Consider the following 288,358-nt stretch of genomic DNA (forward strand, 5'->3'; position numbering starts at 1 on the left):
AAATGCACACTGAAATTATAATGCACATTTGACTGAAAAAACGGAACCCCTTGAAAATAGAATTGAAGCTTGGAACCTGAGAAGTCATGGACATAGACAAGAATACTGTGGTCTATAGAACACACCATTTAACTGTTTGGAACCATGAGAAGCCAGCAGGGAACATCTCAAAATACTTTACTCATAGCTTTTCTATGACCCACTCATCAGAATCGACTCAGAACCTCTGTAGCATCTGAAGGTACCAGAGTCTCGCACGCGGATCCTTCATACTGCATGGTACTACGGAATCAAAATTACTGCTCAGAATGCCGCTCCCAAGGCTGTTTCAGGTTCCTACACAGTGATCTGAGAGTGCTGCAAAAAGCCAAGATGCTAAATCACTCCCCCATAAATGGACCAAATTTCTGCAGTCTGACACAAAACATCATAACAGCAAACAAGCATTGGCAAATATAATAGGTCTTGTCTTTATAATGCAGGTGATGAGCTGTTTGCTTTGTCAATGTTTGTCTGTAAAGCATTGTTTTAAAAAAACAAAAGATAAAACATGTTAAAATACTAGAGGATCAGCAAAAATATCTCATGGCATCTCACAACTGTACATCGAATTCGGTGTTTTACTTTTTTGTAAATTGCATAGTTTTTAAGTGTCAAATGCGTTTTACTCATAAAACTCCAAACATAATTTAAAAATAATTTTCAGAATCTAAAGGGAAATGCTTCCTGAGGCCTATTTTACCTTTCACAGGATTTTTGCACTAGCCCAGGGAGCAGATTTATGAGCCTCGAAGATAAAAATGCATAGTAAGTACACCTTCTGCCTCAGACACCAGCTGAGTGCATCCTCCAGTGCCAAGAAAACCTTTGTGTGCCAAACTTTGTGCTTTCAAAAAATATATAAAATATAGGACAAGAAACAAAAACAACCCTTAAAATCTGCTTTTGAACAACACCCCAGCAAAAACATACTCACTGCTGTCCCTTTTACAGACAAGCTGGGAGGGGTGGAGTGCAACATAGCTTAGGGAGCAGGAGGATAATTGCACAAGAGGGACAAAACTAGCAAACACATGCACTCCAGAGGAGTGCTCAATAAAAAAGAAAAATGCAGTTTCTTAACATGAGCAGTGGAACGACAAGTCAACCAATCAAAAGAATCATAAACAGTCTACCATGCAGAGAAGACAAGCCATTGAATAAAAAGCAAGTAACTCAGAGTGACAATAAAGACAACCAATGCTCACTGTAAATTCACAACAGGTATTGCGCAACCAGCCAGCTGAATTTAAAAAAGGTCATGATTGACATTGACAATATATTTTTGGCTGTTGGAATGTAATCATAGGTTTCTTGTTGGGGCAGCAGACAATATTAAGGAGGAGCCATCTTGCACAAAAGAATACAAAAGAGGAGGATGAAGACCACCCCCTGCTGCCAATTGGTTGAGTTTATATGAATACCTAATGACGGTATTTTATATGCTGCTCACTTCAAACTTTCATTGAGCAGGCAAATGAAACAGAAGGTAGCCACTATAGGGATGGCCTTTAGAGTGTTGTGGGGAGGTAAGAAGCATGTTTCATGACAATGTATTCCCTTTCCCCTTTACCCCCACGTTATTTAACCTCCATTCTCTAAACTATAGAGGATAGGATTTAAAATGCAATCTTCTTAAATAAACAAATACAATCAAATCCTTTGAATTAAATATTTGAGGACCTGAGACAAGAGACCAATAAAGTGATTTCAGAAATCGACTGAAATTCTAGGATATTCTTTGCACCTTGTAGTCTTCTTGAGTATGAATACAATAATGTTTAAAATGTGTCCTGAACATGACACTTCAAAGAGCTAGCCAATTTGTGTGTTCATTTCTGGCCCTTGCAGACTTCCTATGTGAACTCTTATAATACCAAAGGCAGTCGATCATTCTAGTAATATTCAAAGGTGGTCCACAAGTGCAAGATTTTCAGGATTACGGATGTCTATAAAAGTGATTATCATTTAGGTTCAATATCCTGTAAAGTGATCTCATGCAGATACATAATGATTGAAATTTCATAATTTTAAGTTTAAAATGCTAGGATTTTTAAACTAAAAGTTTCTAAGTTTTAGTATCTCTTTAGCATTAAGTTTAAATGCTAAAAGTTTGAAGTTTTGCTCTTTATCTTTCAGTGGTTTCCCTTTCAGTTCACTATCCTAGCTCTAACACCCCTCCCTTTGTTTTAACACTCACTCTCACTGTAACACCCATCCTATACCTCTAACCCAACCTGCTCCAAACTGTAAATCCCACCTTTTAGTCCTAAATCCCATCCCATCACTTTTCTTACAATGTGAAGTACCGCAATCTCTTACTGTGACTTTTCATGTACACCATCTCAATCCTTTTGACTCATCCTTAAACTTTACCCTGTTTAACTATTTAGCCAAGCAAAGTTCAATTTCACAACGCGACAGCCGAATGTATCCCTTTCTCCCCTTCTTCAACTTTCAGCCTAGAGGAAGTGCATTTAGAAGGGCAAGACTGCTGACCCACTTGGGCTCATTATCAGTGTCTAAACAAAAGGACATTATAACCAACTTCGTAATTATTTATAAGGCCTGTATAAGCATGCGTTCTGGAAGAACAATCATTTTTTATTTTGATGTAATTTCCAATATTGCCCCCAAAAAGAAACGAAAGAGACAATCCTTGACTAATACTGTGAAAAATCAGAAAGTTGCTTTAACGAGATCAAGGGAATCATGGCGAAGACTACAGAAGACAGAAGCATTTCAGCTGCTGTTATCACCCATTGTTTTTTTTTTTTTAAGGTGGGAGTCTACTACAGAGAATTAGGCAGAGGTGGCAGTCACACACAACCAAAGAGACAAGGAGTCACTGCATCAGCAACCAGTGGCTCTGGTCATTAATGCAAAGGCCAATTATTCCAATACCAATCCAAAGAACATGAATAGCCACACAGTAGTATTTAAAGGGGGCTCACCAACAGGATGAAGCACAGGAACCTGTTGGCTCAAGACGGTACAGCCTTTTCCGATTGCTCTGTTCCATTAGGAATTATGGCATTTTCTCTTTTATCTGCCCCTTTTGCTCCAACTTCAGGTCGTAATATAGGGGTAAATCAGCCAGCCTCACAGGCTCTGTGCTAACAAGGGCTTCTTATAACTAAATTCTCATTTGTGGATGACCATAATATAGGAAAGCCTGAGGTTTTTCTTCCAGGTATAACATCCCCCAAGGCCATCAGAACAAAGAGGCTCAATGTTGTCTTAGGCTAAGTGTTCCAGTGCCGACAGGAACTCTCACCTTTTGAAACGTCTGTGATAGAGAAAAATCCCCCACCACATAAGCGACACCGGTATTACAAATAACTGTAGCTGTTGGGACATCCTGCGATGTAAACTACAGGCATAAGTAAAAGCCCCTGATTACCACACAACACAGCTGGACATTGATGTGGACCTTACTAACATCTTGGTACTTTTTGTTTCCAGCATCAATATTAAACTGGACCAACTCATTTTGCTGATCGATGCACAGTGAAGACATGACAACAACTACACAGGTTGCCCCTGCTCACTCATCGTAGACAAAGTGAGTGTCCTACCTCAGGTTTTAAATACTCAAATGTTTAAATTAAAATCCTATGGGTCACAAGGCTATTTACCAGGTCACGCAAATCCAACATAGAGCAATGATGCATCAAAATAAACTACTGAAAGTAACCTGGTGGAACTAGCAAGAACCCTGGGGCGATCACAGCATAGGCTGACGTATGCTAAAGTAGTAGTACATTCAAAAGAGGAAGGTATAAATCCTTGGCCTGGGACATTCCAGGAAGTATCAGTTGAACTTTGCAACAGAGAGAAGGTATTCATTTGAGCGAGTTTAATGGCCCCTGCTCAGAGCGTGGCAAAGAGGGTATGTATATGAATTAGATAAATGGGATTGGGCTAGGCACCTCTCAGACCCTCGTAGGATTGGCTCATTAGTATGAGACCAAGTGAGACAGACCAGTCTTGCCTTCTTGATAGTAGTTGAGTCATTGACAAACCGATTCTACATGTGACCTACAATGTATACACTTAGCGAGTAGGCAAAGGGGCTGCTGTTCCTGCCGAATCAGCTGCAGGCGTCACTAGTACTAAGGCAAGGCGAGATGCAGAGGCCACCACAAATGCACCTAACATGATGGAGCCAAGTCAAAAAAGGAAACAGAAGAAAATGAGAATGACACTATTTTGGAATGCAAGCACAAGGACTCACGACAAGACAATCTTTGGTGTAGTAGAGTACAAAATAGTGTGCACTGTCACACTTCACACACGACGAGGCAAATCAAACAATCAACACTACTATTACTACTACAAGGAACGTAATTATCTAGTACAAGGAATTCCATCAATGAGGACTCAAAACAGAGAATAACCCTGGCACAGCCACACCCTTTTGAACCAAATTTTAAGCTGAGAGGACCACAGGAAGTATTAAATCAGGGAAATATCCTGAAAATGTTAAGAGGCCTGCATGACCTCACGCTAGATGTATCCCCCGGTATATAGTCTATAGGAGTCCTACTGCCAAAGGGCTCACCGTGTATGGAGCCCACTGTGGTTACATTTGCTGCTAGCTCACTTGCTCGGACGACTGTACTATATGATTGTTCGGGTGTAATTACAGGGGATAAATGGCGCTCAGGACACAAGTTAGCCACATGTGTAATGTCGGGGTGCCTACACAAGGGAAAACACCAATCCCTTAAAGGTTAATAATAAACCACACAATTAATATACACAGTGTGCGGGCCCCCGTCCTATTGTCAACCACTCTACAAATTAAGATATATTAACACTCTAGTGAGTAGTCTTCATACAAACACATTATATGAATTAACAACCATTATATATAATGTCCAATCAAATTCCAAGTTTAATTTGAATCAAATCTTCATAATGTACAGCAAATGTCCATCAAGATACACTTCAAGCCTTCGAGCCAACACGTGTTTCGTCCTGGGAAGTATTTAACTCCCAATCGACTTCTTCAGGGCTCTAAATCATAAACAAATTACATGAATTAAAAATCAAAATGCTCAAACCACATGATGAAATAAAATATATATATACGTAAAGATATGCACCAATCTTAGTTAAAATGGATCAGACCCCAAGTTGAAGTGAGAGGAAAGAAGCCACATCCGTTTGTGAAGATATTGCATATGTTTGTAACCACTATAAAAAAAGAAGAAAAAGAAAGACATGCCCTTATTACCAAGAGAAAGTTAAAAATGTGCTCCAAACTATCAAGTGAATCAACTAACCACGTGCGAGTCCAAAACCATGCGACATCATAGTCAAATCAATATTAAATCAATACACAATTTAGTGGCAAGTTGTAAATCACCAAAATGTATTCTTATCATGCTCAATTTGATATAAAGTATAAACCTATTCTATAACTAACCACTAAATTCAATCTCTTCCTCACCTTAAGATCGTATCTCCTATGATTCCAAATCACCTCCAAAATAAATACTTTCCAAGTATGGCTACCGTTTCCCTTGTGTCTGCTTAGTGCATAAATTCCACACCTGTTCAGACACAAAAGAGCCCAACAGTTGCATTAGATTGCACGTTTGCTACACCAAAATCATATTGTGATTAACACTATTTCAAGTCACCCTTGTGTAGCGAAAGAAACACCCATAAAGTACCTTCCTTAGAACTCCTCACTCGCTGTGTATATGAGGGGCGAAAAGCCGCTAATATTCACGTGCTAAATTAAAGAGATAAACAATATGCAAATGACGTCCTCGATATGCATCTAATTTACTTTAAAAATATAGTCAAGATCCCCTTTAGTCGAGAGGCACCCTTCCATAATCACTTACCGATATACGTTTCAAATGTAGTTCGGCGTTCTGCTGTTGAGGAACGTCCTGAGGCGAGTACGCGTGTAACACGTTCCCGAAGCCGAAGTTAAATCAACTTCCGGGAGCACGAGTCAAAAAAATAGAGAACGGACTATAGTCCGTTTCTATAGCAACTAGTGCAATCAATTCAAAACACAGTAGCAGAGCTTACTTGCTTACCAAGCGAGTACGCATGTAACACGTTCCCGAAGCCGAATTTGAATCAACTTCCAGGAGCGCGAGTCCACAAAATAGAAAACGGACTATAGTCCGTTTCTATAGCAACTAGTGTAATCAATCCAAGACACAATAACAGAGCTTACTTGCTTCCCATAGCGACATTGTTAGACAGTCTTTTAATGCAAGGTGAGTGAAAATCACCCTCGGCACGCATAGAATAGCACGCTTCAATTTGAAACGGAAAATACTATTCCTTGGACTTTAATAATTCTAGATCTCACTCTCTAATACGACTCAATACCACATGCTACACCGGTGTTAAGATGACACTAGCACATGATACTATCTAATGCCACTACAGTGTTATGACTCTACTCACACTAGACCATTGCTGAAATCCAACAGTTACCGTAGAAACAATAAAGGGGGAAAGGAAAAAAGATCCAACGATACAAATAAGAAAATTAATATGAAGACATAGAAGCAACGAAAAGAAGGGGGAGGGAGTGGAGGGGGGACAAAGGAAAAAAAAAAAGAAGAAAAAGAAAGAATATTAGAAAAAGAAGAGGGGGGAGTTTTCCAATGATCCAAAATTTGGACTCATTCGAGTATGATGGTGCTGCTATTGATCCGTCCAATTACAGAGTCCTCATATTGCAATGTAATGGGAGCTGCTGTGGCAAATGATTACAATTTGAGAATTTTGATTCGTAATCACATTTGTTATATGCATACATTGTAATTAGAATCCCAAACAAAGCATCATGATACATGCAAAAAGTATAAACAACAAGGTTATTTCTTAATCGCCCAAGAAGAACTCCAACTCCCTGTCAGTGTTAAGACCCGGCTCCACAGCCCTCAGTCTCATTGTCCATAGTGCCTCTTTCCTACGCAGACTTAATTCTCTATTCCCGCCCCTTGAGTCACGGGGAATATGTTCTATACCAAAAAATTCAAAACTTTTGTGCCTTGTTTGTGAATTACAAGTTGTAATATGTGCAGTTAGTGGATACCTTACATCTCCATTTTTAAGTAGCCGAATATGTTCTCCAATTCTCACCTTTCGTGGGCGTATCGTACTACCCACATATATCAGAGTACATTTACATCGAATTACATATACAACATGAGTTGTGTTGCAATTAATCATTGTACATATTTTGTAGGCTTTTCTTAATTTGTAGAGTGGTTGACAATAGGACGGGGCCCGCACTTGCTCGGACGATCCTTAGCTTCAAAGAGAAACTTTGGGACTGGGGGACAAAGGTCACCGAATTTCGTGGGCATGCGTATCCACCAGCGCTGATTACTAAGACAACAGAGAAGCTATATGGGTGAAGTGGTTCATCAGGATGTACTTTACTCTACGCAGGCAAGTAGCTACGCAGGCAAGTAGCAAAGCAGAAGACAAAACCATACTCAATTTTACGAAACGCAACTCGAGCCGAAGTGACTACATCAAAGAATGATCACAGCATGACATTACATAAAACTGACATCTGCCCAGATGTCCTGGGACTGCACATCACAGCTAAAACACAAGACTGGGCTTGGGTACCTGCGGCCTTAGCTTCAGGCACTACAACAGGATTGGAGGCTTCATGGGACCCATCACCTCGACCACAGACATTTACAGATTCAGGAGTCCTTCTTAATATCTGCTCATGGAATGTGGCAGGTCTCAACAGAAGCTAGACAAAGCAGACCCTGTTCTCACTTATACAAATTGCATATTATCATCTTACAAGACACCTGGCTGAAGCTTTTGATTTCTTTAGCCAAGTTTACAAAAGTCTTTACGCCCCCTTGCAAGTCTTGCAAGAGACAAAAGAGCAGCCAAAGGGTGGTCTTTTTACGTACTTAAGTGCAAACGTTCCTTTTGATAAAAAGATCCTGGATGGACAAGATAAATGGCTGCAGGTTGGGAAGATAGCTGGATGGACCGGGAATCATAATGTCTCATTAATCAATGTAATCTATATAAACCAAGCCCATGGACTGAAACAAGGTCTATTGAACAAAATCCTTGGTGTAGTCGAAGACCTACGAGCAGCACAATTAGAAGCCAGGCTTTCAGTTAGTGCGGATTGTAATTCAGATCTGATAGTATAAAAGATGAACACCCTAACTCATAAGACATTTCATGGTAACGTAAGGTATCCCATTTCAGGTGCTCTTGCAAATTAGGTACAGAGGTAAGCTGGGTGAAAAGATTGCTACCTCCCTATCGTCTGTTGGACTAAGAGTCCTACATGGTCGCTTTGATGGGGACAGTCCACCTGAGTAGACAAGTATTTCTGATAACTCCAAATTGACAATTGATTATACATTAGCCAGTCTGATCTTGTTCAACTAGATAACTAATTATTCAATCGATTACCAGCCTGACAGTGATCATCATTCACAGATTATTAATCTCAAAACTAGTTTTATATCACATCCAAAGAGCAATGTTATGTATGAAGATGCGCGCACTGAACATCAAAAGGCTTAGGGGGTGTGAGGAGATGACTTATGATAGCAAAAAACATTACCCTGCAACACTGGCGGGACCTCAGTCCCGAAGTATGAAACCTGTTTTCTGTCTGGAATAAATTCACAAAAAAGATTCTTGAACTAAGCTCTGGCAACTGTACCCAGAAACTCCATCCTCTGGACATGAAGAACAAAACCCCATGGTTCACAACTACACTCAAGCCACAGAAGAAACATCTTGCTAAACAAATATGTTGCCTGAAGAAGGTCCAGGGTGACCTCAACTTAATCGTTAACATTAGACATTTGAGGCAACAGCTTAGAAAGGAAATCTGGAAAGCAAAGAAACAATGTCAGGAGGAATTTTGGGCCATACTGTTTTACTCCTGTCATAAGAAGAACCCGCAACAGTTTTGGAAAATTATAAATACACTTGAGAATGGAAGCGGAAGACAGTGAAACGGCAATATTAGTGAGTCATCCTGGGTAACCTTTTTGCAAACCCACTATTCACATGCTAGTCTAAGCATAGCACATGTTGCTTCGAGAGATGCACATTTATGTAACTTCTCTTTTGACTCATGGAGTTCGGCATTTGAGGAATCAAACAACATGGCTGTGCATAGAGATAACAGTGAATTGCCCTGCACTAGTCAAATTTACTACTGTGAACAACTGTTGATAGCGATACAGAAAGCCAAAACGGATAGGGCCGCAGGGCCAAATGGCTTACCTCAGGTCTTTTTTTTAAGTTAAGCAGAGTCCTGGGCAGCTAAACTCTGCCCAGAGTATGAGGTAATTTAGAGATGGAGAGAAGTTGTATCTCTGGGGGTGGTCAATTATACACCCTAATTTTAAAGAAAGAGATAAGAGGTGCCCAGGTAACTACTGTCTTATTGCTCTTTTGGATAATGAAGCCAATTATTTTGCGTTTTAGCCTACTCGTACACGATCTGTAAAAATGGACTAGCGATCCTGGGAAGGTTCCCTGGAATCAAACAGGCTTTTGTGTTGGTTCCAGGACACTGTCAAACCTTATGGAGCTTTCACTGTGTATGGAAAAGTCCTTCTCTACTATTACTACTCTATATGTTTATTTTGTTGATTTCAAAGCTGCTTTTGACAGCGAGCCTAGAGAGATCCTTTGTCAGAAGTTTGCTATTTAGGGTTTTCCCATGACATTACTTAGGGCAATATGAATTATATACACAAAAAATGGATCCTGGTAAAACTTGGTGATGGAACCAAGCTATCCAGGAAAATATATACTTCACTGGGTTTGAATCAAGGGTGCATTTTGGCGCCCCTCCTTTTTAGATGTGCTAGATTTGCTGACTGTCCTGCGTACCGCAGTTGCATTTAAAAGGATAATAAGTAAACACATTTGTAGGCTGTTGAGGCTGAAGGATGAAAGTGAAATGGCCAACCATGCAAATTCATGGCATATTATTAACAACTATTCATCCCCCGGCCTACAGGCTTATTTGCCTGAGTGCTATTCACAGGTTTTAAAAAGTACGTTTTTACAATATTGATTTGGGGCCCTTAAAACTTTGGACAGGCTGCCACCATGGTCGAAGGCCCCAGAAAATCTGAAATGCAGGCTCTGTGGTAAGGCTGAGGAAATGTTAATACATATTTTATGTATTTATCCTAACCTCTTAGCTGCACAAAGGCAGTACCTGAGGAAGTGCGTAAGTAAACTGGGGGGTCGTACCTGTAGGGAGCTGCAGTTACTGAGTGCTTGAAATCCACCAACACAGCACTGAATTTAGGCTTTGTAAAGTTACTGCTGTCGTTTTCTGAACATAATAAGACCATACAAACAACTGTTTCCAAGGGCCTCATGACATTTGAATGCCCAGATAATTAGAAGTGTTACCTGCTCTATTTTCATTTCTCTTTGCGCCTGTGAGATCTATTAATTATCATTTTAGCACCTAAGATCTACTCCCGGTATAGCACATTATGTTTTACAAGGTTTTCATTGCCAAATTTTAGTTTTGTCTTATATACATCACAATTTTGTACTCTGCTTAGTATTTTCAGCACCCCATACTCTGACGCATCCATTGTATAAAGTGCTATCTCATGAGCACTAGCTATGATTTCTGTTTGCAAAACATTTATTTTTTGGGGCTATTACAACAACGCAAGTGGTGGCTCGCAACTTACAGCAAACACACAGTGCACATCCACAAATATAGCAAAACCCCAAAGCAGCAGAACAATAATACAAAACAGCATGTTATAGCACCATCTACTCACCAAGCATGACTCGGCCCCCTCACCCCTCCCAGGAACCATGTGTTAAGAGTCATGCTGGCGACGGTCTCCTAAGAAGGGCCATGGGTGGTCTGCAAGTGGTTCTAGCTGAATGCCACTAGACCCGGCCCTCTTCACCCCCATCATAGGATTTGGCGTATTCTGCTAAAGCATTTTGTAATTCTCGGACAGCTTGTGGGCTTGGGAATGGTTTCCGCCGCCTGCAGGGATGGCAGCAGTGCATGGCAGTGTTGAAGATAACAGAAGAATTGCGTCTGGTGTAGTTCATATTTGGACCATAGGTCTCGAAAGGACTTCATTGCTCGTTATGCAGTATGCCAACTAATGTGGAGATACCTATAAATTCCCGAGAAACTGCGGAGTGTCGCACTTGCGGAAGTTTGGTGCCCCTCCACAGCAGGATCTCCAGCGTCAGCCTACCCGCCCATCCTATAGACTTCATGACTGTGTTCCAGATCCTCAGCACTACTTGCATGGCTGGTGCATCCCTGCCAAAGAGGGCATGCCAAAGAGTAAATGTGGAAAATGTTGACGACCCATCACCAGCTCCTCCACTGCATATGCTGTATCATTAAATCCAGCAAACCACCAGTCATTTACTATCATCAGATGTGCTGCCCAATAGTACAGGGGCATGTCAAGGGTAGCTATCCCACCCACAAACACTGGCCAACAACATGTCCCCAAGGCTATTCACGGTAGCCCCCCCAACAGCAATGTTCTCATTTGCATTATTACATTTACAAAGAAGGTCTTATCTAAACAGAAAAGGATGATTCTGTAATTGATAAAGGAGGCGTGGAAGAGTTACCATTTTAAAGATGGCAGAGATCCCCATGAGAGACAGGGGAGACTAGATCAAAATTTAACATCCTGCGTGAGACTGTCCAACTGGAACAATATGTTTTTTTCCAAAGGACCGCTGGCATTGTCTGTCACGTAGACTCCCAAATATTTAAACGCCAACTGGAGTACTGGTATCGGCGCCATTCATGGCATATCCCCTGGCCAGCTATGGGACAGATCAAGGACTTCCGAGTATTCACCTGAAGCTCGAAATATCGTCCGAATATCTGCAAGGTTTTAAGAGCTCTGGGACACAACATTTCTGGGCTGTCTGAGAATAACAACACGTCATCCGCGTAAAGTGAGATTTTGTCGCTCACTTCCGGGGACAATTGAAAGCCCCAGAACAACGTGTCAATCCAGAGCACTGACTAAAAGTGTACTTCTCTTTGGAAAAAGTAATCTACGGTTTGATTGTGCACAATGTATTTTGGAGGAAGTATTATGACAAGTACTTTCTAGCCTGTTGGGAGTGTTTATGAGGAATGTGTGAATAACTCAATGATAGCCCGAGCGTCAGCACAAAAGAGGGCATGCTCACCTGGTAGGTATTACACTAGCTGCACAGCACGCACATTAATGCATGTGAATTGCACAGTATGATAAGCACTCTATTGCCTGAATAGGTATAGAGATTCATGTCATTCAGGACATAAAGCATAAAGGGATTTTATTCAAGCTGACTACTGTGGATTTCCAATATTTACTTTGATTGATTTTATTTCTGTGTTCAGTTCATCCTGACTGACCTTGATATGACACTGTTTTAATTGTTAGCCAGGTTCAGGTTAATCTTACTGAATGTTATATGGCACTGTTTTTGTAATGTGTTTTAACAGACATGTAATGGTTTGAATTACCTATACACAATAAAACAAAATAATAATACCTATTTAGCCAAAATGTATGTATGCAACAGCAGTAGTGCTTGGTGTATTCCCTCTGCTTTTAGTTTTCACCTAAGAGGGACCCTATTGATTGATGGGGTCAAAAGTTACACTTTAGTCAAAAAAGCATTCATAACTATGTTTTTATTTTTTATTTTTTTTATTTTTTACACTGATGTTGCCAACAGAGACAGTGCAACTAGGCTGTTAGCAGAAAATACTGTTTGACTAAGATGCAGTAAATGCTAAATATCTGGCCAAGCTTTACATTTTCTCAGCACTGACATGAGCACTAATAAACAGATGATGCTGCTACGAACAACCTTCTCATATTTACGCACCTCTGAACCCGATCTGCTTACCAATGGCCTCAAGAGTGCTTTGGAAGCTTGACAAGAGGTAGAAAAGTGCTATACAAACAATGACATTTAGTACACCACTATATCCCAAAAATATCGACATCTTAAGCTTAACCCTTGCCTATGGACTATTCTGATTGCTAATTCTATCGCTAATTCTAATCGTTCTGATATTTTAAATGTTCCACAAAACTAACTGTTGCAAAGTGACCCTTTTTAGGTGGTCACCCAAAGTTTTTCATTTTTTCTTTTTAGACACACCTGCAGGTAATCTTGAACTCAACACTGGGACACTGCTACCCAGTGCCCGGTATATGTGCTCTGATCCCTAAAATATGATGACATTTGCTTAAAACCTGTTTGGCACACTTAACTTCCCTATAGGGCTAGAGTATATGGTGCAGAAATACACCTCTGGTACGGAAAGTTAAATGCCACTTGTGGGCTGCCCACGGGATCTCTCTTTAATCTCGGAGAAATGTTTCCTCTGTGCTAAAAGTAGCTGAAAGTCTGAGCTGGTGCTGCAACAGTTTACCAATTTATTTGGTTCACAAAAGTTGAGTGGCATCTGCCAGGCTTCAAGGATTTAATACTTCACAAAGTTTTCTGATATTTGTAATTAGTTTGTCTATTTTTTTTGTCCCGCTATTAGTTAAATACCAACACTTCTATTTATCAAGGTTGTTGTCCCAAAGCGTACGTCAGACTTATTTTACCTACAAAAATCGCCAATTATTGATTAGCTACACCAGACACTCCCTCAAATTGTGGTTAGCCTTCCTAAGATCAAACAATTTTACTTTTAGGCAAAAGCTTTTGTTTGGTTTTAACTCCGACAAATTTTTCATAGAACCTGCTCCATATATTTTTCAACAGATCAACGTGGTCCGAAGTTATTCGGAAACATGATACATGTTTTCCTTCCCAATAGTCAGTCCCTGCTCAATGACTCACTACTCTTACTTCTAAATACGTTGTACATGTACAGATGGAACTCATCAACATCTGCTGCAAGTACACTGCAACCTATATTTCTTTGTGACGCATGTGTGCTGCAGTAGGAAGCTGACTCTGTAGATCGTGGACTAAAACGAAGTACACTGTGCAGAGAGTCCAGTGGATCCCCAATTGGTATTGCAGAGGCAAAAGTAGATAAGACAAATACTCTGTTTGTGTTAGTGTGGGTGAGCAGTTAGGCTTATCAGGGGGAAGTGCTAAGCATTTGTTGTATTCACAGAGGCAATAAATGAGACAACTCAAATAATAAATCCAAGACCAATTTAGAAAAATAACAATTCTTTTTATATAGGTCTCAAAACCGAGAACTTCGTAATCAGGTAAGTAGACTTGTACACATAAATACTTTGCAGTTTCAAAAGTATTACAATTTTCAGAGTACTCTTAATGTTATTCTATGGAGGAAAAACAATGTTCAGCACACACAGGGTTCATGAGGACTTACAAAGCCAATCTCAGGGAGTTAAGGTAAGTCCTGGGCACTGAGCATAACACCACCAACAGGTCACACCGGGCAGCACTGGAGCAGCCAGGTGCAGTAAACCCTCAGGTGCCTAATCGTTTCCTATGGGAGTTTGGCCAGTGACAAACAGGCTTGCAGGCTCTGGCTGGGAAGCCAGTCAGGGATAACAAACAGGTAGGTAGTAGACTTGGGGTGTTCGGGACGTAGGTGCCCCTTTGGTCCTCTTTTCCTAGGCCCAGTGGCAAAGGATGCAGGGGGGTCTTTAGGGGTGAGGTTTTCACGTCAGGGAGCAGTTGCAATCAGAAGGTCCTGTGTGTTGAGGCTGCATGCGTCGTGGGGGAGTCCGGCAGGGGTTGGCCTTAGGGTGGACATGAGCTCTTAGGATCCGGGGGACATCGTTGACACTGGTGACCCACTTCAGCTGTGGTCAGGGGTCATTGGTGCAGTGATTGCTAGAGCTGTCAGGTTTTCTCTCAAAAAGCCTGTGGGAGAGGGGGCCTGCAGGTAGAGGCTGTAGGTGTCTCTAGTGAGCCCAAGATGGGTGAGACCACACTGGACTCGGTCTCTAAGCAGCGGGGATCAACATTGGCACAGTCTGTTGGCTTCACCTCAGGTCGTGGACATCGGGTGCAGAGGTCACTTCTAGTGTTGTGTTTCTGGGGTTCCAGCAGCTGCAGAGTCTTTTCGCTGGAGTTTCTGTTGTAGGGCAACTCCGGGGCCCACAGGAGACTTGCGTCTTTATTGAAGGCTGGATGAGTTAGCTTCTTGTGCAGGATCCTTCGAGGCCAGCAGGCAGGCTGGAACGGCTAGTTCCAAATCAGCTGCTTCTTCTTCTCCTCTTCTGCGGGTGTAACTCTTCTTCGTCTGGGTTGTCGAAATCTGACTTCTAGGGTTAAGGGGTGCCACCTAAATACTCTATTTAGGGGCATTACTGGGAGTGCCAGGCAGTAGTCAATGGGCTGACCACCTTGAAGGTGACTACACTCTTCTTATGACCACTTCTGCTGGGAAGTGGGCATAACCCTAACCCTAGATACGTAATTCCTTCCAAGCAAGATGGAGGAATTTAAAAAGTAGTATCCACTTCAGCTTATCCACCTAAGGGGTGGTGGACTGGCATGAAGTGGGCACTCCTCCTAATCTAATTTTCCCACCTGTGCTGTTGCCAAAAGTGGGATCAGGACAGGGGGGGTTGGTCATCTCCACCATCTGGAGAGACCAGGGCCGCATCACAAAGGTGGCAAGTCCTTTGAAGATCCCTGCTCCGAATGTCCATCCTGCCTGGGAGAGGAGGTCACACCTCTGTCCAATGTAGGCCTTTGTCTCAGGCCCTCGAGAGCGCTGGCTATCACCTTGGGGGCCAGAAACCCATCTGTGGTGGCTAAACTGGTCTGGACCAGTCAGTCAGCACACTAGTACCTGGTAGGTTTTCTGGGGGGCACCTCTAAGGTACCCTCTTGTGTGCCTTTAATAATAAATCCATCACTAGTGTCAGTGAGGGTTTATTATTCTGAAATGTTTGATACCAAACATGCCAGGATTCAGAGAAGCCATGGTGTAGCTGGGGAACTCGTAAAGGCCAGTGTCCAGTACATGCATTTAAAATGGCTTCCCCTGTGCACTCACTATGTCTCAGAATTGAAAGAGACATAGCAGGGGCATTTCTGTTCATGCATATATGCCCTCACATGTGCCTGGACGCATCTTGCCTTAAGGGTGACCTGCACCTGGCACATGCATAAGGGACCTGGCATAAAGGGGGGTGTAAGTATGTGTTTTCAATTTAGCCTGCACCAAACCATGCAGTCTGCAAAGGCAGCACTGCGTGGGTCATGTGAGGGGTCAATGAGGGTGGCACAATTGGTGCTGCAGCCCTCGGAGACCTTCCGTAGTACCCCAGGCCTTAGGTACAAGGGGTACCATTTACTAGGGATTTACAGTGGTAGCTACAGAGTTTGCCAATTGTGCAAAACTAACTGTGCAGTTTTGGGGAAAGAGGCACTGGGGACCTGGATAGCAGGGACCCAGTGCACTGACAGTCAAACCCACATCAGAAACTTGGTAAAAAGTGGGGGGCTAACCATGTCAAAATGAGTGCTTTTACTACACATGCATGTTTGTAGTACTTTTTTCCACCCATTTTACCATTCATATCGGATGTACACAAAAAGTATTTTTTATTTTTAACTTAGGATCATTTAGGGGTCAACAGTTACACTGTAGGCAATGCAGTCATACATAAATGTACAGGCAATTAGTAAACGGAATCCAGCTATTTCTCAAGTATGAACGATCATACAAATGTTGCATGCAATTTCAACTGACTTACATTTCTGTCACTAATGTATAACTAGTGTATGATTGTGGTTAGTGAATGTACCCCCATTTTAACTGATTTTTTTTTGGTTTGTTTTGTTCACAGCTTATTGACTACATTGTTTTGCACATGTACGTCAATCGTTTACATTTCTCCTATTCAAACATGTATTGACCAAGTGAGTCATTCTATATGTTAAATATTTAGGCACTTATAGACTATTAAATATAACTTTTCAATACATGTGTGAATGCTCTCATTATAGGAACTTTACCTCAGTAAAAACTTGTGAACTGCAGCACCTATTGTGTCATCCACAACAGTGGCAGTGAAAACATGGGTTCAGGCCTCTCATGAGTAGCCTGACTGAAGCAGCTTGAACTCTGCTGCCCAGACCTGCTAAAACCATGCTTTTGATAGGTAGGAAAATCTGATTTCAAACATCAACCAAGCCCACCCCAGTGCACCTTGCTGCCCACAAGTGACAGTGCCTAATATTGAGAAGTGGAACCTCTTTTTAATTTTTTCTTTGGAAAATACATGTTCCCCAAGTGACTAGGCCAAAAACTGCATTGTCACCGATGATCACACTATAGCTGGCACATAGGAAAAGGCTAAGTATACATTTTACAATTTCATCTATAACTTTTGCCTAGGTGCAAACCACATTCAGATTTTATTTTTTTACATTTAATAAAAATCTAATTTAATGGCAAAGTTGGATTTTTATTAAATATATTGGAAATTTAACTTTTAGAAAGTTACCTTTATCTTCCCTGCAACATGCTAATTTGCATTAGCTCTCAGGCAACTACTCAGCCTATACTTCCCCTTAATTCAGTGTGAAAGAGGTGTGTAAATTGCTCCCAGAGCAGCAGAGACAGTCGTCTGGGAGTGGAGAGGTGTTTTCTTCTCCTGGCTAGAAGACCAGTGGGTTGTGGTGGGCCCAAGAACTTAATTAACTTCAAACAGGTCTGTCCTGCCAGACGCAGATGTTACATGACACTTGGAAAGCCCCCAGCTATTGTACTCCCAGACGAACGAGTTACTTACCTTCGGTAACGACTTTTCTGGTGGATACATTAGCTACCTGTGGATTCCTCACCTCATGAATACTCCCATGGCGCCAGCATTCGACGGAAATCTTCTTACTAGTCTCTGCACGTCGACGAGGACGTCACTCTAGCCCACGCGACGCCGTCTGACGTCATACAGGCAATAAGAGGTCCTCGACGACGTGCGGACGTCAGTACCAATCATTTTTTACGTGCATGAGAACAACCAGGCAATGCAATGAAAGAGCAAGGCAACATCCCATTATATTGTAAAAATACACAACATTGTATGAATAACTGTAAATCTTTTTATATAAATATATATATAAAACTTTCTCTTTTAAAATATATACACACACCAAGTATATACACAAAGATATATACATATATACATATATATAAATATATTATATACACATCTATTGCACCCTCAAAGACCAAGAGGAGCGCACTCAAGGATTACTTGGTAAGACCAGAAAGGCAACGGGGAGGCGGGTGGGACCGTGAGGAATCCACAGGTAGCTAATGTATCCACCAGAAAAGTCGTTACCGAAGGTAAGTAACTCGTTCTTCTGATGGATACAACTACCTGTGGATTCCTCACCTCATGAATAGAGTCCCAAAGCAGTACCACGCCCGGCGGTGGGTGCCTAAATGGTCAAACCAAGAAATCCTGCAGCACTGACCGTGCAAAATGGCCGTCCCTTCTAACCTCAGAATCCAAACAGTAATGTTTTGCAAAAGTGTGAAGGGATGACCAAGTTGCGGCCTTGCAGATGTCGACCACAGGAACACCCCTGGCCAAGGCCGAAGTGGCCGACTTAGCTCTGGTGGAATGAGCTCTAATGCCCTCAGGAGGATCCTTCTTTGCCAAAGAGTAACATATTTTAATGCAAAGAACAACCCACCTGGATAGTGTTCTCTTGTGGACTGCCTTTCCTCTCCTCTTGCCCACGTATCCAATAAACAGCTGATCCTCCAGCCTGAAATCCTTTGTTCTATCAATAAAGAAGCTCAACGCTCTCTTTGGATCCAGACGGTGCAGTCTTTCTTCCTCTTTGGAAGGATGAGGCGGAGGATAGAACGTGGACAAAGTAATTGCCTGAGCCAAATGGAAGGGTGAAACAACCTTCGGGAGGAAAGCAGCCTTGGTCCTCAACACCACCTTATCCCCATAAAAAGTTGTATAAGGGGGCTTTACTGATAAGGCCTGCAACTCACTCACTCTCCTTGCTGATGTTATAGCTATCAGGAAGACTGTTTTTAAAACCAAATACCTCAAGGGGCAAGAATGCATAGGTTCAAAAGGGGACCCCATAAGGAAAGTCAGGACCAAGGACAAATCCCATTGCGGCATAACGAATGGCTTTGGAGGATATTGATTTAGAAGACCTTTCAAGAATCTGATAACAATAGGGGATTTAAATAAAGATGGTTGGTCTGGAAGACATATGAAGGCTGACAAGGCCGATAAATAACCCTTAATGGTAGCCACTGCACAACCTTTCTGCGCCAGAGATAGAGCAAAAGACAAAACGTCCGATAGATGAGCATGCAAAGGATCAATCTGCCTCTCTCCACACCACGCAACAAATTTAGACCACCTATTAGCGTAGATAGATTTAGTGGAGTGTCGCCTGGCCGCTAATATAACATCCACTACCTCAGGCGGGAGAGAGAAGGAACTCAGGTTGCCCCGTTCAATCTCCAGGCATGTAGGTGCAGACTCTGGAGGTTGGGGTGTAGAACCTGCCCCTGCGACTGCGAGAGGAGGTCTGCCCTGAAAGGGAGACGGAGCGGCGGGCACATTGAGAGTTGGAGAAGGTCGGAGTACCACACCCTCCTTGGCCAATCCGGAGCTATTAAAATTACTAGAGCCCGGTCTTGGCGAATCTTCCTCAATACTCGAGGAATCAAGGGTATGGGAGGAAACGCGTAAAGCAACTGGCCGCACCAGGTTATTTGAAACGCGTCCCCCAACGCTCCCTGCATCGGATACTGAAGGCTGCAGAACAACGGACAATGCGCGTTCTCTCGAGTGGCGAACAGATCTACCCGAGGAAACCCCCACCTCTGGAAGATTAAACGGACTTGATCTGGATGGAGACGCCACTCGTGGTCTGCCGAGAAGTGGCGACTGAGACTGTCCGCACGCACGTTCAAAACTCCGGCCAGATGGTTTGCTATCAAGCAAATCCGATGGTCCTTTGCCCAGGACCATAGTCGAAGAGCTTCTCTGCAGAGAAGGTACGACCCCACTCCTCCCTGCTCGTTTATGTACCACATCGTGGTAGTATTGTCCGTTAGGACCTGTACCGACTGACCACGAAGGGAAGGGAGGAAGGCCTTGAGAGCCAGACGTACAGCCCGTAACTCTAACAGATTGATATGAAACATCTGTTCCTCTGGAGACCAAAGACCTTTGATCTCCAGATCCCCCAGATGAGCTCCCCACCCTAGAGTGGAAGCATCCGTTATGACTGTGGCCACTGGTGGCGACTGCTGGAACGGCTTTCCTTGTGAAAGATTGTTGCTTGCAATCCACCACTTCAAATCCACAGCAGCATCTCTGGAGATCTTGACAGTACCCTCTAGATCCCCTCTGTGTTGAGACCACTGCCTTCGGAGGCACCACTGAAGAGCCCTCATGTGCCAGCGAGCATGCGTGACCAACAGAATGCAGGAGGCAAAAAGACCGAGCAGACGAAGGACCTTGAGGACTGGAACTACCGCTCCATTTCGAAACATTGGAACCAAATCCTGAATATCTTGAATCCGCTGAGGCGGAGGAAAGGCCCGACCCAATGTTGTATCCAGTACTGCCCCTATGAACAGGAGGCGCTGAGAGGGCTCTAGGTGAGATTTGGGCTCGTTCACCGAAAAACCCAGGTCGAACAACAACTGGGTTGTTGACTGCAGATGATGCGACACAAGCTCCGGGGACTTGGCTTTGATCAACCAGTCGTCCAAGTAAGGGAATACTGCTATCCCCTTCCTTCTGAGTTCTGCCGCAACCACCGACATCACCTTCGTGAAGACTCGAGGTGCTGAAGTAAGACCAAACGGAAGGACCGCAAACTGATAGTGTTGCGATCCCACCACAAACCGGAGATACTTCCTGTGTGACTTGAGTATCGGGATAGGAAAGTAAGCATCCTGAAAGTCGACAGACACCATCCAGTCTTCCATGTTCAACACCAAAAGCACCTGTGCAAGGATCAGCATCTTGAACTTTTCATGCTTGAGGAACCAATTCAAGATCCTCAGGTCCAGAATTGGTCTCAAACGACCATCCTTCTTGGGAATCAGGAAATACCTTGAGTAAACTCCTCGACCCCTTTCCTGCTCCGGGACCAACTCCACCGCGCCCTTTGAAAGGAGGACTTGCACCTCCTGTTCTAGCAACAGGAGGTGTTCTTCTGAACAATACGAAGGGCGGGGCGGGATGAGGGGCGGGAACTCCCGAAAGGGAAGGGTGTAGCCTTTTCCCACAACACTGAGAACCCAAGCGTCCGATGTAACAGTCTTCCATTTGGTGAGAAAATGCTGTAATCTTCCCCCTACAGGAGAGGAGTGAGTGGGAAATGGTGGAAGCCTAAGGCTGCTTCCCCTGCTGCACCCCGCCAGAGGATGAGGAAGAGGCAGAGTGCTGCTGAGAGGCTCCTCTGGTGCGGACCCTACCTCTCCCCCTGAAAGATCTATATGGATGGGAAGAAGCAGGTTGCTGATATCTCCCCCGAAAGGAAGAGGAGGAAGAGCCATGCCCAAATCCACGAAACCTCCTGAAGAATCTGGAAGAGGCCGTGGAAGAAGGAGCTTGGAGCCCTAACGACTTAGCCGTGGCCCTGCTTTCCTTAAAACGTTCCAAGGCCGAATCAGCCTTAGCTCCAAACAGTTTGTCCCCATCAAACGGGAGATCCAACAATGTGGACTGTACATCTGCCGAAAATCCCGAGTTACGGAGCCAGGCCTGTCTCCTTGCCACCACAGTTGTGCCCATTGCCCTGGCTACCGAGTCGGTGGTATCCAGTCCCGTCTGGATAATTTGGGTCGCAGCAGCCTGGGCATTTGAGACAAGATCCAAAAGACCCTGGGGAAGCTCTGTAAACGAAGAGGAAATGTCATCCATCAGAGCATGAATATACCTCCCCAGGATACAGGTTGCATTGGTGGCTTTTAACGCCAGACTGCAGGACGAAAAAATCTTCTTCGACTGCGCCTCTAGCTTCTTTGAATCTCTGTCCCCAGGCACCGTCGGAAAAGAACCAGGCGCTGACTTGGACGAACAGGAGGCCTGCACCACCAAGCTCTCCGGCGTAGGGTGCCTAGATAGGAAACCAGGGTCAGTTGGAGCCGTCCGATACCTCCTGGCCACGGCTCTGTGAACTGCTGGGGAAGATGCCGGCCTCTTCCACACCTCTAACACCGGATCCAGCAGAGCGTCATTAAATGGTAACAGAGGCTCCGCCGCGGCTGAGGCCGGATGTAACACCTCTGTCAAAAGGTTTTGTTTTGCCTCCACCACCGGCAAAGGCAGGTCCAAAAAACTAGCTGTCTTCCGTACCACTGCATGAAAGGAAGCAGCCTCCTCAGTATATTCCCCCGGGGACGAAAGGTCCCACTCAGGGGAAGTGTCCAGCCCACTGGCCGACTCCAGTCCACGCAGCCCATCACCGGAGTCCTCTAGCTCTCCTTCCTCTAGGGCTCGTTGGTACTCCTGCTCTTCTAATACACGGAGAGCACGTCTCCTTGAATGAAGTCGTTGCTCAATACGCGGAGTCGACAATGCCTCCGCCGAAGTCGAAGATCGGCGTCGATCTTCAGAAGCCACCGACGCCGCATCCGGCGCCACAGGTAACTTCGGCGCCGACGGAAGAGCAGCTGAAGCAGATGGACCCACCGGAGTCACAGGCCGAAATCCCGACGTCGACGGGATGGAAATCCCCGGGGCCAATCCTTCTGAAGCCACCGGAGCAGCCACCGGCGCCGACACTGGCGCCGAGCCCACGTTCCCAAACGGGAGAAAGGGCATAAAGGGTGCCGGCCGAAGAGGCGCAGGATCACCCAAAGAAAAGGCCAAAGGCCCAGCCGGAGCACCCCCTGGAGCCATCTGTTGGAAGATGGCATACATCGCATTCAAGAATGCGGAACTATCGGCTCCAGGGGTGGGAAAAGCCGGATACTGGGGTGCCTGTCTCGGAGGCGACCCCGACGCCGGCCTCGGCGTCTGCGCCGGAGAAAACACTTGAGGCTCCAATACCTCAATCACCGACGCCTGTCCAGGTGAAGTTGGAGACGCCGGAGAGGGCAACGGCGTCGAAGGATGCGGCGTAACCGTGGGACTGACCTCCCATGTCCTTCGGCGCCGATCCGGAGACCTGGAACGAGTCTCCTTTGAATGACGCCGAGATTCTCTACGGCGCCGGGAGTCTCGATGACGCCGATGTCTTGGGGAAGAAGACTTCTTGTGATGTTTCTCCTTTGACTTGGCCATAAACAGCTTCGCCTCACGTTCCTTGAGGGCCTTTGGATTCATGTGCTGACATGAATCACAAGTCGAGACGTCGTGGTCGGAGCTCAAACACCAAAGGCAATCGGAATGAGGATCCGTCACCGACATCTTGCCTCCACACTCACGACAAGGCTTAAATCCAGACTTTCTCTGCGACATTATTTCCACAGCGAAAGACTACGCAGCAAGATATACACTGTAACCGCAAGAGTAACAGTTGCTCCCTCGAAGATAACCGTTTCGAATGCACGGAAAAAAGGGAACTGACGTCCGCACGTCGTCGAGGACCTCTTATTGCCTGTATGACGTCAGACGGCGTCGCGTGGGCTATAGTGACGTCCTCGTCGACGTGCAGAGACTAGTAAGAAGATTTCCGTCGAATGCTGGCGCCATGGGAGTATTCATGAGGTGAGGAATCCACAGGTAGTTGTATCCATCAGAAAGGCTGGCAACAAACTCAGTGGGAGGAATGCTACCCCCAAAACTGGTTTTGAGTGACTACAGAGGAGGGGACTGCTCCTTACCCTGGCCACACTACTGAGTAGATACAAAGTATTTGCATTAGTAGGGAAGGGTTTCCCCCATCTTGGATTTTGAGAGTGAGTGCAGTAGAACAAAAAAAAAGAAAATGTGTAAAAAGTGGATTGGGTTGCCCCCAGATATTTTACTCCATTGGTTACGGAATGTTCAGGAGTCACCTCTGCCCACTAGCTGGTGCCAGGCATAAAATGTGGCACCACAAGGCACATCCACTGGCCCTGCAGACAATAAAAAGGGGGCTGAACCTGCTGCCTGTAACTTGAGAGAAGTCCTGACGGGCTGGACTCGCTCTCTATTGTACCTAGAACAGAAGAAGTGGATTCCGCAGGTCAGGTGGATGATCATCTGCATGGCTACAGGGACACAACAAAAATGAAATTGGTTGTAGATTTTTAGAGGACTTTCTGCAACGTTTTCCACAGTGCATGCACTGCTTAAATACTTTACATGCTGCCTTTGATTTAAGCCCAACTGCTTTGTCTCACATTACCCAGGACTGAGCTCAGGTTAATTTTATTTAATTTGTGTGATTTGAGCAGGTGGTGGCCCCATCTTTAAAGTGGACACTTGTCCACCCCACATAATAATACCCATTCCTACACTAATCATTTTAAGACATTTAGTTTTTCAAATGTAAGCTTCAAAACATTTATTAGCTCACTTTTTTAATTCACATAACATCCTGAAGATCTACCATGGCCAGGCCCTCGTAGCCACGTTGAGCACTCTTCCATTAAGGGAATAGTTAACTCCCTAAACATTTTCATTGTTACACCCTTCTTGTGGCAGATAACAGATGAAAGATGTCATGCACCAGTTGGTGGAGCCAAGTTCACCTCAGGCCACATGGATAGCTGCTGATGTAACTCCCAGTCAATTTCCAAGTCTGAGGACATGCACAGTACTTCAGCGTTATCCACGCTGTATAATGAACATCCAACAAGCATCCTGTTCCACTTTCAACAGCTGGCAGATGGGGGCCCGGCCATATGCACCCACAAGCAACATTTAAAGTAAAAAACTGTGATATTTGCAGAGGTCACACCTTCCTGCTCAAGTATACAAAGCTTCTTCAATTTCAAAACTCACCTTTATTATCACTTTGTGCACAATCCAAACACTGCAAACGTTTATAGATAAAAATTCTCAGCTGCCTGTGTTGACCACATCTGTCTGTCCAGATAGGAAGAGGCAGGGCTTGCAGTTAAGGCAATTAACACTTGAATCAGCGCCCGGAAACACTAGCTCCCATTCCTACTCGCTGAGTAATTCTGGGTGAAAGATTCTAAACACTTATGTGTCTCAAGTGTAAACAGATCTCTTGGGATACGTATTTTGCAGAGGAAACAGTTGATAAATAGGAAAAAAATATAAACATTTTATAAGTCTGTGCGCGGTGGTCAGAGGAATCAGAGTACATCTTTCTGTCTTGTGCATGTTCATAGTTTGGATTGGTGGGTTCTGCTTGTCCCCATTCCTCACGTTCAGGACTGAGAGTCATCACCAAAAGTGTGAGGTCAGGCTTGCGAACTTCGGGCACAGATCTGCTCCAGGTCATAGATCTCTTTGGGGCAGTCAGAAGACAGAACTAGTGGAGCATCCTCAGTGATAAGCACATCATCCTCAATGCGCACCCCCATGCCACGGAACCTCTTGGGGGCTGCAGGGTCATGCTCTGCTACGTAAATACCTGTAGAATGAGGCAGTAGGAGGAAAAGGATAAGGAGAGGCGAATGGAGTATGTCCCAGTCTTCAATAACAGAACCAATCAAATGCCACCTCCCCTCCACCATTAAAGAGTGCACCTTGAATGCGTTTATGGTGATTACTATGTCTAATAACCACACCGCCTGACCTAACATTATCCCATCAAGTATGCGCCGCTCTGCAGAGCCATGTGATCTGAGTTTCCATACATAAGCCTACAGGCTGTCTTGCCATCAGTCATTCTTCCATGAATTTTAATTCCCAATATGCTACCTGTTTCAGACATCTTCACTTAAAACTCGAGTTCTCTGAATTAACAGTCCCAGCCTGCTACTGCATTCCCAAAAGATGCACCTTGCAGGTGTATCTAGAAGCCCTTGCAGACTTGCTTCTCCCTACTGCTTTATGATCGTGTCTGGAGTGAGTGCATTTGGGCAATTTTTATAAATGCTGCCATTTATGCCTAATGAAAACAGACTACTGATTTCGGCCCTCTTCCCTCCTACCCGTGAGCCTCAAGACACTAATCCTGTCCTCTGTGAAGGATTTACTTTATTCTCGGCCTCCAATTGCACCCTTCGGGCTGCTTTATTAAGGCTTTCCGTGCACGCCTTTGCTAGAATTCAGAATCGCACAATGTTATGCCCCTCAATATATCTCCCTACTGTGTTGTGTGTGGCATTGAGCATGGTGTCAAAACTATCAATTCTGTAATGCAAGTGAATGTTTGTTTACATTTTCAAACGGAGCACATAATCTCCACTCCCAGAGGCTTACTTTACCTTGCATTGCGTTTTCCAGTTTCAGCCTCAGTTTTCTTGGAAACACTGCTGCCCCTCCATCTCCATTCATCTGGAAGGCCTGTTTATCGTTGTTTATGGTGCTGCTCTATCATATAATGCCTCTCGTTAGCGCCCTTCTTCTTACAGTGTGTTTCGAGATACTTTGCTTTGTGCATCGATTGGTTCCTATACAACAAGACAACTTTGTATTTCCATTCCCTCACCCTGTGTTAGCTCATCAGTGGTCAGCTTTGTGTCCTTCAGGAATAGAAGTCGTCTAAGGTGGACATTTTCCTGTTACATCAACCCAATGATGGAGGGTGTGTGTAAGCTTTCTAATTTATTTCCATTCACGTACATTCTGACCTTTAGTGGTTGTCTGTTGAACCATCTTTGATCCTCCCTTTACTGTTGACAGATTTTTTCCTGTTCTCAACCCCATCTTTCTATTGTTTCCAACTCTAGACATTCACATAACTCTGCACTGTGCCCAGAAAGTATGCCTACAGCCTTCCCCTAAAGAACATTCAATACACTCAGGGCAAAACTACAGCTTATGGAGAATTATTACTGCTGTTCCCGATTCTGCCTCTTTACGTTGGAATCACCTACCTGGTTCGATGGTGATGACCATGCCAGGCCTCAAAGGTAGCGATCTGGACACCTCTGGGGTGTCGTGGACATCCATCCCCAGATAATGGCCAATATGGTGAGGGCAGAACCTGCGGACCGCCTGAAAGAAATCGACCTGGTCAATACAGTGCTGGCTTTTTCGCTGTACTGAGACTGGTCAGCTCTGCCAATGCACAACTCATTAGTGCATTAAAATTCACCCACCTACTTGTAAATACTGCACTGAGATAACAGCTCTACCAAAGTGCTTGTTCTTCCTACAGTACAGAGATTCCAGTTACACCAATGCACAGCTCATTAGTGTAGTAAAAACATGGATACCTTTTTCATTGTGGAAACAAGCTGTGCATTGACACTCAACCACAGGGCTGTCAATGCACCACTCCCTACTGCAGTAAAACATATTCACACTTCGGTCAATGCACAGCACATTAGTGCAGTAAAAAGTCATCCACAGCTTTCGACACACCAGTGAGGAGGCCAGTATAAAAGTATCATATCCCTGTAAAAGTCCACTTGTTGGAGCATGAAACCATTTACAGCTCTGTCCATACACTGTTACTACGGCAAAAGCCAGCTACGGCTCTGACACTGCATTAAAACATGTACAGCTATGCCAGTGCATCACTTGTCTCTACAATGGAATCCTCATCCACAGCTCTCTCAAAGACTTAAAGCAAAAACCATACAGAATTCAGTGAAAGCACTGCTCGTTTGTAGAGTAAAAGCATTGACAGCTCTGTCAATGCATCACTTGTTAGTAGCCTACCTAATTCTGCCAATACACCGCGTGTTAGGGCAGTAAAAACTACACACAGTTGTGTCAATGCACAGCTTGTTTCTACAGTGGAAACCATCCACAGGGCTCTCAAATCACTACTCACTAGTGCAGTAAATACATGTACTGCTATCTATCATTAATGCAGTACACAGCACTACAGCAATATCAATACTCCACCTGTTAGTGCTTCAAAAGGCACCCACAACTGCCACCTAGTTCTGAGTGCAGTAAAAACTAGCATTAGATTTGCCAATGCACCACCCAACAGCAAAGACCTCCACAGCTCTCTCAGTACACCACTGGTTAGTGTGGTAAAAAGCGGTCAATGCACTGCTAGACCTACAGTCAAAAAAACACACCCAAAGTTGTGCCAATGCACAATTCATTCACTGCAAAAATGCAGAGCTCTACCAATGCACCAATTATTAATGAAGCAACAACATTCACATCTCCAACAATGATCAAAGTGGATTTTTAAACATACACAGGTCTATCTAAGCATCATGTGTTAATGCAGTTCTGCCTCCACATAGCTTTGCCACAGCACAGGCTATTTCAACAAAACTGCCTAAATTGCTTTGACAGTGGACCACTCATTGGTGCAGTACAAAACATCCACAACCTTCCCAAAGCATTTCTTTACTGAGGCACGGCTGTTCTCACACCACGTGGGTTGTTACTACTATATTGAGATACAACATCTCTGGCAAAGTGCCACAATCAAGAAATACAACACCCACTTCTATTCCAATATAGGTCCAAGGGCAGCTCTTCCAACATACAACTTACAATCACTATGCCTATATTAGCCACAGCTCTGCAAATGCATCTCAATCCTGGCCTATAGCATAGCAGGTATTCCAGTACCGAGACTCACATACAGCTCTTCAACCACATCTAAATTGTGCCTTACAACACTTCTGCTATTTATGTAGTAGGACCCTTAAAGGACTCTGCCAGTCCATCTCAAAATTAACATGAAGCACCACTGTAGGTCTTGTACTGAGACTCCCGCACAGCTCTGATGTAGCATGGCCTACAGCGGTAGACGTCTCACTACCAACTTTGGGTACCTTGAACAGCTGGTCTTCATTGCACTTCGCAGGAAGGATTCCCAGCTCCTGCAACTTCTGTCCAATCAGGGTCAGCATCATGCTGTAGATGTTCTCCAAGCTCATCCCAGTGTAACAGAGGCTGAGGCAGGCTCTCTGCACCTCGAGCACAGCCTGGTACAACAGAGCCTGGGGTTCAGAGAACCTGCAACGGAGTGCGCAAGAAGTTGGAGGGTTTAGACATCCAGAATCAGCGAGGCACCACAGACAGCACTTAACTTTCATGCCCAGTTAGTACATAACCTTATAACAAATATAAAAGGACCTTAATAACAGGACTTTAATAACCTTATATCCTTCTGGGCTTACATTGTAATCGTTTTTACAGCTCCCTCACACAACACACTAGAATTTTGTTTCACATTGAGCCACATAGCAAATGCTAAAATATGAGAAATGTTTGGCGTCGGATCACTATTGTTCAGATGTACTCCGGTCTCCTCAACAACAAAAGCTTTTTGAGGGATGGCTTACAGGGAGCCAGATTCAATCTAGCTACCTGTGCTAACCAAGAATGTTTCTGAATATTTCAGAACATTCTTATTTAGCTAGTCTGTATCATTACAGATTGGCACTAGCCATACACAAAATCAGTTTTGGCTCCAACCCACAAATGATAATCCAGACGAATTCACAGGCCTGTTTTCCTATAAGGGGCACTATCAGCAAAAGCAAGATAGACTGTAATATGTCCACGTAATTACGAGTAGCAGAGATTAAGTCAAACATTCTACTCGCCACTTTATGTTTTCCACTGCGTATAAGGGAGTTACTCTTAAAATTATCCCAAACCCATAGCCTCAAAAATGGAAATCCCAAAACCTGAATAGCAGGGTCCCCACTCTCAGGAATCCAAGGCAACTTCCTCAAATGTCCGATTTATGGACTTTAGTGACCACTAGGAGACAGACTCCAAATCAGTAGAATACAGGGATTAAAAGGGCCCAAACAGCTTCTAAAGTTGCAGTGTGATTGAGGAAGAAATAGTAGTAAAGTACTGTATGTACCAAGGTAGTCCCTAAACAGTTCATGCTCCCCCATCCTACCAGTCACCGTAAAGATTTTCAAGTGGCAGGGCACCCTCCAGGAAAGGGAGAATCGCAAAAGTTCAGGGTATCACTGTTAGCTGTTTCCTACTGGTCTGCCATGGGTGAGGACCACATCTTTAACTGAAGATAGCCATAGTGCCACTGGTGCTAGAACAATGGAGAAAATGGTTCTGGAATCAGCAGATTCTTCCCGAGCTCATGGTACCGGCCCCCCATACTGGGGTTTTTAATTGTCTCCTGGTCTCTGTGGGGTGGCAAAGGAGATATGTAGGGTCACCCTACCAGCATAAGATGGGTCGGGCAAAGGCTGCTCACCCTTCTTGATTTCTGAAGGTGATGGATCAACTCAACCTGGCAGTAGATCCTCCTTTACCATGGCCATATTGTGACAGCCCTCTTCAACACCTGAGGGAACAACCTGTGACTTATAAAAGCGAATCGATGCTTCTTCCCGTTCTTGTTGATCTGAACAAGGAGTGCTGCAACTCCTTTGCCTGTAGCTTCCGCCTAGACAATGAAGGTGTGCCAAAGGAAATCACACATTCACTTTACCCCTGCTAACAAGCAAGAAAGTGCCTATACTCCACCTTTAACCATGGTTAAATTGCCTTATTCCTGATTGATACAATTAGCATGCATGTGACGCCTCTCCAAGGCCCTAAACTGTAACCTCACTTGCTTGTGGATAGCCAGGGGCCGGGTTCCTGACAGAAACAAGCTGCCAGTGGCCTCTTTTGGTTGTTAGCCTTTTGTGTAGAGCTTACCCTGAGTTGAAGGACAGAAGTCTGACCTAGTGGCAGAATAGACCACACCACCTGTTGGCCATGGTGGTACTGTCTGCCTACTGGGATGCATCTGTGAACAAGTTAGGGTTAGTTGCCTAAAAAATGAAGTCTTCTGGTGAGGAGGAGTGTTCCCCACTGACATGATCAGTGGCCAGGGAAGATGTAGACAGAGGGCTATGGGTAGGTTATAAAGGGCACAGAAAGGACAAGGGCCCCTGCAGATGCAGTGAACTGTTCACATTCTATTGCTTGAGCAGGGAAGCCCATCAAGGGATTTTAGTCTACCCTAGTTCTTGGATGAGGATGGCCTGTGTAAGAAATCTGCCTTTTCTGTTTGGTCAACCCAGATTTTTTGCCTTTTGCTGGACCCTTTATTTTTGCTGGCTTTAGAACTTTGTGCTTTTTACCCCTGCTAACCAGTAGTAAAGCGATTGTGTTCCCCCTTAAAAGTGGGTAAATTGTCTTATCCCTTATTTGCCTGTAAGTCCCTACTATGTAGTGTAAAAAGTGCACACAGGGCCTGGAAACTAGATGCCACTTGTGGACTGCAGCATCTATAGAGGGTTTACTACACTGTCAGGGCAAACATGACTTCAGGCCAAACCTGTGTAGCCTGACTGATGTAGTGAAAACCATGCAGATATTAAAATGTGACCTCTAAAGTAAGCCTTAAAGCCCTTGAATTACAGTGCATGGTATTGAAAAGTGTAACAGTGGGTATGTTGAAAATTGATATTACTATGTCACTACAGTGACAATTCCAAAAAAGCTTTTTTCACTATTGCAGTCCTTGCTTTCCAACGTAGAAAACCAGAGTATAGATTAAAATGACAATACTGTATCTTGGGAATGAGCCAGTTAGAAACAATATTAAAACAACTATTTGTAATGGTTATTAAATGAATAACCTTCATAGATTGGTGCTGAGCTAGCATGGACTTTAAAATGTGAGTAGGCATTCACTGTGTAGCTCTGTACCGCTTACTGAAAGTCTATGATGCTTCATTGAACTACACATTATAAGTAAAATATACTCCACTTAATCCTACCAGGTCCAATGAGGCTTCAACCATAGGATAAACATTTATCTTACAGGGGGTTTGGGCGTATTATATGATATGGATGCGGGGCCTTATTGTGGAATACACTCACAAAAACTGTCTTTGCTCCAGATCTCAACCCTGGTAGCTATGGCTTTTGAACAGCAAGGCTTCAACAAAGGAACTTAGTGTAAAGAATTTAACACTACCAAACAAAAAAATAAAGTCACCCAACACAAAAGAACCAGGACACCAATTTATAAAAACAGAGTATATTTTTCTGAATTTTTAGAGACCTTGATGTGCAAAATCCACCAGAGGGTTCCAGAGATACAGATTTTAAAATATATTAATACTTTTGAATGCAACCACAAACAAGAATTGGTCAACAAAAAGAGTTTGTGAACTTTTAAAAAGTTTGAAAGAGTTAGTTCGGCTACTCCAGCTCAGCTTGGGCTACCAAATCCAACAGGAGGGAGGTCTAGGGGGGGCAGAGAGGATACTCTGGACAGTTACCTGGCCATCAGAGCATTCTTAAGTCAAGTCGAAAATTTCTCATGACAACCGCGATAGACTTCAATGGAGTGGTCCTAATGCTGAGGATACAGAATGACAAGATGTTCAAGGATGCTCCGGTTGAGGTGCGTTTGACGAGGGTGCCTTTGTGGTGAGTCTCGGTCCACGGATGATGTGGGGTGACTTTGGAAACAGAGGTTAGGGTCCCAAAAAGTCATCTTCGCTGCAGTAGCTGGCCAGCCTAATTCATATAAATAACTGACATCACTGATCTCCTTGCTTAATTTATATGAGTCAGGAAACCTACTGTCTAGAGGTTGAATGTAAATCGGGTTGAGGAGCAGGATTTCCTAACCCTCCTAGTAATCCAGTAACGTAAACTTCTGATCAAACCACACCTTTATCAGTTCTTCAAAGGCATAAAGTTTATCCTTTGTGTTATGCATGAGCTGAGCCTCTACTGGGCCTTTGGAGTTTTCTTCCCAGCCTTTCTGTTTGGGGTCTTGTTGAATTTTCTGCCAATCTATTGGTCTGTGGTTGGTAAAATGTGATAGTACACACCAATTTCACCTCACATTGATTTCATTTAAGGAAACATGAAGTTAGTCCCTCTATTGGAAACAACTGAGAAATTCAGCCCCAAAGAAGGTACTAACAGGGGACCTATCCATGCCATAGTTGTTGCAGCTCCTCACAAACAGGTGGTATAATTCATTACATTGATAATATCTTTGTTGCCAAAGATGGATGGACATTCCAGAGAGTCAATACAGTCGATCCCCACTTTCTCAAAAGTAGCTCCCACCACTGGTAAGGGCGTCAAGAGTGACCTAAGGAGACATTCTGACTTGCCCCTTAACTAGTAAGTTCTGGAAGGCACGAAGATTCTGTTTATATCCTGTCCCAAACGGGGCCTTTAACAAAGAGGTCTGAGCTCTCCTTAGTCTTTTTAATGACCAGCTAAGGATACTGCAAGGGAACCCTTTCAAGAAATTGTGCACTTATGGGACAACTAGCGTCTTGCCAATCTGTGACTCAGGTTCTGAGGGCTAGCAGGAGTAATTCTTCTAGACCTCCATTAACTGACCACTACTTCCCTAGCAGACTGATTCTCTGCCTATGTTCTCAGTTAAAGCTGAGCTGGATACTCTGCCTAGGTTTGAAAAAACTCTTTCTTGAAAGACCCACAAGCAGCCAACAAGTCATTCAGCCAACAAAACATTTAGCTATGGAAGAACTGCACACTCCAACTTTTGGTTGCTTTGCTTAAATACACCCCAACCCCACAAGTCTACTGCACTCGGGTACGGCCCTTGTATCACTCTACCCCTTGGAGCTTGCCTATGTCTGATGTTCAGTCATGCTTCAGAATATACTGCTTCAGTGGGTTATGGAAGTCAAGTCACTTAAGTCTTATCCCTAGGCCAGCCATGACCACCTCCAGTACAACTGCCCTATAGTCATCCACCTTACAACCACCACTCCCAAGGGCAGATGAAGATTATCCACTAGCAGAATTAGCCTTATCCCTTCCAATAGTAGGAATCTTCTTGGCGTCAAACATTCTCTACTAGGGTCTTTAAGGCTCAGGTATTCAGAAGGGAAGTCCCCTGGAGCCAATACAATAAAGCTATATATTGGAATCTATGGGTGTCTCGGTGTTTGTCTCCACTGCCTACAGGTCAGCTTCCCCCACTAAGGCTACCATGGATACCTCCAGTCCTCAGTGACAGGCACAGGACTGGCAATATAGGGGTGACAACCGGTTACTCAACTATACAGTACTTCTCAATATGCCCTTACCTGACACACATATTAGACTGTAAGAAAATGCCTTTTTTGCATGCTCACCCCCAAATTTTTTGACTGAGGCTGCTGGTTTTTCGACTCAGAGTCCACTCTAGATTGCTGATTTAGTCTTTTCTTCCACAGGACTACTTCAAGGGGCTGATGCCATGGAGGCGCAGTGGATGATCAGATCCTATTGAGATATTTTTTAATTCAAAGCTTGTTTTCCTAAATACGTTTTTAGGCATTGCTGTTTGGAGGGGGGGGGGGGGGAGTTGAGAATTGTTAAGGGCTCAGTGGGAGGGAGTGTTACAGTTTTTTGTTTTTTTAAAGGCATTGATAAGTTGTTTGCACTTGCACTTTTTGCGACTCCTCTTCCTGCTTTTTCTTGAGTCCTGGCCAAAGCTGCGCTATTCAGGGCCTAGCCGCTCTGGTCTTTTCTTCTCCATGGCTACTTCAAAGGGCTGATGCAGCGGATGTGCAGGGCATGATTGGACCCCACTGAGGTATTTTTAACACAAAGCTTGTTTTACTAAATACCACTGCTAGGCATTGCTTTTTGGGGGAGGGAGGCCTTAGGAATTGTTTAGGGTTCAGTGGGAGGGAGTGTTTTTAAAATTATGTTGATAACTTCTTTTTGAACTTGCACTTTTTGTGACACCGCTTCCTGCTTTTTCTGGAGTCGCAACCAGAACCGCCATTTTCAGGGCCTAGCCGCTAGCCTTTTCTTCCCCAAGATTCCTTGAAGGTGCTGATGCCGCGGACACATACAGCGCGGGCACCAAAGGCAAGCCCATCTGCACCTGTCCGCTCCCAGATCGTGACCAGCGCCAGCAACTCTGCTGGTTTTACATCAGATACTTGTTTCTCCTCTGACTTCTTAAAAACTTGTAAAGAAAGCGCACCACGCTGTATCCTATCTATGTCGCCCTCTCATGTGGAAGGCCCTGTCTCTTGTTTCAAATGTAGGTGGATGCTTGGAGTTCCCTCAATGCCACCCTCAGCTATGCCACGGTTTCAGAAAAGAAATCTCTCATAGGCGGCCTCATTACCACCCGTTCCCTGAGCAAACATACTCAGGAAATTATTTATTTGGTTGTAGATTCTCAGTTTGAGTCCCTTAGCATCAATGAATCTTGGCTGAAAGAATGTTGCAACACCGACATTGCCCTGGCTCTATCCCTGGGTTATACCATCATCAGACAGGACAGGGCAGCGTGGCGTGGGCTGACCATTATCCTTCAAGACACCCTACAATGTGATTCCTTTGATTTGGTTTCCCAGGAAGTGGCAGAAAACATAGATTTTTGTTTTAGGCTGCACCCCTCTCAGTCTTTCTCAGGCAGTTTAATTTACCGACCCCCAGAGGCCAGGGCTCTCTTTCTAGCATCATTGGGTGAAATCTTGGCTACTTCAGTATCCCACTATGAGAATTTTAAGTTTCTTGGAGAGTTTAATTTACACTTGAAGTGCACTAATGACTCTATTACAACCGATTTCTTAGAGACCTTAGGTATTACTGGCTTTCAGCAACTGGTCACGGCACCTACGCATAACACAGATCACATTTTGGATGGTGTATGCTCCAAGAACCCCAATTTAGAAATTGGGAGATCCCATTCACCTCCCCTGGTCAGACCACATGCTAATCCCATTGAATATTCAGTATGAACATCGAAATGTTTTCCTCACACCCCTCTAACTCTGCTCCTCCGACTATATGCAAATGGGGTAAGCTGGAATCCGATCCCAAATGTGCGTTATGCTTATCAAATACCACGTCCATCCTGTAGGGAAAATTGAAAGCAGATCTGTCCTCCTTCAATAACTGGATTACCCATGCAGTGAATGAACTAGCCCTGAAATTGTATTGCAGGAGAGGCGTAGATCCCGCCCTCCACCCCCTGGTATACCCAGGTGGTTGCAAATCAGCGGTTACTTTGTAGGCATGCTGAACAGAAATGGAGAAAGGCCTATCTGCCTGAAGATTTACTTTTCTTTAGAACAACTTTGAAACTGTGTCATAGTCGGATAAAAGCTGCAAAGAAACTCTATTCTGATTCCCAGATTGAGTGAGCTAAAGCTAACTCAAAAACTTTTTAAAATCACAAATACTTTTTTGCGTCCTCAGGCTCTAAACAGAGAGACCCCTCCCTCTCAAAAGCTGTGTGATCAAATTGCTAACTTCTTCAATGAGAAAATACAAACCATCAAACAGAGCTTCAGAATTAATCTGTCCCTAAAGAACACAATGGGAATTCCATCTCCTAAAACAGGTGATAAAACGTTGATAACATTTTAAAAAAATGAACGTGGAGCAAACGTGACAAGCCATATTCTCCTGTAAATTGGGATCACCAAACGACCTTTGCACCACATCCATCGTGGATACAGTTGTTGACATCGTCAACCCAGTAATTAATAGTATCTTGAACACCTCACTAAAGAATGTGGAATTCCCACTTGATTGGAAATTGGCCATCGTAAAACCACTGCAAACAAAAAAAACTCTACCTGGTCCTACAACATTGTCCAATCTTCACCCCATTTCTCTCCTCTTTTTTCTGAGCAAGGTTATAGACAACTGGCAACCTTCCTTGAAGATACTATCAGCCTCCATCTGCTGCAGTCTGGTTTCTGCCCGGGGTACTCCACGGAGTCTACTCTGATGGAAGTTGCTGAAACCCTGAAATTCATTATGGGCGCTGGAAAAAATACAGTGTTGATCCCACTAGACTTATCCGCTGATTTGGATACCATCTCTAATGATATCCTAGTCCAACGAATTGAAGACTGTTGGAGCTCCCATCACGCTTTAGCAGGATAAAAAATTTCTTGGACAACCATAGACAAATCATTAGGTCCTTTCTCATCCTCACAAAGGACAGTGACATCAGGAGCTGCACAAGGCTCGCCATTGAGCCCTGCTCTATTTAATATCTACACGGCTCCCCTGATCACACTTATTTCGACCTTTGGCACGAGACCTCTCGTAAGTGGGCGACAGGCAGCTGATCCTTTCATCGGACACAGCATCTTGTGGCTCCGAAACCAACTTTAAAAATGGCCTCTTTGCAGTCATTCGGTGGATGCAACCTAATCATCTAAAATGCAACTCCGAAACAACTGTGATCATGCTGCTCATAAAATCAAACACTTTTGTACCAGCTAAATGGTGGCCTTCTTCAGTGCCCCCCCTACCTTCCACTGTAGAGGTGGTGAAAAATTCTAGGGGGGGGGGAATTTTACACTTATTTATCCTTTCGACCTCAATCGCTAGCAGTGGCCTGTATGTGTTTTAATCTATTAAAGTCCCTGAGGAATTTCTTTGATTTACTCCCATTGGCATCTAAAAAGACCTTTGCCTTTATAGTCTCTATGAAGGGTTATCTAAACAAACCATTCAGAAACTTCAGGTGGTCCAAAACGCAGAAGCTAGACTTCTTTTACAACTCCCCAGATGTTCATCGGCCTCAGCAACCCTAAATGCCCTTCACTGGCTTCCAGTTCACAAGAGAATCTTGTTTAAGACTCTTCTGCTCACTTTTAGAGTGTACAGATCTATGGGGCCCAGTTACCAAAGGGAAAGATTCACTCATTATTCCTCTATAAGAACTATGAGGTCTTCTTGTGTGATCCTCCTTAGGCCACCCTCTTTAAGACTCAAAATGCGAGGTGGAAAATCCTTTTCGCTTCTGGACCCCAAGGCTTGGAACAAGCTCCTCCAGCATTTAAGATTTATCACTGTTCAAAAAACAAATAAATACATGGATTTTCCCAGCATCAGATGCCGTCTGCCATTTTTTAATTCTTGGAGGAAGAATCTTTTAGCATCTTTGCAACCTCTCAACAGGGTCAGATCTATCTGCATAGCGCCAAGATGCTCCAGTGGGAGTGGTAGTGTGCTTTACAGGAGGCATTTATTCATTGACTGAGGACTGCTAACCAGACCTCAGTGACAGTGTTTTGACTTTATACAAATTTCATGTCGATTTGGATACACACCAGTTGGCAAGGACTGACTTACTTATAAGTCCCTAGTATATGGTACAAGTGGTACCCAGGGCATCGAAGGCAGAGTGTCCACTCAGGGCTGCAGCACTGGTTGTGCCAACCTGTGTGTGACAAAGAACAAAATGGCTCCCAGCCTGCCATGGCAGACCAGAAAGGCAGTGCTTTTGCTGCCAGTTCGACTTTGGCATTCACTTTAATGGCAAAGCGCCGTATCCCTTAACACTATATATAAGTCTCCCCTAACGAAGGTCTTGAAAGCCCTATGGCAGGGAGCGGTATATTGTTAAGGAAGACATATATTTTTAATATGTTTTAACAGCAACACTACAAATTTGTTGTTTTGCTTAACACAGGGTTACCGGTTGGCACCCCAACTCAGCTAACGTCTGACATGGACTACTTAACTATGTGAAGTAATGTATCAAACTAATCATGGCATTAAACCCGACCCGATGTCCAGGTCGAATTTATTACCAGTATTAAAGATAAGTTACTTGGCCGCCTTTGTGGGGGAAGTAGCACCAACACCTCTGAACAGGATGCCTTTTTTCCTCCAAAGTGGAGACGGGGTCAAGCAAGAGAAACTCGCCCCTAAACCGGTTCTAACATTGGTGTGTAGTCCTCTGACTGAAAAAGGATTGCCTAGCTTCCCTTGGACCAGTACGAAGCAGCTGCACTTTATGAAGTACTGCGTCTGATGCACTTTGGACTAGCAAATTCTGGGCTCTGCCTGCGGCTCCTTGCTCGGGAGAAGGCAGATTACCAGCCCCAAGCTACAGCAGTGACTCCAAGAATCAGTGGGCTGCACTCCTGCAGCCATTGCAGATGTTTTGCCGCTACCAGTCGTCAGGCACCCAAGGGGACAAATACAAGATACCCAAAAGTTACACCAGAGTCTGCCTGACCCGGGAGTGCTATTCTAGTTCGGCTTTGTTGCACCCAAGGGACACTAGTCTCCATCTAAGGATGTAGCTCCAACCACAGTGCAGAATGACCAGTAACCCAGCATTGGCTGGCCTGCTACTGCAACGTAGCAGACTTAAAAGGCATCCAGATTCTCTGGCGAAGGTCGCCCCACTTCATCCATGGACTGAGGAGCACCCTGTGTCAACCACACCACAACTGGAGCAGATGTTCCCTGCATCCCTTAGCATTAGGACCTCTCGAATGAAGTCTATGGCGGCTGTCCTGTAAAGTTTGGATTTTGCTTCAAAAATACTTTGGTGGCTAGGTAACTGTCCGAATTGTCCACTATGGCCCCCTAACCTCTGCCCCACCAGAATTGGTTGCCTAACCCCTGCCAGAGTAGCTGAACTGTTTCAAACTTTTCAAAAGCTTCCTAAGTGTTTGTTGACCAATGCTTGTTTGCGTTTGCATTTAAATGTGATAATATCAATTTAATGGTTAAAGAGCACATACTACCCAGAGGCGTACTTACCAGCATCTGGTAAATTCCAAGTTATCTAGCCCTAGAGAGCTGGGAAGATAGCTGACAAGTGCGTACGCACCAGGGTATTCAAAAAGATAGGGGCAAGTTGAAAAAGTTAGAAAGAGTCCCCAAACCATCCCAAAGGGGAGCCCAGGGTCACATCCCAATCAAAGGGAAATAACTTAGACCCTTCAAAGGCTAGGTTATGCTCTGATTGCAGGTTGCCAGGGCACAAATGGGGTGATCACTCCAAATTGGATAGCCAGTGTAGAGATTGTGGTGGAAGTTGTCTATGGGGATTGCAAGGGGTACACCAACGCCACATTAGTTTCCCTGGGTGGTGAGGAAGTTGAACCTTTGGCCGACTGGCCTGCCAGTATGGTAAAGTACACGCAGGGGCCAAAAAAAGGTGGTGGAAAGTTCAGTCCTTGTGGCATAATCATTGTGATGGCCAAGCTGGTTTCCACAAACCAGCTCTTACCAGAAGAGGTGCATGAGATCGTCAACTATGACAATGCTAAACAGTTCCATCCCACAGCTGTGGCAGACTGAGGGGGGAAGGGGTTATGGGCCCTAAGAAAGTAGCTATCTCCCCTGCCATCCCAGTGGAGTGTCTACTGGCTAATGATCTTGAAACATCTGCCTTGGCAGAGGTGGAGAGATGGACTCAAGCAGCAATGCTGGGTCTTCCGGAGTGGATTTAGGTCTCCACTAGAGCACGGAAGGCCATAAGGAAAAGTAAAGGGACTGTGTATCCTGATACATTAGAACCTATCCCTAGTACCAAGAGGAAGGGCAGGGAGCCAGGTAAGGCTTCTGGTAAAAGTCCACAGAGCCAGAAGGAGCCTAACCCTCAGGTGGAGGGCCTGGTTTCTGAAGAGGAGGGTGCTGCCATGAGAGGCTTGTCTGATTTGGCAGAACCTCAAGGAGCCAGTGGTCCCTTCAGAGAGGAGTTGAGCCAGGGACAGAAGACTTGTCCCACTCTTGAGGGCCAGAGACAGCTGGCTTTCAAAAGGGAGGAAGGAGATGTCAGTGGTACCCATAAGGTATACTGGGAGGAGAAAATTCTGTACACTGATGCAAGGGACCCCAAAGTGGGGGCAACCAGGAGAGTGATGGTCTCCTAACAGTACAGAGAATTCCTCCTTAACCTGGCCCATGGCATCCCCTTAGCTGGACATTTGAGACAGACCAAAACCTGGGGCAGGTTAGTTAACCATTTTTATTGGCTTCAAATGTCTGACAAAGTGAAGGAGTTTTGTTGCTTCGATCTCATCTGCCGAGCCAGTGGCAAGGCTGGTGGCAAGTCCAAGGCTACTCTGATACCACTACCACTGGGTTTTAGAGACTGTGGCACCCAAAGCCTTCCAAGACAAATGGGCTGGGCTTTACCTCATCTTGGAAAAGAAGGGGGGGAAGTCCCAAACTGGGTAGACTTGGGTACCTCAAGGAACCCTCATAGGGGGATACATGTGCATAGGCTCAAGTTACATCATGACAGAGCAGGTATCACAATGCTCATGGTGACAGATGGTGGAGAAGCGGAGGAAAGCAAACTTCTCCCATACCTGATGTCAAAGACAGTTCCGTGGAGGGAGTAGTTTTCTATTTCACTTTGACAAGCCAGCAACAGACAAACTGTTACAACTTGCTGGGCTGTTTTCCTTGACTGCAAGACCGACAACATGGTGTACCCATGATGTAGACTACGGAGGTCTTAATGCAGTCCCCAAGACTGATGCTCACCCCATACCCAGAGCGAGCTGATGAGCTCATAGACAAGATGGGAGCTGCAAAATATCTGAGTATCTTTGACACGACTTCAGGTTATTGGAAGATAGTCCTCACACCAGCAGCCAAGGAGAGGTTTGCCTTTTTAACCCCAGAAGGCCACTTTCAGTTTAAGGTGGTGCCTTTTTGGTTACAAAAAATGCACCTTCCAGAGGTTGGTTAATAAGAGTACTTTCAGGCCTGGAAAGCTTCAGTGCAGTACAGTTCGATTACATTGCTAGTACCACCCGGGAGGATCACCTGATCCACCTCAAGGAAGTGTTTCAAGCCCTTCAAAAGGAAGGGCTGACTATTAAAACCAAAAAGTGCCAGACAGGGCAAGGGTCTGTATGTACTTGGACCACCAAGTAAGAGGAGGCCATGTGCATCTTCTTCAGCCCTAAAGCCAGGCAATTATGGCCTGAGAAGCTCCAAAAACCCAGGCCCAGGTCAGAGACTTTTTAGAAGTGAGCGGGTACTACAGGAGGATTCTAAAAGGATATACCATCATAATGGCACCTTTACAGAGTTAACCTCCGAAAAGCAGCCAAGGAAAGTCATATGGACTGACTTCTGTCAAAAGGAGTTTGACACCCTTAAGGGCACCTGGCTTTAGAAAAGGGTTTGCTGTCCAAACAGATGCTTCAAAACATGGGATTGGAGCAGTTCTGTGACGACTAAATGACCAGGGTCTAGATCAACCAGTTGCCTTTATCAGCAGGCCACTCCTCCCCAGAAAGCAGCATTGTATTATCATTGGTAGGGAGGCCTTTGCTGTGGTTTGGTCCCTGAAGAAGCCAAGACCCTACTTGTTTGGGAGTCACTTCACAGTTCAAACTGACCACAGGCCTCTCAGATGGTTGATGCAGAGAGGAGAGAACCCCAAGTTACTGAGGTGGTCCACTTCCCTACAGGGCATTGACTTTACAGCGGAACACAGACCTGGTACTGACTATGCCAATGCAAATGGCCTTTCCAGGGTATCCCACTTAGATGATGAAAACCACCAGGTTAAAGGTTAGTTCCTCTTCGACGTTTGTCTGGAGGGGGGCCATGAAAAGAAATGCCTGTTTTGGCATGTTCACCCCTACATTTTTTGACTGATGCTGCTGGTTTATCTTCTCCGAGAGTGCACGGGGGCTTACTAACCAGACCTCAATGTCGGTGTTCTGACCTTATATAAATTGCATGTTGAGTTGGATAAACCCAATTAGCAAGCATTGACTTACTTTTAAGTCCCTGGTATATGGTACCCAGGGCATGTAAGGCAGATTATCCGCTCAGGGCTGCAGCACCGGTTGTGCCACCCTGTGTGTGACAAAGTACAAAATGGCTCAAAGCCTGCCAAGGTAGACTGGAAAGACAGTGTTTTCACTGGCAGTTTGACTTTGCCATTCACTCCAATGGCAAAGCCATCCTATCTCTTAACACTGTATATATGTCTCCTCTAAGGAAGTACTATAGAGCCTTATGGCAGGGAGCTGTATTTTATTTTTGTTAAGTGAGAGATATATTTTTAATATGTTTTAACAGCAACACTTCCAAATTGTCGTTTTGCTGTGGATAAATTGAGTATCCCCATTAGCCACAGGGTTACCGGTTGGCACCCTAATCCGGCTAACTCCTGAATGGGACTACCAAATTGGGCCATGTAAGATATCAAAGACACTTTCCTGGGGTAAATATGGCACCCCTGGCACTCTGACCGTAAGATCACTATGGAATCGAAGAGTAGACCAAAGAAGGACAGCCCAGCTGCCACTCGACCCGCACAAATTGAGGCTGCACTGTTGGAAGGACTGCATCTGCTGCACCTTGGGCTAGCAAAACTTGGACTGTGCCTGCAACTCCTACTTTGTGGGAAAACTGATTCCCAGCCCCAACCTACAACAGTGACTACGTAGATCAGTCAACTGATCTCCTGGAACCAACTCAAGGGTCACAAGAGGTGAAGTAGCCCAAACCAACAAGCTGGTAGTCACCACAGAACTTTTTCCGTTACCAGTCGCTGGGCATCCAAGAGGACAAATCCGAGATAGTCAAAAGTTACACCCAAGTCTGCCTGACCTGGGACTGCTATTCATGTCCGGATTCATCAAACCATGGTGCAGGATGTCCAGTAGCCCAGCATCATCTGGCTTGCTACTGCAACGTAGAGGACTTCCAGGGACCCTGATCTGTGTGGCCAAGTGCGTCCCACTTCACCTGTGAACCGAGGAGCACCCACAAAGGCACTCCTTTCAACTTCACCACAATTGAAGCATTCTTTAAGCATCTTTTGCCTGCATCCCTCGGCATCAGAATCACTCCACTGATGTCTATAGTCGTTGTCCTGTAAAGTTTGGATTTTGTTTCACAAATGCTCTGGTGACCAAATACCTGTCCATAGTATCCACTTTGGCACACTAAACCTTTGTCCTGCTGGAATTGGTCACCAAACCTGGACTGGAGTAGCCAAACTGTTTCAAACGTTTCCAACATTTCAGAAGATTTTGTTGACTGTTTGTTTTCAGTGGCATTTAAAAATGATAATTTATTTTAAAAGCTTTATCTCTGGCGTATTGTGTTCACCACGGTCTCTAAAATTTCATAAAAATATAATCTATTTTTATAAATTAGTGTCTTCTTTCTTTTGTGTGTCATTGCTTTATTTTGTTGTTTGGTGCTGCTAAATGCTTTGGACACAGTTGCTTTGCTAATCCTTTCTGCTCACAGCCGAAGCTACCCAGGGATGAGCTTGAGGTTAAATAAATGAGCATGACTGGACCCAAGACAGTATTTGTGAGTGTACTGCAGGATGGGCCCCACCAGCCATATCATATAGTACACCCAAATCCTCACTAGCACCTACCTTTTGAAGTAGGAAAAGAATCCTTACCTCAATTCTCTTTTTAACTTTTCTATAGGATCCATTCCCTTATGTTAAAACTCTTGTTCCTAGAATACAGAGTACATCCAAATGTTTGTGAAGGCATTCATGCATTTGTTTGTATTGAGTAAAAGAAAGTATGGTGTTTCAAAATAATACTGGCATCATTCACAAAATATCTCAAGCCTCTCTTGCTTACATTTACGTGTCCAATCATCTAAAATGAGTGACATTCATTATTACTTCCGACAGGTAGTCAAATATTTGCTTGCCTAGGCACCAGGATAATTAATTAATAATGTGTTCTTATGCTCTGTAAAGGTACTATGCCTACTATATTTCCATATCTTTCAGGTGTTCATGTGCTGGGACCCAGTACCCCCCTTGCGCTTAAAGACATGCTTCTCAAACTCCTTCTGATCAACCCTTTGGACAACTCATGTATCCTAAGTTACTCCTAGCAACTATGTACCAGTTTTCTTCAGACCAGCCTCTGGTGAACGTCCCTCCCTTGAATCTCTTAGCCAGAGCAGGGGGATGTTTCAAGAAGCCAAAATCCTTGGCCCTTATTCTTTTCTTCCAGCCTTCCCAATTTACTTTAGTCAGACACAACCAGGTTTCAAAATAGACCCCCATCTCCAAGAGATTTCCAACCGTTTGTTTTATACAGGGATGGCGTCAGTCCAACACTTGGATCACAAAATCTTTCATGTTTCTGTACAGCAACATACCATCTCACTCAATTGTAACAAGGCCTAATTCATTCATTCATAAATCTTTATTCAGCATTACCGCCATAAAAGAATACCACAATATACAATAGTATAAAAACGATGAAAGGGGCAATAACAATAACCAGCCATATACCATAATGATGAATTGAACCCCTCTGCAATAATTGCTACCCCAATCATATCTATCTCGCAGATCTAAAAACAAGCGTTTGCAATGCAATAGATTTCGAATGTCCTTGAGTTGGAGCTATTGGCATTGTAAATTCATAACTGGAATTCTTTTGCCACATTAATTGGTCAACCCTGCGCATATTTTGGTCCTTTCTGCCACATAATTCCACTGGCCCTTCATATAGCTAAAGGGCTAGAAGGCCTACTGGAATATTGTTCTCAAACAAGGCGCTTAAAACACAAACTACTCCCAGGTGCAAAACAAAACTTCCAGCCACAAGAGAGCTTACTAATACATTGAGTGGTGGGATGGGTTATTATTTTGGTGTCTCAAGTAACCTAGTGTGGGGTACCAGAGATGACAGAAAGAGCATGTTGTTGTGAACATTGTGGTGGTGATCCCATTGTCCTAGGACCACCACAGGCTGAGTTATGTGCAAAAATGTTTTGTTAAAGAATGCTTGCAAAGCATTATGGGGCAAGTTTCCGAGTGCTGCAAATACTGTAGTATTTTGACTGTAATGCTCATGTCAGCCCCTAGAGGACACCACAATAAACAAAGCATTCATAAGGAACATGAACATGTAACCATATAGTAAGCCAACAGAAGGCATAACCACATGAAAACAGAATGGCAGAAAATATTGCAGTGTAAGCTAGAGGGCATAGTGCATTATACATTTTCAGGGCTGGCAGGCCTACTGAAATGATATTACAAATAAGGCCCTTAAATCATTAACTACTCTCAGATGTAAATCAAAAATTCTAGCCAGGAGAAAGCTCAAAGAGACACTGAATGGTGGGAGAGGTTATGATTTTGGGGTCCCCACTAACCTAGTGTGGGTGCCCAGAGATGTCCTATACAGAAAGAATGTGTTGTGCTGAACGTTCTGGTGGTGGTCCCATTGGCCTAGGACCACCCCAGTCTGAGTTATGGGCAACAATGTTTTGCAAAAGAATGCTTGCAAAACATTATGGGGCAAGTTTCTCGAGTGCAGTGTCAGGAGAGCCACTTTGAGGATTTCTGTGTTTTTTTACCTAAACCATTTATCAATTACAAGTGCTTTTGTGAAAGCTATGGAGCGTGAAGGAGAGAGCCAAAAGAAATGACTCTGATTAGGTAACAGTGTGAACAATGTGACCAGCGCTTCAATACCACAGATGGAGTTAGCGCTGCTGTTCTGTGCTGTGAGAGCCGTGGCTGTCATGGAGCACAAAGTGGAGGGACAAACAAAAAAAACAGTTTGCCCACGCTGAAGTAAATCGGAAATCGTGCAATAATTCATGTAACAGAGTCAGTCTGCAAGGCTGCCCCACAGTGGGACAAGCGTAAAGCATTTACCAATTACATCAAGGGATTTTTGAAAGGCAAGCCAACAAATGAGTGAAAGTGATGGGCGTGAGATGGCCGTGGTGAAAAGCAGAATACTTACAACAGGTCCAAAAGTGCTTGCGCACTCGACCTAACAGAGGCAGTCAACAGGGGAAGCCGTTTTACAACTCTTCAGAAGGCTAACTATTTTTGCTTGAGCCTCCACATATGCAATAAGAAGCGTGAGACAGCTAATACAATGAATTGTCTGGCATCACTTCTCAGGATCCTAATAGCTGTCCTGCAGTCCCTGATTCCCAGGTTACAGCATAGCAGTAGAATACACTTCCTTCTGTACCCATGTGTAGGAAGTTGGCTCTGTATGTGCTATTTCAAAGTAAGGAATAGCATGCACAGAGTCCAAGGGTTCCCCTTAGAGGTAAAATAGTGGTAAAAATAGATAATACTAATGCTCTATTTTGTGGTAGTGTGGTCGAGCAGTAGGCTTATCCAAGGAGTAGTGTTAAGCATTTGTTGTACATACACAAGGCAATAAATGAGGTACACACACTCAGAGACAAATCCAGCCAATAGGTTTTTATAGAAAAATATCTTTTCTTAGTTTATTTTAAGAACCACAGGTTCAAATTCTACATGTAATATCTCATTCGAAAGGTATTGCAGGTAAGTACTTTAGGAACTTCAAATCATCAAAATTGCATGTATACTTTTCAAGTTATTGACAAATAGCTGTTTTAAAAGTGGACACTTAGTGCAATTTTCACAGTTCCTGGGGAGGTAAGTTTTTGTTAGTTTTACCAGGTAAGTAGGACACTTACAGGGTTCAGTTCTTGGTCCAAGGTAGCCCACCGTTGGGGGTTCAGAGCAACCCCAAAGTCACCACACCAGCAGCTCAGGGCCGGTCAGGTGCAGAGTTCAAAGTGGTGCCCAAAACACATAGGCTAGAATGGAGAGGAGGGGGTGCCCCGGTTCCGGTCTGCTTGCAGGTAAGTACCCGCGTCTTCGGAGGGCAGACCAGGGGGGTTTTGTAGGGCACCGGGGGGGACACAAGCCCACACAGAAATTTCACCCTCAGCAGCGCGGGGGCGGCCGGGTGCAGTGTAGACACAAGCGTCGGGTTTGTAATGTTAGTCTATGAGAGATCTCGGGATCTCTTCAGCGCTGCAGGCAGGCAAGGGGGGGGTTCCTCGGGGAAACCTCCACTTGGGCAAGGGAGAGGGACTCCTGGGGGTCACTTCTCCAGTGAAAGTTCGGTCCTTCAGGTCCTGGGGGCTGCGGGTGCAGGGTCTCTCCCAGGCGTCGGGACTTTTAGGTTCAAAGAGTCGCGGTCAGGGGAAGCCTCGGGATTCCCTCTGCAGGCGGCGCTGTGGGGGCTCAGGGGGGACAGGTTTTGGTACTCACAGTATCAGAGTAGTCCTGGGGTCCCTCCTGAGGTGTTGGATCGCCACCAGCCGAGTCGGGGTCGCCGGGTGCAGAGTTGCAAGTCTCACGCTTCTTGCGGGGAGCTTGCAGGGTTCTTTAAAGCTGCTGGAAACAAAGTTGCAGCTTTTCTTGGAGCAGGTCCGCTGTCCTCGGGAGTTTCTTGTCTTTTCGAAGCAGGGGCAGTCCTCAGAGGATGTCGAGGTCGCTGGTCCCTTTGGAAGGCGTCGCTGGAGCAGGATCTTTGGAAGGCAGGAGACAGGCCGGTGAGTTTCTGGAGCCAAGGCAGTTGTCGTCTTCTGGTCTTCCTCTGCAGGGGTTTTCAGCTAGGCAGTCCTTCTTCTTGTAGTTGCAGGAATCTAATTTTCTAGGGTTCAGGGTAGCCCTTAAATACTAAATTTAAGGGCGTGTTTTAGGTCTGGGGGGTTAGTAGCCAATGGCTACTAGCCCTGAGGGTGGGTACACCCTCTTTGTGCCTCTTCCCAAGGGGAGGGGGTCACAATCCTAACCCTATTGGGGGAATCCTCCATCTGCAAGATGGAGGATTTCTAAAAGTTAGAGTCACCTCAGCTCAGGACACCTTAGGGGTTGTCCTGACTGGCCAGTGACTCCTCCTTGTTATTCTCATTATTTTCTCCGGCCTTGCCGCCAAAAGTGGGGCCTGGCCGGAGGGGGCGGGCAACTCCACTAGCTGGAGTGTCCTGCTGGGTTGGCACAAAGGAGGTGAGCCTTTGAGGCTCACCGCCAGGTGTGACAATTCCTGCCTGGGAGAGGTGTTAGCATCTCCACCCAGTGCAGGCTTTGTTACTGGCCTCAGAGTGACAAAGGCACTCTCCCCATGGGGCCAGCAACATGTCTCGGTTTGTGGCAGGCTGCTAAAACTAGTCAGCCTACACAGATAGTCGGTTAAGTTTCAGGGGGCACCGCTAAGGTGCCCTCTGTGGTGTATTTTACAATAAAATGTACACTGGCATCAGTGTGCATTTATTGTGCTGAGAAGTTTGATACCAAACTTCCCAGTTTTCAGTGTAGCCATTATGGTGCTGTGGAGTTCGTGTTTGACAGACTCCCAGACCATATACTCTTATGGCTACCCTGCACTTACAATGTCTAAGGTTTTATTTAGACACTGTAGGGGTACCATGCTCATGCACTGGTACCCTCACCTATGGTATAGTGCACCCTGCCTTAGGGCTGTAAGGCCTGCTAGAGGGGTGTCTTACCTATACTGCATAGGCAGTGAGAGGCTGGCATGGCACCCTGAGGGGAGTGCCATGTCGACTTACTCGTTTTGTCCTCACTAGCACACACAAGCTGGCAAGCAGTGTGTCTGTGCTGAGTGAGAGGTCTCCAGGGTGGCATAAGACATGCTGCAGCCCTTAGAGACCTTCCTTGGCATCAGGGCCCTTGGTACTAGAAGTACCAGTTACAAGGGACTTATCTGGATGCCAGGGTCTGCCAATTGTGGATACAAAAGTACAGGTTAGGGAAAGAACACTGGTGCTGGGGCCTGGTTAGCAGGCCTCAGTACACTTTCAATTGTAAACATAGCATCAGCAAAGGCAAAAAAGTCAGGGGGCAACCATGCCAAGGAGGCATTTCCTTACACAACCCCCCCCCAAACGAAAGAGGATGAGACTAACCTTTCCCAAGAGAGTCTTCATTTTCTAAGTGGAAGAACCTGGAAAGGCCATCTGCATTGGCATGGGCAGTCCCAGGTCTGTGTTCCACTATAAAGTCCATTCCCTGTAGGGAGATGGACCACCTCAACAGTTTAGGATTTTCACCTTTCATTTGCATCAGCCATTTGAGAGGTCTGTGGTCAGTTTGAACTAGGAAGTGAGTCCCAAAGAGGTATGGTCTCAGCTTCTTCAGGGACCAAACCACAGCAAAGGCCTCCCTCTCAATGGCACTCCAACGCTGCTCCCTGGGGAGTAACCTCCTGCTAATGAAAGCAACAGGTTGGTCAAGGCCATCATCATTTGTTTGGGACAAAACTGCCCCTATCCCATGTTCAGAGGCATCAGTCTGCACAATGAACTGCTTAGAATAATCTGGAGCTTTGAGAACTGGTGCTGAGCACATTGCCTGTTTCAGGGTGTCAAAGGCCTGTTGGCATTCCACAGTCCAGTTTACTTTCTTGGGCATTTTCTTGGAGGTGAGTTCAGTGAGGGCTGTCACAATGGATCCATATCCCTTCACAAACCTCCTGTAATACCCAGTCAAGCCAAGGAATGCCCTGACTTGAGTCTGGGTTTTTGGAGCTACCCAGTCCAGAATAGTCTGGATCTTGGGTTGGAGTGGCTGCACTTGGCCTCCACCTACAAGGTGTCCCAAGTAAACCACAGTTCCCTGCCCTATCTGGCATTTGGATGCCTTGATAGAGAGGCCTGCAGATTGCAGAGCCTTCAAAACCTTCCTCAGGTGGACCAGGTGATCCTGCCAGGTGGAGCTAAAGACAGCAATATCATCAAGATAAGCTGTGCTAAAGGACTCCAAGCCAGCAAGGACTTGATTCACCAACCTTTGGAAGGTGGCAGGGGCATTCTTTAAACCAAAGGGCATAACAGTAAACTGATAATGCCCATCAGGTGTGGAGAATGCTGTCTTTTCTTTTGCTCCAGGTGCCATTTTTATTTGCCAGTACCCTGCTGTCAAGTCAAAGGTACTTAGAAATTTGGCAGCACCTAATTTATCAATGAGCTCATCAGCTCTTGGAATTGGATGGGCATCTGTCTTGGTGACAGAATTGAGCCCTCTGTAGTCCACACAAAACCTCATCTCTTTCTTTCCATCTTTGGTGTGAGGTTTGGGGACTAAGACCACTGGGCTAGCCCAGGGGCTGTCAGAGCGCTCAATTACTCCCAATTCCAGCATCTTGTGGACTTCCACCTTGATGCTTTCCTTAACATGGTCAGACTGTCTAAAGATTTTGTTCTTGACAGGCATGCTGTCTCCTGTGTCCACATCATGGGTACACAGGTGTGTCTGACCAGGGGTTAAGGAGAAGAGTTCAGGAAACTGTTGTAGGACTCTCCTACAATCAGCTTGCTGTTGGCCAGAGAGGGTGTCTGAGTAGATCACTCCATCTACTGTACCATCTTTTGGGTCTGATGACAGAAGATCAGGGAGAGGTTCACTCTCTGCCTCCTGATCCTCATCTGTTACCATCAACAGATTGACATCAGCCCTGTCGTGGAAGAGCTTAAGGCGGTTTACATGGATCACCCTCTTGGGGCTCCTGCTTGTGCCCAGGTCCACCAAGTAGGTGACCTGACTCTTCCTCTCTAGTACTGGGTAAGGGCCACTCCATTTGTCCTGGAGTGCCCTGGGAGCCACAGGCTCCAGAACCCAGACTTTCTGCCCTGGTTGGAACTCAACCAGTGCAGCCTTTTGGTCATACCAAAACTTCTGGAGCTGTTGGCTGGCCTCAAGGTTTTTGGTTGCCTTTTCCATGTACTCTGCCATTCTAGAGCGAAGGCCAAGTACATAGTCCACTATGTCCTGTTTAGGCTCATGGAGAGGTCTCTCCCAGCCTTCTTTAACAAGGGCAAGTGGTCCTCTTACAGGATGACCAAACAGAAGTTCAAAGGGTGAGAATCCTACTCCCTTCTGTGGCACCTCTCTGTAAGCGAAAAGCAGACATGGCAAGAGGACATCCCATCTCCTTTTGAGCTTTTCTGGGAGCCCCATGATCATGCCTTTTAATGTCTTGTTGAATCTCTCAACCAAGCCATTAGTTTGTGGGTGGTATGGTGTAGTGAATTTATAAGTCACTCCACACTCATTCCACATGTGCTTTAGGTATGCTGACATGAAGTTGGTACCTCTGTCAGACACCACCTCCTTAGGGAAACCCACTCTGGTAAAGATACCAATGAGGGCCTTGGCTACTGCAGGGGCAGTAGTCGACCTAAGGGGAATAGCTTCAGGATACCTGGTAGCATGATCCACTACTACCAGGATATACATATTTCCTGAGGCTGTGGGAGGTTCCAGTGGACCAACTATGTCCACACCCACTCTTTCAAAGGGAACCCCCACCACTGGAAGTGGAATGAGGGGGGCCTTTGGATGCCCACCTGTCTTACCACTGGCTTGACAGGTGGGGCAGGAGAGGCAAAACTCCTTAACCATGTTGGACATATTGGGCCAGTAGAAGTGGTTGACTAACCTCTCCCACGTCTTGGTTTGTCCCAAATGTCCAGCAAGGGGAATGTCATGGGCCAATGTTAGGATGAACTCTCTGAACAGCTGAGGCACTACCACTCTCCTAGTGGCACCAGGTTTGGGGTCTCTGGCCTCAGTGTACAGGAGCCCATCTTCCCAATAGACCCTATGTGTTCCATTTTTCTTGCCTTTGGACTCTTCAGCAGCTTGCTGCCTAAGGCCTTCAAGAGAGGGACAGGTTCTTGTCCCTTACACAGCTCCTCCCTTGAGGGTCCCCCTGGGCCTAAGAGCTCAACCTGATAAGGTTCAAGCTCCAAAGGCTCAGTTCCCTCAGAGGGCAGAACTTCTTCCTGAGAAGAGAGGTTCCCTTTCTCTTGCTGTGTTGCAGTTGGCTTCCCAACTGACTTTCCTGTTCTCTTGGTAGGCTGGGCCATTTTTCCAGACTCCAGCTCTACTTTTTCACCCTGTGCCTTGCACTGTGCTCTTGTTTTCACACACACCAGTTCAGGGATACCCAGCATTGCTGCATGGGTTTTTAGTTCTACCTCAGCCCATGCTGAGGACTCCAGGTCATTTCCAAGCAGACAGTCCACTGGGATATTTGAGGAGACCACCACCTGTTTCAGGCCATTGACCCCTCCCCATTCTAAAGTAACCATTGCCATGGGATGTACTTTTTTCTGATTGTCAGCGTTGGTGACTGTGTAGGTTTTTCCAGTCAGGTATTGGCCAGGGGAAACCAGTTTCTCTGTCACCATGGTGACACTGGCACCTGTATCCCTCAGGCCCTCTATTCTAGTCCCATTAATTAAGAGTTGCTGTCTGTATTTTTGCATGTTAGGCGGCCAGACAGCTAGTGTGGCTAAATCCACCCCACCCTCAGAAACTAGAGTAGCTTCAGTGTGGACCCTGATTTGCTCTAGGCACACTGTTGATCCCACTTGGAGACTAGCCATACCAGTGTTACCTGGATGGGAGTTTGGAGTGGAACCTTTCTTGGGACAGGCCTTGTCTCCAGTTTGGTGTCCATGCTGTTTACAGCTATGACACCAGGCCTTTTTGGGATCAAAGTTTTTACCCTTGTACCCATTGTTTTGTGAAGAGGCTCTGGGCCCACCCTCCTGTGCAGGTTTTTGGGGGCCTGTAGAAGACTCTTTACTATTTTTAGTTTTGGTTGTCTCATCACCCTTCTGCTGGGGAGTCTTTGTGACCCCTTTCTTTTGGTCACCCCCTGTTGAAGTCTTGGACACCCTTGTCTTGACCCAATGGTCCGCCTTCTTTCCCAATTCTTGGGGAGAAATTGGTCCTAGGTCTACCAGATGCTGATGCAGTTTATCATTGAAACAATTACTTAATAGGTGTTCTTTCACAAATAAATTGTACAGCCCATCATAATTACTTACACCACTGCCTTGAATCCAACCATCTAGTGTTTTCACTGAGTAGTCTACAAAGTCAACCCAGGTCTGGCTCGAGGATTTTTGAGCCCCCCTGAATCTAATCCTATACTCCTCAGTGGAGAATCCAAAGCCCTCAATCAGGGTACCCTTCATGAGGTCATAAGATTCTGCATCTTGTCCAGAGAGTGTGAGGAGTCTATCCCTACACTTTCCTGTGAACATTTCCCAAAGGAGAGCACCCCAGTGAGATCTGTTCACTTTTCTGGTTACACAAGCCCTCTCAAAAGCTGTGAACCATTTGGTGATGTCATCACCATCTTCATATTTAGTTACAATCCCTTTGGGGATTTTCAACATGTCAGGAGAATCTCTGACCCTATTTATGTTGCTGCCACCATTGATGGGTCCTAGGCCCATCTCTTGTCTTTCCCTCTCTATGGCTAGGATCTGTCTTTCCAAAGCCAATCTTTTGGCCATCCTGGCTAACTGGATGTCCTCTTCACTGGGGCTATCCTCAGTGATTTCAGAGGTGTTGGTCTCTCCTGTGAGGGAACCAGCATCTCTGACTATTATTTTAGGAGTCAGGGTTTGAGGGACCCTGTTCTCCCTAGATAGGACTGGTAGGGGGGAATTTTCCTCCAAGTCACTATCCTCTTCCTCTGAGTTGCCACCCTCAGAGGGGTTGGCCTTTTCAAACTCTGCCAAAAGCTCCTGGAGCTGTATTTTGGTAGGTTTGGGGCCCATTGCTATTTTCTTTAGTTTACAGAGTGACCTTAGCTCTCTCATCTGTAGATGGAGGTAAGGTGTGGTGTCGAGTTCCACCACATTCACATCTGTGCTAGACATTATGCTTCTAAAAGTCGGAATACTTTTTAAGAAACTAAAACTGGTTCTAGAATCTAATTCAAACTTTTAACAAACTTTTAAACTCTAAAAGAAGTGCTAAACAGGATCTAACACAAGGCCCTAGCAGGTCTTTTAAGAATTTAGAAAACTTTTCAAATTGCAAAAATCAATCTCTAATGACAATTTTGGAATTTGTCGTGTGATCAGGTATTGGCTGAGTAGTCCAGCAAATGCAAAGTCTTGTACCCCACCGCTGATCCACCAATGTAGGAAGTTGGCTCTGTATGTGCTATTTCAAAGTAAGGAATAGCATGCACAGAGTCCAAGGGTTCCCCTTAGAGGTAAAATAGTGGTAAAAATAGATAATACTAATGCTCTATTTTGTGGTAGTGTGGTCGAGCAGTAGGCTTATCCAAGGAGTAGTGTTAAGCATTTGTTGTACATACACAAGGCAATAAATGAGGTACACACACTCAGAGACAAATCCAGCCAATAGGTTTTTATAGAAAAATATCTTTTCTTAGTTTATTTTAAGAACCACAGGTTCAAATTCTACATGTAATATCTCATTCGAAAGGTATTGCAGGTAAGTACTTTAGGAACTTCAAATCATCAAAATTGCATGTATACTTTTCAAGTTATTGACAAATAGCTGTTTTAAAAGTGGACACTTAGTGCAATTTTCACAGTTCCTGGGGAGGTAAGTTTTTGTTAGTTTTACCAGGTAAGTAGGACACTTACAGGGTTCAGTTCTTGGTCCAAGGTAGCCCACCGTTGGGGGTTCAGAGCAACCCCAAAGTCACCACACCAGCAGCTCAGGGCCGGTCAGGTGCAGAGTTCAAAGTGGTGCCCAAAACACATAGGCTAGAATGGAGAGGAGGGGGTGCCCCGGTTCCGGTCTGCTTGCAGGTAAGTACCCGCGTCTTCGGAGGGCAGACCAGGGGGGTTTTGTAGGGCACCGGGGGGGACACAAGCCCACACAGAAATTTCACCCTCAGCAGCGCGGGGGCGGCCGGGTGCAGTGTAGACACAAGCGTCGGGTTTGTAATGTTAGTCTATGAGAGATCTCGGGATCTCTTCAGCGCTGCAGGCAGGCAAGGGGGGGGTTCCTCGGGGAAACCTCCACTTGGGCAAGGGAGAGGGACTCCTGGGGGTCACTTCTCCAGTGAAAGTTCGGTCCTTCAGGTCCTGGGGGCTGCGGGTGCAGGGTCTCTCCCAGGCGTCGGGACTTTTAGGTTCAAAGAGTCGCGGTCAGGGGAAGCCTCGGGATTCCCTCTGCAGGCGGCGCTGTGGGGGCTCAGGGGGGACAGGTTTTGGTACTCACAGTATCAGAGTAGTCCTGGGGTCCCTCCTGAGGTGTTGGATCGCCACCAGCCGAGTCGGGGTCGCCGGGTGCAGAGTTGCAAGTCTCACGCTTCTTGCGGGGAGCTTGCAGGGTTCTTTAAAGCTGCTGGAAACAAAGTTGCAGCTTTTCTTGGAGCAGGTCCGCTGTCCTCGGGAGTTTCTTGTCTTTTCGAAGCAGGGGCAGTCCTCAGAGGATGTCGAGGTCGCTGGTCCCTTTGGAAGGCGTCGCTGGAGCAGGATCTTTGGAAGGCAGGAGACAGGCCGGTGAGTTTCTGGAGCCAAGGCAGTTGTCGTCTTCTGGTCTTCCTCTGCAGGGGTTTTCAGCTAGGCAGTCCTTCTTCTTGTAGTTGCAGGAATCTAATTTTCTAGGGTTCAGGGTAGCCCTTAAATACTAAATTTAAGGGCGTGTTTTAGGTCTGGGGGGTTAGTAGCCAATGGCTACTAGCCCTGAGGGTGGGTACACCCTCTTTGTGCCTCTTCCCAAGGGGAGGGGGTCACAATCCTAACCCTATTGGGGGAATCCTCCATCTGCAAGATGGAGGATTTCTAAAAGTTAGAGTCACCTCAGCTCAGGACACCTTAGGGGTTGTCCTGACTGGCCAGTGACTCCTCCTTGTTATTCTCATTATTTTCTCCGGCCTTGCCGCCAAAAGTGGGGCCTGGCCGGAGGGGGCGGGCAACTCCACTAGCTGGAGTGTCCTGCTGGGTTGGCACAAAGGAGGTGAGCCTTTGAGGCTCACCGCCAGGTGTGACAATTCCTGCCTGGGAGAGGTGTTAGCATCTCCACCCAGTGCAGGCTTTGTTACTGGCCTCAGAGTGACAAAGGCACTCTCCCCATGGGGCCAGCAACATGTCTCGGTTTGTGGCAGGCTGCTAAAACTAGTCAGCCTACACAGATAGTCGGTTAAGTTTCAGGGGGCACCGCTAAGGTGCCCTCTGTGGTGTATTTTACAATAAAATGTACACTGGCATCAGTGTGCATTTATTGTGCTGAGAAGTTTGATACCAAACTTCCCAGTTTTCAGTGTAGCCATTATGGTGCTGTGGAGTTCGTGTTTGACAGACTCCCAGACCATATACTCTTATGGCTACCCTGCACTTACAATGTCTAAGGTTTTATTTAGACACTGTAGGGGTACCATGCTCATGCACTGGTACCCTCACCTATGGTATAGTGCACCCTGCCTTAGGGCTGTAAGGCCTGCTAGAGGGGTGTCTTACCTATACTGCATAGGCAGTGAGAGGCTGGCATGGCACCCTGAGGGGAGTGCCATGTCGACTTACTCGTTTTGTCCTCACTAGCACACACAAGCTGGCAAGCAGTGTGTCTGTGCTGAGTGAGAGGTCTCCAGGGTGGCATAAGACATGCTGCAGCCCTTAGAGACCTTCCTTGGCATCAGGGCCCTTGGTACTAGAAGTACCAGTTACAAGGGACTTATCTGGATGCCAGGGTCTGCCAATTGTGGATACAAAAGTACAGGTTAGGGAAAGAACACTGGTGCTGGGGCCTGGTTAGCAGGCCTCAGTACACTTTCAATTGTAAACATAGCATCAGCAAAGGCAAAAAAGTCAGGGGGCAACCATGCCAAGGAGGCATTTCCTTACACAACCCCCCCCCAAACGAAAGAGGATGAGACTAACCTTTCCCAAGAGAGTCTTCATTTTCTAAGTGGAAGAACCTGGAAAGGCCATCTGCATTGGCATGGGCAGTCCCAGGTCTGTGTTCCACTATAAAGTCCATTCCCTGTAGGGAGATGGACCACCTCAACAGTTTAGGATTTTCACCTTTCATTTGCATCAGCCATTTGAGAGGTCTGTGGTCAGTTTGAACTAGGAAGTGAGTCCCAAAGAGGTATGGTCTCAGCTTCTTCAGGGACCAAACCACAGCAAAGGCCTCCCTCTCAATGGCACTCCAACGCTGCTCCCTGGGGAGTAACCTCCTGCTAATGAAAGCAACAGGTTGGTCAAGGCCATCATCATTTGTTTGGGACAAAACTGCCCCTATCCCATGTTCAGAGGCATCAGTCTGCACAATGAACTGCTTAGAATAATCTGGAGCTTTGAGAACTGGTGCTGAGCACATTGCCTGTTTCAGGGTGTCAAAGGCCTGTTGGCATTCCACAGTCCAGTTTACTTTCTTGGGCATTTTCTTGGAGGTGAGTTCAGTGAGGGCTGTCACAATGGATCCATATCCCTTCACAAACCTCCTGTAATACCCAGTCAAGCCAAGGAATGCCCTGACTTGAGTCTGGGTTTTTGGAGCTACCCAGTCCAGAATAGTCTGGATCTTGGGTTGGAGTGGCTGCACTTGGCCTCCACCTACAAGGTGTCCCAAGTAAACCACAGTTCCCTGCCCTATCTGGCATTTGGATGCCTTGATAGAGAGGCCTGCAGATTGCAGAGCCTTCAAAACCTTCCTCAGGTGGACCAGGTGATCCTGCCAGGTGGAGCTAAAGACAGCAATATCATCAAGATAAGCTGTGCTAAAGGACTCCAAGCCAGCAAGGACTTGATTCACCAACCTTTGGAAGGTGGCAGGGGCATTCTTTAAACCAAAGGGCATAACAGTAAACTGATAATGCCCATCAGGTGTGGAGAATGCTGTCTTTTCTTTTGCTCCAGGTGCCATTTTTATTTGCCAGTACCCTGCTGTCAAGTCAAAGGTACTTAGAAATTTGGCAGCACCTAATTTATCAATGAGCTCATCAGCTCTTGGAATTGGATGGGCATCTGTCTTGGTGACAGAATTGAGCCCTCTGTAGTCCACACAAAACCTCATCTCTTTCTTTCCATCTTTGGTGTGAGGTTTGGGGACTAAGACCACTGGGCTAGCCCAGGGGCTGTCAGAGCGCTCAATTACTCCCAATTCCAGCATCTTGTGGACTTCCACCTTGATGCTTTCCTTAACATGGTCAGACTGTCTAAAGATTTTGTTCTTGACAGGCATGCTGTCTCCTGTGTCCACATCATGGGTACACAGGTGTGTCTGACCAGGGGTTAAGGAGAAGAGTTCAGGAAACTGTTGTAGGACTCTCCTACAATCAGCTTGCTGTTGGCCAGAGAGGGTGTCTGAGTAGATCACTCCATCTACTGTACCATCTTTTGGGTCTGATGACAGAAGATCAGGGAGAGGTTCACTCTCTGCCTCCTGATCCTCATCTGTTACCATCAACAGATTGACATCAGCCCTGTCGTGGAAGAGCTTAAGGCGGTTTACATGGATCACCCTCTTGGGGCTCCTGCTTGTGCCCAGGTCCACCAAGTAGGTGACCTGACTCTTCCTCTCTAGTACTGGGTAAGGGCCACTCCATTTGTCCTGGAGTGCCCTGGGAGCCACAGGCTCCAGAACCCAGACTTTCTGCCCTGGTTGGAACTCAACCAGTGCAGCCTTTTGGTCATACCAAAACTTCTGGAGCTGTTGGCTGGCCTCAAGGTTTTTGGTTGCCTTTTCCATGTACTCTGCCATTCTAGAGCGAAGGCCAAGTACATAGTCCACTATGTCCTGTTTAGGCTCATGGAGAGGTCTCTCCCAGCCTTCTTTAACAAGGGCAAGTGGTCCTCTTACAGGATGACCAAACAGAAGTTCAAAGGGTGAGAATCCTACTCCCTTCTGTGGCACCTCTCTGTAAGCGAAAAGCAGACATGGCAAGAGGACATCCCATCTCCTTTTGAGCTTTTCTGGGAGCCCCATGATCATGCCTTTTAATGTCTTGTTGAATCTCTCAACCAAGCCATTAGTTTGTGGGTGGTATGGTGTAGTGAATTTATAAGTCACTCCACACTCATTCCACATGTGCTTTAGGTATGCTGACATGAAGTTGGTACCTCTGTCAGACACCACCTCCTTAGGGAAACCCACTCTGGTAAAGATACCAATGAGGGCCTTGGCTACTGCAGGGGCAGTAGTCGACCTAAGGGGAATAGCTTCAGGATACCTGGTAGCATGATCCACTACTACCAGGATATACATATTTCCTGAGGCTGTGGGAGGTTCCAGTGGACCAACTATGTCCACACCCACTCTTTCAAAGGGAACCCCCACCACTGGAAGTGGAATGAGGGGGGCCTTTGGATGCCCACCTGTCTTACCACTGGCTTGACAGGTGGGGCAGGAGAGGCAAAACTCCTTAACCATGTTGGACATATTGGGCCAGTAGAAGTGGTTGACTAACCTCTCCCACGTCTTGGTTTGTCCCAAATGTCCAGCAAGGGGAATGTCATGGGCCAATGTTAGGATGAACTCTCTGAACAGCTGAGGCACTACCACTCTCCTAGTGGCACCAGGTTTGGGGTCTCTGGCCTCAGTGTACAGGAGCCCATCTTCCCAATAGACCCTATGTGTTCCATTTTTCTTGCCTTTGGACTCTTCAGCAGCTTGCTGCCTAAGGCCTTCAAGAGAGGGACAGGTTCTTGTCCCTTACACAGCTCCTCCCTTGAGGGTCCCCCTGGGCCTAAGAGCTCAACCTGATAAGGTTCAAGCTCCAAAGGCTCAGTTCCCTCAGAGGGCAGAACTTCTTCCTGAGAAGAGAGGTTCCCTTTCTCTTGCTGTGTTGCAGTTGGCTTCCCAACTGACTTTCCTGTTCTCTTGGTAGGCTGGGCCATTTTTCCAGACTCCAGCTCTACTTTTTCACCCTGTGCCTTGCACTGTGCTCTTGTTTTCACACACACCAGTTCAGGGATACCCAGCATTGCTGCATGGGTTTTTAGTTCTACCTCAGCCCATGCTGAGGACTCCAGGTCATTTCCAAGCAGACAGTCCACTGGGATATTTGAGGAGACCACCACCTGTTTCAGGCCATTGACCCCTCCCCATTCTAAAGTAACCATTGCCATGGGATGTACTTTTTTCTGATTGTCAGCGTTGGTGACTGTGTAGGTTTTTCCAGTCAGGTATTGGCCAGGGGAAACCAGTTTCTCTGTCACCATGGTGACACTGGCACCTGTATCCCTCAGGCCCTCTATTCTAGTCCCATTAATTAAGAGTTGCTGTCTGTATTTTTGCATGTTAGGCGGCCAGACAGCTAGTGTGGCTAAATCCACCCCACCCTCAGAAACTAGAGTAGCTTCAGTGTGGACCCTGATTTGCTCTAGGCACACTGTTGATCCCACTTGGAGACTAGCCATACCAGTGTTACCTGGATGGGAGTTTGGAGTGGAACCTTTCTTGGGACAGGCCTTGTCTCCAGTTTGGTGTCCATGCTGTTTACAGCTATGACACCAGGCCTTTTTGGGATCAAAGTTTTTACCCTTGTACCCATTGTTTTGTGAAGAGGCTCTGGGCCCACCCTCCTGTGCAGGTTTTTGGGGGCCTGTAGAAGACTCTTTACTATTTTTAGTTTTGGTTGTCTCATCACCCTTCTGCTGGGGAGTCTTTGTGACCCCTTTCTTTTGGTCACCCCCTGTTGAAGTCTTGGACACCCTTGTCTTGACCCAATGGTCCGCCTTCTTTCCCAATTCTTGGGGAGAAATTGGTCCTAGGTCTACCAGATGCTGATGCAGTTTATCATTGAAACAATTACTTAATAGGTGTTCTTTCACAAATAAATTGTACAGCCCATCATAATTACTTACACCACTGCCTTGAATCCAACCATCTAGTGTTTTCACTGAGTAGTCTACAAAGTCAACCCAGGTCTGGCTCGAGGATTTTTGAGCCCCCCTGAATCTAATCCTATACTCCTCAGTGGAGAATCCAAAGCCCTCAATCAGGGTACCCTTCATGAGGTCATAAGATTCTGCATCTTGTCCAGAGAGTGTGAGGAGTCTATCCCTACACTTTCCTGTGAACATTTCCCAAAGGAGAGCACCCCAGTGAGATCTGTTCACTTTTCTGGTTACACAAGCCCTCTCAAAAGCTGTGAACCATTTGGTGATGTCATCACCATCTTCATATTTAGTTACAATCCCTTTGGGGATTTTCAACATGTCAGGAGAATCTCTGACCCTATTTATGTTGCTGCCACCATTGATGGGTCCTAGGCCCATCTCTTGTCTTTCCCTCTCTATGGCTAGGATCTGTCTTTCCAAAGCCAATCTTTTGGCCATCCTGGCTAACTGGATGTCCTCTTCACTGGGGCTATCCTCAGTGATTTCAGAGGTGTTGGTCTCTCCTGTGAGGGAACCAGCATCTCTGACTATTATTTTAGGAGTCAGGGTTTGAGGGACCCTGTTCTCCCTAGATAGGACTGGTAGGGGGGAATTTTCCTCCAAGTCACTATCCTCTTCCTCTGAGTTGCCACCCTCAGAGGGGTTGGCCTTTTCAAACTCTGCCAAAAGCTCCTGGAGCTGTATTTTGGTAGGTTTGGGGCCCATTGCTATTTTCTTTAGTTTACAGAGTGACCTTAGCTCTCTCATCTGTAGATGGAGGTAAGGTGTGGTGTCGAGTTCCACCACATTCACATCTGTGCTAGACATTATGCTTCTAAAAGTCGGAATACTTTTTAAGAAACTAAAACTGGTTCTAGAATCTAATTCAAACTTTTAACAAACTTTTAAACTCTAAAAGAAGTGCTAAACAGGATCTAACACAAGGCCCTAGCAGGTCTTTTAAGAATTTAGAAAACTTTTCAAATTGCAAAAATCAATCTCTAATGACAATTTTGGAATTTGTCGTGTGATCAGGTATTGGCTGAGTAGTCCAGCAAATGCAAAGTCTTGTACCCCACCGCTGATCCACCAATGTAGGAAGTTGGCTCTGTATGTGCTATTTCAAAGTAAGGAATAGCATGCACAGAGTCCAAGGGTTCCCCTTAGAGGTAAAATAGTGGTAAAAATAGATAATACTAATGCTCTATTTTGTGGTAGTGTGGTCGAGCAGTAGGCTTATCCAAGGAGTAGTGTTAAGCATTTGTTGTACATACACAAGGCAATAAATGAGGTACACACACTCAGAGACAAATCCAGCCAATAGGTTTTTATAGAAAAATATCTTTTCTTAGTTTATTTTAAGAACCACAGGTTCAAATTCTACATGTAATATCTCATTCGAAAGGTATTGCAGGTAAGTACTTTAGGAACTTCAAATCATCAAAATTGCATGTATACTTTTCAAGTTATTGACAAATAGCTGTTTTAAAAGTGGACACTTAGTGCAATTTTCACAGTTCCTGGGGAGGTAAGTTTTTGTTAGTTTTACCAGGTAAGTAGGACACTTACAGGGTTCAGTTCTTGGTCCAAGGTAGCCCACCGTTGGGGGTTCAGAGCAACCCCAAAGTCACCACACCAGCAGCTCAGGGCCGGTCAGGTGCAGAGTTCAAAGTGGTGCCCAAAACACATAGGCTAGAATGGAGAGGAGGGGGTGCCCCGGTTCCGGTCTGCTTGCAGGTAAGTACCCGCGTCTTCGGAGGGCAGACCAGGGGGGTTTTGTAGGGCACCGGGGGGGACACAAGCCCACACAGAAATTTCACCCTCAGCAGCGCGGGGGCGGCCGGGTGCAGTGTAGACACAAGCGTCGGGTTTGTAATGTTAGTCTATGAGAGATCTCGGGATCTCTTCAGCGCTGCAGGCAGGCAAGGGGGGGGTTCCTCGGGGAAACCTCCACTTGGGCAAGGGAGAGGGACTCCTGGGGGTCACTTCTCCAGTGAAAGTTCGGTCCTTCAGGTCCTGGGGGCTGCGGGTGCAGGGTCTCTCCCAGGCGTCGGGACTTTTAGGTTCAAAGAGTCGCGGTCAGGGGAAGCCTCGGGATTCCCTCTGCAGGCGGCGCTGTGGGGGCTCAGGGGGGACAGGTTTTGGTACTCACAGTATCAGAGTAGTCCTGGGGTCCCTCCTGAGGTGTTGGATCGCCACCAGCCGAGTCGGGGTCGCCGGGTGCAGAGTTGCAAGTCTCACGCTTCTTGCGGGGAGCTTGCAGGGTTCTTTAAAGCTGCTGGAAACAAAGTTGCAGCTTTTCTTGGAGCAGGTCCGCTGTCCTCGGGAGTTTCTTGTCTTTTCGAAGCAGGGGCAGTCCTCAGAGGATGTCGAGGTCGCTGGTCCCTTTGGAAGGCGTCGCTGGAGCAGGATCTTTGGAAGGCAGGAGACAGGCCGGTGAGTTTCTGGAGCCAAGGCAGTTGTCGTCTTCTGGTCTTCCTCTGCAGGGGTTTTCAGCTAGGCAGTCCTTCTTCTTGTAGTTGCAGGAATCTAATTTTCTAGGGTTCAGGGTAGCCCTTAAATACTAAATTTAAGGGCGTGTTTTAGGTCTGGGGGGTTAGTAGCCAATGGCTACTAGCCCTGAGGGTGGGTACACCCTCTTTGTGCCTCTTCCCAAGGGGAGGGGGTCACAATCCTAACCCTATTGGGGGAATCCTCCATCTGCAAGATGGAGGATTTCTAAAAGTTAGAGTCACCTCAGCTCAGGACACCTTAGGGGTTGTCCTGACTGGCCAGTGACTCCTCCTTGTTATTCTCATTATTTTCTCCGGCCTTGCCGCCAAAAGTGGGGCCTGGCCGGAGGGGGCGGGCAACTCCACTAGCTGGAGTGTCCTGCTGGGTTGGCACAAAGGAGGTGAGCCTTTGAGGCTCACCGCCAGGTGTGACAATTCCTGCCTGGGAGAGGTGTTAGCATCTCCACCCAGTGCAGGCTTTGTTACTGGCCTCAGAGTGACAAAGGCACTCTCCCCATGGGGCCAGCAACATGTCTCGGTTTGTGGCAGGCTGCTAAAACTAGTCAGCCTACACAGATAGTCGGTTAAGTTTCAGGGGGCACCGCTAAGGTGCCCTCTGTGGTGTATTTTACAATAAAATGTACACTGGCATCAGTGTGCATTTATTGTGCTGAGAAGTTTGATACCAAACTTCCCAGTTTTCAGTGTAGCCATTATGGTGCTGTGGAGTTCGTGTTTGACAGACTCCCAGACCATATACTCTTATGGCTACCCTGCACTTACAATGTCTAAGGTTTTATTTAGACACTGTAGGGGTACCATGCTCATGCACTGGTACCCTCACCTATGGTATAGTGCACCCTGCCTTAGGGCTGTAAGGCCTGCTAGAGGGGTGTCTTACCTATACTGCATAGGCAGTGAGAGGCTGGCATGGCACCCTGAGGGGAGTGCCATGTCGACTTACTCGTTTTGTCCTCACTAGCACACACAAGCTGGCAAGCAGTGTGTCTGTGCTGAGTGAGAGGTCTCCAGGGTGGCATAAGACATGCTGCAGCCCTTAGAGACCTTCCTTGGCATCAGGGCCCTTGGTACTAGAAGTACCAGTTACAAGGGACTTATCTGGATGCCAGGGTCTGCCAATTGTGGATACAAAAGTACAGGTTAGGGAAAGAACACTGGTGCTGGGGCCTGGTTAGCAGGCCTCAGTACACTTTCAATTGTAAACATAGCATCAGCAAAGGCAAAAAAGTCAGGGGGCAACCATGCCAAGGAGGCATTTCCTTACACCATGGTATATTGGACAAAACATTACAATATGTTCTATGGTTTAGCTCAGCTGGGGACAGAAGGAACAGAAACCATCAGACTCTTTGGGTGCATGCAGCCATGTTGTCATGCCTGAACAGAGTGGCAAGGTCCTTACCTGAAATTTCCTATATAATGATTTGGCTATGGGAAGCTCAATGTTATCCAAATATCCTTCTATGATGTAATCATATTTGAACTCAAGAAAAGAGGCAGTGAGGGTGCCCCCCCCAGCATGCACTATAGTCAAACTATCAATATAGCGCTAATATATATCCTTCAGTGATTCTTTTGGGCCCCCAGTGGCTTCAGTGGGGTGGACCAGAGATTCCCACACCCTATCTCGGTCAGGCGATGATTTACAAAACCTAAGTCAGGGGATCTTAGAAGTCCCAGGTAGCCCCAGAACATCCTCCAGGTCCCGTCGGTATGGCATTAGTTCAGGGGTCACCCAAATCTTACACAAGTACAATATCTGTCTAAGACGCACTTTATCAGAAAAGATCTGAGGCCCAGGTCAAGCGGTAAGGGAATAAGCGGGGTACTGACAGGGAGGTTAATAAGGAGTCGCAATAAATGATTTTCGACTATCTCCAGGCTGCTTACATCCTTGTGGCACCAGAGTTCCCCACCACAGAACGTCACCCCAAGAGCTTGAAGAATATATATTTGGAGGGCTGGGGATAGTGGATGAAAAAAGGAGCCTTATTGTGACCTCACAATACCCCAAGCGTATTGCTCGAGCTTGAGTCTACACTTTTGAATGTGGGTAGACCCAGTCAAACTGCTCCTTGAGCGTAACCCAGAGATAATCAAATATGTGTAATCTCTCCATTTAAAGTTGGATGGAAACAAGCCGTCGGGCAAGGATTAAAAACCATATACTTAGTTTTACTGAAAATAATTACCAGTCCCTTTACTCGCAGAAGATCCCAAATTGGTCCAGGAGCTTCTGTATCCCCATCGGAGATTTTGAAATCAAAAGAATATTGTCTGCAAACAGAAGGGCCGGAACGTTTTGATTGCCTAGACTCGGGGCATCATTCTCACACAACCCAAGCTGGAGCACTAAATCATTCATATATAAAAGAAATGGGGTTGGGGCTAGCACACAACTTTGCCACAGGCCAGAGTGATGGTACGGGGACTGTCACTTCACCCTGAGGTCTACATCTGATCTGGGCGAAGTTGTTAGTGTGGAGCCTATTAATAACATCAAGGATGTATTTCTGGGCAACTATTTCCACCATAACCTTCCACAAGGACTTTCTGAATACAAAATCAAAAGCGAACCGGATCTCCACAAAGATCACATATAAGCATCCACCCCGCAAGGTAACGTATTTCCAATAAATCAATTGACGATGAAACACCTGCTCAATAGTGCTAATACCATCCCTAAAGCCGGCTTGCATTGGAGACAACATTTCAACATCAGCTATCCAGTCAACCAACCTTTCCAGTATGATTCGGCTAAAAGGTTTCTGGGAACTGTTGATAAGGCTGATGGGCGTGTAATTCGATAGATGTGACCTAGAGCCCTTTTTAAAAACTGGGATTATCTCAGCCCCAGCCCATGACGGAGGCATGGGAATGCCGCTCAATATGGCTTTAAAAAGCAGTGCAAGTTAGGGACACCAGATATCCTTTTCAACCTTAAAGAGGCCCCCAGGGAACTTGTCTAGCCCAGGTGCTTTGTTAGGGATTATCCAATCTATTGCTTTGTTAAATTAATTTCGCCGGTAGAAATAGGCCTAGCTTCTAGGGCTTCAAGCCCTGGGGAGGAGGATACCGGTGAAGCACTAGCTGTGATGCTACCCCCACCAGCAACCAGTGACCCAACAATCTCACGCTCAGGGGGTTCCCGGCCTACATCACAAGAGTACAGATTTGAAAAGTGCTTGGCCCAGGCAACTGCAGAGATGTTACTGTCAATTGATGTATAGATGTCTGGGTCACTACTTACAAGGATGTGCCAAAAGGAATAATGGTTCTTTCCCTTGACTGCGTTTAACATAGCATCTCATTTTCCATACTCCCAACCTCTTTTAGCACATAAAAAAGCAGATTTAAAAGAGAGCCTGGCTTCTTGGACCAGATTCCTGTTCCCATCTTTGATGGCGACAGACAGGGCTCATTTAGTGATTCAACAAGATTTGGAGTACCAAGAGGCCTCTTTCTTCCTCTAGGGAAGTGTCCTAGACTCCATCTAGAACAAACTTCTTAAGGAGGGAAACACTGTGTTATGGATATCATTGATTTTCTTCAGGGAGTCAGGTTGCAACAAATACACCCCCAGAGGCTGCACAGCTTCAAGGCAAGTGACAACCCCCTCAGAAACCCAACTCAGAACTGCTGGAGAATCTGCCACTGAGCTCCACTTTAACCTACGACAATTGCTAGTAGGAGTGAGCCTTTTATCAAAGGGTTCAGAAATATTAGTGCCCAGAGAACTGAGTATTAGATCCAGATCCTTGAGATCACAGTCATGTCAGGGCGTCCCAAGCATGTCGATCATTATGGACCATAATCCAATGTCCAAAAAATATAATCAATAAGGCTAGTGCTATGATTAAACTTATGCCTCCTCCCGGACGTGGATCTCCCGTTACAAGCTCAAAGGCCACTGATCAAGGTGAAAGCGTTTAACTGTGAAGAGGCAGCTATCCACTTCTTAATAGATGAGAGAGAAAGCGCAGGAACTGACCAAGTTTGATCCTCCTCACCAAACAGGACTTCAGAGTTAGTACTGAGAGGTTCACAGTTACAATTAAAATAACTTGCCACAATTTTAAAATAACCAACAGAAAAATTCACCAAAGGAGCATTAATCAGATCAATGATTGGCATTTAAACTCTGCTACCCACTTGCCAGTAATAAACACTGTATATATAATTAAAAAAACACCAGAGGGGTGCTGCAGGGTGGCATACTGTACAACTGGAGAGCCAAATCAATAACTTTGATCACACACAGCAAAGTGTTTTTTATCCATATTGCTAACCACCCAGATGGTCGACTTTTCCCTGAGGAGATTGCAGCCTGAGTGAAGTTAACAAACCCAGAGCGAAACTGTTGGGACACGGCCCAGGTCTTCAGAAAAAGAAAGAAGTAAAATTTAGCAATAAACTGACACCAGTCCTGCCAGAGGAGCAAAGAGGTGGTACTCCAGTCAGGATTGCCACATATGGGCAGCAGTCAAAGGGAAGGTTCAAACCAAGCTTGTTGGGGAAGGGATCGGACTAAGAGTTACATTCTTGATTATGCAGTCCGCTCACAATGCTAGCTGGACCTAGTTTTGCCGCCACAGGCCTTCTCCACTGCCCACACAGCTCTATACACCCACACCCTGTAAAGGCATGGGCTGACCATTGTTAGTGGGGGGTACACCATGCGAGGGTAAGAGCCTTATGTTGGGCGCAGGACTTGCAACTCTAGGCCTGGCCTGTCTAGTGGTAAGTGGCTGAGCAAGGGCCGGCTGCACCATGGAAAGTTTACACATAGCAGATAACTGCAAAATGGTATCTTCTAGGATACAAATCCTGTCCACCAAAGGAGTAACACACACGTCCACCAATGATTTAAATTTCTCCAGAACACATTCCCAGTGGGTGTTGAAGGCCTCAGAGTCCCCACTCCCCTTCTGGGCAGCAGAAAGAATCAGACCAGACTGCAACAAAGTGGACCCAGCAGACTTGATGGATACATCAATTCACCATTAAGGGTTGATATCGCAGTAGAGTTGCTGCGTGCTCAACAAGGCCTAGCTCCTGAACATATCAAGCAAGCTTAACATTTTTAAAAAGCAAAAACATCTACTCCAACGAGTATGATGGTATAAACTCCCTGGGAACATTAGACCCACAAAGGGACTGACTACCTACGGTAGTGACCAGTGCATTAAATAGCTCTCTTTAACTCCAGCTACTTACCAAAAATTGTGTTAGCTGCTAGCCTCTCACTTTGCAGCTCCCTAACATTCACCTTTCCAGTTCTTTTCCTCTCTTGTTCATTCCCCTCCTTCAACCCCTTTATGCTGCCCTTTTGCCTGCTGCTTATCCAGGCATCTCGATAGGTCAATCTAACCATTTCCAGCTCAATATCTCTAGCTTTGAAAACTTCTTGGGCTTTACCTCAAGAAATCTTAGTTCTAACTTCTTGAGCTCCAATGCCTCAAATGGAGTTAGACTCACTCAAACTAGGAATTACTGAGAAAGGAGAGTAAAGTAGACATGATGGGGGCATGCAGGGAAGCCTTCCCAAGAGGACACTGGACTAAGAGCCCAACCTTCTGGGGCTAATACTAGCACTGAGTTGGGAGTTCAGGCTGGCTGACCTTTGATAGAGAAGCATTTTTATATTATAATACAGTGAACATTTATCTCTAATTCCCTCATTTCTTGCACTTCATATTCCCCCAGAACCTTCTCAGTTATTTCCTATGTATACGGTATCTGTTACAGCTAAGTTTTATTAGATGCTATCGAGTTTCTCCAGAGACTGGATGCTATGTATCCCACCATTGTGAGACCTTTTCTTTGGGTCCAAGGCAGTTACGGGTTATTGGACATTATCTTTTACAGATAATGTTTACCACTTGTATTGCAGGGCTGCAATCATGCTATACTCAAAACTGAATAACCATGATGTTTCTTTTAGACATCAGACTTTCTCAGGGTAGCGAGGGATTGTAAACACAACTTTCCCCAGGAGGTTTGGGGAAGAAGTTGGTATGAGAAGCTCAGAACACTAAATAACACAATAGATAACTTTTACTCACTTCAATCTAAAGTCAATAATTTAAAAAAGAAAGGAACTTTAATAACAGGTATGTAAAACTAAATAACATACAAAGAAAACCAGGTCTTATCACCTTCTGGGCCTACACAACCCTTAAGGTCATTACAGCTACTTCATGCTAAAATTCTGTTGGACATCAACCACCACTACAACTAGTGGTAAATTAGGGAGGTTTTCAATGTGCACCTTAGCTTTGTGTATAGTATAACTTTCTTGTGTTTATTATATTAAAGTATTTTTCTTTTATAAAGTAAAGCACTGACTTGGACATTGATCTTTTTAGCTGGTATTACTGTGTAAACTGTAATTCTGAGTGTCTAACTCACGCCACCTCCTTGACAAGCTTTGGAGTGTGGCCTCACAGCAGCCATGGTGGATAACTAGAACTGATGCAGCTGGAGCTCCGTAACCAGACTGCCCTGGTTACCCACGAAACCAGTGGTCACAGTAGGTAATATGAGAGCCAGTAAGACTGTGCCTCCTGATTATTGAGCTTGCTCACGCAGGACATACAGGTATTATTACCTCAACAAAAAAAAGGCCACGTTTACACTATTATGGCCAAGAATGGCTAACTCAGGGTGTTTATAGGATTCTGTGAGGAATGTCAGACAACTGGTAAGCAATAGGTTCATTGCAGTACTCCCATGTCATGTAGTTGAATGTTGGCTTAGGGAAAATTAACATCACTTTTATGGGACACATATCTGTGTGGCCTGCTGGGAGAAGATATGTTATTGTTTTAGTTGCATATGATTCCAAGGGGGTTTACTATACTTTTATGCATGCTCCTTTTCACTCTTGGATTAATGCAATTTGTATGTGATGTTTTGACTTCTATGGGTTTATTGAAACCTTTCTCTCTAATTATGACACTTTTAAATTGCAGGGGGTTAGTAGAAAGGGCCAATACAAGGACGGTCTGAAATAGGCGACTGTGCTTGGGGTTGAGAAAGGAATTGTAGATAACAAGTGAAATAGATGGAAGTCAGGAGTAAAGCAATCTTTACCAACAGTATGTCAAAATACACACATTTGGGCTGGGGACTGGGTGGAGATAAATCTCCTGGATTCAAGAATGGACATTCAAAGTGCTATGTTGTGTGATGGTGGTTTCTAAAAACGTGTTTCTTCATGTTGGAAAAAGTGCAAGGTAGTTAAAAAATTGATCATTTTATTAAAGTGATGGGTGGTGTCCAAACTGATGGAGGCTTAGTTGAGAATGGTATAGGTGGTGTATAAAATTTTGGTGGTGCTTACATTTTGCATGCTGATGACAGTGTTGAAAAATCAGCAGACTCCTCAAAACAAAGGATTTGTGCACTAGTGGATGAGAAGACGAGGATGCTACTTACACAATTGCATAGTTGGAATGGATCTGTCTAAAGTACATGATGGTAGTTTTGTAACATTGGGAGATAATTAAATGGGGGGTACAAGTCTCAGAACTAGCCATTCACCAGAATACCTAGGTGTTTATTTAAGATATTAACTTCCATTTTTGCTTTTGTTTTTTTAAGTACTTTCATACTAGCGGTAGTTCCATTGTTTACAAGTATTTGTAGCTGTTGATGGAGGGGATGATGTGTTATATTTGTGGGACTTCTTGTACCAAGTTAATGTTCATTATTTGCGTTAAAAACGTATCATATTTGCAGAATGTTTCTCTTGTGATGTGCTCTGTGCTGACATTCCAAAACCAGCTCTGCTGTTAAAATTGGTGGTCCTAGCTTGCTGTTGGCAGATGTATCTCTTATGGGCTCTTGTTCTTTAGTAAACATGATGCATAAACTATTATTATAACTGACCGAGTCTATACTTCATTCTGAAGCAGCAAAGAAGGTCAGCAGGTGCAATGTAAGGGCACAAGATGGAGGAATGATGACGCAGGCTTATCTTTCTGATGCCCTGAAGGTGATGAAGAAATGACAGTGATTTAAGGGAAGTCTTAGTTCCTTGAGATGCCCTGACTGCAGTCCTTCCATCAGCAAGGCCTTCCAGAATCCAAGTAGGTGCAGCCTACCACCTTGTGTATGAAAGTAGGTTTTCCTGCCCTAAAAAATCAATCAGCAATGAATGCCTGCAGGGATCCCAGACCTGTGCCCAGTATGGAGAGAGATTGGCAATGAAAAAGAGGTTCCATTTCTAGTCGTTGTGTTCCTCTTAACAGGTGGGTAAGCCAACTATATTTTCCTGCCAATAGAGATGAACCGAGTAATGGCTCAAGATGCCATCATTTATTCTCCCCTGATGGCACAAGGTAGACGAACAGAGACATTTTTAAGATGAAAGAGTTCCTCCAGTCCTGCAGGATTTTTTTTTTCTTACCACTGTTTCCCAAATGTGTGGGCTTCTTTCCCTGGTGGCGAAATTGAGACCAATTTGGACAGCTCAAGAATGTTGTATATTGTCTTTCATCTGAACTGCAATTGTGAGGAGGGGTGGCCACAACACATGAAACAGTGGAAGAGTCAGTTTTAATCTGGTAGGGGAAACAGAGCTGACACAAAGGAACTGGTTGAATAACTCTCCCAACCACCAGGTACACTAATTTTAAGTAGAGGATCAGGCGACTGAGCAGTCTGGACTGTCTGTGATGGACATTTCCAGCCCAGCTCAAATGTTCTATCATGCATGTAACTATGGATATTAAAATGGATTATCTCCAAGGGAGGGCCGGTAGGCAGACTTCCCACAGGGGTAACTGAAAAACGCATGTGCCCCTAACTTTAAATCAGCCTGCCGCTGCCATCAAACAAAGCATAGCCTGGGTTGAGAGGGGCGTAGCCAGCATCACTCAAAAGAAGGTATGCTTTGTGTGCCCCCTTGACATCAGAGTCCAGCTTTTAGGTTACACACAAGGAGCATCTCTGGCAGGCATGCATGACTGTTCAGCTTTGCAGAGGAAGAACACACAGGGTTGTCTAGAAAGTATACACGGGAGGGTGGCACAACTTCACATAGCAAGCAGAGAACTTTTGTCATAAATGTAACCCAACCTCATCAACAAAGAAAACTGTCTGAATGCAAAATTTACCATTGTACGAAACCCCAATGGCTTAGCCAAACCCAAACAACATACCTAATTCTATATGTTTATGAGTCCATTTGTGTTGGCACCTCTATTGAAGAACCACACCAAACACTATTACTAAGGCGATAGATGGGCAACTTTAACCTCAAGTTGATGACAATAATATCTTTCCATGTAATCAGTTTTTCATCCTTGTTGCTGTGCTGAGTCTGTCACTCTTCTGATGTTAAACAACACCTTGTACTTCATGGCAGGTGAAGGGGCGGATCTGCTTGTGCATCTTGATCACATAGCAGCTTTAATATGCTTGTCCTCGGAGCATGGTTTTCCATGTTCTTCTACATGCATGTGGTTGTCCTGGTCTGGTTTTCTTCCTACCTCCGTTAGTCTGTTTCCTCTAAGGAAACCCAACCCCACCCCACCCCAACCTGTGCCCACCAGATGTCAAGTGTCCAGGAGGTGTATCTTTTCTTCTGTGATCATATACCGAAACAAAGAATTGCTGCAGGATGCGTTACTTGACAACGACTCACCAGGCATCAATACACCAGCAATACCCAACTAAACCTTAAAGTGTCATCGCTGAAGGGAGTCCACCAAGGAAGGTTTCCATCAATCCACAGAAAAACAAACATCTGCTCTTCTGATGTAAGTACAATTTCTTCCCCATTATTATCTCAGTACCATAAAGATTTGCTGTTAGACTGTTAGTTTTCCTCTGCTAGTATGTAGAATAGTACAGAAATATTTACAAGAAAGATGAAACCATGGTTCCGGTCTCATCCACCTCAAACCATTGTTTGGACATTGTTCCAATTTCAAACTGATGGAGACAATGCTCTGATTGTTGGGTTAACTCAACCTGGCTGCTACTCCTTAACCATTTAACTATTTGAGAATCTCATCCTGTGGTACTGTAATCATACTAAGTGCTTTTTGATGGAAGCCTTCCAACTTGAGTCTTCAAGTTTCATGAAGCTGTGATGCGTTTCACACTGGAGAGGTTTGAGGAGAGTAGGGGAAGCACGTGTAGGCACAACATCAGGTGTCCTGGATTTCACTCAGTGTGTTGGGCTATATAAGTACCCAAATATTGGGCCATGGAACCTTTGCATTAGGTTGTTGGCTTCAGAAGCCCTTTTGGGCAACTCTCATGTTTGAACTTGACCCCGATTCTATGTCAGGACCGGAGGCTTCAGATTATGCTTTAACATTCTCCATTTTATAGCTCAGCAGCCCATCAACTTCAAACAAATAAAACACAAGGGTTTACAAATCCCAAGAGTCCTAGCGGGTTCAACATTCCACCAATCAGGCAGCTCGGAGACACCATAAAAATCACCTTGAAGGAAAATAACTCCTTCTTTCTTTGCTGCTCAGCAGACAGATAAGTGTTTTCCTTGAATTTGATTTATCAGTGGGCTATTGCAAGTTGGGGATTTTAAAGGGAATTGTGGTATTCTACTGAGGCTTTATGCCTTCAGCTTGTTATATTTACTGGGTCACATTCTTTGTCTATCTGCCATTTAATTCAGCTTTGCCTTGGACCCTCATTACTGCTTCTCACTTCACTTCTCACTCTCATTGGCAGCTTTTCTCCTTTATCGCTGGCAGAAAGCGTTCCCCACCGATGGCAAAGCTAGCCTCAGTTCCCACCTCCCCACCTCCTCAAACTGTGTCACGGTTTTTGGATCTTCGCAGGCTTCTCCTGCAGTTTGCACAGTCCACACCTAGATGACACCAATGTCCCGACATTAGCATCCCGATGACGCTCACACTTGAGTCTCTATTCCCACCAGTATACTATTGGAGAAGTACCAGCACGGGCAGTGGTTAACCCCCAAATTAAGGTTGCACTTTGTAAGACTACACCAGGTTAGCAGCGATACGTCTGAATGCTACAGCGGGACTATAAACTGGAGTGCTGGGTCTCTGCAGATATTGTTTGATTAAGGGGAATTTGATTAATGCTTCAGGCGACATTATGGTGCTTTGACATGGTGAGGCTCTGCTCACATATCAGGCAAGCCTCTGATCTCATCCTTTCTAATTTTTGCTTTAAGGTGTTTATTACCCCTTATAAACCATGGCAGGTAGAATGAATGGGAACCAAACTAGTTTCAGGGAGGGTCAGTTTCCACAGATGATTATTTGTGGACTCTGTGGATGCCATAGTGCCACTAAGCCTCTAATCAGGCAGATTTTGATGGTGGCTGCTCAGCATAGCAGTGGGAAGCAGTGGCACAATGGCAGCCTCAGGAGCCTTTCACGGCGGACAACTCAGGCAGAGCTAAAAACTAAATAGGCGCCAAGGCCCATGGGTCCTTCCTCACCCCGACACCCTTGCACGGCTCAAGTAAACATTCCTGAAATGCCAAGCTTCCACCCCTTTGCATTCTATTGATTCTAGTCTACCTGGGCTTACTCCCATGGATGACAAGGGGGTACACTTTGGGGACTAATACAATAGGGAAGGCTTAGGAATGCAGGCCTCCGATGACAACTCCTATACCAAGCAGGGGCCTAGTAGACCCTGAATACTGGGTGCCGGTCCCAAGCGTCTCAGGGTGGATAACCCTTGTAATGACAATGCCTCAGGGGCTCATGATACTGAAGGCATGTTGGACTCAGATGATATCTATCACCCTGATTCGGCAGATTGGGTCCCAGGCCCTAGAGTAGCAAAGAGTTAGAGGCCGACATAGGGCAGAATGTCCTTCCTCATGCCGCAACAGGAAGGTTGCCCTGACACCAGAGATTGATGACAAATGGCCACTTTTATCACCAGATTTGTGAAAGACCCAAGAAAGGGCTAGATCGCTCCAGGAAAGCCTGCCCGGATAAATTACTGGGCTTTCTAGGTCCCTTACCTAAAATACTGGATATGGCCAAAGAGGCCAAAAACACAGGCCGTTTGATTCCCCATGAAATTTTGTCAGGCTGGGCACAAAGGGCTTATATGCTTCCTGGATACATTCGAATTGTCCTCTTTCATCAGAAAGAAGATGGTCCCTCCCTTCTCATTAAAAAAGATCCCAAGTTAGGGAAGCTATATAACTCAGAAGCCGATTCGGCAGCCAATGGGGATCTCTTTAGGGGCCCATTTATAATGGAGCAGAGCAAGTTTGTCACAATTTTCTTTGTTGGACAGGGTCCAACAGACCATGAAATGAGTGTTCTGCAAACTTGTTTTTGGAGGGTCTGTCAGGGGGAGCTCTTCTGGCTGTTCCTTCTCCCCACCTACCAGAGATTTACAGGCTGCAGCTGACAACAATTCCAGTATCAAGACCAGAAGCGGTTTGGTAGTTTCTTCCCAACCTAGGGCAGAGGTTGCGGAAACCGGGCAGCATCCATGAAGCAGCTAACACCCATGGTGGCACCTCAGGTAATACGTATCCCTTCTTTCCTACCAAATGTGGGAGGCCGACTGGGTCTATTCCTTCACATTTGGAGGGAGGAGACTGAGGACACATGAGTGCTGTGAACCGGTTCAGGTATCCACATAGAGTTCTACAGAATTCCAGTTTAGGCCCATCAGCCTTGTTCTACAGGCCATTCAGTGGCAGCCAGTATTCTCATCTCCCAGGAGGTAAGTTCTTTCTTAAACAAAAAAGCCATAACTTCTACAAAATTAGACCCCTGCCGGTTCCTCTGTAAATTGGTTCCTAGTTGAGGAAAAAGGCCAGGGAGTGCAACTGGTGATCAACCTACAGGAGTCCAACCAATGGTTAGTGTACCTTAATTTCAAGCTAGAGGATCTCCTTTTGTGGGATATTTTTCTGTTGAACAATTGAATAGTGAGGCTGGAATTCAAAGACGCATATTTCACCATACCAATCTCCCCCTCACCGCAGGTTCTTGCAATTCACCTAGGACAGTCAGGTTTACGAGTTTATAGCCCTTCCCTTTGAGCTCTCATTGGTCCCTTGGTGCTTCACCAAGGTCATGTGGCCTGTGGAAGTTCTGCATTTCAGGGGCATCAGATTAATCATTTACCAGGACAACATTCTGATCCTTCACCAGGATCCTACATCCCTTCTTCAGCATCTGGATTTGTCTCAATCCATCTTTCAGAGCTTGGGCTTCAATATCAACAAACAGAAATCAGAGTTCATTCCCACTCAATCAACCTGTTCCACAGGCTTTGTCATAGTCTCAATTCAATAGTTCCACTAACTTCCTCACAAGAAGTTGTCACTGATAAGGAAGGGGTAGAGGTGCACAACAGCAAAGACGTTTGTCTCTCCTTTCTGCATTCTACCTAGACCATCAGCTTACACTCTTCTTCAGCTAGAGGCCAGATCCCCTGGCAATAGTGACATACAATTTCATGTAAGATTGGTGTCAAATTTGTGGGGGTACACATTCTCACCCTTTTCAATGATAACCAGGGTCTCCGCTTAGGTCTGGAGCCAGACCCCATCCTTGATTCTGGGGACTGATTTGGAGATCTCAAGCGGGATCTCGAGTTCTTCTGGAGCTTTGTATGAACACGATTTCCAACATGATTTTCCCAGTCAGTCCATGGTGACAAATGGCGAGTGCCTCTCGCACAAGCTTGTCCTGGATGGTGCTCTCCATCTCATGGCATGGAAGATTACAAGGCTACTGGGGGATCCCAGGCCTTTCTGAGAAAGCTTCATAGCTCAGAGAGCGTCAGCAGATTTCACTACTTTACAGTATGGCTCTGCTTGGCTCCTATGGGTCAGTGGTGCCCGGGATGGAATCTGGATCCCGAATGGGCAGATTTAGTGCATGTTTTGAATTGTTTGTCAGAGGTTTCTCAAAAGGGGCTGGCCTACCATGCAATCAACATGCTTAGATCAGCAATCTCTTCTGGCCATGAACAGTGGCATGAGGTCCCAGTGGGGAGCATACCCTGATCTGTAAGTTATTAAGATGTATACACCTCTCCAAACCACCCTGTGTCGATACTCTTGCTTATAGGACATAAATTTGGCGACTCTGTCATGGTTGGATAATATTTATCTGTCTTGGAAGCAGTTTACAGGTATGTTAGCAATGTTTTTATGTTTGCTCTCTTGCAAGTGGGTGTCAGATGTGAAGGCTATGAATTTGTCTTCCAGGGTTTGTACGCCTGTGGGCATTACTTTTACAGTATCTCAAAACACCAAGACCACAATTAGGATAGTTCAATACCCCTCCTTTCCGGATCATCCCAAGCTCTGTGTGGCAAGATGTACTCAGACTTATGAGGCCCTCACGGAGGAGGTCAGACTGGCAGGTGCCCAGCCGTTGTTGATTTCACAGAACAAAAACAGTTAAACCACTTACTCCTCACTTGATTGCCAGATGAATTCGTTGGGTGATGTCTGAGGCAGGCATTGATATCATTATCTTTGGGTCACATTCAACCACAGGAGAGCTGGCTTTAAAGGCCTTTAAGGTGGGAGGCTGGTTGATGGATAGCTGCAGGGCACAAGACTGGTCTTCGGACTCTACTTTTAAATACTTTTACTTTAAACCCATTATGGATACTGCAAATCATGGCGTTGAGTGAGCTTTCAACAAGCATAACCTGAAGCCTCCACAACAAAATGAAAAATATCCTACCTATTGTGAAGAAAAGTTTCAATTCTATTAAGGACACAGAGGCGAAGATTATCCCACCCAAAGGGAAATTGATTATTTCTTCCCACCATCAAGCTGGTACGCTTGTGAATATGTTGGGATAGGCATGTAATTGGCTCTGGATTTTCAGGTGGTAATCTGAATATAGATGGTCATGTATTCTGTTATGTTATGTTGATTTCATTGCAATGGTTAGAAAGATAAAGTGCTTTTCTCGAAGAGGGTTTCATTGTGTGCCTGGGCTGCCTAATTGGTGGACTGCTGAACCTCCTGGAACTCTTAGGATTTGCAGTCCCTCACATTGGTTTATTTGTTTGAAGTTTATGTGCTGCTGAGCAATAAAATGGAGAAAGCTGAAGCATAACCTTTGCCTCCGTGTCCTTAACAGAATTGGCACTTTCCTGCTTAATAGCTAGGAAATTGTTCGTTCAGGAGTACTCCAAGTGCTAGACAGTACTGACCTCCTGGTGTCTCCTCAAATGGAAGTAAAAAGGAGAACAGTACATCTCATCTTTTTTGCCCCAAAAAATGTTCAATTAAATAGAAAGAAGGAGTAGCCAGCTACCAAGTTCTTCTTGTAGGCCAAGGCATGAAAATGATCGCACAGTGTTCCAAAGTTTTCTGAAATCAGAGCACATGGTTCCACACAGAGCTCGACCAGAGGAAGTCACCGATCTAAGGATGTGTGGACTGCATGCCGACTCCAGGAATCTAAATCCGCTGCTGTGGTGGTCATAGGCTGAGAACTGCAGTCTGCCAGAGCTGCATTCATTGTTAGTTATTTAGGTACAATTCTAACTGCAGGACTGAGAGAAGAGGGAAATGACCACTGAGTATGTTCACTTTGCTGAAAAGCTTCTTGTTCAGTCACAGAAACAGAAGACCACAAATGTGCCATCTTTTGCATGGGTCCCAAACTAGTCTATTAGGGAATTTGGGAGAATGAGCCTTGTTGTCAAGGCTTAAAAGCCCCCAGACACTTAATATCCTTCTCTCTATGCTTTTGATAGAGAGGAGATGTAAGAGGTGTTGACTGAGTCCCATCCTCTTCTCTCCCTTTGAGCTATGCAGGTTCTGCAGCATTTCTCTGTGTGTGATTTTAAGCACTTCAACATGGAGGAAGCAGCTGTGGGGCCGATGGTGTGGAAACGCTGAGATCAGCAGCAGCACAGAGTTCCCAGAATGAGCCAAAGTGGATGAAGTACCTGCATGAAACAAGGACAGCTTTTCCTCATATTACACATCAAATTGAAGAACCCCCATCCAACTAGTGGCAAGCACTTTGGGCAGTCGTGGTGCTTCATCCCACAGTTGTCCACGCATCATGCTCTGAGAGTAGTGCAACCAACCAAACACTGTGAGCGCTCCCGACTTTAACACCACGGTATTCGAAGATTCAAGTAGTACATCTGCAGGGATAATACACACATAAGGGGAGGGGGACATGGAAAATAAAACTAGAATACATAGAGCACGATGCTGAGAACCCACCTCTCTCTCTTTGCAGTAAATTGAGGGTTACAGATATAGTTACTCAAATAAAGGGTCTGATTTAGAGTTTGTCGGATGGGGTTATTCAGTCACAAATGTGACGGATATCCCGTCTGCCGTATTACGATTCCATTATATGCTATGGAAATCAATACGGCGGACGGGCTATCCATCATGTTTGTGACGTAGTAACCCGTCCGCCACTCTCTAAATAAGGCACAAAGTGTCCATGGAACCATCAACTTATACTTGATCTCAAGATGGTCAAGCAAATCCACTAAATGGAGCTGTCCCTCTGGGATCCCCCCAAAAGAATACACCAACTGTCACCATCTGGTATGGCGGTATGTGCAATGTAAACTAGACATAAGTGAAAATATGTGAAATCTGTGTGCCCTTATATGAAAATAAGCATGAGGGGTATGGCAAAACTACTAAGGTGTATAGGAGGTGGTATGAGCTGTGTGTGTTGCACTACAGTGAGATGGTAACTACTATGTGAGTTGCACTAAAGTGAACAGACTGGAGGATAGAAACTTCATCCAGAAAGCATAAACACTCCCAACATCTGTCCTCACAACTTCCTTCGTCTTCCCTCTCTCACCACAACCCCAGTCACTTACCTGCCATTCACTGGCCAGGTGCGAGTGATGTCACTCACGTAACAGGAAGCCTCGCAGCCCCCATCCAGAAGCACCATCTCACCGTCCTGCAATGGGAGACAGGGAAGAGGGTGTTGTGACTCTCACCTTAAAACAGGAGTAGGGTGAATTGGCACAGCTGTGTGTCATTCTCAGTACTGGAAATGTAAGGGGCTGACTGAGGTATATATGTGGGCTGATGTATTGAAATGGCTGTCAGCAGTGGAAGTGGCCAGGAGAAATAAATATTTCCTAAGAGCTGCATGAAGTCCCAGTACTAGAGTTCCATGTCAATGTTTATTGGCACTGGCTGAGTCCTGTGAGGGTTCCTTGTCCTTGAAGAGCAGGGATAATGTAGGTGAGGATGGAGCTGAATTAGCTGAGCAGTGTGTGGGTGCCCATGCTTGAATGATAGTCTGCAGCATGATTCTGGAAAGCTGTGCTGCCCTAACCTTGAATGTTTTCTGATGTTTTACCCCAGTGAGCTCATTAATCATGCAAGCCCACAAGAGGTGCTCTGTGTGTTTTACATTTTGTCCAACCTCAACAGCAGGGCACTGATGTCAGGCAAAAACCAAAAGTGTAGCCCTCAATCTGAGTAAGAGTAGCGGCCACCATCTCAACACAGTCCATGTAGTGACTGACTATGGCTGCAGTGAGATTCGAGCCAGAACAACTGGACTTTTTACATGGATCCCTGTGATGAAACTCTCTATCTGCTCTCCCCCCTGTACAATGATTCTTCAGTCACCATAACTGGAATATCTGGGCTCATCATATATGGGCATATAGGAACGATACATACTGTCTGTTTTGGGATGTCTGGCTTACTAAAAGACTTGAGAGGGCTAGGACCCACTGAACTTCATCTGTACATAATGTCTTAAATGTTGGTTTTCTTTGTACTGGGATGGTCATGTCCATTTGGGTAATCCCAGACTGTACATATACTCTTCCTATCCCACTACCATCCATTTAACTGGTGGATGGGGGAGGTGACCAGGCCATTTCACTTTGTCACTAGAGTAGGATACCCCTGCCTTAATGAAACACAGACTCTGCCTTTCAGACAGAGGCCAATATGCATCACACCTAAGCCAAACTGAAGTGGTCTTAACTTACAGACAGAAAGCCAATTAAATTGGCCAGCAACAGAAAGTTCCTACAAAACTAGAGAAGCCTTCAAACATTTAAATGTTACAGAACATGGTTGGCTCAAATATGCCACCTTGGTGACTCAATAGTATATTTACATCCTCCTCCCCCTCAAGCAGTATTTTCCTCTACTTCATCACAAAGACAAGGAGACCTCGAGAAGGCATGTAGATCAGTGCAGGAAGAAGTCTACAGGACATCTACCAGACTGCTACCCACTGTCCAGACTGAGCGTATGTCACCTGGCTGAAGAAACAGAAGACCTGCTTGCCTGTTAACCACTTCGCTGCCAGGCCTTTTCCCCCTCCTGTGCCAGGCCTTTTTTTGCCTATTTGGGGCAGTTCGCGCTTAGGCCCGCATAACTTTTTGTCCACATAAGCTAACCAAGCCAAATTTGCGTCCTTTTTTTCCAACATCCTAGGGATTCTGGAGGTACCCAGACTTTGTGGGTTCCCTTGAAAGAGGCCAAGAAATTGGCCAAAATACAGGGAAAATTTTGTTTTTTTCAAAAAAATTGGAAAAAGTGGCTGCAGAAGAAGGCTTGTGGTTTTTCCCCTAAAAATGGCATCAACAAAGGGTTTGCGGTGCTAAACTCAGCAGCTTCCCAGCTTTCAGGAACAGGCAGACTTGAATCCGAAAACCCAATTTTTCAACACAATTTTGGCATTTTACTGGGGCATACCCCATTTGTGCAATTTTTTGTGCTTTCAGCCTCCTTCCAGTCAGTGACAGGAATGGTCATGAAACCAATGCTGGATCCCAGAAACCTAAACATTTCTGAAAAGTAGACAAAATTCTGAATTCAGCAAGGGGTCATTTGTGTAGATCCTACAAGGGTTTCCTACAGAAAATAACAGCTGAAAAAGAAAAATATTGAAATTGAGGTGAAAAAAACATCAATTTTTCTCTACTTTTTACTCTGCAACTTTTCCCTGCAATGTCAGATTATCGAAAGCAATATACCGTTACGTCTGCTGGACTCCTCTGGTTGCGGGGATATATAGGGTTTGTAGGTTCATCAAGAACCCGAGGAACCCAGAGCCAATAAATGAGCTGCACCCTGCAGTGCGTTTTCATTCTATACCGGGTATACAGTAATTCATTTGCTGAAATATAAGGAGTAAAAAATAGCTATCAAGAAAACCTTTGCATTTCCAAAAAGGGCACAAGATAAGGTGTTGAGGAGCAGTGGTTATTTGCACATCTCTGAATTCCGGGGTGACCATAGTAGCACGTGAATTACATGGAATTTCTCAAATAGATGTCTTTTTTACACACACCCCTATATTTGGAAGGAATAAATGTAGAGAAAGACAAGGGGCAATAACACTTGTTTTGCTATTCTATGTTCCCCCAAGTCTCCCGATAAAAATGATACCTCACTTGTTTGGGTCGGCCTAGCGCCCGCGACAGGATATGCCCCAAAACACAACGTGGACACATCACAGAAAACAGAGCTGTTTTTAGCAAAGTGACTACCTGTAGATTTTGGCCTCTAGCTCAGCCGCCACCTAGGGAAACCTACCAAACCTGTGCATTTCTGAAAACTAGAGACCTAGGGGAATCCAAGGAGGGGTGACTTGTGTGGCTCGGACCAGGTTCTGTTACCCAGAATCCTTTGCAAACCTCAAAATTTGGCTAAAAAAACACATGTTCCTCACATTTCTGTGGCAGAAAGTTCTGGAATCTGAGAGGAGCGACAAATTTCCTTCCACCCAGCATTCCCCCACGTCTCCCGATAAAAATGATACCTCACTTGTGTGGGTAGGCCTAGCGCCCGCGACAGGATATGCCCCAAAACACAACCTGGACACATCACAGAAAACAGAGCTGTTTTTAGCAAAGTGACTACCTGTAGATTTTGGCCTCTAGCTCAGCCGCCACCTAGGGAAACCTACCAAACCTGTGCATTTCTGAAAACTAGAGACCTAGGGGAATCCAAGGAGGGGTGACTTGTGTGGCTCGGACCAGGTTCGGTTACCCAGAATCCTTTGCAAACCTCAAAATTTGGCTAAAAAAACACATGTTCCTCACATTTCTGTGGCAGAAAGTTCTGGAATCTGAGAGGAGCTACAAATTTCCTTCCACCCAGCGTTCCCCCAAGTCTCCCGATAAAAATGATACCTCACTTGCGTGGGTAGGCCTAGCGCCGGCGACAGGAAACACCCCAAAGCGCAACGTGGACACATCCTAAATTTTGGAAAAAAACAGAGGTGTTTTTTGCGAAGTGCCTACCTGTAGATTTTGGCCTCTAGCTCAGCCGGCACCTAGGGAAACCTACCAAACCTGTGCATTTCTGAAAACTAGAGACCTAGGGGAATCCAAGGAGGGGTGACTTGCGGGGCTCGGACCAGGTTCTGTTACCCAGAATCCTTTGCAAACCTCAAAATGTGGCTAAAAAAACACATGTCCCTCACATTTCTGTGGCAGAAAGTTCTGGAATCTGAGAGAAGCTACAAATTTCCTTCCACCCAGCGTTCCCCCAAGTCTCCCGATAAAAATGATACCTCACTTGCGTGGGTAGGCCTAGCGCCGGCGACAGGAACCACCCCAAAGCGCAACGTGGACACATCCTAAATTTTGGAAAAAAACAGAGGTGTTTTTTGCGAAGTGCCTACCTGTAGATTTTGGCCTCTAGCTCAGCCGGCACCTAGGGAAAGCTACCAAACCTGTGCATTTCTGAAAACTAGAGACCTAGGGGAATCCAAGGAGGGGTGACTTGCGGGGCTCGGACCAGGTTCTGTTACCCAGAATCCTTTGCAAACCTCAAAATTTGGCTAAAAATACACATGTTACTCACATTTCTGTGGCAGAAAGTTCTGGAATCTGAGAGGAGCCACGAATTTCCTTCCACCTAGCGTTCCCCCACGTCTCCCGATAAAAATGATACCTCACTTGTGTGGGTAGGCCTAGCGCCCGCGACAGGATATGCCCCAAAACACAACGTGGACATATCACAGAAAACAGAGCTGTTTTTAGCAAAGTGACTACCTGTAGATTTTGGCCTCTAGCTCAGCCGCCACCTAGGGAAACCTACCAAACCTATGCATTTCTGAAAACTAGAGACCTAGGGGGATCCAAGGAGGGGTGACTTGCGGGGATCGGACCAGGTTCTGTTACCCAGAATCCTTTGCAAACCTCAAAATTTGGCTAAAAAAACACATGTTCCTCAAATTTCTGTGGCAGAAAGTTCTGGAATCTGAGAGGAGCCACAAATTTCCTTCCACCCAGCGTTCCCCCACGTCTCCCGATAAAAATGATACCTCACTTGTGTGGGTAGGACTAGCGCCCGCGACAGGATATGCCCCAAAACACAACGTGGACATATCACAGAAAACAGAGCTGTTTTTAGCAAAGTGACTACCTGTAGATTTTGGCCTCTAGCTCAGCCGCCACCTAGGGAAACCTACCAAACCTATGCATTTCTGAAAACTAGAGACCTAGGGGAATCCAAGGAGGGGTGACTTGTGTGGCTCGGACCAGGTTCTGTTACCCAGAATCCTTTGCAAACCTCAAAATTTGGCTAAAAAAACACATGTCCCTCACATTTCTGTGGCAGAAAGTTCTGGAATCTGAGAGGAGCTACAAATTTCCTTCCACCCAGCGTTCCCCCAAGTCTCCCGATAAAAATGATACCTCACTTGCGTGGGTAGGCCTAGCGCCGGCGACAGGAAACACCCCAAAGCGCAACGTGGACACATCCTAAATTTTGGAAAAAAACAGAGGTGTTTTTTGCGAAGTGCCTACCTGTAGATTTTGGCCTCTAGCTCAGCCGGCACCTAGGGAAACCTACCAAACCTGTGCATTTCTGAAAACTAGAGACCTAGGGGAATCCAAGGAGGGGTGACTTGCGGGGCTCGGACCAGGTTCTGTTACCCAGAATCCTTTGCAAACCTCAAAATTTGGCTAAAAATACACATGTTACTCACATTTCTGTGGCAGAAAGTTCTGGAATCTGAGAGGAGCCACAAATTTCCTTCTACCCAGCGTTCCCCCAAGTCTCCCGATAAAAATGATACATCACTTGTGTGGGTAGGACTAGCGCCCACGAAAGGAAAGGGCCCAAAACACAACGTGGACACATCACATTTTTTTATAAAAAGCAGTGCCTACCTGTGGATTTTGGCCTGTAGCTCAGCCGACACCTGAGGAAACCTAGCAAACCAGTGCATTTTTGAAAACTAGAAACCCAGGGGAATCCAAGATGGGGTGACTTGCGGGGCTCAGACCAGGTTATGTTACCCAGAATCCTTTGCAAACATCAAAATTTGGCCCAAAAAACACTTTTTCCTCTCATTTCGGTGACAGAAAGTTCTGGAATCTGAGAGGAGCCACAAATTTCCTTCCACCCAGCGTTCCCCTAAGTCTCTCGATAAAAATGGTACATCACTTCTGTGGGTAGGCCTAGCGCCCACAAAAGGAAATGGCCCAAAACACAACGTGGACACAACATATTTTTTCACAGAAAACAGAGGTGTTTTTTGCAAGGTGCCTACCTGTGGTGTTTGGCCTGTAGCTCAGCCGGCCCCAGGGGGGGGGGCAGAAATGGCCTAAAATAAATTTGCCCCCCCAACCCCCACCCTCCCCCGCCGGGAGCGACCCTTGCCTACGGGGTCGCTCCCCCTGCGTGACATTGGCACCAAAAAACAAATCCCCGGTGCCTAGTGGTTTCTGCCCCCTTGGGGGCAGGTTGACCTAAACTCAGCCAATCTGCCCCCAAGGGGGGCAGAAATGGCCTAAATATAATTTGTCCCCCAGGGGAGCGACTTTTGCCTGATGGGTCGCTCCCCATCTCTAAAAAAAAAAAAAAAAAAAAAGAAAAAAATGAAAAATTCCCCTGGCGCCTAGAGGTTTCTGCCCCCCCCCCCCCCCCGGGGGCAGATCGGCCTAATAATAGGCCGATCTGCCCCCCGGGGGGGCAGAAATGGCCTAAAATAAATTTGCCCCCCCAACACCCACCCCCCCCCCCGGGAGCGACCCTTGCCTACGGGGTCGCTCCCCCTGCGTCACATTGGCGCCAAAAAACAAATCCCCGGTGCCTAGTGGTTTCTGCCCCCTTGGGGGCAGATTGACCTAAAATTGGCCAATCTGCCCCCAGGGGGGCAGAAATGGTCTAAATACAATTTGCCCCCCCAGGGGAGCGACCCTTGCCTGATGGGTCACTCCCCATCTCTAAAAAAAGAAACAACAAAAAAAAAAAACACACAAAAAAAAAATTGCCCTGGCGCCTAGAGTGTTCTGCCCCCCCCCCCCCCGGGGGCAGTTCGGCCTAATAATAGGCCGATCTGTCCCCCGGGGGGGCAGAAATGGCCTAAAATAAATTTGCCCCCCCAACCCCCACCCCCCCCCCGGGAGCGACCCTTGCCTACGGGGTCGCTCCCCCTGCGTGACATTGGTGCCAAAAAACAAATCCCCGGTGCCTAGTGGTTTCTGCCCCCTTGGGGGCAGATTGACCTAAAATTGGCCAATCTGCCCCCAGGGGTGCAGAAATGGTCTAAATACAATTTGCCCCCCCAGGGGAGCGACCCTTGCCTGATGGGTCGCTCCCCATCTCTAAAAAAAGAAACAACAAAAAAAAAACACACAAAAAAAAAATTGCCCTGGCGCCTAGAGTGTTCTGCCCCCCCCCCCGGGGGCAGTTCGGCCTAATAATAGGCCGATCTGTCCCCCGGGGGGGCAGAAATGGCCTAAAATAAATTTGCCCCCCCAACCCCCACCCCCCGCCCCCCGGGAGCGACCCTTGCCTACGGGGTCGCTCCCCCTGCGTGACATTGGCGCCAAAAAACAAATCCCCGGTGCCTAGTGGTTTCTGCCCCCTTGGGGGCAGATTGACCTAAAATCGGCCAATCTGCCCCCAGGGGGGCAGAAATGGTCTAAATACAATTTGCCCCCCAGGGGAGCGACCCTTGCCTGATGGGTCGCTCCCCATCTCTAAAAAAAAGAAAGAACAAAAAAAAAAAAACACACAAAAAAAAATTGCCCTGGCGCCTAGAGGTTTCTTCCCCCCCTGGGGGCAGATCGGCCTAATAATAGGCCGATCTGCCCCCAGGGGGGGCAGAAATGGCCTAAAATAAATTGCCCTCCCCCCCAGGGAGCGACCCTTGCCTAAGGGGTCGCTCCCTTTGCGTGAAATTCACGCAAAGAAAAAACTCCCTGGTGTCTAGTGGTTTCTACCCCCCTTGGGGGCAGATTGGCCTCATCAAAATAGGCCAATCTGCCCCCAAGGGAGGCAGAAATGGCCAAAATATAATTTTCCCCCAAGGGGAGCGACCCTTGCCTAAGGGGTCGCTCCCCACCAAAAAAAAAAAAAGGTCCCTGGTGCCTAGAGGTTTCTGCCCCCCCTGGGGGCAGATCGGCCTAATAGTAGGCCGATCTGCCCCCAGGGGGGGCAGAAAAGGCCTTCCCGAAAATATGCCCCCCCTGGGAGCGACCCTTGCCCAAGGGGTCGCTCCCTTTTGTCAATAACAATAATAAAAATAAAAAAAACCCTGGTGTCTAGTGGTTTCTACCCCCCTTGGGGGCAGATTGGCCTCATCAAAATAGGCCAATCTGCCCCCAAGGGGGGCAGAAATGGCCAAAATATAATTTTCCCCCAAGGGGAGCGACCCTTGCCTAAGGGGTCGCTCCCCACCTCAATAAAAAAAAATGAACCAAAAAAAAAAAAAAAATGGTCCCTGGTGCCTAGAGGTTTCTGCCCCCCCTGGGGGCAGATCGGCCTAGTAAGGCCGATCTGCCCCCAGGGGGGGCAGAAAAGGCCTTTTCAAAAAAATGCCCCCCCTGGGAGCGACCCTTGCCCAAGGGGTCGCTCCCTTTTGTCAATTTCAATGAAGAAAAAAAAAAATCCCTGGTGTCTAGTGGGGTTTCAAAAGCCGGATTGCAAGCAATCCGGCTTTTGAAACCCTCGGAGGGACTTCAAAGGGAAGGAAATACTTTTCCTTCCCTTTGAAGCCCCTCCGGGCCTCCCAAGTGATTGAAAAAGAAATGCAAAAGCATTTCTTTTTCAATCGCGCTGGAAGCAGAGCTTCCAGCGCGACTAGGGAGGCCCCTGTGACAAATCAGCGCGCGCTCGCGCGCTGACGTCACAGGGGGGGGGTGGGGGGGGTCGGGGGTGGAAGGGGAAGGGATTCCCCGGTCAGCCCTGACCTGGGGGGGTGGGGCGGCGTCCCTCGGGAGGAGCGCTAGCGCTTCTCCCGAGGGAAGCATTCAGGACGTAATGGTTACGTCCATGGCGCCACACGGGCGCTGCCATGGACGTAACCATTACGTCCGTGGCGGGGAAGGGGTTAAGGGACTAGACTGCGTCCGCCAGGTCTTTTAGCACAAACCCTAGCACCTATTAACTACAAACATAGAAGGCAATGTGCTTCTAGGGATTCTGGCCTAAGGATGCCTTCACAACTATTGGGATGGATTTGCGTAATTATTACTTCTGTTTTATTTTGGATTGAATGATGAAAAAAATCCTTTTAATTCATTCTCAGACACCGTTGAGCACTGTGGGAGTTATTATTGGCTATTTGGAGGAAGTTTTGCTCTTGCAAGCCATAAAGTTACTGAGAATTGTCTGCAGGGGTGAAATTGACCAGTGCTGCAGAACCCCTGAGTGAACTGGTTTTAGTTCAGAAATGAAAGAGGCAAGCTGAACCGCTCAAGTAATGTCTGTAAAGAAAGGTTGACACTACGTAATTCGACTTAAATTCCACATTCTGAAAAATACTGGGCACTTAGCTGCCAGTCAACAGTGTTGAACACAGTGGATAGAGCCAACAAGATCAGTAGGCTGACGCTGCAGTGATCTTTCGTTTGTCAATAACAGAAATCTCCACCACCTCCACTCTCATTCCAAACATAAAGCATGTGTGGAAATCATCAAGTTATCAATTAGCCTCCACATAATGATGAATCCGCAGAGTTAAACCTTTACCTAATAATTTTGCAGGGTTTAGAAGTAAGGAAATAGGACTGAAAGGGCTGGATGTTTGGTATCCAGTGATGTTTAATCAGAGAGCATACTTTTTCTCCCTTAAATTCCACAGGAACTGTCTCTATACTAAAAGATGAGTTGACTAAGTTGAAAAGAAGCAGAGCTACTTCTCATTATTACAGAAAAGGGAGCCTATGAAAACAGACCATCAGAAAGGGACACCACTACCTTACTTATACCCAAAAGATCTTTCAAATCTGACAAACAACATTGCTGACATTTTTCAAACATTAGAGTAAATAAAGTTACACTTGTTATACAGTGAGATTCAGTGGACTCACTAGTAACTTTCAATCTGATATCCTCATGGATCTTTCTAATTGTGCCAAGGAAGACTTGGGAAGGGCTACCAACCACTGGTTGCTAGGAATCCATCTCATTAGAACAGGCAGTCAGTGTTAATTGTTTTCAAAGTCTTAAAAATCTCTTTTGGCCTGAGCTCTCAGGAGAACATGCTTTCTCAGAGCTTTGGTGCAGCTCCAGCCTTGGGTAGATTTGGCTATCATGGGCAAACAAGTGACCGTCTGGTTACTGACTAGGTAGCAGAAAGCGGTGATGCAGGTTTGGAAACTGAAAGAAATGTGTCTGCCCTGTGACCCAGCTAATAAAGAGAGTTGTGGTCTACTCGCAGAGCTGCAGAGGTGATGGGCTACAGCAGATGACTTGCTTGTCTTAGAATATGTAAGACCAAGAGAAACGTGATCGCAAGACAACCAGAGGGAAACGGGGGGCAAATTTGAGCACCTGGATATTGCCCCAGCAGCTGACCACTGAAGTGGCTTAGAATAGCTCTAGCCCTTCCCCTGACTGAACAGTATTTAACTTTGGATTAATAAGGGTGAGGGAGAGACATAGGGCCTCATTATGACCCTGGCGGGCGGCGGAGGCCGCCCGCCAGGATGCCGCCCTCCAAAATACCGCGCCGCGGTCAAAAGACCGCGGCGGGTATTACAAGTTTTCCCCTGGGCTGGCGGGCGGTTGCTGAAAAACCGCCCGCCAGCCCAGGGGAAAACGACCTTCCCACGAGAATGCCGGCTCGTAATCGAGCCGGCGGAGTGGGAAGGTGCGACGGGTGCAGTGGCACCCGTCGCGTATTTCAGTGTCTGCAAGGCAGACACTGAAATACTTTGCGGGGCCCTCTTACGGGGGCCCCTGCCGTGCCCATGCCATTGGCATGGGCACGGCAGGGGCCCCCAGGGGCCCCGCGACCCCCCCCTACCGCCATCCTGTTCATGGCGACTTTCCCGCCATGAACAGGATGGCGGTAGGGGGGGTCAGAATCCTCATGGCTGCGGAGCGCGCTCCGCAGCCATGGAGGATTCACACGAGCAGCGGAAAGTCAGCGGGAGACCGCTGACTTTCCGCTTCTGACCGCGGCTGAACCGCCGCGGTCAGAATGCTCGTTGGAGCACCGCAAGCCTGTTGGCGGTGCTCCCGTGGTCGGTGGCCCTGGCGGCCACCGGCCGCCAGGGTCAGAATGACCCCCATAGTCTGGCAAGATCGCTGCTTAGATGCTCCGAGCCCGAGCTCTGTCGCCCCACTGAGCTATCCTACGACATCATCCCTGCAGGAGCAACAAAATGAACTCCATTTAAGTTGCATGGACTACTGAAACTGTCCCAAATATCCCGATACCCCTAGATAGGGGTTTGAGTTCATACTGCTGTTTTAACCCCAATGGTTTGTGCGGCTGCCCGGCTGAAGAGGTTGCACGAAAAGAAGGCGTGGCTGGGACCGCTGCCCGAGACAAAGGATGGTGGATGTGGTGCAGGGTGATGACTGCCGACTCCCCCCCCGAGTCAGAGGGAGTGGTGCGGCACACTGGAGGAGAGCAGGCAGCTGGACTGCCCGCGAATGAAGAATGGGGTCGCTGGAGGTCCAGGGACATGCTGCTGGTACCCCTATTGGAGAGAGAGCCCTGGCCCCCTCTACCCAGAGTGGCAACGCTGTGGTAGTGAGTCCTGCCCCTCCACCACAAGGTAAACATCAGGGATGCTTGACCCCCACCCCGTGACTACTGCTGAGAAGAGCGAGGCTCTGAAATGTGGAGAGTAGGGCTCCTGTGGCGTACTACAGGCCTGGGATGGGCGTCACCACCAAACCATTATCCCAAACCAGCAATCGATGAGTTTTTTGCGAGACTAGTAGAAGCCCAATACATAACTACTACCGATCTAACTAAGGGGTACTGGCAAGTTCCTTTAAGACCTGAGGACAAAGAGAAGATAGCCTTCTTTACACCTTATGGATTGTATCATTTCACAGTACTTCTGTTTGGATTACACAGAGCCCCAGAGTTCATTATGAGAGGGATGCTGTAGGAAGTTGGCTCTGTATGCACTATTTCAAAGTAAGGAATAGTATGCACCGAGTCCAAGGGTTCCCCTCAGAGGTAAGATAGTGGCAAAAAGAGATAATACTAATGCTCTATTTTGTGGTAGTGTGGTCGAGCAGTAGGCTTATCAAAGGAGTAGTGTTAAGCATTTGTTGTACACACACAGGCAATAAATGAGGAACACACACTCAGACAATTCCAGGCCAATAGGTTTTTGTATAGAAAAATATCTTTTCTTAGTTTATTTTAAGAACCACAGGTTCAAATTTTACATGTAATACTTCAAATGAAAGGTATTGCAGGTAGGTACTTTAGGAACTTTGAATAATCAAAATAGCATGTACACTTTTCAAATAAATCACATATAGCTATTTTAAAAGTAGACAGTGCAATTTTCAACAGTTCCTGGGGGGGAGTAAGAGTTAGTTAGTTTTTGCAGGTAAGTAAACCACCTACGGGGTTCAAGTTTGGGTCCAAGGTAGCCCACTGTTGGGGGTTCAGAGCAACCCCAAAGTTACCACACCAGCAGCTCAGGACCGGTCAGGTGCAGAGGTCAAAGAGGTGCCCAAAACGCATAGGCTTCAATGGAGAAGGGGGTGCCCCGGTTCCAGTCTGCCAGCAGGTAAGTACCCGCGTCTTCGGAGGGCAGACCAGGGGGTTTTTGTAGGGCACCGAGGGGACACAAGTTAGCACAGAAAGTACACCCTCAGCAGCACGGGGGCGGCTGGGTGCAGTGTGCAAACACACGTCAGGTTTTCAATGGAAATCAATGGGAGACCAAGGGGTCTCTTCAGTGATGCAGGCAGGCAAGGGGGTGGCTCCTCGGGGTAGCCACCATCTGGGCAAGGGAGAGGGCCTCCTGGGGGTCACTCCTGCACTGGAGTTCCGATCTTTCAGGTCCTGGGGGCTGCAGGTGCAGAGTCTTTACCAGGCGTCGGGATCTGGGAGTCAGGCAGTCGCGGTCAGGGGGAGCCTCGGGATTCCCTCTGCAGGTGTCTCTGTGGGGGCTCAGGGGGGGCAACTCTGGCTACTCACGGTCTCGCAGTCGCCGGGGAGTCCTCCCTGAAGTGTTGTTTCTCCACAAGTCGAGCCGGGGGCGTCGGGTGCAGTGTAGCAAGTCTCACGCTTCCGGCGGGAGATGTAGTTGTTTTAAAGTTGCTCCTTTGGAAACAAAGTTGCAGTCTTGGGTGAACAGGGCCGCTGTCCTCGGGAGTTTCTTGGTCCTTCTACAGCAGGGCAGTCCTCTGAGGATTCAGAGGTCGCTGGTCCCTGGGGAGAGTGTAGCTGGAGCAGTGTCTTTAGAAGTGGGGAGACAGGCCGGTAGAGCTGGGGCCAAAGCAGTTGGTGTCTCCGTCTTCTCTGCAGCGTTTTTCAGCTTAGCAGTCCTCTTCTTCTTAGGTTGCAGGAATCTGAGTTCCTAGGTTCAGGGGAGCCCCTAAATACAGAATTTAGGGGTGTGTTTAGGTCAGGGAGGGCAGTAGCCAATGGCTACTAGCCCTGTAGGTGGCTACACCCTCTTTGTGCCTCCTCCCAAGGGGAGGGGGTCACATTCCTATCCCTATTGGGGGGATTCTCCATCTGCAAGATGGAGGATTCCTAAAAGTCAGAGTCACTTCAGCTCAGGTTGCCTTAGGGGCTGTCCTGACTGGCCAGTGACGACTCAATGAGAAAAACAAGATCTCCTCCGGCCTTGCCGCCAAAAGTGGGGCCGTGGCGGGGGGGGGCGGGCAACTCCACTAGCTGGAATGCCCTGGGGCGCTGTAACAAAGGGGGTGAGCCTTTGAGGCTCACCGCCAGGTGTTACAGTCCTGCAAGGGGGAGGTGATAAGCATCTCCACCCAGTACAGGCTTTGTTACTAGCCACAGTGACAAAGGCACTCTCCCCATGTGGCCAGCAACATGTCTCGAGTGTGGCAGGCTGCTAAAACCAGTCAGCCTACACGGGTAGTTGGTTAAGGTTTCAGGGGGCACCTCTAAGGTGCCCTCTGGGGTGTATGTTACAATAAAATGTACACTGGCATCAGTGTGCATTTATTGTGCTGAGAAGTTTGATACCAAACTTCCCAGTTTTCAGTGTAGCCATTATGGTGCTGTGGAGTTCGTGTTTGACAGACTCCCAGACCATATACTCTTATGGCTACCCTGCACTTACAATGTCTAAGGTTTTGTTTAGACACTGTAGGGGCACAGTGCTCATGCACTGGTGCCCTCACCTATGGTATAGTGCACCCTGCCTTAGGGCTGTAAGGCCTTCTAGAGGGGTGACTTATCTATACTGCATTGGCAGTGTGAGGTTGGCATGGCACCCTGAGGGGAGTGCCATGTCGACTTACTCGTTTTGTTCTCACCAGCACACACAAGCTGGCAAGCAGTGTGTCTGTGCTGAGTGAGGGGTCCCCAGGGTGGCATAAGACATGCTGCAGCCCTTAGAGACATTCCCTGGCATCAGGGCCCTTGGTACCAGGGGTACCAGTTACAAGGGACTTACCTGGATGCCAGGGTGTGCCAATTGTGTAAACAAAAGTACAGGTTAGGGAAAGAACACTGGTGCTGGGGCCTGGTTAGCAGGCCTCAGCACACTTTCAAATCAAAACATAGCATCAGCAAAGGCAAAATGTCAGGGGGTAACCATGCCAAGGAGGCATTTCCTTACAGATGCTCTCCATCTACTAAAGACGAAGGGACCCACTAGCTCCATGCGAGCCTCTCAACAAGGCAATGGAGGGGCCTAAGGACATGGAAAACATACTGGGGGGACATCAGGCTGCACGTGGGCTGGCAGCGGAACCTGGGGGCTGGAGGTGGATGATCGGGCATGAAAGGTGAGCTGAGAGAGAGAGAGCAACGGGGTCATCCTGGTGTTTGGATTTGAGCAGCCTGGGTCTGGCAAGGGACCATGACAGCAATGACACTTCATCATAACATGGCTGGGGGAAGGGGTGGGAGTGAGGACTGGATATGATCGCCCTCTCACTGTTGTGACTCTGTCGTCCCATTTCTAGGGGGCGGTGTAAGGGGACTCTCGGGTAGCCTGGGAATCACCTTGAACACTTATCTAGAGTCCCTTGCTGACTCCTGTTTGTTTCTCTTTTCGCCATGGTATACTTGTGTAGTACTACATTTGCTTCCTGGGACTGCAAATCCCATAATGCACAGCCTGATAGTCAGGAAAGCCTGGATTCTGTTTCCCATTGTTTTCCATGGGAGAAGCCCAGTTGCTCCTTTTCACTGGATCCTCTCCTCCAGGACATGCAAGTGTCTGAAATTATACACACCTGCGACCTCTCCTGTGCAGCCCAGCTTGGAACTGCTTATAAGCAGCCATTTCCTCAAGATCCCCGTTGTGCATTGGAGTTCGATTCCTTTGTGTTACAGACTCCTTATCGGATCGTTTTCCAGTCTTGCTCCTGTTCCTGATCTGTTCCAGCCTGAACCTGTTTCCTGTTTCTCTACCCTGTTCCTGATTGTTCCAGCCAGAGTCTGCTCCCTACCTCTTAGCCTTGTACCTGTTTGTTTTTTCCAGAGCCTGCTCCCTGTTTCTTTGTCCTGCTCCTGCCTTGTTTCAGCCTGAACCTGCTCTCTGTTTCTCAGTCCTGTTTACTGCTTTTCCTACTCCCTGTATTCCAGCCCTGTCCTTGTCTGTTCCAGCCAGAGCCTGCTCTAAGTTTGCCAGTCCTGTCTCTGTTTGTCCCAGCCAGATGTTTGGGCCCTGTTTTCCAGTCCTAGTCCTGCCTTTGCTTCAGCCTGAGCCTGTTCCCAGATCCTGCCTCTGTCTCTTAGTTTGTCTCTTCTATTTCTGTTTCTTCTTGGTTATTTGTGTCTGGTAAATGTTCTATCAGTCTTCACCAGTGTATAAGTGTCATCCTTTGTAATGGGGTTGGCTCCTGATTTCCAGGAGGCAATTCCAGCCCCCCCATCCTTGTCTAGTGTTACACGTTGTCTTTCGTGCCTAACAGTGACACTTCTGCTGCCTCCTTTCTATGGGGCTGGCAGGGTGACTATCTGAAAGAGCAAACTGCACAGAGGCATTGACATTCCCTGTCACTGTGGGAGGTTCTGCGCCTTACTCTGTGTACAACCCCAGCGTGTTTGTCCATTAGAAATCCATTTCCTATTTGTTCACACAATGGTTGCTCTGCTTTTACTTTCCTGTTTCCTGTGCCTGTCTATAGCTGTCCTTTCTGTGTCTGCCTTTAGCTGCTCTTCTGCCCCAGCACACTACCTCTTTAGGATATTCAGTGACCTCAAGGGGTGTCCCAACCAAAGTCCTGATCAGAACCGCCCGAAACTGTGACACTCACCTGTGTGTGACAAGCACTAGAAGTGGCTGAGGTATGAGGTGGCAAACCGGGCCTACAGTGGACCTAAGCACCAGAGGAATGTAGCTGCTCCAGCAGAGGTCTGATACAGGGAGCAAGATCTATAGGGTCCTGACTGTGACCCCACGGGGTTCAAAATAAGTGTGCACCACAACCGACATACGGTGTGAATAACGCTGACAACTGAACGCACACCGGAGACTGATGGCGTGGGACACCCTGAGCTAATTATGGGGAAGAATAAAGCTCCAAAAGGCCAGCAGAACAACACGATCACTCAGTATGCACTGCTGCAGGGTCTGCTGCAAGGCAGTACACACCAGACGGGCACGCAAGTGCCAGAATCAGAGTAGGAATCATCAAGCGTGGCACTGATGGAGGGGTCCCGCATGGTATTGGAAGGCAAGATAGACAGTGGCCATTCAGGTGGGACTCCTGCGCACAAGCTTCCACAAAAAGTCAGCAAGAGCGACAGTGAATGAGCAAACGATTGGTAACCTGGGCCAGTATGTCACCAACCTAAAGGAACAAATTGTGAAATTGACAGCTTCAGCAGAGACGCTAGAAGACAGGGCAGAGGATCCAGAACACCGGTCCCGTCATAACATCCTGCGACTAGTGGGATTCCCAGAAAGAGTGGAGAGAAACTCAGCAGGATCCTTCCTAGAGAACAGGGTCCACACCACCCTCAAGCCAGAGAGGCTATCCCACATGTTCGCAGTGGAGCAAGCACAGTGCACTGGCGATGCACCCTCAACCAGGGGCTCCACCGATAGCCCTGATTGCACGGATCTTTAACTACAGTGACAGGGATTGCATCCTTAAGGAGGCCCGGGAATTAGGAACACTGAAATTCAAGAATCACAATACTGCTGTCTTCCCAGGCTATACCCCAAAAGTCCAGTCCCAGAGAAAGTTGTCTGTAGAAGTCAAGCAGAAACTTAGGGCAATGGGGCTGTAACACATGTTGCTGTTACCGCGAGGATCCAGGTGATCACATAGGGTAAGACCCAGTTCTTTGATCAACCAGAGAATGTTTGGGCCTGGCTTTAAGAACGGGACAAAGTGCCGCATGGAGAGAAAGGCTCTATGAGAACTGGCCTGGGTAGACAAATGGGGTGGGAGTCGGACGGACGGATGACACCTCATGGAGCGTATCACAGGGACAATCGACGGCAGGAGGAGATATCCAATTCAGGATTGAAGTACAGTAGGACATCATGCTCGGAGATGTGCAGATGGAAAATACTGGCCTAACAACACCCAGAGCAGTGGGGAGGAGGACACGATTCCTACCCCAACAGGAACTGCAGACTCACAGACTGGTTCATGTGGCCAACTGACATGTGGTGGGACTGCCTGGCCATGGTCATGGTATGCAAGTACTTTTAGGGGAAGAGGGTACATGAGCCGGAGGCACTGTGGGTTGTTCAGGAACACGAGTATCAGGGTACTCAACATGAACCGTGAGTGTTATGTGCGTTTGGCAAGCACTACTATTGCATCTTCGCTCCTGCGGGGTAACCATTAAGGGCATTGTTAGGGCAGCCGGGGCAACACCTGGTGTGGAACTCTACCCTGTTCAGGGTGGGGAAAAAAATGCCATTACTCGCTTCTGCACTTCATGGGGAACAGTTTAGTTTACTATGCAAGAGTCCGGGACTGCCCCTAGAGACCAAGTGCCAACTAGTAAGATCACAGTGGGGTGGTGGCAGGGGATGGTGGGCAATCATGATTGGTTTGTTTACTGTTATAAGATTGTCTGGGGCTGGAAGGGGAGACGTGGTTATGAAGGTGTTTTAGTTATGGTACATGTTATGCTATACATTGTTCGAGTGATGTCTGCAGGGATGCTGTAGGAAGTTGGCTCTGTATGTGCTATTTCAAAGTAAGGAATAGCATGCACAGAGTCCAAGGGTTCCCCTTAGAGGTAAAATAGTGGTACAAATAGATAATACTAATGCTCTATTTTGTGGTAGTGTGGTCGAGCAGTAGGCTTATCCAAGGAGTAGTGTTAAGCATTTGTTGTACATACGCATAGACAATAAATGAGGTACACACACTCGGAGACAAATCCAGCCAATAGGTTTTTGTATAGAAAAATATATTTTCTTAGTTTATTTTTAAGAACCACAGGTTCAAATTCTACATGTAATATCTCATTCGAAAGGTATTGCAGGTAAGTACTTTAGGAACTTCAAATCATCAAAATTGCATGTATACTTTTCAAGTTATTCACAAATAGCTGTTTTAAAAGTGGACACTTAGTGCAATTTTCACAGTTCCTAGGGGAGGTAAGTATTTGTTAGGTTAACCAGGTAAGTAAGACACTTACAGGGCTTAGTTCTTGGTCCAAGGTAGCCCACCGTTGGGGGTTCAGAGCAACCCCAAAGTCACCACACCAGCAGCTCAGGGCCGGTCAGGTGCAGAGTTCAAAGTGGTGCCCAAAACGCATAGGCTAGAATGGAGAGAAGGGGGTGCCCCGGTTCCGGTCTGCTTGCAGGTAAGTACCCGCGTCTTCGGAGGGCAGACCAGGGGGGTTTTGTAGGGCACCGGGGGGGACACGAGCCCACACAGAAATTTCACTCTCAGCGGCGCGGGGGCGGCCGGGTGCAGTGTAGAAACAAGCGTCGGGTTCGCAATGTTAGTCTATGAGAGATCTCGGGATCTCTTCAGCGCTGCAGGCAGGCAAGGGGGGGATTCCTCGGGGAAACCTCCACTTGGACAAGGGAGAGGGACTCCTGGGGGTCACTTCTCCAGTGAAAGTCCGGTCCTTCAGGTCCTGGGGGCTGCGGGTGCAGGGTCTCTCCCAGGCGTCGGGACTTTAGGTTCAAAGAGTCGCGGTCAGGGGAAGCCTCGGGATTCCCTCTGCAGGCAGCGCTGTGGGGGCTCAGGGGGGACAGGTTTTGGTACTCACAGTATCAGAGTAGTCCTGGGGTCCCGCCTGAGGTGTCGGATCTCCACCAGCCGAGTCGGGGTCGCCGGGTGCAGTGTTGCAAGTCTCACGCTTCTTGCGGGGAGCTTGCAGGGTTCTTTAAAGCTGCTGGAAACAAAGTTGCAGCTTTTCTTGGAGCAGGTCCGCTGTCCTCGGGAGTTTCTTGTCTTTTCGAAGCAGGGGCAGTCCTCAGAGGATGTCGAGGTCGCTGGTCCCTTTGGAAGGCGTCGCTGGAGCAGGATCTTTGGAAGGCAGGAGACAGGCCGGTGAGTTTCTGGAGCCAAGGCAGTTGTCGTCTTCTGGTCTTCCGCTGCAGGGGTTTTCAGCTGGGCAGTCCTTCTTCTTGTAGTTGCAGGAATCTAATTTTCTAGGGTTCAGGGTAGCCCTTAAACACTAAATTTAAGGGCATGTTTAGGTCTGGGGGGTTAGTAGCCAATGGCTACTAGCCCTGAGGGTGGGTACACCCTCTTTGTGCCTCCTCCCAAGGGGAGGGGGTAACAATCCTAACCCTATTGGGGGAATCCTCCATCTGCAAGATGGAGGATTTCTAAAAGTTAGAGTCACCTCAGCTCAGGACACCTTAGGGGCTGTCCTGACTGGTCAGTGACTCCTCCTTGTTTTTCTCATTATCTTCTCCGGCCTTGCCGCCAAAAGTGGGGCCTGGCCGGAGGGGGCGGGCAACTCCACTAGCTGGAGTGTCCTGCTGGGTTGGCACAAAGGAGGTGAGCCTTTGAGGCTCACCGCCAGGTGTGACAATTCCTGCCTGGGGGAGGTGTTAGCATCTCCACCCAGTGCAGGCTTTGTTACTGGCCTCAGAGTGACAAAGGCACTCTCCCCATGGGGCCAGCAACATGTCTCGGTTTGTGGCAGGCTGCTAAAACTAGTCAGCCTACACAGATAGTCGGTTAAGTTTCAGGGGGCACCTCTAAGGTGCCCTCTGGGGTGTATTTTACAATAAAATGTACACTGGCATCAGTGTGCATTTATTGTGCTGAGAAGTTTGATACCAAACTTCCCAGTTTTCAGTGTAGCCATTATGGTGCGGTGGAGTTCGTGTTTGACAGACTCCCAGACCATATACTCTTATGGCTACCCTGCACTTACAATGTCTAAGGTTTTGTTTAGACACTGTAGGGGTACCATGCTCATGCACTGGTACCCTCACCTATGGTATAGTGCACCCTGCCTTAGGGCTGTAAGGCCTGCTAGAGGGGTGTCTTACCTATACTGCATAGGCAGTGAGAGGCTGGCATGGCACCCTGAGGGGAGTGCCATGTCGACTTACTCGTTTTGTCCTCACTAGCACACACAAGCTGGCAAGCAGTGTGTCTGTGCTGAGTGAGAGGTCTCCAGGGTGGCATAAGACATGCTGCAGCCCTTAGAGACCTTCCTTGGCATCAGGGCCCTTGGTACTAGAAGTACCAGTTACAAGGGACTTATCTGAATGCCAGGGTGTGCCAATTGTGGATACAATGGTACATTTTAGGTGAAGGAACACTGGTGCTGGGGCCTGGTTAGCAGGGTCCCAGCACACTTCTCAGTCAAGTCAGCATCAGTATCAGGCAAAAAGTGGGGGGTAACTGCAACAGGGAGCCATTTCTTTACAGATGCCTTGAGGATGGAGAGGACCGCTGGGCCTCTGGGGAAGTGCGATATCAAAAGACAGTGGGAAAGGGGGCACTAACCACCAATATGGTTCAGAAATATAAGATAATCATATGGAATGCTAGAGGCCTGGCTAGCTATGTGAAAAGATATAGGGTGCACTCCTATTTGAGAAGCACTGTTGCGAGTATTGCTTGTCCAAGAAAAACACTTCACAGAGAACGAAGTGGACAAATTAAAGAAAAGATGGAGGGGGTAATTGACTGCGTCCACCTTTTTCTCCTATGTGCACAGGCTGGTGGGTTGAGTGGCTCCCTGGGTCACCTTTAAACCACTCTCCACAGAGGCGGATATGCAGGGTCGGTATGTCCTGGCACAGGAAGTAATGGACGAGGTGGACATAACTATTCTAAACACATGCCCCCAATGTAGATGATAGGGAATTCTTCTCCAAAATGTAGTCCCTACTAACGGATAATACGGTTGAGAGGCTGTTATTGGTGGGGGATTTTAATTGTGTCTTGGATGCAAATACAGACAGACAACCCCCCAGAGCCACAACTAAACGTAGAATAGTAGAGACACTGACTGAAGACATGCATAATCTGGGAAGCTAAGCTGTGTGGTGGGAAAGATGACCGCAGGGTAGTACTCCTATTGTTCAGCAACTCGTGACACCTACAGCCGGCTGAAATGGGCTCTGGGTACAGCGAACAGGGGAGCAGATATTCAGAGGGTTGCCTATCTGTCTAGATTCGTATACGATCACTCCCTATTGTTGCTGGAGTGGAGCGGATCACAGATTTGGGATGGAAGGCGGTATTGGCAAATGAAGACAGATTCCCTACTGGATGCAACGTTCAGGCAGGACTTACTATTTGCTAGGGGCTAGCAAATAATAGGGGTACTATGTGGAAAGCGTTGAAAGCGGTCATTCAAGGGGAATGTCTGGTAAGGTGTGTGGTTTATGCCAGCAGTTTCAGAGTGAGCTTGGGAACCTGGAGAATGAGCTATCGAAAGCCCAAAGAGGGGATGCTGGGGAATGAGACCAAAGTGGCGCAGCAGTTGCTATTGAGAGCCATTTGGGAAACATGTGGGATAGGCTGGACAAGTTCATGCAATGGAAATATAGACAATGGTTGCATCAGGAGGGGGACAAGCCTAGTAGGTTGCTGGCCTGGCTGTTTAAGCAGGATGCAGACAGAATCCCTATAGTAACACTTCATCGACAGGACAGGACTGTAGCCAACACCCAGCAACTTATTAATGGCACGCTGGGGGACCACTTGCGGGACCCCTATGGGGGGGGAAACAGGGGGAGTTTAAGGGGGGTTAGCAGCAGATGCCACAATAGCGGCTGGATATCTAGGGGGTGTGGCTCTTCCTATGGTGCCGCCCTTACTACCAGACGAACTGGACGCGGACATCTCCCTGGTAGAGGTTAGGGAAGCGATTGGTAAAATTAATTGAGAGAAGTCCCCAGGGCTGATGGCTTTCCCGTAGATTTCTAAAAGGCTTATGTGGTGCAGCTGGCGTGTCCACTACTGGAGGTATTTTGTGAGGCACGGGAGAGTGATACGCTGCCCCCCACCCTCAGGGATAAAGTAACGGACTGTGCCCAAACCCAGGGCTAATGCAACGGACACTTCTTCCTACAGGCTCCTCACCATGCCCAACTTGGACACAAAGGTACAATATAAGGTCCTAGCGGAAAGGTTAACGGGTGTAGTGGGAACACTGCTGCATGAGGACCAGTGTGGGTTTATGCAGGGGTAAAGCACAGCCCTCTATCTACAAAGGCTTGCACATGTGCTACATGCTGTGCATGAAAGCAAAAGAATTGGCGCTGGCGTCCGTCACCAAGGCATTTGACACAATCAAGTGGCATTATCTGCAGCTTGTGCTCCGGAAGATATGGTTTAGGCCGGCTTCTGTAAGTGGGTGCAGATATTATATATGCCCCCACAAACTGGCTAACAAGGCACAAGAAATTTGAACGGAATTCCCGAACACACCCGACTGATGAACATCCTGCAGTTATTGCTAACTGTCTGGTTGATGAAACACATGGTGGCACACCTCTGTATAAAACACTCATGTCAGACAGGGAATGGACCAAGCCGGTGGCACGGCGGGCATGAAGGGAGGAGTTAACAGCACCCCTCACTGATCGGGAATAGAATGCGACCTGTGAGTTGAAGACAATCTTGTGCAATGCTAGATCTAAACTGGCTCATTTTAATCATGTACATTGCATGTATTTAATGGCGTTCAAACTTTGCAGCATGTATGCAAGTGGAGGGGGGAGGGGGCAGACTGTCCCAGGAGCAAGGGAGAAGGAACCTCCTTCTTACATACAGCATGAGAATGCTCAAGAGTTAATGACTATTGGCTACAGGTGGTAGCGAAACTGAGGGAGCTGACAGTGTTAAGTCAGAGAGGAATCACCACAGGTGTGCTTGCTTGGTATTATTAAAAAACCCAAAGCAGGCAAACAGTTGGCGGTTCCTACAGTTGGCCTTGGTACAGACCAAAAGGAGGGTGGCCATTGGATGGTTGAGTACCAGAGCCCCTTCCATCACATTGTGGTACAGGGACGTGGAAGAGTGGGCCATCTCTGAAGAAGTACTTATTAAACTTAATTGTAGGGACGACAGATTACAGGAGGATTAAGAAACCTCGGCTGGGCTGCACTGCTGGAGAACATGAACACAAGTCGGGGAAGTAATGATGAACAGGGTACACAATCACAGAGCTTGGAGTCCTCTAACACTCAAAGGCACGATTTCGGACATATTGGGACGGCAACGGCTGCTTCTCGGTGACAATGAGAGAAGGAATTTGGAAAGGGGGGGCGACTAGGGAGTGCCCCAGAAACTGGGTATGGCAGGGTAAGAGAGGGTACATAATGATTATTAGCTACTCCTGAATTTAAGGTACCAACCGGAACGCCTAGACTGGAGAGCGAATGAAGGAAGCAGTAAGACTGATTTCCTCATATTGTACAATGGATGAAAATGCAACTGTTCAAATGTTTTGTTATTATTACTGTTCATTTTTTTCTGCTTGTTAGAAATGGGGTCTTTAGTTGGCAATCGGTTTGCACCCTGTCCAAGTAGGGACCCTCACTCTAGTCAGGATAAGGGAGATACCCGCTCAGATAACCCCTGCTCACCCCCTTGGTAGCCTGGCACGAGCAGTCAGGCTTATCTCAGAAGTAATGTGTAAAGCATTTGCATATAACACGCAGTAATAAGTGAAAACACTACAAAAGGACACCACACCAGTTTTAGAAAAATAGCCAATATTTATCTATATAAAACAAGACCAAATAAGAAACAAATCCAACATCCAGGAGGAAAAATATTAATTCTGCAAGATTTACTCAAAACTACAGTTCCTTGAAGTCGATAGCTCCACCTGGGGCTATCACGGCGTCGTGATCAACAAAACCAACAGTTCAGGCCGGCCGCAGTGTTGCAGGCCAGCTACGGTGTTGGGAAGACCAGCCAAGAGTACCTTGGATTTGCAGGGTGTTGTGATCCTTGTGGTGAGCTCCAGAGAGCGGCGTCACTGAAGTCGCGGTGTAGGTTCCGGAGTCAGTGCAGGAGTCGTCAGGCCCTCGAGGTCACACACGTTGCAGATCGAACTCCAGGCTGATGAAGTCAGGGGCGCCGGCGTGGATGGCATCGTGGCTGCGGTGCGAAGCGGGACGATGTGACGTGCAGTGTCCACAGGTCACTGTGCAGGCAGCGGCTCTGTGACGGCATCCAGTGGCGTCGGTGAGACCAGGGCTGTGGTGTGAAGCGGGGCAGTGCGACGTGCGGTGTCCACAGGTCACGGTGCAGGCAGCAGCGGCGTCGTTGCTGAAGCACTGTCGTCTGTTGGCCCAAGCCAGCGGTGCGGGACAGGACGGTGCTTTGTGACCCTCACGAGTGGTGTCCAAAGGCCACGGTGCAGGCAGGATGCCTGGTGATGACACAGGAGTCGATGGTGCTGGCGTCGGTTGACCGGGGCTGTGGTGCGGGATAGGACGGTGCTTCGTTTACCTCACGAGCGGTGTCCACAGGCCACGGTGCAAGTAGCGGCACCTGTGTCAGCAGGAGCGTCGTCATCAGGGATGCCCAGGCTGCGGTGTGAGCAGGCGATGCCGGAGTGCGGGGCCCACAGGTCGCAGTGCGAGCAGCAGCTCGGTGAAGACGTCCGATGACGGCGTTGGGGAGACCAGGGTTGCGGTGCGTAGCGGGGCAATGCAACTCCGTGTGGCGTGGGCAGGTCACAGTGCAGGCCGGCGGCGTCGCAGTTGTTTCTCCTCTTGAACAGCACAAAACACACAGTTCCCAGTGCTGCAGGTCGAGGAAACTGAAGTATTGGTGTCCCTGAGACTTCCAACAGGAAGCAAGCTCTACTCCAAGCCCTTGGAGAATTTTCTCAAGCAGGACACACAGCAAAGTTCACCCTTTGCACTCTTTTCAGGCAGAAGCAGCAACTGCAGGCCAGTCCAGCAAAGCAACACAGCAAAGGGACAGTACTCCTCCTTCAGCTCTTCTCCTGGGCAGAGGTTCCTTGAGATTCCAGAAAGATTCTAGAAGTCTGGGGTTCTGGGTTTTCTTCTTATACCCAGTTCTGTCTTTGAAGTTGGCAAACTTCAAAGCAAAGTCTCAAGTGTTTGCAAGATCCTTCCTTGCCCAGGCCAGGCCCCAGACACTCACTAGGGGGTCGGAGAGACGGCATTGTGTGAGGGCAGGCACAGTCCTTTCAGGTGTGAGCGACCACTCCTCCCCTCCCCTCCAGCACAGATGGCTAATCAAGATATGCAGGCTACACCCCAGCCCCCTTTGTGTCACTGTCTAGAGGAGAGGTGTGAACAGCCCAACTGTCAAACTGACCCAGACGGGGAATCCACAAATAGGCAGAGTCACCGAATGGATTAAGCAATAAAATGCCTACTTTCTAAAAGTGGCATTTTCAAACTATAAATCTAAAAAACAACTTCATTAAAAGATGTATTTTTAAATTGTGAGTTCAGAGACCATAAACACCACATTTTTATCTGCTCTCAAAGAGAATCTGCGCTTTAAGGATATTTAAAGGCAGCCCCCAGGTTAACCTATGAGAGAGATAGGCCTTGCACAGTGAAAACCGAATTTGGCAGTATTTCACTGTTAGAACATATAAAACACACTAGTATATGTCCTACCTTAAACATACACTGCACCCTGCCCATGGGGCTACCTAGGGCCTACCTTAGGGGTGCCTTACATGTAGTAAAAGGGAAGGGTGTGGCCTGGCAAGTGGGTACACTTGCCAAGTCAAATTGGCAGTTTAGAACTGCACACACAGACACTGCAATGGCAGGTCCGAGTCATGTTTACAGGGCTACTAATGTGGGTGGCATGCTGCAGGCCCACTAGCAGCATTTGATTTACAGGCCCTGGGCACCTCTAGTGCACTTTACTAGTAAATCAAATATGACAATCATGGATAAACCAATCAACAGTTCAATTTCTATAGGGAGCACTTGCACTTCAGCACTGATTAGCAGTGGTAAAGTGCGCAGAGACAATAAACCAGCAAAAACAGACCTAAAAAAATAGGAGGAAGAAGGTAAAAAGTTTGGGGATAACCCTGCAAAAAAGGCCATTTCCAACACTGCTCATTGGTGGAGAAACACATAAACACACTTTATTAATGCAATATTTTGTACAGCCTCACAGTGGGCAAATGGCTGACCAATGACTAAAACGACAAAACAAAACCTTGGATTAATGATGAGACTAAAGAGTCCCTAAGAGCATGGGAGACTAACAAGTGTGCATCATAAAGACAAGAGTCAGTCTTTATATCCCTACCAGAAACTTGCAATCAGCCCACTGCTTCCTGGCAAAGATTCCTAAGATCCGGCACAGAAGAATAGGAGGAAGGACCTTCTCATACCTCTGACCTAGAACAAACTTTCACTGGAGTTGCGCCCAATAGCTACTGCTTTCCTGTTCAATAAAAAGCTGAAGACATGACTCTTTAAGCAGGTCTAGCCTAGGAGTGCTTTTCTGCAGTTCACACTGAAAACGCAGCGCCGGGACACTCCAGGAAGTGGCGTGGGCTTAATATGTCCTTTTTCATTACATTTGATAAGTGCTGGAGTGCTGAAGGACCACACTGCCCTACAGTTGTGCGCTTAAAATAAGGATTTGCTTAGCATCCTGATTTCAAGCTGGTATATACACTGTAAATGAAAACAGGAGGAGCAAGGCCAGCATCATCAAACCTGAAAAGATATAGACTATACCTTTCCTGAAGATGTACTTTGAGAAGGAAATGCGCTTAGAGAAGTTGTCCAGATATTTCTGAAGATTGCAAAAAGGTAGGGAAATTAAAGAAATTAAAGACTGCACAATCACTGTGTGGCACACAGTTCCCTGCCTTGCTTGGACAGTATTGAACTGTGCCATAAAATAAGACTACTGAGACCAGAATGTGTAGGTCTGCTGGCAAGCATGCCATGTAAAGGGCAAGTACTTGAGTGCTGGGGAAGTGTGTTGGAATAAAATGTTAAGTTCTTGGAAGATTAGATCCTGTGGGGCCTGTGATATCTAAGGCCCACAATCAGGTACTCCTGAGGTATTACTTCTGGTTGTAAAGTCCCACAGAAATTCTTTGAGTCCGTGGCCCTACATAGGCTCTCCACTTCACCTCCAGTTGGGACCTTCTTTTGTTTCTCTCTACAGCTGAACCAACATGCCCTTCCAGGATGTAAACTTGGGAAAGACAATTTCGCCCCGAGAACACGGTCATGCGAAATGGGGGGAGAAAGCAGAGAAAGACCTAACAGTCACCTGTGGATGTGGTCATTCAAAGGGAGTGGCATAGTCCTTGCAGCCATAGGGAACCTGCAGCAAACCACCTCTATTGTTGAACATGATGTACAAGGACAAGCACCAAGCCAAAATGCAGAAAGAGTTCAGAGTCAAAAGAGGAGTCCATGAGGTGCAGTAATGAAGAAGAAACGTGACAACAAGATTTCAAGATCTCCGTAATTTCTGCCCTATTACAGATGAAGTTTCAAACTGAGCATTAGAAGATACCCTACTAGCTGCCAACCAGTGGACAAGCTTATATAGCATTTGGAGGGAGAATCTCTCAAAATTGCCACCCTGAACAAAGAACTGAAAGGTATGGTCATTGCAGACTTTATCAATACTAGAGACAAAGAGAAGGTCCTGAATGAGGCTAATCAACACCATACAATATCAATTAGTTATGATCATACACTGTCCTTCCCTACTTATGGTTGGAGTTCACCTAGGAGGCAGCAGATGGTATGTGTTACAAAAGTACTGATAGCACTATGACTGGAGGTGTCACTGCAGCATCCAGCAAAACGTGGAGTGACCCATGCTATTATTCCCTCCCTCAACTGGAAGCACCCAAAGCTTTCCTGGAGTTGACACAATACCCATGCCCTAATTACAACTTCAGGGATAAATTGTTATTCCTGTAAAAATAAAGTCTGAACAGAGTTGTATGATAACCATCACACCCTCACATTTTCCATGAATGATTCTAGCAGATAAAGCCTTCACAAATGTATGAGGGAAAAGGTAACAAATGTAGAATTTGGTGCGTTGTATAGTAATTCTGCACGGTATGCCTCATTTTCAAGATGAACCCTCAGAATAGGAGGTATTTACTATATCTGGTAAGAACCTCACCCTAGAGTAATAGTGCTTACTGGGTGTAGTAAATACCACAATCTATTCTTCACAACGTGGAACCAGGAACTGGGTGTGGGTGGATTTCGTAAGTGACTGTTGTAGCTCATTTTGTTTAACTCAGGAAAGGTTATTGAGGGATGTAGCACTATACTACTATACAGCTGAAGGCTGTACCAAAGAGAGAGTCTGAATTAGTTCTGGTTAGCATTCTCTTCAGCACTACCCCTGTCCAATTTGCTATCAGACGGGAAAGTTGAGAGATGGCCAGTGATGGGACTTTCTGAAGCTGAGTAATATGTAATTTTTTGGGGTTTCTTTTCTTCGCCTTGTCCATGTCGGCAATCAGTTTTGAATTTTCACTTAAACTGAACAGAAACGATTGAAACATGAAAATCGCTTGTGACATTTCCTACTAAATTCATATTCTGGATACAATATAATTTGGTGCTGCTCTGACTAAAGTACTTTCCCTCCTTAGCTTGATGAAGGCAATGCCGTTCTTTCTGCTTATAATATGCCACTTAAACTTCAAAATTCTTAATTATGATTTTCAGCTTTTAGTTCAAAAGTGTACCATTTTCGTTTAATGCATTTATGAATTGTGGAGAAGAATTGTGCTGGTGACAAAAGATCCTAGATTGATGTTAAAATACCCCTGTACTTGGCCAGTTTCCCAGATAGCTCATTCAGGTCCTTTGTGTCACACAACATTGCAAGGGCATTACTGAGGCTATTGGCTAATCAATTTGGTGTTACAACCTTCCAGCTATGGGAGACATAATTTACAAACTATGATATTTTTACTATGAATTGGGACTTGCTATTTAACAGTATCAAAGATTATAAACAAGTAGTCGGTCAATAGGACCCCAATCGCAGAGTTGAATATCATGCACTTGTGAATGCTGAAAATCAAGTAAATGGCCCCCAAAATGTGTAGAATCACCACGCTCCAACTGGTAGTATGAATTGTAGTTCCACTCAGATTTTAAAATCCCATGCCATCATAAGTTTGTCAAACGAAGATTGACCATAACTGTCAGGTCATGTAACCAATCAATTTTGATTCAACAAAAACAGCAAACAGTGAGGCCACAATGAGCTGTCACACGTTTTTCTATTTACCATCAGTGATTTATGGAAGAGAACGGCCACTCTACCACATTTTTCGGACTACAACCATGTCACAGAATTCTATGATGCAATTGGACCATGTCCTCAATTGAAGACGTGCACTCAACAGAAAGTCAAGTTTCTGTGAGAAACAACAGCTAAAGGTGATGTTCCTCTCTGTGTGCAAGCTCCCTAACATTAATGAGGACAACGGTTTACTTTCCACCTGGTCACAGCGTTAAAATGCAGGTCCAAATTGCTCAGAGGGATTGGTTATTACAGATTGTCCTGCAGTAGGTTTACAGTTTACTTAAAATCATGAATAAAATCAGGGAAAATAAGGAAATCAAAAACTCACTTTAATAACAAAGGCAGTCCACTGATTGTTTCCAAGCATTGACGGGTGCAAATAGATGTGCATTAGGTGTACCTTTAGCGCTCTAGAGTATAATTTATGCCAGAGCTGCCATTAAGAAGTCTGCCAAAGGAGAAACGGCCCTAAGGAATTCCCAACTCCAGGTACCACAAAGTAAAACAAAGGAATAAAACTGCCAAATAAGGAAAACAAACAATATATTGAACAAAATGAAAGAGGCACAAAGCAAGACCAAATACCAGAGCAAAGGAAATAAATATTAATCTAATAAACAAAGCTAAAGAAATAACTTTAAGAGCGAGATGCAAGCACCTTTCTGTTCAATGTAGCACACAACAGTTAAAAGCTAACTAGATGTTCCAAAATTACATCCTTTGGGTATAAAACCAGTACCTCACACTCTATCTTACATCAAACTTATAAAAAAATGAGGTGTCCACACACTTCTCACTTCATAGATTTAACCAGAACCAAACAACATATAAAAATATTGGCCATAGGACACAATTCTAATGCATTCCCAGGGCCAGAGAACTAAAAAGATGGCTGCAAGAAGCCTTGGAAATTCCTAGGTCTCTATAGTTTTCACTGCCTACCTTGATTTTAAATATGCTATTTACTTAGTTGTTAATAAATGTCCCTTTTTGAAGAAGTACAGCACAAACAGGACATTCTGTAAGCTACTCTTTTGTGCTACTCTTTTGTGCTAAATCGGAGCCTGGAGTGCACCAACATTGAGCCACTGAAACACCAGTTGTATACACAGAATACTAGCCAATAACCTCTTACTGTTCTAGGAGCTTAGGAAAAGGCCTCACAGTCCACAATATTGAAACAGCTGGGGCACTACGCTGCATGATGGAGGTTCAGGGATGAGAAAAGGATTGGTGTGTATTTTTTGGGGAGGGGTTCCAGTACTGGATTATCAGAGGGTGCTGTGGATCTTAAATGCGGTGCTTTGGCAAAGGGATGTTAGGGTATCTCTTACCTTCACCTGTTGATTATTCTTCACATAGTGCAACGTGTTGGATCTGTTGCCCCCTGCCACAACAGGAGGGTAGGCAAGGATGTCAGCCCCACGAGCTCGGCATTCAAAGTCAAACTGAGATTAAGAAAGAGGGAGAATGAGAGAGGGAAGACATATTGGTGGGAACAGAAGCAAAGTTTAGAGCAAAGCGGTCACTGTATAACTGTTAATACAGAAGTGATCACCTCAAAGGCTTCCCATACATGCCAGTAGCCCCAAACCCTTACCTTGGCATACAGAAAGCTCTCCTCCACTGGAGCCTTGCTCGCACACATTGTTTCAATGAAAGCCTGTTAAGGAACAAGAAAGAGTGGTGTGAGAAAGCAGAAAGGGCCAACAATGGAAGCCCTCCCATACTAACTCCAGAGACATCACACTTGAATTACTTGCAAAGACATGCCCAAGCCAAATTATCCCCACGAAGATCCGCCCCCACAGTACACTAAGAAGAGGTACCATCATCTCTTACCATAGAGGGCATTCCATAAGAACCTTCTGAGAAAGTTTGACCCATATCACTATAAGTAGAATTGATACCCTAATTGATATCTGCTGTCACAACTTTTTATTTGAGGAAGAAGTTTTTCACCGCTTGTCAATCCTCGAAGATCGGTTCTGTGAGTTGAATTTTAAATTAGTCCAAAACCTGTGCTGTTTATGATGTGTGCAAAGTATCTCTATCTAGATCTATGAAAATATTCTATTCTTAGGAATAATAAAAAGGAAAAAATATATTTTTAAGTCTGTTGCACTATAAATAATGGAACTTACAATATTATTGAGATTTGACTGGGTCAAAGTACATCTGTTAACTGGTTTCTCCACAGAAAATGGACAGGGAAGGGCAGCAATCTACAACAAAGTTGATGATAAAGGACAATGGAAAATGCTACTGTAAAAAGGATCTGAACAGCTGTTTTTAAGTTAGCTGTAGTGAGTACCCATAGGACAGCCTCTGGGTGCAACCCTTCGCTCTGTAAATCTGATACTTGAGACGAAAGGTATCCTAGTACTCTTCCCCATCTTCTATCTCAAACAAGGATTACCTATAGTTACAGATTAAATGTTCATGATTTGCATTGTGAAACTTTTCTGGATACACATGCTGCGCACTAAGCCGCCATCTAGTGGCTGGGTCCATAATACTCATTAGTCCACTTCCTATTTTTTTTTTTGGGGCATTGTCTGCAGCCATTTTGTGCTATGTCCATCCCTCCATGACATCAAGGTTGCACCCCCGAAGCCTGTGGGTGGTTACTATCTTCAGACTCTGTTTTTCAGCCATTGGGTCTGGAAGTATTAACCAAAGGTCAACGGATGCCGAGAAGAAGAGGACAGAGGTTGACGGATCATTGAAGATACAGGGAAAAATAACCCACCGCAAAGGACATCTGTAGAGAGGGACATCGAAAAACACTGAAGATCACTGAAAAGTAAGTGCACCACATGGGTGGCCTCAAAAAATTACCAGTCAGGGGGCAGAATCCGTCAAGGGAAATGGGGAATACTCCTTTTTAGGTTCTGTCCCAATTGCCCCTATAAGCTGCCCAGAAAGACAACCACCAGGTCTGCAAACTCTGCTTGCCAGGGATCATAGTGCTGAGAGATGCAAGGCCTGTGCCAAATGTAGGAAAGTAGGATCTTTCCGACATGGTTGCCCCTACTTTGTGCCTGGTGTCAGTGTGTTTGACTGTAGTACACTGGGATCCTGCTAACCAGGGCCTCAGTGTTGGTGTTCTCTCCCCTAAATTTGGTTGGTAAGTATTTCTTGCACCCCACAATTGGCATACTGGTGTACCCGTAAGTCACCAGGGGTCCCCCATGGGCTACAGCATGTATTGTGCCACACACCTCAGATAGAACGTTTACCTTCTATCGTGGTCATTGCACTTTGCCCCTATTGGCCGCCCCTAAGGACGGCCCTTCAGCCCAAGGGCAGGGTACACGGTTCTGAGTGTGAGTGTACCCCTGCACAAGCAGAGGTACCCCTACAAACCCCAGACTCCATTTTCTGGGCTTTGTAAGTGCGGGGAAACCAATCTAAGATATCTCGTGGACTCTGGTGATTACAAGATGTCCAACTACATAATGGTTTCTCCGAACCTAGTCATGTCTGGTATCAAACATGTTGGAATCATGCAACATTATCCAGTATTAGTAGCATGATACCATGTACTTTGAGGATCCCCCATTTCTGCCTGCTCAGCACTGTAGGGTCTGTGTGCGAGCCAGTACTGCAGCCAACCCTAAACACTGTTCTGCCCTCCTGCTATTGAGCTTAACTCAAGCAGGGGAAGGCAGACCAAAATATTTCCTTTAGAGGATAGGTGTTACCCTGTCTCCTTTAGAAATAGGTGTCTGTGGGCTTGAGTGGGGGTGCTCCTGAGCGCCACCATACATCTTTGAAGGACACATTTGGTGCCTTTCTTCCAAAACAGATTCCTTCCAGTGTAGGAGCCCACAGGCTCCCGCTCTGGCGCAAAACACACAAAGGACAGGGGAGTGACAGGGGAGCGACAGCTGCTCCCCTCGGGGGTTACCAGAGTTCTGACAGGTGGGCACTTGATTCTGCCATCTTGGAAACAGGATGAGCAGAGGCCCCTGGGAACAGCTGACTGGTCAGTCCATTTGAGTAGCGTCCCTGACACCACCCTCCCCCCGATAGGTGGGTCACCGCAGTAGTCATCCAACCCCTTTCCTGGGTGATTTAAGGGCTACCCTGAAGGTGGGACCCCAGATTCGTATTTACAACTTCTTCTGCGACCTGGACACTGGATTCTGCTGCGGGACTTCACTGAGAACGAAAAAACAGGACTGCGACTGGTGGGAGGGTTCCTACAGTGACTTTGTCGTCAAGCACTGCAAGAACTCTGCAACATTCGTGGCCGTGCAACCTCCAGAGTTATAAGGACTTTGCCTACACTAAGGACATCCAGAAGGAATCTCCCATGGAGTGAACCAGTCACTCCCCTGCAACCGCAGGCATCTCGACATCTATGACCAGTTTGTGGATTCTGCTGTCCCACGGACTCCTCAAGGCTCTGCAACACCGGTGGTAGTTCTGCAGCTCTATAGTCTTCTGACCTGCCTTCTTTGCAACTGGTAAGACAGTGGTCCCTTGCTGGAGCTGCTGGAACGGAACCTCTGTGCACCAAGACTGTTGCCACCAAGGCTTGTTGGCTCTTCAGCTCAAAGACCTCCTGGCTCCAAGAAGCCCCAGCCTCAAGCCTCATACAGCTCCAAGGCCGGAGTCCTCCCTGCAACCTCTGCGACATGAGTGTCCATCTACTTTGTGGGGCTGTGGACTCTTTGCGACTCCCTGTGTTGGCTGCCAGAGGGTCCTCCAGGGGTATCCTTCGATTCCTGCTGGCTCTCCTCGCTGCTGAGGGCCAGTTCTGCCTAACCTGTAAAGGCGGAGTCCCTCGAACCTTGCTGGTCCCAACTACCGCAACTCTGTGCAACATTCCTTTTGCTTTTACCAAGGCTTATTGGTGATCCTACTGACCACTGACCCTTCTGCATTCGACAACCGGCATGGGACAGTATGTGGACGACTCCTGGAATCCTTTCGCATCACCTGGACTCCACAGCTTCATCTTCACGACAACCGTCAAACTGAGAAGCATCCATGAGAAGGGTGGGCACACCCTGGACATTTCCGGGTGGTTTGGACTCTATCCCTTCAATTCACAGGTGCTCCTTGCCCGGAATCCACACCTGGATTCCAACGACCTGATCACTGTAGCAGGTGGACAGGTGAGGTCCCCATTGACTTCAACAGGAGGTTCCGACACAATTCACCCCTATGCACCTGGGCTCCATGGTATAGGTACTCCACTTCTCTGGGTATCCACGGGTGGGGGCACTCTTGAACCTTCCTTGTCCCAAAAGGTTTCCGGGGGGGGGGGTCCTCTGGGAAGGGTGCATTTCCAACCTATTCCTAACTGTGACTTACCAAATGTTACCCTTTGGGTCACCCGACACTAGGTAACACCTCTACACATGGGCTCCTGGGGAATATCTGCTACTTACCTCTGGTGTTGTAGTACTTCCCTCGTCCTTAAGATTCTTGAGTGTTAGTCTTCGTTATTTGTGTCTTTATTAACCCATTTTTTAATATATGGTTTGGACCCTCCAAAGGGGTTCATTTTATTATTTGCTTGTACCTACCTGTTTTAAAGTATATTTTTTGGTGTCTATATCACTAGTTAGGAGATATACCACAGTTGGTTTAGTGCCAGTGTTATTAAACAATACTTTTTCCTACACTTGGTGTGGTTCTTTCTTGTGTGAAAATCATTGACTGACTGTGGTTATTGCAATTGCTTTACATCCTCTCTGATTAATCTTAGCTGCTCTCCAAAGCTACCTCTTTGAGAGCTTTGGTTTTTAGAAACCTCTAACACTATCACTAAGGGATGCCTGGACTCCGTGCAGGGGGTATCATCTACACTATATACTGCGGCAGCCTCCTACACCAAGTTACTCCCAATGATGCTGAGTAGTACAGCCAAGCAGAGAGGGGCACAATACACCAACCTGCAGACACAGAAGAAGAAGAAGAACCGGACCTTAAGAGAGCTTGGTCTGTTGCGCGAAGAGAAGGGCAATGTGGGCACAGAAGAAGGAAAGTCGAAACACTAAGAGCCTCACATGTCCTATCATAAAGATACTAGTGGTGGAGATCCAATGGAAAAGCACTCAACATTGAAAGATGAGCCGGAGAGGGTGAAGGAACCGACAGAATAGAAGGCCCAGTCCCAAAGAAGACTACAGACCACGATCAGCGTCACCAAGAAGGTGCTTGATGTCGCAAGAAAGAGACAACTAGAAGCCAAAATGAAGGCAATTCTGCAAAAGAAGAACGGTTTTAAGGCATCCCATTGTGAATTTCAAATCCTAATTTTGGGGGAACCAAGCTGAAAGGAGGCCGAGGAGGTCAAACTCGAACCACTGACCAAACTAGAGCCACAAGAGGAAGTAGAAGAAATGTTCTTCGAAGACCAAGCGCTCAATGAGGACGAGAGATTATTTCTAGACATCGAAAGGGTCGATGACCAGTGGGAAGTCCTTGACACCAATTCACAAAAGGAGGGAGTCAACTCCTACCACTCGAGGGCATCCCCTCCAGATGACTTTGCCATGTATAATTTGGTGGCGAAAAGGTAGGCGGAGCTCAAGGAAGAGAAGGCACAGACATGCTTTCTTCTTGAAACTCTTGTACCCTCACAAAGCAAGAGGCAATACCTTTCAATGTTCTCCAGCATTCTGGATCAGGGAAATAAGGCTTCCAGAAAGGCAGCAGCCTGCAAGGCTGTAGCACTAAAGGTTGAAAAGAAGTATAAACACTCCTCCAAGGACCCACTTAATATGCAGGGAAAACCAGTGACAGATGCTATAATCGTGGCCACTGCAAGAAAGAGAGAAAACAGCCACAGACCCATCACCGGAGAAAGAGCAAGAGAGTAGAAATGGTGGGGTGTAAAATAAAGAGAGGTGCAGCAACACAGTGGAGGATCGCTATCTCCAAAATCCTCCCAAACAGATATGCCCACTAACACTAGGAAAAAAAAGGACATCTGTTTATCTCGGGATGGATGACACACATCAGCAACTTAAGAAGGACAATGTCACAGCCAATGCCACAGGGGCGTTTCAGTTTTGAGATCACCAACGGATAGGGACAACCCTCAAGAGGAGACCAACTGGAAAGGGAAGTTTCAAGAGCCCACCCTGACAGGTGCCCTACCACCATGCAGCGAAACAGCAACCAGCAGCACAACAGGGCCAGTCCCAAAAAGCTCAATGCCAGCCCTTTCAGGGTAGAGCAAGAGGGAAAGGCCAGCCCTCCAGAGGAGCCAGCTCCTCAACCAAGTGACACCACTTACGAAGCACCTGATCACATAACACCAGTGGAAAGCACAGTATAGGCTTTCCTTATGAATGGAGGAGGATCATGTCAGACAAATGGATCCTCAAAATTGTCCAACAAGGATACTGCATACACCTTATCAAGGCGGAACCAGGGGTCGGACCAAAGAAAGGATCTTATTTAGATGAGGATAGGCATTGCCTGCAACATGAGGTGCAGGAACTCTTGGAAAAGAGAGCAACAGAGAGAGTGTCAACAGCAGAAATCAATCAAAGAAACTACTCAACATACTGCCTCGTACCAAAACTGGACAAGTTTCTTAAACCAATTCTAGACCTTTGTTTCTTAAATAAGTTCATAAAGAAGCAGAAATTCAAAATGACCGTTCTGCAGGAGGTCAACTCGCAGCTGCGGGACTATATGGCAACCATAGACCTAAACGCTTACTTCCACATTCCAAAGAACAGCAAACAAAAAATACCTATGCCTCATAGTCAACAAAAACCACTACTAATTCATAGCGCTCCCCTTCGGAATCAAGTCAGCATCTAGAGTATTCACAATATACCTAGCTACAGTGGCAGCCTACCTAAGAAGAATAGGAATACATGTCTATACCGGGGGGAGCAAGAGAAAGAAGAGAGATAGAGAGAAGAGAGGATTTTCCTGGGAGCAAGAATCAAAACTGTGTAAGCAAGAGCTTTCCCTGCCCTAAAGAGGAGTGCAGTAGTGTGAAGTACACATGGTGTGGTAGCGTACTGGCATTACAGACAAAACATTTTCAGTTAAAATAACCATTACATTTGTGCAGACATACAGTTTTATTGCGCACAAACAATGCGTTGAAATGTAATCACCTAGAGTAGTGATCAATTTGATTGTATTCAAATATCTGTTTCCACCTGTACGAAGCTGGCTCTTTATATAGTACATCAAAATGAAATATGCTGTACAAAGAGTCTAGCGGACAGGGGCTTACACTACCAATCCCAAGGTGCTCTATAGGGGGTACTGTAGTTGAGCAGTCTTAGGCTTGTCAGAGAGGAGTGCGAGACACCTGCAAATACACACACAAACAATAAATGAGGCACACAACTCAATAAGAGGACCCATATCAATTTACAAAAAGAGCAAGTATCTTTATATATGTTTTGGCACCACAATCAATATGATCAGGTAAGTACTTTTTGCAAGGAAAATCTTTATAGTTTAGAAAAGCTGGCAGTGCAATTCTTGGACGTTGCAATGGTATCCTATGGAGGAAAAACAAATGTGGCAAACAGATACAGTACAGTGACTTACGGGACCAATCTACTGGTCTTAAGGCAAGTATTGGGCAAGGGTCAGGACCACACCAGCATGTCACACCAGGCAACACTGTGGCAGATGGGTGCAGACGTGTAGAACGGCATCGGGTCCCCTATGTTAGGTAAAGGGGATGGGTTTGGTTACAAAGAGGCTGCAGGACTGGGGATCCAGTCAGGGTGAACTACCGAGTGGGCTCGAATCTTGCGATGCTCGGGGACACAGGGACACTGGGGGTCCTCTTCACCTCAGTTTGAGGCATCCGGGTGCAGAAGGTTTTTAGGCGGTTGGGTGTTTGTCACCGGTGGCAGTGCCCCATAGAAACAGGCTGCGAGCGTGGACCAGCCTGGATAAAGCAACAAGTGGTCTCAATTCTCACAAGCCTGGGGTACACAGAGACACCAGTGGTCCTCTTCTCCTTGGTCTGGGGCGCCTGGGTGCAGAGGTGCAGTGGACCGGCAGGTTGCCGTCACCGTAGATGGTTGCGGGTAAGGGGGGAGCCTGCAAAAAGATGCTGCATGCGTTGTTGTGGAGGTCGCAGTGGGGAAACCCACTATGGACTTTGTCTTTGGAGAAGCTGGGGACCACGCTGGCACCGTTGGTCCACTTCGACTCGGGCTGGGGGGCTGTTGGGCCTGCAAACCCGGATATACACCAGTAAAAACATCTGAGTTGATCATTTGCCTTTGAAGGGACCAATGCTTGTTTACAGAGACCAATGCATGTTTGCAGAGAACACTGCTTGTTAGATACCAATGCTTGTTGGGGAACACATGTTGCACAACCCACCTGCACCCCTATGACTCAGACTGGGTGTGGCTGGATGCAGCAGGTATTTAAACAACACCTGGCCAGAGTGAATTGCTTGTTATAAAGGTCACCGACTGCAGAGAAGAAATCTCTGCTCCTACACTTTTGATCTTCTCGTTCTGTTCTGGCCAGCATCTTGGAGGTCACTTCTAGAAGAAGAAAAGACCGAGGGAATTAACCCCTAAAAAGGAGGTAATGCGCGGAGAGCGATTTAAGAACATTTATTGGGAAAACTTGATACTTGCTGACTTTAAACTTAATAAGCGAATGTTCCAGGATGCGATGTGCCTAAAAGGGCACATCCTTGGGTTTTAAGGTCATTGGAATGTTCTCCGCTTGTCATGCTTTAACACTTTTTGCAGTTGCTTGCATTATTCCACAGAAAGGAGTTTCTATTGAACAATTATTATCAAAATTATATACTGTGAATATGTTCATTATAGCTGAGTTTATTGTGGCATTACTATTTTTGTTAGCGATACGATGAACTGTGAATACGGGTTATTATCGCGGAGTTCGAAGTGACATTTGCATTATTTTGAATTGTTGCTGGTGATGTGGAACATTCTGTGTTTTGGGCTTAAGCGAAGTTGAAACTTATCTTTGCCATGCTCAAAAGTAAGCTGTGATGTAACCGTTATAAGCTGGTTGTTCATGAAGCTGAACAATATTGATTAACCCTATGTTTTCATAGTAACACAACGTGAACCGTAATCCTTGATATTAACCCTATGTTTTCAGTGTGATTTAAATACTAATTTGCATTCCTCGCAATACTAGCACAGTACAATGATTAACTGTTGTATCGTGATTGTAATGGCTCGCGCTGATAGCGCGAGCCAGTGAATAGTAGATGTGTAATGGCTCGAGCTGATAGCGCGAACCGGTGAAAGGAGAATGTTGAGGGCGAATGTGGGAGAGGAAGTGGGCAGAGATTCGGTGACGGTTGGAAGGAGGAAACGGAACAAGGGCCAGCGGCTCTGTATGCAGCCGGGGCTTTTTACTTTGGATTTATACTTGTAAGCTACAATCAACTTAAAGAATAAAGAAGTTACTTACCATTTCCGTTCTCCTGTTGTTACGGTCGGAGAGTATACACAACAAAATTGGCGATGAGTTAGCCCCGCCTGCATTTGATGGTGATCCTCAACCATCGCATATCTGAACTCCTACGTCCCACGCTACTCGACCACCGGATGCCTGTGAGTTACTGTTTTTTTTCAGCCTAAGTGCTGAAACATTGTCTATACATGCTCGCGCTGTGCTCCACGCTACGTGCTTGTGTCTTCTGGCGTCTCCTGGCAACATCCAACTTGTTATTAAATAACTAGACCGCTGACATTCATATGGCCTAATTAACCTTTTGGAACTCAAGAATATACCGGCAATTGAAGTTCCTGTGGTTTGAAGGACAAACCAAACAGTAATTTTAATTTGAGTGTACTTGCACCTCATTACGAATATTTGGACATTGTCGTTATATATACTTTTGAAGTTGTGTGTATATATATATATTTTTTCCCCTCTTGTTCGCACGCACTTATGGCTTCTGGTAGTTTGAATCTTCCACCTCCTCAACCTTTTATTCCTGGTAGCAGTGATGTTTCCATTAAATGGCAAGAATGGCGGGAGTATTTTATAAACTACATTTCTGCATGTGATGAAGATAACGACTTTTCAGGAGAAAAAAAGAAGAAAATTTGATTGCATTGTTTGGCTTCTGCAGCTGCTATGTTCCAAAGGCTGATGTACGAGCTCTTTAGTAAAATGCGGGACGTGATGTTCTTCCAAGATGATATTTTAATTATGGGGAATTCGAAAGATGACCATGACACTAGAGTCAAGAATGTTCTTCAGGTATTAGAAGATAATGGACTTACGGCTGAGCTTAGTAAATGTAAGATAGCCATGAAAAGCGTCACTTATTTGGGACACAAAATTAGTGGCAAGGGGGTTGAACCAAAAGCTAGTCTTGTTGATGCCATTAAGAATTCTCCAGCTCCTACTAACAAGGATGAAGTTAGAGATTTTTTAGGTCTAGCGGAATATTATGCTAAGTTTGTGCATAACTTTTCCCACAAAACTTTTCCTATTAGACAATTGTTAAAAGGGAAGTGCATATTTAAGTGGTGTGAAGAGTGTGAAGCAGCATTCAAATTGATTAAAAATGACATTATTAGCGCACCTGCGTTACAAGGTTTTGACCCTAATCTACAGTGTATAATTACAACTGATGCCAGTAATAAGGGTTTAGGAGCTGTCCTAACACAAATGGATGTGAATGGTAAGGAATGTGTAGTTGCATTTGCTTCTCGTTCTATCACCAATACTGAAGCAAAATACTCAGTAATCGAAAGGGAGGCCCTTGCATGTGTGTGGGGTTTAGAACATTTTAGATCATTTGTTTGGGGTATGAATGTCATCTTGCGTAGCGATCACAAACCGCTTACCAAAGTGCTTACAACAAAAGGATTATTCAAAGCCTCCCCACGCATTGCCCGGTTATCCATAAAACTGTTGGACTATAAGTATGAAGTACGATACGTACCCGGGATTAGGAATAAGATTGCTGATTTCTTAAGTAGAATGCCGTTAATGAATACTGTGGAAGGGGAGAAGGAGTTGGAGGATTGTTGTGTAGCTGAAGTTCTACCCTCAGCCTTTCAGGGCATCTCTGAGGGTGAATGGGATAAGGCCATGGGGGAAGACAAAACATTAAATAAAGTTAAAATTTTGCTGAGAAGGTTGGCCCCTTAAAAAAAATCTAGATGAAGATGTGAAGGGGTTTTGTGAGGTTAAGGAAGAGTTGTCTGTGGAACATAATAGATTATTGCGCAATGGTATGTTAATTCCTCCCGAGACACTCAGATGGAAAATTCTGAATTTATGCCATGATGGACATTTGGGCATATCTAAAACGAAAAGTAAAGTTAAACAATTATATTGGTGGCCAGGGATTGATTTAGCTGTGGAAAGGACAGTAAGAGATTGTGTCCTATGTAATGAGTCAGAAAAAACGTTATCCACGTTCAAACCGCCGTTAGTTCCAGTAGGGTGTCCAAATATGCCCTGGGAGAAGATTGGACTGGACATTACTTGACCAATACAGGTGGAAGATGGTTATAGATATATTGTAGTGATGTTTGATCATTTCTCTAAATGGCCTGAAATTGGAATGGTGACTAAGGTGGATTCCTGGTCCATTGTTGAATTTTTGGATAATGTTTTTTTGAGGGAGGGCCTACCCAAGACAATCATTACTGATAATGGGGTGCAATTCACATCTGACAAATTCAAGGCTTTCTTAATGAGGTGTGGTATTAAACACATTACAACTTCCAACTACCATCCAGCAGGTAATGGTGCTGTGGAACGGTTCAACAGTGTTGAAAAATAGTATACAATTGGCTGTATGCGCAAAGTTAGATTGGGAAAAGGAAGTTTGGAAAACAGTTTGGTCATATAGAACTACACCATGTAGCTCTACAGGTCACAGTCCATTTGAGATAATGAGAGGAAGGGTCCCATTGAGGAAAGATAATGTAGGTTGGATGATTGATGGTAGGGAAAGCTGTTGGACAAGTGAGAGTGTTAGGAAAAATATTAAGAGGGCGCAAATCCGTTCGAAGGAGTTTTATGATGCAAAACATAAATGCAAAAGTGTAAGTGTACAGGTGGGTGATTTAATTAGGGTGAAGGTTCCAGGTTTTAAAAAGTGTGAGAAGGGAAAATTCTATCCTCCTTTAATGGTCACAAAGATTTTGTGTAATGCTGTACAACTTGAAAATGAAAACTATGGCACCTGAGCAGAGTCTCCCCATACAAGGGTTCAGGTGGGAGAAAATTGATTGGAACTGACTGGTTTATGTATGACGATACTGGGAACAATATGGGATTGCAAAGTGCCAATGTTGCACAGACTACGCAGGGCGGAAGATGCAGTGTTAGTCATGCGGTTGTGAAACAAAGAACCGAAACGAAGGATAAAGATGACAATGCACGGAATGGTGACATGACAAGTGTGAAGGATAATATTAGCAGAAGTGGGAGGAGGATCATGAAACCAGGGAAACTCAATGACTATGTTTGTAACTGAGTCTTCGTTTATGATTCAGGAACTAATTTATGAATTAATAGGAAGTGTATAGCATTTATGTATTTATGAAATGTTTGTAGGATTATTTATTGTTGATTTATGATTAATTGTTACTTTGTGTAAAGGGGAAGATGTGTTGTATCGTGATTGTAATGGCTCGCACTGATAGCGCAAGCCAGTGAATAGTAGATGTGTAATGGCTCGCGCTGATAGCGCGAGCCGGTGAAAGGAGAATGTTGAGGGCGAATGTGGGAGAGGAAGTGGGCAGAGATTGGGTGACGGTTGGAAGGAGGAGACAGAACAAGGGACGGCGGCTCTGTATGCAGCCGGGACTTTTTACTTTGGATTTATACTTGTAAGCTACAATCAACTTAAAGAATAAAGAAGTTACTTACCATTTCCGTTCTCCTGTTGTTACGGTCGGAGAGTATACACAACATTAACCCATGAAAATCTGGAGAATCTAATTCCTTGAGAGTTTGTTCTTATTGTTGCCTATGTAAATGTCCATGAGTCGAGTGAGTCAGAATCTTGGGAAATCTCATCAAGGTGAAACATGCAAGATATCCAGTGAACTTCAAGGAACATCTAGGTAGGCTTAACTGAGGTGACATTGGGAGTAGTTATAGACAGTATGGGAGGTTCAAGGCTCTTATTTAACTACAGGCAAACCATATCGTTTCTGAAAATTCCTAGAGAGAGGAAGAGCCATCAAAAGCGGGAAAGGGGACCCCAACAGGTACATCTAGCTTGCACATCATCGTTTAACAGTAGAGTATACATGGGTTATGATATATTAGTTATTTGACTGATGTGTAATTTATTTTAGGAAAAAACGTCTCTTCAAGAACCATACCTAGGCATACGGATCCAGATCTGTGACTCCAGTGTCTCTCTCCTTCTCTCATCCATCCCCTTTCCCCAGGGATGTTGCGGTGCCGATCATGTGTATTTAAGGGAGAGGCATGCAATATTTAGGTGGAATTGGGAACAAGCAGCCTGGTCAACACTGTGTCTCCGTGGGACGAACAGGTTAGTGCGTGACAGGTGCAGTGGGGCGGTTGGGTATTGGGTTTTGGCGGTTCAGAGAGGGAAGCAGCTCTGCTGCTCCACGGGAGGTCCTTGTGCTAGGGTGAAGACTGGAAGTCTTCCTTGATTAGTGGAGGGTTCGTAGCTGGAGGACAAGGGGTCTTTCCTGTAATTGTCGAAGTCAGCAGGCAGGCTGGCAGGGTTGACGCCAAGTCTGTTACTGATCTTCAGTTTTTGCCTTTTGCACCTCTAGCATGTCCTTCTTCAGGTCAGCAGGAATTGGATTTCCTGGTGCCAGGGGCTCTTCTAAATACCGAATTTAGGGGCATTAGGGGATTGTAGGGTAGTAGCCAATGGGCTACTTACTCCTGGGGTCACTACATCCCCTATATGACCACTTCCTGTGGGAAGTGGGCATTACCCTGTCCCAGAGTTCATAGTTCTGTCATCACCAAGATGGCAGACTTTCAAAAATTGTGTCCACATCAGGAAGCGTACCTTAGGGGTGAGTCTGACCTGAGAGGCGGGAACGCCTCTCTGACTACTAATTTTCCTGCTTGTTCAGGTGCCAAATAGGTCTGGGGTGCACCTCTAAAGTGCCCTCTGGGGGCATGTATTAATAAATCCATCACTGGCATCAGTGAGGGCTTATTAATCTGATATTTCTGATACCAAATATCTCTATTTTCAGTGAAGTCATTATGTAGCTGGGGAGCTCGTACTGACCAGTGTCCGACACATGTACTTAAAACGGCTTCCCTGTTCACTCACTATGCCTGAAAATCAACAAAGACATAGCAGGGGCATATCTGCTCTTGCAGATATGACCTCACACGTAATACAATGCACCCTGCATTAGGTATGTAACACCTCCTGTAGGGGTGACTTACATATATTGCATGCAGTGTTAGAGGACATGGCACACAGGCTGTGTGCCATATTGTGTTTTCACTTCTAGCTACACCAAGAGATGCAGCATGCACTGGCAGTCTGTATATGCTAGGTGAGGGGTCCCTGGAGGTGGCACTATATATGCTGCAGCCCATGGGGACCTTCTTTGGTACCCATGCCCTAGGTACCAGGAGTATCATTTACTATGGACTTATAGGGGTAGCCAGTGCACTTCCAGTCAAAACTGCATCAAGTACCAGGCAAAAAGTAGGGGTGACCATGTAAAAAAGGGCCACTTCCCGATACCACAACACTTCAGAAATACAAAAAACCTTAGTTTGCAATTTCCTAATTCTGCTATATTCTGAAATGTCAGCACAGTTAATTTATGTTGTGTGCTAGAAAAAAAGCCTTGTTTCACAGCAAGATTGTCACAATTTCTCTCACTTTGAATTCAGAGAAAGAAAACACCAAGTTCCCTCGGAAGACAGATCCTGACATCTGACCTCTGTCTTTGAATGCACAGCATATATGACAAGATGAAGACAATAATTAAAAGCCTGTATACAGAAAACAAGTACTCAGAAGAATACAGTAATCAAGGGATGCTCTACTGGAGGGACAAACTCAAGCTGGACAGCATAAAACAAATACGTATCAAATAGAAAGCAAGCAAATGTGAGTAACAAACCACAAAGTCACTGGTCAGCAATGGGAGGAATGCATACACAGGAAAGCTTTCAGAATGCCCACAAGAACTTGTTAGGAAGCTAGACAACTGCACTGTCTGGTAGGCTTCAACCTAAAAAGGAGGCAACCTGGCTCTCCTGGCACACGTTCCAATAAGTGGCATATGTATGGCAGCCACATGATCATCAATCCACACCTTCACAAAACCTTATTGTGTGGAAATTCAACTCAACAAGGAATCGCAAGTGAGACAAAGAGAACTGAAACATCTGTTTACAGGCACAAACTCAATTCAATCTCACCTCCAAGAGTGAACAAAGATACAGCTATACAATCATAGCTCACTTTGTGAATCCAGAAAAGAGTCACGCTTTCAAATGAAATGGTTACTTACCAGTAGGAGTAATTTTGGAGCTTGAAGAATTTCCTGGCTTCACATGAGACCCTCTGCCTCTCCCCAGAAATGAGGTACAAGAAAGAAGGAAAGACACTGTGACACTTCTCAAATATAAAACGGAAGCCATTAAAGACAAGGAGAAAAGAAAAGGGGAAAAAAGAATCTGAAGAAAGCGACCACAGACGTGGCTTCAGGGGTGCATGTCTGAGGTCATGGAGGAATGACATATGACATGGCAACAGACGACGTCCAGCAAAAAAATGAGAAAAAGTAGAAAGAAAAAACAGCACTAACAAGAGTATTCCCAACGCAACCATAAAATAGAGGTATAATGCACAGCATCCAGAAACTTCTTCAATCTGCAAAACCACTCCTACCAGTAAGTAACCATTTAGTTATCTGGCAAATGATAGATAAATAGTCATAGCCAACACAAGTTTCACTTCAGCAGTTAGACGGTGAGCTTTCTCACGTCAAATACTGATGTTATGTCACAGTCAAAGTTGGATATGCGTTATGGTAGTTCAGCACTGTTGTATAGGTCACCAAATTAGGTCGCTAAAATGAAAAGCAGGCAAATCTGAATTATTCAGAAGATACTGTTCTCACCAGAGCAATAGTCTTTTCCCTGCGTCTCTCAAGGCCACTGAGATTATGGGCAGAGGACTAGGGAACTCTGTAAGCGTGGTGGATGAAAATAAGATAATAGGCTTTGAGCAAGTGAGAAAGACTGTGTTGTGATACGTAACAGGCACTAGAATAGGGTACAATATGGCATTGATCTGGCCTAGCAGGTTTGGCATTCTGGAGACTTTCTACTGGTTTGTATGATTATTCTCACAAACCAGACTTTGACTCAGCTCAGATGACATGTGTATTGTATTCTGTTCATATTATCGGTTAGGTAGCTGTGTCTTATTTGCGCTGTAGGTCAAAAGGCTTTGACAATTACTTTAACATTTTAAAGGTTGATAGGCAACCCAATCGTTGAACTGATGGAGCGGTGTGTGTGTGTGTTGCACATAAGAGGCAATACAATGGGGGTGAAGGGGGGGAGGTTATGCAGTTTATACATTCACTGCACAACATACGTTCACTATTAATACCGGACAAGTGAACTGATAATAACTGTTGTATATATCACTTCAGACCACACTTCTGCATATTATAATAGCCCAATTTGATGGTGTTCAGCCTACCAATTTCAGAAAAATTAAGACTGGGGTTCATCTTCTTGATATTCAAACTTGTGACCTTCAGATTACAGATGTTCTTGGAGCACTTTTAACTCAATAAGCTCTTTTACAGCTAAGTCACTAGTGATGGAAGTATGGGGTGGTCCCTACAAAGAGTGGAGTTTAAAGATTATTCAGTGTCATAATTGGGTACTCGGGTATAATAGAAGCTTTGTAAACTCAATATCACTTATGCAACCATACACAATGAATGCAAAAAAAAAACAAAAAAAAATAGAATTATCAACCTAGCCACCACTAGTACTCCAACACCTCAGCCCATTTCATGAATGTGGCCAAGGATGCACTAAGAATGTCTGTCTCTCACATAATTCCCATCATTTGCTCTAGTTGGTGGGTCAAACTATGCCCTCACAAGAAGAACATCTGTGATAGCCATGCCTAAGTTTACCTGAGCTAGTTATGAAATCACTTGTTTCTTTGTTTAATGCTGCTGATAATAGCAGGTAAGATTAAATATTGTTTTTAAAAATAAGAAAAAAACAGTGTTTAAATACTTCACCAGCTGGTGCAGTGTCACAAAGTTATAGAATCAACCGAATGTTTTGGTCACAATCAAGATGGGGCAGCTGATCCCACTGTAGGTGCAAGCTTCAGATTGTGCTCAAAATTAGATTACATTATTGGAACAAATTACAAGTGTTTATTCCCATGATGTCTGGCAAGAAAAACTGCTATAAATCGTGGGAGCAAAATGCACAACACTTCACTTTACATGTTGAGGGTTGTATTATGCAAAGTTCTGTGGGTGAAGCAGGCATTTGTGCCTCCTTTTTGCACCACACTGGGGCACTTTGGTATGTTGGAAGGGGCAAGAGATGCCTGTGCATCACCTTCAGTAATGTGGACTGCGCCTTCGCAAAAAAGATGTGTGTGGCCCCAAACAAATGAGGGAAAACTATGGTCTATGCCCATGGTTTATTAAAGCGCTGGTGTAAGGGTAAATAAGCAGTAGAGAAGGGTGCTTCACTTATCACAAACAATTGCAGCTTGGATCACTGGGAGGGTGGGCAAAGAGGTCCCAGCAACCATTCCAGTCACCTACCCTGCAAGTGGGTACGGTCAGTCACTGTGCCTGCATGTGACAGGGTCGCAGATGTATCCTTAAAGACTTATTGGTACTTCTCCATTTAAAGACAGACCAGAAGTTTCCAATGTTAGTCTGCCTCTCAGTGATGTGCTATTCCAATGTAGGCGCAAGTATGTGCCTGCCCAGCGGCAGTGCTTTTTTCCCCTCTCCATTATTCAGCGCACTATCCAGGTTTGTACAAGGCACATCCAAAGAAGAACACAGCACAGACCAGGAAAGTGTAACCGATGTGTACTAAGGTACCTGGTCAAAAATTGAATCATACATATATTGAGGGTACCTGGGAGGAGATCCTGCCTGCGGTCTTCATCAACTCCACCTCCGCCTGGGACTTGACCAGTCGCAGATTTTGGATCAGATGGCGGACAGCCCGAACCTTGTTCTGGCTTTTAGCTCGTGATTCCACCAGAGGTTGCAGGAGACCCCAATGCAGTGCTGTGTGTGGAGGCTTCACAGCATCATACCAGAGAGTAATTGATTCATCTTGAAGAGACACAAAATAGAGGAAAAAAGTAATAAACAAAAGAGAGGTACTAGGGTGCAGGACCCCCTGTATGCTTTAGTTCAAATTCAACAAGCTAGTTTAGGGAGCGTTAAAACCTCTACTGGGATGGAAGTGGGATGGAACTTGAAAACCACGAGCGTCACTGTAAGAGCACTGGGAGTTTTTACTTCAGTAACAGTTCAAGCCCCCCCCAGCGGGTGTCAGTATAGGAGCATTACTTGTCTCTCCCTCCCTAAGGGCTGTGTTCCTGCAGCAGCACTCTGAGCATCACCTGGCATGTGTCACTCTAAGGGTAGTACTTGGCTCTCTCTTTAGGGGCTATGCTATGTCAGGAGCACTCTCACAATCATCCAGTGTCACTACTTCAGCTGCACTCACAACCCTAGCCTTGGGGATGTGTTATTTCAGCAGTACTCCCAACTGTATGCCACAAATGTGCCATGCTGCTACCTGGCAGAACTATTTTTGGGACGACCCAAAACCCTAACTCTGTTATAAAGCGTTTCACATTTGTGGCAGGTGACAGTTTTCAACTCTGCACAATCTTTGAAATGTCTCTTTTTCAAGCCCCATGTGCCAACTAACGGGACAGTCATCATGGCAGTTTGAGACAAACTTTCTGCATTCTAGTCTCGCCCAGTGCCTATCTTTCTTGTTTTAAATAATCATTCAAACTGCAGGACCAGTGATCCTGTTCTGTTCTTCATAGTATTTTGCTTAGCATCTGATTATAATCTCTTAACACTGTCAGTCCTACTTTGCTCTGTTTTTAGGCTCTACTCAACAACAGCCTGACTAATGCAGAGACTGTCCTATTCTTTCAGCCATAGGCTCTTGGGACCAACCAACCTAATAACAAAAATCTGCGCTGCCTCAACCCTGCTGGGTTAACTCTTTCTTTAGTTCAGAAGAATAACTGTTATTCTAACTGATGCTTAAAGAATCTCAGCCTTTGGCTTGGTAGTTCCATCCTATCGTCCTAATGGGCACTTAGGGCCAGATGTAGAAAGCATTTTGCATGGTGCAAACTGCGAAAATCGCAGTTTGAGCCATGCAAAATGCGGTTTGCGATGCTCATTCACAATTTGACCGACTCGCAAATTGTGAATGCGACTCGCAAATAGGAAGGGGTGTTCCCTTCCTATTTGCGACACGCATCACTATGCAAAATTGCTTTGTGACCGCGAATGCGGTCGCAAAGCAGTTCGCAGTTAACACCAGTGTCACACTGGTGGTAACCCATTTGCAAAAGGGAAGGGGTCCCCATGGGACCCCTTCCCCTTTGTAAATGTGCCCAAAATGTTTTTTCAGAGCAGGCAGTGGTCCAACGGACCACTGCCTACTCTGAAAAAACGAAACCAAATGGTTTCGTTATTTTTTTTATTTTGCAACTCGTTTTCCTTTAAGGAAAACGGGCTGCAAAATAAAACAAAAAAACTGCTTTATTTAAAAAGCAGTCACAGACATGGAGGTCTGCTGACTTCAGCAGGCCACCATCCCTGTGAGTGCAGGGAATCGCTATGGGGTCGCAAAATGCGACCCACCTCATTAATATTAATGAGGTGGGTCTTTGCGACCCCATAGCGACTCGCAGAAGGTGTCAGACACCATTCTGCATATGGTTTTGCGACTCGGAAATTGCGAGTCGCAAATTCTGAGTCGCAAAATCTAATTTTGCTACATCTGGCCCTTAGTTCTTACAGTGATTTTTAGGACATGTGCCATTAGTTTACTTCTAGCGTAAATATTTACAATATGCCTATTATGCCTTGAACTATTCTGCCTAATATCTACAAATGAACCTAGAGCATGCAACTTTTGTATTAACTTAAGTACTTGTTATCTATCGGCCCTACTTTCATCATGCATCCGGTATGTCCTACCCAACAAGAGAAAACACTAGATCACAAACAGCACAGAAAATCTCTAAGGAAATGCACACCCTACTATCCACTTACCTCATTACACTTCCCTTCTCATTTCCTTTGCTGTCTTTCAGGATGCTTTCTGTAGGTAATTTGCTTTAGAGGTGGTAAGTGGCAGCAGTATGAAGGAGTGAAGGAAAGTGAACTAAGTACAGAGACGTTTCATAAGTTTAGTTTTTGGACTTTGTTCCGTTTTCATTCACACATCCACGAATTTAAATAGTCAATTAATATAATCAGGTGAGTGGCAGCTACCCAAACTCTAAGTTCAGCCAGGTTAAACCTGAGTATCATCGCTAAAGTGACCTCCAAAGAGGAGCACTTTCAGAAAGCATGGGGTGAGTGACTACTTAAAAGATCACGTGAAAAGGAATGAGTCTTCAGAGATCCGCTTGTTTTGTCCTTAAAAACAATCACAGATGCATGAGGGGGAATGTAGCCCTCCAGGAGAACAATACTCTAGTATGCATGACAATTTTTCGGACAAACGGCCATGTTCTACTTAAAGATTGTATCAAGTTTATACATAACAAATCAAGCTTCAGAGCACTAAAGTTGTGTGTACTTATAAAAGGTTAAATGTGTTGGATGACACACCCAGCAGGATCTAAGAATTTCTATATCATTAATTAAAACTGGATAAGCTTTCTGACTGGATAAAGGTTGAAGCTTGTTCATCCCACAAGCAACAGACACAGTGAACAACAGACAGACACAGTGAACAATCTCCCTGCCAACCATCACCAACCATCCATTTGTATTTGTTGTCAATCTTCTAGTAACGTAAGGCATAGACGGATTCAACAGTAACTGGTACCTAATAATTCCTTAATAACATTTCCGAGTGGATGGTTAATGCATATTAGACAGGTCAGAAGTCCTCTGAACACCTCTCCTCCCAAGCCAACCGTTGTAAAAGACAGAACCTAAATGACTTTGAACACCAACAAATGCGTAAAACACTCCCCCAATTCTAATCCACAAAGCCCGACACACACAGGCTCCATTTCACTAAAATGAATCGGAAAATTCATGGTATGACTTTGGATTTTAAGATGTTCTTTTCAATGTTAACAATTTAAGTGTAAGAATTTTTATCTTTTGTTAATTGCTGCTAGATATAATCATGTTTTATGAATAATTGCTCAATGAGCCAATTGCCCAAAATAAATAATACTGATGATGCACCATCAAGCAATCACTCCCGTCTTTAGCAGTTTAGTGAGTCTGGCTCTAGACCTTCATGTATTCGCAGTGGGAAGAAAAAGACTTATTTATTTCCAGCAAGGGTATATCTGGCCCAGGTTCCCGTGGGCCATATCCTCAGGAAACCCCCAGGTAAGCTCACTCACTGATGGAGCGTAGATGCGTCACTCGCCCTTATGCACACAGGCCGTTATGAAATCTTTAACGATTCCAAAATAAAACTGGGAAGCTGCCATCATCTCCTCCAAAATGTAAGACAAGAACATAGGACAATAAGCATGGTACTGTGATGGCATGTGGTGGCAGTAGTGGCACCCTAGAAAACGTTTCGGGCAGGGTAAACACCTGAGATGTTGTACTTCAATAAATAATTACTAACAACAATGTAACAGTAACTGGGTTTTCATCTAAAGCACACTTTCACACAAGTCTCGATGTTCTGTAATAACAGGTACTCCTCCCACCTAACTCCGTGGTACTCATTTCATCAATCACCGAAAGATGAGAGGCTGAGTGGACCAGTACAGATGAAACCTGAGGCCTCCAGGCTGCCCACACATCTCTGCAATGGATTTATCATCCCACTGAGCTGTCATCCTAGCTGATATCTGCCTCCATCTCACTAACATGTAAGGTTGCTGCAAAGAATGGGGTTTGACAAAAAGATATGGACTCACCTTGTATTTCCTTTTTGAGACGTACAAAAGCTTACAAGGGGCCACAAGCCTAAAAGAGGAACTTTTGACTGAAGAGAGGAACTATTACCCTACGTACGCAGGCCATTTCGGCCAGACTGAGATGAACTACAATTAATTATTTACATAAAACATATACATTATACACTATACACTAGTGATGATTTAAAAAAAATATGAAGGATACTCTCCCCGAAATGCTGCAGATACCATCAAAATTAAGGGGATTTTTTTCTTGTGGTCAGGAATGGCCCTAACTATTGAAAATTACAAGCAATGCATGTATGTCACCCAAGATGATCTTACTAGGTGCGTTGGATTAGATGGGGAGCAGGGCGTGAGAGGGCATTAATATGCACGGGAGCTTTGCTACCGAAGAGAGATATGGCTAAATATTGAAAGGCAGATATCACCTCAAAGATAACTGGCTCAAGGGGATGGACAAGTTTACAGGACATATTCATGCCCACATAAGGACCACATTATATGGGGTCGCTGGTGAAATCATTTCCAGTTAAACTCAACATAATCCAAATGTTTCTTGCTAGTGCATTGTCGGTCCTCAGAACAATATGGACTACCTGTTATTACATATGTGAAATGCTGATTAATGTCTACTGTACAGATACGTCATGTGCTGCATCTAAATCGTTTATTTTGCATAAAACACAATAGAATATATATAAAAAGTTGTACTAGTACTAAACTAGTATTCACCGAAAGGCCCTCTCCAAAAGGAAGGAGCATATCACCTACACACAGACAAGTACTGAGAGCCCCGAGACAACGTCCATGGGGAATAGATGCGTACCTTGGAGCTTTGTTGGATATGTACTGCCCAAAGCCCTTGTGATAAGGCTTAAGGGGAAGATGAAAGAGAAATCCATCAAGTGCTCGAGCTGAAATTAGTTTTAAGTAAAATAACAAAACCTGCATGTGCGTGTGGGAGCTCGCTATGAGAAAGTAGGCACAGTGCAGTCAATCATCCTGACAAAAAAGAGAACTGAAGAGAAAAGGCATGGGGAAACTAGACCATGTGTGTGTGGGGAGGGGTTCGTTTCTTCTGCAAAAGCCTTTACCTGAGTCCCTTCTCTTGCTGGGAAGAATGTCACTAGTGCATAAAAGGAGTTGCTCTTGAACATAAATTTGATGTGTTTATCATGCCCTTTTATGCTGCTTTCTTTACAGTTCTATAGCCTCCTGCTCCTCACACTCCAGACCAGGCTAGTATAAACTTTGTTGCTGTATATATTAAGCTGCTTTTCCAATCTGCATGTAGCTCTGCCCCCAGTCTCCTCAACAGTTTAAGAGCACCACTGTTGCCTCACCTTGCAGCTTGGGCAGAAAGTGTTTGAACTCCTCGATAACATAGGCCTCATCCACGCCTGTAAGAGCAGTGGCACCATCAGTCCCCGATCGTGGCCCATCCCACAGCTCTCGTCGCTGGTCCCGCTTTGGCACAAACAGGATGGCTTTGTGAGCTGGAAGGGTCCTGCCTGGCAAGCTTTGCAGTAGCAGCAAACTGTCAGGCTCCTGGAAGCCTGTGAGGTAAAGGAAGTTGGTGTCTTGGTGGAAGGGATATGGGATGTCATTAGTCATGTAGTAAGTGGGGTTGGACAAGAGAAGGACTGCATGCTCTGTATCGGCTCCGACCGCCTCCTTCTGAACCAGTGCCATCAACTTGTGCCTCCGCAAGGCATACTCTGTCTGAGTCAGCCCAGGCGTCACCTCACCTGTGGAACAAAATGGGAGAGAAACTAGTAACAAAGAGATTAAATGACCCTTCTAGATTCTTGTATTCTTTCCCAACTCTAAAGCACTGATTTCTGTAATTGGGGACGGTGGGTCTTTGAATGTAGTTGTGTGGGTATATATGTGCCTTCATCTGTTCACATGCTTGTCTTAGGGTCAGTCAAGTGTCATTAGTGCTCCATGTGTGGGGGCTGCTCGAAAGACAGAGAATGAATGAATAAATAAATGAATGAATGCCCTACCAGGTGCCAGGAGATGTGGGTGAGTAAAATGACTGGGCTGGCCGAGGTACCGTCTTGGCAGCTTCTTCATCTGTGCTGGCTGGATGGAGAATTGCCTTTGGTGGCAGATGCCGGCGCCATCTGTATATAGGAAATAGGGAGGAGAAAATGAGACAGGCATGATAAAAGCTCAACTATTCTTCAGAATGCACCACAACAAGAAACAGCACCCTTGTCGGGAAACACACCAACGTCTCCCTTTATCAGCCCCTATCTCCTTCCTTTCACACCTCCCACATCTCAATGGTTGGTATCTCTGCACTAAATGCTATAAAGAAGGTTATGGCATGGCTCAGAAGACTGCAAGCCCTTCGCAGAGGGGTTGCAAGACGAAAGGAATTCTGCCAAGGCATTTCCGAACCCTGTGAAAACAGGCAGGTCACACACATCATGGAACACCAGTGCAAAATACTTAAAGACATCTTTGCAATCTTCAAGGTTGAAAAGAAGCTAAACATAGTTGCCACCCAAAACGCGGGGCGAGCAGTCATGGAACTGACACAATAGTAAGATAGATACTTTGTCAGTGTCATGTCAGCACCTGGATTCAACGGGTGAACAGGTTAAAGTCAAAGAAATTTCATTGCCATCTGAGCATGGATCTCAGCCTAAAGGAGAGCAACAATGCTATATCTATGCGTAAGTTTGGAAACCCAGGGCCGCCCTGAGGAACTAAAGGCAACAACTCAGATTTGGCTGTTAGAAGCAGGAAAGAACATTACTCAACTGCTATAGAGGCGATGCACTGCTATTAACACGAGTGTTTTAAATAGAGGATATTCTGCTGGAAGAACACACAAGACTATTCACAAGCATAAGCTGTCTATGCAACACTGAGACAAAGCTGCACATTGATAAGACAGTAAAACCAGTGAACACCATCATGGTTTCTATCATCCCTGCTTCCTTTGTAGCAAAGAACTGAGAAACCGTAAAGCAGGGGGAAGAAATGAGAAGGTCTAGAGGCGAACCCCACAATTATCCACTATAATGACACTGCAAAAAGGTGCGGGGAGAGAGTGCGGATTTTATTTAGTTTTTGCTTTTTAAAGTGCAAACATCAGCTGCAGGGTTTCAGAGTACCGTACATTAAAAAGGTGTGAAAAAAACAGTCAAGAGTCAACCATGTCTTGACCTAAGACCTAGCAAGGTACATATTGTTTACAGTACAGAGTTTGATTTACACAATTTACTGAGGATTTCTGTACAAAGGAATATTAGGTAGAATATTGTGCTCTAGGATAGTTATAATACAGTGTCTGAGAATTACAAACATTACCTAGCTATCGTAACAGAAAGTTTCAATTCTATTAAGGACACGGAGGCGAGGCTTATGCATTACTTTCTTTACTTTATTCAAACAGCAGACGTTGGAAGCAAAAAAACAACACTTCCCAGAACCCTCTGGGATGGAAAACTACAATCTGGACAGCCAATCCACGACGATCTAAGCCATATCCCTGCTGTCCCTCCTCAGGCAAGTCCTCTTTCTTGACGCAAGATGATGATAATGGAAGAATCATTCCCCTTTGCTTGTCTCAACACCTACAAGGGAAGGAAAAAAACATTGTATCTGAGTAGAAACCTAGACTACAGTCATGTGAATATAAGCTGTAAGAAAAATAAGTTAATGACATCGGAAAACAATATCCCAGCATAGCAATAACTTCTGCCATAGTACAAGGATTCTAAAAACCTTACTTACTCATAAAAGAGTTTCCGTACAGGATAACACCATCCCTTGGGTAGGGCAAATGAACAGTATCCAGGTGGGAATAATCCTCGACTCCGTGTGCTTAATAGAATTGAAACTTTCCGTTATGATAGCTAGGAAATGTTTAATTCTATGGCAGGACTGGAGGCGAAGATTATGCATGTTCAAAGCTTACCGACCACTAATGACGCCATGTCCACAACCGGCTTGAAATAGAACCTCTTGAACATGGAATCAGAAGACCAGTCAGCTGCATTGGTAATGTCTTACAGACCAGCACCGAGCGAAAAAGCCTTAGATGCCATTGCACCCTTGACAGAATGCGCACCAAAACGTGCCACGTTAATGCCTGCCTCCTACATAACCCACCTCATCCACCTGGCAATGGTCGGAGAGGAGACAGCTTTGAAGGGTTTATGAATGGAAATAAGCAATTGAGTTTCCCCCGGGGGGTCTATCGTCTTCAGTCGCAACCTCATTGGCCTTGAGGAACCTCACTACACACATCTTAGGAGACACATCAAAGGCCGGATAAGAAATCAGTCTAGTATCCGTCTTAGTTCTCCTAGACACATGAAAAGTAGCCCCTTGGGGAATAAAGACCCTACCGGAGGCCTCCAGTAACCTGACATCAGAAACCCTTCTGCAAGAAACGAGGCACAAAAGCATGGCGAGCTAGTCTGAAATTTCTTTCCTGGATAAGTACTTATTCGCTTGCCAGGATTGAAAAAGATTTAGAACCAAATTGACATCCCACAGATTTGAGTATCTGGGTTGAGGAGGAAGAGCCAGGCGAATGCCGCATAACAACTTGCACACCAAAGGATGTTTCACCGAAGGTGAGCCTTGTAACGGGAGATGGTCAGCTGAAATCGCTGAGCGGTACGCATTAACCGTACGATAGGCCATGCCCAAAGGAGGCCAAGAAGTTCAAGACTGGGACAACGTTGCACCCCTTGGGATCCTCTTCACATTGAAGACACCAACGTACCCACTTTGTCCATGCAGATTTATATCTCTTAGAAGTGCTGTCCGCCAAGGCTGCGGCCAACAATTGTTCAGCCTCCGATGAAAGGCCTTGGACTCTCCATCTTTCCCTGAAATCCTCCAAGCCATGAGAGGAAGTTGGCCTTGGAGTACCAATGGGTGACTCCGACCCATGGGATACTTTAGAATATCTTGGACTGTGGGGGAGAAGGATTGGAAAATCCCAAGAAAGTTCCAGAAGAACCGGAAATCACACTTGAGACCGCCAGACCAGAGTGATCACCACAACCTGTCTCTGCTGACGGCGTCTCGGCTGACAGCTCGCTCATCGGCAGACCACCTTCCCCCAGTGACGGAGTCCCCGCAGTGAGCTCCCCAACCCGAGTCATTGGCGTCGGATTCTATTATTAAGTCTGGGTCAGAGCCGAAGATCGCCCGGCCGTTCCAGGCCTCCGTGTGGGAAAGCCACAATGCCATCTCGTTTCTGGCCTCCTCCGAAAGAATCACCTGATCTGAATAAGACAGGCCCTCTCACAAATGAGAGGCCTTCAATCGCTGGATTGCCCTGAAATGAAGGGGACCTGGAAAAATCGCCTGTATGGACAAGGACAAAAGGCCCACTATCCGAGCATCCTGACGCAGTGAGGTCGAGGAGCGGGCGATGGTCTTCCTTAACTCCTGACAGATCTTCGTGATCTTGCAAGAGGGAAGACGGAGGGTCTTGTTCACCGAGTCTATGACAAAACCCAGAAAAGTGGTCTGCCGGGAGGGAACTAGTGCCGACTTCTTGGCATTTCTCAAGAAACCTAAACCTTCTAAAAGAGAGACTGCGTATTGAAGTTCTCTCAACTTGAGGGGACACTGATTCAGCAGCAAAAGATCATCCAAATAAATGATCAGACGCATTCCCCTCGCCCGGAGGTGCTCCACTATCAGCCTCAACACCTTGGTTTAGCACCAGGGAAGTTGGAATTATAGCTGCTTTCTGGCACAACTCACCCACCTCCCGATCCACCAAACGTTGCTGAGAACGGGTGAGCGCTAAGGGGTGCGGGCGGGCGAGCTGCACCGGAGAACCGAAAAATTCCAGGTGAAACCCCCTGATTGTCTGAAGAACCCACAGGTCTGAAGTAAGGGCTTCCCATTCGTGAGCGCAAAGAGCCAACCACCCCCCCAATTGGAAGGAATACTCCGACAAGACACCTACCGGACTGAGCTCCTTGTAGCTGCCCTCGCAATGATCCTTTGGCTCCTCTGCCACGCTGTCCCCTCCGAGTGGGGGAGAATTTGCCGTAGCACAGCTGCTCGGTCGCTCTGCGGGGGGCTTGATTTTTAGCGGGGCCTTGGATGTAGAAGCAGCTGGCCGAGTGCCCTCTCTTGCGACGAGCCGAGATAAAAGGGCACGGCTAAAACAATCTTCTTAATGGATGAAAGTGCCTTATCAAGCGACGTGAAGGTGGCCACGAAATTAGACAACTCCTTAATGAAAGGATCTCCGAAGAGATTCCCCTGAGCCACAGGCCCCGTCTCCACCCAAGCCAGGTCCCCCAACTTCAGGTCCACCTTGATAAGGAGCGATCTACGCCTTTCAGCAGAGAGGCCACAATTGGCATTCCCGAGGAATATTATAGCCCTCTGGGCCCAACCATAGATCACCTCCGGAGACAAAGGAGTATCGGACACTTTGGCTTGCTCAGCCAACTCCAATATTTTAGTAAGAGGGACAGAAATATCGAAAAGCTTATCCTGACAGGCCCGCCAGGGCCTGTTGATCCCTTGTTTTGGGGTCCTTAATAAATTTCTGCAGGAAAGTAGCCATCCTGGGATCTATGTACGTGGTACAAGAAACCTTCCTCAGAAGAGAAGGGGGGGGCATTCTGCCCTCAGGCGCGCCCAAACCTCCTTGTCCAGAGGTTTGCGCAGCCGGGCAGCGACATAAGACGTGACTTTATCAGAAGGAACCCACTCGGAGGAGCGGGGTGGACCAAGTCATCGGGATCCAACATGTCCGATCCCATAGGCAACTGAAGCTCTGAGGAAGCCTGAGCGGGCCGCCAAGGCCTGGAAGGGCCTTCCTCATCGGTAGAATTGTGCAAATCACCCTCCTCCAGATCCGCCAATGGCAAGAGGGATCGCAAATCGCCATCCCAAGCAGAGGGCTCCGCCAAAGCGTACTTCACCTTCTCAAAGGGCCACATATCCAGGGCACCCTCCAGTTTGAGCTTATAGCGGTGTTGCGCTGATTGACCCCACTCTGGTGGACCTTGGGCAGACACGGTGAGAGGGGCCGGAAAGGAATGAGCTAGCTGAAACAGCTTCTTCTCCAAGGGTTCAATGGCAGCCACCACCGCCTGCTGAATGGAAGCATCCACCGCGCCACAAAACTCTATCAACGGGAAGGACCGACAAGGTCTCTTCCTCCACATAACCCTCTCCCTGCATGCTGACCAGAAGACCACGTACTACAGGGTCTAGAAACGTAAGGCTAGGGCAAAGCCCAACAATGATATGGACAGCGTGCACAGAATATATAGAACCGAGACCAGATGTAATCTGCACAGCATGCAGTGCGCAGTAAAGGTCAGCAGTCTGACAGGCCTTTAGGTGGAATGGGGAAAAAAAAACAGGAGATCACAAACAGGCCAAAACTGAATTGTTGTAATCCCCTGGATCTCTGGGAGCTTAACAAACAAAACACGCCCGATCCCAACCCACGGCAGCCTAGATATGAAGCACATGCTCAAGTGCTTAAAGAATCAGGAGTACAGACCTGTAGCTCCCGGCGTCAGGCCGCCGATCAACAAACACAGCGCCTCGCGCTGCCACTACCAACCTGGAAAAAACAGGCGTCAGGGCTCCAGGGAGCGCAATGCCAAGAGGCGATTCCGTGGGCTCAGGCTGTCAATCCAACTAAAAGCGCAGGCCCAGCGAGAACCACCGAGATGCGCAATGCGCATTTGAGAAAAAAGCACCACTCTGCCCCCCTCAGGCGCACCGGGAGGACCGCAGCGCGTGGCGGGCTGAGGAGCCACGAGCGGGGAGCAAACCGCACCCCGCGGCTCCTGTGATAAGCAAACAAGAGCGCAAGCACCACAGAACGCGCAGCTACTGGTATAAAGGAAACCGTAGCGGGCCCAACCTAAACGCACAAGCAAAACACAGATCAACAATGAAAGGAACATATCTGGTTCGCAGCAGGAAAGAAAGAGGACGTGTCTGAGGAGGGGCAGCTGGGTTATGGCCTAGATAGTCGTGGACTGGCTGTCCAGATTGTAGTTTTCCATTCCAGAGGTGTAGGAAGTTGGCTCTGTATGTGCTATTTCAAAGTAAGGAATAGCATGCACAGAGTCCAAGGGTTCCCCTTAGAGGTAAAATAGTGGTAAAAATAGATAATACTAATGCTCTATTTTGTGGTAGTGTGGTCGAGCAGTAGGCTTATCCAAGGAGTAGTGTTAAGCATTTGTTGTACATACACATAGACAATAAATGAGGTACACACACTCAGAGACAAATCCAGCCAATAGGTTTTTATATAGAAAAATATATTTTCTTAGTTTATTTTAAGAACCACAGGTTCAAATTCTACATGTAATATCTCATTCGAAAGGTATTGCAGGTAAGTACTTTAGGAACTTCAAATCATAAAAATTGCATGTATACTTTTCAAGTTATTGACAAATAGCTGTTTTAAAAGTGGACACTTAGTGCAATTTTCACAGTCCCTAGGGGAGGTAAGTATTTGTTAGTTTTACCAGGTAAGTAAGGCACTTACAGGGCTTAGTTCTTGGTCCAAGGTAGCCCACCGTTGGGGGTTCAGAGCAACCCCAAAGTCACCACACCAGCAGCTCAGGGCCGGTCAGGTGCAGAGTTCAAAGTGGTGCCCAAAACACATAGGCTAGGATGGAGAGAAGGGGGTGCCCCGGTTCTGGTCTGCTTGCAGGTGAGTACCCGCGTCTTCGGAGGGCAGACCAGGGGGGTTTTGTAGGGCACCGGGGGGGACACAAGTCCACACAGAAATTTCACCCTCAGCAGCGCGGGGGCGGCCGGGTGCAGTGTAGAAACAAGCGTCGGGTTTGTAATGGAAGTCAATGGGAGATCTCGGGATCTCTTCAGCGCTGCAGGCAGGCAAGGGGGGGATTCCTCGGGGAAACCTCCACTTGGGCGAGGGAGAGGGACTCCTGGGGGTCACTCCTCCAGTGAAAGTCCGGTCCTTCAGGTCCTGGGGGCTGCGGGTGCAGGGTCTCTCCCAGGCGTCGGGACTTTAGGTTCAAAGAGTCGCGGTCAGGGGAAGCCTCGGGATTCCCTCTGCAGGCGGCGCTGTGGGGGCTCAGGGGGGACAGGTTTTGGTACTCACAGTATCAGAGTAGTCCTGGGGTCCCTCCTGAGGTGTTGGATCACCACCAGCCGAGTCGGGGTCGCCGGGTGCAGTGTTGCAAGTCTCACGCTTCTTGCGGGGAGCTTGCAGGGTTCTTTAAAGTTGCTGGAAACAAAGTTGCAGCTTTTCTTGGAGCAGGTCCGCTGTCCTCGGGAGTTTCTTGTCTTTTCGAAGCAGGGGCAGTCCTCAGAGGATGTCGAGGTCGCTGGTCCCTTTGGAAGGCGTCGCTGGAGCAGGATCTTTGGAAGGCAGGAGACAGGCCGGTGAGTTTCTGGAGCCAAGGCAGTTGTCGTCTTCTGGTCTTCCGCTGCAGGGATTTTCAGCTGGGCAGTCCTTCTTCTTGTTGCAGGAATCTAATTTTCTAGGGTTCAGGGTAGCCCTTAAATACTAAATTTAAGGGCGTGTTTAGGTCTGGGGGGTTAGTAGCCAATGGCTACTAGCCCTGAGGGTGGGTACACCCTCTTTGTGCCTCCTCCCAAGGGGAGGGGGTCACAATCCTAACCCTATTGGGGGAATCCTCCATCTGCAAGATGGAGGATTTCTAAAAGTTAGAGTCACCTCAGCTCAGGACACCTTAGGGGCTGTCCTGACTGGCCAGTGACTCCTCCTTGTTATTCTCATTATTTTCTCCGGCCTTGCCGCCAAAAGTGGGGCCTGGCCGGAGGGGGCGGGCAACTCCACTAGCTGGGGTGTCCTGCTGGGTTGGCACAAAGGAGGTGAGCCTTTGAGGCTCACTGCCAGGTGTGACAATTCCTGCCTGGGAGAGGTGTTAGCATCTCCACCCAGTGCAGGCTTTGTTACTGGCCTCAGAGTGACAAAGGCACTCTCCCCATGGGGCCAGCAACATGTCTCGGTTTGTGGCAGGCTGCTAAAACTAGTCAGCCTACACAGATAGTCGGTTAAGTTTCAGGGGGCACCTCTAAGGTGCCCTCTGTGGTGTATTTTACAATAAAATGTACACTGGCATCAGTGTGCATTTATTGTGCTGAGAAGTTTGATACCAAACTTCCCAGTTTTCAGTGTAGCCATTATGGTGCTGTGGAGTTCGTGTAAAACAGACTCCCAGACCATATACTCTTATGGCTACCCTGCACTTACAATGTCTAAGGTTTTGCTTAGACACTGTAGGGGCACAGTGCTCATGCACTGGTACCCTCACCTATGGTATAGTGCACCCTGCCTTAGGGCTGTAAGGCCTGCTAGAGGGGTGTCTTATCTATACTGCATAGGCAGTGAGAGGCTGGCATGGCACCCTGAGGGGAGTGCCATGTCGACTTACTCATTTTGTTCTCACTAGCACACACAGGCTTGTAAGCAGTGTGGCTGTGCTGAGTGAGGGGTCTCTAGGGTGGCATAATGCATGCTGCAGCCCTTAGAGACCTTCCCTGGCATTAGGGCCCTTGGTACCAGAGGTACCAGTTACAAGGGACTTATCTGGATGCCAGGGTGTGCCAATTGTGGGATCAATGGTACATTTTAGGTGAAAGAACACTGGTGCTGGGGCCTGGTTAGCAGGGTCCCAGCACACTTCTCAGTCAAGTCAGCATCAGTATCAGGCAAAAAGTGGGGGGTAACTGCAACAGGGAGCCATTTCTTTACACAAGCCCCCCCCAGCCCACAGGCCAGGAGACTCAGCCAACGCTGGAAGAGTCTTCCTAGTCTGTCAGGCGAGGAAGAGTAGAGGAAATGGCTGGTTTGTTGCAGGGCCTACTCTGCCTTACATCCTCCTGTTCAGGTCATTCCCTCTGGGGAACTGACCCACTTCCACAGTGATAGGACCTAGTCTGAACTGCCTCTTGTCTGTGCTTTTTATGTCTTTACCCATTCTCTCTATTTTGAGGTCAGAGGTATCCACCTCTGCTAATCTTATCTTAGCCAGGGTCACCCCTAGCTTACCCAAAGAGGTTACCCAGAGCTGGAGTAACCCCACCATGACCAACAGGGTCAGGGGGCCTAACTTGTTATTTGGCATGGGGTCAGACCACCATGCCAAGGATAGTGCAGCCATAAAGGCTAACACCCAGCAGAGGCCACTGACAGCTGTCAGTGCCCAGAACCACACCTTTAGCTCTTCACCTACAAGGGAAGGGGCTAAGTTACAGGCTTCTTTGGGTTCAGGGTGCCTGTCTGCTGTATTAGAGTGGGGGGTTACCACATCTTGTAGTAAACACCCTTCTTCCACTCTTTCTTCTGTTAGCTGAGGAGCCACCCACTCAGGCTTAACAGTTGCCTGACTAGCCAGGACTTCTTGTGGGTCAGGTTGGACTTTATCAGAGCCATTTTTGGAGTTCTCCCCTACTGGAGCAGAATCTCCTTGGCTTGCTGGAACCTTGGCTAAAGGTTGTCCACCTTTCCTACTCTGTTTCCTTTTCTTTTTCTTCTGGGGCCTACTTGCATTTACTGCAGAGGCAGGCACTCCAGAATCCTTGGGAGAGGACTGGCCCTGGACCAGTTCTTCTCTTAGGCTCTGACTAACCTCTGGGTAGTCATTTCCAAGGAGACAATCAAGGGGGAGGTCTGTACTGACTACCACCCTTCTCCAGCTAAAAGTTCCACCCACTTCTATGGGCACAAGAGCCACAGGCCTATTAGTGACCCTGTCTGGGCTAACTCTTACTCTGGCCATCTCACCTGGGATGTACTGGTTTGAGAGTACCAGCCTGTCATGCACAATAGTGTGACTGGCACAAGTGTCTCTCAGGGCAGTGGTTGGGATTCCATTCACCAGTAGGTGGTGGAAGTGTCTACTTCCCTCTGGAATCTCCAACTCACCTGTTGGGCCCTGTTTCCAGTTGAAGGCTATGAAGACCTCCTCATCTGAGGAGTCATCTCCCATGGCTACACTGGTTACCCCTGGAATTTTGTTCTGGGGTTTGTTTTTGGGACAAGAAGTGTCCTTGGTGTGGTGCCCAGACTGTTTACAGTTGTGGCACCATGCCTTAGTGGCATCCCAGTTCTTACCCTGGTACCCACCTTTGTTTTGGGTTGTGTCTTGGGGCCCACCCACCTGTTCTGGTTTTTGGGGGCCTACAGAGGACTCTTTTTCTTTGTTTCTAGGGTCACCCACTTTCTCCTGGGGAGTTTTTGTAACCCCTTTCTTTTGGTCACCCCCAGTGGAAGTTTTGGTTACCCTAGTCTTGACCCAGTGGTCTGCCTTCTTTCCCAATTCTTGGGGAGAAATTGGACCTAGGTCTACCAGATACTGATGCAACTTTTCATTGAAGCAGTTACTTAAAATGTGCTCTTTCATAAACAAATTATAAAGCCCAACATAGTCACACACTTCATTTCCAGTTAACCAACCATCTAGTGTTTTTACTGAGTAGTCTACAAAATCAACCCAGGTCTGGCTCGAGGATTTTTGAGCCCCCCTGAATCTAATTCTATACTCCTCAGTGGAGAATCCAAAGCCCTCAATCAGGGTACCCTTCATGAGGTCATAAGATTCTGCATCTTTTCCAGAGAGTGTGAGGAGTCTATCCCTACACTTTCCAGTGAACATTTCCCAAAGGAGAGCACCCCAGTGAGATCTGTTTACTTTTCTGGTTACACAAGCCCTCTCAAAAGCTGTGAACCATTTGGTGATGTCATCACCATCTTCATATTTAGTTACAATCCCTTTAGGGATTTTCAACATGTCAGGAGAATCTCTGACCCTATTTATGTTGCTGCCACCATTGATGGGTCCTAGGCCCATCTCTTGTCTTTCCCTCTCTATGGCTAGGATCTGTCTTTCCAAAGCCAATCTTTTGGCCATCCTGGCTAACTGGATGTCCTCTTCACTGGAGTTATCCTCAGTGATTTCAGAGGTGTTGGTCTCTCCTGTGAGGGAACCAGCATCTCTGACTATTATTTTTGGAGTCAGGGTTTGAGAGACCCTGTTCTCCCTAGATAGGACTGGTAGGGGGGAATTGTCCTCCAAGTCACTATCCTCTTCCTCTGAGTTGCCACCCTCAGAGGGGTTGGCCTTTTCAAACTCTGCCAAAAGCTCCTGGAGCTGTATTTTGGTAGGTTTGGGGCCCATTGTTATTTTCTTTATTTTACAGAGTGACCTTAGCTCCCTCATCTTAAGATGGAGGTAAGGTGTGGTGTCGAGTTCCACCACAGTCACATCTGTGCTAGACATTTTGCTTCTAAAAGTTGGAATACTTTTTAAGAATCTACAACTGGTTCTAGAATCTAATTCAAACTTTTACAAACTTTTAAACTCTAAAAGAAATGCTAAACAGGGACTTAACACACAAGGCCCTAGCAGGACTTTTAAGAATTTAGAAAACTTTTCAAATTGCAAAAATCAATTTCTAATGACAATTTTGGAATTTGTCGTGTGATCAGGTATTGGCTGAGTAGTCCAGCAAATGCAAAGTCTTGTACCCCACCGCTGATCCACCAATGTAGGAAGTTGGCTCTGTATGTGCTATTTCAAAGTAAGGAATAGCATGCACAGAGTCCAAGGGTTCCCCTTAGAGGTAAAATAGTGGTAAAAATAGATAATACTAATGCTCTATTTTGTGGTAGTGTGGTCGAGCAGTAGGCTTATCCAAGGAGTAGTGTTAAGCATTTGTTGTACATACACATAGACAATAAATGAGGTACACACACTCAGAGACAAATCCAGCCAATAGGTTTTTATATAGAAAAATATATTTTCTTAGTTTATTTTAAGAACCACAGGTTCAAATTCTACATGTAATATCTCATTCGAAAGGTATTGCAGGTAAGTACTTTAGGAACTTCAAATCATAAAAATTGCATGTATACTTTTCAAGTTATTGACAAATAGCTGTTTTAAAAGTGGACACAGTGCAATTTTCACAGTCCCTAGGGGAGGTAAGTATTTGTTAGTTTTACCAGGTAAGTAAGGCACTTACAGGGCTTAGTTCTTGGTCCAAGGTAGCCCACCGTTGGGGGTTCAGAGCAACCCCAAAGTCACCACACCAGCAGCTCAGGGCCGGTCAGGTGCAGAGTTCAAAGTGGTGCCCAAAACACATAGGCTAGGATGGAGAGAAGGGGGTGCCCCGGTTCTGGTCTGCTTGCAGGTGAGTACCCGCGTCTTCGGAGGGCAGACCAGGGGGGTTTTGTAGGGCACCGGGGGGGACACAAGTCCACACAGAAATTTCACCCTCAGCAGCGCGGGGGCGGCCGGGTGCAGTGTAGAAACAAGCGTCGGGTTTGTAATGGAAGTCAATGGGAGATCTCGGGATCTCTTCAGCGCTGCAGGCAGGCAAGGGGGGGATTCCTCGGGGAAACCTCCACTTGGGCGAGGGAGAGGGACTCCTGGGGGTCACTCCTCCAGTGAAAGTCCGGTCCTTCAGGTCCTGGGGGCTGCGGGTGCAGGGTCTCTCCCAGGCGTCGGGACTTTAGGTTCAAAGAGTCGCGGTCAGGGGAAGCCTCGGGATTCCCTCTGCAGGCGGCGCTGTGGGGGCTCAGGGGGGACAGGTTTTGGTACTCACAGTATCAGAGTAGTCCTGGGGTCCCTCCTGAGGTGTTGGATCACCACCAGCCGAGTCGGGGTCGCCGGGTGCAGTGTTGCAAGTCTCACGCTTCTTGCGGGGAGCTTGCAGGGTTCTTTAAAGTTGCTGGAAACAAAGTTGCAGCTTTTCTTGGAGCAGGTCCGCTGTCCTCGGGAGTTTCTTGTCTTTTCGAAGCAGGGGCAGTCCTCAGAGGATGTCGAGGTCGCTGGTCCCTTTGGAAGGCGTCGCTGGAGCAGGATCTTTGGAAGGCAGGAGACAGGCCGGTGAGTTTCTGGAGCCAAGGCAGTTGTCGTCTTCTGGTCTTCCGCTGCAGGGATTTTCAGCTGGGCAGTCCTTCTTCTTGTTGCAGGAATCTAATTTTCTAGGGTTCAGGGTAGCCCTTAAATACTAAATTTAAGGGCGTGTTTAGGTCTGGGGGGTTAGTAGCCAATGGCTACTAGCCCTGAGGGTGGGTACACCCTCTTTGTGCCTCCTCCCAAGGGGAGGGGGTCACAATCCTAACCCTATTGGGGGAATCCTCCATCTGCAAGATGGAGGATTTCTAAAAGTTAGAGTCACCTCAGCTCAGGACACCTTAGGGGCTGTCCTGACTGGCCAGTGACTCCTCCTTGTTATTCTCATTATTTTCTCCGGCCTTGCCGCCAAAAGTGGGGCCTGGCCGGAGGGGGCGGGCAACTCCACTAGCTGGGGTGTCCTGCTGGGTTGGCACAAAGGAGGTGAGCCTTTGAGGCTCACTGCCAGGTGTGACAATTCCTGCCTGGGAGAGGTGTTAGCATCTCCACCCAGTGCAGGCTTTGTTACTGGCCTCAGAGTGACAAAGGCACTCTCCCCATGGGGCCAGCAACATGTCTCGGTTTGTGGCAGGCTGCTAAAACTAGTCAGCCTACACAGATAGTCGGTTAAGTTTCAGGGGGCACCTCTAAGGTGCCCTCTGTGGTGTATTTTACAATAAAATGTACACTGGCATCAGTGTGCATTTATTGTGCTGAGAAGTTTGATACCAAACTTCCCAGTTTTCAGTGTAGCCATTATGGTGCTGTGGAGTTCGTGTAAAACAGACTCCCAGACCATATACTCTTATGGCTACCCTGCACTTACAATGTCTAAGGTTTTGCTTAGACACTGTAGGGGCACAGTGCTCATGCACTGGTACCCTCACCTATGGTATAGTGCACCCTGCCTTAGGGCTGTAAGGCCTGCTAGAGGGGTGTCTTATCTATACTGCATAGGCAGTGAGAGGCTGGCATGGCACCCTGAGGGGAGTGCCATGTCGACTTACTCATTTTGTTCTCACTAGCACACACAGGCTTGTAAGCAGTGTGGCTGTGCTGAGTGAGGGGTCTCTAGGGTGGCATAATGCATGCTGCAGCCCTTAGAGACCTTCCCTGGCATTAGGGCCCTTGGTACCAGAGGTACCAGTTACAAGGGACTTATCTGGATGCCAGGGTGTGCCAATTGTGGGATCAATGGTACATTTTAGGTGAAAGAACACTGGTGCTGGGGCCTGGTTAGCAGGGTCCCAGCACACTTCTCAGTCAAGTCAGCATCAGTATCAGGCAAAAAGTGGGGGGTAACTGCAACAGGGAGCCATTTCTTTACAAGAGGGTTCTGGGAAGTGCTGTTTTTTTGCTTCCAACATCTGCTGTTTGAATAAAGGAAAGAAAGTAATGCATAATCCTCGCCTCCGGTCCTGCCACAGACTCACATGTAAGTACAGTACAAAAGCAAATGCAGTAATGGTGGATCAGCTGACAGGCAGGCAGAGAAACAGCATTTAGCAGTTTGAGGGATGTCAGACGCTAGCAGGGGATGCCAATATAAGATTATCATACAGTAAGAGAAACGTAAAAAACTAAGTCAGGATGGGCAATAAAAAAGTAAATTATAAAAATAAATGTTTAGCTATAATAAAGCAGTACTTTTTTTGAGGCACCACTGGTCGTACATGTAAAGGCTTACGAGCAAGAGAGGGGTAGGTTGTCACTATTAAGAGTACAAGTACAAAACTGAAGGAATACCTAAGGAATTTGCATAAGGCACAGCTTATGTGCATCAGAACATTAAGAAGGGTAGAAGTTAAGGGTAAGTAACTGGCAGTGGGAAATTTATAACCTAGAAGTTAGGATGTTGTAAATCACCATGAAATAAGAATGAAAATGGGCAACTGAGGAAGAAGAACAAAGTAGAAGTTACCTAAAGCCATTAAGGCAAATGTTTCACGAGTAGGTTTTTGAGGTGGGATTTGACTCTATGAAAAGACTGATATTTTTAACGTGGGGAGAGAGGGTGTTCCATACACTCAGGCCTTTTTCACAATAGTATGGATTTTTTCTTAACTGGCAGTTATTTTAGGGCACAGCAAACATCAACCTAGAGTTTCTAATATTAGACCCTTTCGACCATTGTTTCAATCTTCAAGAAGAGTGATAAGTCGGAACCTAAGTGCTACAGACCCATCTCCCCGATTGACACATCAGTGAAGATTTTAGGCAGGGCCATTTTCAATAGGATGTGGAGTGGACAAAGAATCGGGACCTACTTCATCCCAGTCCGTATGGTTTCAGGGAGAAGATGGGTATGATGGAGCAGTGCTCACACTTCACTGTGGGAAAGTATACCGTCATCAAGTGCTGCCCACTGTACCTGGCTTTTATGGACCTCTCCAAAGCTTTCAACTGTGTAAATTGTTGAAGGCTGTTAAGAATTTTGGTAGATCTTGGTTTGGATCTTGTATTGGTCAACATCCTGAAACGTCTTCATGGGAATCTGGGGGCTATTGTCCGGTTTGGGCAGAATGGAGAACTAACTGAACAATTCCAGCTTGCCCGCAGTGTCCGATAGGAGTCTGTTAGCTCAATAAGTCGTTATTCTTTATATTAATAACTTGACACTGATTAATGCAACTGCAGATGTGCCTGTCATCAACAAGGTACCCATCATTGTATTATTATATGCAGACGACGTATTGCTTTTAGCTCACACTTCTAACACACTCTGTACATTGGTGGATTTGTTTGCTTGTTTTATTATTGACCTGGACCTGCTACTTACTTTGGTAAGTCACAGATCATGGCATGTGGACTGAGGCAGACAAATGTACCTTCCCTGTTTGGTGAGAGCGCGTGTTTAAAAAGGTCCCAAGATTTTCCATATCTTGGAGTCGCATTCCAGTCTTCTGCCTCTGGGGTTCCCATATGTCTAGAGAAGTTACAAAGTTCTGTACAGTAAATGGCACAGTTTTAAGCTTGCTAAAGCTCCCAGGAGGCAAACAGCTGAATTCCTATTTTATCTATCTATAAACCTCAATGCGTGCCAATGGCTAGTCATGGGGCAGGGGTGCAGGGCTTCCATAATTGCCAAGCTTTGCAGACCGTAGAAAAAATCTTCTGCAGTCACTTGTCACATTTGCCACCCTCTGGCCCCCAAAATATCTGCCATAATGAACTTGGCTTATCTTATACTGAAGACATAAATAAAATAGCACCCATATAACTTTGGCTATTTATTTAGTGCAAACCCCAAGACCAATCTGAATAAAGCAATTATTAGTAACTGCCTCGCAATGGAGAAAGGGAAACCATGCCTTGGGTTTCATATGTATCTGCCATTTTGAAAGATCTAGGCCTTTCAGACATTATTTCTTAATCCCACTAAAATATTAAAAGAAGACAAGTTGAGTATCAAACGCCTATTCTTGGATAAGAGGCGGGTACCAAGGGAAAAGGACAAAACCACTAAAGCAACATACGTAGTTACTGCAATATAAAAGAGAGTTCTGTTTTGGAATCCTACCTATCCTGGGACCGAGGAAGATGGGAAAGGTCACTGCTGTTTTGTTTCCATGCTGGAACTGTATTCACTTGCTGAAATTCCTATTGAGGCATTGGGGGTCTGATGTACTGAAGGCATGCCCATGTGAATATTGGGAGGCAGCCAACGTTGCACCTTTTCCTGTAAATATTTTGTTCTTTTAACAAAACAAGTTCTGCTCTCACTGTTTAAAAAAAAAAAAAAAAAAAGGCTAAATTTCATCAACACACAGTTGTTTTTTTAGGGTCGAGACTCCGTCGCTTGCGCATGCGTTTCGCTTGCGAGACGCTTTAGGAGTTAGAAAAGGGCTCGGAGCCCCATCCATGTCACGTCAGTGTCTTTCATTGGTTTGTGGGCTTGCCTTTTAAAATCGGATTGCTTTCATTAGTTGGAAGGCATGCATACGTCATGCCTTTCCAGTGGTTAGCCCTCCGCGAGCGCAGTGACCAAGTACTGAAAACATGCAAGGCTCGCTGTTTTCCGTCCAGTTTGTGGACTACTTTTTATCTTTTTTCGCAGCGCGATCTCGCTTGGCAGAAGTCGAGCGCTTTCCATGACATCGACCCTGTTACATAGTTAACTGCACTTTTGCCGGTTACGTAGATAATTGCACTTTTGCAGATAGGTTTCACTACGAGTGAACTGTAGCCCGCGATCGTGCTCTTTTTTTCTATTTAATGTGGCAAGAAAAGTCTGGTTGGGAGTTTACAACTGCTAATAGCTCTAACTCGGAAAAATGCGAGACCCGTTGCATTGCAAATGCTTGTTATTATTTAAAACTTTTAAGCAGCAAGGTAGTCAGTAACAGAATGGGTTCCTTCCTGAAATTAGCAGTACTTTCTAGAATGAGTACAGATATTTGTTTTATATTTTGATTGTCTGATTAATAGTATGGAATTTGTAATGTTTTATCATTATTTAAATTTTGCATTTCATTTTTTCTGTGAAACTTTATGGGTGCTTTGTCTCCCGAATAAAGTAATTTGACTGTCTGTGTTCCTAATAAGGTCACCAAGCGGGAGCAGTGAGACAGCAACAGAAGAACAACTGTACATTTCAGTGATCTTGATAGCTCTCCAAGCTCATCATCAATATCGGATATCACCAGTTAAAACAACAAGAGGTCGTAAGGAACAGTGGTGCATTCTGCATGCATGTACGTTTAAGAAGATGCAAGATAATTAGCATCATGGTGTTCTCAATGTCATAAGCATTTCAGAATACAATCAATGAGAACAAAGCTGAAACACAACAGCTACTGGTTGACTAGCAGTTGAACAGTTGGCTATGCTTGTGCCTTCTTTATTCATCTGTGCGCATTCTCACTGCTCCCTGCTGCTTTTCGCAATGCAGAACCCAGCTCTTTGCCTGCCTTAATCTGTATTCTTTCTGGTTTCCACCCAAAACTTCATCCCTTGTTGCTGGTAGGCTGTTCAGTGGGTTACTGGACACGTTCATATCACCATTTTAAGCAATATGAATCACTACTGCTTCCCCTTTATTGGTGGTGTCCCATTGTTGCTGTGGTCCCCTCTCCACCTGATGAACCTACAAGGATCAAGGGGGTGGAGGTAGGCAGGGTGAGTCTGAGCTGAATTGTAGGCCCCAGGATGGCTCTGTTACACGTTCGAACACATGATCTCCCTGTTTGTTTGCTTTGGGGGGTCTTGCTCTCTCACGCCTGAGCTGTGTACTATTAAATGTGCAGTGGGGCTTCGTATATATACTCAAGATTCAAGGCAATGGGTATGGTTTTTTTAAAGGCAGTTCATGGGCAATAAGAATTCCCTATTAAAATGTATTTAAGACAATGGACAATTGTTATAAGTGCAGATGTGTACAATCCCCTAACTACAAGACGTCTTGAACAGAAGACAAAAAGACAAAAACCACAGAATTTTTTTCTAACTGGGGTAGAAGAATAACTGAACTACCTGGGTCATAGATCCACAAATTCAAAACAATCAAAGAAATCCACTAATGATTTTTTCGAAACAGTCTGCCGCAGTCACCATCTCTATCCCCCTTGGATGGGGAACGGGGACCATAACGGCAACTGTGACAAAAATAGACACAATGGTTCCTAACTCTAGATTGGGGGGTGGTAGCTAAGACTCCACTTTAAGTCATATTGAGACCCATGAAGTTGTGTAGCAAAAAACACTTTACAAGGGCGTAACTACAATAATGCCTTCACTAGTGAAAAATGAGCCGCTGCCATTTTCCGACCTTTAAGAGACTCTCAGACACGAGTCTGAAATTATCTTCCCTCTAATTAACAATTAATCGTTTTTGAGTATACAATACCTGATACACCCTATCATAGGTTCTTTGGCTCAAGTCCCCTGTACCTTTCTCTCCATCTCAAAGGTGTAAAGAAATATTACACAGGGGTGGTATCTCAAACCTTGAATCTTCTCCGGCAGAAACTGAAGCATTGCTATAATGTCACACATCAAAGAGGAGATAAGGTGATACATATCGACACCAGTTAAAAACCTTTCTCTACCTCCCCAGAAATTACAAGATTGCCCTCCATCTTCATATATGAACTCATTTCAAAACACCTTGTTCTCTTTTTTGAATTTGCTAGAAAAATAGGTTATATTCCAAGACCATATACTAAGAATATTAACCAGAATTTTGAAAGGCCTTGAATGTCCCAAACTGAAGAGATCATATCACCTCTTAAGGTGCCTCTACTTGAAATGGTATCAAGAACAAGAGCTCACATATGGTAACCCAAGTTGGAAGGACCCAAAATCTCAAATCATGTTTTAAAAAACCTATTACATGAAAACTGTAATCGAACTAATGTATGTGTGCATGAATATTTCAGAACTAGCAAATAAGGTAGTGTTCCCTGAACTCCATCTTGTGTCTCCTCTTTTCGCAAACGAAAGGAGAAAGGTAGGGAAAAAGGAAGAAAAGAACCTGCCCTAAAAATGTCTTATATTTTACTGTATTAAAGAATCTACTAAGCACTACCACTGAAAGAGGAAAAACAAATAAGAAAAATTAAGAGGACTTGGACAAAGAAAAGAAGGTTGACTCACAAAGTGCTCCAAAACATACAAATGCAAAAATTCTACCCCAATGTTGAAATATCTTTGCCTTCTCCGTCAAAAACAAACGTTAACCATACTGTTGTTACTACTCCTGTCTTATAGGGGCTGTATGAGCTGAGACAGTGTTGTGGGTTAGGTGAGGAGTGAGGTCTTCAGTTTCTTGCAGAATTCAAGAGAAGGAGGCTCTGATGTACAGAGGCAGGTCATTCAAGGCTTTAGGAGCAATGCAGGAGAAGGCACGACTGCCAGATCTGGTTCTGCGTAAGGGTGGGGTATGAGTAGGAGTTTGGCTGATCAAAGGCATCTAGTAGGTCTGTGGAAGTTTATGCGGTTGTTGAGGTTGTGGGGCCAAGGCTGTGTAAGGTTTTGTATGGGTTTGTGAGGAGTTTGAAGAGTGCTTGTTTTTGTATTAGAAGCCAGTGAAGCTCTTTGAGGTGCGGGGTAATGTGAATGCAGGGTGGGAAGTTGAGGGTGAGCCTAGCTACTGAGTTTTGTATGATCTGGAGTCTTCTGGGTCAGATGAGTGGTTATTCCAGCATAGAGCTCTTTCCTGTAGTCCAGCTTGCTTGTGATGAGGGTTTGAGTGATGGTTCTGTGAACATTGCTAGAAGGCCATTTGAAGATCTTATTGTGCATCTTGAGTGTGTGGAGGGAACTAAAGACTGCGTTCACTAGGCTGGTCATGGCGAGTTAGCTGCTGATTACTACTCCAAGGTTCTTTGCCTGGGTTGCCGGGAAGAGTGTGGGTCCTAGTTGGAGGCCCAGACCGAGTGCGTCTTTCCTGAAGATTACTACTTCCACCCTGTCTGTGTTGAACTTGAGGCAGTTTGTTTACACCCACCTAGCGACTTCGGTCATTAAGTAGAGACATTGGAGTTGGTGTTTGGCATCTTGTCGGAGAGGGACGAGTGCCAACTGGAAGTCAGCAGAATAGAATATGATGTTGATAAGTGGGTGCGGATTATGCTGGTGAGAGGGGTCATGTAGACGTTGAACAGAGTGGGACTCAGTGAGGATCCTTGTGGAACTCCGCAGATGAGGTTGACAGCATCCGAGGTGAAGGGGGCCTTGTTGAAAGACGTGGTGCTGCCTCACAGCGAAATGCGGGACCTTCGATGCCAGCTTCATGCTGTCATTAGATAAAGATGGGGTGGAAGATGGTGTTAAAGGTTGCAAAAAGATCCAGAGGGATGAGGGCTGCGATATCATCTATTACCATGAACATCCAGATGTCGTCTGCGGCGGTGATGAGGGTGGTCTGCATGTACCATGATTAGGCCAGAACCCGGACTGAGTGGTGTTGAAGAAGTGGTTGTCAGTGAGTTAAGTGGCTAGACGGTTATCATCTTTTCCATGACCTATGTGGGTAACATAGCAGGAAGATAGGCCGGTAGTTGGCTAGCATCTTCGGGTTTGGTGAGGGCTTCTTGGGAACTGTGGCATGTTTCTAGGAGTGATGATTGAGTCATTCAGGCTGGAGGTGACGAACTGGCAGCCTCCTCCTTATTTACCAGATGAAACAAAAATAATTTTGCTCCCCATATATCCTTTACTGTGTACTGAACAAGTTAATAATTATTCTTATCTACTCCCGGAGGAGACCTCAGACTCTTTTTTCCCATTCTTGACTTTGTTAATTTATTCTCCAATATATCTGACCTCTGAAAATATCAGGCTGCTAAACATTCCCCTAAATGCACCCTTGTCAAGAGCTGAATTTGAGTCCACCTTAGCTCCATCACTGATTATGATTAATAAGGACATTTTACAAGTTACAGAAATCAATGTAATTTTGTTAACATCTGTCAAAAAACGTATCACCGCCACCTGGTTCTCCGAGGAGGCTGTATCTTTTTCTCCAACCTCTACTGATCCAATAACTGATTCAAAGCTCATTAAAATCTGCCCTTGCTCTGGAGAAAAAGGGAGGGCCCCAAAACACATTTTCCCCATTCATTTTTCCATAGGGATTTTGAACAGAGATAGTGCCGAAACTACTGGATGAAATAACACCAAATTTGACAGAAAGCAACCTTTTTTTGTTTGGGTGTACTTTTATTCAGTAGTTTTTGAGAAATTAAGAGGAAAACAAATTTGTATATATAGGCACGCAGATCGTGGATCCAGCGCAGACTGCCGCAAGCCACACTGAGGAGTTTGATTGGCTGGGTGCAAGCTGTTCAGAAAGTTGGGGCCACCATGTTATCAACCGGAAATGGTCCTGGGGAATGAATTGTATTTGAGAAATGAGTAAAAGTGGTCAGGGTAGAGGTACTCTGACCCCATGGGGATAATGTATGTATGGGTTTGTAAGGGATGTACTATGAGTTTGAAAACCTTTTTTGGGGGGCGATTGTGAATCCGTGACTCTGTCGCAGCACTCAGCGAGCCCCCCACTGTAGACACCCCGTGTAACACCACAACAGAGTCGCGAACCCTGGCAATGAAAAAAAAAAAGTATACATATACTAGAAGATACTGCTGTACACACTGACACAACCACTCACAGACGCACTCAGAGACTCATGCACCTACTCACAGACCCACTCAGATAGTAACGTAGCCACTAACAGACCCACTGAGACACACATGCACCCACTCAGAGTCTTCCACCCACTCACAAACCCACTCAGAACCTCAGGCACCCACTCACACATCCACTCATAACCTCAGGCACCCACTCACAGACACACACCCACTCACATTCCCACTGCGAGACATATTGGGACACTCATGCACCACTCACAGACTCACTCATTTAGTCACGTTCCCACTGGGAGACACATAGAGACACTCATGCACCCACTCAGAGACTCGTGCACCCTCTCACAAACCCTCTCAGAGGCTCATGTACCCACTCACAGCCTCGTGAACCCACTCACAGAGCCACCCAAACACTCACTCACAGATGCATTGAGAGCTTCATGCACCCACTGACAGACCCACTGAAACTCTCTCACACTCTGAGACTCAGAGACTGTGGCACCCACCCACATACCCACTCAGTCATGTAGCCACTCACAGATCCATTCAGACACTGATGCACCCATTCAGAGACCCACTCAGAGACTCATGCACCCGCTCGAGGACCCACTCAAACACTCACTATTTTACTCACAGACCCACTGAGAGACTCATGCATTCACTCAGACATCCACTAAGAGCCTCATGCACCCACTCACAGACCCACTCAGAGACTCATGGACCCACTCACAGATCCACTCAGACACACACGCACCCAACTCAGAGACCTTTTCAGATAGTCACGTACCCACTGACAGACCCACTCATGCATCCACTCACAGAGCCACTCAGAGCCTCTACCACCCACTCAAAACCTTCTCCATTCAGAAACAGGTCATTTTAATTGCTGTGATGTATTCCAAAATGTACTGTTACATATAGATAATAAATACAAATATATGATAAGTATGTGCAATGAATTGTGCTTTCGGTTTGTGACTCCACGACAGAGTAACGAATCATTTTTTATTTAAAAAAAAAAAAATTATAGTTGCTTTTAAATTTCAAAAGTGTTTAGAATGTAGGATGGCTCTAAGAAGAGCCTTTGTGTTTGTTGGATGTATAGGTTTAGTGCATATATAAGCAAATTGACAGTTTTAAGTTATTCAGAAATACTCTGTTGCCCTCATATGTGAACTGCACACCATCTCTTCTGTATACGCCATCCATGTCAAAGTGGAGGTTATTATTGGACACTGAGCCCATGTTATGGTCTCTGAGAAATGCCGAAACAGTTTTATTAACATGTTTCCTGGCTTTGTCTATTTGTGGACAGAAATTAGGTGGCTACTTCTATTTCTGCCTCTGGCATATATAAGAGACCACAAAAATAGTGTGAGGGAAAAGGTGCATTAATTGAACAAAGCTATCCTTCATTAGTATTTCCAGTCTCACTCCAGTCAGTGTCCCAGGTCATTATCACCACGGTGCACAATGATAAATTGAGGAGGCTGGGTACCTCTAATGCTTTCAACCAATGAAAGAAATTGCCCCCATCGTAATCCTCTCAGGCCAACCCAAGTAATATCCACACTAGGTAAACTGAGGTTCCTGCATACTCACTAGACCAAACACAAACATAGATATGACCTACAGTCCACAAACTGAACATTTTAAGGAAAGGAGCTGTTGCACCCAGGAGAACGCTGCAGCTGAATGAAGGAGATCTAAAAATGTGAGGTGATTAAAATGAAGGGACTTACAGATTTTACAAACCAGAATGCGTGTATTTGATTGGATGTTGTGAAAAGAGTTATATATTAAAGTAGGTTGTGACTAACAAATAGAGGTTAGTGAATTTGCGATTGGTTCTCATTTCTTTTCCCCACCAGTAACTTTGTTTTTGATATGGTTATATTTAGTGGTTGTAAACCACATCTGCTGCAGCATACAGTAAAGCTAGACTGCTGCTAGCACTAAATGTATTGAACTTTTGAACTCGTGGTAAAGTACAGTGGTGTAGAGGAGGTTGCTATGGCACCTGTGGACATTCAATGTGGGGGGAAGAGCAACGCTTAAAGGAGACAAACATTTATCAGTAAAATAGAGAATATGGTGGAGTAGGTTTTGAAACACGATTTTCCCAGATAAATATCATGTGCATTTTCATAATGTAGAGAACGACTCAGTCGCAATGTTCCACAGGAGGGTTGGGGCCAAAGGAGTCGCGACTCCAGCAGCACACATTAGGAAATTGGGCTTCTGACTAAGAGCACAAGCTAGGGTTAACATACAGTAACCACAGAAAAGAAGTGTAACCTCAATAAAACATTAAACAGAGCTTGTGATTTGATAAGAGTCTCAGTATTACAGAGAGCAAAGGTGAATATGTTACCAGTACTTGTTCCTTCGAGTGAGAGTGGGCTACCATTCTTAGTCTGAGTTTAAAAAAAGAGGAGAAGTGACATTGTGAACATGATTTATCTATCATTACAAGGTATTTATTAGGTATGTAAATTCCAGTATTACTTTTACAGTGAGGTCTGTCCATTAATAAAAGTAAAAGAAAACTGTGCATTATATGCAAAAAAGTATAAGTAAGGTCTACTGACCTAGATGTTGATCATTTTATAAAAAAATGTTTATATGATGGTACTAGACCTTTTGGGTCAACGCGTGGGAATTGAAATTTACTTTTTATGTGGAAAGGCATATAGTTTTCATTTTTTCTTGATATAGGTTATGCTTGAAATAGGAGATTCATAAAGGTATAGGAGGTACAGTCAGGGCCACTGGAATTATGCAGGAGGGATGGGCCAAATTAAGCGACAGAGTTGAATAAATTATGTAGAAGTTGATGGAAATTATGTGGTATAATGCATCAGGATTTTCTGGTACTATTACTTATCATTTTGTTATTGTGAAACTTGTTAACATTGTGTGGGTATTGTTGGACGTAATTAGTACCAGTTCAACACTCAAATATAGCAACAAAAATAAAACTATGGAAAGGGCCTTACACTGAGTGGCAACATGTGTTGTATTTTTACTGATTCTTTTACCATTTGAGCTAGAAACACAATTTTTTACTTTTCTTAAAATGTGCAGATTACGTGGCAGACAATGGATTATATGATTTATGCAAAAATCGTTGCGGCCTCACAATTGCGTATTTCCAGTGCATATAGTATGTGATTATAATGAAATATATATAGGTGTAGATTTCTAAGGACTATGCTGTAAAGTGTAGGTACTGTTGTGTATTGTTGTGCAGCTCTATTTTAACTTGTGAAAAAATTAGAGTATCTGTAGTATTAACATGCATTTCTCCTATCTGCTGTTGTGATGATGTAGAAATTGTGGGTAGGTTTAATGCAGAGAATATTTCACCATGGTATTTGGGTTGATGGGTTGTGGAAAATAATATTTTTGTTGTGGATGAAAATAGACTATTCAATAAAGATGCAATTCTGTAATATTTTTTATTTGCACAGATCTATTTCTGCAGTAGAAGACATTTAAAAAATGTAAAATAAAACGCAACAGAAAAAGAAAGTGTGCAAATTATATTATCTACTTGCAACTCATGAAAAACAAAACCAACATATGAAGAATGTCAGTAAACACAAAGAAGTTGCTGGTAAGCCAACGAAAAAATGTTTAAAAACTGTATGTGGCAAACTGAAATATTTGCAAGATGAAGAAAGGAAACAGAAATCTTCTAAATCAGTTGTACAAAGTAAAAGAAGTTATGAGACTAGGGGGAAGAATTCAAACAAGAAAGACAAAAGCTCAACCAGCAGGCAGCAACAGTTCAAGGAAATTAGAGTGAGGATGTTTCATGTTAGAGTAATTCAGAATCTTATTAGGAATATTTAATAATTAAGAAGGAGAACAAAAGTATTGAAACAAAACATATTGTTGAAGATATAGTTGATACAGCATATGAGTTGAAAATGAAACTTTTCACTTTGATAATTAATAAGATGAGAGCCTTGAACAAAATGGTGTGGGTAGGAAAAGGTGCAGCCAAAGGAAAAGACTTGTTAATAAAAGTAATTTTTGTAAAATATTTAGTGGAGAATGGAAGCGTACATCCAGCACAAAACCTTACATTAATGAAGAACCATTTTTGCAAGAGAATACATTAGTACATGCAGTGGATTCAACTGGTCGCTATTATAAAATGAAAGAAGGGACTCCGGTTGAAAAAGAAAAGATTGTTCCCATACATAAGGAAACATTAATAGCTGAAGATGTTCAGCGGCGGCGTACAATGGGCCCTGTTTACCAGTGTAACTATAGCAGTATTTGTACCATTCAGCAACAATCTACTGATTTATTACAAGCTTTTGTACATTAATTTCCAAGTAGAACTCTTAAGAGAGAAATGTCAATGTTGCAATGCTTAGATCCTTGCACAGTAATGAATCTAATCTTTTTACAAGGGCATTCTTGATCATGTTTATCTAGGAAAGTGCCCCCAGAGCACATTTCATCACTTTAGAATGTTGGCGGTTCACCATTCGAAGATAAGAAGTATAGTTAGGAGGCTTTACTATGTGAAGACTCCCGCCATATGTTTAGGAGAGATTAACAGAGTACTTTTGCATGGTACTGTACCATGTCCAGTTTCGGTTCTTTGGTAATGAAGAGGATTGTAATGTGAATGAGGAATTTGTAGGTAGAGATATTGTAGAAGAGAGTTCAGGAATTGGTACTGAGGCGGAAAGAATACCAGGTAAGAGGTGGTCCTCACATTCACATAGTATTATGGATAAAAGACGCACCCAAGTTTGTTGCAGAGAGCGATGATTCTGTGTTGTCTTTTAAAGGGCAGTATGTTACAAGTAGTATACCGAATCAGAGTGCTGACAAAGGTCTCAGATGATAAGTTCTGCATTTTCAAACACATAGATGTGGGAAGTACTGCAGAGGTGTATACGGGTGCAAAGAAAAATTCGATACACTATGTTGATTTGGATTTCCATGACTTATTTCGAAAGGAAGAGTAAACAGCTTCTTGTCTTCAATGAGACATACACTAACACGGAAATTACCAAAGAACACACATAACTTAAAAAGAAGTGGAGATTCCAAATATTAATGACAACAATCCTGTGATTTTTTAAATGTGGAATACTAACATGGACATTCAATTTGTATCAGACAACTCCATCACTGTGGCTCGGTACGTGACATCACACATCACAAAATCTGAGAAAACGGAAATGAAGGCAAAGTGAAAGGAGATTTCTGCAGAGAAGGCTCTTAGCAAGAAATTGTATTCGTTCAGCTTGAAAATGCTTTCCCATAGGGAAATAGGGAGTTACGAGGATTTGACAGGTTAAGTTCACTAGTTTGCTTTCAAAATCCAAAGGAATTGTGCGAGTTAGTCTTGGTCTGTCTACCACAAGAAATAGAGTATCAAAGTCTTTTCATGAAATTCAGTGTCTGGCAGAGTTTGACCCACAAAGTACTGACATTGTAAAATCAAATATGTTGGATACATACTATCTAAGAAGAAGTCCACATTTAGAGGACAAGTGTCTATGAAATTCTTCAAAACTACAGATATAAAAGTAATATATCTGAAAACATAGAAGGAAAATATACAGTTCATGGATATGAACAATACTAGGGAAACATGGAAAAGAAAACAATGTAATTAACCATCAGAAACTGACCTGTCAAACTCATGAAAAAATATTTTTTGTTTTTATTTAGTACTCCTTCAGTTGTTCAGACCTTGGCGTAGTGAATTGGAATTAATTGGGGATTACAACTTCTACCAAGATTGTTTTAATGCTGTCAAAGATAGTATTCAGTGTTCCACGTTCAATAACTACTTAAAAATGTTAAATGATGAGATACAACAGGAAGAAATGATTGCAGCTGAGGTAGCTAAGGATAGTTCTGAAAAGCAGCCAAAGCTCTGCAACTTAAAGTCTGGAGCCTCTTGGAAAAACTATTATTGAAAATTAAGCTGCAATAGCTATGAATAAACTGGAAACTACAATGGGACAAGCTAGACAAGAATCAGTAGATCTGTAACATTTAGTTGGCCAACTAAAAAACAAGCAAAAGGAGATTATATTGAAGTAAAAGGTAAAATAGAACATGGATTACCACATAAAAAGAAGGAATGCATTTGCTCATCTTTCAAGCCAATATTGTTATATATTAGTGGCCAAGCTTGCACCGGAAAACCTTCTTAATTAAAGCTGTCTCAACTTATCTACAGAAGACTACAGGTTCTAACTTATTGTGTGTGGTAATAGCACCTATGAGACTAGCTGCACACATTATCATAGGAATTAGTCTACATAGACGTTTAATCCTGCCAGTTGAACAAGATAAACTGGAATACCTAAAATTATCAGGTGTGGCATATCATGAGGCAGCAAGAGTTTTAAAGAAAATTAAGCTTTTGATTATTGACGACGTAAGCATGGTTTCAAATCAAATGCTTGCCTCTGTTCGCCTTCGAATGCGAGATATTTTAAAAACTGAATACAACATCTTGTTTGGGGGAAAGCATTTGATTGTTTTTGGAGACCTATTAAAACTGACTCCAGTAAAAGGACAGCCTGATTTCAAAACTCTTTCACATGAAGAGACTCGAAACTCTTTGGGAAGTATTGGTAATGTAAACATTTGGCATTTTTTTCAATACAAAGAACTAGTGAAAAATATGTGTCAAACCTCTGATATGAACTATGGAAACATTCTAAAGGACATTAGAGTAGGAGTTCTGCCAAAAGAGGGAAAACATATGTTGAAAAGTTGAATTATTGAAAAACTGTTTTCGTCTATAAAATGGCAGCAGAGCTAATGTATAATTTTTGTAAAGAGGGGAAACAGATAGTTAGTTTGATGCTACCATTCAAGAGTGTGTTGCTTTTAATGAGGAATTACTAAAACTTGAGAATAAAGATATTTTGGAGATAACAGCAATTGACAAAATGGAACATCAAGGAGTAACTAAAGTTGTGAGTGAAAAATTACAAGATAAATTAGAGTCTTTGGAAAAATCTGTATCCAAGACTGCTGGACTAGAGAAACGTTTAAGTATTTGTAAAAATTGCCGAGTAATTCTAAGACATAATTTAAATGTGGAAGAAGGTTTGGAAAATGGTGCCCTGAGTAAAGTTGTTGATTTCATTAATTTTCCTAATCGTGATCAGGTTCAATACTTAGCTATAAAGTTTGGACAGGTTGGTGGCGTGAAACAAATTGGCCAATGCATTGTACACTTTTTATTAGCAAAACATTTGTATGTGCGACTAAAACAGTTTCCAGTTGGCATATGCTGTAATGATCTACAAGCCTCAAGGCTTAAGTGTTGATGTTACATTCATAAATATTGGACATACAGTTTTTAAAAAGGGAATGTCCTATGGATTATTGTCAAGAGTTCTGACATAATCTGGTCTGCTCCTGGTTGATTTTGATGAGTACAAACTTAGTGCAGATGCAACCTGCGTGAAAGAGTACAACAGACTAAGAAATAAATATGCTCTTCATTTAAGACAGTATCCTGTTTATCAAAAAATGTATTATGTCCTAGACAGAAATTGACAAAACAATAAAAAAACATTAAAGAAAATACAGACATCACAGATAAAGAAGAGTCTGTGCAGAAAGAAAAAGTGGAAGAACATGGAGATATACCAGTTGGATAATACAAGTGGTGTTAACTGCTATGGTAATGTTGTTCTCAGTGTTCTCTTCCATCCACCACAAGTTGTAAATGCAATCCACGAAAAACCACAGAGCACGTTGTGCACAGCATTATTTAATTGCTTTCAAGGCTTATGTCATAACAGAGCTGTAATACAATCTGCTTCACGAATTAGAGAACTAATAGACAAGTATAGTGGTCTGTTTTACTTACTCTAAAGGCTCAACAAGATACAAAAAAGTTTATTATAGTAATCCATGGAATTTTAGAAGAAGAAAATGTGAATACTGATGATATATTTGGACTCCGTTACACATGGAACCATGAGTGTGAAGATGTATCTTTCTCATCTACCACTGAAATCTAATCTGAGCAATTTTTGTACTTAACTCTGCCAGATTCTAAAAGTGTGCCGTTCAAAAGATTAGTTTAAAAAAGTGATCAAAACATGTGTTCACCTTGTAAATCACATGTATTCTCTACATTGCTTATACAGAGGAGTGGTAAATATATAACAGTCATGTTTCAACAATGCAGAGCCGATGGAACAAAATTAGAGACCGAGAATACCAACTTTAAAGCTGGAAAGATTTAAATTTCTGGTAGAACATATTATACTTTGGTTATCATATTCCATAAATGAGTAAATATCACATCTGGACATTATACTGTATATTTAAAGAGTGAAAGTGGGTGGACAGAATGCAGTGATAGCAGTCTCCAATTCAAACACAAGCTCTCTTTTAAACTTCCTAACTCGTATTTATTGTTTTTACAAACAAAGTTCTAATGTTGTAGAGTCTGACAGTATTGAATATACTCATTTTTTTTTTATCTGGATCATTACTATTACAGAAATTATTCAGCCTAACAAGGGTGACGTCCTGAAAAACACATTAAAAAAATGTGTGCTTAAAAGGTTTCCTAATACTTTTTCAGAATAGTATGGGTACTGTAGGAAGTTGGCTCTGTATGTGCTATTTCAAAGTAAGGAATAGCATGCACAGAGTCCAAGGGTTCCCCTTAGAGGTAAAATAGTGGTAAAAATAGATAATACTAATGCTCTATTTTGTGGTAGTGTGGTCGAGCAGTAGGCTTATCCAAGGAGTAGTGTTAAGCATTTGTTGTACATACACATAGACAATAAATGAGGTACACACACTCAGAGACAAATCCAGCCAATAGGTTTTTGTATAGAAAAATATCTTTTCTTAGTTTATTTTAAGAACCACAGGTTCAAATTCTACATGTAATATCTCATTCGAAAGGTATTGCAGGTAAGTACTTTAGGAACTTCAAATCATCAAAATTGCATGTATACTTTTCAAGTTATTGACAAATAGCTGTTTTAAAAGTGGACACTTAGTGCAATTTTCACAGTTCCTAGGGGAGGTAAGTATTGGTTAGGTTAACCAGGTAAGTAAGACACTTACAGGGCTTAGTTCTTGGTCCAAGGTAGCCCACCGTTGGGGGTTCAGAGCAACCCCAAAGTCACCACACCAGCAGCTCAGGGCCGGTCAGGTGCAGAGTTCAAAGTGGTGCCCAAAACACATAGGCTAGAATGGAGAGAAGGGGGTGCCCCGGTTCCGGTCTGCTTGCAGGTAAGTACCCGCGTCTTCGGAGGGCAGACCAGGGGGGTTTTGTAGGGCACCGGGGGGGACACAAGTCCACACAGAAATTTCACCCTCAGCGGCGCGGGGGCGGCCGGGTGCAGTGTAGAAACAAGCGTCGGGTTCGCAATGTTAGTCTATGAGAGATCTCGGGATCGCTTCAGCGCTGCAGGCAGGCAAGGGGGGGATTCCTCGGGGAAACCTCCACTTGGGCAAGGGAGAGGGACTCCTGGGGGTCACTTCTCCAGTGAAAGTCCGGTCCTTCAGGTCCTGGGGGCTGCGGGTGCAGGGTCTCTCCCAGGCGTCGGGACTTTAGGTTCAAAGAGTCGCGGTCAGGGGAAGCCTCGGGATTCCCTCTGCAGGCGGCGCTGTGGGGGCTCAGGGGGGACAGGTTTTGGTACTCACAGTATCAGAGTAGTCCTGGGGTCCCTCCTGAGGTGTTGGATCGCCACCAGCCGAGTCGGGGTCGCCGGGTGCAGTGTTGCAAGTCTCACGCTTCTTGCGGGGAGCTTGCAGGGTTCTTTAAAGCTGCTGGAAACAAAGTTGCAGCTTTTCTTGGAGCAGGTCCGCTGTCCTCGGGAGTTTCTTGTCTTTTCGAAGCAGGGGCAGTCCTCAGAGGATGTCGAGGTCGCTGGTCCCTTCGGAAGGCGTCGCTGGAGCAGGATCTTTGGAAGGCAGGAGACAGGCCGGTGAGTTTCTGGAGCCAAGGCAGTTGTCGTCTTCTGGTCTTCCGCTGCAGGGGTTTTCAGCTGGGCAGTCCTTCTTCTTGTAGTTGCAGGAATCTAATTTTCTAGGGTTCAGGGTAGCCCTTAAATACTAAATTTAAGGGCGTGTTTAGGTCTGGGGGGTTAGTAGCCAATGGCCACTAGCCCTGAGGGTGGGTACACCCTCTTTGTGCCTCCTCCCAAGGGGAGGGGGTCACATCCCTAATCCTATTGGGGGAATCCTCCATCTGCAAGATGGAGGATTTCTAAAAGTTAGAGTCACCTCAGCTCAGGACACCTTAGGGGCTGTCCTGACTGGCCAGTGACTCCTCCTTGTTATTCTCATTATTTTCTCCGGCCTTGCCGCCAAAAGTGGGGCCTGGCCGGAGGGGGCGGGCAACTCCACTAGCTGGAGTGTCCTGCTGGGTTGGCACAAAGGAGGTGAGCCTTTGAGGCTCACCGCCAGGTGTGACAATTCCTGCCTGGGAGAGGTGTTAGCATCTCCACCCAGTGCAGGCTTTGTTACTGGCCTCAGAGTGACAAAGGCACTCTCCCCATGGGGCCAGCAACATGTCTCGGTTTGTGGCAGGCTGCTAAAACTAGTCAGCCTACACAGATAGTCGGTTAAGTTTCAGGGGGCACCTCTAAGGTGCCCTCTGTGGTGTATTTTACAATAAAATGTACACTGGCATCAGTGTGCATTTATTGTGCTGAGAAGTTTGATACCAAACTTCCCAGTTTTCAGTGTAGCCATTATGGTGCTGTGGAGTTCGTGTTTGACAGACTCCCAGACCATATACTCTTATGGCTACCCTGCACTTACAATGTCTAAGGTTTTGTTTAGACACTGTAGGGGTACCATGCTCATGCACTGGTACCCTCACCTATGGTATAGTGCACCCTGCCTTAGGGCTGTAAGGCCTGCTAGAGGGGTGTCTTACCTATACTGCATAGGCAGTGAGAGGCTGGCATGGCACCCTGAGGGGAGTGCCATGTCGACTTACTCGTTTTGTCCTCACTAGCACACACAAGCTGGCAAGCAGTGTGTCTGTGCTGAGTGAGGGGTCTCCAGGGTGGCATAAGACATGCTGCAGCCCTTAGAGACCTTCCTTGGCATCAGGGCCCTTGGTACTAGAAGTACCAGTTACAAGGGACTTATCTGGATGCCAGGGTCTGCCAATTGTGGATACAAAAGTACAGGTTAGGGAAAGAACACTGGTGCTGGGGCCTGGTTAGCAGGCCTCAGCACACTTTCAATTGTAAACATAGCATCAGCAAAGGCAAAAAGTCAGGGGGCAACCATGCCAAGGAGGCATTTCCTTACACAACCCCCCCCCAAACGAAAGAGGATGAGACTAACCTTTCCCAAGAGAGTCTTCATTTTCTAAGTGGAAGAACCTGGAAAGGCCATCTGCATTGGCATGGGCAGTCCCAGGTCTGTGTTCCACTATAAAGTCCATTCCCTGTAGGGAGATGGACCACCTCAACAGTTTAGGATTTTCACCTTTCATTTGCATCAGCCATTTGAGAGGTCTGTGGTCAGTTTGAACTAGGAAGTGAGTCCCAAAGAGGTATGGTCTCAGCTTCTTCAGGGACCAAACCACAGCAAAGGCCTCCCTCTCAATGGCACTCCAACGCTGCTCCCTGGGGAGTAACCTCCTGCTAATGAAAGCAACAGGCTGGTCAAGGCCATCATCATTTGTTTGGGACAAAACTGCCCCTATCCCATGTTCAGAGGCATCAGTCTGCACAATGAACTGCTTAGAATAATCTGGAGCTTTGAGAACTGGTGCTGAGCACATTGCTTGTTTCAGGGTGTCAAAGGCCTGTTGGCAGTCCACAGTCCAGTTCACTTTCTTGGGCATTTTCTTGGAGGTGAGCTCAGTGAGGGCTGTCACAATGGATCCATATCCCTTCACAAACCTCCTGTAGTACCCAGTCAAGCCAAGGAATGCCCTGACTTGAGTCTGGGTTTTTGGAGCTACCCAGTCCAGAATGGTCTGGATCTTGGGTTGGAGTGGCTGAACTTGGCCTCCACCTACAAGGTGGCCCAAGTAAACCACAGTTCCCTGCCCTATCTGGCATTTGGATGCCTTGATAGAGAGGCCTGCAGATTGCAGAGCCTTCAAAACCTTCCTCAGGTGGACCAGGTGATCCTGCCAGGTGGAGCTAAAGACAGCAATATCATCAAGATAAGCTGTGCTAAAGGACTCCAAGCCAGCAAGGACTTGATTCACCAACCTTTGGAAGGTGGCAGGGGCATTCTTTAAACCAAAGGGCATAACAGTAAACTGATAATGCCCATCAGGTGTGGAGAATGCTGTCTTTTCTTTTGCTCCAGGTGCCATTTTTATTTGCCAGTACCCTGCTGTCAAGTCAAAGGTACTTAGAAATTTGGCAGCACCTAATTTATCAATGAGCTCATCAGCTCTTGGAATTGGATGGGCATCTGTCTTGGTGACAGAATTGAGCCCTCTGTAGTCCACACAAAACCTCATCTCTTTCTTTCCATCTTTGGTGTGAGGTTTGGGGACTAAGACCACTGGGCTGGCCCAGGGGCTGTCAGAGCGCTCAATTACTCCCAATTCCAGCATCTTGTGGACTTCCACCTTGATGCTTTCCTTAACATGGTCAGACTGTCTGAAGATTTTGTTTTTGACAGGCATGCTGTCTCCTGTGTCCACATCATGGGTACACAGGTGTGTCTGACCAGGGGTTAAGGAGAAGAGTTCAGGAAACTGTTGTAGGACTCTCCTACAATCAGCTTGCTGTTGGCCAGAGAGGGTGTCTGAGTAGATCACTCCATCTACTGTGCCATCTTTTGGGTCTGATGACAGAAGATCAGGGAGAGGTTCACTCTCTGCCTCCTGATCCTCATCTGTTACCATCAACAGATTCACATCAGCCCTGTCATGGAAGAGCTTAAGGCGGTTCACATGGATCACCCTCTTGGGGCTCCTGCTTGTGCCCAGGTCCACCAAGTAGGTGACCTGACTCTTCCTCTCTAGTACTGGGTAAGGGCCACTCCATTTGTCCTGGAGTGCCCTGGGAGCCACAGGCTCCAGAACCCAGACTTTCTGCCCTGGTTGGAACTCAACCAGTGCAGCCTTTTGGTCATACCAAAACTTCTGGAGCTGTTGGCTGGCCTCAAGGTTTTTGGTTGCCTTTTCCATGTACTCTGCCATTCTAGAGCGAAGGCCAAGTACATAGTCCACTATGTCCTGTTTAGGCTCGTGGAGAGGTCTCTCCCAGCCTTCTTTAACAAGGGCAAGTGGTCCCCTTACAGGATGACCAAACAGAAGTTCAAAGGGTGAGAATCCTACTCCCTTCTGTGGCACCTCTCTGTAAGCGAAAAGCAGACATGGCAAGAGGACATCCCATCTCCTTTTGAGCTTTTCTGGGAGCCCCATGATCATGCCTTTTAATGTCTTGTTGAATCTCTCAACCAAGCCATTAGTTTGTGGATGGTATGGTGTAGTGAATTTATAAGTCACTCCACACTCATTCCACATGTGCTTTAGGTATGCTGACATGAAGTTGGTACCTCTGTCAGACACCACCTCCTTAGGGAAACCCACTCTGGTAAAGATACCAATGAGGGCCTTGGCTACTGCAGGGGCAGTAGTCGACCTAAGGGGAATAGCTTCAGGATACCTGGTAGCATGATCCACTACTACCAGGATATACATATTTCCTGAGGCTGTGGGAGGTTCCAGTGGACCAACTATGTCCACACCCACTCTTTCAAAGGGCACCCCCACCACTGGAAGTGGAATGAGGGGGGCCTTTGGATGCCCACCTGTCTTACCACTGGCTTGACAGGTGGGGCAGGAGAGGCAAAACTCCTTAACCATGTTGGACATATTGGGCCAGTAGAAGTGGTTGACTAACCTCTCCCACGTCTTGGTTTGTCCCAAATGTCCAGCAAGGGGAATGTCATGGGCCAATGTTAGGATGAACTCTCTGAACAGTTGAGGCACTACCACTCTCCTAGTGGCACCAGGTTTGGGGTCTCTGGCCTCAGTGTACAGGAGCCCATCTTCCCAATAGACCCTATGTGTTCCATTTTTCTTGCCTTTGGACTCTTCAGCAGCTTGCTGCCTAAGGCCTTCAAGAGAGGGACAGGTTTCTTGTCCCTTACACAGCTCTTCCCTTGAGGGTCCCCCTGGGCCTAAGAGCTCAACCTGATAAGGTTCAAGCTCCAAAGGCTCAGTTCCCTCAGAGGGCAGAACTTCTTCCTGAGAAGAGAGGTTCCCTTTCTTTTGCTGTGTTGCAGTTGGTTTCCCAACTGGCTTTCCTGTTCTCTTGGTAGGCTGGGCCATTTTTCCAGACTCCAGCTCTACTTTTTCACCCTGTGCCTTGCATTGTGCTCTTGTTTTCACACACACCAGTTCAGGGATACCCAGCATGGCTGCATGGGTTTTTAGCTCTACCTCAGCCCATGCTGAGGACTCCAGGTCATTTCCAAGCAGACAGTCCACTGGGATATTTGAGGAGACCACCACCTGTTTCAGGCCATTGACCCCTCCCCATTCTAAAGTAACCATTGCCATGGGATGTACTTTTCTCTGATTGTCAGCGTTGGTGACTGTGTAAGTTTTTCCAGTCAGGTATTGGCCAGGGGAAACCAGTTTCTCTGTCACCATGGTGACACTGGCACCTGTATCCCTCAGGCCCTCTATTCTAGTCCCATTAATTAAGAGTTGTTGTCTGTATTTTTGCATGTTAGGCGGCCAGACAGCTAGTGTGGCTAAATCCACCCCACCCTCAGAAACTAGAGTAGCTTCAGTGTGAACCCTGATTTGCTCTGGGCACACTGTTGATCCCACTTGGAGACTAGCCATACCAGTGTTACCTGGATGGGAGTTTGGAGTGGAACCTTTCTTGGGACAGGCCTTGTCTCCAGTTTGGTGTCCATGCTGTTTACAGCTATGACACCATGCCTTTTTGGGATCAAAGTTTTTACCCTTGTACCCATTGTTTTGTGAAGAGGCTCTGGGCCCACCCTCCTGTGCAGGTTTTTGGGGGCCTGTAGAAGACTCTTTACTATTTTTAGTTTTGGTTGTCTCATCACCCTTCTGCTGGGGAGTCTTTGTGACCCCTTTCTTTTGGTCACCCCCTGTTGAAGTCTTGGACACCCTTGTCTTGACCCAATGGTCCGCCTTCTTTCCCAATTCTTGGGGAGAAATTGGTCCTAGGTCTACCAGATGCTGATGCAGTTTATCATTGAAACAATTACTTAACAGGTGTTCTTTCACAAATAAATTGTACAGCCCATCATAATTACTTACACCACTGCCTTGAATCCAACCATCTAGTGTTTTCACTGAGTAGTCAACAAAGTCAACCCAGGTCTGGCTCGAGGATTTTTGAGCCCCCCTGAACCTAATCCTGTACTCCTCAGTGGAGAATCCAAAGCCCTCAATCAGGGTACCCTTCATGAGGTCATAAGATTCTGCATCTTGTCCAGAGAGTGTGAGGAGTCTATCCCTACACTTTCCTGTGAACATTTCCCAAAGGAGAGCACCCCAGTGAGATCTGTTCACTTTTCTGGTTACACAAGCCCTCTCAAAAGCTGTGAACCATTTGGTGATGTCATCACCATCTTCATATTTAGTTACAATCCCTTTGGGGATTTTCAACATGTCAGGAGAATCTCTGACCCTATTTATGTTGCTGCCACCATTGATGGGTCCTAGGCCCATCTCTTGTCTTTCCCTCTCTATGGCTAGGATCTGTCTTTCCAAAGCCAATCTTTTGGCCATCCTGGCTAACTGGATGTCCTCTTCACTGGGGCTATCCTCAGTGATTTCAGAGGTGTTGGTCTCTCCTGTGAGGGAACCAGCATCTCTGACTATTATTTTAGGAGTCAGGGTTTGAGGGACCCTGTTCTCCCTAGATAGGACTGGTAGGGGGGAATTGTCCTCCAAGTCACTGTCCTCTTCCTCTGAGTTGCCACCCTCAGAGGGGTTGGCCTTTTCAAACTCTGCCAAAAGCTCCTGGAGCTGTATTTTGGTAGGTTTGGGGCCCATTGTTATTTTCTTTAGTTTACAGAGTGACCTTAGCTCTCTCATCTGTAGATGGAGGTAAGGTGTGGTGTCGAGTTCCACCACATTCACATCTGTGCTAGACATTATGCTTCTAAAAGTTGGAATACTTTTTAAGAAACTAAAACTGATTCTAGAATCTAATTCAAACTTTTAACAAACTTTTAAACTCTAAAAGAAATGCTAAACAGGATCTAACACAAGGCCCTAGCAGGTCTTTTAAGAATTTAGAAAACTTTTCAAATTGCAAAAATCAATTTCTAATGACAATTTTGGAATTTGTCGTGTGATCAGGTATTGGCTGAGTAGTCCAGCAAATGCAAAGTCTTGTACCCCACCGCTGATCCACCAATGTAGGAAGTTGGCTCTGTATGTGCTATTTCAAAGTAAGGAATAGCATGCACAGAGTCCAAGGGTTCCCCTTAGAGGTAAAATAGTGGTAAAAATAGATAATACTAATGCTCTATTTTGTGGTAGTGTGGTCGAGCAGTAGGCTTATCCAAGGAGTAGTGTTAAGCATTTGTTGTACATACACATAGACAATAAATGAGGTACACACACTCAGAGACAAATCCAGCCAATAGGTTTTTGTATAGAAAAATATCTTTTCTTAGTTTATTTTAAGAACCACAGGTTCAAATTCTACATGTAATATCTCATTCGAAAGGTATTGCAGGTAAGTACTTTAGGAACTTCAAATCATCAAAATTGCATGTATACTTTTCAAGTTATTGACAAATAGCTGTTTTAAAAGTGGACACTTAGTGCAATTTTCACAGTTCCTAGGGGAGGTAAGTATTGGTTAGGTTAACCAGGTAAGTAAGACACTTACAGGGCTTAGTTCTTGGTCCAAGGTAGCCCACCGTTGGGGGTTCAGAGCAACCCCAAAGTCACCACACCAGCAGCTCAGGGCCGGTCAGGTGCAGAGTTCAAAGTGGTGCCCAAAACACATAGGCTAGAATGGAGAGAAGGGGGTGCCCCGGTTCCGGTCTGCTTGCAGGTAAGTACCCGCGTCTTCGGAGGGCAGACCAGGGGGGTTTTGTAGGGCACCGGGGGGGACACAAGTCCACACAGAAATTTCACCCTCAGCGGCGCGGGGGCGGCCGGGTGCAGTGTAGAAACAAGCGTCGGGTTCGCAATGTTAGTCTATGAGAGATCTCGGGATCGCTTCAGCGCTGCAGGCAGGCAAGGGGGGGATTCCTCGGGGAAACCTCCACTTGGGCAAGGGAGAGGGACTCCTGGGGGTCACTTCTCCAGTGAAAGTCCGGTCCTTCAGGTCCTGGGGGCTGCGGGTGCAGGGTCTCTCCCAGGCGTCGGGACTTTAGGTTCAAAGAGTCGCGGTCAGGGGAAGCCTCGGGATTCCCTCTGCAGGCGGCGCTGTGGGGGCTCAGGGGGGACAGGTTTTGGTACTCACAGTATCAGAGTAGTCCTGGGGTCCCTCCTGAGGTGTTGGATCGCCACCAGCCGAGTCGGGGTCGCCGGGTGCAGTGTTGCAAGTCTCACGCTTCTTGCGGGGAGCTTGCAGGGTTCTTTAAAGCTGCTGGAAACAAAGTTGCAGCTTTTCTTGGAGCAGGTCCGCTGTCCTCGGGAGTTTCTTGTCTTTTCGAAGCAGGGGCAGTCCTCAGAGGATGTCGAGGTCGCTGGTCCCTTCGGAAGGCGTCGCTGGAGCAGGATCTTTGGAAGGCAGGAGACAGGCCGGTGAGTTTCTGGAGCCAAGGCAGTTGTCGTCTTCTGGTCTTCCGCTGCAGGGGTTTTCAGCTGGGCAGTCCTTCTTCTTGTAGTTGCAGGAATCTAATTTTCTAGGGTTCAGGGTAGCCCTTAAATACTAAATTTAAGGGCGTGTTTAGGTCTGGGGGGTTAGTAGCCAATGGCCACTAGCCCTGAGGGTGGGTACACCCTCTTTGTGCCTCCTCCCAAGGGGAGGGGGTCACATCCCTAATCCTATTGGGGGAATCCTCCATCTGCAAGATGGAGGATTTCTAAAAGTTAGAGTCACCTCAGCTCAGGACACCTTAGGGGCTGTCCTGACTGGCCAGTGACTCCTCCTTGTTATTCTCATTATTTTCTCCGGCCTTGCCGCCAAAAGTGGGGCCTGGCCGGAGGGGGCGGGCAACTCCACTAGCTGGAGTGTCCTGCTGGGTTGGCACAAAGGAGGTGAGCCTTTGAGGCTCACCGCCAGGTGTGACAATTCCTGCCTGGGAGAGGTGTTAGCATCTCCACCCAGTGCAGGCTTTGTTACTGGCCTCAGAGTGACAAAGGCACTCTCCCCATGGGGCCAGCAACATGTCTCGGTTTGTGGCAGGCTGCTAAAACTAGTCAGCCTACACAGATAGTCGGTTAAGTTTCAGGGGGCACCTCTAAGGTGCCCTCTGTGGTGTATTTTACAATAAAATGTACACTGGCATCAGTGTGCATTTATTGTGCTGAGAAGTTTGATACCAAACTTCCCAGTTTTCAGTGTAGCCATTATGGTGCTGTGGAGTTCGTGTTTGACAGACTCCCAGACCATATACTCTTATGGCTACCCTGCACTTACAATGTCTAAGGTTTTGTTTAGACACTGTAGGGGTACCATGCTCATGCACTGGTACCCTCACCTATGGTATAGTGCACCCTGCCTTAGGGCTGTAAGGCCTGCTAGAGGGGTGTCTTACCTATACTGCATAGGCAGTGAGAGGCTGGCATGGCACCCTGAGGGGAGTGCCATGTCGACTTACTCGTTTTGTCCTCACTAGCACACACAAGCTGGCAAGCAGTGTGTCTGTGCTGAGTGAGGGGTCTCCAGGGTGGCATAAGACATGCTGCAGCCCTTAGAGACCTTCCTTGGCATCAGGGCCCTTGGTACTAGAAGTACCAGTTACAAGGGACTTATCTGGATGCCAGGGTCTGCCAATTGTGGATACAAAAGTACAGGTTAGGGAAAGAACACTGGTGCTGGGGCCTGGTTAGCAGGCCTCAGCACACTTTCAATTGTAAACATAGCATCAGCAAAGGCAAAAAGTCAGGGGGCAACCATGCCAAGGAGGCATTTCCTTACAGGTACTATGTTTGTTCATCATTCATCATTAATCACTGGTTAAGATAACATTCATCCTATTAATGGTGAGGTGAAGAACACCTACGTAGTTTTCAACTGTGCATGAAGTGGTTGATACTGTTTCTAAGAAAACATTACGTTTGCACCAGGTATAATAATTCTCTTTATAGGATTTGTAGTTTGTTTTAGTGCAGGAATTGTAGATTAGGTTACACTTTATTGAGAAATTATAATGAGTGCAAATTATAGTTATTTACACACAAATTTGAAAGTTTAGAATTCCTATGCAGAGTATTGATTATTTTGAGTATCATAGTATGTACTTATGGCATTTTTTCAAGTCCATATGACTCTTTCCAACCCAGCTGTTCAGTGATGAGCAGCTATACAAACCTCGTACAGTGTAAAAGTATAGCAGCTGAGAATAGTGGACAAGGAAACATAACAAGTCTATACAATGTGTAATTGCAGTATTAAAAATTAAAAGATGCTTGTGTTTTGTCAATAATATAATTTACATTGCAGGTTAGCAAGTTTCAATAGATATAAATTATATAAAAGTGTAACAATTATTTGTGCATTTTCTCTTTAATACAGATCAAAGGACAATTTCTTATGGCAAATAAACATTAGTAATTACTTGTTGCTTCACTAATACATAAACCACATACACTTATTCACCCATTCACTCAGTCTTAGAGTCAATTATCCACCCATTCACTCACTGATTCAGATTCTTATGGACCCAGTCAATCATGTATACATCCACTCATACATCATAACACTAATATATACAATAGGTCATTCACCCAGTCAGTTACCTACACAAGCACTCATGCATCAACTCATTTACCCATAAATCCAGTGATACACACTATGACTTACTTATAGATGTACTGTCAGTCACCCATAGAGCCACTAATGCACCCAGTAACGTATCTATACAGGTGCTCCTACAACAAGTGAGTCATCCATATACTCACTTATGCACCTATTCAATCACCCATACACTCACGCACCATGTCACTCACTGAAACAGCCACTCACATACTATGTCACTCATCAGTACACCCACTCATGCACAGAGATACTCATCCATATAAGCATTCACACACCTAGTCACTCAACTATAAAGACACTCATCACTTAGTCATGACATTGTCCTGATTACTGCAATCCCCCGGGGCCCAGACGTTTTCAAAACTGGGGGAGGGGGCCCAGCCATGCACACAAAAGTGAGGGGGGCGCACACCCTTAATGGCCTGGGGACCCCAGTCCCAATGATTATCTCTGTCCCGCGGTGCCCCCTAGAACATAGAGGTTTCACCCAGGAGGCATAGCGGGGTGACCCCCCCAAAAATTTTGGTTTCCGTGCACGCACTGGTGCGAGCAGGGAAACCTGTGTTTGCTCTCGCTCGGTGGAATGTAACTTTAAAACTCCCGCCAAGCAAGCGCAAACACTAAGGGCCTGATTACGACCTTGGCGGATAGGCTACTCAGTCATAAAATTGACGGGTAGCCTGTCTGCTGTATTACAAGTTCCATTATATCCTAAGGAACTTGTAAAACGGCAGGGGGATATAAGTCACTTTTGTGATGGAGTAGCCTATCCGCCAAGGTTGTAATCAGGCCCTAAGTCTGCTCCCAGCGAGCAGGAGCATGAAAAATGCTCCCGTCCTCTGGGAATGGACTTTACATCCGTTTCTCTGCCCGCTGTGAAGCGAGCAGACAAACAGATGAAAAAATTGCATCCACCTACAAGGAGCAGCATTTTAGATGCTCCTTGCGGGTTAAAGAAATGCTGGCTCCCAATGGAGGCAGAAAGCCAGCTGGGGCCGGAGGAGCATTGGAGTTTCCCCAGCAGGCTGCAACAAACATGCAGTGGGTACCCAGGTAGGATCCAGAGCACCCACCATTTACTGGTCCGGCCCGAAGGATGGGGTCCCCAGGCTGAAATCAGCCTGGGTGAGGGCAGTTTGAACCTCCTCCCCTAAGTTAATAATTAACTTCCTTGGGGACGGGGTTCTCAGGGCCTATATTGGCCCAGGGAGGGTGACTGCGTGTGCCCTCCCTCTTTTTGATATATGTAGTGGGTGCCCTGGGTGGGATCCAGGGCACCCATTATTTAATTGCTGGGTCCTGGGGATTGGTCCAATATTGGGCGGGGGAAGGGGTTACGTGCCCCCTTCCCCCTTCATAATAAGGCCGAACTCTGGGAGATGGGGTTCCTGGTGCCACAATGGCCCTGGGGAGGGGGCTGTGCGGGCCCCTTTCCAATTATTGTTTGTTTTTTAATCTTTTTATTGAGTTTCTAGATTAACGAAAAATACAACAATGATAGAATGCAGAAGGCATAGATCAGCAAGGTAATTAACAATTTCAGCTATAAGGCAAGTCTCCTTCCCAATTATTAACTGAATAGGCCCAGGGGATGGGGTTCCCACAGCGAATATTGACCCCAGGATGGGGGTACCATGCCTCCCCCCTTCTTCATATGGGTGAGCCCCAGGAGATAGGGTCCTGGTAGGGGGACTGCATACTCCCATCCCCATGTATGTGCGGTTGGCTGTATGCAGGGGGTTGGCAGGGGCGAAGGGCGTGCGCAACAAGGGGTTGGCTGCGTGCAGGGGGTGTTCACAGGGCAGGCCCTGAGGCCAAACCTCTGCCGGATTAATGTATGGTCATTAAATATTACTTTGCACACAAAAAACAGAGACATTTGCTAAAAAAACAAAGGTTACAGGGATGTTATAGTTAGGAAATAGAATTAAAAAAACCTTAGAAGTTTACTGAAAAAAACAAAGGTTACTGGGACATTCTAATTAGGTTCGCATTTTACACACACAAAAGCAGCGAAATTCAGCAGTTATAGTTATACTTATTTCAAGAAACTATAACTTGCGCCCTCGCCATGCACCGATAATTACCACACATATTACATCACTCCTGATATCTTCTATGACATCATTGCTAATATCACTGCAACATCTGCAGGGAAATTAGTGATGAAGAAACTGTGCATGGCGGGGGCAAAAGCGTAACCGTAGACAAACTTGTTCCCAGACATTATGGCAGAAGCATGGGCTCAGCTGCAGATTACTAGGGCCCCACAAGTCAAATGTGCAATCAGTTGGCTTGTTTGCACGAGTTCCTACCCCTAGTGGTGTAGAGGGTACACAATTCAGTTCTTATCCCCTTGTACTCAACTAGCGTAAACAAGGTGGCATGATTCTACTGCAGGCGGAAGCCTATAGCATTCAGTTGCAGGACACCAAGCAGGCCAGGCACAGTTTATGTCTATCTTGCATGCAGCCACCTAGATTGATCCACTGTACCATAATTAATTGTGCAGGAACTGGAGCTGCTGTGGTACCTTCATCTGGCAGATGAGTAGAACCAGTTGAACTAGACTGATACAAGTAGCACAGTATTTGTGGTCCTGAAGAGTCAGGCAAACCTCATGGCAGTTGTAGCCCTGAATGGCCTAGGTGAACTCTATGACAGTTAAAACTCCAATCAGACTGTGTGAACCCCACAGCAATTGTATTCCTAACCAGCCAAGGCAAACGCTGTGGCTGTTGAAGCCCTGGCCGTGCTAGGCACCGAGTACTCTGCAGAGCAGTCCCTTCCTTGGTTATGAAGAACAATGAACTGGAAAAAGCCCCTTTTCTATTGGTTGTCACCTGCTTACTTTAAAGTAAGCTGATGACAATTCTTATTTAACTAACCACGTTGGCCCTCAAGCAGGCAGTAGATAAACTCTTATTATGCAAATCTTCAAATTATTTTTCAATTAATGCAACAAAAAGAATCAACTTTGTTTTAATGGCAGATATAAAAGTCTGTGCCTGGGGGACCCGAGACAATGCCAGGGAAAAAGGACAAATCCGTCAAGGACATGCTAACCAAACCACCGGGTGGCAAGGCGGAGGGGGAGATCCCTGGATCTGGCCAGCATTTAGACAAGGAGGTAGGGGAGGACGAGGGGGCTCCTGTTACTAGGTGCTTCCTGAAAGGCCTCCTTGCATCGCTGCTCCGAGACGACATTCAAGCTGTGAAGAGGGACCTTTCGCAGGATTTGAAGGTAATGCACCGGGAGCTCGAGGAGGCAGGTGAAAGAGTGGCGTCTCTGGAGGAGCACGAAACCGCCAGAGGGGAGGATGTCGAACAGCCCACAATACACTGAACTGATTAGGGCGCAGGCCCCTTGAACTGAGGCTCATGCTCCGGACTATGCCGGTTTACCCGGCTCCCCTTTCTGGGGTTGTTTGATCATGTTGATTCACTATGTTTTGCTTTTCTTGGGCGGGGGGGAAACGGGGCACAACGCTTATGTTCAGTGGCAGCTACTATACAAACGGGACCCATACACAGAATACTTTTCCCCAGCAACAGGCTGGACACAGCGGGACTCACCCGGGGACATTCCGCCTGACATTGCTTTCCTCATACCTTCCCCATGTCAGTGAAACTATTCACATTTAATGTCAAGGGGTTGAACAATCCTATCAAGCGCAGGGCGATCATCTCATACCTCGCAAACTCCTTCAGGAGACTTGACTAGTTCCTCCGGACCAGCACAGAATGCGGTCTAGAGCCTTTCCCATACAACACTTCTCTGGTGGGAGGAAAGTAGCAAGGGTCGCTGTAAGGAAATGCCTCCTTGGCATGGTTGCCCCCTGACTTTTTGCCTTTGCTGATGCTATGTTTACAATTGAAAGTGTGCTGAGGCCTGCTAACCAGGCCCCAGCACCAGTGTTCTTTCCCTAACCTGTACTTTTGTATCCACAATTGGCAGACCCTGGCATCCAGATAAGTCCCTTGTAACTGGTACTTCTAGTACCAAGGGCCCTGATGCCAAGGAAGGTCTCTAAGGGCTGCAGCATGTCTTATGCCACCCTGGAGACCCCTCACTCAGCACAGACACACTGCTTGCCAGCTTGTGTGTGCTAGTGAGGACAAAACGAGTAAGTCGACATGGCACTCCCCTCAGGGTGCCATGCCAGCCTCTCACTGCCTATGCAGTATAGGTAAGACACCCCTCTAGCAGGCCTTACAGCCCTAAGGCAGGGTGCACTATACCATAGGTGAGGGTACCAGTGCATGAGCATGGTACCCCTACAGTGTCTAAACAAAACCTTAGACATTGTAAGTGCAGGGTAGCCATAAGAGTATATGGTCTGGGAGTCTGTCAAACACGAACTCCACAGCACCATAATGGCTACACTGAAAACTGGGAAGTTTGGTATCAAACTTCTCAGCACAATAAATGCACACTGATGCCAGTGTACATTTTATTGTAAAATACACCACAGAGGGCACCTTAGAGGTGCCCCCTGAAACTTAACCGACTATCTGTGTAGGCTGACTAGTTTTAGCAGCCTGCCACAAACCGAGACATGTTGCTGGCCCCATGGGGAGAGTGCCTTTGTCACTCTGAGGCCAGTAACAAAGCCTGCACTGGGTGGAGATGCTAACACCTCTCCCAGGCAGGAATTGTCACACCTGGCGGTGAGCCTCAAAGGCTCACCTCCTTTGTGCCAACCCAGCAGGACACTCCAGCTAGTGGAGTTGCCCGCCCCCTCCGGCCAGGCCCCACTTTTGGCGGCAAGGCCGGAGAAAATAATGAGAATAACAAGGAGGAGTCACTGGCCAGTCAGGACAGCCCCTAAGGTGTCCTGAGCTGAGGTGACTCTAACTTTTAGAAATCCTCCATCTTGCAGATGGAGGATTCCCCCAATAGGATTAGGGATGTGACCCCCTCCCCTTGGGAGGAGGCACAAAGAGGGTGTACCCACCCTCAGGGCTAGTGGCCATTGGCTACTAACCCCCCAGACCTAAACACGCCCTTAAATTTAGTATTTAAGGGCTACCCTGAACCCTAGAAAATTAGATTCCTGCAACTACAAGAAGAAGGACTGCCTAGCTGAAAACCCCTGCAGAGGAAGACCCGAAGACGACAACTGCCTTGGCTCCAGAAACTCACCGGCCTGTCTCCTGCCTTCCAAAGATCCTGCTCCAGCGACGCCCTCCAAAGGGACCAGCGACCTCGACATCCTCTGAGGACTGCCCCTGCTTCGAAAAGACAAGAAACTCCCGAGGACAGCGGACCTGCTCCAAGAAAAGCTGCAACTTTGTTTCCAGCAGCTTTAAAGAACCCTGCAAGCTCCCCGCAAGAAGCGTGAGACTTGCAACACTGCACCCGGCGACCCCGACTCGGCTGGTGGCGATCCAACACCTCAGGAGGGACCCCAGGACTACTCTGATACTGTGAGTACCAAAACCTGTCCCCCCTGAGCCCCCACAGCGCCGCCTGCAGAGGGAATCCCGAGGCTTCCCCTGACCGCGACTCTTTGAACCTAAAGTCCCGACGCCTGGGAGAGACCCTGCACCCGCAGCCCCCAGGACCTGAAGGACCGGACTTTCACTGGAGAAGTGACCCCCAGGAGTCCCTCTCCCCTGCCCAAGTGGAGGTTTCCCCGAGGAATCCCCCCCTTGCCTGCCTGCAGCGCTGAAGCGATCCCGAGATCTCTCATAGACTAACATTGCGAACCCGACGCTTGTTTCTACACTGCACCCGGCCGCCCCCGCGCCGCTGAGGGTGAAATTTCTGTGTGGACCTGTGTCCCCCCCGGTGCCCTACAAAACCCCCCTGGTCTGCCCTCCGAAGACGCGGGTACTTACCTGCAAGCAGACCGGAACCGGGGCACCCCCTTCTCTCCATTCTAGCCTATGTGTTTTGGGCACCACTTGGAACTCTGCACCTGACCGGCCCTGAGCTGCTGGTGTGGTGACTTTGGGGTTGCTCTGAACCCCCAACGGTGGGCTACCTTGGACCAAGAACTGAACCCTGTAAGTGTCCTACTTACCTGGTAAAACTAACAAAAACTTACCTCCCCCAGGAACTGTGAAAATTGCACTAAGTGTCCACTTTTAAAACAGCTATTTGTCAATAACTTGAAAAGTATACATGCAATTTTGATGATTTGAAGTTCCTAAAGTACTTACCTGCAATACCTTTCGAATGAGCTATTACATGTAGAATTTGAACCTGTGGTTCTTAAAATAAACTAAGAAAAGATATTTTTCTATGTAAAAACCTATTGGCTGGATTTGTCTCTGAGTGTGTGTACCTCATTTATTGTCTATGTGTATGTACAACAAATGCTTAACACTACTCCTTGGATAAGCCTACTGCTCGACCACACTACCACAAAATAGAGCATTAGTATTATCTATTTTTACCACTATTTTACCTCTAAGGGGAACCCTTGGACTCTGTGCATGCTATTCCTTACTTTGAAATAGCACATACAGAGCCAACTTCCTACATTGGTGGATCAGCGGTGGGGTACAAGACTTTGCATTTGCTGGACTACTCAGCCAATACCTGATCACACGACAAATTCCAAAATTGTCATTAGAAATTGATTTTTGCAATTTGAAAAGTTTTCTAAATTCTTAAAAGACCTGCTAGGGCCTTGTGTTAGATCCTGTTTAGCATTTCTTTTAGAGTTTAAAAGTTTGTTAAAAGTTTGAATTAGATTCTAGAATCAGTTTTAGTTTCTTAAAAAGTATTCCAACTTTTAGAAGCATAATGTCTAGCACAGATGTGAATGTGGTGGAACTCGACACCACACCTTACCTCCATCTACAGATGAGAGAGCTAAGGTCACTCTGTAAACTAAAGAAAATAACAATGGGCCCCAAACCTACCAAAATACAGCTCCAGGAGCTTTTGGCAGAGTTTGAAAAGGCCAACCCCTCTGAGGGTGGCAACTCAGAGGAAGAGGATAGTGACTTGGAGGACAATTCCCCCCTACCAGTCCTATCTAGGGAGAACAGGGTCCCTCAAACCCTGACTCCTAAAATAATAGTCAGAGATGCTGGTTCCCTCACAGGAGAGACCAACACCTCTGAAATCACTGAGGATAGCCCCAGTGAAGAGGACATCCAGTTAGCCAGGATGGCCAAAAGATTGGCTTTGGAAAGACAGATCCTAGCCATAGAGAGGGAAAGACAAGAGATGGGCCTAGGACCCATCAATGGTGGCAGCAACATAAATAGGGTCAGAGATTCTCCTGACATGTTGAAAATCCCCAAAGGGATTGTAACTAAATATGAAGATGGTGATGACATCACCAAATGGTTCACAGCTTTTGAGAGGGCTTGTGTAACCAGAAAAGTGAACAGATCTCACTGGGGTGCTCTCCTTTGGGAAATGTTCACAGGAAAGTGTAGGGATAGACTCCTCACACTCTCTGGACAAGATGCAGAATCTTATGACCTCATGAAGGGCACCCTGATTGAGGGCTTTGGATTCTCCACTGAGGAGTACAGGATTAGGTTCAGGGGGGCTCAAAAATCCTTGAGCCAGACCTGGGTTGACTTTGTTGACTACTCAGTGAAAACACTAGATGGTTGGATTCAAGGCAGTGGTGTAAGTAATTATGATGGGCTGTACAATTTATTTGTGAAAGAACACCTGTTAAGTAATTGTTTCAATGATAAACTGCATCAGCATCTGGTAGACCTAGGACCAATTTCTCCCCAAGAATTGGGAAAGAAGGCGGACCATTGGGTCAAGACAAGGGTGTCCAAGACTTCAACAGGGGGTGACCAAAAGAAAGGGGTCACAAAGACTCCCCAGCAGAAGGGTGATGAGACAACCAAAACTAAAAATAGTAAAGAGTCTTCTACAGGCCCCCAAAAACCTGCACAGGAGGGTGGGCCCAGAGCCTCTTCACAAAACAATGGGTACAAGGGTAAAAACTTTGATCCCAAAAAGGCCTGGTGTCATAGCTGTAAACAGCATGGACACCAAACTGGAGACAAGGCCTGTCCCAAGAAAGGTTCCACTCCAAACTCCCATCCAGGTAACACTGGTATGGCTAGTCTCCAAGTGGGATCAACAGTGTGCCCAGAGCAAATCAGGGTTCACACTGAAGCTACTCTAGTTTCTGAGGGTGGGGTGGATTTAGCCACACTAGCTGTCTGGCCGCCTAACATGCAAAAATACAGACAACAACTCTTAATTAATGGGACTAGAATAGAGGGCCTGAGGGATACAGGTGCCAGTGTCACCATGGTGACAGAGAAACTGGTTTCCCCTGGCCAATACCTGACTGGAAAAACTTACACAGTCACCAACGCTGACAATCAGAGAAAAGTACATCCCATGGCAATGGTTACTTTAGAATGGGGAGGGGTCAATGGCCTGAAACAGGTGGTGGTCTCCTCAAATATCCCAGTGGACTGTCTGCTTGGAAATGACCTGGAGTCCTCAGCATGGGCTGAGGTAGAGCTAAAAACCCATGCAGCAATGCTGGGTATCCCTGAATTGGTGTGTGTGAAAACAAGAGCACAATGCAAGGCACAGGGTGAAAAAGTAGAGCTGGAGTCTGGAAAAATGGCCCAGCCTACCAAGAGAACAGGAAAGCCAGTTGGGAAACCAACTGCAACACAACAAAAGAAAGGGAACCTCTCTTCTCAGGAAGAAGTTCTGCCCTCTGAGGGAACTGAGCCTTTGGAGCTTGAACCTTATCAGGTTGAGCTCTTAGGCCCAGGGGGACCCTCAAGGGAAGAGCTGTGTAAGGGACAAGAAACCTGTCCCTCTCTTGAAGGCCTTAGGCAGCAAGCTGCTGAAGAGTCCAAAGGCAAGAAAAATGGAACACATAGGGTCTATTGGGAAGATGGGCTCCTGTACACTGAGGCCAGAGACCCCAAACCTGGTGCCACTAGGAGAGTGGTAGTGCCTCAACTGTTCAGAGAGTTCATCCTAACATTGGCCCATGACATTCCCCTTGCTGGACATTTGGGACAAACCAAGACGTGGGAGAGGTTAGTCAACCACTTCTACTGGCCCAATATGTCCAACATGGTTAAGGAGTTTTGCCTCTCCTGCCCCACCTGTCAAGCCAGTGGTAAGACAGGTGGGCATCCAAAGGCCCCCCTCATTCCACTTCCAGTGGTGGGGGTGCCCTTTGAAAGAGTGGGTGTGGACATAGTTGGTCCACTGGAACCTCCCACAGCCTCAGGAAATATGTATATCCTGGTAGTAGTGGATCATGCTACCAGGTATCCTGAAGCTATTCCCCTTAGGTCGACTACTGCCCCTGCAGTAGCCAAGGCCCTCATTGGTATCTTTACCAGAGTGGGTTTCCCTAAGGAGGTGGTGTCTGACAGAGGTACCAACTTCATGTCAGCATACCTAAAGCACATGTGGAATGAGTGTGGAGTGACTTATAAATTCACTACACCATACCATCCACAAACTAATGGCTTGGTTGAGAGATTCAACAAGACATTAAAAGGCATGATCATGGGGCTCCCAGAAAAGCTCAAAAGGAGATGGGATGTCCTCTTGCCATGTCTGCTTTTCGCTTACAGAGAGGTGCCACAGAAGGGAGTAGGATTCTCACCCTTTGAACTTCTGTTTGGTCATCCTGTAAGGGGACCACTTGCCCTTGTTAAAGAAGGCTGGGAGAGACCTCTCCACGAGCCTAAACAGGACATAGTGGACTATGTACTTGGCCTTCGCTCTAGAATGGCAGAGTACATGGAAAAGGCAACCAAAAACCTTGAGGCCAGCCAACAGCTCCAGAAGTTTTGGTATGACCAAAAGGCTGCACTGGTTGAGTTCCAACCAGGGCAGAAAGTCTGGGTTCTGGAGCCTGTGGCTCCCAGGGCACTCCAGGACAAATGGAGTGGCCCTTACCCAGTACTAGAAAGGAAGAGTCAGGTCACCTACTTGGTGGACCTGGGCACAAGCAGGAGCCCCAAGAGGGTGATCCATGTAAACCGCCTTAAGCTCTTCCACGACAGGGCTGATGTCAATCTGTTGATGGTAACAGATGAGGACCAGGAGGCAGAGAGTGAACCTCTCCCTGATCTTCTGTCATCAGACCCAAAAGATGGTACAGTAGATGGAGTGATCTACTCAGACACCCTCTCTGGCCAACAGCAAGCTGATTGTAGGAGAGTCCTACAACAGTTTCCTGAGCTTTTCTCCCTAACCCCTGGTCAGACACCCCTGTGTACCCATGATGTGGACACAGGAGACAGCATGCCTGTCAAAAACAAAATCTTCAGACAGTCTGACCATGTTAAGGAAAGCATCAAGGTGGAAGTCCACAAGATGCTGGAATTGGGAGTAATTGAGCGCTCTGCCAGCCCCTGGGCCAGCCCAGTGGTCTTAGTCCCCAAACCTCACACCAAAGATGGAAAGAAAGAGATGAGGTTTTGTGTGGACTACAGAGGGCTCAATTCTGTCACCAAGACAGATGCCCATCCAATTCCAAGAGCTGATGAGCTCATTGATAAATTAGGTGCTGCCAAATTTCTAAGTACCTTTGACTTGACAGCAGGGTACTGGCAAATAAAAATGGCACCTGGAGCAAAAGAAAAGACAGCATTCTCCACACCTGATGGGCATTATCAGTTTACTGTTATGCCCTTTGGTTTAAAGAATGCCCCTGCCACCTTCCAAAGGTTGGTGAATCAAGTCCTTGCTGGCTTGGAGTCCTTTAGCACAGCTTATCTTGATGATATTGCTGTCTTTAGCTCCACCTGGCAGGATCACCTGGTCCACCTGAGGAAGGTTTTGAAGGCTCTGCAATCTGCAGGCCTCTCTATCAAGGCATCCAAATGCCAGATAGGGCAGGGAACTGTGGTTTACTTGGGCCACCTTGTAGGTGGAGGCCAAGTTCAGCCACTCCAACCCAAGATCCAGACCATTCTGGACTGGGTAGCTCCAAAAACCCAGACTCAAGTCAGGGCATTCCTTGGCTTGACTGGGTACTACAGGAGGTTTGTGAAGGGATATGGATCCATTGTGACAGCCCTCACTGAGCTCACCTCCAAGAAAATGCCCAAGAAAGTGAACTGGACTGTGGACTGCCAACAGGCCTTTGACACCCTGAAACAAGCAATGTGCTCAGCACCAGTTCTCAAAGCTCCAGATTATTCTAAGCAGTTCATTGTGCAGACTGATGCCTCTGAACATGGGATAGGGGCAGTTTTGTCCCAAACAAATGATGATGGCCTTGACCAGCCTGTTGCTTTCATTAGCAGGAGGTTACTCCCCAGGGAGCAGCGTTGGAGTGCCATTGAGAGGGAGGCCTTTGCTGTGGTTTGGTCCCTGAAGAAGCTGAGACCATACCTCTTTGGGACTCACTTCCTAGTTCAAACTGACCACAGACCTCTCAAATGGCTGATGCAAATGAAAGGTGAAAATCCTAAACTGTTGAGGTGGTCCATCTCCCTACAGGGAATGGACTTTATAGTGGAACACAGACCTGGGACTGCCCATGCCAATGCAGATGGCCTTTCCAGGTTCTTCCACTTAGAAAATGAAGACTCTCTTGGGAAAGGTTAGTCTCATCCTCTTTCGTTTGGGGGGGGGGTTGTGTAAGGAAATGCCTCCTTGGCATGGTTGCCCCCTGACTTTTTGCCTTTGCTGATGCTATGTTTACAATTGAAAGTGTGCTGAGGCCTGCTAACCAGGCCCCAGCACCAGTGTTCTTTCCCTAACCTGTACTTTTGTATCCACAATTGGCAGACCCTGGCATCCAGATAAGTCCCTTGTAACTGGTACTTCTAGTACCAAGGGCCCTGATGCCAAGGAAGGTCTCTAAGGGCTGCAGCATGTCTTATGCCACCCTGGAGACCCCTCACTCAGCACAGACACACTGCTTGCCAGCTTGTGTGTGCTAGTGAGGACAAAACGAGTAAGTCGACATGGCACTCCCCTCAGGGTGCCATGCCAGCCTCTCACTGCCTATGCAGTATAGGTAAGACACCCCTCTAGCAGGCCTTACAGCCCTAAGGCAGGGTGCACTATACCATAGGTGAGGGTACCAGTGCATGAGCATGGTACCCCTACAGTGTCTAAACAAAACCTTAGACATTGTAAGTGCAGGGTAGCCATAAGAGTATATGGTCTGGGAGTCTGTCAAACACGAACTCCACAGCACCATAATGGCTACACTGAAAACTGGGAAGTTTGGTATCAAACTTCTCAGCACAATAAATGCACACTGATGCCAGTGTACATTTTATTGTAAAATACACCACAGAGGGCACCTTAGAGGTGCCCCCTGAAACTTAACCGACTATCTGTGTAGGCTGACTAGTTTTAGCAGCCTGCCACAAACCGAGACATGTTGCTGGCCCCATGGGGAGAGTGCCTTTGTCACTCTGAGGCCAGTAACAAAGCCTGCACTGGGTGGAGATGCTAACACCTCTCCCAGGCAGGAATTGTCACACCTGGCGGTGAGCCTCAAAGGCTCACCTCCTTTGTGCCAACCCAGCAGGACACTCCAGCTAGTGGAGTTGCCCGCCCCCTCCGGCCAGGCCCCACTTTTGGCGGCAAGGCCGGAGAAAATAATGAGAATAACAAGGAGGAGTCACTGGCCAGTCAGGACAGCCCCTAAGGTGTCCTGAGCTGAGGTGACTCTAACTTTTAGAAATCCTCCATCTTGCAGATGGAGGATTCCCCCAATAGGATTAGGGATGTGACCCCCTCCCCTTGGGAGGAGGCACAAAGAGGGTGTACCCACCCTCAGGGCTAGTGGCCATTGGCTACTAACCCCCCAGACCTAAACACGCCCTTAAATTTAGTATTTAAGGGCTACCCTGAACCCTAGAAAATTAGATTCCTGCAACTACAAGAAGAAGGACTGCCTAGCTGAAAACCCCTGCAGAGGAAGACCCGAAGACGACAACTGCCTTGGCTCCAGAAACTCACCGGCCTGTCTCCTGCCTTCCAAAGATCCTGCTCCAGCGACGCCCTCCAAAGGGACCAGCGACCTCGACATCCTCTGAGGACTGCCCCTGCTTCGAAAAGACAAGAAACTCCCGAGGACAGCGGACCTGCTCCAAGAAAAGCTGCAACTTTGTTTCCAGCAGCTTTAAAGAACCCTGCAAGCTCCCCGCAAGAAGCGTGAGACTTGCAACACTGCACCCGGCGACCCCGACTCGGCTGGTGGCGATCCAACACCTCAGGAGGGACCCCAGGACTACTCTGATACTGTGAGTACCAAAACCTGTCCCCCCTGAGCCCCCACAGCGCCGCCTGCAGAGGGAATCCCGAGGCTTCCCCTGACCGCGACTCTTTGAACCTAAAGTCCCGACGCCTGGGAGAGACCCTGCACCCGCAGCCCCCAGGACCTGAAGGACCGGACTTTCACTGGAGAAGTGACCCCCAGGAGTCCCTCTCCCCTGCCCAAGTGGAGGTTTCCCCGAGGAATCCCCCCCTTGCCTGCCTGCAGCGCTGAAGCGATCCCGAGATCTCTCATAGACTAACATTGCGAACCCGACGCTTGTTTCTACACTGCACCCGGCCGCCCCCGCGCCGCTGAGGGTGAAATTTCTGTGTGGACCTGTGTCCCCCCCGGTGCCCTACAAAACCCCCCTGGTCTGCCCTCCGAAGACGCGGGTACTTACCTGCAAGCAGACCGGAACCGGGGCACCCCCTTCTCTCCATTCTAGCCTATGTGTTTTGGGCACCACTTGGAACTCTGCACCTGACCGGCCCTGAGCTGCTGGTGTGGTGACTTTGGGGTTGCTCTGAACCCCCAACGGTGGGCTACCTTGGACCAAGAACTGAACCCTGTAAGTGTCCTACTTACCTGGTAAAACTAACAAAAACTTACCTCCCCCAGGAACTGTGAAAATTGCACTAAGTGTCCACTTTTAAAACAGCTATTTGTCAATAACTTGAAAAGTATACATGCAATTTTGATGATTTGAAGTTCCTAAAGTACTTACCTGCAATACCTTTCGAATGAGCTATTACATGTAGAATTTGAACCTGTGGTTCTTAAAATAAACTAAGAAAAGATATTTTTCTATGTAAAAACCTATTGGCTGGATTTGTCTCTGAGTGTGTGTACCTCATTTATTGTCTATGTGTATGTACAACAAATGCTTAACACTACTCCTTGGATAAGCCTACTGCTCGACCACACTACCACAAAATAGAGCATTAGTATTATCTATTTTTACCACTATTTTACCTCTAAGGGGAACCCTTGGACTCTGTGCATGCTATTCCTTACTTTGAAATAGCACATACAGAGCCAACTTCCTACAGTCGCAATCTGGGTGTCGCGTTCTTTCAAGGGGAAGGTGGGTGACAAGATTGCGGAGGTGCGGGACGTCTTCTGGCCTACAGGATCCACATTGGGGGGACCCAGATGGTGGTGACATCTATCTATGCTCCCAATGAGGGTCAGTAACAGTTCATCCTTGGGGCCCTCGCAGAGGTAATGACTAACCAAGATAGACAGGGGCTTATTGGGGGCGACCTCAACATAGTTCTACATGTGGACCAGGACAGATCCGCCTCACGATATGGAGGGACAGGGTCCAAGCATGCGAGGGGCCTGGAGGGTTTAGAGGGGAGGGAGCTTAGAGATCTGTGGAGGGAAAGACACCCCAACACTGGGGACTACACGTTTTACTCACACGCTCATAAGACCTACGCACATATAGACTTTTTCCTGGGCACCAAGGAAATCGAAGATAGGGTGGGGACATAGAAATAGTCCCATGTGCACTATCGGACCACGCAGCGGTTGCCCTCACACTTAATGCCCCCCTCGGACGCACTGGGCCCCACCCTTGGCGCCTGAGATTCACACTCCTGAGGTGGTTGCCCAGATCTCCAAAGCTATTTCCACTTACTTGGAATTTAATGATACGTCCGACAACCCGCTACCCCTTCTGTGAGATGCCCTGAAGGCGGTGATTACAGGAGAGTTCATAGGGCTATCCGCAGCGGATAACAAACTCAGACGTGAGAAAAGAGCTCACCTGCAGCAGAAGGTGACTGAGCTCGAGACAATACACAAGAGGACGGGGGCCCGAAGGGTCTAGAGACAACTCAACGCAGCTTGGGGGGGAATCGACATGGACAGGGCGGAATATGCGGCTTTACATTTGCGATACTCCTATTATGGGGGCGACAATAGATGCGGCTGATAGACTTAGGGCTCAGCACCAGAGGGCAGCGTGACATCAATTAGACTCCCAGGGGGGACCGGTGGTCACGAGCGATGCACGGATCGCCGCAGCCTTCCGTGACTTCTACCGGAACCTGTATGCGGCACAGCAGGCTGACCCGAGGCCCTCGCTTAATTATCTGGAACAGGCCCTCGTGGCTAAACTGACACTGGAGGAGGCTGTCCATCTTGAGGCTCCCATCCGTCTGGAAGAGGTCATTTCGGCAATAGTCCGACTAGAGGCTTAGAAGTCCCCTGGGCTGGATAGATTTGCTGGTGCCTTCTACAAGGCGTTTTGTTCTAGCCTGGCTCCCATCTTGACCCGACTCTTTAAAAACCTCAGGGGGCCGGGGACATGCCCCCATCTATGATGGACGCGGCCATAGTGGTCATCCCGAAACCTGGGAAGGACCCGGACATATCTACCGACATATCACTACTAAATGTTGATTTCAAGCTCCTGATGACCATCCTCGTGGCCCGTCTGAACCCGCTGATGCCTGGCCGACTCCGACCAGGCAGGCTTTATCCCGGGCCGACAATGTGGAGACAACACGAAACGTCTACTACACACGCTAGACAAGGCACAGCAGGGGGGAGGAACTCAATGTTGCTCAGTATAGACGCCAAGAAGGCGTTCGACCGTGTCTAGTGGTCACACCTCCACGCAACTCTTGGACACTTTGGCCTGGGGACTCGGTTTCAGGCCTGGCTAGAGGGGGCCTACAGCAAGCCGAGGGCCTCGGTCAGGATCAACGAGGTGTCGTCCACGCCCTTCTTGGTGGGCCGCGGGACCCGTCAGGGGTGCCCGTTGCCCCCCTGCTCTTCGCTTTATATATGAAATCTTTTGCGCAGAGAGTAACGGATAGACTGGAGGTTACCGGGGTCAGATTTGGAGGGGAAGCGTACATGATCGCGCTTTACGCGGATGACATTGTGGTGACACTTGACGACCCGGTGAGGGCTCTCCCGGTCTTTCTAGAGGAGGTGGAGGCTTTCGGTGTGGTGTCGGGCTTCCAGGTAAACCTCTCGAAGTCTCGGGTATTTGACCTTGCGCTTCCGAGGGAGACGCTGAATAAGCTGACGCACTGCTATCCCTTTCAATGGGAGGAGAGCTCCGTCCCTTACCTGGGTCTCCGGATAGTCTGAACGGTGTCAGAGACTGCCTCTATCAATTACCGGCTCTTCTTGCGGGGGGTCAGAACCGACCTCACAGAGTGGAGACGCTATCCCATCTCGTGGACTGGCAGAATAGCAGCCGTCAAAATGTCGATTCTCCCAAGGCCCTCTTTCTTTTTCAGACCCTGTCGGCTGAGCCTCCACCCGGCTCTCTTCAGACACTACATAGAGAAATTAATGGCTTTATATAGGGGGGGGTAGGAGGCCCAGAATGGCTGGCTCCCTGGAGAGTCAGGCCCCGGTGAGGGGGGGTACCTGGGAGTTCCAGTTGTGCGACAGTAATATAGGGCCACACAGCTCAGATACCTGGTGGAGTGGTCCAGATCGGAATCGGACAAGCGTTGGATATTCATGAATCGGGTGGTGGTGGGCGCCCCTTTGTGGGGGATCCCGTTCCTCCCTCACCATCATAGGCCAGGGGGTTTATATTCATCCCCTGTTACCAGAGTCACAATGGAGGTGTGGTACCAGGCAAATCGTTCGGGCAGTCTGACCCCCTTTCCATCCCCCTTGACGCCCACAGTGGGGAACCCGGACTTCTCCCTGGGCCTGGACTATTGCGTCTACCGGGACTGGGCGACCTCTGGTCGGCGTTCTGACGGTCATCTGTTTGACAAGCAGGGCATATTTTCTTTAGAAGACCTTAGAAGGTCCCAGTCTCTCCCTGAGACAGAGAATGTGCTACCTCCAGATCCGGCACTGGGTGTTCCACCCCTCGTTTAGGGAGAAGGCCTGCCGCCCCCTCACACAGTATGAAAAATGGTTGTTGACCAGGAAAACGGATAAACATATTATATCGGATTTGTGTGATCTACTACAGCGCGCAGTCCCAATTCCTAGCATCCGGGGCCGGCCTCGTTGGGAGGCTGAGCAGGGGAGATCCCTGACGCTGGAGGAGTGGGAGGCGTTTCACTACAGGGCACACCACACAGCAGGCTGCACCACAAGTGTGGAGATTGCGATAAAGATAGCCACTTATTGGTATCTCACCCCGGCAAGACTCCACCAAATTGACCGCACACGGTCACCTTTCTGCTGGAGGGGTTGCAATACTATAGGCACCTCAACCCACATACTATGGGAATGTCCGAGGCTGGCTAGGTACTGGGAGGGGGTCCTACACGACATCGACACCCAACTTCCACACTTCCTGGCCTATATTCTATTGGATCTTGAGAACCCCCTAACGTTCCCGCTCAAGTCTATACAGGGCCGACAGTTAGGTTTGGCGTTAGGGGCAGCTCTCTAAAATATACTGCCTCACTGGGGAACGTCTCGGATTCCTACACAGCTGGGGTGGTTACAGAGACTTTGGCTGCTCCTAGGGATGGAGAGGATCACCTTATCCGTTTAATCGCAAGGGGACTCTTATAGAGAGCTATGGCACCCTTTTCAGACTTTGCTTTCCGGCGAGTTTAGGGAATTGACATGCCCTAGGTTTCTGCGATTTCTTTGATTACAAAAATAGGGGTCTCTGACGCGTGAGCGGGGAGACAGGGCTCCCATATCTATCCCACAGCCACGACTGCAGACTAGTGCTCCCGGGGGGAGGTTATGGGGGGGGGGAACCGGCCTGTTGCCTGTGTCTTGTTGGGGAACGCTGGGTGCTGTGACACCCTCCTGTGCCTTTATCCCTTTTTCCCCTTTTCTGTTTCTTAAAATCTAAATTTTCAATAAAGAAATTTGAACAATAAAAATTTTCAATTGAAACACAGAGTTGTCAAGAGGATGATCGTACACACCACGTTGGAACAGATAGATCAGGATCAACCGATATCAGTGACAATACTCCAGAAACTGAATTAATTATACACCGAAATAAGTGTGAAGGCATATAATCAAAAGTGTACTTTTTCTTTTAAGAGCTGGCTGCATCACCGTAAATTCAAGAAGGCAAAGGATGTTAAGATGGCATCAGCAGTCCAGAATGTTTCTGAAATTAAGGTATTTTTTTTTTTTTTTTTTTAGACATCACATGGTACCTTGGGAGGTTCATTCTTGACTCTGCAAATCCCTCTGTGCACTTATAATTAAAAAATACAATATGGTGTTGGCCTGATAGACATCAGCAAGACACCCAAGTGGTCAAAGATGCACTTGTGTCTGATAACACGTAGATGTATTTCAACACACAAGAAAAACAGAACTCACGGTAGACGCTGGTCCCAGTGAATTTTGAGAATGCAAGGGAATGAACAGGGACACTTACCAAGAAGATGAATACTTGTAAATCGAGAAAGAGGCAATCAATCATCTATAGGTGCCACCACTGTCATCTGTTATATACGGGCATACATTAGAGAAAATTCTCTGAACTGAAGAAGGGCATGAAACAGACACAAAGTAAGACTGTTTGAGACAATAGTGAACAACACACACTCAAAATGATGTGCAGTGGTGGTCATGCAATTGGAACAACCCTCAGCAGGGAATCATACTCCATCATGGGTGATGTACTTTCCGGACCACTAAAGTGCAGATGAAGTAAAAACAGCATCATGTTAAGGTAGAAAGGGAGCTGGAACATCTGAAAATCATCGGGTGATTTAGTACTGATTACACCGAACCATCCGGCAGGCAAATAGTGGTATGGCAATTGAATCACCCCCATTTATTCTGATAGAGTATATGGGGTAACTAAAGTATAATAAAGTCAAAAATATTGAAAGGTAGGTCCTCAAGGCACTTCAGAAGATCTGATAATGAAGTAAACTATTCCTCCAGTTCTCGTGCATGGTCTGCAGTTGAAAGGGCAGAATTTGGGAATGGTCTGGAACAGGACTGGAGAAGACAAGATAAGTACCATGAAATTACATCCAATCGAGTTGAAATCACAACAAGCCTGAGTATTATAACTTCTTCCAAGGCATCACCCCTCGATCACCAGTATATCTGCAGCAATGTGTGGTGTGAAACTTGCTGGCTAGGGTTGTAGCACCAAGGTGACCTTTTGCACCAGTTGTCCAAACTCATGCTTTTCAGCATGCTGTGTTTATCCAACATGTGAATACATGCATACTAAGTCCCAAAGAAACTGCTCAATGATTGACCAAATAGAGGAAATCTTCCGCAATATGATGGTTGCAAAAACTCTCTGCTTACCAATACCTGGTATATGCTCCTTGGCATCCCAACCCAAATAGTGTAAATACTACACTTATTATGAAGACACTCCTTTCAATTGGCCATTGATGTTCATCTTGCCATGACTCCCAAGTTAAACTAATAAATCTCGTCATCATGTTTTACTTTATAAACTCTCCTCCGTATCCCAAATAACTGATGTGGGTAAATATGCCAACTTTCAACTTCCCATGCTAAGAAATATACTGACTTCCCCTAGACACCTTAAAAAAATATCACTAAAATCACTGGTTCGGATCTGTTTGAATTATAGTAACACTGTTTACAACGGTTTCCAAAATGCCTTATTACTAGATTGCAACGAGAGCAAAGACAAGCAATCAGGTATTGGCTCAACTTAAAAAGCCATAACCATGTAAAAAGAGTGGTGAAATCCTTATATTTACTCCAAGTGCAGGGGAAGATTCAGTTAAGAACCTTGTGTACAATGCACGAACCCCACTGGTACAAAGACCCAGGTTGTCTTCAGAAACTAAACTCGAGTCTTCATGATTGCATCCTTGACCAGCATCTTTCAACTTTCCTCAGTATTTTACCCTTCCTAACCCATCTTTACCTCCCTCTTACCTCGCAGAAACGGTATTATTAGCGCACTGTGTTAACGGCCCCTTAATTAATGTCACTATTGTCATGAGTCTGTTATTTGATGTTCCATGAGTTATTACCACTTTACTAAGCCCTTTCGTGTCTTTGACTGACGTCATGAATGCCTTCCGATCTAGTAAACGCTGATTAAAAAAATCTTCATTAGCGTTTGAACTCCTTTAACAATACCTTTTCCTTGTGGGCACTCATTCTTTAATCAATACACGCTGGTACTCCAATCACTGTATTAACTTCTCCCAAAGTACTTAATTATAAATGTATCGTGTTTAGGATATCATGGGATATGTTACGCTATCAGTAGTTCAATAGCGCACGTTACGGAAACCATCATATGTCATAGTGCCAGGTGTTAAGATTTGTTATTTGAGTTCAATGTGCCTTACATTATGATATGCCATGCCTCACATTTTATTTACTGTAAGTCTCCCATTGTGACTACTAGAGCAGGCACCCGGTCTAGCCGTTTATGGCAGCTCCTCACTGTTGTTGCCCTTTCACGCTACCTCTCCTCGTTCCAATCCCTGATGGCTTCAACCCCAACATCTCACAACACACCATCTAATTAGAGCAAGAGGCATGTGCCCCACTATCATAAACCTAATTTACCTTCACATTTATACAGTACTTGAAATTGGAAAATTAAAGTGCAGGTACTCTGTACCAGAGTGCCTGCTTGTTTCAGAGAAGTGCCGGTTCTCTCCAATTAAAAGTGTTACATTTTTCTTGAGATGTGCAGGTACTCTCCCTCTCAAAATAAAAAAGTGCTTATACTCAATACCGGTCCATTTAAAGCACTACATACCACACTTCTCACTCCTCAACACAGAAAACCTCTGTAAGAGTAAGTACTACCAACACTCTTCAAACCACTCATCCTTACTAAATGAGATTCAAGAAGGAAAGACCTTGGTTGAGAACCTCCGCTAGATGAACAACTGTAACCAGAAGTACCCACAATGCTCTCTCAGGCTATGTCTTTGATGAAAGTTGCGTAATTTATTAATACCCCATAACGTTCTTGCCGTTTATTATCGATTTCTGTGGTAATATTTACGCCCCATCCACCCCTTCCCCTGGCACGGCCATGTACTTTAAACCCATCCTGACCTCCTGGCCCCCGAGGAGCCCTGGGGGCGGTGAGCAAGGTCCTGCACCCCCAACACCTCCATTGAATCCGAGCAACAGTCATTGGAAAGCAGTCTCCGGAGTGAAACACATGCAGCCTCAGACATAGAAAAGGGACTATTGCTGTCTAGTTACCCGCGATCGCCATGTTAGAACTGTATTATTCTCTTTCCTAGAAAAAAATTCCACCATTTTAGACTAGAGCAGCTGCGCTGTAGCGACGAGCGCCGCCATCTTAGAGCAGAGGGCGATCTCTTCAGCGCAGTGATGGTAGCCCCCGCCCCCCGAAAACCAAGGAAAGGGCTTTTTGAACCACGGTGCATCGCCATTGTAGAAGGGGAAAGGTGGTGCTTAAATAAGCAGCCTTCCCACAGAGGCTCCCGTTTTGGAAAGGTATTTTCTGTATAAGGGATTGGGTTAGCTAGGCGTGCTATGTTACCATGAGCACGCCTAAAATTAAAGAAAGTCATAAATTGCCAACATTTCAGAACAGCAAAGTGGGACATTTTGAAAATAATAAGGGCAGTGTTTTCTCCATTTATATATACTAAAGAAGAGGCCATTTCAAGTGGGAGACAGCACAATTAAAGCAATTTTTGGCTCAGCAAATCAGTAGTCTCTCGCAATCGGGGCTATTGGCATGTAAGCCACAATTCAATAGTCAAGGCAAAGTGGGGACTGGGGCTTCCACATGGCCCAGACAACCATGGCAGTAATCTGTTCACGATTCTATGTCAGGACCGGAGGCTCTGATTATGCTTCCCTTTCTATGCTTTTAATTTTCAGCAGCCAATAAGATAACAAAACAAAAACGTCACATCCTGTGACACCATATCACATGACAACCACAGAGCCAAGCCCTATAAAAAGCCCCTAATAAACGGAACCCCTCCTCTTTCTTTGCTGCTTCGCAGCCAGTTAAGTGCCCACATTTACATTACTCTTTTTAAGTGTGTGAGGAGTGCCTTGCAGTGGATTTTGTACATTTCAATCTGCAATTATTTTGGCTCTCTCACGCTCCTTTTGGCTTTGTTTATCGATTTTCTGCCTCGCGCTTCGCGCCCTAGGGAGCGTCTTTTCCTCCCAGCAGGGGTTTTCTCTTAACCCCCTGCTGTCTCTGTGTGGAGTGGGAGGAGGAGAGCGAGGACAGCGCGCTTGAACAGCGCGCTGTCCGCTTTCTAGTTTTATTGAGGTGCCTGCTTCATGCATGCGCACATGAGCCTTTCTATCGGCTCATTCTCCCCTGGGGCTTCTGGAACACGTGTGAGACGCGTGTTCCTGTCTCTGCAGGAATAAATCCTCTGCTCTCTGTTTACGCCTGTTTGCTGTGAGCTTTGGGGCTGTAATAATTATTGATCTTTGGCTTTGCCTGATACTACCACCTTTTTGTGAAACATTTTTTCTGATAAATCAGCAGGCCTCCCTCCACGTCCTAATTGTTTGCCTAGGGCTGTGCCCAGGCATATATTGCCTACTTATTCAGAACTTCTGCACCTGCCTCCCCACTTCTTTTGAAGTCCCCCTTGGCAGGTTTCTGCCTATTTAAGATCTTTTTTTCTCTGTTGGAGACCTGTTTTTGTGAGCCATTGCTGGCTATGAAGGTGATTTGGGGGAAGGTTTATGATGACCCCGTGGGGTCATTTGAACAGGACTTGGTCTACGCCCTTGATGCTGGTGTGCGGCACACTGTCAACGTGGCCTTGGTCCAGGCTATTCAACCCATTAAGCATCACTTTAGGGATTTGCTGAGCATCAGGGCTGGGTCCCTCAATCTAGCAGCCAAGAGGAGCTGCCTTTTTCGCAAGATGCAGGCTCATGTTTGGGAGCAAACCCTCACAAGGTTGACCTTGAACAACTCGTTCAAGCTGTGAATAAAGAGCATGGTTACTCATCCTCGCAGTCGCTCCGCCCTGGAGATGAGAGTTAAGGTGATTCAGACTCTTCTTCCTCTAACAGCCCAGATAGAGACTCTGATCCTCCTCCTCGGAAGCGCAAGACCAAATCCTGTCATTCTACAGAGTAGGAGCAGCCTTTGAAGGTGCTCACTTTTGAGCCGGAGGACATCGTTCATCCTAGGTCTTCCTCCTGGACGCCACCTTCCGAAGTGGCGGAGTATGTTCAGGCATATATTCGCCATTGCTTTGACAAGGATGTCAGTTCCCTGTTGAGATCGGAATGTCCTAGGCTGGATTTTCCTTCTAAGGTTACGGAAACTCCAAAGATAGACCCCACTCTGGTAACTTATCTTAAAAAATTCTCTAAAGACCCGAAGAAGGGCATTGATCATGCCTGGGGAGGTTGTCAGGACAAGCTCTCTGACATTACCAAAATCTTGGAGTTAGGTTTCCAGGCTAAGGCATTGGGTATTCCTGTTAATCCAGAAGTATTGGTTGGTTGGGCTCAGAGGGCCTTATGTTTTTTAGGAAACGCTAACTGCGCCATTTCCAGTGAGCGGCGTCACTCCTTTTTACTTAAGATGGATCCCAAACTGACTGATCTGGTCTCATCTGAGTCAGGACCCTCGGCGCAGTGCCAGCTTTTTGGATCTCCCTTCCTCAAAGAACTTTCAAAGTTCGCATCCACTTTTGCTAATCTTGACAAGGCCCAAGGATCTATAAGAAAGGTTCTACAACCACTTTTTTCCAGGGCCGGACACTACAGAGGACGAGCTTCCAGCTGTAACTATTACCAAAGCCCCCAGCGAGGTTCCTTCCAACCGCCTAGGGGAGGTTATCAGGATTCCGCCTCCACCTTCTACCCCACCAGGTCTCGTGGGGGTCGAAATTGATTCCGAAAAGGAAGATCTAAAGGATCCTATTCCACCTATCAGGAGCCCAGTACTACAGGTGAGAATTTTTTCATGTTCAGTAGTAATTCTTTGAGGCAGGACAGCTATGTTTGTTCATAATTGGCACAAGATCACGCAGGACCCCTGGGTCCTCGAGACAGCTCAGGGTTTCAAGCTTGAATTTTACAGCTCTCCTGTTCAAGGGGCCCCTTCCCCAGAATTTTTTTTTCCCTACAAGATCGGGAGTTAATCTCTCTGGAAGTCTCGATGATTCTGTCCAAAGGGGCCGTAGTGGCCTCATCTCCCTATCCGTCCAGTTTCCTCAGTCCGATATTTCTGGTAGAAAAGAAAGGCGGCGGTTTTTGTCTGGTCGTAAATCTAAAAGACTTCAATGGCTGGATAGTTTATCGCCACTTCAAGATGGAGGGCATTCATTTGTTAAGAGACATCCTAAGAGAAAAAGATTGGATGGTCCGCATAGATTTAAAGGATGCTTATTTGACTATTCCTATTTTTCCCCCTCATCGAAGATTCCTCCAGTTTCTTTGGCAGGGTTGTTGATACAAATACAACATCCTTCCTTTTGGTCTGTCGTCAGTCCCTTGGGCTTTCACGAAAATGATGCGCCTAGTGGCTGAATTTCTTTGGGCCCAAGGGGTTCATCTGATCATTTATGTCGACAACATTATCCTCATGGCTTAGTGTCCTCTCCTTCTGACGACCCATTTAGAGTGGGCGGTCTCTTTTCTTCAGGATCTGGGCTTCATCCTCAACAGTCAGAAGTCCATCCTGGTTCCCTCTCAGAGGATAGAGTTTCTGGGTTTTCAGGTAGACTCTGTTCTAGCTAAGTTGATCCTTCCTCCTTCCAAGGTCCGGAACATAAAGAAGGAATTGAGGAAATTATTGCCCAAACAGATGTTATCTTTGAGGTGCCTTGCACGGATGGTGGGTCTCCTTTCCTCGTCCATCCAGGCTATTTTCCCAGGTCCTCTTCATTATCGGGCCCTCCAGCGTCTGAAGATCTCTCTTCTTCAGAAGGGCCTCAGCTATGTGGCCCTAGTGCCCCTCTCCCTCGAAGCTAGGACCAAGATCCGTTGGTGGCTCAATCACCTGGAGGCCTGGAATGGCAGAGCGATCTTTGGTTTGCCTCCGGAGATCGTGATCGAATCCGATGCCAGCCGCTGGGGATGGGGAGTTCGCTGCGTCTCGGTTGTCACCAGGGGTCGCTGGTCAAGGGAGGAGTTGGACCTTCATATCAATTGCTTGGAACTCTTGGCGGGTTCTTTTGCGATTCGCAGTCTGTCTTCAGAAACGTCAAACTGTTGCAGTCTTCTCCGGATGGACAACATTTCGGCTGTCCAATATGTCAACAAGCTGGGGGGGACCAGATCTCGCCTTCAGGCGGAGATTGCCAAGGATTTTTGGCACTTCTGCCTTCAGCATCAGATTTCAGTAATTGCGGAGTATCTGCAGGGTCAGAGCAATACTGTGGCCGATTGGCAGTCTCGTTACCTTCGGGATTTCAGCGATTGGAGACTTCACCTGAGAATATTTCATTCTCTCCAACGTCTGTGGGGCCCTTTTGCAATAGATCTTTTTCGCCTCAACTTTTTCGACAATTGGATCGTTTTTTTAGTTGGCGTCTGGATCTGGAGGCTCTAGCAACAGATGCATTTCTGCAGACCTGGTCCCAATTTCTGGGATATGCATTCCCTCCATTCATGATGATACCCAGAGTTCTGACTCAACTTCGTCGTCAGAGAGCAGAATTGGTGCTTGTGACTCCCCTTTGAAGGGCTTAAGCGTGGTTCCCTGTGGTTCTGGAGATGGCCTGTGCCGTACCAGTTATTCTTCCACCATCTTTGGAACCTATTATTAGACTCGTCGGGTCTTCCTCTTCCTCTGGTGCAATCACATTCCCTGACTCTGGTGGCATGGAGAATTTCAGGAACCTCTGGTCTCTTCCAGGCCTTTTGCTCAAATCTCTGAATTTCATCGCAAAGTTCTGGGCTCCTAGCACACGCAAGCGTTACTCTTCCGCTTTGAAACGCTGGCGTGCTTAGTGCCATGAACGGAATGTTGATCCATTCTCAGCCGATTGTTCTCTGATACTCAATTTTTTATCTCAGTTGGTTGCTTCAGGTATGGCTTATGGATCAGTTAACAATTATAAATCAGCCATTTCCGCAGGACATTTTCCTATAGAGGGGAAGCCTATTGGCGAGCTGCCGATTGTGTTTAAGCTTCTTCGAAGGATTTGTTTTTCTAATCCCCCCTCAATCTCGTTATTCTTCCCTTTGGAATGTTAACATTGTATTGCGTTTTTTGGAGTCTTGGCCTGCCAACAAGTACCTGTCCAGGAAGCAGTTGTCTGCTAAACTTACTATGTTGTTGTGTTTAGTGTCCTGCAAACGTGTTTCTGATGTTAGGGCTTTAGACCTGCCAGGCAGAGTTTTTTCTCCTGAGGGGGTTTCCTTTAATATATATCGTTGTACAAAATGTAATACTAGGTCTGTTTTTTTATCCTAGTTTTCCTGGTAATTCTAAATTGTGTGTCGTGCAATGTCTGAAGGCGTATGAGGTAAGTACTGCTGAGTTTCGCTCAAATATGGGTGGCCAATTATTAATATCTTTACTAAAGCCATTTCGTCCAGTATCTTCAGCCACTTTGGCTAGATGGATGCGATGGTTTATGAGTGAGGCGGGCATTGATATCGCTCAGTTTAGTCCCCACTCGGCGGGAGGTGCCCTGGCCTCTAAGGCGTTCTCTTTGGGCTCTCGCCTTGAGGACATTTTAAAGGCAGCTGACTGGTCTTCTGAATATACCTTTAAAGCCTTTTATCACAAGCCTATCCTAGATATTGCTACTGTTATTCTAGACCAGCTTTGAACTAGCATAATCAGAGCCTCCGGTCCTGACATAGAATAAACAAATTTCTAGCTATTGCGTCGAGAATTTAGCAATTCTGTTAAGGAACACGGAGGCGAGGATTATCCCTCCCTGGAAAAAATGGGTTATATGTTTATCAGGCATGTTATTGAAATGTCTTATTTTCATGCTGTATTTCCTTTATTCTTACCCATTCCTTTCATATAAAATATTGTATCATTGACTATTGTCCAGTGTGTATGGCTTGATTTATTTGTTTGCTTTCAGGCAATGAAGACAAGTAATTTCTGATTCCTTGGATTTTGGTGTTTCCTTGTCATCGGAGTACTCCTCGTTGGAGCTGTTCGCTGGTCCCTTGTTCGTTGGAACTTTCAATGGAACATTGGGGCTATGTAGTTTGCAGTTTTTCTTCTCCTGTTGAGGACTGTTTTGAGACTTTTACTGTTTGAACTCTTGCAAAGAAAGAGGGGGAGTTCCGTTTATTAGGGGTTTTTATAGGGCTTGGCTCTATGGTTGTCATGTGATATGGTGTCACAGGATGTGACGTTTTGTTTTGTTATCTTATTGGCTGCTGAAAATTAAAAGCATAGAAAGAGAAGCATAATCCTCGCCTCCGTGTCCTTAATAGAATTAAAAAAGTCTTGACGCAATAGCTAGACATTTTTTTTATTCAAGATTTTATATCAAGAAACAGAGACTCCTACTATGCCTCTCCAGTTGACATTTGTCGATTTGTCAATGTTTTTGAGCTATGTTGTATAACTTTTGTACAAATAAAGGATTAATACTCATAGCTGCCAAGTTTCAGATTGCTTATGTGCGACATTATCATGATTTTAAGTGCGCTTATGAGTGACATTCCATACTTTATGTGTGACACTGTGTGAAACTTAACTGCCATTAAAACATGCAGAAAAGAATCAATAAACATAAGTTTAATAAATTACCCCACTTGGTAATTGTACTTGCACTGAGTGAGTGCTGCTCACCGTTGGCATAATGCTATTGATTTTAAAGTTTCCTGCATCTGCAGAGAGCAGGGACCACCCACCATCAGCTTTGTTAAACAGTGCAGAGTGTCCCAAGGTTTAACCACAACAGCTGTTAATCTTTCCTTGGCCCCTCATCATCTGCCCTGGCTGCAGACATTGCTAGCAGCTAAATGCAGAGTTTCATATTCTTTCTCAATGTGCAGAAAAACAGCATTTTCCCACTTGTAGCACCAAAAGAACGACTGCTGCTGAGCGCAGAGCAACTCTACAAGTTGCATGACAAACTAATCCAGTTCTGGAATGCTGGAATGACTAACGATTTGTGTTTGTGTGACCCATGATGCTTGGCACTGTGTGGCTTGAGGTAGTATGGAGAGATCACCCCCAAGCACAACCTGCACGTCACCATACCTCAGAGGATCCCCCACGTTCAGTGAGCAAGCAGAGTGCTGCAAATACAGAAACACATTTCAATCATTGGTAATTACGGACCAAAGATCAACACAATGAGCCAAAAATCTGCTTGGAATTTTGACAGAACTGCCAGGAATAACATGAAAAGGCTCAGACTGACAAAAAAGAAAGTTGTGGTGAAGAGAAGCAGTACTCCCAGTGCCACAGCCTAACTCGTCCATGGGTTTACACTCAGGAAAACCCCAGCAGTCACCAATCAAGCCCGAGGTCCACGTATCAGAACGCTCTTCCTGGAAACAATTGCACACAATTCTTTGTGATTGACAAGAGAAAGCATTCTGGGATTTGAAGGCAAGGAATGCAATGTATGTATGCGGTAACAAGCACGCCTAGTAGGACAATTGAGATTTTCCTATCCTTGGTGTCAGAAAGGCTAGATTTTATTAATGACACAGAGGCGAGTATTATGCCTAAACTTTCTTACTTTAATAAATAACAGCCAAGAAACTACAAATCCCAGAAACCCTGGGAGAAAAACTACAGAACAACATCACAATGGGGCTGACCAATCCAACGTCAAGCCTCCACATAACAATCTTGACTGAGAGCAACAAGCCTTCTTTTCTTGCAAGAGTCAGTCCAAAGTAGAATCTGAGAGGAACCATAGAACAATATATAAAGTCAGAAGAGCAGAGAAGAAATCCTTGCAGACATCCATGAGGAACTGAGAGGAAAAAACTGGTGAGAAAGAACTTCTGCACAAAGCTTCCAGGGCAGGAGAAACTGTAAGAAGATCAACTGGAAGCGGCGGAGCTGGTTGAAGACGTGACCACTGCAGGAGAGAAACAGGGAGGGTTAAAAGAAATGTGGTGGGATAATACTAGCCTCCATGTTTTTAATAAAATCTAGCATTTCTGACACCAAGGCTAGGAAAATCTCAATTTTGTTACAAGACGGGAGGCTCATATTATGCTTGTTTAAAGCAATGAAATAGCAGTGTCCAGTGGCTGATCAACAGGTTTACAATCAAAAGTTCTAAACATACTAACATTTGACCAATATCCACACCTGAGGATATCTTGTAAACTAGCCCCTGCCCAGAAGGCTTGAGAAGCCGTAGCTCCTCTCACCGAATGAGCGCCATAAGAGAGGTTAGAAACACCAGCCAGGGACATGAACCACTTCACCCAACGAGCCAAGGTGGGAGCTGAGACAGGTTTGTGGGGTTTCTGAATGGAAATAAGCAATTGAAAGGAGGAGGTAACCCTGAGATCTGCAGTTCGAGAAAGGTAAGTATTCAAACAATTACCCAAACACAATTTAGGTTGAGAGGGAAAAAAGGGATAAAGAACAGTAGACAAATTAGTCTTGGTACATCTAAATACTTGAAAATAAACACCTAAAGCAGAAAAATTAAAGGAGGAAACATCCAGAGCTTTAACATCTGAAACACGTTTAATAGAGACTAAACACAGGACCATAGTCAATTTTGCAGACAAATGTTTCAACAATAAATCAGCATTATCCAGCCATGTGAGGAGTAATCGAAATACTGAATCAACATCCCACATCACATTGTATTTTGGAACTGGAGGTTTAGCAAAACGTACTCCTTTTAAAAGTCGGCAAACCAATGGGTGTTCACCAAAAGGCCTACCATCCACCTTGCTATGTTCTGAAGAGATTGCAGACCTGTAAGTATTAACCGTACTATAAGCTTTACCCTCTGAAGCTAAGGAGCATGCTGAAAAGGCATCTGAATCCCTGTCCACACACCAGCCACACCAAACCGACCAAGCGGATCGGTAGACTCTTGAAGTACCTGGAGCCCAGGATTGCTGAATGAACTGGACAGCTTCCTCTGAAATTCCTGGGGTTCTCCGGGAAGCCCTGAAATTTTCCACGCTATGAGATGAAGGGAGCCTTCTAGAATTAGACTGTGGGGAAGACCCTGAGAGTTCAAGAGAAGACTGGGAAAAGAAGGGATCAATACTGGAAGGTCTGAGGAGAGTTTAAACAGGGTTGGATAACAAGGCTGGGACTGCCAGAATGGAGTGATGAGAACCAGGGAGGAATGCTCTCTGCGAGCTTGTGCTAGCACCCGGGCAATAAAAAGGAAGGGAGGAAAGGCAAAGAGAAGAAAAGGAGGCCATAATTGTACGACAGTGTCAGTGGCCATCGCTAACGGATCTGGCCTCCAACTGAAGAAGGCAGAAAGTTGAGAGTTGATTCGGGAAGCAAAAAGGTCTATCGACATAGCCCTGAAGAGCGAAGAAAGATGAGTGAACACGGAAGGGTGAAGTTTCCAATCCCTTGAGTCGTAAGTGTGCCTGGAAAACCAATCTGCCACCACATTCAGCTTGCCTGGGAGGTATTCCGCCTTGACCGAGATATTCCTTGGGAGACAAAACTCCCACAAACTCCTGGCCAAGAGTGCCAGAGGTTTGGATCTCGTTCTGCCTAAATGGTTTATATACCTGACTGCAGACAGGTTGTCCATTTTCAGAAGAATTGAGCACTTTACCCTGTCTTTTATAAAGGACTGGATTGCAAAGTAACCTGCAATCATCTCTAAACAGTTGATGTGCAGTGAGGACTCCTGAACGGACCATGGATCCCCAGTCAAGAGTTGACCACATCTTGTGTCCCAACCTGTCAGACTTGCTGCTGACTCTAAGACAAGATCTGGGGCGGCATAGAAAATTGTTCTCCCGTTCCAAGCGTCCAAGTGACTCATCCACCAGGAAAGCTCTTCCCTGGACTTGTGATCTAGAACTACCGGAACTGAGTAGGCTAAACCCTTGCGAAGGTGATGGATTTTTAACCTCTGAAGAGCCCTGTAATGAAGGGGATATGGAAAGATGGCCTGAATGGAGGAAGAAAGAAGGCCTACCAAATGAGCTAGAGATCTGAGGGAACAGAGAGGGATAGATAAAGTGTGGCAAATCTCTTTCTTTATCAGGGTCACCTTCTGTTGAGGGAGTTGAAGCACCGAATCTACAGTGTTCATTATGAAACCGAGAAATTTGAGACATTTGGAAGGATTTAAAACAGACTTTTGAAGATTTATGAGAAACCCCAGCCGTGACAAGAGATCCTGACAAAGGTTTAATTGTTCTATGGGGCAAGACTTGTCCTGAGCCATGATGAGGAAATCATCGACATAGACAATGAATCTTATCCCTTTGCCTCTGAGGAAGGCCACTACTGGCTTGAGGATCTTGGTGAAACACCAAGGGGCCGATGAAAGGCTGAAAGGAAGAGTTTTGAACTGAAAGAAGGAGGTTCCCCACTGGAACTGAAGAAACGTCCTGTAGTAGGGATGAACAGGCACCGAAAGATACGCGTCTTGAAGGTCCAAGTAGCCCAACCAATCGTTGTGAAGTAGAAGATCCCTGAGATGGAGAATAGTCTCCATCTTGAAATGATGGTATACTACGAAATTGTCGAAATCTTTCAAATTTATAACTGGTCAATGTTTTTTGTTCTTCTTCTGAACCAGAAAGATGGTACTGAGAAACCCGGAAGGATCGTAAGCAACTTCTTCTAGAGCCCGTTTTGTTAGTAAGGATTGTACCTCCTCCTGAACCACAAGGAGTTGATCTCAGGAAAAATAGATTGAGGCAAATGAGTCTGCCTAGGCACCTGATTCAACTCTATGCAATAACCTTGAACCGTCTGGATAACCCAAGGATATGAGGTTATAGATAGCCAAACGTTTAGACAAAACCCCAGTCTGCCCCCTTCAGGTGGAAGAACAGAACTGGAAATCCTTACCTGCAAGCTGGTCTCCTTTGGATCTGTATCCTCTGTAATGGCATCCACGGAAACAACGGGGATAAAATTGGGGTTTGTACCCCTGATAGAACTCCTGTTGGTTGCCTTGAGTGAAGGAGCCTCTGCCGAGGGATTGCCCTCTTGAATAACAGCTGGCAAATCGACCCCGTCCTTTGCCGGCCTTTCCAAAAACACGTTGGGAAAAATTATTTTCATTGAAGAATGTGCCTTGTCCAACAAAGTAAATGCAGAGACATATCTGCTCACCAAAGAGAAGGCCATCTGCGTTAGGGCCTTCCTCCTTGGTCGCCAAAGAACTGAGTTTGGGGTCAGTTTTGCACAGAAGGCTTTTCCACCGATCCTGAGAGATATAGGCGTTGGCATTGCCTAACATGCATATGGCTCTCTGAGCCCAATTTGAGAGCATGCCGGGATCCACTTGATTCCCCTCCATCTTTGCCTTTCAGCCAAGTCAAAAATACTACGTAAAGGCCCAACTACGTCCAAAAGTCTATCCTGGCAATTTGACCAGGCTCGATCTACCTCTTTCTTCAAAGTTTGTGAAAAATAATAACATATTGGGGTCAATAGAGGGGGTATCAGCCACCTTAAATGGAAGGGAAGGTCTAGGGCATTCAGACTTCAAATTGTTTCTAGACACTTTATCAAGCGCATGCCTCAAATAAAAGGAAACATAGTCCACAACATGATAAGATGGAAACCATTCTGAAGAGTTTGGATGGTGAATCGACATTAGGTCGAACATGGGTTCACCATCATGATCAACCAAATCATCAGACACTAAGGGGGTCATTACAACATTGGCAGTAAAAGCCACTTACCGTCGTGCAGAAGACCGCCAACACACCGCCACGGCCGCGGAATTCCCCCACGGTCATTATGACCCAAAGCCCAGAATCCACCAAAATCTAGACACCCACACAAGTCCGCCACACCAAAGGTCAGTGATAAACTGTTGATAACAAAACCAACACCGTCACGCCAACAGGAATACGCCCACACTATTATGACCCACGAATCCACGTGGCGGTCTTTCAACCGCAGTAATCCATTGGCGGTACACACCCCGCGCTCAAAATACACACACACTTACAAAACACTACCACATTGGACAATTCGAAATACACACACCTGATACACATACACACACCACTCCCACACACCCAATACAATATAAAACACACACCCACATCACCCACAATCCCCTATGACCACAATTGCGACAGAAGGCCAGAGAGAGACACCACCATCTACAAACTCGCATCCATAGGCACTCAACACCATGATCCACATAACATCCACGCACCTCACACAACACACCTCTAAATATCACCCCACACATCACAACACACACCACCCCACATATCACCCACACAACCCCATGGCACCGCAAAGACACCCCAGGTTCTCTGAGGAGGAGCTCAGGGTCATGGTGGAGGAAATCATCCGAGTAGAGCCACAGCTATTTGGATCACAGGTGCAGCACACCTCCATAGCTAGGAAGATGGAGCTATGGCGAAGAATCGTGGACAGGGTCAACGCAGTGGGACAGCACCCAAGAACTAGGGATAACATCAGGAAGAGGTGGAACGACCTACGGGGGAAGGTGCGTTCTGTGGTCTAGAGACACCACATTGCGGTACAGAGGACTGGCGGCAGACCCCCACCTACTCCCCACAACTAACAACATGGGAGGAGCAGGTCTTGGCTATACTGCATCCTGAGGGCCTCGCAGGAGTAGCTGGAGGAATGGACTCTGGTAAGACAAATCTTTACTACTTCATCCCCCCACCCTACCTGCATGCCATCACATACCCCCACCCTCGGCCTCACCCCCATCACTCAAACTCCTCACAGATGTCCTAAAATCACAAACCAAACATCCCAAACCCAAGCCCTGCATGCAACACCAAAGCATGGACACCCATCACCAAAGGATGGCCACTGCACATACCCATACACCCCCCTAAACCATTATCACACAAGGTCCTACACAGGAATGCAAGCACTGGGGTACAGGATCACCCACCCATTGCACACCATGGCACACACAGATGCAATAATCATGCTTTTACACCCCTGCAGGACCCCTACCCAACGTCACCGGACAGGAGGGTCCAGATATGTCCACTCCACCCACAGAAAAGGCCCACAGTGATAACAGCAGCTCTGTCCAACTGGATCTAGATGACCAGCCCGGCCCATCTGGGACCTCGGGACAGTCGGTTCCCCTCACACTGGCACAAGCCACTACAGACCTTCCCCCCCTCTGGAAACACCAGCACAACACCAGCACAACACCCACCCAGCGGGCCCATACCTCTGTCCCCAGGACACGTCAAGCAGCAGTGTGTCCACCACTACAGGGAACCCAGGCTAACCCACCACCCCAACAACACCAGGGACTGGGGGGCAGTGGCAGTGGGCACACGGTTCAGGGGACGGAGGCACAGGAACACAGGGGAACTGGGACGGCTGCTGTGCGACGGGGAGGACAGGCCCAGAGAATCCACTCTCCACACGGCCCTCTCCAACATCATGGGAGCCTACCACCATTCCCAGGAGACGATGGCAACGGTACTGGCCAAGTTTCAGGAGACCCAGCGGCTGCAGGAGGAACAGTATTTGGGCTTCAGGGGGGAACTCAAGTCCATCAATTCAACACTGGGCACCATTGTAGGGGTGCTGAAGGAATTCGTGAACACCAGGAGGGACACTGCGGCACAACAAGGGGCCCCTGACACTAGCCTGGACGATGAACTGCCCACCACCTCCACCGGCGCTAGTGGACAGGAGGCACCGCCACAGGACCACCACACCAGCACCCACCCCCTGCAGAGGGAGAACCACCCCGCAAACGGTCCCTGAGATCCAGGACAAAGACAGAGAACGATGCCAAGACCCCCGCCAAGAAATGAGACCACCCTGATTGTCATCCTTTTGTCCCACCTTGTCACCCTGTCCATTCTTAAACTGCCCCAGCTCCACTTCCTATGCCCCTTTGGACATTGCACCTGTGAGACTAATAGACTGGACTCTGCCATGGACATTCCTCCACCATCACCCCTCACCATTTTACAACCCCCACCAATATTGAGCACTTAAATAAACACCCTTAAAGCACAAAACAATCAGGAGTCTGTCTGTGATTTCGAAATAGTGTATTAGCAATTACAGTGGCAAAATGCTCATTCAAATGTAATGTCAACATACCTATGTCACACAGCTATAGTCCATGAGGAAACAAAGCAGATGTCACACAGTGGGAACCACATCTGTGAAATCGTAAGGGAAAGTGACAACTCAGTGACCAGACACTGGGTGAAAATGACAGACAGTAGAGAGGTAGTACATTTAAATCAGATGTAGCAGGTAGTGTTGTCTTCTTACCTGTGTCTCACTGGAAGTATTGCAGGATCACCGTGTTTCTGTTGTCGATGTCCTCTTCTTCTGCTTCCTCGTCTTCACTGTCCACAGGGTCCACAGCTGCCACAAGACCTCCATCCGGACCATCCTCCTGCAGAAAAGGCACCTGTCGTCGCAAAGCCAAGTTGTGAAGCATTAGCAGGCCACGATGATCTGGCATACCTTCTTTGGTGAGTATAATAGGGAACCACCTGTCATATGGAGGCACCGGAACCTGGCCTTCTATAATCCTCCTAGTCCGCCCATGTGCCTCATTGTAGCATTCCTCTGCCCTTGTCCTGGGATTCCTCACTGGGGTCAGTAGCCATGACAGGTTGGGGTAAGCAGAGTCACCTGCAAATGGCGAGGGACAACTGTTAGACACACACAAACTCATAGGGACATCCACAGACCCAGACAACTATTCCCACTGTATTGGGTCCATGTGCTCACCTAATAGCCACACCCTGTGCCTCTGGAGTTGCCCCATCACATAAGGGATGCTGCTATTCCGCAGGATGTAAGCGTCATGCACTGTGCCAGGGAATTTGGCATTAACATGGGAGATGTACTGGTCTGCCAAACACACCATCTGCACATTCATGGAATGGTAACTCTTCCGGTTTCTGTACACCTGTTCACTCCTGCGGGGGGTACCAAGGCCACATGTGTCCCATCAGTGGCACCTATGATGTTGTGGATATGTCCAGGGCATAGATGTCACCAAATCCTCCACCTCAGGGAAAACGATGTAGCTCAGCATGTGTTTCAGCAGGGCAGACAACACTCTGGACAACACGTTGGAAAACATAGGCTGGGACATCCCTGATGTTATGGCCACTGTAGTTTGAAAAGACCCACTTGCTAGGAAATGGAGTACTGACAGCACCTGCACTTGAGGGGGGATTCCTGTGGGATGGCGGATAGCTGACATCAGGTCTGGCTCCAACGGGGCACACAGTTCATGGATTGTGGCACGATCAAGCCTGTAGGTGATGATGATATGTCGCTCCTCCATTGTTGACAGGTCCACCAGCCTACACCAGGTACACCGGAGGATGCCGCCATCTCCTCACATGCCCCAGCGGACGGTGCCTATGGAGGAGAACAGCAAGCAGAGAGTCAACCAACTCTGAGGTACGTAAATACAGCTTACTCTGAAAATATTAGCAATTCGAAATTAGCCTGTATGAGTGTTTAGGCAAGGCCTACATATGTGTGACGCAGTCAAAAATAATGCCATGTGGGCCCACGAAATGGAGGCTGCCTGATCTGTAAAGTGGGACAAGGGGATATGAGGTAACTGTGCTGGCGTTGGACACAGTTGCGGTAGGCGGTCGAAGAACGCGGCACAATCCTGCATTGGTTAACATTGGACCCTATGGGTCCCAGGAGCCAATGACTATGTACGCCGGCGGTGACGGTACGCACCGCCACGGACATGACCGCCATTTTCTCTCTGTTTAATCACTTGATACCTGATCTTCGACAGACCTCAGTCTGGAAGAGACAATGGCTCGTGTGTCTGGGGAAAGGGCCCCTGCCTTCAGCACTGAGGAGTTGGAGAAACTCGTGGATGGGGTCCTCCCCAGTACACGCTACTCTACGGTTCTCCAGACAAACAGGTAAGTAAACTGTGAGCATGCTGTATGGACAATGCCTGTGTGGAGTGGGGTGGATGAAAGATAGGGGGGGGGGGGTGAGAATGAGGTGTGCATGAAAAGACGGTGAGTGCATGTGCGTCATGGCAAGGGTAGGGATGCGGGCCAATGACTGTGACGGTGCAGGCGGTAATATCTTCTCCTTTTCCCCTGTACTATTCCTGTAGGTCAGCGCCCACCAGAAGAAGGACATTTGGCGTGCCATTGCCAAGGAAGTCTGGACCCTGGGGGTCTACCACAGACAGAGCACCCACTGCCGGAAAAGATGGGAGGACGTTCGCTGCTGGAGCAAGAAGATGGCGGAGGCCCAGCTGGGGATGGCCTCCCAACGTGGGAGGGGTGCCCGTCGCCCCATGACCCCTCTGATGTTCAGGATCCTGGCGGTGGCCTACCCAGAGTTGGATGGACGCTTGAGGGCATCACAGCAGCAACAATGGGGTGAGTACACTCTCATTCTGCTGATTCAGCGCACATTGTATGTGTCTGGGTGGGGAGGTGGGCTGTGGGTTCCCCTAGGCCAGGGCGAATTTAGTAGGCAAGGACCATACTTAAGGCAGGCCCTGTGGCACCCCACCCCACCTGTGTACAGTGCCAACTACACCTAGTCAGGCTCCTGTGACATCCATGTGTGCAGAAATCAGCCATAGCCTTGTAACCCATGTCCCTGGGATTGAATAGTGGACTCCAAGTGTGCAGCGTAGTGCAGGGGGCTTCTGTGTCTGTCGTGTCCACCAACGATAGCGGTAATGCATGCACTCAACATGTCTTTCTTCTGTCTTCCCCCCCCTTTTTGTGGTCTCCCTGTTCTTGTGTGCATTAGCATCATCAGGCGGAGGAGCAGTGGCACCGGAGCAGGAGGGAGCTGCACCCCACATGGCCCTGGAGGGTGAAACTACCGAGTCTGAATTCACCAGTGGGACGGTGGGCGATGGGAGCTACACGGCAGGGACAGGAGCTGACACCAGCGATATGGACTCCTACTCTAATGGGAGCTCCCTTGCGGTGGCGGGCCCATCTGTGCCCCTGCATCTACAGGTACAGCAGCCACCCCCCTACCAGCACCGCCCTCCCAGCAGCCCCTCAGCTTTTGCCCCGTGCCCGCTCACCCAGGAGGGTGGGCATCACCTTCGCCCCAGGCACCACAGGCCCTGCCCCAGTCACCCCTGCTGCCCTCAGTGAGGAGGACATTGACCTCCTCAGGTCCCTCACTGTTGGGCAGTCTACCATTTTGAATGCCACCCAGGGTGTAGAGAGGCAGTTGCAACAAACCAATGCATACCTGGAGGGCATTCACTCTGGTCAGGCAGCCCTTCAGCGAGCATTTCAGACTCTGGCCTCAGCACTGATGGCAGCCATTGTCCCTGTCTCTAGCTTCCCCCTCCAACTTCCTCCACCCAGACCCACACCCCTGTACCTCAGCCTATCCCAAGCACACCATCAGACCAGCATGCACACACCTCAACACACAAGGGAAGCTCAGGCAAACATAAGCACCACACATCCCACAGGCACACATGCAAGCATCACACACATTCAGACACACCAACATCCACTGCCTCCACTGTGTCCCCCTCCTCCTCATCTCCCTCCTCCCTCCCTGTCTCGTCTCCACTCACACCTGCATGCACTACATCCTCAGCCACTATGTCCATCACCTGCACACCCACCACCACACCCCGCTCACGTGCAGTCACCACCCACCACTACAATTCACACGTCCCCTGTGTCCTCTCCCAGTGTGTCTGTGAGGCCACCTCCCAAGGTACACAAACGCAGCCACACACCCACCCAACAGCCATCCACCTCACGACAGCCTCCAGCCCATGCACCTTCACCCAAAGTCGGCAAACGTACACCTCCTACAACCACTACCTTTTCCTCCTCTCCCAACCCCCCTCCAGCTACCCGTCCCAGTGTTCCGAAGAAACTTTTCCTGGCCAACCTGACCTCTTTCCCTCACCTCCTCCACCCCTTCAGTCTCCTAGGGCCTGACTCTCCAGGTCCCAACCTAGCACCTCAGCCACAACATCGGCGAGACCAGTGGTGCCAGTAGCCACCGGATTATGGAGTGCAGCAGGGCAGCCAGAGTACGGACAGTCCCCCACCTGTCAAGCATAAAAATTTGTCCAGTGCCCGGCGGGAGAGGGGAAAGAAATTAGCCACCAAAGCCGCTCCCAGGGGTACAGTTGGGAGTGTGGAGACAGCTGCAACACCATCCAAGCTGGGGAAGGGGCACATTAAAACCGGCAAGTCTGGGAAGATCAGCACGGCGGACAAGACCGCCAGCAGCAGCAGCCCTGCTGCCCAAGACAAGACCGCCAGCAGCAGCCCCGCTGCCCAGGACAAGACCGCCAGCAGCCCCGCTGCCCAAGACAAGACCGCCAGCAGCAGCCCCGCTGCCCAGGACAAGACCGCCAGCAGCCCCGCTGCCCAAGACAGGACCGCCAGCAGCAGCCCCGCTGCCCAGGACAAGACCGCCAGCAACCCCGCTGCCCAAGACAAGACCGCCAGAAGCAGCCCCGCTGCCCAGGACAGGACCGCCAGCAGCCCCGCTGCCCAAGACAAGACCGCCAGCAGCAGCCCCGCTGCCCACGACAGGACTGCCAGCAGCAACCCCGCTACCCAGGACAAGACTGCCAGCAGCCCCGCTGCCCAAGACAAGACCGCCAGCAGCAGCCCCGCTGCCCAGGACAAGACCGCCAGCAGCCCCGCTGCCCAAGACAAGACCGCTAGCAGCAGCCCCGCCAACCAGGACAAGACCGCCAGCAGCCCCGCTGCCCAAGGCAGGACCGCCAGCAGCAGCCCCGCTGCCCAAGACAAGACCGCCAACACCACCGCAGGACAGTGAGCGCCAATGATTACTACGCTACTGAGGCCGCTACGGGCATGATGAAGCACTCTGGGCACCAAGTCCCCTCCAGAACAAGTGGAGAAAGGCATCCACTACCCCTGTCCTTGGCAGGATGAAGCACTCCGGGCACCAAGCCCCCTCCGGAACCAGTGAAGAGTTACATCCACCACCTCTGTCCTTGGCAGGATGAAGCACTCAGGACACCAATCCCCCTCCAGAACCAGTGGAGAGTTACATCCACTACCTCTGTCCTTGGCAGGATGAAGCACTCTGGGCACCAAGCCCCCTCCAGAACCAGTGGAGACTGTTATCCACTTGAGGGACTGTGGCTTTGCACTCCCCAGGATTGAACAGTGGGCAACCCACCCACTGTAGAGACTTGAGAGACTGTGGCTTTGCACTCCCCAGGATTGAACAGTGGGCAACCCACCCACTGTTATCGACTTGAGTGACTGTGGCTTTGCATTCCCCAGGATTGAACAGTGGGCAACCCACCCACTGTAGAGACTTGAGAGACTGTGGCTTTGCACTCCCCAGGATAAAGCAATGGGCAACCCACCCACTGGAGAGACTTGAGAGACTGTGGCTTTGCACTCCCCTGGATACATCTATGGGCATGGAGCCCCCTCGTGGAGCTGGCGTCGTGCACTCATCCGGCTGAGGTGCCCCCCCCTTCCTTTCCCCCTGAGGTGCCTGTTTTATTTCTATCTGATGCCCCTGCAGTGTTCTCTCCGTCTTGTTTGGGTATTGAGTGTGGGCCTCGCCCATGCCTTTTGGGCCCAGTGGTCCACGGATATGATGGTGGAATCCCTTGGACTCGTGTTCTTGGTGTATATAATTGTTCATAGTGTAAATGTGTATATATGTAAATATTTTTGATTGCTGTATTTTTATATATTCCAATCATTCAACTCATTTCCTTTTGTCCTTGCATTCTTCCAGGGGGGCTTGGGGGGTGTAACTGTGATGTATCAATATGTATTTGTGTGTATGGTGTTGTGGGTGAGGGTGGGGGTGTTGCGTGTTGTGTGTGTGTGTCACTCTCTTTTCCCTCCCCCCTCCCCTGTGTCGTAGGTGCAGTACTCACTGTGGTCTTCGCCGCCGGCGTGCATGCTCCTGGTAGAGGAGCAGGAAGATAAAGGCTGGGAGTATCTGAAGTTCCGGTTCCATGGTGTCCTGGTTCCTTGTGGGGTGTGTAGAGGTGAGTGTTTTCCCTTCGAAGTCCTGTTTCCTCCGTGTTTTTGTTCGCGGTGAATCCTCCCCAGAAATGGTGTCGGATTGGTGGCTTGTAATTCTGTGGGCGGTACATTGTCTTCCGCCTGTCTGTTGGCGGTTACCGCCGCGGTGTTTGTTTGTACCGCTATGGCGGTCGGACTGTTAAAGTGGCTGTCTATGTTGGCGGTTTCCGACACGGTCGTAATTCCATTCTTTTTACAGCCGGCCTGTTGGCGGTTTTACTGCCGCTTTAACACCGACCGCCAGGGTTGTAATGACCACCTAAGTGAGGGGAAAGCACAGAGGGAGAAACTTTACGCCTTTTCTCCAAAGGCCCATTATCATTCATGGTGTCGTGTAAAACGTCATCCCCATCACTGTCCGTGTCTCTAAAGTTTAGAATATTAAGGGGGGAGAAAGGGAGCCCGAAGAATTCACCTCTCAGCAGGGAGGCCCAAACTTAACAGAAGCGCCTTTCGAAGGCACATATGGGGGTGCTGCACGTTTCGTTCCTCTTTTAGGAGGATTATCTTTGGGGTTCTGTAACATTCTTGATATAGAGGCTTCTACATTTTTTTAAATAACCAGCATAGATACCAAGACTGCATGCTGGACCAAGTCCTTAATGAAGGATTTTAGCTTGTCCTTCATAGACTGGGTCTGCTCATCCCCAGACATATTTACAAATAAACTGTGGAGAAATAAAATTGTTAAAACGCAAAAAATGTGGCAAAAAGAGGCTACAAGTAAAGCAGAAGCCAGAAAACCTGCAAATATCGAAAAACCCAACCTAAAGGTTTAAAAATTAGCAGAAAGTCCAAATGAGAGGGCCCAAATGAAAGGGGGCTGGGTAGGGGTGGGTTCAGGGCGGAAGCCGGATAGAGTGAAGGCCAAGACAAGGAAAGCCCTTACCGACCGTTAATATCGTTTGACGCTTGTCGGAGCAGAAGGGGGGCAGCAATGTCACTCCAAACAGTGATGAGCGGCAGCCCACACGGAGGAGCAACGGAACAAATAAGAGGTAGGAATACCTCATAAAAACTTATAGAACGTTCAAAGAGTGTTGCATGCGCACGTATGCAGAGCGCAATATAGGAAACAAGCACGCAAGGCCCTGTGCTGTAAACTTTAATAGCACAACATGCAAATACATTTAAAATAACACCATACAATTAAACAAATATTATATAAAGGTAACGCAAGCAGAGTACTTATCTTGACTGCAAGCAGCAAGGAAAGAGGGCTTGTTGCTCTCAGTCAAGATTGTTATGTGGAGGCTCGACGTCGGATAGGTCAACCCCATTGTAATGTTGTTCTGTAGATTGTCTCCCAGGGTTTCTGGGATTTGTAGTTTCTTGGCTGCTATTTAATAAAGTAAGAAAAGTTAGGCATAGTATGAGCCTCTGGTCTTGTAATAAAATTCAGCATAGTCTCAAGCAAAGTTCATGACGCATCGTTTTTGTATTGTGAAAAATGAATAACAGCCTGAAGTAGAGCAAACATCCACTTTTACATTTACATCAACACTTAGGCCCTCATTACAACCCTGGCGGTCAGTGATAAAGCAGAGGTAATACCGCCAACAGGCCAGCGGTAATAAATATGAAATTATAACCATGGCTGAAACCACTCAGACAGACAGACACTTTAACACACCAACCGCCAGGGCGAAATCAACAGGCACCACGGCGGTAACCGCCAACAGCCACGTGGAAGACAATGGGGGTCATTCTAACTCTGGCGGGCGGCGGAGGCCGCCCGCCAGAGTTCCCCCGCCAGAACACCGCTCCGCGGTCTGAAGACCGCCGCAGTGATTCTGTGTTTCCCGCTGGGCTGGCGGGCGACCACCAGAAGGCCGCCCGCCAGCCCAGCGGGAAACCCCTTCCCACGAGGAAGCCGGCTCCGAATGGAGCCGGCGGAGTGGGAAGGGTGCGATGGGTGCAGTTGCACCCATCGCGAATTTCAGTGTCTGCTAAGCAGACACTGAAATTCTTTGTGGGGCCCTCTTACGGGGGCCCCTGCAGAGCCCCACTACACCCCATACCGCCATCCTGTTCCTGGCGGCCGAACCGCCAGGAACAGGATGGCGGTATGGGGTGTCGGAATCCCCAGGAGGATTCCTTAGGGCAGCGGAAAACCGGCGGGAGACCGCCGGTTTCCCCTTGCTGACCGTGGCCAAACCGCCGCGGTCAGAATGCCCTTGAGAGCACCGCCAGCCTGTTGGCGGTGCTCTCGCGGTCGTTGACGGGTCAGAATGACCCCCAATGTACTGCCCACAGTAATATGACAAACCTATCTTCCACCTTTCCCGGGGCGATACCAACGACATCAAAAGCCTGGCGGAAACAGTGCACAGAAGGGAAACGACTCACCTCTGGACACTCAGGGAAGAACCACGCCGCCATGGAGCCCGAGCTGCATGTCTTCCCCATGCTCTTCCACCTTCTGCTCCATTACGAACACCAACGATGGCGAAGACGACCTCGTGAGTACTGCTGCCTAGCACACGGGAGGGTGGAGGAAAAAGAGAGTGACACACATACACACACGCAACACACAGCACCCCCACCCCCAAAACCACACACACAACCAGATGCAGTAACATAACATATACACCCCGTACCCATAAGGAATGATGCAAGGACAACTACTATAGTGTAAAAAATCTGTAATAAAATAAATATAGGTGAAATACGTGCATCCAAATCAAAAAGTATATACATATTTACAATGCAAGGGACACTGCCCAGCCCTCAATGTCCGTGGGCCACAGGGCCACATTACAAAGTCCAAGGCCCAACCTCACTCCTGCAACAACACGGAAAGAACACTGCAGGGGCATCAGGTCGAAAATAGACCGGCATCTCAGGGGGATGGAGAATGGGGGGGTACCTCAGCCGGAACAACGCCATTGGTCCTGGAGGGGCAAACATGCCCTCTGCTTGGTCCTGGGGAGTGCAAGGCCACAGTCTCTCAAGTAGGTGATTTGCGCACTGCCTGGTCCTGGGAGTGCAAGGCCACAGTCTCTCAAGTGGGTGACTTGCCCACTGGCTCTGGAGGGGGCAACATGCCCTGTGCTTTATCCTGGGGAGTGCAAGGCCACAGTCTCTCAAGTGGGTGACTTGCCCACTGGTTCTGGAGGGGACATTGTGCCCAGTGAGCTTCATCCTGGGAAGGCTGGGGTGAGTGGATGGCTTCTCCACTGTTTCTGGAGGGGCCATTGTGCCCAGTGAGCTTCATCCTGGGAAGGGTTGGGGTGAGTGGATGGCTTCTCCACGGTTTCTGGTGGGGGCATTGAGCCCAGTGAGCTTCATCCTGGGAAGGATGGGGTGAGTGGATGGCATCTCCACTGGTTCTGGAGGGGGCATTGTGCCCAGTGAGCTTCATCCTGGGAAGGATGGGGTGAGTGGATGGCATCTCCACTGGTTCTGGAGGGGGCAACATGCCCTGTGATGCAGATCTTGGGAAGTGCAAGGTCACAGTCTCTCACTTGGGAGTCAGACCCACAGGATTTGCTGGGGCCAGGACGCACAACAGCCCATGGATGCAGGACTACACACTGTCCGCCGGCAGTGACGGCTGCTCAGTGGTGGCAGTGGTGGTGCTGGTGCTGGCAGTGGTGGGTGGAGACTCCAGCCCTTCCCCTGCAGCTTCGGACAGCTGTCCACTGGGGCTGCTGCTGCTGGGAGTGGTGTTGGTGGCGGTGCTAGCAGTGGTGTGGGGAGGCTCCAGTCCTTCCCCTGCAGCCTTGGACGGCTGGACCACCATGGTTGGTGGTGGGGCTTCGACTGAGTCCCAGCACCAGGCTCTTTGCCCTTCCTGCCAGCAGCTGGGGATGGCTCCTTGCTCCTATTGGCAACAGCTGGGGACTGCTCCTTGCCCTTCCTCCCTGCAGCCGGGAATTGCTCCTTGCCCTTCCTTTTTGTAACTGGGGGTGCCTCCTTGCCCTTCCTTGTAGCACTTGGTGCAGGTACCCTATCAGTGTGGCTCCCTGGTGCCCGGGATCCTCTCTCACCTAGTGTAGCTGTGGACACTACTGTGCCCCTGGACTGGGTGGCTGAGGTGCTTGCCTGGGTTTTGACCACCCTGTCGTGATGTGAGGGACGGGGGCAGGGCTAGGGAAGAGGTCAATGTTGGTGAGGAAAAGCTTCTTAGGGACACTGGGGCGGGAAGAGGGAGATGGTTTGGGAGTGGAGGAAGAAAGAGTGGTTGTAGGAGGTGTCAGTCTGCTTTGTTTGAGTGCAGATGCATTGGCTGGATGCTGTTGTGAGGTGGATGGCTGTTGGGTGTCTGAGTGCTTGTGTTTGTGTACTTTGGGAGGAGGAGGCACAGACACAGGGGGAAAGGACACAAGGGACGTGCATGGAGGTAGGGTGGTGACTGCCAGTGAGGCGCGTGTGCTGTTAGGTGTGCCGTGATGGGGTTAGTGGATGAGGAGTTTAGACGCAACTGGGAGGGAGGTGGGGGACGAGAAGGAGGGGGCCAAAGTGGAGGCAGTGGATGTTGGTATGTCTGCATCTGGATGGTGTTTGTGTGAGTGCCTGTGGGATGAAGTGTGGTGCTTGTGTTTGCCATGTCCACTCTTGTGTGTTGTCCTGGGTGCATGCTCGTCTGACTGAGTGCTTGGGATAGGTTGGGGTTGAGGGGAAAGGGATTGGGTGGAGGAAGTTGGAGGAGGGAGGCTAGAAACAGGGACAATGGCTGCCATCAGAGAGGAGGCCAGAGCCTGGATTTATTTATGTTGGGCCGCCATGCCAGTGTGAATGCCCTCCAGGAATGCATTTGTCTGTTGCATTTGGGCTGCCAGCCCCTGGATGGCATTCACAATGGTTGACTGCCCAACAGAGATGGATCTCAGGAGGTCAATAGCCTCCTCACCCAGGGCAGCAGGGCTAACTGGGGCAGGGCCTGAGGTTCCTGGGGCGAAGGAGATGCCCACCCTCCTGGGTGAGCAGGCCCGGGAAACTCTCTGAGGGGCTGCTGGGAGGGCGGGACTGGTACAGTGGGTGACGGCTGCACCTTTAGCTGGGGTGGGCACAGAGGTGCCCGCCACCACCAGGGAGCTTCCATTGGAGGAGGAATCCGTGTCCAAACTGTCCCCTCCTCTTTTCGCCGTGGTGCTCCCCTCGCCCTCCTTCCCACTGGTGCCCTCACCGTCAGTAGATTCGGCCTCCGGGGTCCTGTGGGATGCAGCTCCCTCTGTCGCCGGTGCCTCTGCTCCTCCGCCAGATGATGCTAACGCACATAAGGACAGGGTGACAAAACAAAAAGGGGGGAAGAGACAAAGGATACACTTGGTCAATGGCGGCAACAACACCACCGTTGGTGCATACAACACACACACACAGGGAACAGCCCTACGCACTAGGCAATGCACTGCCAGTCACAAAGCTAGTCACCAGGCCATGTATAGGGACACCTAATGCCAATTGCAGCATACCTGAGACCCACAGACCCCTGCCCAGTAGTGGATGCCCACTAGCTTGGTTGGAGGTATTTTACATCAGAACCATGCCCAACACGGGACCTACTCTGCAATGTCAGGCCTGGCCTTGGGGCACCCACAGGCCCACATCCCCCACTCGGATAACACCCCACTAGGCGCAAATTGTATATTGGGACACTATACTCACCCTCTTGTGGTTGCTGTGATGCCCCCAAGCGCCTATCCAGCTCCGGATAGGCCACCACCAGTATGCAGGCCATGAGGGGTATCAGAGTTCGACGGGCACCCCTTCCTCGTTGGGAGGCCATCCCCAGCTGGGCCTCCGCCGTCTTCCGTACCCAGCGTCTCAGGTCCTCCCACCGTTTGTGACAGTGGGTGCTCCGCCTGCCGTAGATCCCCAGGGTCCACAACGTCCTTTGTGATGGCACGCAATATACCCTTGTTCGGATGGGCGCTGACCTGCAGGGAAATGGACACAGTGAAAGTTATTAGTCTGACCATCCTGCCTGTTACGCTTATGGCCCACCATGCCCCTTCCCATCCCCATTAGCACAGACATGGCCCACCATACATGCTGCACACTGCCCACAGCCCATCCACCACACACCCCCTACATGAGGCCTTCACACACAGAACTCTATGCATTCACGCCCCATGCATCGTACACACGGAGTACTCACCTTTTGATCTGGAGGCCCATAGAGCATTCAGTACTGGGGTAGGACCCTATCCACCAGTCTCTCCAACTCCGCCGAGGTGAAGGCAGGGGCCCTTTCCCCCGTGACACGAGCCATGGTCAGTTCCAGACACAGGTCACAGCAGCACATGCAGTGTAGGTCCTCTCATGTTGAAGGTCAGGTAGCAAGTGAGTGAACAGATAGAAAATGGTGGTGACATCTGCGGCGGTACATACCGTCACTGCCGGCGTACATCACCATTGCCCACTGTACCCCATAGTGCCCAATGTTAACCAATGAGGAGTTGCACGGCGGTTTTCGACCACCTCCCGCAACGGCGCACAATGTCAGCGGAATTACCTCATTTCCACCTGTCCCTCCAAACAGGACAGGCGGACGCCATTTCAGGGGGGGTGCAGGCCATGGCTCCTAACTGCGTCACAGTACACATATGCACCATTTGGACCTCTCCAACAAAATAGTTTTACAATCACAACATGCATTGAAGTGTAGTGGTTGGAAATAGAAGATACTGACCAGCTGCTCACATTTTTGCCCTCTAGATTGCAACCACTGTGGATGAACAGGAGATGGCGACATCCCCCCGTGTACCGACCCCTGGTGGACTTTGCAACAATGGAGTACAGGCACATTATCCTCACCTATAGACTGGACAGGGCCACAATCACAGAGCTGTGTGCCCAATTGGAGCCTGACTTAATCTCTGCTATCCGTCACCCCACCGGTATCCCCCTCTGGTCCAAGTGCTATCAGTGCTCCATTTCCTGGCAACTGGCTCCTTCCAAGTGACAGTGGGCTTGGCAGCAGGGCTGTCTCAGCCAATGTTCTCAATAGTGCTGACCAGAGTGTTGTCTGCCCTGATTAAATACATGCACAGCTACATCATTTTCCCCCAGGTGGAGGATTTGCCCACAGTGAAAGCGGATTTCTATGCAATGGGACATATCCCCAACATTATTGGGGCAATTGATGGTACACATGTTGCTTTTGCCCCCCCCCCCCCCGGCGAAATGAACAGTTGTTCAGAAATTGAAAGAGCTTTCACTCCATGAATGTGCAGATGGTGTGCCTGGCGGACCAGTACATCTCCCATGTCAATGCAAAATATCCTCGGTCTGTGCATGATGCCTTTATCCTGAGGAGTAGCAGCTTCCCATATGTGATGGCTCAACTCCAGAGGCACAGGGTGTGGCTAATAGGTGAGCCCTGGTTCCCACCCAGTATATGTTGGTGTATGGGTATGGTGTGGGCCCTAAGGGTTAGTGTGTGGCTAACAGTTGTCCCTCGATATTTGCAGGTGACTCTGGTTACCCCAACCTCTCATGGCTACTGATCCCTGTGAGGAAGCAGACAAGGGAAGATGAACGTTACAATGAGGCACATGGGCGAACAAAAATAATTATAGAGAGGACCTTTGGCCTCCTGAAGGCCAGGTTTTGTTTCCTCCATCTAACAGGTGGGTCCCTGTACGACTCACCCAAGAAGGTCTGCCAGATCATCATGGCATGCTGTATGTTGCACAACCTTGCCTTACGTCGCCAGGTGCCTTTTCTGCAAGAGGATGAGCCTGGAAATGGCCGTGTGGCAGCAGCGGACCCTGTGGACAGTGAAGATGAGGAGGCAGAGGATGAGGACAACAGAAGTGCAATAATTCAACAATACTTCCAATTTCACACAGGTAAGACAGTGTAACTTCACATTTAAATGACTGTTTTTTTTTACATTGTCACTGGCAGGCTGATTTTCCCACTTTTATGGCCACTCACTGTACCTTTTGGCATCTCTATTTGCAGATATTTGTGCCCCACTATTGCCCCTGGTGTGTTGACTGCAGCCAACTACAGGTCATTCCTATGTATACATTACTGTACAGTTGATTTTCAATGTTTAAACCTTGTTAAATGAATGCATACTTAAATCATTTGACACACTCCATACTTGTATTTTTTCAAAGAGTGTTTATTTTAGTGCTAAGAAGTAGAGGGGGATGTGCAATGGGCTGGAGTGATGGTGGAGGAAAGTCCAGGTTACAGTCCAGTCTGTTTGTATCATAGGTGCATTGTCCAAGGGGGCATAGGAAGGGGAGCAATGGCAGTTCAAGGTGGACAGGGTGACAGAGTGGGACACAAGGGTGACAATCAGGAGAGTCTTATTTCCTGGCGGGGGTCTTGGCAATAGTCTCTGCCTGGATCGCAGGGAACGTTTGCGGGGTGGTTTTCCTTCTGCAGGGGGAGGGCTGCTGGTGGCCTGTTGGTCCTGTGGCGGGACCTCCTGTCCGCTAGCGGCAGCGGAGGTGAAGGGCTGTTCATCGGTTTGGCTTGTGGCAGAGGCCCGGTGGGGTGCCAGCACCCCTGCAATAGAGACCAGGGTGGTGTTGATGTTCTTCAAGTCCTCCCGATCCCCAGGTACTGTCCCTCCTGCAGCCGCATGTTCTCCTGCAACTTGCCAAGTATCTGGCCCAGCGTATCCTGGGAATGTTGGTATGCTCCCAGGATCGCGGTGAGTGCCTCCTGGAGAGTCAATTCCCTGGGCCTGTCCTCCCCCTGTCGCACAGCAGTCCTCCCAGCTTCCCTGTTGTCCTGTGCCTCTGTCCCCTGAACCGTGTGCCCACTGCCACTGACTTCAGGTCCCTGATCGTACTGTGTTTGCGGGGTGGCCTGGGGTCCCTGTAGTGGTGGACACACTGCTGATTGACGTGTCCTGGAGACAGAGGTATGGGCCCACTGGGTGGGTGCTGTGGTGGTGTTTCCTGAGGTGGAAGGCTCTGTGGTGGTGTGAGAGTGTGCCTGGGTAACCAACTGTCCGGAGATCTCTGATGGGCCAGGTTTGTCATCCAGATCCAGGCGAGCAGAGCTGCTGTCATCACTGTGGGCCTCTTCTGGGGGGGACTGGATGTTGTTGGCACCTCTTCTCCGGTGACATGGCCTGGGGGACCTGTGGGGACGTAAATGCAGTGTTATTGTTTCTGCGTGTGCCATCATGTGCATGGGTGTATTGCCCTCTATGGTTGTTGTTGCCCTGGCGATTATGCCTTTGTGTGAGTTGCTATTTGGTGGACTAGGTGATTCTCTCCAGTGTGCATGCAGTGGTGAAGGTGTCCATGCAGGTCTGTGAGGGGTGTCCATGCATTGGCGTTGCATGCAGGGCTTGGTATTGGGATGAGTGGGTTGTGATGATGGGGTATGTGGGAGGTGGTGGAGAGATGGGAGTGAGGGTAAGGTTGGGGGTATGTGATGGCATGCAGGTCGGGGTGATAGTAATAGAGATTTGACTTACCAGAGTCCAGTCCTCCTCCTACTCCTGCCAGGCCCTCAGGAAGCATGATTGCCAAGACTTGCTCCTCCCATGTTGTTTGTTGTGGGGGACGAGGTGGGGGTCCACCCCCAGTCCTCTGCACAGCTAGTTGGTGTCTTGCTGCTGTGCACCTCACCTTCCCCCGTAGGTCGTTCCACCTCTTCCTGATGTAGTCCCTTGTTCTTGGGTACTGTTCCAGGGCATTGACCCTGTCCACGATTATCTGCCATAGCTCCATCTTCCTAACAATGGATGTCTGCTGCACCTGTGATCCAAATAGCTGTGGCTCTACCCGGATGATTTCCTCCACCATGACTCTTAGCTCCTCCTCAGAGAATCTGGAGTGTCGTTGTGGTGCCATGGGTGTAGTGTGAGTGGTGTGGGTGAGGGTGTGTGGGGTGATGTAATGGGGTGTGTGATGTAAGGTGCCTGGATGGTGTATAGGTGATTATGTTATGGGGCTCTAGTTGTGTGGGTGCTCTTGCTGTATCTCTCTCTTGTGGCAATTCTTGCTAGTTGTAAAGGGATGTGGGTAGTGTGGGTGTGTGTTTTATAGTGGCGTGGGTGTGGTGTGTGTATGGGTGTCAGGTGTGTGTAGTTTGAATTGTCCAATGTGGTGTAGTTTGGTTTGAGTGTGTGTATTTTGAGCGCGGCGGTATGTGCCGCCAATGGTTTACCGCCATTGAATGTCCGCCGTAGTGATTCGTGGGTCATATGCTGTGGGCGTAATTCTGTTGGCGTAGTGGTGTGGGTTTTGCTACCACCAGTTTATCACTGACCTCTGGGGGGGCTTGTTTGTGTGGCTGTATAATGACGGATTGGTATGTGTGTGTCATAATATGCTTGGCGGTTATCCACGGTGGCGGCATTATGTTGGCGGCAGTTGGCATGGCGTTAAGCAGGATTTACCACCAATGTCATAATGAGGGCCTTAGTTTTCTCTAAACCACTTTAATTTGCCAGCAACTCTCTGAACTGTTTGCTGCGGTTACACCACTCAACGGCCTCTGTTGTTAAATTATCTTTATATCAGCTGTGCTTGAAATTCAGCCTCTTTGTTTTTATTCCATTATCTAAGTATGTTTTTATGACAAAAGTGTGGACAGTCATTGTTATCTCTGAGTGCTTGGGCTGCAAACCACAAAGACCCTAGTAATCCACCGCTTTGTAATTATCTGCGATCTAGCTATGACCTATGCCACTTGGAAACCCAGGGGATGACCGCGAGATGGCCGTGGTGAGACACTGGAGCAATTTCAAAGCTGCAGCTCCCAGGGCCACTCCAGGGCTTTGCTCGCTGCACTGAAGACACAAATGCTCCTCAGTCCTGTTCCAGTCAAGACTGCAGGATTCAGAGCCAGCTGCCTGTGCACTTGTCTTGGACGCCACGCTTCTCTTTTGCAGTGCAAATACCGCAGTCACTACCTACTTAGTTCACCCAGGCTCAGTGCGTGCAGATGGTGAAGGAGCTAAAAATGCATGAAAATGCATGGTTAGAAATGTGGTCTCTTGTTGGCAGTCAGTTTGCACTCTTTTCAAGCAGAGACCCTCATTCTAGTCAGCGTAGGGAGATAGACACCTAGGATAACCCTTGCTCACCCCTTGGTAGTTTGGCACAAGCAGTCAGGCTTATCTTAGAGGCAATGTGTAAAGTATTTGCACCAATACACACAGTAGCACAGTGAAAGCACTACAAAATGGACACAACACCAGTTTAGAAAAATGGCCAATATTTATCTAAATCAAATAAGACCAAAATTACAAAAATCCAACATACACAAGCAAAGTTATGAATTTTCAAAGATGAAATTTCAATATAGCGCCTAGAAACACAAATGCTTCAATTTGGTGTTATCACGTCGTCCTGACAGAGTCGTTCCCAACAATCCAATGCCAATGGTGCAGGTCACGGAATTGCATGGATCCCCAGGTACAGTATCTTGTGAAAATGAGGGAAACAAGCTGGTGCACAGAGTCGGGGATCGAGGCGTCGCTGGATGCAGCGCAACGTCAGTTCCGATGCTGCGGAGCAGAGGAGTGGAGGTGTCAGTGCAAGGCGTCGGGTCCTAGCTGCGGAGCAGTGGAGATGAGGCGGCGGCAGTGCAAAGTGTTGGTTCCTTGCACTTCTGACAGGGCCCGGCGGTTAAGACACAGTGGGGTGTGGGGTGACCTTGCGGGGTCTCGGTCACACTACAAGGCTGCAGGCGCAGCAGCGGAGTCCGGTGTCACGGATGCCGGTGACACAGCGCTTCGGGACTCACATAGTCATGGACTTCAATGAGGCTGCGTCAGCGTTGGGCAGCAGGGACCATGGCTTCATTTGCAGGTGGCGTCGCGATATCTGCCAGCGGCGTCAGTCAGGGCATCGTCCGGAGTCAGTGCGCTTGGTTTTCTTGGTTTTTCACCAGCTTCTCCTTTCAAGGGCCCAAGGACTGGATTAGGCACCACTTGGCAGGGTATGAGTGTCAGCAAAAGAGTCCAGGTGCTGGCAGAGGAAGTGTTTGAATGCCCTGAAACTTCAGAACCGGTTGTAACCTCAGTCCAAGCCCTTGGAGAAACTTCACAAGCAGGATACACAGCAAAGTCCAGTCTTTTCCCTCTCTAAGGCAGAAGCAGCAACTGCAGTCCAACCCAGCAAAGCACACACAGCAAAGGGGCAGTACTCCTTCTCCAGCTCTTCAGCTCTTCTCCTTGGCAGAGGTTCCTCTTGATCCAGAAGTATTCTAAAAGTCCGGGGTTTGGGGTCCACTACTTGTACCCCTTACTGCCTTTGAATTAGGAAAACCTCAAAGGAAAGTCTCTGGTGTTGACAAAATCCTGCCTTGCCCAGGCCTTGCCCCAGACACACACCAGGAGGTTGGAGACTGCATTGTGTGAGGTCAGGCACAGCCTTTTCAGGTGTGAGTATGAGCTCCTCCCTCCCCGTCTAGCCCAGTAGACTCATCAGGAGATGCAGGCTACACCCCTGCTCCATTTGTGTCACTGTCTAGAGGGAATTCACAAACAGCCCAACTGTCAGTCTGACCCAGATGTGGATTCCTCAGGCAGGCAGAGGCACAGAATGGTTAAGCAAGAAAATGCCCACTTTCTAAAAGTGGCATTTTCAAACTGACAATCTAAAAAACAACGTTACCAAAAGATGTATTTTTCAGTGACCCCACACTCTACATCTCTATCTGCTCCCAGTGGGAAACTGTACTTAAAAGATTTAAAGACAGGCCCCATGTTAACCTATGAGAGAGATAGGCCTTGCAATAATGAAAAACTAATTTGGCAGTATTTCACTATCAGGGCATGTAACACACATAATTACACGTCCGACCTTTAACATACATTGCACCCTGCCCATGGGGCTACATTGGGCCTACCTTAGGGGTGACTTATATGTAGAAAAAGGGAAGGTGTGGGCCTGGCAAGTGGGTACACTTGCCAGGCCGAATTTGCAGTTTGAAACTGCACACACAAACACTGCAGTGGCAGGTCTGAGCCATGTTTACAAGGCTACTCATGTGGGAGTGGCACAATCAGGGCTGCATGCCCGCTCGTAGCATTTGATTTACAGACCCTAGTCACCTCTACTGCACTTTACTTGGGGCTTAGCAGTAAATCAAATATGCCAGTCATGGAAAAGCCAATTACACATAGTTTACACAGAGAGCACTTGCACTTAAGCACTGCTCAGCAGTGGTAAAGTGCCCAGAGTACCAAAAACCAACAAAGACGAAGTCCAGCACACAGTCACAACATAGGAAGCATAGGCCCTAAGACAGGGGAGACTATGCCAAGAATTCCACGTCTTACGTGCATTTTAATGCAGTTATATGAACCACCACATAAAATGAGTTACTCTAACGCTTGATGCATGGGACTTGGCAGGGCTGTACACTGATTGAACAACCAGTGCAACAACAAGATAAGTCATAACTGCCAAGTTTCCCTGATCCATGCGTGATGTGCTGCTCCAGTCCTGGCTTTTCCTTTAAATCTTAGGACGTGTATCCCACTTTAGGGTTGAGCCAGCGAAAGAAATCACTATAGCAGACATCTCGCTTGCAAGACACTCTTGTAAACAGAAAAGGGCTTGGAGCCTGCTGTTGCTCACCATTTATTACCTTGCGTGGCACGGTTCTTTATAGCCTCGTAATTGGTCACTGCAGGCATATCATAATTTCCGAGCCTCTACGTGGAGCAGGGAACAAGCACTGACGGATTCAACTTAATCAGTGCCCATACGCTGCTCCAAAAGTGATTGAGTCACTATTGTGTTTTTTTTAACTTCTAGTGCCCTGCAAACAGTAGTCGTGTGACTGGCAAAAACATGCCCAGCAAGACAAATAAAATTATAAAGTTTTATTTTCCATAGTTAACTCTTTTCTTTTAGTTTGTCAAGTCTACTTTTTTCACTTTGCACTCATGTTTTCTGGGCGCTCATGGGCGCCGTTCTCAAAAGATGATGATTCTCTTGTTCTAAATATTGCAAAGTGATATTATTTCTTTCTTGCATGTAATTTCCAAAATTATGGTTCGACACATATTCCTGAAGTACACCCCAGTCCACTCCACTCCAATCCAATCCGCCCAACTCCAGTCAACCCCATGTCACCCCACACCCATCCACCCACTCAGACCAATGCACCCCAGACCAATCTAATCTACCCCACTCGTCTAAACCACTCCAATCCAAACCACTCCACAATCCAATTCACCACGCTCCATTCTTTCCACCCCACTCCAATCTGCCCCACTCCAATCCAAAACTTCCAGCCCCACTCCAATCCACCCTCTCCAATCTGCCCCACTCCAATCCAAAAGAATCTGCCCCACTCTAATTAGCCCACCCCAATCTGCCACAGTCCTATCCAAAACTTTGTCCCACTCAAATCCAAAATAGTCTGCCCCACTCCCATGTGCACCACTTCAATCTAAAACAGTCTTCCCCACTCCAATCCACCCTACTTCAATCCAATCCACTTCACCCTAGTCTAATCCACCCACTTTATCCCCATTCACCCCACTCCAATCCACCCCATTTCAATCCAGTACACCCCGCTCCAATCCAATCCACCCCAAACCAATCTACCCCATTTCAATCCAGTCCACCCAACACCAATCCAATCCACCTCAATCCAGGCCAATCCAATCTACCCCACTTCAATCCAATCCCCCGACTCCAATCGAGACCACCGCAATCTACCCCATTCCAATCCAAAACAATCTGCCACGTTTCAAACTGCCCCACACCAATTGGCCCAACTCCAATCTGTCCCACTCCAATCCAGAACAATCTGCCCCACTCCAATACAATCTCCCTCACTCCATTCCAAAACAATCTTCCCCACTCAAATCTGCCCCATTCAAATCCAAAACAATCTTCCCCACTCCAGTCTTTCTCACTCCAGTCCAAAACAATCTGCCCCACTCCAGTGTGTACCACTCCAATCTGCCCCACCCACTCCAACCTGTAACACTCCAATCCAAAACAATCTGCCCTACTCCAATCTTCCCCATGTCACTCCAAGGCAATCTGTCCTACTCCAGTCTGACACACTCCAATCCAAAACAATCTAACCCACTCCAACCTGCCCCTCTACAATCCAACCGAATCTGCCACACTCCATTCCAAAACAATGTGCCCTTACCAATCTGTCTCACTCCAATCTGCCCCACTCCAGTCCAAAACAGTCAGCCCCACTCCGAATCACCCCACTCCTATACAACCTATGCAACCCAGTTTTCTCCAGATGGTAGAGATTACCTCACCCCAATCTAATTCACCCCACTTCATCCCAATTCACCTCACTCCAATTCAATCCACTCTACTCCAATCCACCCCATACCAACCCATCCCAGTCCAATCTACCCCACTCAAGCCCACCCCACACCAATCCCACCCAATCCAATCCACCCCATGACAACCCAACCCACCCCAGTCCAATCCAGTCCACCCACGCCACACAAATTCATCCCACTCCAATCCACCCTTCTCCAGTCCAATCCAGTCCACCTTAAACCACCCCACTCCAATCCCATCCACCCTACTCCAAACCACCTTAACCCCCCCACTCCAATCCACTCCACCCCACACCAATCAAATTCACCCACTCCAATCCAAACCCGGTCCCATAAAAGTCCAATCCACCCCACTCAAATCCAACCCACCTACTTCAATCCAATTCACCCCACTCCAATGCAATCCACCGTACACCAATCCAGTTCACCCACTCCAATCTACCACGCTCCAATCCAATCCACCCCAATCCAATCCAAACCAATCCAGTCTACCCCACACCAGTCCAACTCATCCACTCCAATCCACCCCACCTCACTCCACTCCAATCCAATTCCACCCCATTTAGATCCACTCCAATCAAATCCACCCCACCCGAAAAAATTCACCCCATTCTAAGAAAACCACCCCAATCCAATGCAACCCACCCGACTCCAATACACACCTCCGAACCCCTCTCCAATCAACTTCTATCCAATCCACCTCACCCCATACCAACCCACCTCAATCCAATCCAGTCCACATCTGTTCAGTTCACCCACTCCCCTCCAATCCACCTCAATCCACTCCAGTCCACTTCGCTTTACTCCAATCGACCCCACTCCACTCCTGTCCAATCCACCCCACTTCAGTCCAGTCCAATCCATACACTCCAATACAATCTACCCCACTCCAGTCCATTCCAACCCGCTCCTGTCCAATCCACCCCACCCCACCCCACCCAATTCACCCCACCTGTAGGGAGCTGGGATCTGGTTTCACTACCCTCCACTTTTTGCCTGGTTTTGGAAGCAACTTCGACTAAGGTGCACTGGGTTCCTGCTAACCAGGTCCCCAGTGCCAGTGTTACTTCCTTAAAACAAAGACACCTGTCCACTTGATCCCCAAGTGACCAGGGCCTTCAGCTCCCTACAAGCCCTTAGTAAATTGTACCCCTGGTACCTAGGGCATGGGTACAGGAGAAGGCTCCCACAGAGCTGCAGCACAACTTGTGCCACTCTGAGGGACCCAGAACTAACCTTATGCATACTGCCATTGCAGGCTTCATGACAAGGTGCTTTCAAAATTGAAAACACAACATGTCACACAGCCTGTGTGCTGTGTCCCCTAAACATTGCATGTAATATATGTAAGTCACCCCTCTAGCAGGTATTACAGACCTAAGGCAGGGTGCATGATATCACATGTGAGGGCATATCAGCATGATCAGACATGCCACTGCTATGTCTCTGTCGATTCTCAGACATGGTAAGTGTACAGGGAAGCCATTTTAAATGCACATTTTGGACACTGGTCATTACAAGTTCCCCAGCTACATGATGGCTTCTCTGAATCCTGGGATGTTTGATATCAAACATCTCAGAGTAATAAACCATCACTGACCCCAATGATGATTTCTTTTTTTTTAAATGAACGTAAAGGGCATCTCAGAGGCTCCCTGAAAACCTACCAGCTACTAGTGTGTTGACTGACTGGTACTGGCCAGTTCAGCCACCACAGACATGTTTCTGGGCCCCCCACAGTGAGAGCCAGTGCTCTCGAGGCTCAGAGGCAAAAGCCTGCACTGGGCACAGGTGTTACCTCCTCACCCAAGAAGAATGGACATTCCAGAGCGGGGATCTTCAAAGCCCTTGCCGCCTTTGTAATGGGACCCAGTTCTCTCCAAATGGTAGAGATTACCATCCCCCAATCCTGACCCCACTTTTGGTGGAAGCACAGGCGGGAAAAATAGTTAAATTAGGAGGAGTGCCCACTTCATGCCAGTCCCACCCCTAAGGCGGACGAGCTGAAGTGGACACTACTTTTTTAATTCCTCCATCTTCTGTGGAAGAATTAGGCTAATTGGGTTAGGGATGTGCCCACCTACCAAAGGAAGTGGGCATAGGCAAGGTGTAGTCACTATAAAGGTGAGTAGCCCATTGGCTACCACCTGGCACTCCCTGTAATGCCCCTAAATTCAGTATTTAGGTGGCACCTCTAAACCCTAAAATGAGATTCCTGTTGACCTAAGAAGAATCAAACAAAACAGAAATCGCCAAGCAGAGAAGCCTGAAGACACCAACTGACTTGGCCCCAGTCCTACCGGCCTGTCTGCGGCCTTCAAAGAAACCTGTGCCCAGAAGACGACTGTCCTGCAGCCCAGTGACCTCTAAAGCCTTGGGAGGACTGCCTGCCTTCAATAAAGAACAATAACTCATGTGGACAGCAGACCTGTCCAAAAGAAACATCTCCAAAGAAGAAAGAAGTCTGCCTGAGGAACAGTGAAACTGCTGCCTGGAACCACCTCTGCACCCAATGCCCAACGGGTCGAGTCTAAGTGGCCCACCAGTTCAGTGAAGGTTCCCCAGCACTTCTAACCATATTGACTGGACTGGATTGGACTGGAGGAGGGCTAACCCCCGCTGAACTCCACAGCAGCGCCTGCAGCCTAAATCCAAGGGTTCTCCCTCACCATGACCTGCCTGGTAAGTTGTTTCCGACGCCAAAAGACACCCCTGCACCCAGAGGTCCTGGGCCTTGGGGAGCTAAAGCGTTGGTGTCCCTACAATCCCTGGTTTCTTAATTTATCTAGGCAGCTGTGGGTGGACCTCTCCTGGCTCTCTGGCCAGAGCCTGCAGCTCGTTTCTGAAAGTGATCTCCTGCATTGACTAACATTGGGAGTCCAAGGCTGTGTTGACACTCTGCACCCAGCTGCCCCTGTGCTGCTGAGGGTGTAAGTTTGGTGCTGCCCTGCGGCTCCCCTTGTACTTTGTTCAACCTCAGGAGAATCACCACTCACCCCACTCTATTCACCTGTAAGCAGCGCTGCAGGGGATACTCCCTGCCTCCTTTGGATAGCATTAGGCATCCAACGCTGTGTTGGAACACTGCACCCGGCTGCCTCTGTGCCATTGAGGATGTAAGTTTGCTGCTGCCTTGTGGCCCCCCCGGTGCTTGCCTCAACCCACAAAGACCAATCTTTGACACTGCCTGTACTTACTTGGGAGCAGCGCATCTTCAGTTCCACCCATTCTCCATTGACTAACATTGGGCACCGACTCCAACTTCAACCTTGGCACCCAGACACCCCGTGCCGCTGTGAGTGCACACTTGGTACCAACATGAACCTTGCCCAGTGCCAGCCTGAAACCCTGAAGACTGGTGTGAAAATTGCATTGTTGTTTTTCATTCCAACATTGAAGACTCTGAAAATTGTTGGGTCGATTTCTGAAACAACAAAGTATTTTTAACTTTAAAACTGCTTACCTTGTAACAAAGTTTTTGTATTCAGAGCATATATAAAAACAAATGTTATTTTTCTAAATTTGTCTCTGATTTATTCTTTGAGTGTGTGTTTCATTTATTGCCTCTGTGAGTACAACAAATGCTTAACAAAACTCCTTGATAAGCCCAGCTGCTCGCCCACACTAACATAGATAGAGCTCTAGACCTATTTCTGCCTCTGCACATCTTTGGGGATCCACTGGACTCTCTGCACAATGTATTTAATTTAAGTACACTATACAGAGCCAGCTTCTTACACCACCCAATCAAGCCTACCCTACCCCAATCCTTTCCACCCGGATTCAATCCACCCCACTCAAACCAATCCACCTCACCCCAATCCAATCCACTCCGCTTCAATCCAATCCACACCACTCCTGTCCACCCCACTCCAATCCACCTCACTTATTCCACCCACTCCATTCCACCCCACTCCAATCCAACCCACAACCATCTAATTCACCCCACTCAATTCAATTCACCCCACTCCAATCCACCCCACCTCAGTTCAATATACCTCACTCCAATCTACCACACACCAATATATCCCACACCAATCTACCCCATGCCAAGCCAGCCCACCCCAATCTAATCCCACCCACCACCATCCAATATACCCCACCCCAATCCACCCTATCCAGTCCACCACATCCAATCCATGCACCCACTCTACTCCAATCCACCCCACTCCACTCTAATCCAATCAACTCCGATCCACCTGACTCTACCCAAATGCAATCCAGCCCACCCCAGTTCAATCCACCCCACTCCAATCCAATCTATCCAGCCTACACCACTCTAGTCCAGTCCAGCCCACCCCACTCCAATCCAGTCCACCCCCATACAATGCACCCCACTCCAGTCAAATCCACTCCAGTCCACCCAACCCAACCTCACCCCACCCCACTCCAATCCACCCACCGCATTTCAATCTGCCCCACCCAATCCAATGCAACCTACCCCAATCATCCCACCCTAATCCAATCCACCCCGCCCAATTCCAATCCACTCCCCTATAGTCCTCCCAATCCAACCCTCCAGCCCATTTCAGTCCACCCCATTCCAATGTAATCCACCCCATCCAATCCACCCACTCCACTCCAATCTACCCACTCCACTCTAATCCAGTCTACTCCGATCCACCTGACTCTACCACAATCCAATCTATCCAGCCCACTTCACTCCAATCCAGCCCATCCCATCCCACTTTAGTCGAGCCCACCCATTCCAATCCAATCCAACCTACTCCCATACAATCCACCCAACTCCAGTCCAATCCGCCACACTCCAAGTAAATCCAAACCACCCCACTCCAATCCAATTCACCCCATCCAGTCCACGCAATCCAATTCACCCCACTCCTCTCAATCCACATCACTCTACCCATATCCAAACCACCTCACTCTTCTCCAATCCACCCACTACCTCAATCCACTCCAACTCACTCCACCTTATTCTACTGCACTCCACAACACTGCACTCTATGACACTCTCTGCCACTGAACTCTACTTCCCTCTAGTCAACTCTATGACACTCTACTCCTCATACTTCACTCTACGACACTGTACTCCAATAAATCCACTTTCCAAAACTGTACTCCTCCACTCTACGACCCTCCACACCACAAACTTTTATGCCTGCACACTGGTGTACAACATGACAAAAACACATTGCCAAATCCAATAGCTCTTGTATAGGCCAGACCTATTGGCTTTGTCGATGCTTGTTTCCTAATGGAATGAACAAGACTACACATCACAGAATTCAAAATCAAAACCTGGACTGCAGCAGCACACCACACATGAACATGGCCTGATATGCACACTTAAATCATAGGACATAACATAAAGGGACCAGCAGAGCTGTTCAAAGCTGCCACCACTGAAATCCATGAACTACATGTCTATCTATTACATCTCATTATCCACCACTGGGATGATCAGATTTGGGGAAGCAAAAACCGGAACAGGTCATATAAAGAAGTAGGACTAAAAATGACAATGATCAAGGTAAATATCTGGCTGTCCCCAATTTTGCATAGCCTTGTGATATATTTATATATATGCATATATATATATATATATATATATATATATATATATATATATATATATATATATATGTGTGTCTGTGTGTGTGTGTGTGTGTGTGTATATATATATATATATATTTACTTATTGGTGGTTGCCAGTAGTTAGTTATAGTTAGGACCTAGTTTCCATAGAAAAAGTGTTTTTTGACTTGCCTATATCTTTGGCGTTGCTTGATGAATCTTCATAAAAAGTTTTCAGAACAAGTGCTTTCTAGGGTCTTGTAATGCATGGAACGTTTTGGGTTGATCCGCCAAGCGGGGGCTAAGAAAAAGTGTGGGGGGGAATCAAAAAAGTCAATTTCCCATGTTAATTCCCATAGACTCTTTAGACACGCCTGCAGCCCGAACCGCTCAAAGGAATTACACCAAATTTGGCAGAAAAGTAGCTTTTGGTCTGCAGATTACGCTTTTCATTATTTAGTGCAAATCCCTTTAGTAGTCTAAGATAAATTAATGAAAACCAAATTTGTATATCTAGAAGCGCAAACACTTCGCAAATCCTCCTGGTCTTGTGCAGAGATCTAATTGGCTGCCAACACTTCCACCAGGAAGTGTTGGCAGCCATTTTGAGACTCTGCTTCAGTTTGACTATTATATAAGTTTAATTATTGTATGTCTGAGCTGAAGTTTGCCATTTTGGCACAGCATGAAAGCAGCACCAAAGAGGCCATGCACAGCGGGGAGCGCAGAGACCTTTGCATCTTTGCAAACAAAATAAGAATGAGACAACAAGGGTATCATTCCATCTTTTACTGATAAACTTGTTAATGCAACTTCATCAATGTTAATCACATCAGAAAGGTTTCTATTAATATTGAGCAACAAAGCGAGAGAAAATAAGAGGAACAATACTATGACCCCCGGACATATACAGGTAGTAATGATTTTTACTTGTAAACAAGAAACATAACAAAAATTGAAAAACAGGATCACAAAACAAATGTAATAAGGGATTACACAGATTCTAGCATCTAACACTTGAGTGACCCACAGTAGTCCAAAATATTATAGTCTATGAACAGGATCACAAGCAGTGCTGATACAATGAGGTAAAGATCAGGGTACTATTTCGTTGATGACAAAATTACTTGTGTGCTGACAAAGAATGAGCTGACTACGCAGAAGCAAGTGGTGGATGGACCTCAACATTTTGGTCTCACATAATTAATATACAAGACCACTGTCAGGACAATGCTTAGAAACAACGCAACTTGTAGTTTCACTATTTATAAAAGAATGTAGATTCAAGCTTAGACATACACCTTGAGAATCACAACAAAGCAAAACAAAATCCAACAAATGCACCCATGTCTTTGCACACATGAACATATAAAAAATTACTTATGAATCACAATGTGATGACTGATACTGTCGGAAATTATTTGAAAACAAAGTTATTCATTACATATAACGAGGTGTCACATAAACCATCCCATTAGTGCTAAGGTGCAAAATAAAAAAAGGAAAAAGCTTGCAAGTTTCGGGAATTGTTTTTTGAAAATCTGCAGAGTAATTTCAGCTTTCTAAAATCTATCTTTGAGGAGATATATATTGATGAGTGAGAAATCCACATAAGTAAAACAAACTAAATAAATGTTTTTATCAAGACTCACCAAGATTACTATTTGGGTTGTTAGGTTAACTGCTGTAATATTAAAAGGAAAAGAGAACGTTCGGTGTACACAGCTTAGGTCACAGGATAAGGCAGTGCATGTTAGGGCTTATTGTTTGAGTTAAATAGCCACACATCCTTTGATATTTAGAATTGATATTATGTCTAAACAAATATTGTTGTACTAGATTTATTCCCAATGTCTGAATCTGAGATTCTAGCATACTCAGATGAATATATTTTAAAAAGTGCGGGTAAGCCATATGTGTTGGGAATAAAAAGCGCTGCTGCAAGTGACATGTAAACATCTGATCTTTTTACCTTAGAAAAGCTAAAAAAGAATTTGGTCAGAACTGAACTGCACACACAGTTCCTGCTTTTCGATTGCTTAAACAATATTAACCCTGTCAGTCTACAGGTTAGGAATATTCCTATTATCTTATAGAAGATGAAATATTTAAAACACATTTCAGTTCTGTTACAAATAAATGATCCAGCATAGAATGGTGCTGAGCATTGAAACCACTCTCAAAAACGTTTGACTATAAAAAAAAGAAATTTAAGAACTAGAAAAGAAAATCTCGGCAGACCAAAATATATCCAAAGCTAACACTGTCTTGGAAAACTTAGGAGCTACTATAAAGGAATTAAAAAAAAACTATTAGTTCTAAAAAAAAGGGGGCAAACTAAAGAAAGATATCAGATTCTATCACAAAGAATGTTTTTTTATCCATATCATAAAAAAGAGGCGTAAGCTCTGGTTTATCTTTTGTACTGACACATTTAAATGATAATTTTCAAGTAAGGATCAAGCTTTATCGTTTCTTCAGAACAATTCGACTTGTACATTTCTTCGACATACATGATTCTGCCTCACATTTTGTTACTACTTTTTTTTCTTACAAACAATGATGTAACTAAAGACATTACCACTTTTGTAAACATTGTTTTTAATGATGCAGATCAATTATTCCAACGTAGAACACCTTACCAATTTAACATGCCTTAGACACAACATGCAGCTATAAAAAAAACTTGCAAATTATGTTTGATATCGCAATTAAGCAAGCAGCTAAAGGTGGCAGGATTGTTTAGCAGAAAATTATAAACTATAAGAAAGAGATAGGGAGACCAGTGAGGCAAACTGATTATTATTTAAAAAACTGAATGTTGACATAAGATATCCAGAACAACTCTCTGTAACTAAACAAGCATTGGATGAGGGTTGGGTTAGTGACAAAGAATGTGCCTTTCCGAACAAAACAAACTATGATTTTCCAGCCATATACACTTTATCAAAAATTCACAAAAATATTTCTGAACCACCTGGATGTTCAATCATTTCTGGATGCAAATCTATAAAATATACTCTACAGTGATTTTTCAACAAGCCTTATGTTGATGAAAGTTCCATACATTAAATACAGCACTGCAGTGATTAACACACTTGAATATACTTAAATATACCCTACGGTGATTTTTCATCAAGCCTTATGTTGATGAAAGTTCCACTTTATATTAAAGACAGCACTGCAGTGATTAACACACTTGAAGAGTTCCAGTTTGATGCATCAAGTGACTTTTAGATCACGATGGATATTGAGAGCCTGTACACTAATATTCCCCAAAATGATGCCCTTAGGATACTAGAAATTATTCTTGACTCCAGACAATAACCACCTAGAGCACCAACCTCTTTTATTCCTGACTGTGTAAGTATTGCACTATGTTAAAACTGCTTAACTTTTGTATAATAACTTTTTAAACAGATGAAGCGCATTGTAATGGGAGCAGTATCTGCTCCGTATATACCCAATCTGTATGTAGCTGACTTTCAATCTAACTAATATTCCCAGGGTCCCAAGGCCCAACTCTCCCCGTGCTGCTGCATCACTCTTGCTTCTGTCTTCTCCTTGCTCTTTATTCTTTTGTTGCATTTCTCTCATTTTCACTGCTTTCTCCTTGCTTTTCCTCCTGTTTTCTGCGTGCTTTCTCCTTGTTTTACCCCGTTTTCACTGCTTTCTCCTTGCTTTCTCTCCCATTTTCTGTGTGCCTTCTCCTTGCTATTGCCTCGTTTTCACCGATTTTGCCTTGCTTTTCCCCCATTCTCTGTGTGTCTTCTCCCTGCTTTCCCCTTACTTTCCCCCATTTTTGTGTGCCTTCTCCTTGCTTTTCCCTAAATTTCACTGCTTTCTCATTGCTTTTCCCCTGTTTTTTGTATGCCTTCTCCTTGCTACTCCCTCATTTTCACTGCCTTCTCCTTGAAGGCAGCACTCGCCACACGTATCGAAACCAGCAACAACACCAAGGAACTCCTTCACATCGTTAAGGAATTCTCCAATCCAGCAGCTAGTGAAAACAACATCACAGGAGCTGTGTGACAACTTTGCCGATTTCTTTCACAACAAGACTGCAACCATATACAGGAACTTCGAACCCCAACCTACACCTACGGACTCCATCAACAGAGTCATTACTACCACAACCAACACCAACCACAGACTAACCACCTGGAACTTCTCTCTGAGGACACCCCCTCCTCCAGGAAATTCATCCACTCGGGAACCCCCACAGACACTGGCCAACACCACATCTTCAATCTCAGAAACCAAAGGATTGGCCAGGTACTTACCACTCTACTCAATACCTCCATCACCACCACAACCTTCCCCAATGCTTGGAAACATGCCAAAGTCAAACTACTATTCAAAAAAACCACTGCAGACCCCAGCCTACTAAAAAGTTACCAACCAATTTTCCTGCTCCCTTTCCCAGCTAAGGTACTGAAAAAAATCATCAACAAGCAACTCATGACCTACCTGGAGCAGAACCAGCTACTCAATGCCTTCCAATACGGTTCCTGCAGCAATCATAGCATCCAGACCACCCTAATCACAGCCACTGACCACATCTGTACCATCCTCAACCGAGGAGAAACAGTGGCCCTGATCCTCTTCAACCTCGCCGCAACCTTCAATATGGTATCCCACCATAAGCTGCTCAAAAGACTCCACCACAATAGCATCCAAGGGTACGCACTCAAATGGATCACTTCCTTCCTCATTGGAAGATTCCAGAGGATTCACCTTCCTCTTTTCACCCCAGAACCAAAACACTTCAACTGTGGGGTTGCCCCAAGAATCATCCCTCAGCCCCACACTTTTTAACGCATATATGACCCCACTATCCAACATCGCCAGATCCCATGGGCTCAACATAATGTCCTACGCATATGTCACCCAACTCATCCTCTTGCTCACCAACCACCACCAAAAACAACTTCCATAGATGCATGACAAGCTTTGCTGAATGGATGAAAGAAAACTGTCTGCAGCTAAACACTGACAAAACTGAAGTTCTGATCTTCGGCAAGAGCACCAATATATGAAACAGTTCCTGGTGGCCTTCAGAACTAGGACCTGCACCCATTCCCTCCAAACATGCCATAAACCTTAGAATCATCATTGACAAGAGGCTCATCATGTAATCACAGTTTAATACTGTCTACTCTGCCTCCTTCTTCACTCTGCACATGCTATGTAAGATCTTCAAGTGGCTACCCCAGCACATAACATGCACCTTGACATAGGCCCTCAACACCAGTAGACTAGACTACAGCAACGCCCTCTACGTAGGAATCTCCTTGCAACTCTTACAAAGGCTTCAGACCATACAGAACTCTGCAGCCAGACTCATCCTCGACCTTCCCCAACAATCCCATATCACACCACACCTAAGGCAACTCCACTCACTCCCCATGCAGAATAGGTGCGTATTCAAGCTTCTGTCCCACGCACAAAATAGTTTACACAACCAACAACCCATGTACATTAACCACTGTCTGAATTTCCACCAACCAGCAAAAAGACTATGCTCCTCTTCCCTATTGCCTGCCTACAATCCAGGTACCCACCGAAGCCGAAGTGGAGGACATGCCTTTATAACAGAAAAAAACCTGGAACAGCCTCCCCATGCATCTCTGGACCATCACCTCTCATCCGTATTTCCATAGATCCCTCAAAACCTGTCTATTCGAATGAGCCACGAAGACATTAAAGCGCCTCAATACCCTTGAGGGTGATTAGTCGTGCTTTACAAACCCTGCTTGATTGATTCAAAATTAATTTGTAAATAACACAAAAAAATTGATTTGCTATGTTGATGAGGTCTTTTTGATTTGGCAAGGTGATACTGAGTCAGTCTTACAGTTTTTTGACTGGGTGAATCCGTTGAATAACAATGTTATCTTTACAATGTAGTCAGACAAACACTCATCACTGTTTTTAGACCTAACCAGTGTTGACTCAAATAGATCATTGTATACCACTCTTTTTAGTAAACCAATTGTTTGGAACACTGCTCAAATATCAGAAAAATCTAAAGAATAAATTAGGATTCAGCCAGTTTTACACCTTAGGAGGAACTGTTACAAAAAACAGACTATTTTTTAGAAACAAACAGGGGTGGCACCTCCATAAGGGTGGAGGAGAGTCACCCCCTCCGCCAGCAGCAGAAGCTGCAAACCTTTCACCACGAAGGGATAACAAACTAGGTTTATTATCCCTTCGTGGTGGAAGGGGCGGGGCCACTGGGTGACGAGCACTGAGGGTGGTGCACTGTGCACTCCCCTCAGAGAGCATGTGTGTTTGGCCGGCCGCCTCGGACCGGGCAAACACACATGCGCTGTAGCCTCTCTCCAGCCAGCACGCACAGGTTCTCAGTCTGCCTGGGAGTGCCCAGCCAGGGTGATCCCAGCCATTGGCCGCAGGGCAGGCTGGGAGCCTGTGCCTGAGGGAGGAGACAGAGGAGAGGAAGGGCGCTCGAGGAGCAGATAAGTTTTTATTTTTTAATTATTTTAAGACCCGTTCCAGTGCACCACCTCTCCCTACCCCCCCCCCCGCATGCCGACCCATCCCCTCCTCATTAGGGAAGTGAGGCGGGACTGGAAGCAAATAAACTCTCTGAGAAAATAAAATCACATGGCTATCCATGCAGATGAATAAAAAGATCAATAAAAAAACAGCATGGACGAAAAATCGCGATGCACTTTTAGAAGAAAAATTCAACCGAAAGAATCCAGATCACCTTTTATCCCACCTTTGAGACAGAGGTCCAACAAAATCAAAAAAATGTTTCTTAAGCAATGGTTTGAATAATGATAAACTCCTCTTAAGCAAATGCATGTTTGCTTTTTAATCATGGCAAATTCTAAAGGAGAGACTGGTCAAAGCTTATATTGAACCAAAGATTGAATCCATAACAGAAACGTTTGGGGTTCAACTTATTGTGGACCATTTTAGGTGTGGCTACGGTATGGTATGTAACAGTTCCAATCCATGAAACCGTGCTCAATCAGTGGCAAAAAATTCCAACTGAAACACTGACGAACACAAGAACAAAAAAAGTGGTGTACTATGTTAAATGTTCATGTGAGCTCCCTTACATAGATAAAACTAAGCAAGAAATACAACATTGTATCCCTCAACAACAATCAAGAATCAGATGACAAATTGCTCATGCCTCATTTGTGGATCACTGTGCAGCAAAAAGGCATGCTCCTAGAGACATGGAATAGTGAGCAATCCACATAATGAACAACTCAGTGAGGAAGTGTAACTTTGATTATTAGCTTTCCTTGTGTGAAAACAGATGGGTTTGAAATGTAGATAGTGTTAGTTTTGGTATAATATGTCTGTGGAATGGCAGAATGTAGCCTTATTTAAGTAAGTATTTGGCTTCAATACTACATTATTGGCAATCTATTCTGGGTGTAGTGATACCTCTATTCAGTGAAAAAAGCAAGAGTTACCTGGACATTACACTTAGGTTCACATTTTGCACACACAACACTACAGTAGTTCAGCAGCTATAGTTATACTTATCTGAAGAAACTATAACTCATGCCCTAAGGTAACCATAACTCGTGCCCCCATCATGCACAGTTTTCTCTTCAATAATTTAAATGCAAATGTTGCAGTGATATTATCATAGAAGATGTCATGAATGATGTAATATGTGGGGTAATTAGCAGTGCATGGCAAGGGTGTGAGTTATAGTTACCTTGGGGCGACCCCACCCACATGCAGCCAACCCCACGCTGCACACCGCCTCTGTGGCGAGGGGGTAGCCGAAGCCTTTGGCCAGGATCTGCTGCCAACCCCCCTTGTGGAGCCAAACCCATGCTAGGGACCCCATCTCCTGGGGTGTGGCCATATTAATAAGCGGGAGGGGGCAGGCAGACCCTCTCCACAGGCCAATATTGGTCCCGGGGCCCCATCCCCTGGAGCCTATTCCATTAATAATTTGGGAGAGTGCTGCGTGGCCCCCCTCCCTGGGCCGATTTTGGGCATGGTGCCCCATCTACCGGGGCCCGGCCTCATTATGAATGGGGAGGGAGGAACGCAGCCCCTCTCCCTGGGCCAATATTGGGCCTGGAGACCCCACCCCCTGAGGTCTATTTCTAGGGTTGGGTGGAGCTCGCGGAGTCCCACTACATGGAACTCTGCAAAGTGGTAAAAAAGCTGCCACGCTACATGAAGTCCAGTGTTTCCTGTTGCGCCTGCTCATGTTGCATTTTACATCAAACGCAATGTCAAGTATGCTCTCACATTTAAAATTGCGCACAAATGCCACCATGTGGTTAGCATGGGCGCAGCCATGTTGTTTTTCAGTCTGTTTATGGTGCTGGGCCTGGTTTTGGAACCCTATCTATGGAGGTATGATGGCACTGCTACCACCAGCACCGCCACGCCAGTTGAACGCCGCCAGACGTATCATGACCTGTGATACGGCCTGGTGGTGTTCTTCTGGCAGACATTGCTGGCGGTAGCAGTGCCCCTTCCCTGCCGAAGACCTCCTCGACAAAGGTAAGTCGGGCTTCCGACAGGGGAGGGTGTGGGGGGTGTTGTGTGTGTGTGTCCGGTTGTGTGCATAAATGTGTGAGTGTGTGTGTGAATGCGTCTGTGTGTGTTGTGTTGTTTGCATGGTTGTATGCGTGTGAATGTATGCATGTAAGTATGGTGAAGTGAGTACGTGTCTGCATGTCAGTGTGATTGTGTGTAAAAATGTGTGCAAGCATGTCTGGATGTATGCGTGTATGCCAGTGTGAGTGATTGGGTGTATGCGTGGTGCGTGTCTGCAAGTGTGTGCGTGTATGGGTGGTGTGTGTGTGATGATCGGAGGGGTGGGGGTGCGTGTGTGATGATCAGAGGGGGTGGGGGTGTGTGTTTGGATCGGGGTTGGGGGTTAGTGTGTGTATGGTGGGCTTTGGATGGAGGGGTGTCAGGTGTGTTTTTGGGGGGGTGGGAGAACCACATACTGGTGACAGGGAAGGAATTCCCTGTCACTGGAAGGGCCTACCGCCATGGTTTTTGTGGCGTTGTTAACGCCACGAACACCATGGTAGTAGACAGGTTCATAATGCCATCGGCTTTACTATGCCGGCCGCTGGGCTGGAGATTGATATCTCCAGCCCGGCGACTGATACCACCATGGCGGTATGAGTGGAGATGTGGCGGGTTGGCTGCAGTATGTACCGCCAGCCTGTTGGCGGTGCTACTGCTACATTAACACTCACCGCCGGGGTCATAATGATCCTCTATCTCTTTTCAGTCCTCCATCCCTCCTAATTATTTTTCTTTACCCCACCCCACCCAGAGCCATGGCAGAGCAGGGCGGCGCCCGCAAGCAGGAGTGAGGTGGCACCTGCCCCCCCTGAGCAGCCAGCAACAGCTGCCACCTGCCTTGTAGAAGGTGGCACCACAAAGGGTGCAACTCCGGACCATCTTTTGCGAAGCAAAGGTGGCAGCACTGTTTTTTTTATATGCGGTGCCACCTCCCCTCCATGCTGGCAGCAGGCAGTATGCGGGAGCATGGGCTGCTTTGGGGGAGGATGAGAATGTGTTTGTGACACACCAGCCAGGTCCAGTGCACCACCCAGCAGCTGATACACCGCTGGGCGGATATCGTTGACCGTGAGCAAGACCTGCTAGACCTGCTAGCCGTAGAGATTCTGAGGCTCATTGAGTATTAATTATATTATTTGTTGTGGTTGTGTTTTACAATGCTAACTTATTTTTCTGAATAGCATGCTGCCTACACTCAGAAGTGAGGTATGTTTAGTTTACATTAAGAATATTATTATGTGATCCGGTTTGAGCTAGGCAGGTGCTCGGCACTACCTAATCGTTTTTGCCGTCTCTCGCTTTGGCTGATTATTCAAGAAGGTATTGCAATGTAGACTCCTCTGTTCTCCTTTCACCATAGTGAATTAGTGATATTAGTGAGTTAGCATTTGCTGTAACTTTTATCTATGTAGCTCCAAGCAATTTCACACTGTTCAGGACTAGTAGTATGCATCTATGCATTGCAAAAAAGGGAGACTGCGTTGGTCCATCAAGAGGATTTAGGAATGAGAATAGAATCAAAGATTATTCATTGAAAAACATTAGTTCGGAATATAGTTTTTGTTGAGGAAAGTTGGAATAGGGATTTTTCACGATTAGTATAGCCAACTCAATGATAGTCAATACTAGTACCGTAGGCAATCTGATTTAGATAATTGCAATGTTACTGTGTTTGCCTGTTATGATAATTTTGTGGAGTTTAACTGTGCCACTAATCAACTTTTTTAATCTTCTTTACTTCTTACATCAGCACCTAGGGGCAAGGAAAGGGGCCGTGCCGAGATGGGTCGGGGAAGAGCTGAGGAGGACAAGGCGCCGACCACCAGCATCACTGCTGTGGGCCCTGCTCATCCAAGTAAGTCCTATTATTTATTATTATTATTTCTCTAACTTTTACCTCTACCCACTATTACACTACTTTTAATTTTGCCTTGCTTATTTTTTTATACTGTCTCCTTTTTTTCCAACCACCCATCCAATTTTTGTTTCATTCCTGTTATCCCTGCATTATCTTTGTTTCTGTCTTTCACTGACAAATATTATTCCATCCCTTCATTGTGCTTAAATGCTTCCAAGTCATCATTATCATGGGCTATAGCTCTGCCCCTCCCTTATGAAATGTTTTTGGTTGGCTTGACTACCTGGCTTTTCTAACATTGTGATTTGTGAACCTACAAAATGTCCAGAGTGATATATTTGTTTAGAAGATACTGCAGTGGTAACTGAACTGTAGTGATTGCGGTTGTATTTGTTTTATTAAAGAAATTAAGAGGAGGCATATCTCGCATCTAAAAAATATATAGGCCCTCATTATAACCTTGCCGGTCTTCTTAGCAGACCGCCGAGGCAGCGGGTGCCAGAATACCGCCAGTGCTGGAGCTATTCCTGGCTCCCTATTTTGAGTTTTCCGCTGGGCCAGCGGACGTTAACAGCGTTACCGTCCGCTGGCCCAGCAGAAAAGTCACATCAACATTGCTGCTGGCTCGTAATAGAGCCAGCGGCAATGCTGATGTGCAGCAGGTGCAGGAGCACCCGTCGCGCATTTCACTGCCCGATATTCAGGCAGTAAAATTGCGCGATGGGGCTATGTCTCGGGGCCCTACACTGCCCAAGCCAAGTGCATGGGCAGTGCAGGGGCCCCCAGTGGCACCCCAAGTCCCCCTTACCGCCAGCGTTTCCATGGCGGTGTTTACAGCCGTGGCCAGGCTGGTGGTCAGGGATTATGACCACCAGGCAAAAGCCTGGTGGTATAGTGGAGAGGCCGGCGATATGACCGTAGCTATAGTGCCACGGTCATAATAGCTGGCGGAACACCGCCAGCCTGTTGGTGGTGTTACCGCCAGCCTACCACCGCCCGCCAGGGTCGTAATGCGACCCATAATGTTTTTTTCTAGCCACATAGGACGTCACCAGTTCATTAAGTGTGGCTGCAGAAGGAGCAGGGGGGGAGAAGTGGCGGCAGGGACGGGCACTGGAAAGTCACATTGCTGGCTTAATGATAAATGCTGTTCACCTACTTTGCTTACTTTGTTATTTGGTTATCAAAGCTATAGTGCAAACAAGGTGTGTTTCCCTTTGCTCACTCACTTATCTCTTACTAGTCTTTTATTCTTTCCTAAGTTCTTCCATCTCAGCCTACCCAAAAAATGAAAAATCCATTTTTGCAATGTGCCACACTTTTATGGCCATGTGAAGTGGTTCCAAAATATATTTCATTGTTTCCCATAAAAGATTTGATTTACGCCTGTTCAGATTTTTCCCTTAAACTTTTGTCTATACAGCGATGGAATAAGCTAAAGTTTAGGCAAATGATGAAAAAATGATCAGTGACACCTTTTTATTCTATAGCAAAAGCTCTACCTACCTGCCTAATTCCGCTGCCTTACCCTGCAGTAGAGTAAGTCAAGTTTCCTTTCCTTACTGCCCAGTGAATTAATTTGTTGTAAATCATTTGCGATGATGAGCGAGGCTATTGAGTACAATGGGACTAGTAAGTGCCTGATTTGATTTCAAGTCTGTCGTAAGGGATACTCTATGACGAATGTGCCAAATACAATCTATATAGCACGTTCCTTTAGTACAGTGCATCGTTTTCCCCACCATCTACTTACGGCAGACAGGATAATATATCCACATTTTAAACAAGACATAGGCCCTCATTACAACCCTGGCAGTCAGTGATAAAGCGGCTGTATTAACGGCAACAGGCTGGCGGTAAAAAAAATTGAATTATGACCATGGTGGAAACCGGCCACACAGACAGCCACTTTAACACACCGACCGCCACGACGGTAGCAACAAGCACCGGGGCGGTAAGCGCCAACCACCAGGCGGAAGACAATGTTCCGCCCACAGTATTACAACAGGCCTATCCGCCACCTTTTCCGGGGCAGTACCAACGACATCAAAAGCACTGGGGAAACAGTACACAGAAGGCAAAGGACTCACCTCTGGAGACTCAAGAAAGAACCACGATGCCATGGAGCCCGAGTTGCACATCTTCCCCATGCTTGTATACCTCCTCATGCACTACGAAAAGCAACACCGGCGAAGACGACCACGGTGAGTACTGCCGCCTAGCACACACGGGAGGGGGAGGAAAAAGAGAGTGACACACAGACGCAACACCACCACCCCGAACACCATTCACACACACAGATGCAGTAACATTACATATTCACCCCATACCCCTCAGGAATAATGCAAGGACAAAAGGAATTGATTAAAGTGAGTGTAATAAGATAAAATACTAGAAAATCGTGCTTCAAAATCAAAACAGTATATACAGATATACAAATGAAGGGACACTGCCCAGTCCTCAATGTCCATGGGCCACAGGGCCACATCACATAGGCCAAGGCCCCACTTGACTCCTGCAACAACACAGAGACAACACTGCAGGGGCATAAGGTCGAAAATACACAGGCAGCTCAGCGGGATGGGGAACGGGGGGCACCTCAGCTGGAAGATGGTACAACACCACTGGTCCTGGAGGAGTCTACATGCCCTGTGTGATGTGTTGGGGAGTGCAAAGCCACAGTCTATCTAGTGGGTGGTTTGCCCACTGCTTGGTCCTGGGGAGTACAAAGCCACAGTCTCTCTAGTGGGTGGTTTTCCCACTGCTTGGTCCTGGGGAGTGCAAATCACAGTCTCTCTAGTGGGTGCTTTGCCCAATGCTTGATCATGGGGAGTGCAAAGCCATAGTCTCTCTAGTGGATGGCTTCTCCACTGGTTCTGGAGGGGGCCTTGTGCCATTGTGCTTCATCCTGGTAAGGATGCGGGGAGTGGATGGCTTCTTCCACTGGTTCTGGAGTGGGCCTTGTGCCCAGTGTGCTTCATCCTGGCAAGGATGGGGTGAGTGGATGGCTTCTTCCACTGGTTCTGGAGTAGGCCTTGTACCCAGTGTGCTTCATCCTGGCAAGGATGGGGTGAGTGGATGACTTCTTCCACTGGTTCTGGAGGGGGCCTTGTGCCCTGTGATGTAGCACTTGGGGGGTGCAAGGTCACAGTCTCTCACCTGGGTGTCAGACCTACAGGATTTGCAGGGTCCAGGACGCACTACAGTCCATGGAGGCAGGACTACACACTGCCCGCCAGCGGTGACGGCTGCTCAGTAGTGGCAGTGGTGGTGCTGGTGTCGGGGATGCCAGTGGTGGGGGGAGGCTCTAGCCCTTCCCCTGCAGCCTCGGGTGGCTGCCCACTGGGGCTGCTGCTGCTGGCAGTGGTGCTGGTGGCGGTACAGGCAATGCTGGGGGGAGGCTCCAGACCTTCCCCTGCAGCCTCGGACGGCTGCCCACTGGGGCTGCTGCTGCTGGCAGTGGTGCTGGTGGCGGTGCTGGTGGTGGGGATGCCAGTGGTGGGGGGAGGCTTCAGCCCTTTCCTTGCAGCCTCCGACAACTGAACCGCCATGGTTGGTGGTGGGGGCTCAGAATCAGTCCCAGCACCAGGCCTCCTGTTCTTCCTGCCTGCAGGTGCAGGCCCCTTGCCCTTCCTCTTGGCAGCTGGTGGTACCTCCTTGCCGTTCCCCTTGGCAGCTGGTGGTGCCTCCTTGCCCTTCCCCTTGGCAGCGGGTGCAGGCACACAGTCAGTGCTGATGGCTGGTTCCCTGGAGCCTCTCCCACCTGCAGTAGCTGCCAACACTACTGTGGCCGTGGACTGGGTGGCTGAGGTGCTCACCTGGGTTCTGACCACCCTGGCCTGACGTGAAGGACGGGGGAGGGGTAGGGAAGAGGTCAACGGCTGAGAGGAAAAGCTTATTATGGACACTGGGGCGGGAAGAGGGTGAAGGTTTGGGATTGGAGGAAGAGGGAGTGGTTGTTGGAGGTGTCTGTCTGCTTTGTTTGGGTGCAGGTGCATGGGCTGGATGCTGTTGTGAGGTGGATGGCTGGTGAGTGTCTGAGTGCTTGCGTTTGTGTACTTTGGGAGGGGGGCACAGACACAGTGGGAGAGGACACAGGGGACGTGTGCTTGGATGTGGGGGTGGTGACTGCCAGTGAGGGGTATGTAGTGATAGGTGTGATAGTGATGGGGTAGTGGATGAGGATGTAGTGCATGCAGGTGTGAGTGAAGATGCTACTGGGAGGGTGGTGGACGAGGAGGAGGAGGGGGACACAGTGGAGGCAGTAGATGTTGGTATGTCTGCATCTGGATGGTGTTTGTGTGAGTGCCTGTGGGATGATGTGTGGTGCTTGTGTCTGTCTAAGCCACTCCTGTGTGTTCTCTTGGGTGTATGCTGGTCTGCGCGTGTGCTTGGGATAGGTTGGGGCGGAGGGGAATGGGACTGGGTAGAGGAAGCTGGAGGGGGAAAGCTAGAAACAAGGACAATGGCTGCCATCAGGGAGGAGGCCAGAGCCTGGATTGATCTATGTTGGGCCGCCATGCCAGAGTGAATGCCCTCCAGGAATGCATTAGTTTGTTGCAAATGGGCTGCCAGCCCCTGGATGGCATTCACTATGGTTGTCTGCCCTACAGAGATGGATCGCAGGAGGTCAATAGCCTCCTCACTCAGGGCAGCAGGGTTAACTGGGGCAGGGCCTGAGGTGCCTGGGGCGAAGGAGATGCCACTCCTCCTGGGTGAGCGGGCACGGGAAACTCGCTGAGGGTCTGCTGGGAGGCCAGTACTGGTACGGGGGTGGCGGCTGTACTTGTAGCTGATGTGGGAACAGAGGTGTCCGCTCCCAGCAGGGAGCTTCCATCAGAGGAAGTATCACTGCCCGAACTGTCCCCTCCTGTCTCTGCCGTGGTGGTCCCCTCGCCCTTTGTCCCACTGGTGCCCTCACCATCGGTGGATTCGTCCCCCTGGGCCCTGTGGGATGCAGATCCCTCCGTCGCCGGTGCCTCTGCTCCTCCGCCAGATGATGCTAATGCACATAAGGACAGGGTGACAAAACAAAAAGGGGGGGAAGAGACAAAGGATACACTTAGCCAATGGCAGCAACAACACCACCGTTGGCGTACACAACACACACACACACACACACACAGGGGGAACAGCCATACGCACTAGGCAAAGCACTACCAGTCACAATGCTAATCACCAACCCATGGACAGGAATACCTAATGCCAATAGCAGCATACCTAACACTCACAGACCCCTGCCCAGTAGTGGATGCCTACTAGCTTGGTAGTAGGTGGTGTTCATCAACCCCTGCATCCCCAGGGTTAAATTGTATCTCTGTTCTTGGTTAAACCTTCATGTTTCAAAGTAAACATAGGCGGTCATTCTGACCGCGGTGGTCGGCGGTCGCCGCCCGCCAAGCGGTTCCCGCCGAAAGACCGCGGCGGCCATTCTGGCTTTCCCGCTGGGCCGGCAGGCGACCGCCAGAAGACCACCGGCCGGCCCAGCCGGAAAGCCCCTTCAACAATGAAGCCGGCTCGGAATGGAGCCGGCGGAGTTGCAGGGGTGCGACGGGTGCAGTGGCACCCGTCGCGATTTTCACTGTCTGCAAAGCAGACAGTGAAAATCTTTGTGGGGCCCTGTTAGGGGGACCCTGCACTGCCCATGCCAGTGGCATGGGCAGTGCAGGGTCCCCCAGGGGCCCCACGGCACCCGTTCCCGACATCCTGGTTCTGGCGGTGGACACCGCCAGAAACAGGCTGGAGGGAAGGCAGTCGGAATCCCCATGGCGGTGCTTCTAATTGGGTGTGGTGACTCATCCACATGTGGAAACTCAACTGCTTTCCTGATTGGCTATATATAGCAGAGTGAAGCATGCCTCCCTCCTTGGCTTAGTTTTGCTTCCTGATCTCAGTATCTGATTTGGCAGTCCAGTCCCTGTTGTCATCCTCGTTTTCAGGACTTTTGAGGCAATTCTTTTATTCAGTTCCTGTACCAGCTGACACCAGGCATTCCTCCAGCACTCTGGAAAAGACTGCAGCAAAGTGACTAGTATTCTCCAGGGAGTTTGTTCTTTGAGCGCCCCCTTTCCTAGAACAGCTGGTGTATTTCAGACCTCGTATTATGGCAGAGTGCTTATCTTGAAGAGACAAATGCATTTCTCAACATTCAACATTATTATTGTAGTTACTTGCCTAAATATGCTTCAGGAAATTTGCTTGAGCTCAAGCACTACAAAAGGTGACAGTGCAATTTTAAAAGAGCATTTATGGGACTTTTTTTTCTCTAATACCATAACTCTTGGATTTAAATTGTGTTATTCATATCTGTGTTTCAGGTTTGAGGAATTTGCTTTTGAATGGTTTTTCACACACACAGTGAAACCAAACCAAACTGTGCCACCTTAACTGTTTAAACCCAGAGTGGAGATTTGTATTTCTTGGATTGTTTTTGTTCCTTTTAGTTTAACCCTATGCATGCAGGAAAGTTAAATGTGATATAATTAATGCCCTTATTTGTCTTTCTTGTGCATAATAAGTGCAACCACAGTTCTAATTGTAGTGTGCAACAGTGAATCTCTGTGAAGCCAGCCCTAGTGTCGTAGTACTTATTGTTATGGTACTCAGTTTGGGTTTTTGGTAATGCAGTGTTAGTAATTGTGCCAACAATTATTATTATCCAAGAAAAGTGCTTGAGCATACCGGTGTTCTTCTACCACTCCTGTGCCCATATCAGAAAGAGAGATTCAGTTTTAAGAAAGTTAAGTGCACTAACTCTACTATCACTCTGTCAACAACGACCTGCTCCCCGAAGATACAGGGGTGCCTGGCTGGACCGGCAAGATGTGGCAGTGTTTTGTCTCTTTCTCTCCCACTCCCCCTTTCCTTTTGGGACACCTGCCAGGATTTCTGTGTCCACCAGGAAGTGCTGAGAGGTGTTCCAGGAGGTCGGGGGCATACCATCGCCCCTGCAGCCATCCTGCTTTTCAGGTGAGTGGCCCGTCTTGACATAAAGCCAAGCCACAACATACAGGGCTGTCTGGGCGATGTATTCCTCAATGGGTACTTTCAAAGGTTTAGCACAGGCTTTACCAGCTGATCAGGATGCTCCATCTTCATTAGATTTAATTAGGGCCCTAGCGGGATTACAGAAGGAAGTTTTTTCCTTAAAGCAAGAGAACCTGAAGTTGCACACTGAACTACAGCGGTATAAACCACAAGGCACCCCCTGGGGAGGAGTCAAACTAAAACAAAGATCTCCAGTACTACAGGCCCCTCAGCTTGACCCATCTAATCATGTTCCTAGACCCAATTCAGACCCAACGACTTCCACCACAAACCCATGCAGGTAATGGTCACAACACCAACCCCTGTGCCCTTACCTCCTCCAGAAAGGTTTTTTAGAGATAGTAGAGATAGTGCCAAGTTCAACATTTTTCTTAACCAGTGCCAGCTACAGTTTTTGTGTTTGGCAGCTGCATTCCCCAACAATGCTGAAAAGGTAGCTTTTGTTATTTCTTATTTGGGAGGCAATGCAGCTAATTGGTCTATTCCGCTGGTGGAGCGCAATTACCCTATACTGTATGATTTCAACCGGTTCAAGGAAGCCTTGCGAAAACTGTTCGCCAAACACCTCTTCATGCAAGCCAGTGACAATGAGTTGCTGAATTTCCCCAGGGAAACAAGGATCTACTGTCCTATAGCACCTCTTTCAATTGGTTAATGGCAGAGACTGAGTGGCCCGAGGAGAAGAGGACCTCCCTCTTCTGTCGTGGCCGATCTCAAGGATGTTCTAGCCCAAATTGTGGAACCTCCTACAGAGTGTTCGAGTTCATTGACCTGGTGGTACGATTGGATCACCACTTGAGTAAACGTAAGGGAGAAAAATTCCAGGGTGACTCACGCTTAGTGGTGCTCAAAACTGAGAAAAAGGAGTCCACCATTCCCACTCATGATACACCTGAGCCCATGCAAATTGGCAGTGTGCAGGGCCCACTATCTAGGGAAGAGAAAGAACATAGGAAAAAATTGAAACTGTGTTTATACTGCGGTAAGGCAGGGCATTTTGCTCGGGAATGTCCTTGCAAGCCTTCTGCTCCAAAGAAAGCCATCGGAGCGGTAACAGGGCCTGAATTTTCTCTTCCTGACCAGACGGAAAACTAACTGGCTCGATAACTTCTGAGACCATTTTATCTAGTGCTTCTTTCAATATGGTCTCACATCTTCTGGCTAATACCACCAGACCAGTATCTCGACAGCTAACTCTTATTGTGACGTTAGTGTTGTCCCCTCAGGTTCGTAAGGTCATTCCCATATTGCTTGACTCTGGGGCTACCAGAAACTTTTTAGACTTGGGTTTGGCTAAAACCCTAAATATTACGACTGTCAGAAAAGACGTCCCTGAACCAGTCAGAGCCATGGATGGCTCAGAATTGTCTTCCGAGCTTATCGTTTATCAAACAACACCCTTGTCCATGCTTTGGTCAAACAACCATACAGAACAAATTCAGTTTGACCTCATAGATACCCCAGTATTTGGAGCCATTTTGTGGATACCCTGGCTTCAGTTACACAATCTCAAAACTGACTGGGCAGCAAGGACAGTGACATTAGAATCTAAACATTGCTGGCACTCCTGTTACCAAGACAAACCATTACTAGTGACACCCTTGCATTGTGGGTCCACACATAGTACGGCTATCAAGCTGGACGACACACTGGCCATTCCTGCACCGTATAAAAACTTGCATGATATCTTTAGTTAACAGAAGGCCACCCAGCTGCCGCCACATAAGTCATACGATTGTGTTATAGACTTGATTCCAGGGGCAACGCTACCATGTAGTAGGGTGTATGCTCTTTCTGAGCCTGAGAATCGATACCTGCGAGACTACCTGGATGATCTATTGGCTAAGGGTTTCATTCATCATTCAATGTCACCAGTATCGTCGTCTTTGTTCTTCGCGCCCAAGAAGAATCGCGAGCTGCGCGCCAATATAGATTATCGCGCAGTGAACAAAGTGACCATAAAAAATCAGTATCCACTTCTGTTGAACCCGGTACTTTTAGATCAGGTACGTCAGTCAACCATTTATACTAAACTCGATCTCCGGGGCACCTACCACTTGATCCGAGGGATGAGTGGGGATCAGTGGAAGACGGCGTTCCGAACTAAATTTGGACTCTTCGAGTACACAGTGATGCCCTTTGGGTTGTGTAATGCTCATGCAGCGTTTCAATTTTTCATCAATGAAGTGCTGCAGGAGTTTCTGGATATCTGTGTAGTGATATACATAGACAACATTTTGATCTATTCGTCTTCCACTGAGGAACATATAGGGCATGTAAGAGCGGTTTCACAACGGCTTCATGAGCATCATCTCTTCGCCAAGCTGGAAAAATGTGTTTTTCACGCTACAACTGTAGAATTCATGGGCTATGTGATGACTCCCAATGGAATTTCCATGGATAGGTCCAAGGTACAGGCCATCCTGGATTGGGTAGCCCTAAGATCCATCAAGGAAGAGTAACTGTGTTTGGGTTTCGCAAATTTATATCGGAGAATTACACCCCACTTTTCTACTGTGGTATCCCCCATAACTCGTCTCCTACGAAAGGGGGTTAAGTTCCTCTGGGATGTAGAAGCCGAGAAAGCCTTCCAACATCTTAAACACATTCACTGAAGCACCCATTCGCTATCATCCCGACCCGGCTCAGCCATTTTTCATGGAAGCAGACGCTTCCCAAATGGCAGTGGGTGGTGTCTTGTCCCAACGAGATCCTGAGTCTGGGCATTTCCATCCAGTAGCTTACTTCTCAAAGAAATTGCTACCTGCAGAGCAAAATTACATGGTGGCGGAGTGGGAACTTCTGGCCATCAAGTTTGCCTGCCTTCCAGGAATGGCATCACCTCCTACTAGGAGCTAGACACACTGTAACTATTTACACAGATCACTGTAATTTACAGTTTTTTCAAGCAACCAAGGCCCTGACACCTCGTCAATTATGCTGGCTTCTATTCTTTAATGAGTTTGACTTCGTAATCACCTATTGGCCCGGTACTACACAGCAAAAGGCAGACACGTTGTCTAGGATGGGTTTCTCCCCTGATGTTGCGCTAGAACTGGTCGGAAGCATTATACCCCCAGAAAAAATTGTGGCTGTGTGCACTTCCCAAGAGTTCCCTGAGAAAATACAGGTAGCCCAACACAAGGTTCCCTGTTCAACTGATGTATATGAAAAAGAGGGTTTTCTATTCCATGCTGATCAGTTGTACGTCCCTACCAAAGAATTATGGGATAGAGTAATACATTGGGGACATGATTCTGTCCTCGCAGGTCACCCGGGTGAGAAAAAGATGTTAGATCTCTGTCAAAGATGGTTTTGGTGGCCCACACTTGTGCAGGATGTCAGAAGCTACGTCCAGACTTGTTCCACCTGTGTTCGGGCTAAAACCCCACATACCCCAGCCACAGGATTGTTACTTCCCATGCCAATTCCGGTGGCCCCATGGCATACCATAAGTATGGATTTTATTTCTGATCTCCCAGCTTCCAATGGACACACTGTCATAGGGGTGGATGTAGATTAGCTAACTAAAATGGCTCATTTTGTTCCATTAAAATGCCCACCCTATGGCTTCCAAGCTCTCTGATTTGTTTGTCGAACACATTGTACGGCTTCATGGGTTGCCCACCACAATTGTTTCCGATCGTGGCCCCCGCTTTATATCACGGTTTTGGCGTAGCTTCTGCTCCTCTGTCGGTATGGACGTCCGCTTGTCCTCTGCATATCATCCACAAACGGATGGGGAGGCGGAACGTGCCAACTAATCGCTGGAGCAAATCCTGAAATGTTACATTGACACATGGTCTACTGATAAGACTTTACCTCTTGTTCAATTTGTATATAACAACATTGTCCACATGGCTACAGGAGTATCCCCATTTTACTGTTTGTTTGGTCTTCACCCAAGAATGCTACCTATAACTGGGTCCCAAACATCCACAAGAGTCCCATCAGTAGAGAAACACCATAAAGAGTTACATGAGATTCAAAAACAAGTACAACACCATTTAAAACTCTACCAAGCTCAAGTAAAAACACAAGCAGACAAAAGAAGGAGACCTGCTCCCTCTTATCAGATAGGAGATCAGGTGTGGCTCTCATAAAAAAAACACCATCTTGCAGGATCCAGAAAATTAAGCCACCGATTTCTAGGCCCCTTTCCTATTGCCAAAATCATCAATCCTGTGGTAGTAGAACTGACATTGCCAGATGATTTCAAGGTACACCCCGTGATTCATGTGTTGTTACTCCGTCCCTATTCCCCTATTCCCCTGATACCCACGATGCCCCACCACCTCCCCCGGTAAAAGTACACGGGCAATGGGAATTTGAAGTGGCCAAAATTCTTGACTCCAGGCGCATCTGTGGTGTTCTACACTATTTATTGGCTTGGAAAGGCTATGGGCCTGAGGACAATTCCTGGGAACCCGCGTACACAGTTCATGCTCCACGTCTTACTAAGAAATTCCATCTCCTGCACCCTTCCAAGCCCCGCCCTTTGAGAGGGTCCTTGGTGGGGAGGACTGTCAGGATTCCCCAAGGTACCCCCTGCCTTATCTGTCAGCATCCCCAGGGTTAAATCATATCTCTGTTCTTGGTTAAACCTTCATGTTTCAAAGTAAACCCACAAATCCACGCGGCGCTTTTTCAAACGCGGTATTCCATTGGCGGTACACACCGCCGCGGTCAAAATACACACACACATAGAAAACTCAGCCACATTGGTCAGTTTGAAATACACACACCTGATACACATACTAACACCACTCCCACACACCCAACACAATATAAAACACACACCCACATCACCCACAAGTCCCTACGACCCGAAATCATTAACGAAGGCTAGAGAGAGAGCACAGAATAGACAATCGCACAACACAGAGGCACACAACACCATCACCCACACAGAATCCACGCACCAAACACCACACACCACCACACGCCCCACACTCATCACCACAAACGCCACCCCACACCTCAACCACACCACCCCATGGCACCCCAAAGACACCCCAGGTTCAGTGACGCCGAACTCAGGGTCATGGTGGAGGAAATAGTCCGTGTAGAGCCCCAGCTCTTCGGTGCACAGGTGCAGCACACCACAATTGCCAGGAAGATGGAGCTATGGCAAAGGATAGTGGACAGGGTTAACGCGGTGGGACAGCATCCACGCAATCGGGAGGACATCAGGAAGAGATGGAACGACCTACTGGGGAAGGTGCGTTCCATGGTATCAAGGCACAACATTGCGGTGCAGAAGACTGCCGGCGGACCCCCACCTACTCCCCCCGAATTTACTGCATGGGAGGAGGAAGTCTTGCACATCCTGCATCCTGAGGGCCTCGCAGGAGTAGGCGGAGGAATGGACTCTGGTAAGTCAAATCTTCACTACTGCTTCCCACCCCCACCCCACCTGCATGCCAAATCATACCCCCACCCTCACCCCCACCCCCACCCCCATCACACCAACTCCTTGCAAATGGCTCACCATCACAACCCACCCATCCCAACACCAAGCCCTGCATGCGACCACAAAGCATGGACACCCATCACCAAAGCATGCCCACTGCACACACACATCACCCCCACAAGCCACCCTCACAAAAGCCCCCACAAGGGAATGCCTACACTTGGGTACACGGACACCCACCCATCACACGAAATGCCACACACAGAAGCAATAACCATACCTTTATACCCCTGCAGGACCCGAACGCCACCACACCGCCACGGAGGGTCCAGAGATGTCCATCCCACCCCCAGAAGAGGCCCCCAGCGATGACAGCAGCTCTGTCTCCCTGGAGCCAGATGACCAGCCCGGCCCATCGGGGACCTCTGGACAGTCGGTTCCCCACAGATAGCCACAGGCTACACCAGACCCAACCCCCTCTGGGAACACCAGCACAGCTCCCACCCAGCGGGCCCATGCCTCTGTCTCCAGGACACGTAAATCAGCGGTGTGTCCACCACTACAGGGCACCCAGGTTGACCCACCACCCCAACAACAACAGGGACCTGGGAGCAGTGGTAGTGGGCACACCGTCCAGGGGACAGAGGCCCAGGAACACAGGGGAACTGGGAGGGCTGCTGTGCGACGGGGGGGGGGACAGGCCCAGGGAACCGACTCTCCAAGAGGCCCTCTCCTCCATCATGGGAGCATACCACCGCTCCCAAGAGACGATGGCGACGGTACTGGCCCGGTTCCAGGAGATCCAGGAACTGCAGGAGGAACGGTACATGGGGTTCAGGGAGGAACTGAGGAACATCGGTTCCGCAATGGGGACCATCGTTGTGGCCCTTACCCAGATCGTCACCACATTGCGGGACCATGTGGCACCCCAAAGGGCCCCTGTCACTAGCCCAGGCCAGGAACAGCCTACCACCTCCGCCGGCGCTAGTGGACAGGAGGCCCCCACACAACGACAGGCCACCAGAACCCCACCTCCTGCAGAAGAAGAACCACCCCGCAAGCGGAACCTGAGATCTCACAAGAAGACAGAGTAGGATTGCAAGACCCCCGCCAGCCTAAGATACCCCCTGATGTCATCCCACTGTCCCACATTGTCACCCTGTCCAACCTTGAACTGCCCCTGCTCCATCCTTTCACAGGCATATGGACAGTGCACCTGTGCGACTGAGAACTGGACTCTGCCATGGACATTACTCCACCCCCACCCATCACCGTTTCCCAATCATGAACCTATATGTAGCACTTAAAATAAATCACTTATTGCACTTAAAATAACAGGAGTCTGCTTGTATTCTTAACAAATGTATTACACATAACGGTGCAATAATGTCCAGTTACTTTGTGATGACAACATACCAATTTCAATAAGCTTTAGTCCATGGGCAAACAAAGCTGAAGTCAGGCAGTGGGTCATACAGCTCTGAAAAGGGAAGGGAAAGTCACAAATCAGTTAACAGGAACTGGGGGGAAACACAGACAGTGGAGACGCATGAGGCCTTAAGTAAATGTAAAATGGCGTGGCTGATTCTTACCTGTGTGCTACTGAAAATATTGTTGTATGACTGTATCCCTGTTGTCCGTGTCGTCCCCGTCGTCTTCCTCCTCTTCACTCTCCACAGGCTCCACAGCTGCTACAACACCACCATCTGGACCATCCTCCTGCAGAAAAGGCACCTGGCGTCGCAAAGCAAGATTGTGAAGCATACAGCAGGCCACGATGATCTGGCACACCTTCTTTGGTGAGTACATTAGGGATCCCCCTGTCATATGCAGGCACCTAAACCTGGCCTTCAGGACCCCGAAGGTCCTTTCTATGATCCTCCTAGTGCGCCCATGGGCCTCATTGTACCGTTCCTCTGCCCTGGTCCGGGGATTCCTCACTGGGGTCAGTAGCCACGAGAGGTTGGGGTAACCAGAGTCACCAATTAGCCACACACGGTGTCTCTGTAGCTGTTCCATCACATAAGGGATGCTGCTATTTCGCATGACATACGCGTCATGCACTGACCCAGGGAACTTGGCATTTACATGGGAGATGTACTGGTCAGCCAAACAGACCACCTGGACATTCATCGAATGATAACTTTTTCTGTTTCTGTACACCTGCTCACTTTCTTTGGGGGGAACCAAAGCCACATGGGTCCCATCAATGGCACCAATGATGTTGGGGATATGTCCAAGGGCATAGAAATCACCCTTCACTGTAGCCAATTCGCCCACCTCAGGGAAAATAATGTAGCTCCGCATGTATTTCATCAGGGCAGACAACACTCTGGACAAAACCTTAGAAAACATAGGCTGAGACATCCGAGATGATATGGCCACTGTTGTCTGAAAAGACCCACTTGCCAAAAAATGGAGTACTGACAGAACCTGCACCAGAGGGGGAATCCCTGTGGGTTGGCGGATGGGGGACATCAGGTCTGGCTCCAGCTGGGCACATAGTTCATGTATAGTTGCTCTGTCAAGCCGGTATGTAAGTATGATATGTCGTTCTTCCATTGTCGACAGGTCCACCAGCGGTCGGTACACAGGAGGATTCATCCTTCTCCTCGCAAGTCCCAGCGGACGGTGCCTAGGAAGGACAACATGGAGCACAAAGTCAAGCAACCCACAGGTTCGTTCACACAGCTTGCACAGTACACGAATCGCTATGCATTGAAAGGCTTGTATGAGTGGCAATGCAAGGCCTAGGCCTGTGTGACGCAGTAGAAATCATGCCATGTGGGCCCTTGAAATGGCGGCTGCCTGACCTGTGAAGTGTGACAGTGGGATGTGAGGTCACTGCGCTGGCGTGGCACACCGTGGCGGTAGGCGGTCGAAGACCGCGGCGCAAAGCAGCATTGGTTAACATTGAACCCTATGGGTCTCAGGAGCCAATGACGATGTGCGCCGGCGGTCGCGGCACGCACCGCCGCGGTACGCACCGCCGCGGGCGTGACCGCCATTTTCTATCTGATTAATCACTTGAGACCTGATCATCCACAGGAGAGGACCTATACTGCAAGTGCTGCTGTGACCTCGGTCTGGGAGATACAATGGCTGCTGCGACTGGGGAAAGGGCCCCTGCCTTCACTTCCGAAGAATTGGAGAAACTTGTGGATGGGGTCCTCCCCCAGTATGCGCTACTCTATGGTCCTCCAGACCAGCAGGTTAGTACACAGGGTGCACGTTGAATGGGCTATGCCTGTGTTGAGTGGGGTGTATGTGAGATGGTGGGGAGGGGAGCGAATGAGGAGTGCAACGCACGAAAGATGAGAGCATGTGCCACATGGCAAGGTTGGGGAGGGAGGGGCCACTCACATTGACCAGGCAGAAAACTGATGCGATTTCCTTTACCACCCTGTACATGTCACATAGGTCAGCGCCCATCAGAAGATCGACATTTGGCGTGCCATCGCCAAGGACGTCCGGGCCCTGGGGGTCCACAACAGACGGGGCACCCACTGCCGAAAGAGGTGGGAGGACATCCGCCGCGGGACCAGAAAGACCGCCGAGTCTCTGCTGGGGATGGCCTCCCAACGTAGGAGGGGTGCCAGCCGCCAATTGACCCCCCTGATGTCCCGGATCCTGGCGGCGGCCTACCCCGATTTGGATGGGCGCGTGAGGACATCACAGCAGACACAAGGGGGTGAGTATCAGCATATTCTGCTATCTTTGCGCGCAGTGAAGGTGTCTGGGTGGGGGAGGAGGGCTGTGGCTATCTCCAGGCCAGGGCGCATTCTGTAGGCTAGGCCCCTCCGTTAGACACGGCCCTGTGCCCCCGCCCCCCACCTCTGTAGGGTGCCAAGTACAGCTATCCATGGTCCGGCCTCACCCATGTGTGCATTTGTCGTCCATAGACCTGTAGGCCTAGTCACAATAACTGAGTAGTGTACCCCGATTGCGCGGCCTAGTTCAGGGGGCTTCTGTGTCTGTCCTCTCCGACAACGGTGTTGCCAATGCATGCACTCAACCTGTCTTCATTTCTCCCCCCACCCCCATTTTCTTTGTCTTCCTGTTCATGTGTGCATTAGCATCATCAGGCGGAGGAGAAGTGGCATCGGCGCACAAGGGAGCTGCATCTCACATGGCCCCGGAGGGCCATACAACAGACTCCGAGTACACCAGTGAGACGGAGGGCGAGTGGAGCTCCACAACGGGGACCCGTGGAGACGTCAGCGACACTGACACGTCCTCGGAAGGGAGCTCCCTAGCGGTGGCGGCAACATCCGTGCCCACCGCCACAACAGGTACAGCCGCCACCCAGCGCACCAGCCCCGCCCTCCCAGCAGCCCCTCAGCCTTCGCTACGTCCCCGCTCGCCCAGGAAGGCGGGCATCTCCTTCGCCCCAGGCACCTCAGGCCCTGCCCCAGTTACCCCTGCTGCCCTCAGTGAGGAGGTCATTGACCTCCTCAGGACACTCATTGTTGGGCAGTCTACCCTTTTGAATGCCATCCAGGGTGTAGAAAGGGAGGTGCATCGGAGCAATGCATACCTGGAGGGCATTCATTCGGGTCAGGCTGCCCATCAGCGATCGTTCAACGCTCTGGCCTCAGCACTGACGGCAGCCATTGTCCCTGTCTCCAGCCTCCCTCTTCTGACTCCCTCCACCCAGTCCCAGTCTCCTGTTCCTCTGCCTATCCCATCCACACCATCAGACCAGCCTGCACACACCTCTACACCCAAGGGCAGCTCATCCAGACATAAGCACCACAGATCCCACAAGCATTCACCCAAGCAACATCCAGATGCAGACATGCCAACAGTCACTACCACCTCAGTGTCCCCCACCTCCTCATCTCCCTCCTCCCTCCCTGTGACGTCTCCACTCACACCTGCATGCACACCACCATCAGCCAGTACTTCCATCACCAGCACACCCTCCATTACAGTCCGCACACGTGCAGTCACCACCCCCACTGCCATTTACACGTCCCCTGTGTCCTCTCCCAGTGTGTCTGTCACCCCCTCTTCCAAACCACACAAACGCAGGCAGCCACCCACCCAACAGCCATCCACCTCACGACAGCCTCCGTTACAAGCACCTGCACCCAAAGACAGCACACTTGACTCTCCTACAACCACATCCTCTTCCTCCACTCCCATACCCACTACACCTACCCATCCCTGTCCTTCCCAAGTCGTTTTCCTTTCCAACCTTGAGCTCGTTCCAATCACTGACCCACCCCCTCCATCTGGTAAGATTAAAAAAAGCACCTCAGCCACCACCAGCCCTGCATCTACTGTGACCATAGTGCAGGGCTATTGGAGTCCACCAGCTCCTAGGGCAGGAACATCGGCCAGCAGCAAGGGGACAGCCAGCCCACCCCTTGGGAAGAGGACAAAAAAAAAAAAGGCCCGGCGCGACAAGACTGAGACAGCTGCCACCAAGGACAGTAGCCTTGCCCCGTCACCTGCCACATCATCCAAGGGAGGCAAGGGCCACAGAGCTTCAGCGAAGGAGGGCAAGGGCAGCAGGGCGGAGAAGTCAGGCAGCAGGCGAGCTGCCCAGGAGGGCACCACCGGCCCCATTCCGGTTGTGACGGACGACACCCACGGGCCCAGGACTCCATCACAGGAGGGCCCCGCGACCGCAAGGTCGGATGGCGAATGAGCGGGAAGTCTTGCCCAGGTCTGGCTCCCTAGACACACAGGACAAGCACCGCCAAACAGGGCCCCGCCGGGAGGAGCACCGCTGAACAGGGGCCCACCGGGACAAGAACCGCTGAACAGGGGCCTGCCGGGACAAGAACCGCTGAACAGGGCCCCGCCGGGACAAGAACCGCTGAACAGGGGCCCGCCGGGACAAGAACCGCTGAACAGGGGCCCGCCGGGACAAGAACCGCTGAACAGGGGCCCGCCGAGACAAGAACCGCTGAACAGGGCCCCGCCGGGTGGAGCACCGCTGAACAGGGGCCCGCTGGGACAAGAACCGCTGAACAGGGGCCCGCCGGGACAAGAACCGCTGAACAGGGGCCTGCCGGGACAAGAACCGCTCCGCTGGGCCCTTCCTGTCAAGCACCGCTCCGCTGGGGCCTTCATCTCAAGCACCGCTCCGCTGGGGCCTTCATCTCAAGCACCGCTCCGCTGGGCCCTTCATCTCAAGCACCGCTCCGCTGGGCCCTTCCTGTCAAGCACCGCTCCGCTGGGGCCTTCATCTCAAGCACCGCTCCGCTGGGCCCTTCATCTCAAGCACCGCTCCGATGGGGCCTTCATCTCAAGCACCGCTCCGCTGGGCCCCGCCGTCTCTGCACCGCTCCGCTGGGCCCTTCATCTCAAGCACCGCTCCGCTGGGCCCTTCCTGTCAAGCACCGCTCCGCTGGGGCCTTCATCTCAAGCACCGCTCCGCTGGGGCCTTCATCTCAAGCACCGCTCCGCTGGGCCCTTCCTGTCAAGCACCGCTCCGCTGGGCCCTTCATCTCAAGCACCGCTCCGCTGGGCCCTTCCTTTCAAGCACCGCTCCGCTGGGGCCTTCATCTCAAGCACCGCTCCGCTGGGGCCTTCATCTCAAGCACCGCTCCGCTGGGCCCTTCATCTCAAGCACCGCTCCGCTGGGCCCTTCCTGTCAAGCACCGCTCCGCTGGGGCCTTCATCTCAAGCACCGCTCTGCTGGGCCCTTCATCTCAAGCACCGCTCCGATGGGGCCTTCATCTCAAGCACCGCTCCGCTGGGCCTGCCGGGACAAGAACCGCTCCGCTGGGCCCTTCCTGTCAAGCACCGCTCCGCTGGGGCCTTCATCTCAAGCACCGCTCCGCTGGGGCCTTCATCTCAAGCACCGCTCCGCTGGGCCCTTCATCTCAAGCACCGCTCCGCTGGGCCCTTCCTGTCAAGCACCGCTCCGCTGGGGCCTTCATCTCAAGCACCGCTCCGCTGGGCCCTTCATCTCAAGCACCGCTCCGATGGGGCCTTCATCTCAAGCACCGCTCCGCTGGGCCCCGCCGTCTCTGCACCGCTCCGCTGGGCCCTTCATCTCAAGCACCGCTCCGCTGGGCCCTTCATCTCAAGCACCGCTCCGCTGGGCCCTTCCTTTCAAGCACCGCTCCGCTGGGGCCTTCATCTCAAGCACCGCTCCGCTGGGCCCTTCATCTCAAGCACCGCTCCGATGGGGCCTTCATCTCAAGCACCGCTCCGCTGGGGCCTTCATCTCAAGCACCGCTCCGCTGGGCCCTTCCTGTCAAGCACCGCTCCGCTGGGGCCTTCATCTCAAGCACCGCTCCGCTGGGCCCTTCCTGTCAAGCACTGCTCCGCTGGGCCCTTCATCTCAAGCACCGCTCCGCTGGGCCCTTCCTTTCAAGCACCGCTCCGCTGGGGCCTTCATCTCAAGCACCGCTCCGCTGGGCCCTTCATCTCAAGCACCGCTCCGATGGGGCCTTCATCTCAAGCACCGCTCCGCTGGGGCCTTCATCTCAAGCACCGCTCCGCTGGGCCCTTCCTGTCAAGCACCGCTCCGCTGGGCCCTTCATCTCAAGCACCGCTCCGCTGGGCCCTTCCTGTCAAGCACTGCTCCGCTGGGGCCTTCATCTCAAGCACCGCTCCGATGGGGCCTTCATCTCAAGCACCGCTCCGCTGGGCCCCGCCGTCTCTGCACCGCTCCGCTGGGCCCTTCCTGTCAAGCACCGCTCCGCTGGGCCCACCGTCTCTGCACCGCTCCGCTGGGGCCTTCATCTCAAGCACCGCTGGCCCATTGACAGTGCCGGTTCTGTGTCGAGCAGGGCTTCAGGAAGCACTCTGGGCACCATGCCTCCTCCATTAACAGTGGAGTCGGTAATCCATCTGATGGACTGTGGCTTGGCACTTCCCAGGAAGGAACAGTGGGCAAGCCACCCACTGTAGGGACTTGAGAGACTGTGGCTTTGCACTCCCCAGGATGGGACAGTGGACATGGAGGCCCCTCGTGAATCTGGCGTCGTGGACTCATGTGGCTGAGGTGCCCCCCCTTCCCTTCCCCCTGAGGTGCCTGTAGTTTTATCATCTGATGCCCCAGCAGTGTTCTCTCCAATGGTATCTGGTCTCCTGTGTGGGCTTTGCCCATGTGTTTGTGCACATTGGCCCACGGACTATGGAACTTTGAGGGAATGTGCAGGACTTATTGCCTATGTATATATTGTTGACTATGTTCATTCCTTATTTTTGTATCTTTTATATGGCATATTTCCCATACCTTTAATGGAGCTATTTCTACATATATTTTATAGATCATTTTAATTGTGTCTTTGCATTATTCCGGTGGGTTTGGGGGGTGTCACTCTGACTTGTTGCTCGGCATTGGGGTGTACGTATTTGTGGTGGGGGGTGGGTGTATGGCGCATGTGTGTGCACGTAAGCTTTCCTCCTCCCCCCTCCCCTGTGTCGTAGGTGCAGTACTCACCGTTGTCGTCTGCGCCGGCGTTCGTACTCCTGGTAGATGAGCAGGTAGACAATAGCTGGTAGGATGTTTAATTCGGGTTACATGCTGTCCTCCTTCCTCGTGGAGTGTGTATAGGTGAGCGTTTTCCCGTTCGTAGTCTGTTTCCGCCGTGTTTTTATCGGCGGGGCTCCCGCCCCGGAAAAGGTGGCGGATTGGTGAGTTGTGATAGGGTGGGCGGTACATTGTCTGCCGCCTGCCTGTTGGCGGTGACCGCCGCGCTGTTTGTCTGTCCCGCCGTGGCGGTCGGAGTGTTAAAGTAGCGGGCTGTGTTGGCGGTTCCCGCCAGGGTCAGAATTCCTCTTTTTGGACCGCCTGCCTGTTGGCGGATTGGCCGCCGATTTATCACCGCCCGCCGGGGTCAGAATGACCCCCTTTGTTCTTTGAGCGCTACGCTTTCCTAGAACAGCTGGTGTATTTCAGACCTCGTATTTTGGCAGAGTGCTTATCTTGAAGAGACAAATGCATTTCTCAACATTCTACATTATTATTGTAGTTACTTGCCTAAATGTGCTTCAGGAAATCTGCTTGAGCTCAAGTACTACAAAAAGTGACAGTGCAATTTTAAAAGAGCGTTTATGTGACTTTTTGTCGCTAATAGCATAACTCTTGGAATTAACCCCTTGGGTGCCCAGGACGAGCTGGTCTCGCCCTCGGCACCGGTTGCCCTCCCCTGGGCAGAGATGGAAGGGGAAGCGATTCCCCTTCCACCCCTCCCCTAGGCGCTTCCCCTTCCACCCCGCCCCCCTGACCCGCCCGACCCCCCCAACCCCCGTGGCGTCTGATGACATCAGCGCGCTTTCGCGCGCTGACCTCATCAGAGACCCTGAGAAATGCAAAAGCATTTCTCCTCCGATCACGTGGAGGGGGCAGAGAGGCATGAAAGGAGAGGAAAGGCCTTTCCTCTCCTTTCATGTCTCTATGAGCATTTCTGCTGCCCGATCGCGATGTGATCGGGCAGCAGAAATGCCACTAGACACCAGGGATTTTTTTTTCTTATTTCCAATAAGGGGAGCGGCCCCTTGCGCAAGGGCTGCTCCTCGGGGGGCAATTTATTTCTTGGCTATTTCTGCCCCCCTGGGGGCAGATAGGCCTAATATTATGAGGCCGATCTGCCCCCGGGGGGGAGGCAGAAATCCACTAGACACCAGGGAAAATTGTATTTATTGTTTTTTTTTATGTTTGGGGGGAAAATTGTATTTAGGCCATTTCTGTCCCCCTTTGGGGCAGATCAGCCTATTTTTGTTAGGCCAATCTGCCCCCAAAGGGGGCAGAAACCTTTAGACACCATGGATTGGTGTGAATGTATGTGTGTGTTTTGTTTGGAGGGGGCAGCCCCTTGGGCAAGGGGCTCTCCTCTTGGGGGCACATTACTGTTGGCCATAACTGCCCCCCTTGAGGGCAGATTGTCCTATTTTGGAAGGCCCATCTGCCCCCAAGGGAGACAGAAAGCCCACCATAGACCAGGGAAGATTTTTTTTCAAAATAAGAGGTTGGGGGTATGGCCATACCCACACCCCAAATAAATGGGGCCAAAGTTGTTCTGCCCACCAGTGGGCAGATTGGGCAATTACACCCGATCCACACCCCAGGGGGACAGAAAGTCTACTAGATGCCAGGGAATAAAAAAACTAAAAGAAAATAGTGGGGTGGTGGCTACCAACCGGTATGGGCCTGGTTATGCCCCCACCCGAACTGAGGGGCTAACAGTCTTTCAGCTCTCCCCCGCACACTAAAACATCTTATCCCATGGCAAGCAAGAGGACATTTGATTATTTTAGTTTTTTGTTTTACATTTGGGCCATGAGAGCTTGGTAACTCTCAAAATCGTCCCACTTGGAATGGTGAGGGCTGCACTTTTTTTTACTTTGGGACGCTGCCATGTGGAAAAATCCACAAGACCTAGACACATCTGAAAACTAAACATCTAGTTGATTCCAGGGTGGTGTGCTTCACATGCACCCCGCACCATTTCCTTACCCACAATGCCCTGCAAACCTGCAGCTTTGCTGAAAAGCACACATTTTTCCCACATTTTTGTGATGGAACCTTCCGGAATCTGCAGTAATCCACAAAATTCCTACCACCCAGCATTGTCTCGTCGATACCGATAAAATGTCTGCTGCACTTGTCAGCCTAAAAATGTTTTTTTTCAAACTGCCCTTTTGGACCCACTTTGGTTCCCCCTCAATTTGGACGTGTTTTTGGCTCTTCCTTGTCACAAACACTTGGCCCACCTACACAAGTGAGGTATCATTTTTACCAGGAGACTGAGGGAAACGTTGGGTGGTAGGAAATGTGTCCCGGTGCAGTGATCCCACACAAGAATGTGGGAAAAATGTGATTTTTTAGCTAAATTTGAGGTTTGCTGAGGATTCTGGGTAAGAAAATATTGGGGGATCCACGCAAGTCACACCTCCCTTGACTCCCTCGGGTGTCTAGTTTTCAGAAATGTCTGGGTTTGGTAGGTTTCCCTAGATGGCTGCTGAGCCCAGGAATAAAAAACGCAGGTGCCCCCCGCAAAAACAGGTAGTTTTCTATTTGATAATTTTTATGTGTCCAGATAGTGTTTTGGGGCATTTCCTGTTGCGAGCACAAGGCCTACCCACACAAGTGAGGTACCATTTTTATCATGAGACTTGGGGGAAGGAAATTTGTGGCTCCTCTCAGATTCCAGAACTTTCTGTCACCGAAATGTGAGGAAAAAGTGTTTTTTTAGCCACATTTTGAGGTTTGCAAAGGATTCTGGGTAACAGAACCTGGTGAGAGCCCGACAAGTCACCCCGTTTTGGATTCCCCTAGGTCTCTAGTTTTCAAAAATGCACAGGTTTGGTAGGTTTCCCTAGGTGGCGGCTGAGCTAGAAGCCAAAATCCACAAGTAGGCACTTTGCAAAAAACACCTCTGTTTTCTTTGAGAAAATGTGATGTGTCCACTTTGTGTTTTGGGGCATGTCCTGTCGCAGGCACTAGGCCTACCCACACAAGTGAGGTACCAAGCCCTATATATCCCCGCAACCAGAAGAGTCCAGCAGACGTAACGGTATATTGCTTTAAAAAATCTGACATCGCAGGAAAAAATTACAGAGTAAAATGTAGAGAAAAATGGCTGTTTTTTTCACCTCAATTTCAATATTTTTTTTATTTCAGTTGTTATTTTCTGTAGGAAACCCTTGTAGGATCTACACAAAGTACCCATTGCTGAATACAGAATTTTGTCTACTTTTCAGAAATGTTTAGGTTTCTGGGATCCAGCATTGGTTTCACACCCATTTCTGTCACTGACTGGAAGGAGGCTGAAAGCACAAAAAATCGTAAAAATAGGGTATGTCCCAGTAAAATGCCAAAATTGTGTTGAGAAATTGGGTTTTCTGATTCAAGTCTGCCTGTTCCTGAACGCTGGGAAGCTGGTGATTTTAGCACTGCAAACCCTTTGTTGATGCCAATTTCAGGAAAAAAACACAAGCCTTCTTCTGCAGCCCTTTTTTCCATTTATTTTTTAAAAAAAATGAAATTTTCACTGTATTTTGGCTAATTTATTGGTCTCCTTCAGGGGAACCCACAAAGTCTGGATACCTCTAGAATCCCTAGGATGTTGGAAAAAAGGACGCAAATTTGGCGTGGGTAGCTTATGTGGATAAAAAGATATGAGGGGCTAAGCACGCCCTGCCTCAAATAGCACCTGAGGGGGAAAAGGCCTGGCAGCAAAGGGGTTAAATTGTGTTATTCATGCCTGTGTTTCAGGTTTGAGGAATTTGCTTTTGAAGGGTTTTTCACACACACAGTGATACCAAACCAAGCTGTGCCACCCTAACTGTTTAAACCCAGAGTGGAGATTTGTATTTCTTGGATTGTTTTTGTTCCTTTTAGTTTAACCCTATGCATGCAGGAACGTTATATGTGATAGAATTAATGCCCTTATTTATCTTTCTTGTGCATGATAAGTGCAACCACAGTTCTAATTGTAGTGTGCAACAGTGAATCTCTGTGAAGCCAGCCCTAGTGTTGCAGTACTTATTGTTATGGTACTCAGTTTGGGTTTTTGGTAATGCAGTGTTAGTAATTGTGCCAACAGTTATTATTATCCAAGAAAAGTGCTAGAACATCCCGGTGTTCTTCTACCACTCTCGTGCCCATATCAGACAGAGAGATTCAGTTCCAAGAAAGTTGAGTGCACTAACTCTACTATCACTCTGTCAACAACGACCTGCCCCCCGAAGATACAGGGTTCCTGGCTGGACTGGTAAGATGTGGCAGTGTTTTGTCTCTTTCTCTTCCACTCCTCCTTTCCTTTTGGGACACCTGCCGGGGTTTCTGTGTCCACCAGGAAGTGCCGAGAGGTGTTCCAGGAGGTCGGGGGGCATACCATTGCCCCTGCAGACATCCCGCTTTTCAGGTGAGTGGCATGTCTCGACAGTCTCAGCCAATGTTCTCAATAGTGCTGACCAGAGTGTTGGCTGCCCTGATTAAACACATGCGTAGCTACATTGTTTTCCCCCAGGTGGAAGATTTGGCCACAGTGAAAGCTGTCTTCTATGCAATGGGACATATCCCCAACATTATTGGGGCTTTGATGGTACACATTTTGCATTTGTCCCCCCCCAGAGAAATGAACAGGTCTTCAAAAATCGATAGAGCTTTCACTCAATGAATGTGCAGATAGTGTGCGTGGCGGACCAGTACATCTCCCATGTCAATGCATAGTATCCTGGCTCTGTGCATGATGCCTATATCCCGAGGAATAGCAGCATCCCATGTGTGATGGCTCAACTCCAGAGGCACAAGTGTGGCTAATAGTTGAGCCCTGATCCCACCCAGTGGATGTTGGTGTATGGGTATGGTGTGGGCCCTAAGGCTTAGTGTGTGGCTAACAGTTGTCCATCGATATTTGCAGGTGACTCTGGTTACCCCAACCTCTCATGGCTACTGACCCTTGTGAGGAATCCCAGGACAAGGGCAGAGGAACGTTACAATGAGGCACATGGGCGAATAAGGAGAATTATAGAGAGGACATTCGGCCTCCTGAAAGCCAGATTTTGTTGCCTCCATCTAACAGGTGCATCCCTGTACTACTCACCCAAGAAGGTGTGCCAGATAATTGTGGCATGCTGCATGTTGCACAACCTTGCCTTGAGATGCCAGGTGCCTTTTCTGCAGGAGGATGAGGCTGGAGATGGGTGTGTGGCAGTAGTCGACCCTGTGGACAGTGAAGATGAGGAGGCAGAGGATGAGAACAGAACAGCTTTCATACAAAAGTACTTCCAGTGACACACAGGCAAAACACTGTAACTTCACTTTGCATTGACAGTTTTGTATTCGACATTGCACATGGCAGGCAGATTCTCCCAATTCTATGGCCACTTACTGTACCCTTTGGCATCTCTATTTTCAGATATCTGTGCCCCACTCTGGCACCTGGTGTGTTGACTGCAGCCAACTACAGGTCATTCCTATGTATACATTACTGTACAGTTGTATTGCAGTGTTTAAACCTTGTTAAGCAAATACATAGTAAAATCTTTTGACATACTCCATACTTGTATTTTTTCAAAGGGTGTTTATTTAAGTGCTAATAAGTAGATGGGTATGTGCAATGGGCTGGGGTGATGTTGGAGGAAAGTCCACGATAGAGTCTAGTCTATTTGTATCACAGGTGCATTGTCCAAAGGGGCATAGGAAGGGGAGCAATGGCAGTTCAAGGTGAACAGGATGACAGAGTGGGACACAATGGTGACAATCAGGAGAGTCTTATTTCCTGGCGGGGTCTTGGCAATGTTCTCTTGCTTCTGCCTGGATCGCAGGGACCATTTGCGGGGTGGTTCTCCTTCTGCAGGGGGAGTGGTGCTGGTGGCCTGTTGTTCCTGTGGTGGGGCCTCCTGTCCACTAGCAGCAGCGGAGGTGGAGGGCTGTTCATCGGTGTAGCTAGTGTCAGGGGCCTGGTGGTGTGCCACTGCCTCCCTCATACTGTTGGCCATGTCTGCCAGCACCCTTGCAATGGTGACCAGGGTGGTGTGGATGTCCTTCAGGTCCTCCCTGATCCCCAGGTACTGCAGCCGCTGGGTCTCATGCAACTTGTCCGGTATCTGGACCATCGTCTCCTGGTAAGGGTGGTATGCTCCCAGGATATTGGAGAGTGCCTCGTGGAGAGTCGGTTCCCTGGCCCTGTCCTCTCCCTGTCGCACAGCAGTCCTCCCAGCTTCCCTGTTGTCCTGTGCCTCTGTCCCCTGAACTGTATGCCCACTGCCACCTACCCCAGGTCCCTGATCGTCCTGTGTTTGTGGGGTTGCCTGGGGTCTCTGTAGTGGTGGACACACTGCTGATTGAGGTGTCCTGGGGACAGAGGTATGGGCCCACTGGGTGGGTGCTGTGGTGGTGTTTCCTGAGGGGGAGGCTCTGTGGTAGTACGGGACTGTGCCTGGGTAACTGACTGTCTGGAGATCCCTGATGGGCCAGGTTGGACATCCAGATCCAGGTGACCAGAGGTGCTGTCATCACTGTGGGCCTCTTCTGTGGGGGGACTGGATGTTGCTGGCACCTCCTCTCCGGTGACGTTGTGTGGGGGACCTGTGGGGATGTAAATGCAGTGTTATTGTTTCTGCATGTGACATCTTGTGCATGGGTGTGTTGCCATGCATGGTTGTGATTGCCCTGTCAGCTGAGCCTTGTGTGAGTAGTGATTTTGTGGGCTAGGTGATTCTCTCTAATGTGCATGCTTTAGTGATAGGTGTCCATCCAGGGCTTTGAGTGATGCCCATGCATTGGTGGTGCATGCAGGGCTTGGTACTGGGATGGGTGGGTTGTGATGGTAGGGTGTATGTGAGGTGATGGAGTGATGGGGGTGAGGGTAGGGGTGGGGGTATGTGATGGCATGCAGGTGGGGGGTGATAGTAATAGAGATTTGACTTACCAGAGTGCAGTCCTCCTGCTACTCCTGCCAGGCCCTCAGGATGCAGCATTGCCAAGACTTGTTCCTCCCATGTTGTTAGTTGTGGGGGAGGAGGTGGGGGTCCACCGCCAGTCCTCTGTACAGCTATCTGGTGTCTTGCTACCACGGAACACACCTTCCCCTGTAGGTCGTTCCACCTCTTCCTGATGTCATCCCTTGTTCTGGGGTGCTGTCCCACGGCGTTGACCATGTCCACGATTCTACGCCGTAGCTCCATCTTCCTAGCAATGGATGTCTGCTGCACCTGTGATCCGAATAGCTGTGGCTCTACCCGGATGATTTCCTTGACCATGACCCTTAGCTCCTCCTCTGAGAAACTGGGGTGTCTTTGTGGTGCCATGGGTGTAGTGTGTGTGGTGTGTGTGAGGGTGTGTGGGGTGATGTGTTGTGGTGTGTGTGTAAGGTGCGTGGATGGTGTATGGGTGATGGTGTTCTGTGGCTCTGGTTCTGTGGGTGCTTTTGGTGTGTCTCTCTGTTGTCAATTTTTTGGAGTCGTAAAGGGTTGTGGGTAATGTGAGTGTGTTTTATAGTGGTGTGGGTGTGTGGGGTGTGTATGTGCGTCAGGTGTGTGTACTTTGAATTGCCCAATATAGTGTTGTTGTGTTATTGTGTGTGTATTTTGAGGGCAGTGGTATGTACCGCCAATGGTTTACCGCGGTTGAATGTCCGCCGTTGTGATTTGTGAGTCATAATGTGATGGGTGTAGTACTGTTGGCGTAACGGTGTGGGTTTGGATACTGCCAGTTTATCTCTGACCTTTGGGCTGGCGGACTTGTGTGTGTGGCTGTATAGTGACGGATTGCTATGTGTGGGACATATTATGGATAGCAAGAAACTACCGCGGCGGCAGTATGTTGGCGGCAGTCGGCATGGCGGTAAGCGGGACTTACCGCCAATGTCATAATGAAGGCCATAGTATCTTATTTATCATTCATCTGCCTCTTTGGAGTCAGCGTAGAAACTGAGTGAAAGGCATTTGGAGTAGAGCAGGGTCATTGGAATTAAAGATAGATAATTGCCAACTACAGCAGCCCCAACTGCAAACAGTAACAATGTACCAGAAGTGCTGACTACCATGCCGCCATTAATTTGGTACAACAACTTGTACTCCATAGTGCATAATTTTTTACTCAGAAATGAGATGTAATACATTTTTATTTTTCCACTAAAAGTGTCTGTTTAGTTTCTAGAAAAGCCCTTAAAAGAAAAAATTAAGTTGCTGTTTTTTTTAAAATCTTTGTTATTCTGCCTTAATTATTTTCTACCAGACTGTCAGTGCTTTTTATGGGAGGCATGTGTGGGTAAACAAATAATATTGGCCCAGTGACTCTCCTAATTATAATCACATCAAACTCCAATGTCTCTAGGGGACAAGCAATGTACTGCTACTGTGCCACCCACTGCTTAGTTTGAAAGAAATGTTTGCTCAGAGCATTGTGTACAATTTGTCTTTTTTAGATTTGTTTTTCTCGATATAGTTACTGCTGCTGAACAACCAGCACCACCCATCAGGCAGGGGATAGTGACCTGTCTGCGGCAGCAGAGGTTGGAGGTTGTACAGGCTGAATACCGCAACCGGTGGTCCTAGAGGAAGAGGAGGCAAAAATAGCTGCCTCTGAACCAGGATCCAATTTAGCAACACAGCAGCCCTAGCCTCCCAGCCATTACATCACTAGTGCCGCCACCAGCTGTCAGGGGCCCTGGCTGCCACTGCTGCCAATCCCTCCAGGCTTGTGTCCTTCAGCGGCTCGACTGCACTGAAAAGCCGGCTAGGGAGCATACAGCAGAGCCTGGACCAGCTCCAGACCTTTATAGACAATGCCCTCTTCTGAGCCCTTTTAAAAAAATGTTGTTTTGGTGAGAGGGACTTGTTGTGGGTGGGGAGGATTGGGAGGGGGATGGGACCGGGTTTAAATTTAGAAGTCCGTTTGACTTTTTGGGGAAGGGACTATTTGTTTGGGATGAGGGGTGGGCCTGTTGTGAATGGAAAGATTGGGTTTTCTATTTGTTAAAAATAAAAGGGGATATCTTACTTCATTTATCCCTCAAATGTTTATTTTGGTGTTTACGTTTGCACTGTTGCCTTTTAGTGTGGCCTGTTTTTTAAATCTGCTAAAAAAGTGTATGTCATTTACTTATACCCATACTCTACTGCCCTCTTTAACTATATTGACCACTAGGGGATGATTGCCATTGCATATTTTGCCTACAAAACCTAGATACAAACAAACAGCATCTTCTTCAGTCGAAGTGAATCACTAAATAAACAAGTTCACTTCAATCCATTGTACTTCTCTTACCTGAATAGATGAAGCAAGGGCTATTACCTCAGTCTTCTTTCTGCAGGGTTTTCCCAAGGTGGCATCTTAAGGGGTGGTAGCAGTAGTAGCAGGCTAGCACCCTAAAAGGCAAGACACAAGGTGCCACTCCCACCTATGCAAACTCCAACTGCAAGATTAATCAAAGGGCCATCCATCACTTTCAACTAGATTGAAAGAAAACAGAGACTTAGTGGGTCACATATTATATCGTAACTTTTGGAAGACTGAGACCAGACTACTACAATGACAGTATTTGACACACAACAAAGAATACCTGATATGATAACAAAAAATAGCAATATCAACTTCTTCTGAGCAATGGTGAGCTAGTATTTAAAAACTAAATTAAATTCTCGAGTCAGGAGAAGTGGGCTCAGAGTCAGGAGTGGTTGGACAAGGTGAAGTGTTTACCCAACACACAAGACAAGGCCTTAATGATGATGTCGTTAGTACTAGTGTGGAATATTGCTCAGTTAAAAGAAGGTCATGCAGTGAGTTGCTATCACTTTCACAACATCCATGCCAAGTGTGTGAACCATATATGGTGTAAAATGAAGTCACACCTCAAGAAATCACAGAACCTGGGGGAAGAGGGTTAGATGCTGAATGAAGGGGATTTGGTGAAAGGTGTGACAAAGGAAACACTACACAAAAGAAAGCATGACAATGTTCATTGGGGGGCTGAGCAGCACACCATCATCAATCTGTTGTGGAAGGAAACGATGAAGGGATAAGTATGATAGTTCAGTTAAATGCATTGCAAACACTACTTTTGCCCTAGAGAGACCCATGATAGAATATCTAAACGTTTTGCCTTCTAGGTTTGAAAAATACAAATTATGGAGGATTGAAGTTAACCCACCCAGTTCTAAAAAATATGATTGTTAAAAGGAAAATGATACTGTATTGTCAAATTGGGCAGTGCATCTCCATTCTTCTTGGAATGTCCATAACTCTTGGGTGTCTGGCTGAACATGTCCAGTAGATAAGCTGGAGTGTTGAGCTTTCACCAAGTACTGTTCGTGCAGGAGAGGGCTAGGAGGAGGCCTGCGTATTGAAAAACAGTAACTGTATCATAGAGTAAAGGCACAGGACAAAAGGAAGCAAGGTAAGCTTCATGAGGAGTCAGGAGTGTACCAAGAAGACTCAGAGGCAGAGCAAGAACATGGGCCCATATTTATACTTTTTGACGCAAAACTGCGCCGCCGCAGTTTTGCGTCAAAAAATTTACCGCCGGCTAACGCCATTTCGTAGTGCCGTGCGGGCGTCAAAGTTATACTTTGACGCACGGCGGCGCAATCAAGAGGTCGGAGTCATTATTTTTGACGCACATCGCGGCGTCAAGTCGTAAAGGAAAACAACGTTAATGCGGCGGAAATGATTGTGGGTCGATTTACGACACCGCAACCCGGATATGCGCAGTTTTTTTTACGCAGTAGCGTCAAAAATAGCCGCGAACACTGCCATTTCAGCAGAGGAGAGCCAAAATGGATCCCAGATGCCACTACAGACCCCAGGAAGATGACAGCAGACCAGGAACCAGCCAGGACGATCCATACAAGAACCAGGACATATATAGAAAGAAAAGAAAGTGTTGCTTCAGTGCAGAGGAGCAGGAAATCCTGGTTAAAGAGGTGACGGAACACCAGCACCAACTGTTCATCACCTCTAAGTTGCCAATCAGTAGGAGAGAGGCCATATGGCAACAAATTGTTGACAAGATTAACAGTGTGGCTGAAGTACGCAGGACAGTCACCAAGTGTAAGAAACGCTGGCATGACTGCAAACGTAGGACAAAGGAAAAAATGGCCAGGAAGGCAGCACTGCAGACTGGAGGTGGGAGTCCAGCACACTAGGAGGCCCTGGACCACATGGAGGAGATGGTCGCAGCCGTCATCCCTGAGGAGATCGTCACAGGGATTCAAGGACAGGACAGCGCAGACTACCACGAGACAACGCACATGCAGGGTAAGTCGCATGGGGAATTATAATACAATAATGTTGACTGTAAGCAGGGGGGGAAATACCTACTACACATTTCATGTAAGTCATCATATACATGGAGTGGCATGGGTAAAGGGGCACGGCAGGGGGGCATGGCCTGCACAGACAGAAGCTGGGGCACAAGATTACACTACACCAACAACAGTCCTTTGGGGACATGCTGTCATGCCAACAATGGAGCAAAGGGAAAGCCTCGATAGGAGGGAAGGCCACTACGTCAAACTTACATCCTGGCACTCGTCAGCCAACATATCTCCTACATTAACTAGGGCCCTATTAGCAATCCTCTAGTCAAAATGACAACTGCAATGTAACTGCCACAACAGTTGACACTACCACCTGTGATCTGTGTGCAGCTATAGTAGCCAATGGCAGTAACCTCCCCATGGAACATACATACCTAAATTAGGGGGTGAGGATGACATCTGCAACAATCTCCTGAAACAAGACAAAGGCCCCAGTACACGCAAATGTCAATGCCCATAGGTGTCACAAACATCAGCCAATGTAAACAACAATAGGAGTGACACAGCACTAAGGACACACCCATGCTGCATATGTCAGGATCCTTTCCATGCCTGGCAAACAAGGCAACATACCAAAAGTCATACTGGTCAGACAACAGCATTGAGGAGGGGACACATGGAACTGGTCACTGAAATACACCTGCACAGTCAGAGGATGAAATAGGACACTGATACCATAATCAGGGCAATCCAATGTAACACACATTACCCAACATCAGCAGGATACATTAACAATGTCAACATCCATATCACATCATAACATTGCCATGCATAGGATATGCTACATGTCAATTACATTTAAGTCAATGTGAACGATCAGGGATTGTGGCAGGTCCTGAGAGTCAATTGTGCTGCCAGGACCATCAGAACACCCACAGCCAGTGAAAGGTCTCACCATGAGAATGTATATACACGGAGGGTCGAGTAGGACAAAAAGGTGGCTATTCTCTATTTGGTATAAAGCAACACCTAGAGGCGATTAGGCAGACAAGTCTGATAACTCAATATCATACATGTGACACACAGGTGGGCCATAGGCCTATAACAATGCCCATCTGAAGGACAGCAGATACCAATACCAAACAAGATCACAAAGTGAATTCATCAAAAGGCAGGCACGTCACGTCAAAATTGTCACAACACAGACACACTAATTGTGCCCTGTTTCATTGCAGAGGAAGATGGATCACCTGCCGATATGCCTGTCCCAGATTTCCCTGATGACATGGATGACAAGCCCATAAACATTCCCCAGGAGACCATCCAAAAGGTCCTAGAAACCCTCCAGACCCCACCTTCAGTCACAAGGAGGAGCACAGAACAAGCAGCCATCACAGAAGAACCACCCACCACCCCAATTGCAAGACCTGCCAGCTCCTATACAGCTGAGGACTCTGACAACACTGGCACCAGCTTTGAAAGAACTGTAGTTGGAGTACAGCGGGAGCTGGCCAAGGAGGTGCGGGTGGGGATGCAAACGATGGCAGCCAGCCTTGAGGGGGTGCGTTCGTGCATGATGTCATCTGCAGATCAGGCAGCAGCTATGCAAGCCCTAACATCCATACTGCAAGGACTACAAGAAACTGTCAAGGAATTCACCACTGCAGTAAGGGAGTTGCCACAACACCTCGCACCCCAAACATTCCACTGCATGCACGAATGCAATCATGACTCCCTCAGGGCCGACCTGGCTGCCTACCATCGTGATGTGGCTGCTATTCTCAAAAAACAGCAGACCCTCCTTGCTGCAGTACTGCCCTTAAGACCTTCACAGGGAGCAGCGACCGGGATGTCTGATTCCACGTCTTCTAACACTGAGGTGTGTGTTGCCCCTTCACAACCAACAACAACAAGGACGAAGCAGGCAACACACACATCAGAAGAAGAAGACATGGAACAGATCACATTCACAAGGAAGAGTACCCGGAAGCACTAGTCCCTGCACCATGGCCTACTTTGACCAAGGTCCTACGTTTTGTCAAATGCCAGTCTCACTACAACTATACTCAATGACTGTTCTGCTAACCACTGTATAACTTGTCAGCATTGCCAGTGATTGTCTCTCTCCTACTAATCGTCAAATCCTGTCCCTCTGCACTGTCTGTAACATCACCCCAGCATGCCAGGAGCATTATCCACACCCCTTCTGTAGGATCACCATGTAAGATTGAACTAGAACGGACTCAGCAAACATGGACAATGTACATATTGCACTAATGCACCTATCAATAAATTGCACTTGCACACCAGATATGTCTCTGTGTGATTTGACACATCAACTGTGCAGTAGATAACACAAATGTGCCTGTGTGACAACCATGTAGCTTGTCAATACAACTGTCCTGATATCATGTAGTCAGATACATCTGTGCAGTGGCCAGGATTGCATCATAGCCTGCCCATCCTGAGGAGAATAACTGATGAAGTGAGAAACCACACACAATCATGCTGTGTTGGACAGAATAATGCTTCATCAAGAAATATTAAAGTCAACTAATAGTGGCTGATAAATGTTGTCACCATGCAATACTAACAAATTGAATTATGCAGTCTAATCTAAGCAAACACTACAAAACACAGCATCAATCAACCTTTCTGAGTAAACATCCAAATAGGTAATCATGCTGAATTTTAGCACAAATGATCAATGTCAGTTATGAAGACAAGAAGACAAGAGTGTTAACAAGACTTCATCTTCAAAGAGGTCCCTGAACATCACACTGCAGTCCGACCTAAACATTTTCCCACAATACCAAGCCTGGAAGCACACTTTGTGACGTAGAAAACATACTCATCGACACAAATCCTTTGTGATCCATGTAAACTCCAATTGGTGGTTCCAACAAATGGTGGATACTTACCAAGGTAGCACAGGGGTAGCTGCCATTTTAAACCTCAGTTTTTTTTGGTTTTTAGCATAGGACACAAATGTCATAGAACAACAATCACCTACACTGATGGCAAGGCCATGATCAAGTAGCAGTTAACACATAATGCAAAGGGTTATCTATATATTTATTCATAACGAATCACACCAGAGGCAACTAAGGGAAAAGTCATACCTACACTAATCTAACCTGACTACTCATTACCCACAACTGTCCCTAACTAACCTAAGCTAAACTTACTCTACACATATAACGAATCGATCTAAACATCAACCCCCCACCCACCATTATGAGACAGGACACATGCAGGACAACACATACTAACCTACACACATACTATACTATCCTAAACAATCATATATTTTGTTCTTATTTTTTTGATTTATATTTTTTGATTTTTCTTTTTCTTTATTTTTTAAACACACAGGAACCCCAACATTGACCCCCACCCACCCACACACTTAATAATGAAAAGTAGAAAGAATCAGGACCCCCCACTCTCCTCCCTAATACTAACTAAGCTAACAACCTATACTAACCTAACACTAATCCCTCAAGCCCACTAATCATGATAACAAGGAAAGAGGAGGGAGGCGAGGGAATAATGTACATTGACCATATCAGTCCTAGAGATTGGCCCTCCGGAGGGTCCGCCTGATAGACCTGACCCGCTTCTTGATGTAGGCCACATCCTGCCTCAGCTTGTCCACCTTCCTCATAAATTTGTCCATTTTGCGTTCCAAAGCCTGGAATGCCGCAGGGTCAATTGGAGGTGCTGCTGCTGTTTGGGTCCCGGCAGAGGTGCTCTGTGTGGGTGTTGAGCCTAGCCCACTGGACTGTCCTGCAGCTGTCATAATGCTGGGTCCTGGTTGTGCTGCAGAGGCAGGGACAACTGTCCCCGCTGTGGCTGGGGCCACTTGGGGAGAACCGGTGGTTGTGGTGGTGGTGGCTGTAGTGGGCAACATTGGGCCACCCTGTGGTGAAGCCCACCATGCTCCGGAGGCCCGATCCGACTGGTATTTACGGGCCATCCGTCGGAACCCCGACTGCACCTGCAGGATGTGTCGGTACCTCATGGCCCGCCTCTCAAATTCATGCCTCTGTGCGGCACTCATGTTTGCAGCTGTGAAGACAAAGGGCAACTATTTACCATAGGAACTGCATTGTGTGGAATAGCACAAGTGGTCAATCTGACAAGACATTTACTGTACTTGTAATAGCTCATATCACCATACAGATTATTGAAAGTCTCAGAGGAAGTGCATGGGAAGCCTGCATACAAAGGTCATCCCACACATAGCATATACAATAATCTACATGATGGGTAACAACTGGCAATAACTTGTCATCAAAGTACTTACAGTTGCAGCTAACAATCATGCTGCACCTCCTCCGCCTATTGCCTGGACTACATATGTCAGTGTATGTGATAACAATCACAAACCTCAAGATCTGCAATTTGCAATGGGATTTGCTAGTATAGAACTCATGTGCCATAACTGAGTGTGTACACTAGGTTCAAAAACATATTTCATATAATCACAAGTATGTGTAACATACTGGTTGCTTCAGTCCTAGGTACCCTATTTACAAGCCCATGCCTGTCTTTGAGGGGGGTGGGAAGAACAACAAACAATCCCACTATATATGCACACCCAGGAGTGTATAGAAAGCTCAACATGTTTTTGCCTCCACACACACACCACCAGTGAAGGGCTATCAACAAATTGGAGTCAGCTAAACCTTGTCCTATCCAAGGTCCACACATGTCAAAATGTACTGACCTAGGCCAACATCACATACTTCCAGTGAGGCATATTTTTCTACAGACACAGAGGAGCAAGAACACCCATGATCATGAATAGCATGCACACCTAGGCCGCTGCACTCTTGTCCCACACACTTCTAGTACAACTTGTGGAAGTACATGCTCCCGGAAGATCCAACCTACAGTGTACTCAGTACATCGGTTACTATGGAAGCAGCAGATTTCAGACAAGCCATTTGCAGAAGCTATCTGGGAGAATGTCAGTCTGACATGCAGACTCAGTCCGAGACGAGTCCCAGTGCAACTCTTAAATTAACTAGTGTATTCCACATGACTCACCCCATTTCCCATTGCGGGCCCTACAGGAATGGCCTACAGACCCAAGATCAGACAAATGGATAAGCATAGGTCAACTCAAAATGAAGTGATAACTGAAATCCCACTAATGGAACAAGACTAATGATTGGGCAGCGCATCAAACCTTGCAATGTGTTCAACACACAGGAGCCCATCACACATCACCAGCAAACACAAAACATACCACACATGCAACACTCACTGTAGGTGTCGGGGTCCTCAAAACGAGCCACCTCTCCCACTGTGTACGGTGCAGGTCCACCTGTAAAGCATGGAAGGAAGAATATACTCAGAATCCGTGCACTGACAAACAATTTCAAATACAAACACAATGTGATAATATGACATGAGTAATGAAACACTTTCACACATGCTCATACTGCATGGAATAATTCATGTGCAAAATTTACATAGGATGGGTCTCCTGCTACAGTTACACACACTTCTACACACATGCAGTGGCCCAGACTGTCATGTGGTGGCAAACATGCACCTCCATTAGTATGCAGCAACAATATAGTTGTGTATTCATCTCATCATGTGCATCCAAGAGAGACATCCAAAAGCTGGTTACTTGAGGACTGCATGACCTGTCAAACAGCCTATGTGGTCATGACACATTTGTGACAGATAGGTACATGGTACAGAGGGCCAGGTACTTTGGCAATACCTCATGTTACAGTTTCATAAATTGATGTGTCCAAACAATGGTGATTGGCACCAAACATAGATGTTTGTACCCTAGTCCATACCTTTGGACTGCCATCCCTATTCTGATTTTGGCACAAGTGACAATAAATACCTGTCTAATATGTTAGCTGAGGGCACCTGAGTCCTTTACAAATATGGTTCATGCTCAGATCTGGCATGTATCAATAAAATGTGAAGGAGCAGATTTATCACGAACAGGCATGGCACTTCCGTGAACACTGTCACTACACACTAACCAGACACACATGTGACATATGTGTGGGCCACATTGCTAACTTCAATTGACGTGAAGGCAGCACTCATTTTCAGCATCATGTAGGGTTTCAAATTTCAGTCTAGCTACAGCGTCAACATATGTAGGTATGATGTTACTACATCCATACTTCACTGGCAATTGTGACCTGTAGAGTCCTGATTGCGTCATTAATGTGTCGCTAGTCTGACACAAAGGAGGCACTACATTACATTCTGCTACAAGCAACCTGTATGTGTGGAAAACCTGAGCTGCCTGACTGCTAGCATTTGTCATCCTTCACATAGTGCATCAATTACCCTGTATGTTTCCCTAGCATTACACACAGTCAGCTACTTATCTGGCAGATTGTATAACAATCATCACATGTCACTACACAGCTTTAAATTGTGCACATTTACATGATCTGTACTCACCAACATGGTCACCAATCCTGATTCCCAGGTGGTCCAGCAGATCTTGCTCCCTGGAGATTAGGTCAGCCCAGCGGTGCTTCAATTGATGGTCATTCCGTTGGCTCCCATACAGACGCACCAAGTGATGGCGCACCTTCCCCCACCGGACTTTTCGGGCCTCCGTGTGATACCCCTGTATCACCCTACCCCCAGCCTCCAGCATAAGTGGGAGGAAATGGCAAACAAGCCATATAAACCTCCCCAATTCCTCCTCACCCATCCTGGAAAGCCGTGGCCTACCAGACATTTTAGCACTGAAAATGGTGAAAAAGTAGTAGAAAAAAAGAAAAGGGGGAAATGGGGGAAGTTAGAGTGAGGAAATACAAAGAAAACTTAACAAATAGAAGAGCCCAACTATCCCCTAAATCACAGTACCCACAACAGACTCCCACAGACAATATATACAACACTGGACTGGAAAAATTTATACAACACAGACTCAGACAGTATTCTACAACAATATATTGATGACAAAACAACAAGTAAGATGGCACACTGGACACAAAAGCACTAATACACAGGACAACACTTTGCACACAGCCACACAGTCTAGAATAATCAGAGACTGCAAAGTGAAAGTGAAAGTACACCCACTGTACAGAATCTGTAAACAGGATATCCTATTACATCACATCCTGCATAAAA

General features: G+C 47.2%; 1 protein-coding gene across 2 annotated transcripts; it reads right to left on the reverse strand.

Moving 5' to 3' along the window:
• Positions 1–24,929: 24,929 nt before the first annotated feature.
• Positions 24,930–198,103, reverse strand: XPNPEP3 (X-prolyl aminopeptidase 3). 2 transcript variants are annotated; one of them, XM_069231141.1, is made up of 10 exons: positions 197,873–198,000; positions 134,821–134,940; positions 134,155–134,559; positions 128,776–128,978; positions 111,287–111,349; positions 111,021–111,134; positions 80,478–80,563; positions 28,838–29,021; positions 26,963–27,083; positions 24,930–25,551 (listed from the first exon to the last, which is right to left on the reverse strand). In XM_069231141.1, the coding sequence occupies exons 1-10, from the start codon at positions 197,952–197,954 to the stop codon at positions 25,379–25,381; spliced, it is 1,551 nt and encodes a 516-aa protein (XP_069087242.1). In that variant the 5' UTR covers positions 197,955–198,000; the 3' UTR covers positions 24,930–25,378. The 2 variants fall into 2 exon arrangements, with proteins under 2 accessions (XP_069087242.1, XP_069087243.1); XM_069231142.1 differs by lacking the exon at positions 197,873–198,000 and adding an exon at positions 198,026–198,103 and having other exon boundaries at positions 25,228–25,551.
• Between the last annotated feature and the right edge of the window lie 90,255 nt (positions 198,104–288,358).

This window comes from Pleurodeles waltl, chromosome 4_2 (assembly GCF_031143425.1).
Source record: "Pleurodeles waltl isolate 20211129_DDA chromosome 4_2, aPleWal1.hap1.20221129, whole genome shotgun sequence".
In the NCBI taxonomy this organism is placed as follows: Eukaryota; Metazoa; Chordata; class Amphibia; order Caudata; family Salamandridae; genus Pleurodeles; species Pleurodeles waltl.

Bases quoted from the DNA above. Each gene is read 5' to 3' on its own strand.
- XPNPEP3 (XM_069231141.1), bottom strand. From the start codon at position 197,954: ATGACTGTTGCTCGGATTCAATGGAGGTGTTGGGGGTGCAGGACCTTG. The intron at 80,564-111,020 runs GTAAGAGATACC...CTCCCATTGCAG, and splicing joins AGAATAATCAACAGGTGAAG to GACGGTGAGATGGTGCTTCT. The intron at 27,084-28,837 runs GTACCCAAAGTT...GATTTCTTTCAG, and splicing joins ATGAAGACCAGCTGTTCAAG to GCGGTCCGCAGGTTCTGCCC.